Source organism: Triturus cristatus, chromosome 8 (assembly GCF_964204655.1).
Source record: "Triturus cristatus chromosome 8, aTriCri1.1, whole genome shotgun sequence".
In the NCBI taxonomy this organism is placed as follows: domain Eukaryota; kingdom Metazoa; phylum Chordata; class Amphibia; order Caudata; family Salamandridae; genus Triturus; species Triturus cristatus.
The window spans coordinates 150,881,749-151,170,106 of NC_140591.1; the positions used below are offsets into that span (position 1 = coordinate 150,881,749).

Sequence of the window (288,358 nt, forward strand, 5' to 3'; positions counted from 1 at the left end):
TCCCTTCCATTTTTTTGCTGTTGCCTCCTGTGTTTTTGCTGGTCTAGATGCTTTGGGCACTTTGCTACTGCTGTTCAGTGCCAAAGTGCAAGTGCTCCCTTCTATAAATTGTTGTTATGGATTAGTGATACAATTATTGGTTATTTGCTTTACTTGTCAGACCCTAGTACAGTGCACCCTGTGTGCCCAGGGCCTGTAAATCAAATGCTGCTGGTGGGCTTGCAGCACTGATTGTGCCACCCACAAAAGCAGCTTGTAAAATGTGGCTCAGGCCTGCCATTGCAGAGCCTGTGTGCAGTCTGGGACTGCAATGTTGACTTGGCAAGTGCACACACTTGCCAGTCCCTAAACCTTCCCTTTTCTACATGTTAGTCACTGCTAATGTAGGCCCCAAGGTACCCCTGTGGGCAGGGTGCATTGCATGTGAAAGGTAGGACATGCCCTCATGTGTGTGGCATGTCCTGATAGTGAAATACTGCCAATTTAGTTTTTCACTATTGCAAGGCAATCTGTACCCATAGGCCAGAATCGGAAGTTTGTTTATAACATCTTATAAACATAACTGACCCTAGGAACAAGATAGGAAAATAAAGTTTAGTATGCCTGAACTCAGAATGTTAAAGTGCATCTTTTAGTGAGGGTGATTTTTACATTCTGGGTTTGAAAATACCAGTTTTAGAAAGTAGGTATTTTCTTGCCTAAACATCCAGTGTGCCTCTGCTAGGTTTGTTGATTGCATGTCTGGCTTTTGGATGACAGGGGCTGGAGCAGGGCCGTGGCTCCAGAAGTCTGATGAGTCAGGGCTGGGCTGAAAAGGCTTGGTTTGCCTTTGGAGTGGTGGGAGGAGTAGCATCTTCACCTGAATAGGGATGTGCCTGCCTTCCACAATGATGGTTCCACCCACTGTGGTTTGTCTGAAGTCAGGGCTCACAATAACAAAGGAGGTTGTTGTGCACTTGCAAAGTGCCCCACAGAACTGGTTTTGGATGGGTACAGATACTTTCTGCCTTCAGAGAACAAAGGATGTTGGTGTAAAAAAAGACTTGTGTGTTTTGCTGTTCACCCTATGTGGGAAGGGTATGCCCAGACGTGGGTCCCGTGCTCACTACGCCACTGGAGTCAAGCTATCCTGGCTGATGACGGCTGATAGCCAGAAACCGGTCCTAGGATGCTTGATTTTGGTCCAGGGAAGACATGGCTTGGCAGTTCGGGCTCGACTGTTCCCATGAGGCACAGGGTCAAGACTGATTTGCATATGGCCATGTCTGAACTGGGGTGGTGTGGTGAGCAAAATAACGATGGATTAAACCCAGATCTGTGACTGGGGGTGAGTGTTTGCCATTGTGCAACATTCCGTCCATCATCTTGTGTGTTTTGCTGTTCACCCTATGTGGGAAGGGTATGCCCAGACGTGGGTCCCGTGCTCACTACGCCACTGGAGTCAAGCTATCTTGGCTGATGACGGCTGATAGCCAGAAACCGGTCCTAGGATGCTTGATTTTGGTCCAGGGAAGACATGGCTTGGCAGTTCGGGCTGGACTGTTCCCATGAGGCACAGGGTCAAGACTGATTTGCATATGGCCATGTCTGAACTGGGGTGGTGTGGTGAGCAAAATAACGATGGATTAAACCCAGATCTGTGACTGGGGGTGAGTGTTTTGCCATTGTGCAACATTCCGTCCATCATCTTGTGTGTTTTGCTGTTCACCCTATGTGGGAAGGGTATGCCCAGACGTGGGTCCCGTGCTCACTACGCCACTGGAGTCAAGCTATCCTGGCTGATGACGGCTGATAGCCAGAAACCGGTCCTAGGATGCTTGATTTTGGTCCAGGGAAGACATGGCTTGGCAGTTCGGGCTGGACTGTTCCCATGAGGCACAGGGTCAAGACTGATTTGCATATGGCCATGTCTGAACTGGGGTGGTGTGGTGAGCAAAATAACGATGGATTAAACCCAGATCTGTGACTGGGGGTGAGTGTTTTGCCATTGTGCAACATTCCGTCCATCATCTTGTGTGTTTTGCTGTTCACCCTATGTGGGAAGGGTATGCCCAGACGTGGGTCCCGTGCTCACTACGCCACTGGAGTCAAGCTATCCTGGCTGATGACGGCTGATAGCCAGAAACCGGTCCTAGGGTGCTTGATTTTGGTCCAGGGAAGACATGGCTTGGCAGTTCGGGCTGGACTGTTCCCATGAGGCACAGGGTCAAGACTGATTTGCATATGGCCATGTCTGAACTGGGGTGGTGTGGTGAGCAAAATAACGATGGATTAAACCCAGATCTGTGACTGGGGGTGAGTGTTTTGCCATTGTGCAACATTCCGTCCATCATCTTGTGTGTTTTGCTGTTCACCCTATGTGGGAAGGGTATGCCCAGACGTGGGTCCCGTGCTCACTACGCCACTGGAGTCAAGCTATCCTGGCTGATGACGGCTGATAGCCAGAAACCGGTCCTAGGATGCTTGATTTTGGTCCAGGGAAGACATGGCTTGGCAGTTCGGGCTCGACTGTTCCCATGAGGCACAGGGTCAAGACTGATTTGCATATGGCCATGTCTGAACTGGGGTGGTGTGGTGAGCAAAATAACGATGGATTAAACCCAGATCTGTGACTGGGGGTGAGTGTTTTGCCATTGTGCAACATTCCGTCCATCATCTTGTGTGTTTTGCTGTTCACCCTATGTGGGAAGGGTATGCCCAGACGTGGGTCCCGTGCTCACTACGCCACTGGAGTCAAGCTATCCTGGCTGATGACGGCTGATAGCCAGAAACCGGTCCTAGGATGCTTGATTTTGGTCCAGGGAAGACATGGCTTGGCAGTTCGGGCTGGACTGTTCCCATGAGGCACAGGGTCAAGACTGATTTGCATATGGCCATGTCTGAACTGGGGTGGTGTGGTGAGCAAAATAACGATGGATTAAACCCAGATCTGTGACTGGGGGTGAGTGTTTTGCCATTGTGCAACATTCCGTCCATCATCTTGTGTGTTTTGCTGTTCACCCTATGTGGGAAGGGTATGCCCAGACGTGGGTCCCGTGCTCACTACGCCACTGGAGTCAAGCTATCCTGGCTGATGACGGCTGATAGCCAGAGACCGGTCCTAGGATGCTTGATTTTGGTCCAGGGAAGACATGGCTTGGCAGTTCGGGCTGGACTGTTCCCATGAGGCACAGGGTCAAGACTGATTTGCATATGGCCATGTCTGAACTGGGGTGGTGTGGTGAGCAAAATAACGATGGATTAAACCCAGATCTGTGACTGGGGGTGAGTGTTTTGCCATTGTGCAACATTCCGTCCATCATCTTGTGTGTTTTGCTGTTCACCCTATGTGGGAAGGGTATGCCCAGACGTGGGTCCCGTGCTCACTACGCCACTGGAGTCAAGCTATCCTGGCTGATGACGGCTGATAGCCAGAAACCGGTCCTAGGATGCTTGATTTTGGTCCAGGGAAGACATGGCTTGGCAGTTCGAGCTGGACTGTTCCCATGAGGCACAGGGTCAAGACTGATTTGCATATGGCCATGTCTGAACTGGGGTGGTGTGGTGAGCAAAATAACGATGGATTAAACCCAGATCTGTGACTGGGGGTGAGTGTTTTGCCATTGTGCAACATTCCGTCCATCATCTTGTGTGTTTTGCTGTTCACCCTATGTGGGAAGGGTATGCCCAGACGTGGGTCCCGTGCTCACTACGCCACTGGAGTCAAGCTATCCTGGCTGATGACGGCTGATAGCCAGAAACCGGTCCTAGGATGCTTGATTTTGGTCCAGGGAAGACATGGCTTGGCAGTTCGGGCTGGACTGTTCCCATGAGGCACAGGGTCAAGACTGATTTGCATATGGCCATGTCTGAACTGGGGTGGTGTGGTGAGCAAAATAACGATGGATTAAACCCAGATCTGTGACTGGGGGTGAGTGTTTTGCCATTGTGCAACATTCCGTCCATCATCTTGTGTGTTTTGCTGTTCACCCTATGTGGGAAGGGTATGCCCAGACGTGGGTCCCGTGCTCACTACGCCACTGGAGTCAAGCTATCCTGGCTGATGACGGCTGATAGCCAGAAACCGGTCCTAGGGTGCTTGATTTTGGTCCAGGGAAGACATGGCTTGGCAGTTCGGGCTGGACTGTTCCCATGAGGCACAGGGTCAAGACTGATTTGCATATGGCCATGTCTGAACTGGGGTGGTGTGGTGAGCAAAATAACGATGGATTAAACCCAGATCTGTGACTGGGGGTGAGTGTTTTGCCATTGTGCAACATTCCGTCCATCATCTTGTGTGTTTTGCTGTTCACCCTATGTGGGAAGGGTATGCCCAGACGTGGGTCCCGTGCTCACTACGCCACTGGAGTCAAGCTATCCTGGCTGATGACGGCTGATAGCCAGAAACCGGTCCTAGGATGCTTGATTTTGGTCCAGGGAAGACATGGCTTGGCAGTTCGGGCTGGACTGTTCCCATGAGGCACAGGGTCAAGACTGATTTGCATATGGCCATGTCTGAACTGGGGTGGTGTGGTGAGCAAAATAACGATGGATTAAACCCAGATCTGTGACTGGGGGTGAGTGTTTTGCCATTGTGCAACATTCCGTCCATCATCTTGTGTGTTTTGCTGTTCACCCTATGTGGGAAGGGTATGCCCAGACGTGGGTCCCGTGCTCACTACGCCACTGGAGTCAAGCTATCCTGGCTGATGACGGCTGATAGCCAGAAACCGGTCCTAGGATGCTTGATTTTGGTCCAGGGAAGACATGGCTTGGCAGTTCGGGCTGGACTGTTCCCATGAGGCACAGGGTCAAGACTGATTTGCATATGGCCATGTCTGAACTGGGGTGGTGTGGTGAGCAAAATAACGATGGATTAAACCCAGATCTGTGACTGGGGGTGAGTGTTTTGCCATTGTGCAACATTCCGTCCATCATCTTGTGTGTTTTGCTGTTCACCCTATGTGGGAAGGGTATGCCCAGACGTGGGTCCCGTGCTCACTACGCCACTGGAGTCAAGCTATCCTGGCTGATGACGGCTGATAGCCAGAAACCGGTCCTAGGGTGCTTGATTTTGGTCCAGGGAAGACATGGCTTGGCAGTTCGGGCTGGACTGTTCCCATGAGGCACAGGGTCAAGACTGATTTGCATATGGCCATGTCTGAACTGGGGTGGTGTGGTGAGCAAAATAACGATGGATTAAACCCAGATCTGTGACTGGGGGTGAGTGTTTTGCCATTGTGCAACATTCCGTCCATCATCTTGTGTGTTTTGCTGTTCACCCTATGTGGGAAGGGTATGCCCAGACGTGGGTCCCGTGCTCACTACGCCACTGGAGTCAAGCTATCCTGGCTGATGACGGCTGATAGCCAGAAACCGGTCCTAGGATGCTTGATTTTGGTCCAGGGAAGACATGGCTTGGCAGTTCGGGCTGGACTGTTCCCATGAGGCACAGGGTCAAGACTGATTTGCATATGGCCATGTCTGAACTGGGGTGGTGTGGTGAGCAAAATAACGATGGATTAAACCCAGATCTGTGACTGGGGGTGAGTGTTTTGCCATTGTGCAACATTCCGTCCATCATCTTGTGTGTTTTGCTGTTCACCCTATGTGGGAAGGGTATGCCCAGACGTGGGTCCCGTGCTCACTACGCCACTGGAGTCAAGCTATCCTGGCTGATGACGGCTGATAGCCAGAAACCGGTCCTAGGATGCTTGATTTTGGTCCAGGGAAGACATGGCTTGGCAGTTCGGGCTGGACTGTTCCCATGAGGCACAGGGTCAAGACTGATTTGCATATGGCCATGTCTGAACTGGGGTGGTGTGGTGAGCAAAATAACGATGGATTAAACCCAGATCTGTGACTGGGGGTGAGTGTTTTGCCATTGTGCAACATTCCGTCCATCATCTTGTGTGTTTTGCTGTTCACCCTATGTGGGAAGGGTATGCCCAGACGTGGGTCCCGTGCTCACTACGCCACTGGAGTCAAGCTATCCTGGCTGATGACGGCTGATAGCCAGAAACCGGTCCTAGGATGCTTGATTTTGGTCCAGGGAAGACATGGCTTGGCAGTTCGGGCTGGACTGTTCCCATGAGGCACTGGGTCAAGACTGATTTGCATATGGCCATGTCTGAACTGGGGTGGTGTGGTGAGCAAAATAACGATGGATTAAACCAAGATCTGTGACTGGGGGTGAGTGTTTTGCCATTGTGCAACATTCCGTCCATCATCTTGTGTGTTTTGCTATAAAAAGAGGGGCCCAGACTTTTAGATCACTTTACCAAGGAGAAGAGCCAGAGAAGCTGAGGAGGAATACTGCCTCTGTGCTGTTTGCTGTCTGGGGTTGGCCTGCAGTGGCTGCTTTCTGCCAAGGAAAGGAGAAAGGGACTTTGCTTTTTGCTTTGTCATCTTGAGGAAGATCTCCAAGGGCTTGAAACTGAGCTTACCTCCTGTTCTGAAGTCTCAGGGACACAAAGACTTCACCACCAGCTCCCCTGAATTTCCTTGCTGGGAATTCCAACCTGCAAAGAGGTGCCTGCTGCTGTTTAGGACCTCTGGAGACTGTTTGTCGCTGGGAGCTGGGAAATCAACGCAACACCGAAGAAGCGTGTCGCATCCGCACTGGTTTCCTGACGCATCGCCGAAGAAACCGTCACAGAGCCTGCCACAGCTCGAGAAATCGCCACCGCTGTACCGATCCCGATCCCGATGCAAGCCTGCTGTGCGGCTGCATGAAGACACGCATCGTAGCGGATTGATGCATTGCATTGAGGCGCCAAAGACTGTCGCATCGCTTGGCGTCCGCAGTAAGAAACAGACGCATCTACTCCCCACACAGTAAGGAACTGACGCATCACCTCCCCTGCGCCGCAGTAAGGAACAGACCCATGCCCTCCCCTGAGTGTAAGGAACAGACGCATCGACCTTCCCTGCGGCCATTTTGTTTGCTTTGCATGTCGCATCTAAGGTACTTTTGAGAAAAGTGTTGCATTCACAACTTGCATTCAACTGAACTATTTCTACAATTTGAAAGCTTTACTTTTAATACTGTATTGTGGATTTTTGTTGTTTGGTCTTGTTTTGGTTTAGATAAAGATTACTTATTTTTCTAAACTGGTGTGGTGTCCATTTGTTGTGTTTTCACTGTGTTACAGTATGTGTTCACAAATGCTTTACACACTGCCTCTGAGATGAGCCTGTCTGCTCGTGCCAAGCTACCAAGGGGATGAGCAGGGGTTATTTTAGGAGTGTATCCCTCTTACTCTGACTAGAAGCAAGAGTCCCTATTTGGACAAAGATACCTACCTGTGCCAACTGGAGACCCCCATTTCTAACAAATGCTCTTTACAAAATACAGTATTGGCACTAATTCTCCTACATGTATGTTGCCTTGGACCCCTAAACTCTAACAGCCTGTGCATATGGTCTGCAGTTAGATTCAACATGCACTCCCAGCTTTGCATGTGCACTTTATCGCTGACATACAACACCCTAATGTCTATATAGCTCTGCCAGTCTACCTCAGCCAGCACATACCCTAGGTATACATAGCTGTGCCAGTGTACATCAACATTGACCTGCACATTCCCTGTGTACATCAAGCTCTGCCATTGCAACTTAACTTTGATATACATGTACAAAATGCGCTCACCCAGCTCTGCCAACAGGCCCCAACCCTAATCTCAAAATACCATCTGCACGCAGAGCTCCATTGCTGCACTTCAACCCTTACCTGCACAGACAGCTCTACAAGCACACCTCAAACACAGCCTATTTGTTCCCTATGTGCACTCAGCTCTGTCAGTTACCTCATTCCTAAACCGTACATCTTGCACTACCAGTGCACCTCACTCTTAACCTGAAAGTACATTGTTCACACACAACATCAGCAGTGCACCTCAGTCATCAGGTGCATTTAAGATGTGCACACATGTTTACCATTGATTTTCAGTCTTGAAAACACAGCTGTGGCCATGTATGAGTATGAGCCCTAGAATCTAAGAATGAGCAGAAAAGACAGGAAACTGAGGGTCAGCATGAGCCTCAAGGAAGTGGATTTCAGCAGCAACCTTGGGGAGTTAAAATGAGCACGGCCCTTGCTGGGGACCTTGTGAGTGAGTCGGAGCTCATGAGACCTGAGATTGAAATGGAGTTTTGGAGGTCTAGAGGGGAGTGGGGGCCTCAAAGCATTGTAGCGACCAGAGCACCAGTGCAACTGAGGGTAAATAGAACAACATGGCCCTTAAGTGTCCAGGTCAGAGTGAGCAAGATCTACAGGGCCTACGGATGAAGAGGAGCTTAGAGTGAGAAGTTTTCCAAGGACACTCACGAAAGCAGCAAACTCTGAGGACCTCTCTGTGGGTAGGATCCTCACAGATCTGAGTGTAAGAGCCGGAATGGACGCACCAGTAGAAATGAGCTCAAGGGTTCTATGGGTAACTGCATTCTTTGGGAACTAACTGATGATAAGCTAGAGGCTTGCGGCGTTAGTGAGCGACAGCATTTATATGTCGCCCGGTACCCAAATGGGTCTGTTGGTGCTGATTTAATATGAACAGGAGCCGCTAGTCCCTGAGTTGCTGAGAAGTCTCAAGACATAAGAGTGAATATGACCCTTTATAGACCTGCTAGCCACTCAGAAGTAAAGATCCTTAAGGATGAACAGCCTCGGCATTCAGGGGTCCAGGACTGACCACAGGCTCCGGGACCTAAGTCTTGACACAAGTTACTGGCCCTATAAGCTTTACAAAAGCTTTCTTACCGCAAACATTTGCCAACATTAGTTTAAAGATCCAATGTCAATGAAAAATCAGTCCTGTTCTAGTCAGTCCCATCCTAAGAGAGAGCCTGAGACAAACCTGAACCCTGACAGAGCCATACTCCATTTCACAGGGTAGCCTCTGCTTCCAAATACTGAGGTGGCTCTTCCCATCAGGAGTGGTGCAGTTAGAAGGCTGAAGAAAGGATATGCACAGAAACCGGAAATGGGAATAAGGCCAGAGCATTGAAAAGTTCTTGCTTGGCCTGGTGTGGTATCTTGACACATCTAACTCACAAGTCAGCCCTGAGAGCAAGGTGAACGCTGCTCCCAATGGTAGATGAATGATTTACTGATGCAGTGAAAGAATGCTCCTTAGATGTGGATTACCGACCGAGCAATGCATGCCTTTACCATGCATGCCGTTACCACACAAGGTAAAAATATTGTAAGTAAAACATATTATATATATATATATATATATGACTCACTGAGGTCACACTTTAGTCTCCTGCTCCTTAGTTGGGGCGTTCGGGGTTCAGGATGTGAGCCCGATATTTTCCATCCAACAATCGGATCTGCTAAAGGGCCAAGCATACCACAAACTCCAGTTGCTTTTCAAACGCTTTATTCGACAACAGTAAAAACACAAAACATTTCGAAGACAGCCATCTCCTGGCTCATGGGTTGGGGGGGACACAAAGACACATACGGGCATGTTTACAGCAGACTGTTCATGCGAGGCATTACGCCACAATTGGTAACGCCGCGCTCCTACAGTCTGAAAACACAGGGATGTGCCGTATTTACAATAATCCAGCGCACCCCTGCATTTCCCCTAACACTGGGGTTAAATGTGGCTGCCTAGCACCGACGCAGGCACCCTTGCACCATAGTGTAAGGGTACCTGCATTGCAGGGAATGATTGTCCATGTCCTGTAGTGTGGGTTCCATGGTCCCAAACATGGGCACCCACTGCCAATGTTGGGGACCACAGGGGAACCTGGAGGCCCCCGCGATCCCTGCCGGTCCCGCGCCTCCTGCGGGAGCAGGCATTGCTTTGACAGAGAGAGAGTTGCTAACATGCAGCTCCCTTCCTGTCAAAGAATTTGTGCTCTGCTTTGAGCAAGCAAGAGCAAAATGCTCTCGCTTGCTCAAAGCAGAGCACCGTTTGCCATGGCTTGGCTGGAGCAATAAAGCTCCCGCCAAGCCATAGCAAACAGCTATGTCCCAGGGCTAGGCACCTCGGCTCATAGCAGGAGCCTCCCTGGGGGCGTCAGTCCCCAGGGCCATCTTTGGCTCCCTGAGGGGGTTTTGCAGCCCCCTTCCAATCTTTACTTTACCCCAAGATAGGTGGTGGTCCCCGGGGGTCGGGGATCAACAACGACCTCCTGCATTATATTTTTGTAGTCCTGGGGAGGGGACAGTCGTCTGGGGTGCAGAGGAGGCCATACTGGCTTCCCCAGAACGTATTTAACAAATAGCCCGGGGAGATGGCAGGCCCCAGGGCTGTGTGAGGCCACGCATACATATGTCCTGGGGACTAGGCCCACCAGGGGGCTTTTTTAACACAAGCGCTTGTGTTTTTTTAATTATTCTTACCGCGATGTCTTGAATTTGCCGCAAACTCGATCTAAGAATTGTTTTTTAATGGTTTTTTTGCGTGTAGCAAATAGTACAATCAGCGTAACAACTTCTACCTTTCTGCCAAATTTGGTGTAATTCCATCCAGCTGTAGGTTCAACTACACGTCCTATGGAAATAAAAATATGAAAACACACTTCTTTTGAGCCCCCTTTTTCTCTGCCCCCACTTTACGCATCACCCCAAAACTTCCCATGCACAACAAAACTTACTATGACACTTTTTGGGGAAAATTTGATGAAGATTAGTCAACCAATGCCAAAGATATAAGCAAGACAAAAAATGCTTCTCCAAAGGAAACTAGGTCCTAACTATAACTACCTACTGGCAACTACCAGTAGATTTTATATATATGTAGTAGGTTATATATATATATAGTTTGTAAATGCAACCCCTCTTTTTTTATTTTATAATTAGATTTGTTCCTTTGTTGGAGCAGACCTCTCAACCTTTTTTTATCATTATTTTTTCCTTTTTTTAACCTTACCACCCAATACCCCTACTGACCTCTAAACCCTACAAATGTCCTTACCAACCTATAACCCTACCCACCCCATAACTGTAAAAATACCCTTACTAACCTATATACTTACCCAACCTTAAACCCTAGAATCACTCTTACCAACTTATTCCCCTACCCACTCCTAAACCCTAAAATGCCCTTACCACCCTATGCTCCTGTCCACCCCTAAACTCCCAAAATCCCTTACCACCCTATACCTCTATCCACCCCCAAATGCTTAAAATATCATTACCACCCTATAACCCCACCCACACCTAAACCCTAACAATACCCTTACCTCTGTGTAACCCTACCCACCCCTAAACCCTACAAATATTCTTATCACCCTATACCCAAACCCTAAAATGCCCTAACCACAATATACGTCTACCCACCCTTAAACCCTAAAATACCTTACCACCCAATACCCTTACCCACCCCTAAACCTGAATTTATACACACAGACTTACCTTGCATTGTAAAGGCATGCGTGGTAAAGGTATGTTTGTGGTAAAGGCCTGAGCGGTAAAGGCATTACTTTGTAAAAGGCAATGTGTGGTAAACAATACGCGGTAAAGGCATTGCGTGGTAAAGTATGCTTGATAAAGGCATTGTGTGGTAATGCTTGCATTGTAAAGGCTGTTTCCCTTTAGACTTAGCGCTAGCCCAGATCCCGTAGCATTTCAATATGTTATGCAGACAGTGGTGGTGGTAATGGTTTAGTTATCTAATTCTCTAATGGTGATGGGGGCCACTTTTATTTTGGTGCCAGGGCATTATTTCTGTACCAGTCCTACCCTGGTGCTGATCGTATAGTAGTGTTTATGGCGCTGGCGTTTGTGGTAGCAGCAACGACAATGAACAAGTAGCCGGCAAATGGCTCGTGAGACAAAATTCTATTTACATTGTGTAATCATGCACTTTGTAAAAGGTGCAAAGGTACTCCTCAAACACGAATACGTAAAATGTGAGCTGATGAAAATAGTATTTAATGAAAAGAGTCGATGTTCTACTTTTTCATCATTGTTTAAGTGTGCAGGGTGCACTCTACACAGCTCAAATCGAGACCGTGTCATTGCTGGCACAGTGACAGGTGCACGTGGGCAGATATATGTGCTGCTCTGACGTCATGCAGCTATCTCAAAAGCAGTAAAGATTCGGCGGGAAAGCCTAGCGCTCCTGCTTCTAATATAGCCGACATTCACTTACAGTCCTTGCCATAAATATTGAGGGATGAAGTGAGAAAAAGACGTTCAGAAGCCAAACCACAGAGAGCACAGGTGCACCCGGACGATGGACGACCACAGAGCCCGACAGTTACAATCCCAGTGCCCGGCTGGCGAGACACATTTTCGGTCGGAGTCACGTCTGCCAGACAAGCACCGATCCCGCCCGGTATGTCAACAATCCCGCCACGGCCGGGGCCCCGGGGGTCCTTAGATCTTTAACCCCGGACTTCGGAAGCATTCACGCAGCCTTGACCTTTGACCTCCCGAGAGATTTCTGTATTTCCGTAAATAACGCACAGCTGACGAGGGCGGACACGTTGAGACTACATCAAACGAGAACGCGTCGCTGTTGTCTGAAGTGTCATAACCCTCTGAAGTACATCCCGACAAAGGCCCTGGACCCTGTCGGTGTGGGCGCTGTACAGTGGTGCCTGGCGGCTCTAACTAAGCCCAGGGCTCACTGGAATTATGCTTTAGGGCAAGGACAAAAATATGGGGCAGGAAGGAATGAGTAAATGATGCAGCAAGGAAAAGCAAATTATGCGGCGCCTTTTGTGAAAGTATTACTGCATTATTTTGACATTTTAAGGTTTCTCCGGCACAGAGCCTGTACTTTGCTTGAGAAATCTATAGTTTTTTTTATATAAATGTAAAAGGGGGTTACATCCCCGTTTCTTCTCTTTCCTCGCTTCTCGTTGGTTCCTGTACGTGCTACTTACTTTTCCTCCATTTCTATTGACTGTGGCATATTTTCTTCCATTTACCAATGCTTGTTCCTGATCTGCTACTGTGAACATCCCCCTTGCTGGAATTATTTTTTCATAAATAAAGTTTTGTATCTTTCTCCTTTTTCGTCCTGCAACAGTTTTATACAGATGCAATTTATCACTGGGAGAGATTATGTAAATTGCCAGAATCCCAGAATGTTGTGCTGGCGAGAGTCAGCAGCTCTGGCCACTGTGCCACATTCTCTCCACTCCCAATGAGCTCTTTCCTTCGGCTCGACGGTGACTGATGAAAACAGCTCAGTTCATCACATAGGCGAACCCGATGCATTACCAGTGCTTGTTCTTCGCGCGCGCACATCAGCCTGGACGCCCTCATGGGCCCGAGCCGAGTGGATTCTTTCTGGGCGATCTCCCCACCTCCCGGCTGTCTGTGCTTGCTTTCCCACCTCTGCCCTCCCTTGCTAAGGTTATGTGTTGCAACCAGCGCCGTAGGAGTCACTTTAATGACATGGTAAGCATAAAGTGCATTTTCAGCGAGTCTCGATTAAAAAATATTTCCGACACACCAGCCATTCAGCTGTTCCTACGTTTACTGAACACATTTTAAAGATGACACCGCGAAGCAGCAGAAATTGCAAGGTATCTCTTGTGAAAAGTGAAAGTGCTCAGACTGGAGGGCGCTCGCGGTCCGAGGTACCACAGGCGTCTTCCTCCCGCTCAGGCGGCCACTTGCTGTTGCTCTTGGGGGCATTTGTGCTGAATACACCCATTTCCAGCTTCATTTGTAGAAGTGCACTGTTACATGTCCACCTACCTAATTATACAGTATTTTACATCTGTTTCTGCACAGCCATAGAAATCCGGGCAAGATTGTAGGGTGGGGTTGGTCATTCGGTGGTTGTGTGACAATCTAGGGTAATATCAAGGCAGACTAGCCTACTAAAAAGGGCCTGTGAGAGGACACACGATCGGGCTGCCACAGTGGCCACACGTAAAATAATGCACCCCACTCTGAGCTCTCTGCGCCTTCCGTATCACACAAAGGCCTTCAGTTGGGGGCATTAATCCCCTGTGCCGCGAGGTGCCAATTGGTAGCGCTTGCCAACTCGACTGTCTTTTACTTTGGATGAGCTAGCTCGGCGGTACTCGGGCACAAAGACTTCATGGAAACCTCACACGAAAGAAATACGTGTACATTAGTATTTTTTTTATGATTGGGCCACTCTCATAGACTGCAGCGAATTAGCACGAGTAACTTTGCTTTACTTCAGAACCATCCACAGGTTTCACGGCTGGGAGCAGATGCATGCCACCTGGATCACAACTATCAAGGGCGGTGGAGCAGGTCAGCGGTCCTGCCATCCAATACCCGAATGTACACACACTACATCCTCTGGCCAGGCGTGGCCAGCGGCTTTAAATAGAAGGGAGTGAACCGCTCGGGGTTCACTCTGAGACCCAGATAGTGTGTATGTAGTGGCTTCCTTAGGGATCCGGGAGCGGGGCCTACACACTTGGGGTATCGGCTTACTACCACCACCCCAACAGCTCAAGGTGCGTACCACTCTCAAAATTGCGGGGGCTCTTTCAGAATCCCGTTGTCAAAGGCTTCAAAACGAGTGCCTGTCCCCCTCTGTATTGTAACTGGTGCTCATGTAGCGCTCCAATACCTTCGGGTCGAGTTCCCGCTATAGAACTGCAAAAAATAAGCGCTGATTCACACCCCATTAACCGTGGCCAGTCCTTTCCGAGGAACTTACCCTCAATGTAGATAAGGCAGCAGGTCTCACAGATTTCCAATGAGGAGGATAATGCCAGCAGTCTGCGATCTTCAATGGCGGTTTTCTGTGGTTTCAAAACTTCTCATAGGCATATGAACAGAGGGGCATATCAACAAGGGCTTTATCTCTGCTTTTTTGGCTTTAAAAGCCAAAAAAGCAGAGATAAAACTAGCGCCCTGTCAGCAACAGGGTGGTAACACGCAAAGTCGCATGTTAGCACCCTTTTACTCTACACTTCCCCTTGCATCTCTAATGAGATGCAAAGGGGGGCGTTCCAGAGTAAAATAATAGGAGAAATGTCGCTAAGCGACATTTCTCCTATTATCAAGGATATCGAAGCAGCGCTAACCGCGGTTAACGCTGCTTTTTTTCGTCTGGTATTTTTCTGACTTAGCCATGATATCCTATGTAAGGTGGATATCATGGCTAAGTATGTCTATCCCTATCAGCAAGCTATTGCCAAACCTTGTGGGATTATCGCTGTATTTCCAGCGATATTCTCACAATTGGCAGCTTGCGCTCTGAATTTTATCGCTTTGGAGATAAGCGTTGCTGATAGCACGCTATCTCCGCGATAAAATTCAGAGTTGGCCGGCGATAATTATCCTCGCGCTATGAGTGCTGAGCGATAATTATCGCCGGCCCTTGCTGATATGCCCCAGAATCACTTCAAATTAGACAGAATCGCGGGAAAGCAGAACACAGAATGTGTGACACAGTTGTCAAAATTACCTTGGAGATTCTGGGACATGACGTGGATAAATGAAATCTGGGTCTTGTGGGGCGCTATCGCCTCAGGAACACATCTCTTCCCAAACAAAAATACCTCGCCAGTGTAATGTTTTAGAGAGTGTATGGTAATTACATTGTTCCTCAAGGAGATGACTTTGTCTTAACAGGTTGAAACTTCAGTTTGGCCAAAGGCTGTAGCTTCTTGTCTAAATCAAGAGTTTTGACTAAGTTTTTGAGTGCTGCCAGAAAATGATAGTCTGGAAATGATTGAATTCTACTTAAAACTGTTTTTGTTTTGCCCTACACTCTACTGTTGTGTAACATGGTTTAAAGAAAAACAAAGCGCTATGAGGCAGTCAACTCTGGCTGCGCCACAGCACTTTATTTTTATTTACTTTAAGCCATGTTGCACAACAGCCAGCGCTGCTATGCAACATGTGCAAAAAATAATTTGAAAAAGTCAATGGGTAGGCGAAATCTATTGGCTTTGTCAGTGCTTGTTACACTTGTTAACACTGTCTGGCCATTGGTTGCACCTCATCAGTACCAGTTTAGTATCCAAATACAGCAAAAAGTAACAGAAAGGTGACTGGTCAACCTTTACAAAGGGCCTTCCACTGCACAGAAACACGTGTTGCTGTCTTTTTAGTAACTATTTAACCGTTTGAGCTAGAAACAATTTTTTGGTTGAAATCTGCACATTATGCAGCAGATGATGGATTATGTGGCAAATGTGGCATATCCATAATTATGTGAAGAGCGCTGCGGCCCCAGAATCGCATAATTCCAGTGGTTCTGACTAAACCTACCAGGGCCTACAGATGGTCATGCACAGATTACAGTTACTATCTGGAATGAGCTACGAGCTGTCCCATGTCCCTTTGTTATTCACTTGGCCGCAGGGTGCGTGTGACACAGGACCCCTCAATCCTAGGTGGTGCAATACATGTAGCTTTCAGCATCGTTTAAAGTTAAACAGAAAACAATAATTGTGCAGTTTCTTATGTGCGATCTGTGCATAGAGAAGGGTAGTAGGGATGCTATAGGTCCAAATCTACCCACAGTGCTCCTTGGGAGTGAGTGCCTTGTAGTCCTGGTTTTCACTAGTGCAATATAAAACCCCTGGGGTGACACCCCTCCATTTGTGGGTCTGGTTGGTGCTGATCAGCACAGTAGGGCCACGCTGCCTAACCTGTGTCATGCATACACCCCACCTCCCCATTAGGTGGCGCTCGTCCACGTGTATGTCTGGCAGTTGCTGATCTGCACAAAAGGGGGCGCACTTCCTATTCTGTGCCATAGGTATACTATAGTGTAACCCCTTTAAGTCCCCCATGTGTGGGTCTCGTTGGTGCTGGTCTGCACAGCATCTGGCACACTTGCTAGTCCGTGTGTTAGGACTAGAAGCCCCCCTCAAGTGGCAGGGGACGTTCCGCCAGGTTTGGGTCTGGCTGGCACTAACCAGCAGGACAGCAGGAATACCCCCAGTGTATGCCTTGGGTATATAGAGAGCGGTATCATGTTCCACATGAAATATAGGCCTCCATTCTGGTTGTGGGTTCAGCGAAGTTTTCTTTGTGCAAGGAAATATTCACGTATGCAATTAATTCATAATTAGGCACCAAGTGACAAGAAGGTGGTCTCTTCAGAGGCAATATCAGAGGAGGTAGGGCCTACCAATCAGGAGGCTCTGATGAGCCTCATCCCTTTTTATGAGTAAGATTAGGGGGGCAGGAGGATGGTCATTTCCAACCACTAGAAACAAATGACCTTACTTGAGTGTTACAGACAAACCAGGGGGTTCATTTATAATTTGAACAGAGCTGAGGCTAATGGCAGTCCCCAAGGCAACTTGTGTTCTCCCAGTCGGAACACGCGCTCGTGGATTCAGAGGTTACAAAACTCTTGGGAAAGGGTGTAACTCCTCATTTCACTGGGAGGCCAATGGTTTCATTTACCAATGCCTTTTTAGTAGAGGAAAGGAACCTTCACCCATACTCTCGTTCGATTTCGCTGTAAATCTAAACTTCATTGATTTGTTTTTCCAAAAAAGTAAAATGCATGTAAAAGAAAGTTACAGAATATTCCCATTCAACACTTCACAGAGCAGCTTAGAGGCGCAACACAAAACTCCAATATCACCAATCCCACAGACTCCCTCAGTCCTCTATAAAGAATTAACTGGGAACATGATTCACTTGGTGCTTCTCACCCTACAATTTATCAAAGATGGACCTTGTGCTTCCTGACACTTGAAAGAACTAGAAAACTGGAACAAATATGGAGGAAACTGGGACCTCGGTTGCCCCCTTAGGTCTTAAGAAACGAAGGACAATCCTCAAAGCCCTCAAACCCCTTCACCAAAGCACCAACTACTTCAGGAACAAAACCACTGAAGCAAGCAATTCTGAAATGTAAAACTGCACAAACCCCATGGGCTCCCAGATTTCGCAAGCACAGCTACAGTGGCCAAAACATGGCCACATTCTTCTATTTAAAACACCACAGATTCATGAAGAAGTGGAACTTTCCTAAAACTCCGCCCTGCTCTTTTTGCTGGAATGATCAGTCCCCACATGGTCATTCTCCCAACAGCTAGAAGCACAGCATCTTCTTCATCGCCACCAGTCCATGATCTCACACAGATGGTCCCCTGGCAGCAGCTCTGCTCCAAGCCTACACTGATCAAATCCCCCTCTCTCTGAGAACAAACTCCTCCCTAGAAGAGGGCACATACCACCTGCTCTCTAGGCTCCCGGAAATAAACCCTTGAGCTACCTGTAGTCTTGCCTGATGCGCTGGCTGGTTCTCTGTGAATCTTTCTGTCCTGGTTGTTGTAAACATTCTGGCCTTGATTGTAGAGTAGGTCCTCGGATCTTCACTCACAAACAGCTTGGTTGTGGTGTTGCACTACAGCCACTTGGTTGTTAAGCCTTTGAAATGTTTTGAGTGTGATGTACCTGCTTCAATATAACGTGGTTATTCCACAGCTTTTACCATTGCCCCACTGTAAGGTCACAGTCTGATGCCGAGCTATATGTATAGACATGTTGATTGTTGGGTGTGTTTGAGGGGAGTGGTTAACTTTTCTTTCTACAACTTTTCGGACAATGAAGATTAAACGACTGCATTGCTATAGGAATGAACATCACAAGTCAGAAGATAATAACTGCTGCTGACTACACCCTTCAGACACCCCTCTCTTAAAACTATATCCTCATCACAGGACACCTGCCTGCTTATGGCCTGCTGAGGAGTCTCATGTCTGCATGTAACCAAGACAGGCTCCATGATAAGCATGAATCCCATTTTAGTACAGACAAAGAAAACAAAACCATGAAAAAAAGATAATTGATCAGTGAATATACAACCTGGCGAACGCTAGTTGAGAAAAAACCTTCGGTGAGTTCACTTGACTTATTTGAAATACCAGAGTTTTATTATAGTTTATGGAAGCGCTAAAGATATCGTTTGACTTATGTGAAAACCTGAGCTCTACAACAGTTTAAGAAACGCTAAAAACATTGTTTAAAGGGAAGCAAGAAACAAGCATTGGATTTGTGAATGCTTATAAAGACTGCCAAAAACAATGCTAGGATAAAAATCTTTTCAAGTTGTTGTGCATGCTGGGAATCTGAGATCTTGGAAGGCAGGAAGTGACCGGAGCAGGCAGGCTGCAGTCAGAGCCACAAAGGAGGGATACAGGCCGGTGACCCCTCTAACCGCGGCCGGGCCCCCTACAGCCCCCTCCCTCGGACCCGGACAGCGCTGCAGCCCAACCCAGCGGCAAGGACTCCACTTTAACGGAACAAACAGCGTACCAGCCTCCCAGCGTACCAGCCTCCCAGCCTCCCAGCCTCCCAGCCTCCCAGCCCACCTCTCGCCGCACCCGCTCCGCGGGTGCCGCTTCGTCGGTGGGTGTCGGTAGAGGCACCATCCAGAGGACCAGAGGCGAGGAATCCAGCACAAAGACAGCAAGGCGGTAAGGGGCGCGAGGGACCAGCGGGGCTGCGAGCGTGCGGGGACTTCATTTCCCAGAAGTCCCTGCAAGACCACGGAAGAGCTTCCGGTCCGCTCTCCCTGCTGGGCCCGCCTCCCGCCCTTTACGCCTCCCACATAACAACACCCCTCTCCCGCAGCGCGGGTCGCAGCTTGGGCGAAGACAGGGCAAAGACAGGGCAAAGACAGGGCCGTTAGAGGACGGCCACGGCCCTGTCACCCTGAGCCCTACGACGATCCCCCTAGCCCCTCTTGAAGCCAAACGCACATTTTTGGGACTTAAGATGCGTCCCAAAACAAGAAGCGCTACTAAGAAAGCGGCTCTGGTCACACAAGTAACCGGCCCAATAGATCTCTTTATATCCAGGGTCAATGATACCATTGACAAAAGCATCATCTTACTGGAGAAAAGAGTCTCCTTGGACCTCATGCAGGCAAAACGATCATCGCTCGGTTCACTTGCAACTGCAAATTCCCCCGTTCACCCGGTAGCCAACAATTGCTCATTGCCACTACCAACAAATACCGCTCCAACGCTGACTGTTCCAAATTCTGTCGATTTGTCCGTAACCCAATCGGACTCTGATTTATCATACGTCGATCTCGATGCAACCCCAGACCTAGAAGCCTGCCAATCATCGGTCGAGAAATTAGACCAGAGTGACGCTAATAATCCTATACCACCTGACCCAGAAACGATCCGAGATACAACAAAAATAAGGGAAATCGTCTCCACCAATCTCATGGCAATGCCAACCAGCAAGGAAAAACCAAAGACAAAAGGAAAGAACCATAATTTGACTACACCAACCCCTAATACCTCGGCAGGTATACCCTGCTGGGTGGAAAATATGGTTATGGACTTAAAATCCGACCTTGAGGCAAAAATTACAGCGCAGATTAAACCACTCATTTCAAAATTGGACAGACTCACGTCATTAATCAACACCAAATGTAGTTGTAAATCAAGCAGGAATGGTTTCGCCCCAACGCAGGGCATACAGGAAATACCCCAAAAAAAACCATCCAACACTAAACAAGTAACCAGCACAATAAACAAGACTAACTTATCACTAACCAAAAAAGCGGCAGTACCTCATCCACTAGACAAAAAAGCGACCAATCTGGATGTCCCCAAAAACACCCTGGGCGCGGTAGATCTTTCGACCACTACCCAAACAGGCCCAGAAGCTCAAGCAAAATCAAAAACAAATAACAGGCAAACGAAAGGAAATCTCACCATCACAGCAGAGACCCCCTCCCAAGAAAATCCACCAGATCTGAAGACCAAGCAACCTCGGCCCAAAATAATCAACTTACCCCCGGAAGCTTCTCCCTTCGTGGTGGTGTTAACAGCAGTTCCCCCACTGAAGGAGGGCGTAAAAGAAACCTTCGCAGAGCTGAGGAATAAATGTGCCCAATGGCTCCACATCCACAGACCACTACCCGCCCACATCAGGGGCGACATCTTCTCTGCACGTAGAGGAGATTGGGTTGGTAGAAGCACGAAGACAATCACGGGGGATGTCATCAGTATCAAATTCAGGGAGATAGGGGCAGCAAACTACATTTGTAACTCGTCCAATAGAGGACCTGCCACACAAATAAACCCCTTTCCTCTCTCTTACTTCCTACCTCCATCCACAAGGCAAAATTTCTCCTCGTTCGCACACCCAATAAACCCCAACCTTATAAACCCCTCTGACCACAATATCTACCACCCCCAACACCACTCAGAGAGGTTTAGACCCCTGCATAACTTACAGTATCCAGCCTTTCAGTGGCATCCACCTGCTGCATTTCCCCAAACCACTCCTTTTGTTACCCCACCCCCGGTAAACCCACCTCCATGGTCACATCATAATACCCAACAATGGTGGCAACCTCAGCAATCTACGCACTATAACAACCACTTATGGCAACAGCCGCGGCAAGGATGGCTTCCCCCATTCAAATCACTAGGTCCAAATCGCCAAGATAGAGACATGAATGAATGGAGTGGACAGGACCATCGGTTAAAGAACAACGACCCTACCCGCTGGGACAGTTGGAACGGCCTCCACTTAACAAACAGATATAGTCCCCTGGACGGCGTCGATTGACCACCACAATTACAGGCATATTCCCAAAACCATACAGACCGCACGGAAACCATTGATCTCCCATCAGTCTCTCCAGACCGAGAGATTCCACCTGCCCCCGTGAAACTAAAAAGAACACAAAGCTCAGATGACAGCTCAGCAAACCTGAGCCTGATTTCATGGAACATTGCTGGTTTAAGGACAAAAATAGAGGATGGGACAATCCTGCATCATACGCTCAATCACCAAGCATTATGTATACAGGAGACATGGTCACTACAAGAATATCACCTGCAGGGGTTCAAGACGTACTCATCCCTCGCGCAGTCGGGACACCTAGGTAGACCAAAGGGAGGTCTGTGTATTTACCTAGCTAACACTATTCAAAATGTTAGAATAAAGGTTATTGAATTGACACCAAACCTGCAGATCCTAGGTCTTTATTTTCAGAAAAGAGAGACGATGATCATTATTAACTTTTATAATAATCTGGGGGAACTGGACTTAGAGAGAGTTTTGGCCAATCTCCACGGAACATTAACCACCCTTATAATGCAGCAAGGAGTAGGAGGCCCGGCATCAATAGTATGGGCAGGCGATTTTAATCTTCACGCCTGTACCCAACCAAGAAGTAAATGCCCAGGCATGGTAACAGAAGATGGCCTCTTACTCACACATTTTTCGCACACCAAAATGGGAAGGCAAATGAATGATCTCCTATCCGATCTGGATCTCCAGATAGTAAACACCTCGGAACATGGGGAAAACTCACTTGCACCTACCTACATAGGACGAGGTCATCAAACCACGGTAGACTTTATAATCATATCAGCCTCTCTGCAAACAAGAGTAAAGAACTTCGAAGTGCTACCGAATTCGCAGAGTGACCACGCAATACTAACTCTGAAAGTCTTATTAATTCATCAGAAATGCTCCCCAGCAATAATAGCAAATGCCCTGACCCAGGAAAACATCAACGTGGACAAACTAAATGGGTATACTATAAAGTGGGTGAGGATCAACCCTGAAGAACTCACTAAAGAATTAATAAGGTCAGTTCACCCACAAATTGAAACCTGTTTGGACCCAGATACTAACGACATGGAGCTTTTAACTAACTTCGCCAAAATCATGGATAAAATAAAATTGTTACTTACAAGAAAACAAAAAACTGACTCATCGCGGACCACAGGATGGTTCAATCAAGAGTGCACCAAGGCACATACAAGACTAAAATTAGCCTTAAATAAAAATGATAGGGACTTCAGTGCAATAGCCATTCTCAGGAGCGAATACCTAAAAATAAGGAAAAAGAGGAAAGAGGAACTGAAGCAAGCGCTGTGGCACGAACTCCATACTAGTGCTCAAGAAAAAAATTCAACAGCCTTCTGGAGAATCATCAGAACCCCTTTCCTGGCGGCCGAATCGGGCCCAAAAATCGAAGTCGCCATAGATGCTGCAACCTGGGTATCACACTTCACTAGCATCTTCCAAAAACCAACTTACGATCTAGAGCTAGAAGTAGGAGAAAAAATACTCCCACCTTACCCAATAGATATTAAATTCGAAATTTCTGAAATTCTTGCGGCATTGAACTCCACCAAAAAAGGCAAGGCTCCAGGGCCGGACGGCGTCCCAGCAGACTTTTTTAAATACCAGATAGACCTCTGGGCACCAATTTTAACAAGGGTTTGTAGCGCCACGGCAAAAGTAGGAATTTTAGAGTCCTGGACCAAATCTATAATGGTCCCGATTTTTAAAAAAGGTAATCGTATGGACCCCGCCTGCTATCGCCCAATCTCCCTGTTGGACTCACTGGGGAAAATAGCAGGAAGAGTGATACTAGAAAGATTACAGGACTGGGCGGAAGAAAAAGGTATCCTATCCGATCTCCAATTCGGATTCAGAAAAGGATTAGGCACGGTCGAGCAAGCCTTAAATCTATCAATAATTGTCGGAAAATATGTGCACGCAAAGAAGGCAAAACTTTATATGACTTACGTAGATCTGTCCGCGGCCTTTGACTGCGTCTCCCACACAAAATTGTGGTCCCTTCTAGCTCAGATCGGGGTAGACCAACCACTTTTGAACTTTTTAAGGGAACTCTACTCCAATCCATCCGCAAGAGTTCGCTTCGGGACAAAGGGAGAACTGACGGAGACTTTCACAGTAGAGCGGGGGGTCAGACAGGGATGCGTCCTGGCACCCTTTCTTTTCTCCCTCTACACCAACAACTTGGAGGTTGAGTTACTAAAGGGTGCCTGTGACCTCCCAAGGGCCAATCATCGCCCGATCCCCGCCCTGCTGTATGCGGATGACGCCGTCCTCCTTGCACAAACTCCCCGTGAACTCCAAAGGTCCCTAAACAGATATTCCCGGTATATGAAAACTCTTGACCTCCACATAAATGTGAAAAAAACTTTCGTAATGAAGGCTGGGGTCGGGAAAAAACAGCAAACATCCATCTACCTCGACAGCCAAAAAATTGCCTCAACAAACGATTATTGTTATCTGGGGGTCACGATAGACAATAAACTTTCCTGGAAACCAGCAATAGAAGCTAGAAAGCATTGTTTTAAAAGAGCTCTAGCAGCTCTGATGTCGTTTTCTCAAAAATTAGGAAAACGTCCACCCAGAGAACTGCTAACCATATATAGAGCCAAGTGCCAATCTACAGCCCTATATGGAGCAGGACTATGGGGATACACGGACGTTACTTCTCTGCAAACTGCAGAAAATAAGTTCTTCAGATTTATCCTGTCTGCCCCCAAAACATCTTCCGTTTACGCCTGCCACTTAGAATTAGGGGCATCATATATTGAAGATCTTGCCAAAATCCAACCTCTTCTACTCTGGCGACGAATTTGGGTGGCAGACACAAACGACGTCACAAAAACAATACTGGCGGATGCAATGTCTCTGCACTATGCTTTTAAAATCAAATGGCTGGCCTATATCCGGACCTTTCTTGGCGATCTCGGACTGGAAAAATATTATTGTAATCCCGAAAAACTCGGGGAAATCACAAACGACAATTTAAAGAAGCGAGCGTTGGACCATCTGACAAATATGAGACTTCAGGCAGAAGCTGGAAAACAGTCGGTGCAGCATGCTACGCTGGTCCAAGCTACTCTTTCAATGCAGCCGTATTTAAAACTTGACATTGGCACCTTTGAACGTTTTCTCCTGATAAGATTTAGATTGAACATATTTCATAAACTGGTGGCCTTTCCAACGCCAAATGTGTGGGATTTAAATCCATCCCCATGCCCATGTGATGGGACATCAAGTCAATCTTCTATTCACACAGTCCTATTTTGTAAATTTTATCAGGAACACCGTAAACTCTGGCTACTGACCCTTTTAAAATCCTGGGGTCTCAGACAATGCAGAGCAGCCATGTTAAGTTTGCAGCTTTTGGACACCGAAGCCACATGTTATCATGTCCTTAATTTTCTGAAATGTATTTATAGACATCGGAAAAACCTTTAAACAGTACCGTAATTTATTTTCTGCTTTTTTAACTTTTAAAACTAGATCTCCTTGAAAGACTTTTTAAATTGTAATTGTAATGCTTTTATGGATCGTAAACAATCCGAATAAAGTTTATATTCATTCATTCATACAGACAAAGAGACATCAGATGGAATTACCTCACAAGAGCTCTAAGAGCCAGAGTCATATTCCAGTCTGCTGTGACTGACCACCATAGAACAACTGGGCAGGGAAACAAGGTAAGTGTCCTCTAGAAAGATCTGTCAAACCAGGCTGGCCAACAGAGGGCTCAAACTTAGCCCAACACTGCAGCCAGATACTCTGAACTTCACTTATCTACGTACCGTGCTGATTGTAGACCTGCAGATCCTGGCACTATGCGTGCTGACTGGGATGCGTGCAGGATCAATTAAAGAGACGCCACACCAGTACTGAGGTTCGGGTGCTTTTTGCCCCAGAGCGGGCATGCCCCTTCCTTTTATTTGTGTGCGCCCACCCGCCAGCGGGAGTGTTTGGGTGCGACATATCCGCGTACGGCCGGGACAAATGTTAGACTGATCACTTATTACATCCCATCCCAACTCAGTCTCTTTTTCTTCCGCCGGAAGCCTGTTGCTTCCTTACTTGGCAGGCACAGTCTTTCAGGCGGGAACTTGGTCTGGGGTTCTCTCTCAGTCTGTACCTGGGGTGCCCACCCAGGCGGCAACGTGGGACTCTGGTTGTTCAGATGTTGTCGTCATCGTCCCACAGGTCCCAGGGGTCGGTGATTCAGGACCCTGGTGCACCTCGCTGTGTGCCACTGGGGTTGTCGGCAGCACGGCACTCACAAGGGGTTCTTCTTGCTCTGTTCCGTCGTTTCCCCTGGCATCTTGAGTACTGACAGCTTCTATGGTGGAGGAAGGTTCAGGCACTCTTTTAAACCAGGAGATGTTCCAGGTCACTTTCTCTCTTCCCTCCGCCATAGTTACCATGGTCCCTTTTACTTTGACCACCTTCCAGTGGCCCAGTTCGTACCTGGTCCGGAATTTTCCTCCTGGCCTCCTGTCTTTCATGATCATGGTGTCTCCTCTTCGTACTTCCCTGGGGGCTGCCCTCCGGGTTCGGCTGGCTGCAAGGTCTTACTGTTCTCTCCAATTGAGGACATCTTCCTCATGGTAGAGATGTGAGGTCCACCCGGGGCAGACAGGGAGCGTATCTCTGCGAACCCTGTTGAACATCAGCGCCCACGGTGTACATTGGGTGGTGCTGTGAGGGGTGCTCCTGTACCCCCAAAGGAACAGTTGTAAGTGTCACTCAGGGTCTGCATTCTCCACCACGGCGTTCCGCAAAACCTTGTTGAGGGTCCTCATGAACCTCGCCACCTCCCCATTGGCTTGGGGCCATTGTGGAGTGATGCAGCGATGCCGTACGCCATGTTGCTGCATGAAGCCGCAAAACTCATTCCCTTGGAAAGGAGGCCCGTTGTAGCTCTTGATCTCCTCTGGGCATCCAAACATTGCAATGGTCTTCTCAAGCACTGGGGCAACCCAGGAGAACTCGGTGTAGCTGACCAGCTCTACCAGGGGATACTTGGAGTAGCTGTCGAGCATCACTACCGGCATCGGACCATCAGGGAAACTCCCAAAATCAATGCTCACCTTCTCCCATGGGGCTTTGCCCTGCTCTTCCGTCTGGACAGGCGCTAGTCTCTCCGAGGTACTTGTCAGCTGGCAGGCCGGGCATCTTTTCACGGTTTCTTCCACCTGAGCCTCCAGCCCCGGAAACCACACCTTTTTTCACATCCGGGCCTTCATCTTCTCGACTCCTTGGTGTCCTCCATGGACCAGCTGGGCTGCTTGATGTTGTAGGGCCGCCGGTATCACAATTCGGGACCCTCTTAGCAGAATCCCTCCTTGGGTTACGCTCAGTTCGTTTCTGATCCTCCACATCTTCAGGAGGCACTCTCTCCCAGTCATTGGCCGATTGCAGCAATTGGTGCCAGTGTGCTCCTTGGATGGCCGTGCGCACCTTGGATAATATGGGATCCGTTTCTGCAGCAGTGGCAATGACTTCTAATGTCAGGGCTTTTGGGCGCGTGATCGTTGAGATCATGTTCAGGTGGGTCTCCAGTGCCTCGACGGCCAATTCATCTTCTTGTTCGTCTTGGGGTACTGGGTGTCTCGAGAAGAGAAGAAGTCACAGGATTTTTGATGCCTGGGCGGTAGGCCACTTCCCTTTTGTACTGCTGGAATCCAATGGCCCATTGCTCGATCCTCGGGGGTGGGTGTGGTGCTGACCCTCTGAATAGCAGCACTAAGGGTTGGTGGTTAGTAATGACCCTGAACGGCTGGCCACAGATGTACAAATAGAAGTGACGACACACCGACCGGATGGCCAGGGCTCCCTTTCAATTTGTGCGTAGCGCCTCTCAGTAGGTGGGAGCGCCTTGCTGGCGTATGCCAGGGCCGCCCATCTTCTAGGTTCCTGCTCCTGGATTAGTACTGCCCAAGGCCTATGGGGCTGATGTCGACTAATATTTCCGTCTGCTTGTCAGGATCGAAGTACACCAGGGTGGTGTGATCGAGGAGGGCAGTCTTGATCCTTTGGAATGCTGTTTCTTCCAGGGTTCCCCATTTCCACATTGCGTCGGCCCTGGTGAGGTTTCGGATTGGCTCCGCGATGGTGGCCAGGTCGGGGATGAACCGGCCACAGTATGTGGAAATCCCCAGGAAGCTTCGTACTTCGGACACTGTCACTGGGGCTGGAGCATCTTTTATCTCTTGGGACTTCCGTGGATCCACTTGGATGCCTTCCTGATTGAACAGGTAGCCTAAGAATTCTATTTGTTTCTCGAAAAATAGGCACTTCTCCCTATGTAGGGTGACTCCATGGTCTTGAAGCCACTTCAGTGTGGCCCTCAGATGGCTGTAGTGCTCGTCAGGGGTTTCAGAGTGGATGAGGATGTCATCACTCACGTTCAGCACCACTGGCACACCAGTCAGGATCTCCCTCACTGCATCCTGGAACACCACTGCTGCGGATGATGTCCCAAAGTTGAGGCGTTTATATCTCCTGAGTCCAAGGTGGGTAATGAACGTGGTTATGTAGCGGCTCTCTTTGGCTAAGACTAGCTGATGATAACCTGCGTTCAGGACTAGTTTTGAAAATCAGCGAGACCCGATGACATCGGCCACTATGTCGTCTATAGTTGGGGTGATGTGACATTCGCGCTTGATGGCCTTGTTGGGGAGGCGCATGTCTATGCACAGCCTGATCTTCCCTGGCTGTCTGGGCTTTTCAGCTATCACCATGGGGGGACACCCACGGTGTGGGTCCGGAGACCTTTTCAATGAGTCCTTGCTCTTCTAGTATTTGAAGTTCTTGTTCTACTAGCGGTCTGAGGTGGAAGGGGATCCTCCTGTGTCGTAGTACCCTTGGTTTGATCAACGGGTCAATGTGTAGCTTGACTGGTTCTTTCTTAAACCGACCTATGCCTTGGAACAAGCTTACAAATTGGCCTAGTAGCTCTTTGGTTTGGCTGCACACTCCTTGCAAACATTACCAGTCCTAGATCTTCGGCTGTAAGGCTGATCAGTAGAGTGTCGGCCTACTGGTTAATGACATGTATGTCGGTTGCGATCTTGTTGTCCTCCGATCATATTGGTACTGTCATTTTGCCCCGGAGTGACAGGGGTGAATTGCTCCCATACGCAAATATTCTTGTTATGGACGGTTTGAGTTCTGGTTTGGGCCTTATGCGGGTTTTATTGTTGGATCCCCATGACATTCACGGATGCGCCGGTGTCGATTACTGCGCTCACCTCTGACCCGGCGATCTTCACTGTGCACGTGGGCTGTGGCCTTCTTCGTTTCTTTAGTGCCTGCGTGAATGACACGAGGTATGTTTCTCCTTCGTCGTCCTCGGTGGATGACACCTCAACTTGGTAGGTGGCTCGCTTAATCTTTTTTCTCCCTTGGGATGACGCCAGGGACGCACTCGACAATTGTCTTACGAGTTTGCGCATGGGCCTGGCTCCTCTGTTTTCTTTACACGGGCCTTTCCGCCGGCACAAAGATGCAAAATGGTTCTGAATTCCGCAGTTGGTGCACGTATTCCTTTGGGTGGGGCACGCATGTGGTGGATGTTCCTCATGCCCACGGTACCCGCACTGGCCTCTCGGAGTCAGAGACGGGCGGTCCCGTGGCCTGCTCCTCATGTCTCGTGTTGTGACGGCGTCAGCTCTCTCTGTTTTGATGGTCGCGCTCTTTTCAGTTGTGCACGTCAACACCAGGTCCATTTCCTCTGCCCGTGCTGCGGATAGGTCGTGTGACCTGGCCATGACTAGTATATCATTCAGGGGTATGTTCGGCTGCCTTAGTATGAGCCCTCGTACTACCTTGCTGCGCACTCCCTGGATGAGCAGGGCTCGAATCTCTTCCGCTGCCCTTTCTTCGACTAGGTGCGTGCTCACTATCTCCCTCAGTCTTGTGTGGAAGGCGTCGATGGACTCCCCTTGACATTGTCTGGCCTGGCGCGACTTGGATCTCTCATAGTCCAGATTCAGTTGGGGGTCGAAATGCTCATTGAGCGCTGCCACCACTAGTTGGGCCTACGGTGCCTGGGAGGTGCTTGAAGAACAGGTAGACCTCCTCGCTTGCATAGTGAAGCAGAATTGATAGCTTAACAGCCCCATCCGTCTCCCTGGTAGCTATATAGTAATTTTCCAGGCGACCCTGCCACGTTTTCCACCGTGGGGATGCTGTCGTGGGGTCAGCTGCCTCACTGAACGGGGGCAGGACGCCTGCAGGCGCGTGCTGAGTGACGATGTGGAATGGTGCTGGTTGGCCATCAGAATTGTCTCCCATTTCTTTTTCTTATGGGTGATGCAGGGGCTATGTCCCTAGGGGCTTGCCGCCATTGTGGCGTTATGTGGGTGGGCCCCCGGTGGTCCTTGGTGGGAGTGTTCTGCTCTTCCCTCCCCCAGCGCGTGTGTGGTGCTGTGTGCACAGGGCCTGCATACTCTGGAGCTCACCGCGTGGCTTCTTTGTAGGCCGCACGGGCGGTGCTTCCTGGGGCCGCGTGAGCAGGCAGTCGTGTGGACGCTGTCGTGTGCGAGCCTTACTGCAGGGCAGAGGGCGCGCCTTACTGGCTGTTAGAAGTGGTGCTATGGACGTTCTGGCTGCCGCCGTGATGGTACACTTGCCTTTTGTCTGGTGCTGGTCTGTGGCAGGCAGTGACCACGTGTACTTGTGGCGCTATGCGGGCCGCTGCGTCGTGCTGCCGGCCAATCCTCGATGGGGCGTGAATCCGGCCCCCATCATCGCCAGTGTAGACCTGCGGGTCCTGGCACTATGCGCGCTGACTGGGAAGTGTGCAAGATCAATTAAAGTTACGCCACACCAGTATTCGGGTGCTCACTGCTCCCCAGTGGGCACGCCCCTTCCTTTTATTCGTGCGCGCCCCGCCCGCTGGTGGGAGCGCGTGGGTGCGACATATCCGGCTACGGCCGGGACAAATGCTAGACTGCTCACTTATTACACTGATCACACAGGAGGACTCTTCTTCCGCCCCCCTCTTCTCTCCTCCAGTCTCATAACATTGCAGAGTTGTCAACATTAACGCAAACTACACACACTAAACGGTGTATAATGCCACCAGTGTGGGCAGGCGCTTTTGCATCCCCTACATGGGTAGTAAGTGCTACATTACGCTATAGTACAGTACAACACATAATAATCACAATGCCTTTGCTGATTATTTTTACAGCTTTAAAAGTTTAGGTTCCAACCACTAGGTGGCAGCACATCACCAGGAGTTGCCAATGAGACTACGACTAATGGAAGCTTCACAGACAGCAAAATTGGTTTATTCGTACCGAATTTTGTTCTACTTGACAAAGTGCAAGCCAGATTTACAAGCCCCTTGCGCCACTTTTGCATGGGAAAAGTGACGCAAAAGTGGCGCAAGGGGCTCATAAATCTGCCCCACTGTCCTTTAAACAGTTTAAAACTCATATGCTTCAAAGAGGCTAATTAGAAACTACAAATTCTGCAATGCAGCCACTAAGCTCAGCTGAGGCTCAATTTTATGTGCGCAGAAGAAAAAGAACAGCTGCAACTAGGCCTTGTGTGATCAACAGAAAGAGAACTTCAAGCAGCACTGCTGGGAGATGGGCATTGGCTCCGCCCACATGCTGACCCTACTCCCTGCTGGATGTGATTGGGCAGATGTGTGCTGCTGCTGCTGCTGAAAAGGCCTCTTGCTCTGCACAGATTCTGCTAGTCCGAGTTGGCGGCTGCTGGGCCGATAACTTCACGGGGGAAGGTCAGTCAGATGCTGTAGGCTTGATGTGTTATTCGATAAAGTTATGGCGAAGGCAATAGGCCCGAATTATTTGTTGTGAAAATCATATTTCAAAGCCAGTGGCCTTTAGGGGTGATTTGGCGTTAGGTTCTGTTAAGGCCTCTAGAGACATATTTTCTAATTCCGACCCCAGGTTAAATCCAATTGGAAAGGGAATTGCATGTTGGAAAACTGTGACAATACAGTAATAAGGTATGTAACATCGTGGGCAGACTCACTGCCCCATGCTATATGCTGTGGTGTGGGTGGAGTAAAATGAGATTAACAGCTGAACAGAATAGATGAAGAGTCCTGATCCAAAGCCACGTTATCTTTGTACTTATGCATGCATTTTTTATTTTTATATATATATATATTCACTGAAAAAACCATAGGTTTCACACATGTTATAGTTAGCTGGACATTTTACTCATAAAAAACCAATGAAATTCCCCCGTTATAGTTAGTGCAGGCAACTATAACTCACGCGACTGCAATCCTCTGCTGATGCTAATCCTGTATTTAGACACTTATTTGCCCATGTCTTCTTCCATTAAATTTTAGCTATACATATATTACAAATATTTTTTTTTCATAAAGACACATATGTCATCAGCAGAGGATTGCGGTCGCGTGAGTTATAGTTGCCTGCACTAACTATAACGAGGGAATTTCATTGGTTTTTTATGAGTAAAATGTCCAGCTAACTATAACATGTGTGAAACCTATGGTTTTTTCAGTGAATTTGCAAGGTTTTTTAAATGCTAATTCCTAACTATAACGTGTGTGAAACCTATGGTTTTTTCAGTGAATTTGTACGGTTTTTTAAATGCTAAGTTACTTTACGCCGTTCGTGGCGTGCGCGCCCACTTAACGCAATTCGTTCCGTGCGCGCACGGTGAGCACGCGGTGTGCTTCGCGCACCGCGCGCCCACTTTACGCAGTTAGTGCCGTGCACGCACGGTGGGCACGCGGTGCGCTACGCGCACCGCTTGCCCACGTTACGCTGGATGGGCCATGTACGCACGATGCGCTTCGCGCACCGTCCGCACACGGAGGACATATTATGCGCTTCGTTGTGAAAGGTAATCTATTAATTGTTCCTTTTATTTATATGCCATGCACAAATGGTGCCCTGCGGGCACCATTTGCACACAGGGTTGGGAAAATGTGGATATTATTTTTTTTATTATTAATTTTTACCGTACGCATACGGTAAGCGTAATCGGCGTTTTTTCGGAAAAAAATAAAATTGAATTTTTTGCCTTGGGGGTTCTTTTGGGACACCTTAATCAAGGCTAGGTGGTTAGGAGCTGTCTAACATGCCCCTTTACATGTTTTCAACCTTTGTTTTTCCTCCCCCCCTCAGAGTGCGAGAGAGAAAATGGCGGCCGCCGCTTCCTGGTTTTGACCGATTCGAATGTTTACTAAGATCTAACAGCCAATCAGAATCGCGCTCGCGCACGGCACCGTACGCGTACGGTAAGCTTACCGTAAGCGCACGGTAAGCGCACCGTAAGCTGCCACAGATATATATATTGATTTAAATGCTATTTTCTCAGGAACTACTGAACAGATTTACACCAGACCTACAAAAGGCACTTCCTTGACCTGTAGACTACCTCTCTGCCAAATTTCAAGTAACTCTGTTCAGCCGTTCGGGCTGTAGCTGTGTCTAAAGGTCCTATGGAAAAATGCATGGGAAAAACGCGTTTTGGGACCCCCCTTTTTTCTCAGCCCCCGCTTCAGGGTAGGAGCGGAGCGTAGCGCCCCATTAGTTTTGAAAATTTCGCAAGGATTCATCGACCGGCGCCAAAGTTATTCCAAATAGAATGTTGCGGTTTTCCTATGGAAACAGGGTCCTAACTATAACTACCTACTGGCGACCGCCAGTAGGTAATATATATATATATTTTTTTTTTTTTTTTTTTTATTGCATGAAACTGGCCAGATAACTAAAGTTGCCTGTAGGCCAGACCCACAAAACTAGATCACAAATGAGATATTTTCCTGAAATTGTGGCCCTGCTCAAGAGCACGCTTCACTGGTTCTTGTAAACAGATCAAGAGCCGCTAATGCAGATGTGCGCTGGCCTCCGCCGCGTGCAGCGCGGGGACCACTACCACAGGAGAGCATCATGTGAGTGAGAGATGGGACATTCATGGCATCCTTGTGCATTCCTGAGCAGCACGTGTGACGCCCAGGCCTTGAGACCCTCAAAGCAATGGGAATGGACACCGCCAGGCCACTGTCAAAAGAAAGGAAAGGAGAAAACTAACCAATGTGGGGAAATGTAGAGTTACAAGCAAGGGGAAGCACAACCAGGAAAATTAATGTATATAACGAGAAGTAACATCTGTCATATAGAAGGGAAGGCATGAACAAAGCAAGGTAGAACCTTTGTAACTAGACTGCAGCACAAGAAAAGACGACTTGGGGCCTAAAGTGTGGCGAGAAGCACTTGACTTGCTGTTTGATCACCACTGATGCTTTATTTGTGTTTGTCATTTTCAGGTGGTGAGGAATGAATATATTTTCTTTTAACTTGACTGCTCAGCGAATGCATAGAAAAAGAATGCATGCTACAATTTACATTAGCTTGATAATGCTTGTCACTATTGATAACTTTTAGATACTTATTATCTTGTTGTCACGCGTAGGGGCTGGGAGTGTGTTTTTGAATTTTCACTGGTCCAGGTATTAAATGTAGATGTAAAGAAGGATGGAGGACTCGTATATTGAAGCACTCCCAAATTTAGATGGAATAGAGAAGATTGTAATGTAATTATAATTCACTTCTTTATCTGACTGTCCATTCCCAATCTTTTGCAGTAGTGCCACCATGTGGTGAGAAATGAAAATCGTGCAGCTTTAAAAGTATTATGAGGCAGAACACAAAGGACAGACATAATCTTAGCATCGCTTGATGTGTGTCTCTCCATGCATCTATTTGCACATCTCTTCAGACACAGGCCAGGTTCTGGAGAAAGAAAATTGAATTGGTCTGAGAAAGGAAAATCCTTAATATCTCCAGAGAACGATTCATGTTGATGCACTCTTTGAGCCTTCCTAAAACATTGTTAGAAACTCTAGGCGGAAACCGCATGGTTTTCTTTATTTATTTTCATGTTAAACCAAAAACCCTTGATTTATTGATTATTAAATTTGGTGGCAAAGGCAGAAGTCCTATCAAGTTTTAATTTGGAAAGAGCGAACAAAGCCATGAGGCTCGACTTTTTTGATTTTGAAAAGTTTCATGTTTTCCATTATACCCACATAGACATGGTGATGGTTTTTAGCATTAAAGCCCGGTGGTGGGCAAATTGCACCATGGCAACTTACAGATAATAATAGGAGACATTTACAGGCTTAGTTTTCCCATGAGAAATTTCTTCAGAATGCATGATTTTCATCCTGCTTAATATTATAGACCACCAACGGAGGGTTGAAACCTGTAATTCCACCTGAAATCCTGTAGAAAAAAAATCAATCTAAATATAGTGCTTAGATGAGCGTGCATTATAGTGCTTTTCCGTTTGAAAGAAAAAGCATTGGTTGGGCACGGATGCATTGTGTGTTGCTTAGTTCTGTGTTTCAAGTCTACCTCCATGAGTCAGCGGTGGACTGCTCTCTCGCTACCCTGAGAGTCAAGCTTGACATTGTAAACTCTTAGAGAATACATTAGGAAGAGGTTTGCAATGTGAACTCTCAGAAATGCAGAATTAAAAAGCCACAGACCCTACAGGCAGTTCTGAAGGGGCACAGATGAAATAGTCCACTATTTGTTGGTGAGTCATGAAATGTTCACCATTCCAGCAATAAAATTCCCTCTGACACCAGAGAAATGGTGTCACAACAGCAGAAATAAGGGCCCCTGCCCCCTTCTCTCTCCACAACCTCTACAGCACGCGGTTCAAGCTGAGATGTACAGAACAGAAGAAGACAGGGCTCCAAGAAACACAAGACTGGGTCCAATGCAGACGATCTACGTTTTCCCAAAATATGAACTATTACTTAATCTGGGGGCATATTATCAAGGACGGCATTAAAAATTATCGCCGGTTTAGCGCCAGAAAACTGCAGCTAAAGTGGCGATAATGAGCTTGATAATATGCCGCAGAGAATTCCCATAGAAGCCCATGTTGACACCAGAACCTGGGCTTCTATTGGAATTCTCTGCTGCATATTATCAAGCCCATTATCGCCGCTTTAGCAGCGGTTTTATGCCGCTAAACCGGTGATAATTTTTAACGCCGTGCTTGATAATATGCCCCTTAGTTCTCACTCTGGTTCTGTTGTAGTGAGATTACCAGAGAGGACGATCCCGCCTGTGGATCAGCTCTTCCTTGTTTCAGTTCAATTCAAGTAAACTTGGGCTAAAAATGTTACTGCCTTGTTGTGGGCAATACATAGGTACTCTGTGCTCTGACCAGCTACTGTGTCCAATGGTGGCGAGTTGGGCATGGGATTTTGTTTTTGATCAAGCACATCATGGGTCACGTGGGTCACAAGTAAGAGATCAGCATTTTTCCCGCCACGACTAAAAGTAGCAGGAATCAGATTACCAGTTGTTCTCTTGGAATGTCAACAGTCTGAATGACAAGCTTAAGTGGAGCCCTGTGCTGTGACGTGTTAATAAACGCTCTCCATAGGTGATCCTCCTGCAAGAAACCCACTTACTTGGCACCATATGTGACTATATTTGTAGACATGGCTACAGGCGGGTTTGCCACTCTGGGTTCGCTCAAGGCTCCAGAGCAGCCGCCATTTTGCTACACAAGGCTTTCCCACTAGTAGCATCAGACTTCTACGACATCACTGTAGGATGATTTGCTCAGATATCCAGCATTTAGGGAAGGAAAATCTGGGCAATCATTAGCATACAGGTGCCCTCAACATTCATTGAGACCACTCTTGTGGAATTGACTCATGTACTCCTGGCGACCCCCAATGAAAAGGTAATCCTGGGTGGGGACTTTTAACCCAGGCACTATGACACTCTGTTCACTCCCCAAACTGATAAAATAGAGGCCACACAACCTGAAACAGACTGAATGGATTAAAGGTATAGGCTGCAGTTAAATCAGGATCCTCAGAACCGCTCGCAAGCGGTGTCATAAATCACTCACGTCACAATTTGTTGATCAATAAGTTACATTAAATTCTGGTCATCATCAAGACATGAATCAGATTACATCATGCTCCGGGTCATAAATCAATGACCTCACAAATCACTGGAGACAGCCCTCACTTGCTTCAATGGCGCTCAACGTTAGTTCCCCTTAGTGGTTAAGGCAGTGTAAGTGTCTGGAGTCTCAGCAGTGGGGTAATGTCCTAGCCTGTGGTAGGCTTAACTTGTTGCCTGGCTTGTTTGGTTCTCGCAGGCCATCTGGTGGGCCTCCGCTGCGAGTGCCTGTTCCGTGTATCCCCGGCTACTGACTGCTTGCTTTGGGATGCCTCACAGCAGGGCCAGCCTCCTCCTGCAACCCTATCTTCGATCCGGGGCCCTGGATGTTCCCAGCATGAGGCCTGTGGCGCTCACAGCCTCAGATGGCTCTACTTCCGTATCCTTAATATCTCTTCTCGTGCTGCCCACCAGGCGCATGGCAGCCGCAATATTGGGCCAAACGGCTTTCCATTCTGTGTAATTCACACTGCTTTAGTTGGTAATGTACTGCATGTATTGTTCTTTTTCTGAAAATGCTAAATAAAAGTGCTTTTAAAAAACATATGTCATAAACTTGAGGCAATTGCTGGTAGCCGGCTGGTTGACCAGACCCAAGCTGCACTTCGGAACTAGGCCCGCAGGCTTTCACACGTTGAAACAATAAATGTTGAAACAATACACAAAACTTTTTGAAAACACAACAAATATTTTCTAGTTCCTCAGTTTTATTTCTTTACTAGTTGATTGGATGTATAAATCTTCAATTCATGACGTTGTTATGCTCCATCAACAATCTGATTGGAAATTTGAAAATCATATTCATATAAAGCGATAACCATCTTGTTCCATTAGAGCCTATGCATTTCGGGTAAAGACCCTTCATAGGGGTAACTGTAATAAAATATATGAGAATACTGTATTCTGAGTCTGTTCACTCGCCCAGGTTTGGTACCCTGAGGCTGAACAGGAGACAGGGTGAGTTCTCCCTCACCCTGCCCCTCCATCTGAGGTCCTGTACTCTCTGCTTGGGAGTGATATCCCCAGAAAACTAAAACTGTCCGCCCTTCTCAATTCCCCTGACACTGGGGGCAACTAATTTCCCAGAATGCAGCGGGGCATCTGGGGACTAAGTAGGACACTCTTTTTCGGTCACCTCCTGTTGGAAACCGGGCAACCGGGTTAGCAGTCACCAGGTTCCCAGCACAGTGGTAGCTTGGCTCGAGCGGTTGGGGGTCAGGCACCGTGTTAAGCGTACGTCACACCCTCACAATAACCATGCGTTCATCCGTTCCAAAAACGACACTACACCGTAAAAATTATGCAAGTCAAGTTGAAAATATATATGTCTTTATCTTATTTTCTCTTAGTTGCAGGTTTCATTACATAAATACAAGACAATAAGATTTTCCTTAAAAGAGCAGGTCAAATAAATAATACTACTTCAAAATTTCAATAAATAGGTTCAGGTCATAAATAAGCAAGGGATAAATAGAGATGCAATAAATACAGATGGCAAATAAATACAGTCAGACAATAAATATAGTGCAGGAATAAATTAGTGGATGACAATAAATAAAGCACCTCCAATAAATAAGGTAAAACAATCAATGACAGTTACAGTTCAAATCATTTACATGAGGTCACTTGGTCTTACTTTGCCCATACACAACTTAAGGACACTTGGCTGGCATGGGGGAGTCCCACCTAGGTTGGTCGAGGCTGGGGCCTACCCTGAGGCAGAACAAGAGTAATCTAAAGATCTGGCCCTCCAAACTACACAGCTCTTTATGTAGATCACTGTACCAGTCTCAGTTCACCCCTGGCACTCTCAGGCTGGTTCTAACACCCCTTTAGCCCCTAGAATGGTCTTTTAGGGCTCCACGGGACCTCAGACGCCCCCTCTACGACTTACTGCCCTTTTCACGATGATCGGCTCCGCTCGGCACCGTGTCAACGCCGTGAGGCGGCTCCGGATCGATGTCGTTGGGCGGCCTCGACTCGATGTCGCTGGGCGGTCTCGACTCGATGTCGCTGGGCGGTCTCGACTCGATGTCGCTGGGCGGTCTCGACTCGATTTCGCTGGGCGGCCTCGGCTCGATGTCGCTGGACGGCCTCGTCTCGATGTCGCCTTCCGGCGTCGCAAGGACTCGGACTCCCCACTTCCTGGTGTCTCCGGAGTACGATCTCCACTCCCGACCTCCGGCGCGCTTCACCTCAGTCTCCGGCGACTCCGGTGGGCGGACTTCACTCCCCCGTCGACGCCTCACCTCGACCTCAGGTGACTCCCGACTCGACCTCCGGCGCCTCTCCACGACCTCCGTCGGCGCCCTCACTCGACCTCTGGCGGCTCCGGGTACGACGTCTGCTTTCTGTCAGCGCCGCTTCTTTACCTCAGGCCTCAGGTCTCCAGGATTCTCGACGTCAGGACTCCAGGAGGACACTGCTGAACAGGTCAGGAACTTGCTGTTCTTCTTCTTTAAGGCCTGTTTCAAATGTTCAGTTCCTTAAGATGGTTCTTCTGGTCTTGGTCCCACACAGGACTCTAGGCTGGGCTTGGTCATTAGAGACTAGCATCAAGGGTGGGTTTCTGGACCCCACTCCAAGCACTGGTTTCCACCTCTGCTGCCTTACTCCGACCTCCTTCTATCTCTGTCCTCTCTCTTCTCCAGTCAGTTGCCAACTGCCACTCTGAGATGGCCTCCCAACATTCTAAACTGCCTCCCACTGTCACAGAGTTCTAGAATGTTACAGAAGGTTCTAGAAACCTCCAGTGGGTTCTGGTGATGTCACAGGTGACAATGGGTGGCCACCATTTTGTGTCTCAGGCCCTCAGACAGAAGTTCCAGGGGTAGGGAAAATGGCTCCCTGACCCTGCATCAACACTAAAAAGTCTGGTGGTTCCCAAAAAGGAAAAATTATAACAGGGTTTGAGGCAAAAGTGGGACAAAATAAATAATGATGAGGAGGGACCACCCAAAGGGCTGACAGGTCTAACACCTCCCCATCCCACTTCAGGGATACCAGGGCCACAGGGCAGAAGAAGTCCAGCCCCTGGCCCGGCATCACCCTACACACCTGACCGGTGTACTGCTCTGGGGAAACTAGTCTTTCCACAATGATGGTCTGGCTAGTCCTGGTGTCCCTCAGAGCAGCGACTGGGACCATATCCCCTTTTACTGGTGAGAATGATGACTCCCACCTTCAGGGATCACTATCTCGCGCGCTGAGCCCACCTCCCTGCTGAGGGACATCATGGCATGGTCTACGAGTCTGCACCTGGGGACTACTTACCTCTAAGACCACATTGGCCAACTCTGTCTGTCTTAAGAAACCATCCACTGGTGGTACCTCTACAGAGTCCCCTGTCTGTGTCCTAGACGAGAACAATCAAAGCAGCGGGTTGGAAATGGGACGCCCTAGACCACCGCCCACAAGAACCTCTTCCCAGTTTTTCAGAAGGGGCATGGCAACCCTTTCTTCCCCCCTTACTCTGGGACTTGTCTCTGTCTCCCTTGACCTCCGCCTCAGCCTGCTGGGAAGTGTGAACCACCCTTCTTGGAGTCATTCACACACATCTTCTTTTGGACCCTGATGCTGATCCAGAGGTCCACTGCCTTAGCAAGCTCCCTGGGGCCAGAGAGCTTACTGTCGGTCAAGTGTAGATCTAGGAAACAAAGACTGAACATGTGTTCCTTTGCAATCTAGCTATACACCCCCTGAAAATCCTTGACTTCACTGCCCTTCACCCAACCATCCAGTGCCTTGCAAAAACAAAAATCAACACAGTCCACCCAGGTCAGGTGAGATAGTTTCTGACTGATCCTGAACTTCTGCCTATATTTCTCTGGGGTCCAACCAAATTTGCTGATCAGGGCTTCTTTTATGAGGGGATACCACATCCTGTCACCCGTATATATCTAGGGCCAGTAGGGTGTACCTCCACTCACTAGCACTGTGCCTCCACAGACAAGCCCCCCAGCTGCCCTTGGGGATCTTGTACATCTGCAGGGTAATCTTATAAGCCTTAAACTATCTATCTATGTCATCTCCCATCACGAAGTCAGGCATCAAACCCTTGGGCATCTGGACTCTCTTGTCAGAAAACACTGAAGAAACGCTGCCACCATCACTGCTGGATTCAGCTTGCCTGGCCCTAATGGCCAGCTCCTTAAGGCTCAGTTCATTAGCCAACATAGTTTCCTTTCCTCTACGCCCTATTTCTTCTTCTCCTCCTCCTCCTCCATGGTCATCTTTTTTCCTCCAAGGCTCTCTTTTTCTCCATTTTTTATTTGGCGTGGACCCATTTTAACTCTCTCCTCTCTCTTCCAGCTGCTCTGGGGACAGGCCTCTGGATACCACACTGCTCCCTGCCTGTGGGGAGGGGGGTGGGGGGGGGGGGATTACTAATCCTGACATGGTGTTTCCCTCCTAATCCACAGGCAGTCCAGGACTCTCCTGTGAGCCTTGGTCCAACTCCTCATATCCAGCTCATCATCCTTTTCTGGGGTTACATTCAAAGCAGCGCAAGCTTCTACCCAGGCCCTCAGTGCCTTTTGCAGCTCCACTTTCCTGGTGGTGCTCTTTGCAGGAAGCCTAATTTCCTTACAGAAATCCTTGAATTGGACCACAGTATAAACCTCCAGATCGGTCAGCTCAAATTCAATTTTTGTGGGTGCAGATGTAGATCCTCCAGTCAGAGCCATGATTATAGGTAAAAATAAAAAAACGATAATCAGAGAGAACTGAAGAGTTCAAATTGGTCTTTGGCATGGATTGGTGGTGTAAACCAAATAACTGTACGGTACTGCACAAACACAAGTCCTATCCTCACCACTGATCACGAATGTTAGAAATTGGAGGGAGGTAGAAGCAGTGATTCATTCAGCTTCCGAAGACGATAATGGCACATGTGATTCATTCCCCTCCTTCTGATTAGCAAAGGTACGTACACTGTTCAAGCAGAAAGCACATTCCTAGTCAGATACACACCATAAGGGTGCCTTACTCACCCCTCTGGTAGCTTGGTACAGAGAAGGCAGGCTTAATTTTAGAGGCAATGTGTAAAGTATTAGTTCAACAGTTCAAATGATAAAACAATGAAAACACCACGCAAAAAGATACCACACCTGGTTTGAAAAATAGAGTTTAATTTAATGAACAAAACAAGACCAAAATGACAAAAATGCAATAGGTATAACAGGAGGTATGCATTTTTAAAGAATAAACTGAAATTCAGTGCTTAAAAGCATAGACCAGTTCAAATCCAAAAGTTTAGGCTGCCCATGATGGAGCGTGGGTCGGATACAGGGACTAGCCTTGGCATGCTACAAAATACTTTAGTTGCATCGTCGATGGAGCTGACATGTGGGAAGCAAAGGCAATGTGTGGTGGCCGAACCACAGGATGTAGGCAATGCATCAGCGCCAAGCCTCACAAAGTGTAAGATGCGTCAGAAATAGAGACAATGCACAGCACAGTCGGCTATGCGATGTCCACAGTCCTCATAGCAGTGGCGATCCATAGTCGTCGGTGGAGATGCGCCAGTTCTGAGCGGTACAACAGCGTACATATATGTGTGCATTTTTACTGGATCAGCACTTTATACCCACTTCCAAGGGTCCAGGCCTGGATTGGCATCACTTGGCAGGGCAAGACTCTTAGAAGGCAGAGTACAGGTGCTATAGCAGGTAAGTTCAGAACAGGAGGCAGGCCAGCCAACCCTGGGAGTCACTTTGGTTCTGTGTTGGAGAAATACAAGCCCAGTCCTTCACACTCCCAGGCAAGGAGGGCAGCAGGTCAGCACAACAGAGCAGGAGTCCAGCAGATCGGCAGCCCTTTTATCAGCATAGCAATCCTTCTTCCTGGCAGAGTATCCACAGATCTAGAAGTGTACTGAGTTGGCAATGTCAGGGGTTCACTACTTATAGGCAGTTGTGCCTTTGAAGTGGGGAAGACTTCCAAGAGATGCCTTTGAAGTACACAGAGTCCCTGCCCTTCCTGCCCTGTCTACAGACTCGCAACGGGGAGGGAGGGGTACCATTTCTGTGGGAAAAGGACACAGCCTCTTCAGGTGCCCGAGTCAGCGCCTCCCTCCCATCCTGCCCTGGACGGCCCATCAGGATGTGGATGGTCCATCAGTCATAACTAAGCTCTCATTGTGTGCGGCTATCTAGAGGGCATGCACAAAGCCCAGCTGTTACCCACCACAGACGTGCATTCAGAGACAGGCAAAATGCATCATTTGGCCAACTAAGAAAATGCCAACTTTCTATAATTCCAATCTAATAAGTTATTTTAAACTGGGATTTCAGAGAGACCAAATTACAGGGTCCCATCTCTGCCCAATTGAAAATTACAGCTCCAAAACGTCATAAGGTAATTCCAATGTAGTCCTGTGGAAGAAATAGGCCTGCAGTAAAGAAAAATTAATTAAAGCGTTTTTCACTACTAGGGCATGTAAAACTTTAAAAGTGCATGTCCTACTTTTTCAAAACTGCACCCACAGGCTCTACAATGGCAGGCCTGGGACAGGTTTGAAGGGCTCCTTAAGTGGGTTGCACAATCATTGCTACAGGCCCACTAGTAGTATTTACTTTATAGGTCCGGGGCCGAGGTAGTGCACTTTATTAGGGACTTATAAGTAAATTAAATATGCCAGTTGTTAGAGATGGGAGTCTCAAGTTAGCAAAGGTAGGTAAGTTTGTCCAAATAGGGACCCTTGCTTCTAGTCAGGGTAAGGGGAATACTCTCCTAAAATAACCCCTGCTCACTCCCTTGGTAGCCTGGTACGAGCAGACAGGCTTATCTCAGAGAAAGTGTGTAAAGCATTTGTGAACACATACAGTAATACAGTGAAAACACTATAAATGGACACCACACCAGTTTAGAAAAATAAGTAATCTGTATCTAAGCAAAAACAAGACCAGACGACAAAAATCCACAATACAGTTATCAAGATATCCTTAAATGTTCTTCACTCAAATACAGTTTGTAGCAACAAAACTCCACCTGGAGTTATAACGACGTCGTGACAGATGAAAATCCGAAAGTATGGCGCCGACCGCAAGGCGCGTGGCATCGGGCCCACAAAGAACAGTACCTTGGAAATGATGAAAGCAAAGCCGGTGCACGGCGTCGGGAAGGTGATGCTTCGTTGGCGCCAGGCACCGTCGGTTCCTTACGACTCCAGGGGAGGTGAAGCCTTCATTCCTTACTGCTGTGCAGGAGAGGTGAGACGTCAGTTCCTTACTGTGTCAGGGAGGTGACGTCACGATGGCGGTGAGGCGGCGGATCCTTACGACGGTGCGATGTCGATGGATTCGGGAGTCACCCATGTCGAGGATCGGCTCCACGTTGATGAAGCACTGGCGTCGGTGAGGTAGGTGCTACGGTGCGAGTCAGGACATTGCGTCGTGGACGTCACAAGCAGTGTCCTAGTCTCCGGTGTAGGCAGCGGCCTCGATGTCGGCTTCGGATGCGCTGCAGCATGGCATCAGCAGGGGTCGGGCCTACGGTGCAAGTCAGGTGATGCATTGTGCTCTTCACGAGCAGTGCCCACGGCTTCGGTGCAGGTTACGGCATCGCTTGCCGGCGTCAGTGTTGCAATTTCCTTCTGTGGCAACTGAAACAGCAGTTCCAGATGCATAGAGACAGAAGGGGTGCAATCTTTGTGTCCCTGAGACTTCAGAACAGGAGGCAAGTTCAGTTTCAAGCCCTTGGAGATCTTTTCCTCAAGCAGGTGACAAAGCAAACAACAACGTCCTCTTCGCCTTTCCTTGGCAGCAAGCAGCCACTGCAGGCCAACCCCAGACAGCAACCAGCACAGGGGCAGTATTCCTCCTCAGCTTCTCCGGCTCTTCTCCTTGGCAAAGGTTCCTCTTGATTTCCCAGAAGTGATCTAAAAGTCTGGGGTCGGCCCCGCTTTTTATACACCAAAATCCTTTGTTCGCTGAAGGCAGAGTGTCTGTACCCAGCCACAACCAGTTTGGTCCTCACTGGTGCAGCTTCCTGGCAGGTGGTGGGGACAGCATTGTTGAAGGCAGACCAGGCCATTCAGGTGAAAGGAAATCTACTCCCCTACTCTAAATGCAGCCCAGGTCTATTCAGCCCAGCCCCGACTCATTAGGCTTCTGGAGCTGCTGCCCCTCTCTATCCCCCCTTATCCAAATGCCAGACATGCAATACACAAACCTAGCAGACACACTGGATGGTTAGGCAAGAAAATACCTACTTTCTAAAAGTGGTATTTTCAAACACAGAATGTAAAAATCACCCTCACTATATGCATCTTAACATTCTGAGTTCAAGCATATCAAACTTTATTTTTCTATCTTTTTCCCAGGGGCAGATATGTTTAGAAGATGTTATAAACAAACTCCCCATTCTAGCCTATAAGAACAGGGAGACTTGCAATAGTGAAAAACGAAATTGACAGTATTTCACTATCAGGGGATGCCACACACAACAGGGCATGTCCTACCTTTCATATACAGTGCACCCTGCCCACAGGGGTACCTTGGGCCTACCTTAGGGGTGACTATTATGTAAAAAAAGGGAAGGTTTAGGGACTGGTAAGTGTGTGCACTTGCCAAGTCGACATGGCAGTCCCAGACTTCACACAGGCTCTGCAATGGCAGGCCAGAGTTACATTTTACAGGGTGCTTCTGTGGGTGGCACAATCAGTGCTGCAGCTCATAAGCAGCATTTGATTTACAGGCCCTGGGCATACATAGTGCACTATACTAGGGTCTGACAAGTAAATCAAATATGTCAATCATGGAATAACTACTTCATAACAACACTTTACAAAGGGAGCACTTGCACTTTGGCACTGAACAGTAGTGGCAAATTGCCCAAAGCATCTAGACTAGCAAAACAGAGTCCAACACACAGCAAAAACACAGGAGGCAAAGGCAAAAATGCAGGGGAGACCCACACCAATGGTGCCAGGTCTAACACCAGTTGTAAATAAGCCAATGTTACCATGTTTTAGGGAAAGTGCACATGAACTTTAGCATTGGTTAGCAGTGGTAAAGTGCACACAGAGGAGAAATGCAGAATATTTGGAGGTGGCCTTTCAGAAAGGGCCATTTCCAACAGTGAGGAATCTGTACTTGGAAGTCTCCATCAGAATAAACATGTTTCTTAGGGAGCATATGTGGTCAAAAGAGGTTATTGTGAGCTCCCACTCCAGTTGGTTTGTAAGGAAAGAGGTTGTTGGCCTCCTACTCTCTACCATTTGGTGACTACTAATATCACACACAAAAAACATATACATTTACTAATCACATACATAAGCACTATCTAGTTTTCATGGAATTAGTGTTCTATAATAATGAGCATTAACAATATATATTGTTAAGACAAAACAATGCAGTAGTGCCATTCAAGAGCTCTAGTTGGTTGACATGGATATTTCTGGTTGATTGGAAAACCTGCAGAGACTCACTTGACAAGCATTTGAAGACTGCCTTTAATAAGGCAGCTATCCAGGAAGGAAACCTCCTGTATCTCCTACAGGAGAAGACATATATAACCTTAGTGAAGACAATCCTATTGATAACACTGATATCCAATGGTAAGGCTCACAAGCCAGTGACATGCTTACTTTATTGGAATCATAGGGATAAACAAATGTGATCTAGTCCTATATGTGCTTGGCCCGGGAGACATCAACTAATACAACCCTAAGGAAATATTCTACAGTAAAAACTGGATAGTCATAAAGGCCTAAACATACTGATACCCACATATGGGGGCAAGAAGATACCTGGAGTCAAAAACAAGGACATTTCGGCTCTCTGCGACTACCACTGCTCCTTTTCCTTTTCATATTTTTTTCCGGAAATTCGATAATCACCTCTGGACTTTTGAGGGATACAATGTTTGCAACAAAGGAAAGTTTAAGGCATACAATTCCAGAATGATGCTGTGTGCAAATTAGTCCTGAGTACTCGTTAAATGTAAAATGATTAAATCACCCTTGAAAGGTAAGGCAGTTTGACTATTTGTAATGATTTCAAAATTTAGTAGTTTAACATATGAATCAAAACCTATGCTTCTAATTTGAAGCCCAATGTTTTTCTTTTGATAACTGTATTGCCTCTAAAGTGTTTAATTAAAGTGTGATTTATATGTTAACTCCACACCAGGTATTATCTAGCATTAAAAATATAAAAGAAGTGTACAAGTAAGGGCTCATACTTAAAAAAACTAATTCTGAAGCAAAATGAGTGTTATGTTGTCCTTATGTTGCAAGTAGAAAGGTTCTTAGTGTTGCAAGAATGTAGCAGAAGGGGGAGGGTAATGCACATGGCAAGTCCGAAAAGGTTGTGTGCTATAGTAAAAACTGCTAGGATTGAAAATGCGAATCTTTGATACTATTAATGACCAGGAAGGAACTTGTGACATTGCATGATTTTTGGCATTGTATATTTCCAAAACTGGGTCTTTCTGATAATGAAAAATGTATCTTGGGTTTTCATCATGTGTGCCAGATTACTATGCTATTTAACTGTTTAGATACACACAGCGGAATAACCAATGTATATGGATTTCTGGGTAATTCAATGAATGCAGACCTTGGTGTTGAATTACAGTGAGAACACAACAGAAATATCAACACAAGAAAATAAGGACTATTTAATGGAATGATTTTATCCCATGGACAAATGGTTTCAAGATAGGTGACTTAAATTGAATGAATGGATTGGTGCTAACAGGAAAGACCATATTTAGAAACCAAGTGGGGGCAGCTTTCCGAGATCCTTAAATAAAACTTTGATGGCCTTAATACACAAACTATGAGCCAATCTACTGTTGTGTAGTTCCTATAAACCCATATAGAATCTGCGCGTTTAGACAACATACACAGTAGGATTGGTATCCAGACTTATACTAGACACCCCTAACGGGTATGTTAGCCTGTATACCAGCGAGCCCATAGTGCCACTAGACACCCCTCTAACCAAGAAGAAAATAGTTCTTGGCATCTATCGAACATGACAACCTTGATCCCTCAGAATCGTGGAAACAGTGCTACTTGTTGCTTAGTCACTCGTGCTCACTTTGTCTCAGAGAGATGCACAGAATAAACGGTGGGGAAGTTTTTCAATAAGCCTTTATTGAACCAGCGTCATTCTAGTGTAAAATAGGTGTGCTGAAACAACCATTATACATAACAGATATAAATGATTATAAGCACTAACAGAGTAAAAGGATAGTAGATTTCTACCATTGTGCTAAAACAGGGGTACTCATAGTGCGGCCCGGCAAGCATTTCTTGGCGGCCCGCGGACCTTGCAGACATCGTACCGGTGTTTTTTTTTTTTTAACAGTGTCAGCAAACACAGACTCAGCTCTGTGGGGGCCTGGGGATTCAAGCGATAGTCCGAGTGGAGCTGCTGGGGTGCTAAGAGGTGAAATACAACAAAGCCTCGTTATCATGCAAATGGTCTCTTAAAGACCTGTGAAGTACTCGGGTGGGCTGTGTGTGTGCCCTGGAAGGGAAGCTGCCTCAGCTGCCACACAAGCGGAGGGGGACAGGGGGTACGGGGGGGGGCAGAGGTGACAAAGAATGACAAGAGAACAGCAGGGTGTGAGAGTCGGGTAGGGGGACAGAGGGCAGTAGGGAGAGACAGAAACAGACAGAGATAGAGACTAACAGAGACAGAAACAGACAGAGATAGAGACTAACAGAGACAGGGACAGACAGAGAAAGATAGGCAGAGACAGGGACAGACAGATAGAGGCAGAGACAGACAGAGAGGGAGAGGGAGAGAGGGAGGGAGACAGACAGAGAGGGAGAGAGACAGGGAGAGGGAGAGAGACAGGGAGAGGGAGAGAGACAGGGAGAGGGAGAGAGACAGGGAGAGGGAGAGAGACAGGGAGAGGGAGAGAGACAGGGAGAGGGAGAGAGACAGGGAGAGGGAGAGAGACAGGGAGAGGGAGAGAGACAGGGAGAGGGAGAGAGACAGGGAGAGGGAGAGAGACAGGGAGAGGGAGAGAGACAGGGAGAGGGAGAGAGACAGGGAGAGGGAGAGAGACGGGGAGAGGGAGAGAGACGGGGAGAGGGAGAGAGACGGGGAGAGGGAGAGAGACGGGGAGAGGGAGGGAGACGGGGAGAGGGAGGGAGACGGGGAGAGGGAGGGAGACGGGGAGAGGGAGGGAGACGGGGAGAGGGAGGGAGACGGGGAGAGGGAGGGAGACGGGGAGAGGGAGGGAGACGGGGAGAGGGAGGGAGACGGGGAGAGGGAGGGAGACGGGGAGAGGGAGGGAGACGGGGAGAGGGAGGGAGACGGGGAGAGGGAGGGAGACGGGGAGAGGGAGGGAGACGGGGGGAGACTGAGAGACAGAGAGAGGGAGGGAGACAGAGAGACAGAGAGAGGGAGGGAGACAGAGAGACAGAGAGGGAGGGAGACAGAGAGACAGAGAGGGAGGGAGACAGAGAGACAGAGAGGGAGGGAGACAGAGAGACAGAGAGGGAGGGAGACTGAGAGACAGAGAGGGAGGGAGACTGAGAGACGGGGAGAGGGAGGGAGACTGAGAGACGGGGAGAGGGAGGGAGACTGAGAGACGGGGAGACTGAGAGGGAGGGAGACTGAGAGGGAGGGAGACTGAGAGGGAGGGAGACTGAGAGGGAGGGAGACTGAGAGGGAGGGAGACTGAGAGGGAGGGAGACTGAGAGGGAGGGAGACTGAGAGGGAGGGAGACTGAGAGGGAGGGAGACTGAGAGGGAGGGAGACTGAGAGGGAGGGAGACTGAGAGGGAGGGAGACGGGAAGAGGGAGGGAGACAGACGGGGAGAGGGAGGGAGACTGAGGGAGGGAGACTGAGAGGGAGGGAGACTGAGAGGGAGGGAGACTGAGAGGGAGGGAGACGGGGAGAGGGAGGGAGACGGGGAGAGGGAGGGAGACGGGGAGGGGTAGAAGGGGAGGGAGGGAGACTGAGGGAGGGAGACTGAGGGAGGGAGACAGAGAGGGAGGGAGACAGAGAGACGGGGAGAGGGAGGGAGACTGAGAGACGGGGAGAGGGAGGGAGACTGAGAGACGGGGAGAGGGAGGGAGACTGAGAGACGGGGAGAGGAGGGAGACTGAGAGACGGGGAGAGGGAGGGAGACAGAGAGGGAGACAGAGAGGGAGGGAGACAGAGAGACAGAGAGGGAGGGAGACAGAGAGACAGAGAGGGAGGGAGACAGAGAGACAGAGAGGGAGGGAGACAGAGAGACAGAGAGGGAGGGAGACAGAGAGACAGAGAGGGAGGGAGACAGAGAGACAGAGAGGGAGGGAGACTGAGAGGGAGGGAGACAGAGAGACAGAGAGGGAGGGAGACTGAGAGACGGGGAGACTGAGAGGGAGGGAGACTGAGAGGGAGGGAGACTGAGAGGGAGACTGAGAGGGAGGGAGACTGAGAGGGAGACTGAGAGGGAGGGAGACTGAGAGGGAGGGAGACTGAGAGGGAGGGAGACTGAGAGGGAGGGAGACTGAGAGGGAGGGAGACTGAGAGGGAGGGAGACTGAGAGGGAGGGAGACTGAGAGGGAGGGAGACTGAGAGGGAGGGAGACTGAGAGGGAGGGAGACTGAGAGGGAGGGAGACTGAGAGGGAGGGAGACTGAGAGGGAGGGAGACTGAGAGGGAGGGAGACGGGAAGAGGGAGGGAGACGGGAAGAGGGAGGGAGACAGACGGGGAGAGGGAGGGAGACTGAGGGAGGGAGACTGAGGGAGGGAGACTGAGAGGGAGGGAGACTGAGAGGGAGGGAGACTGAGAGGGAGGGAGACTGAGAGGGAGGGAGACTGAGAGGGAGGGAGACGGGGAGAGGGAGGGAGACGGGGAGAGGGAGGGAGACGGGGAGGGGTAGAAGGGGAGGGAGGGAGACTGAGGGAGGGAGACTGAGGGAGGGAGACAGAGAGGGAGGGAGACAGAGAGGGAGGGAGACAGAGAGACGGGGAGAGGGAGGGAGACTGAGAGACGGGGAGAGGGAGGGAGACTGAGAGACGGGGAGAGGGAGGGAGACTGAGAGACGGGGAGAGGAGGGAGACTGAGAGACGGGGAGAGGGAGGGAGACTGAGAGACGGGGAGAGGGAGGGAGACTGAGAGACGGGGAGAGGGAGGGAGACTGAGAGACGGGGAGAGGGAGGGAGACTGAGAGGGAGGGAGACTGAGGAAGGGAGACTGAGAGGGAGGGAGACGGGGAGAGGGAGGGAGACTGAGAGACGGGGAGAGGGAGGGAGACTGAGAGGGAGGGAGATTGAGAGGAGGGAGACAGAGGGAGGGAAACAGAGAGGGAGGGAGACTGAGAGGGAGGGAGACTGAGAGGGAGGGAGACTGAGAGGGAGGGAGACTGAGAGGGAGGGAGACTGAGAGGGAGGGAGACTGAGAGGGAGGGAGACTGAGAGGGAGGGAGACTGAGAGGGAGGGAGACAGAGGGAGGGAGACTGAGAGGGAGGGAGACAGAGGGAGGGAGACAGAGGGAGGGAGACAGAGGGAGGGAGACAGAGGGAGGGAGACAGAGGGAGGGAGACAGAGGGAGGGAGACAGAGGGAGGGAGACAGAGGGAGGGAGACAGAGGGAGGGAGACAGAGGGAGGGAGACAGAGGGAGGGAGACAGAGGGAGGGAGACAGAGGGAGGGAGACAGAGGGAGGGAGACAGAGGGAGGGAGACAGAGGGAGGGAGACAGAGGGAGGGAGACAGAGGGAGGGAGACAGAGGGAGGGAGACAGAGGGAGGGAGACAGAGGGAGGGAGACAGAGGGAGGGAGACAGAGGGAGGGAGACAGAGGGAGGGAGACAGAGGGAGGGAGACAGAGGGAGGGAGACAGAGGGAGGGAGACAGAGGGAGGGAGACAGAGGGAAAAACAGAGGGAGGGAGACAGAGGGAGGGAGACAGAGGGAGGGAGACGGGGAGAGGGAGGGAGACAGAGGGAGGGAGACTGAGAGACGGGGAGAGGGAGGGAGACGGGGAGAGGGAGGGAGACGGGGAGGGGAAGAAGGGGAGGGAGGGAGACGGAGAGGGAGGGAGACGGAGAGGGAGGGAGACGGAGAGGGAGGGAGACGGAGAGGGAGGGAGAGAGAGGGGGAGAGAGGGAGAGAGAGAGAGAGAGGGAGGGAGACAGGGAGGGAGACAGGGAGGGAGGGAGGGAGACAGAGGGGGGAGACAGAGAGGGGAGACATAGGGAGACGGAGAGGGAGGGAGAGAGACAGAGAGGGAGGGAGAGAGACAGAGAGGGAGGGAGAGAGACAGAGAGGGAGGGAGAGAGACAGAGAGGGAGGGAGAGAGACAGAGAGGGAGGGAGAGAGACAGAGAGGGAGGGAGAGAGACAGAGGAAGGGAGAGAGACAGAGGAAGGGAGGGAGACAGAGGAAGGGAGAGAGACAGAGGAAGGGAGGGAGACGGAGGAGGGAGGGAGAGGGAGACAGAGGGAGGGAGAGGGAGACGGAGGGAGGGAGAGGGAGACGGAGGGAGGGAGAGGGAGACGGAGGGAGACGGAGGGAGGGAGAGGGAGACGGAGGGAGGGAGAGGGAGACGGAGGGAGGGAGAGGGAGAGGGAGGGAGGGAGAGGGAGGGAGGGAGAGGGAGACGGAGGGAGGGAGGGAGAGGGAGAGGGAGGGAGGGAGAGGGAGAGGGAGGGAGGGAGAGGGAGAGGGAGGGAGGGAGAGGGAGACGGAGGGAGGGAGAGGGAGACGGAGGGAGGGAGAGGGAGACGGAGGGAGGGAGAGGGAGACGGAGGGAGGGAGAGGGAGACGGAGGGAGGGAGAGGGAGACGGAGGGAGGGAGAGGGAGACGGAGGGAGGGAGAGGGAGACGGAGGGAGGGAGAGGGAGACGGAGGGAGGGAGAGGGAGGGAGACGGAGGGAGGGAGAGGGAGACGGAGGGAGGGAGAGGGAGACGGAGGGAGACGGAGACGGAGGGAGATGGAGGGAGGGAGACGGAGGAGGGAGGGAGACGGAGGAGGGAGGGAGATGGAGGAGGGAGGGAGACGGAGGAGGGAGGGAGACGGAGGAGGGAGGGAGACGGAGGAGGGAGGGAGACGGAGGAGGGAGGGAGACGGAGGAGGGAGGGAGACAGAGGAGGGAGGGAGACAGAGGAGGGAGGGAGACAGAGGAGGGAGGGAGACAGAGGAGGGAGGGAGACAGAGGAGGGAGGGAGGGAGATAGAGAGAGAGAGAAAGGGAGAGAGAGAGAGAGAGAGAGAGAGAGAGATATGTGTATGCCGGGTCCGGTGGCTCAGTGGACGAATGCTGCAGGGACCCGTGTTCCACCTCATGGTCACAGTTTTTTTTTGCTCTAGCCCCGCCCCCTCCCCAATGACCCCGCCCCCAAGGTGCGGCCCTCGGCCACAAACCACACTGTACATTTGGCCCTCAAGAGAAAGTTTGTGAGTACCCCTGTGCTAAAACTAGGAATACAGGCAAGTATATAAAATACATGACAATAATTAATGCGTACTCCTACGATGCGACCCTAACTAGATGCACCTAGCATGTAAGTGGGTGTAAAGGCCAAAAATCTCTCTAGGATAAGGTCAACCCCATTACCTGAAGTGAGAGACTGTGGGAACCCATCTTGGGCTCAAGATGGACACCTGCAAGGGATGTCAGACCACTGCGAGCTGGAGTGTCTGCGTGCAGGAGCCTCAGTGTCTCGCGTCAGTGTCGGCATGGAAGTCCTTTTCTCCTCTGTCCATCTCAGCAAGAGATGATGTGTATATATACCTAAAGTGGTACCCCCTGGGGATATACCTTCCTGTGTCATGTCGGGCTAAAATGACAAAAGGAACGACCCTTGTACATAGTTATTATGCAGGAGATGGTAGGCCTGCTGACCTGCTGCGATTCCAAGAATCCTCATGCATAATGAATGAGGCTTAAGCTTTTTGGAGAGAACCCCATGTCATCTCTGGACACTACCGTAACTAGGTAAAAGGTCAGAACTAAGAACCGTTATGTAGTGTAATGGTACGGAGAATAGAGGTGAAAGGTTAGGTGACTAACTGAGCCCATATTGGGGTACCTCTATGAAACATAACACTACAAAGAATTGGGTAGTCACAAAGAAGTTTGAGATGAGGTAGCATGGAGTGTATTTATACCATCAGATGGTTAGCCAACAAAAAAGACTGCTGGGAGCGCTAGGTGGTGCCAAACCAAGATGGCTGCGCTGTAGTGAGGCTCTCGCCAGACCGGGCACTTCTTACATCCTTAATGGCATCCTGACCACACTATACTGCCCTTCATCATCACCACTGGGCTCACGAACGTCTGCGGAGCGCAGCGGTACCAGAAGCGTTGCAGTTACCTGGCTGGCGGCTGAGATATCGGCGGTGGTTCCCCTGAGCGGAGTGTCAGGCCGCGCTGTGACCTGCATGTGGGCGGCATCGGCCCGATAGGAAAATCCGGGGCTTTCGCAGCCTTCGCGACGTGACGGAGCCATCGACCCTCAGGGAGCGCTGGAGCGCCGGGGGGAGATCGGCGGACACTGCAACGACGACAGTGCCTGACGTGCCCTGGAAGTAGGCGACTCCCTGGGGCTTGAGGGTGAGTGAGCGCGGCCGGCCGAGGCCCAACGATTAAGGCCGCTTGGCCTAGACACTTGCTGAGAGCCGCTGTGGAGGACCGGACGCTGTCAGACTCTGCCCGCTTTCGTGTCGGCCTTTGAAGGTGCTGCCTGGCCGCGTGTGGGTCCCCTCCCGCCGGACTGACCCGGCCGCCCGGGGCGGTGTGCACGGACCTCCCGCGGCCTGCTCGGGGGCGGGGGGGGGGGGGGGGGGGTGCTCCCCACGTGTCTCCGGAGCTGTGCGGCCTGCCCGACCGGGATCCGGTAATTGCCTGCTGTCCTGCCTGCTTTGGAGCACTGGGGCGGCCTGGAGACCTTGGCTGTAAGTTGCTCGGGGGGGGTGATTTGCGCCTCCTCGGAGTGGACTCCCTGGCTTGCTGTGGTGGCGGCGGGTGGTTGAGCCCCGGCTGGGCCTACTAGACGCGGCCTCCCTTCTCCTGCCGCCTCCCTTCTCCTGCCGCCTGGAAGGACCGGCTTCTCTGCCTGCCGAAGAGTTGCGGGGTGGGGCCCTTCTGCAACTCCCAGCCGAAAATAACATCGCAGCTCCCGGCGCGACCCGCCCGGGGCACACGGACACACCGGCACCGGACGGGGGACAGAGTGCAACCCATCTCGCGACACCAGGACAGCGCTGCCTGCCGGACGGGAGGCGGGTAGCTAAACTGCCGGAGCCGGCGTGGGGGTGCGGGCCCCGCTTGTTATGCTCCTCAGTCTACGGCTCGAGGTCACTGCAGATCTAGCGCCTGATCGGACTCCCTTGCGTTGCGGTGGCTGGGCTCGGCGGGGCCTGATTGCTACGACCTGCTTCCACTCGACAACAGAGTAGGCGCCACGCAAAACACCACCCCTTACACTGCTTTCTGGGTCCTGCACCTCCGGACTTGTCAGAGCTCGCCTCAGATCGAGTGCCCCTACTGCCGTCCGGGCTGTCATATCGACCTGGGCTCCGGGGACGCCTGGCCGCGCCATGGGTCGCAGCGACACTAGGCAGTCCAAGCTGCCGTTCAAGACAAAGAAGAACCCCGCGACGGCACCGGAGCCGGAGAGTGGCCCTGTTGGACCCGGCCTCGTGGCGTGGTCCCGAACCCTCCTACCCGACCCGACGGGGGCAGCCCCCACCCTTCGGGGTCCCCCTGGGTTGTACCCCGCTACCCACACCAGCCTTCGCGGCGCGGCCTGCCCCGGCCTCCGTCCCAGCGAAGCCCCGACATCGGGGCGCCAAGACCCGACCAAGGGGGGTCGAGTGGCCACTCCACAGATCCCGGAGGAGGAGAGTTTCGATGGGGCCTCCAGCCGTCCCCCGACGCCTGGCTCCGATCGCCCTCCGGCCTCCCTAGGCGCTGGCTCCACCCCCCGCTGGGTGTCTGAACTCTCTCATCCTGGCCCCTCCGACTCCCCCGGGCGCGAGGGTCCGGACATCAAAGGGCTCCAGCCCTATATCTAGGGCAGCCCAAAACCAGGACGGCAGTTGTATCCTGGAGTCAAGAGCCCTGCTGATCGGATCGCGGCTGACCCTATGGAGAGAGACTCATTGCCTGGAACTTGGAACTCGAGCCCTGCTGACTGCGTCGCGGCTCCCTCCTTGCTGAGAAGACCCTCACGGAACATCGGAGCCCTGCTGACCTCGTCGCGGCTCGACCTCGCAGAAGTAACCACCGGAGCCCTGCTGACTGCGTCGCGGCTCGACCTCGCAGAAGTAACCATCGGAGCCCTGCTGACCTCGTCGCGGCTCGACCTCATCGAGGCAATCCTCCGAGCCCTGCGGACGACGTCCCAGCTCCCGGAAACCCCCCAGCTCAAGGATTGAGAGCTGGGCGCAGGGTGTTCCCGTACCAGGCTGGTACTGAGACTGTCCCGCTACCCCATCCCTACAAGACTTGGAGACTCTTTTGGATCCCTCGATCCACCTGTAAATATTGCCACAGAAATCTGCCTTGATTACCGATAAAGACTTGAGAATTGATACCCTGGTTGTGTCCCTTTGTGGTGGTGGGGTTGCTCGGCTGGTACGATCATAGGAGAAGGACCTCGCCCAGGAGGCTTCTCAGCGGCGCTCGGCTACTTTCCTACGGAACGGTGGCTCTCGGGGTGGTCAGTCCGACACCATCTGACTCCCCGGAGGGCGCCCTTCTAACATTGGTGGCCAGCGGTACGATCCGAGCCCGACGCAGATCGTACAGCGAGTAACTCACCCACTACCTACCTAGACACAGAGTAACCATGAGCAACCAAGAGACCACCCCAACCGTGGAGTTCCAACAAGAACGGTTGGAGGAATATACCCATAAGGAACTAAAACAGTTTTGTAAAGACTAAGGCATCGCGACCACCAGATTAAACACAAAAGAGGACCTGCAAAAAGCCCTAAAGGCCTGGGTAGAGTCCGAAGCGGCCTCCCCCAAACCGAAGAAAACCCGGTGCCAAACGGGCACCGGCAACCAACCGCAGCACCGGCCGAGGAGAGAACAACCAGCATAGAGACCGGCCTCTCCCCGGAAGAAATACGAGAACGGGAGAGGGTCAGGACCCACGAGTTGGAGCTCGCCCGACTCCGCCTGGACGGCGAACTCCTACTAGCCGAAAAGAAATTGGCCCTAGAGCAACTGCGGCTGCAAGAAGAAATAGAGGAGAAAAAGCAGCACCGAGAACTGGAAGAGAGGAGGCTAACCCTCGAGCATGAGCGGGGCCTTAAAGAACTTGAAATTAAGTCCAGAAATGGAGAGACAGGCACCCCCGGAAACCGGGCCACCCCTCCACCGGCCGAGGCGAAAGTACATATCCCCAAGGATGTCGTCAAAGAGTACTACAAGAACGACGACATCCAACAATGGTTCAAGGCCTACAAGGTAGCCATGACCGCCCATCGGGTAGCCCGAAAAGATTGGGGTGCCGGCCTATGGGGACGGTTCCTCAGCGAAGGCAGAGACACCCTGCTACAGCTCCCAGACGAGGTGATGACCTCTTATGACCATATGAAGGAGGCCCTGCTCACCCGCTATGGTCTCACCTCAGAGATGTACCGCCAGCGCTTCCGGGACTGCAAGAAGCTCCCCGGTACCACCTGGGTGGAATACGTAGACTTTTTCAGCAGAGCCCTGGAAGGTTGGATCAAGGGCAGCAAGGTCACCTCCTACAAACAGCTGTTCGACCTCATTGTATGGGAGCACCTCTCCAACAACTGCTTCATCGAGCTGAGACAGCACCTCCTCGACAGCAAGCTGACCGAGCCGCGGAAGCTCGCCGCCGAGGCCGATCGATGGGTGAACACCCGGGTCCCTCGGAACTCAATGGGGGAGTACCAACGGAACACCACGGGGCCCCCCGCCAGCGTGGCGGAGGAGGGGGATCGAACAGGAACAGAGACTTTCCAGTGGGGCCACCCCGGAGTCCTCCCCGGGGACCGCCCTCGAACCGCACGTCCCCGTCCCTCGCCAGAAGAGGGGGCCCCCCAAGCCCGACCAGGACCCCGACCGACGGTAACGTGCTACAACTGCCAACAGCCAGGGCACTACGCCAGTGACCCTACCTGCCCCGTGAACCGACGAGCGGGGACCACCGGGCCACCCCCCCGCCAGTTGGCAGCCGCTGCCCTGGGGGAAGGGGGAGAAGAGGAAGAGAACTACGACGCCGGGCCAACCGAGTGGAAACCCGCCGCCATGACCTTGGTATGCCTGGGCAGCCGGGAAATGGTACCCCGGGCTCCCATCCCGAGCAACACCCAAAAGTACCAACAGTGGGTCACCATTAATGGACGCCGGGCCAAAGCCCTCCGAGACACCGGAGCCAGCGTGACAGCCGTCCGCTGCCACTTGGTGACCCCCGAACAGATCATGCCTAATGTATTGTGCCCCGTCCGGTCGGCAGACAGCACCGAGAGCCTGTGCCAGATGGCCCGGATCCCCTTCGAGGGAGGGGGGGGGGGGGGGGGGGAGTGTCGGGCATGCTGAAGGTAACCGTCCGCGAAGACGCCCCCGTGGACTGCCTCCTCGGGAACGACCTGGAAAGTTCCCCCGGGCCCACGTCGAGCGCCGAGAGCATCTGGGGATGCTGGGACTGCCCGAATGGGTCTGCGCAACCACCCGGTCCACAACCGCCCGGGCCATCCGACCGAGCGTAGATGCTCCCCCCGAAGAGCCGGAGTGGCCCGAGCCACCACCTCCCTCCGTCGAAGAAGAAGCTGACGCCGAGGCCGGGCTGCCGGAACTCGCCCCGGACGAGGTCGCCGCACTCGGCGACCTCCCCGAACTCGCCCAATGGCGCCAAGAAGGTGGCCCCACAAGAGAGCAGTTCGGCCAAGAACAGAAGACCTGCCCCTCCCATCTAGGGACCCGACAGCAAGCAGCCGCCCAGGCCGCCGAAGACCAGACGGGGACCCACTGGGTCTATTGGGACAGTGACCTCCTCTACAGCGAGCAGAAGACCGCAGAATTGGGGGCCAGCCGCGTGCTGGTGGTCCCCCTCAGATTCCGGGACTTCCTCCTCAATCTGGCGCATGATGTGCCCCTCGCCGGGCACCTGGGGCAGGACAAAACATACAGCCGCCTGGTGACTCACTTCTACTGGCCCCGAATGCGGAAGGAAGTGGACAATCATTGCCGAACCTGCCCGACCTGTCAAGCCAGCGGAAAGAGCGGGGGAAGGGTCAAAGCCCCTCTCCAGCCCTTTCCAATAGTGAACACCCCGTTCGAGCGAGTGGGGATCGACATTGTGGGGCCCCTGGACCCCCGAACCTCCCAAGGACATCGCTTCATCCTCGTCCTGGTCGATCATGCCACCCAATACCCCGAGGCCATCCCTCTCCGAACAGTGACGGCCCCCGTGGTGGGCCGGGCCTTGATGGGAATCTTCTCCAGAGTAGGTTTCCCCGGGGAGGTTGTGAGTGACCGAGGCACCAACTTTATCTCGAAGTATATGCGGTCCCTGTGGCAACAATGCGGGGTCACCTACAAGTTCACCACCCCGTACCACCCCCAGGGGAACGGACTAGTCGAACGATTTAACCGGACATTGAAAGGAATGATCAAAGGCCTGGAGGAGCCCCTGAGACGCAAATGGGACGTCCTGCTGCCCTGCCTCCTGTTTGCCTATTGGGAGGTCCCGCAAAAGTCTCTGGGGTTCAGCCCCTTCGAACTCTTGTACGGACACCCTGTCCGAGGCCCTCTCAGCCTGGTCAAGGAAGGCTGGGAGACCACCATCCCAGATGCTCCCCCCGACGTCTACCGGTACCTCCTGACCCTGCGAAACCAAACCCGGAAATTCAGGGAACTGGCCGAAGCCAACCTCAAGGCCAGCCAGGAGGAAATGAAACGCTGGTATGACCAGAACGCCTCCTCCATCGAGTTCGAGCCAGGCCAGCAGGTCTGGGTCATGTCGCCCGTCGACCCCTGTGCCCTCCAAGACAAGTGGACCGGGCCCTTCAAGGTGGTCGAGAAGAAGAGCCCCGTCACCTACCTGGTCGACATGGAGTCCCCCAGGAACCCCCTCCGGGTCCTCCACGCCAACACGCTCAAACCCCACTTTGCCCGAACAGAACTTAGCCTGTTGATGGCTACAGACGATGGGGCCGAAGACGACTCCGAGCCCCTACCCGACCTCCTGAAAACCTCCGAAAAGGACGGCTCCGTGGAGGGAGTCATCCTCTTCGCCACCCTGACTCCAGATCAGCGCCAAGATTGTCAAGGACTGCTGCATCACTTCGCTGCTCTCTTCTCCCTCACTCCCGGAGTCACCCGATGGTGCGTCCACGACGTCGACACCGGGGACAGCCCCCCCCCCCGTGCGACACCGAGCCTACCGGGTCTCCGAACGAGTGCGGGCCTGCATCCACGCCGAGGTCGCCAAGATGTTGGCCCTGGGGGTCATCGAACCCTCAGACAGTCCATGGGCCAGCCCTGTGGTCCTGGTGCCGAAAGCTGCCGCCCCCGGCACCACCCCGGAGCTCCGGTTTTGCGTGGACTATCGGGGATTGAATGCCATCACCAAAACCGATGCCCATCCTATTCCTCGGGCAGATGAACTGATCGACCGCCTAGGAGCAGCCCGCTACCTTAGCACCTTTGACCTCACCGCCGGATACTGGCAGATCGGGCTCACCCCCGGCACCCAAGAGCGTTCCGCTTTCTCCACCCTCGATGGCCATTACCACTTCTGCGTGATGCCCTTCGGCATGAAAAATGCCCCGGCGACGTTCCAGAGACTGGTAAATAAGGTACTGGCCGGCCTAGAAGAGTTCAGCGCCGCCTACCTGGACGATATTGCGGTGTTCAGCAGCCACTGGGCCGAGCACCTGAGGCACCTCGGGGAGGTCCTGACCGCCCTCCAAAGGGCCGGACTTACCGTAAAAGCCAGCAAGTGTCAGATAGGCCAAGGATCAGTAACCTATCTGGGACATCAAGTGGGGAGCGGCCATGTGGCTCCCCTCCAGCCAAAGATCGACGCCATCGTGGCCTGGGAGCCCCCAACCACCCAAACCGCTGTGAGGGCCTTCCTGGGACTCACGGGCTATTACAGGCGGTTCATTCAGAACTATGGAAGCATTGTGGGCCCCCTCACGGAGCTCACATCCAAGAAGCAGCCAAAGAAGGTGCACTGGACGCCCCGCTGTCAGGCGGCCTTCGAGACCCTCAAGACAGCAAGGTGTACCGCTCCCGTGCTACAAGCCCCCGACTACAGCAAAGAGTTTGTGGTGCAGACGGATGCCTCGGAGTACGGAGTCGGGGCTGTCTTGTCCCAAGTGAACTCTGAGGGGGTCGACCAACCGGTGGCCTTCATCAGCCGGCGCCTGCTGCCCCGGGAGCAGAGATGGAGCACCATCGAACGAGAGGCCTTCGCCGTGGTGTGGGCCCTCAAGAAGCTCCGGCCCTACCTCTTTGGCACCCACTTTCGGGTCCAAACCGACCACCGACCCTTGCGGTGGTTAATGCAGATGAGAGGCGAGAACCCGAAGTTGTTGCGATGGTCCATCTCTCTGCAGGGGATGGACTTCACTGTAGACCATCGGCCCGGCAACGACCACGTCAACGCCGACGGCCTGTCCCGCTTCTTCCGCCTCGGCGAGGAGAACCCCCAAGACGATGGGTGACTCGCTCTGCCTTCAGCTGGAGGAGGGGACGCCTGTTGGACCCGGCCTCGTGGCGTGGTCCCAAACCCTCCTACCTGACCCGACGGGGGCAGCCCCCACCCTTCGGGGTCCCCCTGGGTTGTACCCCGCTACCCGCACCAGCCTTCGCGACGCGGCCTGCCCCGGCCTCTGTCCCAGCGAAGCCCCGACATCGGGGCGCCAAGACCCGATCAAGGGGGGGGTCGAGTGGCCACTCCACAGATCCCGGAGGAGGAGAGTTTCGATGGGGCCTCCAGCCGTCCCCCGACGCCTGGCTCCGATCGCCCTCCGGCCTCCCTAGGCGCTGGCTCCACCCCCCGCTGGGTGTCTGAACTCTCATCCCGGCCCCTCCGACTCCCCCGGGCGCGAGGGTCCGGACATCAAAGGGCTCCAGCCCTATATATGGGGCAGCCCAAAACCAGGACGGCAGTTGTATCCTGGAGTCAAGAGCCCTGCTGATCGGATCGCGGCTGACCCTACGGAGAGAGACTCATTGCCTGGAACTTGGAACTCGAGCCCTGCTGACTGCGTCGCGGCTCCCTCCTTGCTGAGAAGAAGACCCTCACGGAACATCGGAGCCCTGCTGACCTCGTCGCGGCTCGACCTCGCAGAAGTAACCACCGGAGCCCTGCTGACTGCGTCGCGACCTCGCAGAAGTAACCATCGGAGCCCTGCTGACCTCGTCGTGGCTCGACCTCATCGAGGCAATCCTCCGAGCCCTGCGGACGACGTCCCAGCTCCCGGAAACCCCCCAGCTCAAGGATTGAGAGCTGGGCGCAGGGTGTTCCCGTACCAGGCTGGTACTGAGACTGTCCCGCTACCCCATCCCTGCAAGACTTGGAGACTCTTTTGGATCCCTCGATCCACCTGTAAATATTGCCACAGAAATCTGCCTTGATTACCGATAAAGACTTGTGAGAATTAATACCCTGGTTGTGTCCCTTTGTGGTGGTGGGGTTGCTCGGCTGGTACGATCATAGGAGAAGGACCTCGCCCAGGAGGCTTCTCAGCGGCGCTCGGCTTCTTTCCTACGGAACGGTGGCTCTCGGGGTGGTCAGTCCGACACCATCTGACTCCCCGGAGGGCGCCCTTCTAACAGGCCCTCCCACCGCTGGAGCCCCGGACGAGGAATGGAAGTCCCTATTATTGAGCATGAAGCACAGCCTGTCGTCCATAGACTCAAAGATAGACACCATTAATACCCGATTGGACAGTGTTGTTGCTAAGGTGGAGCATCATGATACTCGTATTAAGGAGACGGAGGACAGGATCTCTACCCTAGAGGACGGAGCCTCTTCTACCGACAGACAGGTAACCCAAATGGACAGGCTCCTAAAAATAATCGCGGAAAAGAATGAGGATTTAGAAGCAAGGTCCCGCCGCAATAACATCCGCGTCCTGGGCCTTGCGGAGTCCACCAACACTGGAAAAATGGAGGTTTTCGTCGAGAACCTTGTTATTGAGCTATTCGGGAAAGAATCCTTCTCCTCACACCTCATCGTGGAAAGAGCCCATAGATCCTTAGCTGCCCGCCCTCCACCTGGTGCTCAGCCGCGACCCGTCATTGCGCGCTTCCTTAACTACAGGGACCGGGACGCGGTGTTAAGACGCGCAAGGGAGGTTGGCACAGTAGTATACGGTAACGCCACACTATCCTTCTTCCCCGACTTCACTGCATCGGTGCAGGAGGCCAGACGGAAATTTGCCGGGGTGAAAAAGAAACTACAGTCCCTGGAGATGCCCTACGCCATGCTCTACCCTGCGAAGTTAAAAATCTCTCATCAAGGCAAGCAACATTTTTTCCAAACTCCGCAGCAGGTGGACGACTTCCTCAAGCAACACAAGAAAGACTTAGCCGGAGGTGAGGCGGGCAGGCGGCGCTCTGGGGCATCTTCGCCGATGGCACAGCAGGATTGAACGTGCCGGGGGGCACTCCGGACTCGGGAGGCCACCGCTGCTGAACTTGTTTGGCCAGACTAGTGTATATCCTGGTGAGGCATTTTTTATGTTTGGTTCAGATGTCACTTGAACTGGTATATATTACAATTTGTGCTCGGTCACCCACCTCCGTCCCACACTGTGACACCAGGTGTATATCTGGTTCTTTGTGGGTGCAAGTAGGGAGGTGGTTGGCAGGTTGGGCGCCCCTAGACATCGTTCCCCGATGGGCGAACCCCAGTACACCCCCTCCCTCAGTAGGGGGGGGCGTTTGTTACCCTCTTTATGTTGTTAGGGTTGGTATTGTTTGGGGCGGGAGGGGTAGGGAGGGAGCTATGTATCCGGCTAGTAGGGGTTGCTGGTGTGGGAGGGTGCAAACTCCGACTTGTTTCAGGGGTCTCTGACTCACCAGTAACATGCACATGGAGTTGGGCGGGGGCGGCGGTTTTTAGGGGGGTTTGTTCTCTTAGTGATACTGAGTGCTATACGACTTTACATGCCATGACTACATGCCACGTATATCTTTGTCTGGGTAAATGGGAGACGTAGCTGACTCGCAACCGACTTTGCAATTTCAGCTGGTATCCTGGAACGTGCGCGGGTTAAATAACCCGAGAAAGAAGAGACAGGTCCTGGGGTATCTGGACAGGCAGGGAGTGTCTATTGCCATGCTTCAGGAGACTCATTTGATGCCGGGTGGGACCCCCTTATTCGCATCCCGCTGGGCTACTTGTAGGGTGTTTTCATCCTACTCGAATTATCTAGGGGTGTGACCATTTTGGTAAGACAGGGGATGGGGTTTATACCTGCGGGGACCGAAGTGGACTCTGGCGGCAGCTACTGTTTGGTCTGGGGGAAACTGCACTCACACACATTACTTTTTGCATGCTACTATGGCCCCAACACTGACGATCCGTCCACATTTCTCACACTGTGGGGTAAGATTCAAACCCTGGGTATATCATGTCATATTAGGGGGCGATTTCAATACCGCGCTCCTACCCGCGACAGACAGATCACACCCGCAGCCGTCGCACTACACGCAAACCCAACGCACACTGTTAGGCATAGTTTCCGAACACCATTTAGTCGACGCATGGAGGCACTCACACCCCTCGCTCAGGCAGGGCACTCATTACTCTGCAGTACACTCCACATGGGCACGCATTGACTACATATTTCTGTCGGCGGGTCTTTCCCCATGGGTGGTTCGGACGCTCCATCTTGCTCGCACATTCTCAGACCACTCACCAGTCCTACTTTCACTGCGCATATCCGTCGATGCGTCCCCTTACTTGAGTTGGCGCCTCAATCCTGCGCACCTCACGGATTCGGCCTTCAGGGCGGAATTGGAGCAAGACATACAAGATTTCTTTGAGCGTAATGTAGACTCCGTGTCTAGCCTTACCACGGTCTGGGAAGCCTTCAAAGTCACTGTGAGAGGCTGGTGTATAGCTAAAGGGGGAGGGGTCCTTAGATCTTTGCGCGGTGATCTGCGCAAGCTGGAGACTGAGATACGGCACTTGGAATGCGAGTTGACACAGCGCACACGGGGGCGTGTAGTTGCGGCACAGCTTAGAGAGAAAATGAATGAATATACTGAAGCTGCTGATAAAGAAAGCAAGATCCTAGGGAAACCTTTTGTTGCACGGGTATATGGCGAGGGGGATAGACCCGGCAAAGCGTTAGCCTCCACAGTCCGGCCCCCTAGGTACCAAAATTATGTAGCCTCCCTGCTAGACGACCAAGGCGTCCCGCAGCGCAACCTCCCGGACCAGCTTCGTGTCCTCACTGACCACTACACCAGGCTTTACACCTCCCACAGGACTACACCGATCAATCTACATGAGCATCTCGACGACACTGCCATAGCCTGGTTAGGTCCGTCCCAGCAGAAATTCCTCCACCATGAAATTGAACTTGACGAAATAAAAGAAGCTATAATGTCCATGACCTCGGGTAAGGCACCGGGATCGGACGGGTTACCGATTGACTTTTACAAAGCTTTCCTTCATGTCCTGGCCCCAGTGCTGAAGCATGTGTATTACACCGCACTAGAGGAGGGAACCTTGCCGGCTACGATGCGCGAAGCCCTTATAACATCTTTGCTGAAACCAGGGAAGCCGCCAGAGCAGTGCGACTCGTACAGGCCTCTTTCTTTGCTGAATACGGATATTAAAATATTGGCAAAGGTACTGGCTACGCGCCTTAATCTCCTGATGGAACGTCTAGTCCTCCCGGATCAGGCTGGGTTTGTCCCTAATCGTGCGACTGCACATAATCTGCGCACATTGCAGGCCGAGCTGCAGGATATCGACCCTCAGTGTGAGGCCGCCGCGGTTTTCCTAGACGCCACTAAGGCGTTCGATTCCCTGCAGTGGGATTACCTTTTGGCATTGCTTGAACGGATGGGCATTCCGTTCAGCTTCCTGAACTGGATCCGGCTGTTGTACAGCCGGCTTCAAGCTGCGGTCTTGCTCAATGGTGCTCGCTCTGCCCCCTTTGTCGTCCGCAGAGGTACCAGGCAGGGGTGCCCTCTCTCCCCTGTATTGTTCACGATTGCTATTGAACCCTTGGCGGCCAAACTCCGGCAGCATCACAACCACCGCTCTCTTATCTATCCAGAGCGCCAGCTACTTATTGCACTGTACGCGTATGACATGACCCTTTACGTGCATAAACCACAAGAAAATCTGAACCCTTTGTTGCGCGAAATAACTACATTTGGGGCCATAGCAGGAATTCAGATAAACTGGGCGAAGTCGGCCTTGTTCCCCTTGACTGACAAGACCTTGCAGTTCCCTCTAGACTACCCCTTGGTGTGGGAGTCGGAGGAGATAAAGTACCTGGGCATCAGAGTGGCCAGAAACCGGGAGGCCCTTATCAGGGCTAATTACGGGACGGTACTCGACAAAATTACTGATAACGTCACTAAATGGATCCATCTCCCGCTGTCTATGGCAGGGCGTATTTCCCTGATTAAGATGGTGGTTCTTCCCAAATTGTTATACCTTTTTACCAACATACCATATAGCCCGGGTTCCTGCTTCTTCCGGGCCCTCAACTCCCAATTGTCACGTCTTGTCTGGGGCGGTAAGCAGGCCAGAATCGGGATGCGGACCCTTGTGTTGCCTTACCACCAGGGGGGGGTTTGATGTGCCTAATTTTCAGCGCTATTACGATTGCGCCCACGGCCACTTCGCGGCCTATTGGTTCCACCCCCCTCCCTTTATGGCGCACCTGGCAGTAGAAGATGGGTTTATGAGGCCTGAGCAACCCTCAGGCTATCTATATTCGGAGGTCCGAATTGGAGATCGGGACCCCACCACGGTTGACTGCACTGTAAGGGCCTGGAAACGCATTGCGGAACATATGGAGGTTAAATTCCTATATTCTCCTCGTATGGTCCTAGCGCACGACCCCAGATTGAGTGTTACCCGCGAGGAAATTGGTCGCAAAATGCTCACAAGGCTCGCGATTCACACGTGGGGTGACCTATACCACCAGGGGAGTTTTCGCACGGCGGCACACTTCTTTGGTGAGAGTTCCCTGTCGGTAATGGATACGTTTCTTTATGTTCGGCTGCGGCAAAATATCAAGGCGGTCACACCTAATTTCCCGGATGAGCCGGACGTTTTGGCGCCTCTGCATGCTCTGCTACAGACAGACACTCCGAAACATGTGGTCTCCATGTTATATACCCATGCACAAGCAGCTCCGTCGCCCCCCTCCCTCAGAGCACGTGCGGACTGGGACAGTGACCTGGGGGCTCCAATGTCGGATGAACAGTGGGAGGAGAGTTGTTCTCATACTAATGCAGTGACGGGTAATGCTCGACTTAGACTGGTTCATTAAAAAATTTTGCACCGCCTCTACTATACCCCTGCCAAACTGTACCAGTTCGGACTGAGAGATGACGACCGCTGTATGAGGTGCAGGAGAGCAGGCGCTAACTTCATGCATCTGGCATGGACATGCCCAGCCGTGGCCACTTATTGGGTGGAGGTCTTCGAGGCCCTTTCCGAAATGATCGGGGTGGTCACCGCACCCTGCCCTGAGATTGCCCTGCTGGGTCGTTCAAACCCGGCGATAAAGGCACATCGGAAATTTTTTGCGCTGGGACTCCTGTTGGCAAAACGCCACGTGGCGTGCAGATGGGGACGGGGGCGAGCACCCAAATTCAAGATTTGGCTGACTACGATGTCCACCTGGCAGGAACGACTTCACAATTATGCTGACCTCTTGCCCCCCAAGTCCCCATTGGACCTCTGGGGACCCCTCATTACATACCTCATGCGGGCTCAGAACAGGGGCGAATCCGAGGAGGGCGGGAGCAGGGACATAGAGAGGGCTAGCCCATCCACCACGCTTTGTCCTGAACCTACTCCGTTGACTACGGCGACGGATTGATTTCCCCGCCCCCTTTCTTCCTTCCCTCCCCACGTATAACATACAGGGCACTCCCTGTACGCCCAGACGGGGTACACGCTTTCTGGTATAATTGCACTCTGCTACACAGGCAGGGGGGGTGGTGGGGGGGTGGCGGGTCAGACGTTTCCCTGGATTTTGGATAAATAAACCCTACCCTACCATAGCACATGCTGCGTGGCATTGACGGATGTAGCACCAGTTCACGTTCTCTAATTGTATCAAGGCTATCTCTTCCCAGGTCATTGGCTGGGTCAGTAAAGTGCAGAGCAACATCACACCGGGCTTAGGCTGCACTCAGCAATGGGATGCATTACACTGTGGCCCTGCACTGAACGGTTTCTTACGCCACATACTGAGTATGGTGGACACGCACTGGGAGAGTACAGTTCTTATTGGAGTTAATGGTTGGTTATAAAAAGATGAAAAGAAACCTCACGTATTCACTGTTCGATTATACCTTGCTGATTTAACTGCTAATGTATGCATCCTTCAACAGCTTTAATTACATTACTCCGCGGCCGGCCCATGTGGGTTGTAGGCGACCTGCTGTGTTAATAAGTTGATCATGTCTAGCAAGTACTGTACGTCTGTAACTGCATGTTGTTGCTGCCGGCCTGTTAACCGAGGTTGTAGGCGAGAAGCTGTGTACTATTCGTTGCTGACCAATAAAGGTTTTTGGAAAAAAAAAAAGACTGCTGATGAAGTAGCTTGTGCAAAAGAAACAATTGATGGACGGGTTGCTGGACAATGCAAACATTCACCCCAGTCACACGGATCTGGGTTAAATCCATCATTCTTTTGCTCACCACACCACCCCAGTTTGACCCAAGCCATATGCAAATCAGGCTTGACACTGTTCCTAGTGGGAACAGTCCAGCCCGAACTGCCAAGTCAGGTCCACCCTGGACAGGAAACAAGCATCCTGGGAATGGTTTCAGGGCATCACCCTTTATCAGCCAGGCTTGCTTGAATCCAGTGGTGTAGTGAGCACAGGACCCATGTCTAGGCATATCCTTCCCACTTAGGGGGACTTATGCAAAAGAAACAATTGATGGACAGAATGCTGGACAATGCGAACATTCACCTCCAGTCCCAAGGATCTGGATTAAATCCATCATTCTTTTGTTCACCACACCCCCCAGTTTGGTCCCAGCCATATGCAAATCAGTCTTCACCCCGTTCCTTGTGGGAACAGTCTAGCCCAAACTGACAAGCCAGGTCCTCCCTAGACCGCAAACAAGCATCCTGGGACCGGTTTCAGGGCGTCACCCTTCATCAGCCAGGCTAGCTTGAACCCAGCGGCGTAGTGAGCACAGGACCCACATCTTGGCATACCCTTTCCACTTAGGGTGACATATGCAAAAGAAACAATTGATGGACGGAAAGCTGGACAATGCAAATATTCACCTCCCCAGTCACAAGGATCTGGGTTAAATCGATCATTCTTTTGCTCACCACACCACCCCAGTTTGGACCCAGCCATATGCAAATCAGTCATTAGTGTAGCGCATTGATACACTGAATGTGTAAGAGGGTTAAGCTTAGTTATCGAGTGGTGAGAGTCCTCACTAGGACAACAGAACTCACTGGAATAAAGTAGTAAAAGGAAAGAGGAGGGAATGAAGAACCTCTACATGCCTGTGGACTAAGATGTTGGCAATTACTGAAAACATTCATATCCTAAATAAACAACAAAAACTCATAAAAATCACCTTGATGTTTTGCTAAAGGGGCAAATGTGAACAAGAAATTTGATGAGCTTAACAATTTCCTGGAATAAGCGAACAGGCAACTCCTGTTGCAGAGTTGCATAACTTCCATGAGCTTATCACCATTTCACCTACCTCGATTCTAGAAAGTATAAGATGGTAGGAATGAATCTGCTCTTTGGAGAATTCATCTGTGCTTATTCTGGTATAATCAACTCCATGTTTGGTAAAGATTCCCAGCAAGAAGTTGTAGGCATGAACAACATCGGACTCACCCAAGGTCACAAACCCCCAACACACAACCGAGGACACATGCTCAACCCTACTTTCACAGTCAGCAGCAGAGTCAAGTACAGCCATGTCACCAAGCTCGGCTGGACAGACCACTCCATCATCCATTTCACCATCAGAGTATCCTCCAGCACCGCCACCAAGCTGCCCAGCACCTCACACCGCAGCTGGAACAAAGCATCTGAGAGACAATGAACCAACGCCCTCAATACCTCCCACCCCGACACCACAACCACCCTCAAACAGGCAGTCAAGAACTTCTCCGCCTGGATCACTGATTGCGCTGACAGTCGCCCCACCATACTGAAGAGATCAACCAAACAAGCCAGCTTTTACAGCTCAGAACTGAGAAACACGAAAAGCAACTGAAAAGCAACTGCAAGCGACTAGAAAGGAAATGGCACACCAGAAAGGAGCCCACAGACCGTACCACCTCCAAGACGTCCCTCAACCACTACCACCAACTCCTAAAGGAGAAGAAAAAGGAACGCCCTAGCCAACCGCATCAAAGTCAGCTCTGACCACTGCAAAGAACTCTTCAGCATCGTCAGGGAGTTCGCCAACCCCTCAGCCAGAGAAAACATCACTACTGTGGCTGACTTCTTTCACTAAAAGATCTCCACCATCTACAAACACTTTGCACCCTAACACGCAACAGCAGACATCCTCAGCCTCCCACAGACATAAACACCAACCACCGGATCACCGCTTGGTACAAACTCATCACTCTGATCACCACAGGCATCATGCACTCTGTCCTTTCAGGAGAACCCACAGACCGCTGGCCCCACCACGTTTGCAACCAGCTCACCACTATCTTCAACCCATCCATCCCCTCCACCACTTTCTCAGAAGAATGGAAACATGCAGAAGTAAAAACCCCTCATCAAGAAACCGTCCATCAACCCCAACGAGCTCAAAAACTACAGGCACATCTCTCTGCTCCCCTTTCTCGCCAAAGTCCTTGAAAAGGCCATCAATCACCAACTCATAGAATGCCCGGAGAACAACGATCTTCTGGACTCATCCCAAAACAGATTCCGCACTAACCACAGCACCGAAATTGCCCTGATCGCTGCCACCAACTACATCGGAACCCTCCTAGACCAGAGAGAAACCTTGACCTCTCTGCAGCATTCAACACCGGTGTCTCACCAAACCCTTATCAAGAGGCTCCATCAGATCAGAATCCAAGCCGACAAACTCAATTGGATTGCATCTTTCCTCACCAGCAAAACCCAGAGAATCCACCTACCGCCTACCACCTTTCACCTTAGAACCCAAGAACATCATCTGTGGCATCCCTCAAGGTTCATCCCCGAGCCCTATATCGTTCAATACCTACATGACACTACCTACCCCCCCCCCCCCCCCCCCCCGCCATCATCATCATCGGAACCGATGGCCAGAACGCCCAACTCTTCCTCTGTCTATCTGGAGACCCATACACCATGATGGCCAACCTCCGCCTGTGCTTGACCAGTGTTGCCGACTGAATGCAAGACAACTTCCTCAAACTCAACACTGGCAAAACAGAACCACGGCTCTTCGGTAACACTTCCCTGTGGAACGACTCAGTGGCCTTCTGCAGTAAGACTCTCACAGACCACACCCAAAACCTTGGCATGATCCTGGACAGCAAGCTCACCATGAAAAGCTAGATCAACTCAGTCTCCACCACCTGCTTCCTCACTCTTCGCAAGCTCCAAAGGTTCTTCAAATGGCACCAGACATGTAGTCACTCAAGCCCTCGTCACTAGCCAATTGGAACACAGCAACACACACTACGTAGGAATTGCCACACTCCTCCTGAAGAGACTGCAGACCATACAGAACTCATCCTCGACCTCCCCAAGTGGACCCACAGCACCCCACACCTGAAGAAACTCCACTAAGTCCCTATTCACAAGAGATGTGAATTTAAGATGCTGTCCCATGCCTACAAAGCACGGCATAATCCAGGACCAGAGGACATCAACAACCACCTGAGCTTCCACCAACTCTCCAGACACCTCCACTCAGACTTCCTCTCCCTTGGTTACACCTCCCACATCCATCGAAGCAACAGTGGAGGACGCTCCTCCTCCTACCTCATCGTGAAGTCCTGGAACGGCCTCCCCCTCCCATTCCGAACCTCCCCCTCTCTTCAGGAATTCAGAAAGGGACTTTAGACTGGCTGTTCAACGGATTCCACCCTCAGCAGCAAGGCCCTCTGCGCCTGTATACCCTCACGGGTGACTAGCAGACGGTTATAAATCCTGTTGATTGATTGAAAAAATCATGACTCACTTTGCTTACAAACAGGCAGCACTGTGTCAGTTTATTTACCGCAAGATCTTTGAAATGGGATGTCACCTGTCCATACCATTTATTGTCTATGATCATGTTTATAGACCCAAAGCTTACGGTAGCATCAGAACTCTAAAAAGTATTTTTAAACACATCAAGACATCTTCATTGACTGCTTTAAAATCTTTGATACAAGATGCTAATTGTTCCTCCTAACTTTGAAACCGATTCAAGGAGTCAAACTACTTATGTGAGGGAAAACATTTATATCCAATAAAACTGCTTTGTGTGAACTCCATTACCTGGAGATCAATAGGAAGAATTATGACGTTTATTTCAGTGGATGGAATTCTCAGCTGTCAACAGGTGCAGTTCTAATAAACAAACAACAAATGTCTTCTAAGTATCTGTGCAATTAATGCTACTGTGGTATCTTCTGCTCATCAATCTTTAGCCAACATTACTACATCTCTTTTGCCTAGGTGTCCAAGGTCATCATTATCACAATGTTTCCCAGGAAGGCATTCAATTCAGACAGAGGTCATGGAAGGGTTGAAGAGAAACAATGCTTCTAAACATTAGGAGATTTTCGTCATGATCTAAAACATTTACTCCACCACAAAGCTAATAATGCAGTGTGGATGGATAATTTAATTATGAAGAACTTCAGATTTTTTTTTCAGTACAGAAACACTCTGGAAAATAAAGAGTTAGCTGTGACGTCCTATCAGCAGTTGCTCGAGTTACAGTTAATACTTTGGATAACTACATGCATGTGCACTTTTGTGAACACGGTTGATGCTCCTAGTTCCTTGCCGGTAATCTTTACTCTGAATCCAAGTCTTCCTTTCCACAGTAATCACTGAATGCGCAATAGCTACTCCCCAGAAACTTTCAAGCATCTCAAAACAGTCTTGTTGTCCTTATCCCTCGCCTAAGATGACTGACTTCCTCTACCCATAGTATGGTCTACAAAAGAAAGTTCCACCGTTTCCTCTGCCTGTTCTTTGCCATGCCTCCCAAAAAGTTAATGAAGCCAAAAAACAGAGAGCGACGGGAAGGATGGGAAACCTGACAGTGGCGAGAAAAACTTGGAGTAATGAAGATTACCAGTAAGTAAATGGGGCATTACTTATTTGCCAGTCTTCCTTGCCACAGTAATCACGGAATGAGATGACACCCAAGCAAACAACGGCTTTATGTACAGCTTCAAACTACAGGCATACAAAACTTAGTAATGCCATCGCAATCCATACATTTTAATGAGCAATGCATGTATTATCACACCATGACATATGTTTATACGTCACAAATTGCAGGTCTTTGCTTGCATGCAAAACAGCCGAAGCCAATTAATTTGAGGCATTACCATCCAACACTAGTCTATAATGATCATAAATGTGTAGGGAGATGACCATGTGGCAGCATTACAGGTGTCTTCCATAGACGCCCCCTTGAATGAGACCCAAGAAGTTGACATATACTTCGTAGATCTCGCCTGGATTTGGCTATCCAAGTCTGACCCTTGCATACGCTAGCTAAATAGCTTGCATAAGCCACCTACTCAGACAGGAATTAGACAGTTTCAGACCATTGCCAACCGGCCGTAACATCACAAAGATATCCAATTTTCTGAATGACTCTGTTCTGTGCAAATAGCATAAAACAGTTCTCCTCACATCTGACAGTCATATCCATCGATTTAGGATTTGGGAAAAACAATGGCAAGACCACCTCCTGTGATCTATTGAACAATGAGGGGATTTTAGGTTAAAAAAACCTTGGGCTGAATGTCAATATAATCTTATCAGGAAAGATTTCCAGAAATGGTTCACATTTAAAAAAAGACCCCAATTAACTAATTACTTTGGCTGACACAATAGCCACAAAAAATACATCATAATCACAAGACACTGCAACTCTACTGTATCCAGTGACTCAAAAGGTAGTAGTTGGAGGGCTCTAAAAACTACAGGAAGATACCAAGCAGGAGAGGAACATAACACCCTGAGCCTGTTTAGAAAGAAAGGTTTCAACAGTCTTGAGATCAAAGGATCCAGATGGTCAAGAGATAGTCTATGGAAGAACCTATGCACCATCCACTGTGCCCTGTTGACGGGGCTAACCCCAATGAGAACCCATCTGACAAGAAATTCAGCACTCCAATACGTTCAACTAAAACTGGGTCTATTTTCTTTCCAGTGCACCATTTAAAAAACAAATTCCAATGTCTGGAATACGATCTCAATGTTGAAGGTCCTCTGGAATTCAGAAGTGAATCCATGACGTCTGCTGAATAACCCTTTGCCAAAAAGTTTAACCTTTCAACAGCCATGCCTGAAGGTGTAGGTTTTGTAACATCCCCACTGCAAGAGGAGTCCCTAGCTAAAGATATGTATGGCTTGTGATCTCCCAAAGGGGCTGGAATGCCACCTCAAACAAAGGGAACCAGGGATGCCTCACCCAGCCTAGCATTATCCTGAGAACAACTGCTTTGTATTCCCTGTTTTTTTCAGAGAACTTGGGATACCATAGGAATGGGTGGAAAAGCATACACCAGCTCCTTCAGCCACTGGAGTGACTTTGCAACCAACTTCCATGCTTCCACACAGGGAATAATTGTACAAAAGCATGGAAGCAGAGCATTTTCTCTGCTGTCAAACAGGTCCGCTGTCGGATACCCAAACCTCTTCTGCAATATTTGGAGCACCTCCTTCTTCAAGGATAACACACTGATTGGGGGGGGGGGGGGGAAATCCAACTCGGATTGTCTTCTGCCCCCCAGAAGATAAACAGCTCTCGTATAATCCAGACTGGAATCTGCCCAGGCAACAATCTACCATGTCAAAAACCACAAAGACTGAACACTGCAAACCCTTTGATGATTTTGGTATCCAAATATGGAAAGATCTGAATCCCCTTCTTATGCATGAACCTCAGCGAATGTGCTAACACCTTCTGAAACATCCTTTGCGAAGACAGCTTAAATGGTAATACCTGCAAAATGAAAGTGCTGGTTGTCCACACAGAACCTGAACAATCTCTGAGATGACGGATGCATTGACACATGAAGATAAGCATCCAACAAGTCCAGGGATGCCAGCACGTCGCCCTAGTTCAAACAAAGCAGAATCTTTTGTAGTGACACTATCTTGAACCTGAAATGAAGGATGAATGAATTTACCCTCTTGAGGTCCAACACCAGTATGTACTCCCTGAAGCCCTCTGTACAAGGAACAGCATTGAATACATTCCCCCACCCATAGCCACATCCCACTCCTCGACAGGTCTGATTAGACTTGTCCTTAAAAGATGGTCCAAAAGCTCTTTTAAAGCCATAAAATGTCTACTGTCTTGCCTTTTTTGGTGCCAGAAGCTTCCGGTCCTCCACTGATCTTTTAATGATCTCCTATAAAGGAGCTCCAAACAGTTCACGACCTGGAAAGGGGATTTTCATAAGGAGATATTTCTGTGCCTTGTAGGACCTTCATTTCACATCCAAAACTGTCTTCTGGCCTGTATAGTGAAACCAGTTATGGCAGCTACAGCGTTTAATCGGTCGTATGAATTATCAGATAGCATTCTCGTCTGTTGTTCCATAACTGCGAGAGTTTATGTAATGTCTGCCGCCTGCTCCATCAACTCTGCCAAACGTTGAAGTCCTTTAATACTGACTGTATGTGCTCTTAAAGATCGAAAGGATGCCTTGAGAGAAGAATCATGGTGGGCCATCCAAGAAGCATCCCTACTTCGAGAGAATACATATTTCTGGAGAGCAGTAAATGCACCGTTTATAGCCCTGAGAGATCTACCAACAATTGAGATTATCATCATGCGGATCAATGGGTGGACCATTTTTCAAACATGTATAATGACAACGCTAAAGTGGCATCACCGGCTACATTCAGGCAAACCACTGAGTTAGATCTAATCTCCTTTTATCCAATGGATGTCGACATTACAGTGGATGAAGTGATCCATGCTATAAAGGCAAGTGCGGGAAGTAAAGCCCCAGGCCCAGATGGCGTGCCTGTGGACCTTTATAAATCTAACCCTTTACTCTGGGGCCCATTATTAACATTGGTCTTGAAAGCCTGTTGCAACCATGGTTTCATACTGCCCTGGTCGGAATCTATACTGGTCCCTATTTTTAAAACGGGTGATCGTAACGATCCCACGTTACCGGCCAATATCACTATTAGATTATTTTGTGAAAGTGGCAGGTCGAATCCTATTGAATAGACTGCAGATGTGGGCGGAGGAGGAGGGGTTAATCACGGAATTGCAATACGGTTTTAGGCAGGGCCTGGGTACCATCGAACAAGGGCTAAACTTGAATATTATTTGGGGCAAATACACACGAGCCAAAAGTGGGAACCTTTCTGGCATTGGTAGATCTTAGTTCTGCGTTTGATTGTGTTAGACACCATCAACTTTGGAGCGCGCTAGAGGACGTGGGCTTGGACACGCAACTCATACATTTTCTGAGGCAGCTTTACCAAGATGCACACGCCAGGGTTCGCTACAGTGGTCTAGGAGAGTGCACGGCCAAGTTACCAATCAGAAAGGGGATGACAAGGGTGCGTGTTAGCCCACTTCCTTTTCACTTTATATATCAACGGCCTTGGCCCGGTTTTAACAAGCGAATGCCAGGACTTTTCATATATTGACAACTGACAAATTCCAGTATTGTTGTATGCGGACAACGCTGTTCTTATGTCACGCACACAACTGGGGCTGCAAAGAGCTGTCTCCAGCTTCTCAAACTTTATGTCCAATTTAGGTCTCCTAGTAAACATCAATAAAACATACATCATGAAATGTGGAAGTATTAATGTGAAATTGAGACATTTATTAACAACAGTAACATTGAGTTCACCAACAGATTTTCAGAATTGGGGATTCTCTTCGAACAAAAGGGGTCCTGGTCACATAACATCTTAGCAAGAAAATTGCTATTTTCAAAAGCTACGGCAGCTTCAGTCAACTTCGCCAGAAAACTGGGTCAAAGACCGATTGTTGAGCTATTGAAGATTTATAAAGCGAAGTGTATTTCGACTGCCATGTATGGAGCTGGTATCTGGGGACACGCTGACACACAACCACTACAATTAATTGAAAACGCTTTCTTGAGGTATCCGTTAGCAATCCCGAATAGCACTGCTACCTATATTTGTCATGCAGAACTCGAAGTGTCGTACATTTCAGATCTAATTAAGTTTCAACCGATCTTGCTATGGCATAAGATATGGTCAACAACTTTTACCAGCTTTAATCAGGACGTGGTAAGTGACTGTATTAGGCTTCAGAGGGCGCTCCACATTCCCTGAATACAAAATGTAAAGAATTTCATTACAGATCTCGGGCACCCCAAATATTCTAATGATCCAGGCAGCATTCCCATAATCTCAAGAAAAACACCAAAGACTGACTGCTTAGAGCTCTTGGAAACAATCAGATGGTCTTCCGAGATAGTAAAACCTAAAGTTAGGGAAAATCAAATGTTACTCAATTTGGTGTGCAACCATACCTTGTAACCGTAAAAGGGGGCACAACAGAATGATGCTGACTCATCTACGTCTAGAAAACTTACATAGGTTAACAACTTTTCTAGACGGGAATGATTGGTCGAGAAACCTATGTCCGTGCCCATGTTACGATACATCTACACAATCCACTTGTTATTGTTTTGTAAATATTATACTACGCTGAGAAAAAGATGGATAGTACCTATTTTAAAAGGTGCTAGGATTGAGAAAATGGCGCCCAGCCTTTTTTATATTACAACTTTTAGAACATGATGTGTTTACTAGCTCCTTAACTAAATTCATGAAAAGCGTGATCAGATGTAGGAAAACCATGTGAACAAGGTAGACGGCTTCTTAAACACTTACATGCCAAGCTAATATGATTATTTTTAGATTATGTGAGACAATGCATTTGTAAGATTTTATGATTGTATTTTATTATGTGCTCTTATGATTTAATCTCTTAAATCGAATAAAGCTTATTTTGACTTGACTGTATAGTATAAGATGAATATGCAGCTGCCCTGATGGAGAAATTTTCTGCTGCAATGCGCTCAACTGCCATATCCACGTTCCTATCAATGGGGTCAGATGTTGAAATCTCCTCCTCAATAATGGTGCAGTGTGATAACAACCCTGCCATTAAAGAGTCCACCTTAACAGACATTGGAAAATCAGTGGAAAAGTTCTGAATGCAATACCTCCTCGCAAGATAACTGGGAAACGAGGATTTGTCAACATCTTTCCACTCATTCTCCATCTGTTTTTTTACAAAGGCATGAAGAGGGAGTGCCTCTGGCAACGTTTTTGATAATAGCAGAAGAAATCATTGATATGCTCCATAGTGGTAGTATTTGGAAATCCCATATTGGTCTTAATGTGCTGGAGCACCTCCTTCAGATCCTGCACAAATCTGCCTTCAGGATCCTCCTCTTCCTCCCTTCCAGATGATTACTTTATAGAAGGCTCTAATTGAGGATTCTTGTGAGAGGAAGGTGACTTCCTTTCTTTAAATGCAGCATTCACTGCAGCCTGGGTCATCTTCTGCAAGACTTCCATCAAAGGTGTGGTAGCAGCATCAGGCTCAGTATCATGGGTTTCCTTAATTGGTCCCTCCATGATGCTCCCAAACCAAAAACACCACAAGAGCAGTGACTTCCTGCTTTTTATAGTTACCAAGCAACTATCCCAGCGAAAAAGCGCTCCGTCCGATCGCGCCTATAAGAATGAGACGGAAAGCTCAAGTCAGCAGCTCCCACTGCATAATGAAAGACCAGACAAGCTTGTGTGCACCTTTCCTGAGTAAGACAGCCCCACGAAGGAGCAGCTTGAGCACTACTTTTAAAATGCATCAGATAGCAGGGTCTCTATGCCGCTTGCTTCTTTGCCCTCAATCAGCGTGAACAAGTGCAAGATGTACATGAGCTTGCTAAAGCAAAGCCTTACCCCATTAATTTACTAAATACACTTATCTCAAAATTTACTTGAAGGTGGTCTAATGAAGAACAAAAAAAAACACAGGGGAGGGGGGGGAGCTTTCTTTTGTAGGCGGTTCTAAGGGTAAAGGAAGCCTGCCAACTTAAGGGTGGGATGGGAAGAACTAGACTATATTGTTAATATTGAAAGTTTTTGAGGAGGAACATTTGCTTTCAGTGATCACTGTGGCAAGGAAGACTGGCCAGGAGGTAATGTCCTAAGAACCAAGATGTTAGTATGGAGGTCTACATCCAATGGAAGACAGATGTAGCGGGTGACATTTATCAAGCCCTGCCTAGGTGTTACAACTGTTGTTGAAGGAATGTGTGAGAATTGGTTACAGCATGTGAAATTATTTGTACCATGTCCTATTTTAGAGCCGAAGAAATGATGCAGAGATAAGTGGGGCTAGTGGAAGGGCATACTATGTATGTATGCAAAGTTATGCACAAGATTAAAGGATGATTGAGTCTGTCATTTGTTTGAGGGAAAGGTTGGATATCGAACCCTTACTCTTTTTTCAGGAAATTTTGAATGTGAGAGGAGCTAAAGGCGGACCCAAACCTGATAAGGGATACAAACATTAGCCACACCTAGTTGCTTTTTGTCAAGGGACTAAATGCACCCATCTTGTGTGGGGAAATATAAGTATCCACATTCTGCTGGGAGAAAATCTGGATTTTATTAAAGACATGGAGGCTAAGATTATGCACTACCTCTTTTACTGCTCCACTCACAACAGCAACAATAGAAATAATTTAGATCTTTAAAACATTCTAATAGTCCATAAAGTCTAAGAACATACTGCTCTGTTCCTTCTTTATATGCTGTGAACAAATAAATATTTGCCTGCAATATTCCAACGCCTCTCCCTGAAATCTTCTTTTACTCTGAAATACTCAAAAAACAAAAGGTAATACATTAGGGCGGTTTTTAACTGTAGTGGGATGATCTTGGAGTCAATGGCTTAAATAAAATTTAATCCAGATTTTCTTACCACCAGGCTGTGGAAAATCTACATTTTGTGTCAAGTCAAGCAATGGTGTGGCGGATTGGTTCTCAAGAAATTTCAAAGATTAAAGCATTTGCAGATTGGACAGAAAAGTATTTGAGGATTCAGGAGCAATGGGGTCCCTGCGTGTCTAACTATTAGCAGACCGATTGAATGCATAGTTGGGAAAAAAATTCAGTTGGAGGCCAGAACCAGAGGCTTGGGGAGTGGATGCGTTCTTGCAAGATTGCAGAGGAATAGCTCCTTGTGCATTCCCTCTATTAGCGATGTTGCAGAGAAAATATACAGATCCATGAAAATAGTGGTTATTAAAACTCCAGTCTGAAAGTCACAGGCATGGTTCCCTATCATGACAGAGATGAAAACGAATTATCTTGGTTAATATTCAGAGGTTCAGAGAAATTATTCTGGGACCTCGAAGAGATTATCACAGTAAAGTAGAAAAAGGACTTCAGGTCTTGATGGCAGACAATAGGAGGTGCCGGAACTTCTGGCAGAGGCTTTCAGACTTATATCAGAATCCTGGGCTTCAGGAACAAGAAAGGTACATAGATTGGTATAGCAAAACCGTGCTGTTTGGTGTGTACGACAGGATTTTAATCCTGTATTAACAGATGGAGTTAATGTGGTTAAGTACTTGACAGAATTGTTTGAAATAGGACTATCACACAAAACACTGAATGACTATAGCAGCAAGACACTGTTTAGTAAATGGAGTGCTTGTCGCATACATTCTGGTGATTAGGAAGATCATGCATAGTATGAGGGTATTGAAACATCTGGTGGCAAAGTATACTTCGTTATGGGATGTAGGACAAGTCTTAACTATAGTGGAAAGCTGGATGTTAGAAGCAGGGCTTATAAACCGGGAGGAGTTTTTTATATTGAAAGGAGAACAAAACTTTGTCAAGGACAATATTTTATCCATACTATAGAATGAATGGATGACTGTGCATGGTCAACTGTTTGAAGGAGTATGAGAGGAGAACTGAGAGTTGAGGAGGAATGATGTGGCTCAACTGTTTTTTATTTTACAGATTACCACATAGACCGGTTTCCCCCAGCAACTTTGGCAAGATGGGTGAAAGAGAGGATGAGAGAGGCAGGTGTGGATGTGAGTAGATTTGGAGCACACAGAGGTGCATCAGTATTGAAGGCAATTGTTTTGGGTGAAGGACTGCAAGACATTTTGAGAGCTGTAGATTGGTCAAATTAGGATACGTTTAGAAGTTGTTACTTTAAGCCTGTGGTGAACACAATTGATAATGAGCTAGCAGGACTTTAAACTTGCACAATATTCGCCTCCTTGGCTTGACATAAAATGTAGATTTTCCACAGCCTGGTGGGAAGAAAATCTGTATTTTATGAACGACACGGATACTAAGATTATCCCACCACGGTTATAACCCACTATAATGTATTACATTTTGTTTTTTTATTATTTCAGTGTAAAGGAAGACTTCAGGGAGAGGCGTGGGAATACTGCAGAATACAATTTATTTGTGTTGGAGTTTTGCCATTGTTTTTTTCTTATTTTGTTTACAGAATATAAAGGAACAGAACTGCATCCCATTGCTTAGACCAGGAATATGCTCACAAGAGAAATCCCTTTGCTCAAATAGTATTCCCAAAAGTCCTTTGCCAAGTCTGCCAAGTCCTTCGATCAAGGTCCACCCATCTTGTCGACATACCTTACTGCAGACACATTGTCAATGCGAAACATTATACAGCGCTTCATCGTTCCCTGAGAAAAAGCAACGAATAGCAAATGAGCGTGCCAACAGTTGATATGCAAATTTTTCACTTGTTCTGTCCAACGTCCACCTGTGGATAAGTTTCTACAGCTCACTCCCCATTCTTCCAAACTTGCATCGGATTCCATCACAAGCTCAGGATCCTCCCTGAATATAGCTCTGCCATTCCAAGTTCCTGCATTCCTGAGCTACCAGCTTATCTCCTCTTCCAAATTCTGATCCAAAGCTACCTTCTGATAATACTCCCAACTCGTTCTCAAACACCTCATTTTACACCTCTGAAGAGCCCAGTAGTACAGGGGTCCGGTACATACTGCCTGAAATGATGAAGGTAATAGACCTAGAATCCTTACCAAAATCCTCAAAGATACTTCTTCCATCCTTAATACTCTTCTCAGCTCATTTCTGAACCTCTTCAGCTTCTCCCCTGGTAACTTCAACTTTGTAAGAAATATATCCACAACAAAGCCTAGAAATTGAGCCTCCTGACTGTATTAAACAAGATTTCTGCCTATTTACAACATATCCCAGCAACTACAACAGTACCATAACCATCACTGTTTGCCCTAAAACAACCTCCTGGTCCATCATTAAATTGCCATCCAAACATATTATCAATTTTCTCTCCTCTCACTCATAGTCAAGATGCTACCAGACAAAGCAGTTACGTAAAACACCAAGGTGCAGAGAAGAGACCGAATGGGAGTGTCCCGCATTTCCACAATTTTCCCATTTATTTGAACCGAAGGTATGTCTGAACTGGACTCGTTGAATATGCATCCTTCAGATTTAACTTTGTTAACCAATCTCCTTTACTTAACACATCTCTCAAAAGGTGGATTCTTTCCATCTTGAAATGATGATACACAACCCAGTCATTTAAATCTTTTAAACTTACCAATGGGCGCATCCTTTTGCCTTTTTTGCTCTACCAAAAATATGTAGCTGATTATACCCAGAACACCATCTTTCACCTCTGCTATTGCTCTCTTTGCAGCCAAATCCTCCACTTCTTGTGTTACCAACCTCCTCTCTTCTTTCAAAAATTATATCTCCTGAGGGGTCCGCCTCTGTATTGGTGTATCTACAAAGTTCAATCGGTATCCCCTGACAGTCTCTAGAACCCATGGGTCTTGAGTAATTTTCCTCCAGTTATCAGAAAATATGGCTAGTCTGCTCCTAACTTTACCAGGATATCTGACTGGCCTTGTAAAGTTCTTACCTAATAAAAATGTTCTTTGCCGCCCATCTCCTCTGGTTGATCTTCCTCTAATTTGCAGTCTTTAAGGGTAAAATCCTGGATAGGTTCCATTTCCCTTCTGAGCATTGTGTGTGCCATGCCCCAAAAAGGGTGTTGCTCCACACGGTCCACGGCCGGGGAACCGTCCCCTTGTTCTCCCAGCCCTAGAAAAAGCTCCATCTCCAAACACCTTCTTTATAGCTTTTTGCGATTTTTGTACGGAGTTAAAAACTCCAAAATATTTTGCCATATCTCTAATAGAATCTTCCTAAAAAGACAACCCTGAAAGGACAGACCCCATTCCTTATTTGCCAACTCTGTTAGTTTAGGGTCCATATTCAAAAGAATGATCTGCCTCTTTTCGTTTGATAATGCTGTATTCACATTACCCAGTAAACAAATGGCTCTCTGCACCCATTGGTAAAACGCTCCTGGGTTTACAGGACTCTCATTTAGATGAGCCTCCTCAGCAATTTCACAATTTTTTGTTAAGGGTCCGATAACATCTAAAAGACGGCCCTGACGGGATCTTAATCCACTACCTAGACCCTTTCAAGGAACCTTTCCATTTTACTTCTGAATGCTTAGCATACAAGTCTGGTGTCATGGCAACCTTATACTGTAAAGATGGTCGCAGACATTCTGATCTCAAACGAGATCTGACCTCTTTCGGCATTTCCCTTCTCTACCAGAAGATGATATAATTTACCACATGTTGGAATGGTGCCCACTCAGGGGACAGAGGATGTTTTATCAACAGAGGATCAAACATTTCATCACCTAATGGATCAAATATTGCTATCTTTGATCCTGAGGCCTTACTTGCCTCGTCTGTTGTTCCCTTTCTCTTGACCTCTGTTACGCCATGGTCAGAGTCAAAATCCGTTGAGTATGACGAGTCAGTCTCCGCCTCTGAAAGCTCATCAGAATCAATTGTCTGTGAAACATCTTTCGGGCCTTTGTCGTGCCCATCTTCAGTGCCTTCTGCACTGATCATTTCATTCACATCATCTTTCAAATTACTTTCATCTCCTACCTTGACCTTCTTTGATTTCCCAATGTATGCTTTCCCTGATGTTCTTTTCCTCTGAACCTTTCCTACCCAACCTGAACATTCTGCTATTTCACTATTTTGGCTTTCTTTTGAACTTGCTGCCTTAAAAATACTCTATTTTACCCTCGTCCACAATGAATCAAACTTTTTATCAATGGTGTCAGATATCTCTCCGCATTAAGCTTTGTTCACCATTCCCTCACATCGGTCTTCCTTTCTGCCCTCTAACTGCTCCTCTGACATCCTTTTCAAGTTGTAAAAAATATAATTTATTATAAATCCTATAATAAGTATCAACTCTCCTTTTAAACCATATTCCTGTTCTTGTTCTAAATAGGACTACTTGCAATATTCACCTCAAGCCGATATTTTATTAACTTCTCCTCAAGCTATCCCTTTCTTCTAAAATGGTTGCAAAATTGTTCTGTTTGACTGTATCCTAACTTTTTAAAATGCCAGACATGCTGGTCACGCTCAGGCATGCAGGTATTTTCCTTTAATGCTAATTGATTTCACAAAGTGGCTCCCAATCCCAAAATAAAGACGGGAAGCCTTCACTCACACATACACACAAGGGCAGACTAGAGGGAGTGTAATACCTAACTACTCGCAGCTGCAAACGATTCAAGTGCGATCACATCACTCTGCAAACCGCCTTAGCATGAAGACACGCTTGCCCATTTGAATGGACGACAATTGAAGGAAAGTGCAAGACCTACAGCCACCCTCTACCTAACCCTGCGCTTCCAATTCACACCATCAGGTTAATTTTAAACAACAATTCCTTTCTAACAAAAATCCTTGTTAATAATGATACATAATTTTCAGACTGTTAACATTCCTAACATTTCAATGCAATCTAATTAAATCTAATGCCCCTCAACGCAACATTTGAAAAAACGTAACCAGTCATATAACAAAATCATTAGCTACAATCCAATATCAAAACACACCCATTTAAAAAATTTCTTATAAGTATTCTAAATAAGGAGTACTTAACTTGTGAGCAGCAGCAACAAAAGGAGTGTGCTATTAGACTTTATTGACTGTAAGAATGCTTAAAGAACTAAATTCTTTCTTTCTATTGTTGCCGTTGTGAGTGGAGCAAAAACAGAGGCACTGCTTAATGTTAGTCACTGTAGCTGAACAGAAAATCTATAAGAAGGACTGAGACAAGTGTAGCCACATAGAGGTAGAAAAACAATATAAAAAAGGGGAGAGGCATGAGAAATGCTTTTACTATTGTGAGCAAAATTTCTGATACAACAATTCCTTTTCACCAGTGCTTAACTGAGATAGCTTACTTTGTTACTTTTAAGGTGAAGGTCGTGTTATTCTGCTCCTCTGGGTAAGCTATTCCTGCTGGCCCTTAGAAGTGGGTCAGTCTGGAGGAGAATCCAAGTGAGCATCTACACGGGGAGGGGTGAAATAAAGGTAAGATCTGCAGAAAAGAAACGTCAGATATACATGTATATGGAAAAAGTGCAGAGGTTTATTGCTGCGATTCGTTTTAAAGGTAACGATGTTCACTGACGTTTAGCAAAAAAAAAAAAAATAGACAAAGGTGAAATTGTGTTACTTTAGCTTAGTGTTGTAAGTGGCAAGGTCATTCACTTTGTAAGTGCAAGATGAGAATAGAAATGTAATGGTACCGACTACCACTACTTCTCTTCCTCATTGTTTTCATTACAGGTAGAATTTCTTCAGGTGAACAACCTAATCAAAACACAGGTTTGTTACCGAACCCAGTAGCAATTAAGTGGAACAGGTCTTGCTCTTTTTTTTAAATTCACCTTACATGAAACAATGGCAGGCCTGTGTATTTTACACATTAAAGCACTTGCCACAAAAATGACATTGAACGACACTAGCCATCTCTATCCTAACTCTACTGCTTGCTTTCTGCTTTCATCTGAGCTTCCTTGACTTGTTAGAACCTTTATTTAAAGTATGTTGCTGGCTCTGGTTACTTGCCTGATCTGTTTGGCACAAAATAATCCTTGCCCTCTGCAAGTGACATCACCCAGTAAACATTATCCAGACCGGTATATGAAGAACCAAGGTGGACACTGATAGGAAGAGTGTAAACACAAGGGTCTGCTGGTCAGCCAAATTCAGCACAGACCCGAGAGGTGTACTGGTCATAAGAAAGCACCCTCCAACCCACTCGCCATTTGGACAAATTAAAGACTGCATGCTCAACTTTGGTTTTTCTTAAGGACAGTTCGATTTTCAAATCATGCTAAAATTCTCAGCATAATCTGAAAATTAAGCTATCTCTGATTAAGGAAAATAAAAGCTCATATTGAGGATAACTTGGCTGAAATCAAGAGTACCTTGAACCATTCCGACTTACCAGTCCAACATACTTTCTGTTCCGATATTTAGGCACACCCTGGAGGAATACAAGCTCATTCTTCTATGACGAATGGGGTCATAGAGATATGGACCCCTTTGAGGAGCCTATAAAATGCAAAATGCTGCAGGCACGTATGGTTGAGTCTCAGGAAGGAGTATTCCCCATTTGTGCCTTCTGAACCAGATGTAGTTAGAAAGGTCATCAGGTACTACAGGACATCAAAGTCTTGCAACAGGTCATTTTCCTTCAAGAGGTACTCCCCACAAATGGCTCCAGAAATGGAGAGATGGCAAATTTCAATTATACACATGCAACAGCTTACCTTCCACCACTAAGTAGTTCACAGCCCCCGTTGGGGGCAGCCTCTACATGGACAGTGACCAGACATGGTCCCCTCAGCTCTAAAGCATTGAACTCCAGAAAAAAACAAGAACTCCACTATGCGGTACACTAGGCAGAAAATGTACCCGAGCACAAAATGCAGCTGGTGAAAACTAAGTGCTGCATCTAATGTACTGCCAGGCGTCCATTTTTAACAGCAGTGCAGCAGTTAGAGGTGAGGTCAAATCTCAACTAAAACAAAATCACACACACCTTACAGGAAGAGTAAACACTGAAAAGAATGGAAGGTGCCAGAGAAGCAAATTCTTGTGTCCAGCCTGATGGACGGTTAAAAGATGGGTGTAGCGGTTGTTCTTGCACAAGTGAGGGTGGAACTCTTGCAAATGCTAGAACGTAGATCAGGACTGGCCATTCTGACACTCTGGAATTTCCCCAGTAGGTTAGACAGCTGTTTGCATAGCAGAATGGATTGCCATGTCCTAACTATACAGTTAGACCTCATTATAGTTGCAGCGGTGTGTGGCTGGTTTGAACATTGCTGCCAGACCTGAGGGATGCTCTCAAATAGAGGGCTCCAAGATCATTTTAAAGTGACAGTGCTTTTTTTTTTCCTTTTTTTAACTTTTTCTTGTCCTGTGAGACTGTATAGACAATTCACAATTAGTTGGGAACCAAATAACAGGGCGCAAAAAGTACAGCTAGAAACAAAACTCCTTAAAGTAATCAGTTATCAAATATGTTTTCCATTAAAAAAATGTTGCTGTAATGCAAAATGTCCGCTTATATTTTCGTCTCTTCTCCTTTGGTCACGTCTGGCTCGGAACAAATCTCTTGGTATTCTCTGGAGGTTAGGACGTACCCTGAGATGGCCCGCAGAAAGTCTTCCAGTGGGCAAAGAGCAGATCTGCATCCTCTCACCATTTGCTCCTAAACAGAAAATCAAGATAAAAACATGAAAAACAGAACATTCACCAGTGAAAGTAGAAACAGGTAGTGAGTGAAAAGTTCCCATCTTTTGGGACAAGCTTTTGCCATTTGGTACAGATATTCATGTCAAATAAGATTTGCCTTCAACTTAAATAAAATAGCCTAGAAATCCTAAAACATCCACAATCACTAGAACAAGGAGACAAATGTATGTTCCAATTGCAGTAATCATACATTCTGCCCTGATATTTATACGAGCATTAGGATAGGTCTAGCCCATAATTCACAGCTATACGTGGGCAGCATTAGATGACATATGCAGACATCTGTCTCTGAGGCCGTATAACCTCAGCATCTTGCACACAATCTCCCAACCAAAGAACCCCTGAGGACTAGAAAGAAGAGATTTAGGGGTGAGGAGGAGTGTGAGAAAGTGCCATCTTTCTTGCATGGTATGCCCCCACTTTTTGCTGAGTGTACTTTGACTGACTGTGCCCTGGGCCCCTACCAATCAGGTGCCCAGGGCCTATGTTCCTTCCCTAAAAACTGTGCTGAAACCCAAAACTCAAATTGGAAAACCCTAGCCACATGTCAGCCCCTGGTACATGGTACACCAGGTACCCAGGGCCTTGTGACCAGGGAAGGCCCCTAAGGGCTGCAGCACTTATTGTGCCACCATTAGAGGCCCTGTACCCTGACATAAACACACTGCCCTTGCAGGCTGAGTGTCAGGGTATAGGACAACACAGAGTCGACATGGCACACATCCCGGTGTGCCATGCCCACAACATACACTGCCCTGGCATACATCAGCCACCCCTCTAGCTGGGTGCCCTCTGCCAGTGGTGTGGGTACTGGAGCATGAGCCCTGTGCCCCTACAGTACCCAGATCCATTCCTGGGCACTGTAAGTCCAGTGCTGCCATTTAAGAGTATATGGTGCTGGGAGATCATCAAACACGAACTCCACAGCACCAGCTTGGTATCAAACTTCTCAGCACATTAAACCCGCACTGATGCCAGGATTTAATGCACAATGCACGACAGAGGGCATCTTAGAGATGCCCCCTGAACCTAACCTACAATCCACGTCTGGTCCGAGGGGCTGCCTAGGCTGCCACACAGCAGACATGTTGCTGGACCCCTGGGTAGAGAGCAATCCGCTCTCCTGGGCCTGCAACGATGGATATCCTGGGCGAGATGCTAGGTCTCCTCCCCCAGGATGGGCTGGGGAAGCTTCAAAGGCATGCCACCTTTGTGAGCTTCTCCAGGCCACTTGCTGTACTCAGCAACTAGCCCCTACCGGTTCTAAAACCCCATTCTGGCGGGAAGACTGGCTGGAAACCCCAAGGAAGGACAGGGGGTGTGCCAGCCTCTGCCAACCCCACCCCTCAGGTGGGGGGAGGTGAGGTGAAGCACATCTCCGGGCTCTCGCCATCTTGAAGATGGGGAGCCCTACCCAATCGGGACTAGGCCACTGCCCCCCTCCCATAGGAGAGTGGCAGGATAGGGGGGGTGTACCCACCCCACAGCAGAGACCCAGTGGTTCCTGCCCTAAATTTAGTGTTTAGGGGCACACTGAACCTACCTTCCTTAGATTCCAGATACCGAAACAGCAAAGAAGATCAAGAAAGAAAGAAGACCTGCCATGCACCTGCTAACAAGAGGAAGACACCAACTGCTTTGCCCCCAGCCATACCGTCCTCTCGACCCTCGAACCTGCTCCTGTCAAATCCCGGCATCTCCAGTGGCTAGCAACCTCACAAACCCCGGAGGACCTGGCTACCTTGTGAACCTGAGCATCTGTGACTCCCACGAGCAGTGGCACTGCTCAAAGCAAGTAATTGACCCCTGGCATCAGCCAGGAACCGCGAACCCTGCACACTCTGCACCTGGCATGTGCTGGAGTGGACAAAGAGCCCGAGGACATCCCCCCGGTGACTGTGACCCCGAATCTGGCACCCAAGGACCCACCTCGATGCTCCCGACGACAGCTACAGCCTCAGAACCAGGGCAACCCCTCCTCCCCCAACCACGATCAACAGAGGGTAAGATTTCCTGACACCAAAAGGCACCCCTACACCCGGCGCCCTGTGGCCCCCTGTGCCCAACTCCTGGGTACCTACCTATCCTCCAACTACCCAACTTACCTCTCGAAGTGGTGGTCGAACGTGGAGAATAAACATCCCGAGCTTGCAGCCTTTGTTCGTTCTTGAGCTTTTCCATTGCAATCCATTGAGCGCCCGACGGCTCAAAAGCACCCGGCACCCAGCCGCCCGAGTGGCCCTGGCAGTGCAACTTCTACTCCTACCTACTTCCCCATTTGCCCTGAGCAAGTGACCAGGAGCCCAGCTCCCACAACCACCTGGCCTGCTAGTCAGCAGCCACCAACCAAGGGCCCCCTGCCTTCCATAGGATAACATTGGACCTAACTCACTCTGCACCCGGCTGCCCCTGTGCCGCTGAGGGTGAAACAACTGTACTTACCTGACCCTGGGAGACCCCCGAGTCTATGCCCAGCACCTTAACTCTGCCAGTCGAGTACTTACCCAAAATCCGATAACTCACTTTCCTTCCGTAGGGTAACATTGGCTGGTTTAACTTGAAAATTCTTTTAAGTGTGGAGTTTCTAAACTTTAAAATATTCACCTAAAATCAACAGAGTAACGAAATCGAAAATACTCACCTGGTATTAGGAGAGATACCAGTGCTGGATCTTGCTGCCCAGCACTGACACTGAAAAGTAATTGCAAGCCTTACTTACCGCTAACTCAATTTTCTTCCATAGGAAACCATTGACTGTTTTGCTGTGAGATTTCTTCTAAGTGTCGATTTTGCAAACTTACAAATATTCGTTAAAAATCGCCTGCATAACCTAAACGCATTCCATCAACTGCTTACAGGTGGTATACTAGTGCTGGATCCAGGATCCAACACAGAACCCGAAAAAGTAACCATAACCCCACTTACCTGCTAAGTGAATTTTCTCCCATAGGAGAACATTGGTAGTGTCAACTTTTAAAATAGCAAAATATTGCTTAAAAATCACAACAGTAACTAAAACGTATTTACTCACTTGTTTCCAAGAACTGTCCCGGGCTGGACCTAGGATCCAGTCCTGGAGTTAGAAAAGTAATCCTGAAAGTAATCAATTGCATATAACTTAAAATTTCCATTGAGCTCAATGTATTATTGTGTTTGAAATTGTGTTGCCTATTGCAACAAACTAACTATTGCATTCAAAGGTCAATTGCCTATTGCAAAGTATTTAACTAAAGCATCTCATTCTGAGAAAGTATATTTTGATACCTATTGTTGGTTTTAAAATAAAACAACCATATATTTTTATATACAAACCATTGGCCTAGAGTTCAGTTCGTGAGTGTATGAGACCATTTGCTGACTGAGTGTGTACAACAAATGCTTTACACTGTCCTCTGATACTGCCTTACTGCTCGACCAAGCTACCACTTTAGAGAGTAAGGTTATATCTAACTTTAGCCTCTGCCAAACCTCTGGGGGCTGTGGACTCTGTACACACTGTACCCATTTGGGAACAGTATATACAGATCCACTTACCTACAAGGAGGCTAAAGCCTACAATCTCAATCTGCATTGTTACTTATATGCATCTTGATGACAAAGAACTGGAGGAAACAGTTATTGACATATTGTGACATACTTACTCACATAGATCTTCTTGTTAATAAACAGTGCTCCCAATTTGAAGAGGAGTAAATGTGAAATCACAATTATTCAGCACCAACTCTGAGATGAAACCTGTTAGACCAGACAGCCTTTGGGTGGTCTTGCCTCCAACTTTTTGACTTCCTCCTCCATTTTTCTGACCTCATTTTTGCTGATATTAGGACTTTGCGCACTTTACCCCTCCTAACCAGTGCTAAATAACAAGTTACTTCCCTTTGGTAACGCCTTATTTGGTTGACTATATCTAGCTGCAGATTCCTTATTTTTGAAAATCCCGGGCGTCAGACTGGATCCGGAAGATTCTTCGAGCAGCACCCTTGCATGCTGGTAGGTGTTGGTGTCCGTCGTCCATGCCTGAATGAGGTTGCAGGCGTGCTGCCATCAGTTACTGTTTCACAACTTTGGATCAACCCTGACCCTAGAAATCTGTCTGCAGAGTAGGGAGGATGGGTGAGTCGATAAGGAATCTGCAGCTAGATATAGTCTCTACCAGATAAGTGTTACCTAAGGTAAGTAGCTTGTTGATCTGATAGAGATTTCTAGCCACTGATTCCTTGCCTTTGCATAGATATCTAAGCAGTAAAATCTGCAGAGAAGTCCTGTAGGACCAAACGGGCGAAGTGCCCATCCTTGCAGACCTGACTGTCCAGGCAATAATGATTAGTAAACGTGTGCAGAGATGCCAATGTTGCTGCCCGACAGATATCCAGGACCAAAACTCTGCATGCTAAGCAATGGTCGCAGCTTTTAGCTCTGGTGGAATGAGCTCGTAAGCCTTCAGGTGGTTGCTTCTTTGCCAATGCATAGCAGAACCTGATGCAGAGTATGACCCATCAAGAGATGGTGCGCTTCTGTGCGGCCCGACCTTTCTTTGCACCAACATATCCCACGAAGAGTTGGTTGTCCATCCAGAACTCGTGTGCAGTCATGATAGAACGACAATGCTTTTTAGGTCTCGCCTAGCCTTGCAGCGCATGCGCTACTCGCTCTGCAAGGCATATTGTATTAGGGTACTTTTAAGAAATGGAGTGGAAGCCCCGCCCATCTTTTTCATTGGCTGGCGTCATAGTCCATGCTAAATGCTGGCTTCCGATTGAAAATGAGGCTCTTAAGTCCCTCCTTGTTACCGCCCTGTCTCCTTTTGGGACCTCCCATCAGGACTAGATCGTTTACTTGCGGCGTTATACTGTCTCCTTTAATTAGTGGGTAAGCACTTTTTTTTTGTCATTCGCACAAACGATGTGGACACTGGGTGTGTCACGTGCTGTGTTAACAAACAGGCCTGATACCTTTACATGAAATCTAGTACCTTGTGTGGGAAATATTAGCGGCAAGAAACCACTTTCCTTTCTCTACAGCGTCGAGTGATACGATGACAAGCAACAGAAAATACTATTATCGGTGCGCATAAAACGAAGGCCTTAGCATGAGAGACGTTTTTACAGCCGATCGCTATTTTACACGGTCTGTGCCTCTGTAGCTAGGTTTACGCACCCTGGGCTGAAAGCCCCCTACCACCTAGTACCAGAATATGTACAAAGTGCTATAAAATGCCACGCGCCTGCCAGCACCCAACACCCCCCCCCCCACTACCGCCCCCTCATGTGGTGTTTGGACACACACATTGATTGCCTTTTGGCAGCGAAGAGAACGGGGGAGAAGGAAGACAGGAGGTTTTGCCCAGGATAATTCCCTTTAGGTGGGAACGCCGAGATTGGAACTAGAGTGTTCTGGGTCCACAGCTCAAGTCAGCATTCCGTTCAGCGCCTCAAGCAGAGTAGAAGCACTTCAATGATCGGACGCAACTCATATTTCGTGCATAAACTGCAAACAGTTATACTTTTATAACAATCGGAGATCTTTGCTTTTCTGACAGCAGCTGTACAGAGCTACTGTATCGCATGGAATTTCTGGATAATCTACGCTTGGTCTCTCGTTCATGTAAATTACAGTTGTTACTTTTTCCCATTTCCCTGGTACTGATCAAGTCCGCAGTTTTCTACAGCAGATGCATTTCCCAACTGAGCCATCTTCTTGACTGTGACGTCACTATGTGTTGCTGACTTTAGTGACCAGGAGAAGCTCTGGGTCTCTCTTTCCCAATCCTTAAGGAATACCCTTGGTTATTGGTTCTCAGCTTATGGGTTAAATACTACATTTATCATTTCAAGCCTGCTACCCTCAGATTACCCCTGGAGGTCTTGTTAAGTAGGCGCTCTATCCGCTGAGCTGTAAATTATAGACTTTCACCGCTGGAAAGATCCACCTCTGGAGACCCTGCCTGTCTGTTCTCTGTCCGTCTGTCGAAGCTGTTGTCAGCTTGGGCACTGGTGCAAGCGAAGAGCCTCATGCAGCGAAACACACCAAACTGAGTCATTCCAGGCACATCCACGCCAAGCTGCTGGATGTCGCTTTTTAGATAGCGCCTAGTTGAGTTTCAGGAAGATTATCGAAAAAACACGCTTGGGCAGGAAATGCAAATTGACACGCCAGCTGCAAGCCTGATAAATGCAGAGACCCGAAATTCTGGAAAGCGGCAGATACCGCCGTCAAAACCTGACAGAAAACCCCAAACGGGGCTTGCCACTCTTAAAAACCGAGCAGTAACTACAAGTGTACGTCCAGTGGACAGAAACTCAGTGGAAAGCGTAACACCACAGGCTTGAATCATCACATCCATAGATTTCTCACCTGGTTACACGTGGAAAGCAGACCCATAACCGACAACAAATATAGATCTCTTATCGGACTGCTCCTGCAGCCCCCTGCCTACCCCTGACCCTGGCGGGTCTCTGGCTTTACCCCAGGGCCCCATAGTGCACACCTGCTATTTAGAGTGGAATTTCTACTTGTTGGACTCCATCTGTGAGCTACAAGAAACGACAGTGCCTCTTGGACGGTAAGTAGTCTGATGTCCAATGCCCGGATTCTCTTTTTAACTCCCCGCACGTGTCATGCCTAGCACCTTGCAGCTGGTACACCCCCTCTCGAGCTCTCGGGGACCCACTTCACCACATTCACTTTTGTCTAATCCAGAGGCGTCACTAGAGCCAAATTTGGGGGGTGGGGAAGGGGGTAATTCATCCAGCGATAGTCAGAATGGAGATGCAGGGGCTCTAAGAAGGGGTGAAACCACAACACAGCCTTCGAGAACAAGCAAATGGTCTTTTAAAGACCTGTGAAGTACCCGGGCGTGCGGCTGCAATAAGACGGTCAACAGCCCGGGGAGACACACACGGGGGGTGTGGCTGAAGCCCTTTGAGCCCAATGTGCGTTGCGCGCCTGGTCTGAGCTCAACAGTGTCCCCATTTCTCTTCCTGGTTCCTGTTGTTCTCGGGCACTGTGCAGATTTTCCACGCGGAGTGCGGCGATTCTGCCACAACTGCAGACATTCGCACAAGTAACTTTACTACACTTAACTCCCTAACGGCGGCGCAAATTCCGCCGCGGTGCGGGAGTTTTTATTGAGTGAGCAGGGTCGCGTCGGCCAACGGACATGCACAGCACTACCGAGGTATTGCTCGCGATGGCCGTTGGCCAACGCGCGCACGCAACGGGTTAGTCCCTTTGTGAATCCGGCCACCAGTCTCCCTCTTTCTCTCCTTCCCATATACTTTCCCCTAAAATCACTACCCATCCATTCCTATCTACCTACACTGGCTTTTTAGGTCTCGCCTAGCGTTGCAGCGCATGCGCTGCTCGCTCTGAGAGGCATATTGTATTAGGGTATTTTTTAGAAGTGGAGTGGAAGCCCCGCCCATCTTTTTCATTGGCTGGCGTCATCGTCAATGCTAAATGCTGGCTGCCGATTGAAAATTAGGCTTCTTAGTCCCTCCTTGTTCCCGCCCTGTCTCGTTTTGGGACCGCCCATCTGTACTGGATCGCTTACTTGCAGCGTTATACGGTCTCCTTTAATTAGTGGGTAAGCACTTTTTTTTTGTCATTTGCGCAACCGCTGTGGACACAAGGTGTGCGTGAGGCAAGCGTGTACGCACTAATGAAATGAACACAAACGGTGGCTACCACACTACTTAGACACTACTTAGATTATCACCGCGTCACTGTCAAGAAGATACAATTAAAGAGAGCGCATGGCGCATGCTGCCACCGTCCAGCTGCACGCCACGCAGCTGCTGCCTGCTGTGTACCCGTATCTCAATACCAGGGAAGTCCGTTTAGATAGGAAGTGAGGAGGGCGGGGGGAGAAGACAGCCACCTGACAACAACTGTGCTCTATTGTCTCCCAGAGACATTTCAGATAAGCTTGCCACATCAGCAGACCGATCCATATGTTGTTCGCAAAGTAACTTGCTTTTAGGTAAGCGTACAATTGTGTTGATCTCACTAGCTTCTTCACTGTATTTTTAGGTCTCGCCTGACCCAGCGCATGCGCTGGTCTGGCAAGACATTTTGTGAGGGCTCCAAAAAGTGCTACCAGGCCAGCCTAGAGCTACAGTGCATGTGCGCGGGCACGCGCGTCGCGCTTTACCGCGATTACTTTCACTTTCGCGGCCGCTTTGATGTTTGATCGTGATCGCGATCACTTTCGCAGCCGCTTTGATGTTCTCCGTGAGGCTTCAATAGATTGCAGCAGTTAAAACAAGCATTGCCATAGCCAATAGGTCTCGCTTTTGGGACCTTATAAGTGTTTAGTTATGCAACTGTTGCATGGCTAACACTTATAAGGTCCCAAAGGCGAGACAGATTAGCTATGGCAATGCTTGTTTCATTGATGTCTCTTATGTAGCAGGAGGCATGGCCTGCTATTGACTGTGGGGGCCACAAGACATTGGCTCTACCCCCTGTCTCCCACACTTAATTTCAAAACCTGTTCCATCCATGTTTCCACAGTGTTAGACACAGGGTAGCGTGGTGCAGAGCGGGTGGGCCAAACTCCGGAGCAAATGTGTAAAGCATCCACGCAGCACACACAGGCGCACTACAAAAAGAGACCACACCAGTTTAGGTAAAAAACAGTATATGTATTATAAAATAAAAGGGGATCACAGGTGCAGATGAACTGTGCCAGCCGGCACCGGGCAATAATTCATAGGGGGACGATACACAGGGCAGCGCCAATCAGTCCGCTGCCAGAACCATCGCTCGTACAGTTAGGATAATTGTAACTGTAGAGAATAAAGGTAGAGTCCGTCAACTTTAGATGGGTAACGGCCAGTAGCTACTGGCTGAATCATTCACTTAGCGACCTCGCAATAGGCATAAGGCCTAAACATGACGCATCGTAGCATGAAAACATTAATAGCAGGAAAAACACGAAGGCCTCATCTCCAGCTTCTCCTTAGGGTAACAAGAGAACATTATGCATAACCGTATTAGCATAAAAGCATTAGGTCAGGCATGAACATTAGCATGAGGCATAAACTCCCCAGCATGAATCAAAGAATAAGCACACCTCAGGCATATATTATGCACCATATGAACACCAACATAGGTACATGGGGCCTCTCTTTAGGCAATAATCCGGGGCATAGCACCACAACATGTCCTTAGGCATGAGACATTATCATAAGGCATAAACACATAGTCAGGCCTGAAACTAGAACACCGTAGCATAATATGAGGCAGGCGCAACCTTATTCAGGTGGGGTGCTAACCATGAATGTAAATCACTATGGGCCTACACATGTGAGCCTAGGTGCCTAATCTGGGCAGAATCATCTCAGCATAGGGCATAACCCCAAAACATCATGGCATTCCACATAAACATGCCCAAGGTCGTTGCAGCTGCCCACTGTCCTGCGGGGCAGCTGTGTAAAGGAAATCAGGCTGGTATGAGGAACATGGGAGCCCCTCCTCTGGGACTCTCAACTCAAAGTTAGGCCCCAAATGTTGCATGGGGGAGCCCCTCTTCTGGGGCTCTCGAGTTATCAATGACGTGGCCCACAAAAATAATGGCCCAGCTGGAGCAGCCCGCCAAGGAATAGCGACATCGGGGGCGGGCACCAGCTGTGCCCCCGACACCCCCCCCCCCCAACCACAGGATATGATAGCTTCATCTGAGAAGTAGGACTTGCAGGCATTTCAACAGCCTGGCAAAATAGTAACAGAATAACATCAGCAAATAATTTCATTTAACATGCCAATTACATAAACTTGACAGGCCCTTAAACAGACACAGAAACTGAAAACTATCTTAATCAGCTGTGTAAACGGACAATATACAGTGGAATTTACAGACTTCAGTTTGTGCCAGAAAATGCCATGAACAGTTAAATGGAGTATCATTGAATAGAAAAGAGAAACGTCTTAGTTCTTTACCTCTCCATTGTAACACAGCCGTGTAAACCACTCCTGCGAACGCTTGTGCTGGTACAACTCCAGGGTCAAGTCGGAGGCATATGGAGGCCATTTTTTGTCAAAAATTCCGAAGACCATAAGAATGGGGATGATGGTAACATCATGGACAGCATAGAGGAACAGTTTTCTACAGGGATAGAAAAGACAAATGGCTGTCATGATTGCGAGTACTCTTCACCTGCATCTTCGTTAATACATTTGTAAGGAGACTGATCAGATTATGTTTTCATGCACAAAGCACTATTTTACTTGCATCCACTGTAGACGGGACAACAAAATAGCCAAACACCAGAACGCATTTCGATCCAAAATAAAATGAAACAAAGTGTGAAAGAAGATACGAGTCAACCAGATTCAGTTACTTGGTCAAGTTCCTTACCTACTCTAAACAGATCCTGCAGTTTGATCTCCAACCTTACCCCTTGTTAATCAGTGCCTATCCCTCTTTCATTCTGCGCTTGTCTGTTTTGAGTTTCCCATCAACGTCTATAGCAACATTAAGAGTCATGCATTTACGGATCGTTCCTTTGAATAGGAGATTAATTTCATATGTGTGGAAGGTCCACTCATAACTGAATGACTTCAGGAAGCTGCAAACTTTCTGATGAACACAAATTAATTTTGGTACATTTACACCAATGTCCTTAGCTCTTCATGTGGACTGCTGTAAGAATACACTGAATACAAACTGTTACTAAGGCCAAACAGACTTACTGAAGCTGGAACAGCACACTGGAAGAGACCAGGAGCTGTGGAAAAACCTGCCAAACAATCTAGAAAAGGAGGAAAGCCATATGGCTGATTAATAGCTGCTGCTGGCTGTTCGCTGTACTCTTTGAGGAGAATTTCAATGAGCAACCTTGCTGCCTTCAAAAGCAGAACCCCAACATTCATTAACTTCGGTGTGGGGTAGATCATACACTCACTGAAAACGATATTCTCCTGTGATAATGTGCAACAAACTAAATATACGATACACTTAAATTATGACTAAGAAACTAACACCCTCCTTTGAATATGAGTCAGCACCTATCCAGGGCTGAAGCTGTACCCTCACAGAGAACATTATTCCAAGTGTCATTCAGTTCCACGTTTTACACTGTAAGACGAGTTATCCCTATCCCAGCCCCTTCTAGCAAGAAACTAGAAGGGGCTTAGTATCTGCTTAAGCTTGCACAATATGTATTTTTCTGCCAACATCTCAAGAGATACAATATTCTTGAATTTAATGTTCAATAATTTAATAACCCTCAGTTTTATTCTAGTGCTGCAATTCTACTTTTAAATAGCTTCTGACAAAACACTGAGTCACCTTACAGCATGGCAAGCACCTCTTATGCTTTCTTATTAAAACATACATTGTTCCTCACATAAAATATTAAACAATTGTCCCCAGATTCCATTCATCAAATTGAAAAATATTTGCATTAATTATCACTCGTTACCTGCAAAATCCTGATCAATGTCATAGATCCATTCAGCATCTCATAACGTTTTCCTTTCTGACCCTCCAACTCCAATATAGCACCAAACTTACTCCCCCTGGAAACTTTGAAAATACCTTTAAAGCTACTCAACTTGTTGCAAACCTATCTTTCTACTTCCATCATAAACCAGAATATCATCATGAAGTCATTTGTGGAAGATCTGACCCTGTCTCTATCGAAAAAACACTACTACAGCCAAGGAACATTGTTTGAGAATTCTTTAATCAAGAATGAAGGTATCTATGAAAACAAACTAAATGATTTGCAAAAAAAGCGCTTACAGTCTGGAAGATACAACTACAAAAGAAAATATCTACAAAATAGATAACACGTGGTTTGGAATGCCTATAAACTTTTCCAAACTCTTCAAGCCAACACAAAACTCTAAATTATCCAAAATTAGCTTTTAAAGAAAACATTCACTCAATATGTGAATGTCAGAAGAAATAAAATCGCAGAAATAGAGCTAAGCAAATTATATGCCTCTAAAATGTAATCTCCCTGAACTTAGGAAGTTCTGGTCTCTGTGTACTGCCATAACAAATCAAAATCATCATTGCCATCTAAGACCTCACCAACTACTTTACTGATCCCATCCAAGTTACTTTGTAAGCACCTTACTAATCTTCAATATCCACATTCAACTTATTCACATCAACTGATGTCCTCCCACGACCTTCCCTGGAAATTCTGGTAAGAGACATCTCTCCTCCAGCCTCTTCAAAAGAAATGATCATGTTGATTCTGGACTGGGTGGCGCCGGTGCGACTGAACTCTGCAAGCCACCCGGACTGCAACAACAACTCTCTGCTGCCAATAGAGGGTCGGGAGCCGCTGTGCCATCAAGGTGCGTGGTGTGGCCTGCGTGCTGTTGCCGAGCCACGGCCTCAATTACGGCTCGCGCTCCGTCAGGAACAGAGGGTGGCACTCCCCATGACTTCGGCGCGTCCGCGACCGGACAGTGAGGAACGGCAGTGAGGCGCATGTGGAGGGCTTGTTGCACCTTACTGCTGCGGACACCACGGGGCATTTCTGGACATCACAAGCTCCCCTGATTTGGCAGAGGGTAAGCCTGCATATCTTTCCCGTGGCCCAGGACATATCGCATCCCCCACATAGAGGCTTTAAACACACCAAGTGGGCCAGACTGAGGAGCATCTCCCCACCTGCTGGACTTGGCACACACCACTGCCTCATTTGCCGCAGCACCCCTTCCACTATTACTGATCAGCGTGGAAAAACTTGGAGGCGCTTAGTGAAGTGATCCCCGACTTGTGGTGGAGACAGCCAGGTGGTCTCTGCTAGCAACGGCTGGTAGACCAGGAGGCGCATCTGTTGGATCGCTGTATTTGGAACGGTCTGATCCTTGACGGGGCAATTGCAGGACGACAAGATCAGGCTGTTCCAGGTCCATTACGACACTGTTCCTTGCAGCCCCTTGCCATGGGCAAGGGAGATCCAAAACAGCGGCAACTCACTTTTGAAAAGGCAGGCAGAGGATCTGATTTAACGACTAGCACAATGGTGGAGGGAGGAGATCAGGCTACAGCCCCACCGCAGCCACACGTGCAGGGCAATGAGGCACTCATGGCAGAACTTAAGGCAGGCTTTCGAGCTCTGGACACTCGCTTTGACACACTTGACAAACGGCTCGACAAAATTGGAGGCCAGACTAGATCAGCACGACAAGAGATTTCATACAGCTTAGGGTAGAATTTTGGACTTGGAGGATGGCTCTGCCCAGGCTACTAAACGACTGGAGAGGATGGAAGGCTTATTGAAGAATAGTGTCATAAAGAAGGAGGACCTTGAAGCCAGGGGGAGACGCAACAATGTTCGTATTATGAGAGTGCCCGAGTCCACGAATACGGGACGATTGGATTAATCAATCAATCAGGTGTTTAAGAGAGACTACTCACCCGTAAGGAGTACTTCCGTTTTGTTGGTGTTTAGTTGTATGCAGCTGTTTTTCATCCATCCGGCAACGGCTTCCATGCCTTCTCAAAAATTGTGTCCGGCGGTGTTGGGTTCGTTGGAAAGAGAGGAGTTTGGTGTCGTCTGCGTATGACACAATGTTGAGTCCGTAGGTTCTGATGATGGGGGCGAGCGGAGCCATGTAGACGTTGAAGAGTGTAGGGCTGATGGAGGACCCCCTGTGGGAAGTTGTAGGTTCCAAGAGTAAGGGGGGGGGAGGGGGAGTCTGACCCTCGGCGTTCTGCCGGAGAGGAAGGAGCGGATCCAGTCGAGGTCCTTGTCTTGGATCCCTGCATCATGGAGTCTGCGTATTAGGGTGCAGTGAGAGACTGTGTCGAACGCCGCTGAGAAGTCGAGGTGGTTGAGGGCTGCTGTTTCTCCTTTGTCCAGTAAGGTACTGATGTAGTCTGTTGCGGCGAGGAGGGCGGATTCCGTACGGTGTTTTTTTCTGAAGCCGGATTGGGATGGGTCACGGATGTTGTGCTCTTCGATGAATGTGGCGAGTTGGCTGTTGATGGCTTTCTCGATGACTTTCCCTGGGAACAGGAGCAGGGAGATGGGTCTGTAGTTTGTGAGGTCGGTGGGGTACGCCGAGGGTTTCTTCAGGAGGGGGTTCATCTCAGCGAGTTTCCAGTCGTCAGGGAACGAAGCAGTTGCCAGGGAGGGGTTGATGGTGTGGCAGAGCATGGATGCGATGGTGTCGGCGGCTCTGTTGAAAATGTGGTGGGGCAGGGGATGGGGTTGGTGGGGTCCCCGGAGTGGATTGCCTTCATCGTCTTCAGTGTGTCTTCGGTGGTGAGGGCTGTCCAGTTATCGATCGCTGGCTTCAGGGTGTTGTGGGTGGTTGGTGAAGGATCAGTGTGTTGGTTGTCTTCGTCAAAGTTGTCGTAGATGCTCTTGATTTTGTGGTGGAAAAAAGGTGCTGCGTTTGTTGCAGAGGTCTTGTGAGGGAGGGATGTTGGTGGACTCGCTGGTGGGTTGGGCGAACTCCTTGATGATGTTGAAGAGTTCTTTGCTGTTGTGTGCATGAGTGGAGATTCTGTCTTCAATCGCTTTTTTCCTCGTTTTTCTGATGAGTTGGTGGTGGCCGTTGGTGGCGGGTCTGAAGTTGTTGTGGGCTTCTGAGGATTTGGTGTTCCTCCAGGCCTTTGAGGCGGCGCCAAGTGCGTCTGGACTCACAAAGTTCGGTGGTGAACCATATAGCTTTCTAGGCGTGGGTGTTGTTGTTTTTCTTGAGAAGGGCTTGGTGTTGGAGCTGTCGGAGATGTATCTGTGCAGGGTTCGGGCTGCGGTGATGGGGTCATCGTTTTCCGCGATGGTTGGGGCGGAGTTGCTGAGTGATGAAGTTAGCTGGTCGTCGGTGATTGTGGTCCAGTTTCTTTATGGGAGCAGGTGCTGGTGTCTGTGGATGGTGGGTGTTCTGAAGGTGAAGTGGACGCATAGATGGTCAGTCCATGGGAGTTCGGTGGTGTGGCTGAAGGTGATGGAGTTTCCTGTTGGGAAGAGGGGGTCTAGGGTGTGTCCTGCTGAGTGCGTGGGTTCGGTCACGATCTGGCGGAGTACAATGTTGTGGAGGTTGTCCAGGAGGGATGTGGTGCTGGGGTCCAGTTGGTTGTCGAGGAGGAAGTTGAGGTCTCCCAGTAGGGTGTAGTTGATGGACGCGACGGCATGCGGGGAGATGATGTCCATGATGGAGTTGGCAAAAAGTCTGCGGGGTCCAGGGGGTCGGTAGATGAGGGTTCCTCGGAGGGTGGAGGTAGGGCTGGCCAGTATCTTTTTTTTAAAACAAACTTGGAGTACTAGAAAAAGGTGGCAATGAATCATATCAAATACAATATGGTATTTTAGTTTTTTGTTTTTCAATCGTGCGCAGGTATCAACTTTGCACAGACTCATGTACAGGTTGCATATGTCAAAAGACCATAATATAGACAGTACGAGTATGATGCAAGTGGTGAAGGCAAATAAGATGCAATAGTCATGTTTGAAATGATTGCATTGTATAGTTTTAAAAACAATTCCAATAACAAACCCCTCCCCCTCACCCCCTCCCTCCGCCCTCCCTCCTGGTCAGCCGTGTCTTGTGTGATTCTCAGCCCAGTGCATTCGGTGAGATATCCGTGTCAACCAGCTGCTGCTGGTGTGCGGTTGGAGTTTACATTGGCCTATACAGGACCTGCAGCTTGTGTACTTCATGTATAGCTGGGTAAGCTATGGGGTCGGGTGATGTGTGTAGGTAGGAGATCTATCTGTTTAAAACTTTCCAGCATTATGTCCCATTCCAGAGAGATGGGGTGTTTCCGAAACCCTTGCGCTTCCTCCCGCCCAAGTGCCGTGCTTTCGGCACTGCACCACCGAATCACGTCGTCCTGCCATGTGAGTAATGGAGGACACCTAGGAGACTTCCATCTCATGGTGATCACCCTTATGGCCAGTATTAGTGCGAGGTCCAGGAAACCTAATTGGACCTTTAAGGCCCTAGAGCGCTTTCGGAGCCCCAGCAGGCATTCTAGAGTGTTGTCATGGATTGTGAGGTGCGTGACCTCCCCGAGTGCGTTCAGGATCTTTTCACAATAAACACAGAGGTGAGGACAAGCCCATAGCATGTGGAGAAAGCCCACGTCTTCTATCTTACATCGTGGACAGTTGTGTTGAGCTTCAGGGAACATGTGATGTATTCTCTTTGGGGTGAAGTAGGATCTGTGTAGCACCATAGTTTGGATAAATTTACTGGCCGGTATCTTGAAGTGAAGGTGTTCCATCAGGTCTGTGGGCAAGTCGGGGAATGTGCTCAGGCGGATTTGTGGACGATGGAGATTCCTCCTCCAGGGCGGGTGGGGCGGTCCTTCCTGGAGATCTTGTATCCTTGGGGAATGGCGATGGCCGGTCCCAAGGTGGTGTTGGTCCAGGTTTCGGTAAAGAATGCTACGTCTGGGGTGGTGCTGTCGAGGAGGTTCCACATTTCGGTGGCGTGTTTGTGGAGGGATCGGACGATGAGGAGGATGCATTGCAGGGTCTTCGGTTCGGTTGTGTTCTTGCGGGCGGGTGTGCCGGCAGCAGTGACAACTGAAGGGTCCGTGGGTGTCGGCTGGTGATGCTAGCTTGCAGTTGTTGTTGCGTCCTGGGTTGAGAGCGTGGAGTGCCGCTGGGTCGTAGCGTTGGCGTTGCAGAGATCCAGGGTTCCTGGCGCTGGTCGCAGTCGAGTCGCGGACGAGCGCAGACCAACTTGCCTTTGGCGCGCCGGCGTCGCAGACGCTGCGTGGTGTGCAGCGGCCAGCATTAAGTAGGGGTCGGGGAGGGCTGGACAGCTGGGAGGCGGGGAGGGGAGCTGGATTGGGCCGGTCGCACGGGTCGTGGTGGGGGGTTGGGGGACGAGGGGCTGCGGGGGCAGCAGCGGCGAGGGAAAACGGGCTGAAAAAGGCAAAAAGAGAGAAAAGTGCAAATAAGGCAAAAGTGCAAGAAAGAGTGGAGGAAACACACAGAAGGAGAGTGAAAAGGGGAGCTTAAGATGAGGTTAAAAAACGACAGAAAATGGAGGAGAAACCCAGAAGGAGAGTCAAGGGGGGAGATAGAAGTGAGGGAAAAAAAAAGTGAAAATGGAGAGAAAAAGCGGAGCGAGAGAATGGACAGAGGTCCACTGGACCACCAGGGATGAGGTGTAGGTGAAACCTGCGGGTGGAGGATGGCCTCGAACACCAACACTCGAGAGTGCAGGGGCTCGGGGGAAGGCCTCACTTAATGATGGAGCTGCGAGGGAGGAAGAGCAATTTCACTGACAAGGAGTCCGTGATCTTGGATGGGTTTGTTGAAAGCCTTCTAGTTGACTCATTTGGTCGGGAGTCCTTTACTGCTACCTTTGTTGTCGAACGGGCGCACAGATCCCTTGGTCCACGGCCTAACCCGGGATATCCACCTCGCCCTATCATGGAACGGCGTCTGAACTTTAAAGATAGGGACACTGCATTGCGGATGGCACGGGAACGTGGGTCATTGCACTGGCAGGGCTCTTCCATCTCCTTGTACCCAGACTTCACCACGTTGGTTCAGGAGGCCCGCCAAAAATTTGCACCGATCAAAGCCACACTACGCAAGGCCGGACTAAAATACTGAATGCTGTACCCTGCGCGACAAAGTAGATGTGGATGGCAGGTCAAGGAATTTTTAAACTCCAGCAGAGGCCCTAGAATTCATCAGAATCAGAGCAAACGCTGGGCCGCCAAGGATATCGCCCACGCCAGAACGTTCGCCCTCGATGCCGAATTCTGGCTCCAGTATGGAACGGTTTTCAGCGAGCTGAAAAACTTTAACATTGCAGAAAATTGATAAGTATTGAGTGTATTTGTTTTCATTCTTCCCCTGTTTCTTCCTCTTCAAGATAGTTCAGCTTTTGGACTCTGGGCTCTTGCTATACTGAACTCTTTTTTTTTTTTTTTTTAATTGCATGTTTAAAGGTTCCGGGGATAAGGTGAGGCATTGCCTCCCCCTGTGCATTCGCACATTCTTGCTATGTTTATACTTGGTAATAGTGATATTTGCTTTGAACCACTATGGGTCTTTGGGATTTCTCCTAGATCGAGAATGAGAGGATGGGTGGGTGGATGGGAGGGCAGGGGTTTCTTTAGTTATATGGTATCATTTGTTCCGGACACAACTTGTTTTGCCATGACGTTCTACGTGCTAATATTGACACATTCATGTTCTTTGTAGCTCTGACCACTTATGATGATAGCGGGTAGGCTCTCCACTGTCTCTTACATGGAATGTGCAGAGTTTGAACAATACCAGGAAGGGGAAACATGTGTTAAACTATTTACAGTGCCATAAGGAGGACATTGTTTTATTACAGGAGACACATTTATCCCCTACTGCCCCTACAACGTTTGCCTTTAGCTGGGGGTGCATCGCATACTTCGCGAACTACAGTACTTATTCCAGGGGAACTGCTATACTTATACACAAACGGCTGCCCTTTCAACTATATAACGCACATACTGATAGAGCAGGTGTTTCACTTTGGTAACCGGGAAGCTTATGGGTTATAACATCGCTTTAATGTGTATTTATGCACAGAATGTGGATGACCCTGATTTTTTTCCACTCTTTGCATGCCCTGTTGCTTCCCTTAGGAGCTGACTACATTTGCTTAGGGGGCGATTTTAACCTTCTGCAGCCTGAAACTGATAGCACAGCAGATTCCCCCGCCACGAAACCACGAGCTAGTAGGGTGCTAGGTGACACTTGTGACTATCGGTCTAGTGGACATATGGCGCTTGCATTTCCCCACGAGGCTGCATACACTCACTATTCGGCACCCAACGATACTTGGGACACGTCTGGACTACTGGCTGGTCTCGCATACAATGACCCCCTGGTTGCAGTCTATGACCCATTTGCCTAGAACGTACTCTGACCGGTCATCATGCATATCGGACTTCCCAGACCAGAGGGTGGTGAAAGACAGTGGTGGTTCCCGGGACAGGCTTAAAACTATACGGCATTCTCAGCAGAGATTCGGGAGTCAATAGTGACATACTTTGACCTAAATGTGGGCTCCGTCAGTACATGGGCGACTGTGTGGGAGGCATTCAAGGCGTGTATAAGGGGGGAATGCATTGCTAAGCATGCCGGGATACTCAAATCACTGAGGAGTACAATTGTTCACATAGAGGACCGTCTAAAGGACTTGGACAATGAACAACTCAAGGACCCAGACCCGGCTAAGCAGGGCAGTTGCTTGCTGTTGCTGACGGAATTCAGGGAAGCCGCTGACAGCGAAACACATTTTCTGGGGAAATATACCACCACCAGGAGATATGGCGGAGGGGACAGAACGGGATGCACACTGGCGCAACTGTTGAGGCCATGCGTGGGGAAGGCCTACATTGCATCTATCTGCTCAGACGACAGGCAGATTCACACGGACACAGCTGAGATCAGGGATGAGATTCGTAGATATTACACAAATGTATATACCACACGCGCAATGCAAGACATTGAAGACTGCAGGACTTACTTAAATGAGTTCGCTATGGTATGGTTAGAAGTTTTTTGGCAGAGCCATTTTCTAAGGAAGAAATTGTCAGCGCTATAGATGCCTTAAATGGTACTACAGCACCAGGGCTCGATGGCTTTACAGGCATATTTTACAAACATTATAAAGATATTCTTGCCCAGTACCCTCTGAGGTCTATAATAAAGCCCTGGCAAAGCTCCATGAGGCAATAATGGTCTTGCTGCCCAAACCTGGCAAGGACCCATCTAACTGGGGAGATCACTTTTGAATTTGGACTATAAAATCCTTGCTAAAATGATTGCGTGGAGGCTGGTGTTGCTCTTGGATCGCATCATATCCCCAGTGCAATCTGACTTCGTTCCCCATAGGTCCATGACACTAAACTTGCGTACATTGTTTGCAGTGCTCCACAGAATTGCACCAGAGGTTCCAGCTGCGGCGGTCCTGCTTGATTCAGAAAAGGCGTTCGACTCCTTGGAATGGCCTTTCATATGGGCCATGAGGAGGAAATTAGACATCCCCAAAGGTTTTATAGACCTTATGGCATTGCTTTACACCTTTCCCATGGCAAGACTCCGCTTGAATGGCACTCTGTCCACCCCGTTCACTCTCACACATGGTGCCAGGCAAGGTTGCCCTTTATCTCGTTTACTTTTTATCCTGGCTCTTGACCCTTTGGTCCACCACTTTTATGAGAAACATCTCCATAGAGGTATCCAGTTCAATACAGGCCCTCTCCTCATCTCGCTCAATGCGGACGACATTGTTTTGTATGTCCGCCGACTGCAGGACAATCTGGATCCACTTATTAGAGAGATTCTTCGCTTTAGTGGATATTCGGGACTAGGTATAAACTAAATTAAGTCCGAGCTGCTCCTTTTAACGACGGGCACCATTGAATGGGAATGCAAATTCCAGCTGAAATGACGTCATGACTCGGTCAGGTATTTGTGTATTCAGATTCATAGAGAGGCGGACCAGATGGTGAGGCTATACAGAATCTTGAGGAGCAGGTAGAACGATGGATAAGGCTCCCGCTTTCTATGTATGGCAGAATTGCACTTATGAAGACGATATTTCTTCTGAAGTTTCTATACATGTTTGATAATATCCCCATTCCGCTCTTCGACAGTTTTTTTAAGACCCTTGGTTCACATCTTATCAGGCTTGTGTAGGGTGGCAAAACACCTAGGATTCGATGGGAAACCATGACTTTGCCATATAAAAGGGGGAGGGTGGGGCCGAGCCCGGACTTCAGAATGTATTACCTAGTGGCACAGAGCAGCTTTGCCCATTCATGGTACCATCTAGATGATCGTATTACCTACAGTAAGCCTGAATCAGACCTGGTGCTCCCGACTCCGCTCCATGCCATTTTACCCCAGGGTTTTCCTCGCGACCCTAGAGACATTCAGACACTGTTCACCTCGAACGGGGCGTGGCGCAAGCTATCGCGAGTGACTGGGTGCGGATCCCTGTATTCTTCTGAAATTCCCATAGCATACAACCCATGGCTCCCTATCACAGAAGAGAAATTTGTTTTGCGAGTGCTTAAATCTCATTCCATGATAAAGTTTGGTGACCTGTTCCCAGACGGGCATGTATTCGATAGTGCTTGGGAGGGTCGGGGAGCCGGACTGACCTTTATGGATCAGTTTATTTTCAGCAGGGTGCGCAGGGCTCTGCGTGCTAAAATATCAGAATATCCACTTCAACCTCAGTCCTTCGAGCCTCTATCCCTTTTAATATCTAACTCTGACGGGAATCAATTGATTTCTAGGTTATACAAGGCCAACATGACTCTGGTCCTGAGCCACAATACTAAAATTCGAACGGCCTGGGAGCGTGATCTGGGACATCCTATCCTGACGACCAGTGGGATTTCTGTTGTTCGCCGATTAGGGAAATCTTCCTTAACAGCAGGCATAAGTGAATACATTGTAAATACCTATGGAGAGCGTATATGACGCTGGGCAAACTTCACGCTATTGACCCGTCCCGGCCTCACAATTGCCGAAAGAGTGGTAGCCCTTATGCTGATTTTCCCCATTTGACATGGACTTGCCCCAAGATTGTGGAGTTCTGGGTAGCCATTTTTGAAATAATATCCCAGACGACTCTGTTGGAAATAGACCCCTCCCTGGAGGTTGCACTCCTGGGATATGTCTATAATATGCCCAAGAAACTACACAAATTTATCGCTCCGGCGCTGCTTTTGGCCAAGCGCGAGATAGCTCTTAGATGGGGTAGCAAACTGCTTCCTACAACAGGTGCATGGCTTGCTAGTCACACATTTTGCAACACCATCTGCAAACTGTATGCCACGTTGCTCCCACCCAAGTCCCGACCAAAAGATATCTGGGTACAGCTTAAAACATTTACAGAACATGGAGCCTGCTGCCCCTAGTCATACTCCCGACGGCAGAGTTCGAACTGGCGTGGGTTGAAGAGTGAGCTGTTTGACCGTATTGTTTATATGTTTTCAGGTACGTTCAGGGGATGGATACATCCGCAATCTGGGATGTTGTGTAACAAGATTAATATGTACTGGTCAGACACTATCATTTTGTGACGCTTTGTCATGTGTTTTTTTGTGTATAACATGACACTATGGTACAAAACTTTAAAACTGTTAACATGATTGTGAAGGAACAACTATGGAAATGGCATTGCTTTGTATGTATCGGTCAATGATAAATGACTTTTTTTTTTTTTAAAACACGCATGCAGCCAAAACTTCCCAAACACAGAATTTTCCATTGGGTCTCTCCCCCAAAATTATGAACTCTACTGGCCTTACACTCATTATGAAAGGGCTTGAATTAAATGATTAGGCAATAATTGCCGATACATATTCGTAAACCACAATTTTGGAATGGTGGACTGTGGCTGACAAACAGTGAATTACCTACTTCTCATCCCCCACTTATCTCCCTCTCTCCCCCTAACCCCCTTAACCCTTACTCCTCGGACCCCTCCTTGAATAACGGTAGCTCCAAACTCCTGTCACCTACTTATCATTCCCCTCCCATGATCCGCCCTCCCCCTGTCCCCCAAACCTCCCGCCCCAACACCTCACTTACTCCACCGTCTTTTCCCTGCAATAACCTATCACAACTCCTCACCCCCCTACTCCTACCAATCCTGTACACCCTCTGCTCCTCCCCTTCCTCTCTACCCTCCCCCCTCAGGCTCTACCTACCCAACCCCTCACCTCAACCCCCCAATAAACACCCATCTCCCTCACACCCCCTCACCCAACCCTCAATAATCACACATCCCCATCACACCAATATATTCGTTTCGCACACGCTTCATGCCCTTTTATCCTCTCTGACCACATCACCTGAAGATTTCTGCCCTCTGTATAACCTAACCTAACTCACACTTAACAGCTCCGCCACCCATCACTCCATACCTACTATCCTATCTCCCCCCTCACACAGCAGGCCTCCATCCGCAACTAATCACGACCACTCCCTATCCCCAGACCATTCTCCTCCCACCTCCTAGGCCCCTTCATTCCTTCCCTGTACCCGGAATACCCAGAGCCTACACAACATTGTACCCGTCCTACCTACTTTAACTTTCGAACCCCTCACTCCTCCCAGCCCAGTCACCCCTCACCCCACACCATCTACCACATCTCCCCCCTCACACATTAGTCCACCCTCTACAAATAACACAGACCACACACTCCCGATACCTCCCCTCTCCTCAATTGCTCAGATCCTACACAACATTGAATGTGACCTATCTAATTTAACTACTGAATTTGCCCGACTCAGAAAAGATTTCTTCTTCCACAGCACCAGAACCCTCCCTCACCATAAAACCACCATCCTCCCTCCCTCAAACATCCCCAATAACAAACACAACTTCGGAGATCGCTCCTTCTCAGATGCCGTAAGCATAGACCTCTCCGCACCTCGAACCATCTCTCCCCGTCCGACCTCGCCGACCTAAGCAACTCCTACCTTCCTAATCTGCCAACCACCAACCCTCCACTTCCCTATGCCCCCATCCCTGTTATCATAGGGAGAAATAGAACCCCCTCCTCCCCCGCTTCCCCCAGACCACCACCCCAACTTACGCTGATCCACTCTTGCCCACCTTCCATACCCAACCCCACACCACTGAAGTGCATGCTAGTTAACTGTCGCTCCGCGGTCCTACACGCCACAGAAATATCGGAAACCATCCTGAGTGAATCCATTGATATTGCATTCCTCACTGAAACCTGGCTAAATGACCACTCAACGAGCATACTGGATCTATTCTACCCCCCCCCACCCCCCCCCCCCGGGATACTCTATTCTTAGAAAAGACAGACCTAACAGAGTTGGGGGAAGGCTAGCCATTATCTTCAAAAATGAACTTCAGATTTCCCTTGTCACTAACCCAGGCTACTCCTCATGCGAATGCCTGAAAGCAGAACTGTTAACTCAAAACTCCCTCCCAATTCGTCTACACAACATCTATCGCACCCCGGGACCACCACATCCCTTCACTGAGGACTTATCTGATCTACTGGCGCAATCAGCATTATCCAACTCAAAATATCTCTTTCTTGGAGATCTTAACCTCCATTGGAATGATACCAATGACCCCACCATCTCCCTCCTCACTACACTTCTTGAAATCAACAAACTCAAACAAATATGCCAATCTCCAACTCATACTAAAGGATCCATACTTGACGTCATTCTGTCCAACGAAGATCTGACCTCCGTTACCAATATTATCCCCACTGACTGGTCCGACCATCACCTTATACTGTTCACCATTGCTACCTCAGCTAACCTCCCCGCCCCTAAAACTACCAGACCTAAGAAATTGACCAGAAACCTAAAAGGCATCCCCCCCAGGTGTTCTACAATCGAAACTCCAAGCTCAACTTCTTCTCATTCCCCCCTCACAAAATGCGAATGAGCTCACTGAACTATTTAACAATACGGTTACTGATATTCTTGACCAACTGGCCCCGCCTAAACTCAAAAACCAAAGAAACACCCCCTCAAACTCTTGGTTTAATACAGAGATAAATAATGAAAGACGGGCACTCAGACTGTCGGAAAGAACCTGGAGACACCATCCCTCACCCTCCCATCTTGCAAGTCTCAGACGTGCTAGATCCACTTACAAAAAACATATCCTCAAGGAAAAGGCATCCTTCTTCCGCACTCAACTTGATCGTGCCAAAAACAGACCCAGGGAACGCTTCAAAATCATCCGAAACCAAACTTCCCCCGCACCTCCAAATAGGACAGCCTCATCAGAGAGATGTGAAGAAATTGCCCACTTCTTCTCTGAAAAAATTGCCAAAATTGATCAATCCTTCCTTCCCACACAACTATCCTCCAACTCCCAATCCAATCTTGTCCTCACCTCTAATGCCTACTCCACATCCCCACTTCCAGACGACACTTTCTCTCCTCTGCCCTCTATCCTACCGCTCCCCAGCGAGCCTCCTCACCCACCCATTTCCATACCCCCCACCACTCCACAGGCCTCTCACCTTCCACATCTCCAGTAACCAACTCCCCTAAATCTCAACTTAAGAACAATGCTTCCTTGCTCAACTTTCTCCCCGTCACTGAGCTTGAAGTCCTCAATATAATTGGCAATCTAAAACCGTCCTCCTACACAAAAGACCCAATACCCTCCGACCTTGTCCCTGACCCTAAGCACATCATCACCCCATTCTGGACCAAAATCATCAACACCTCTCTCTCCACAGGCTGTGTCCCCACCTCCATTCAGCTTGGTCAAATCTCGCCCATTATCAAAAACCCCAATGACCTAAATAATCTCCGCCCCATCACTAACCTCCCCCTTCTCTCAAAGGTACTTGAAAAATGTGTCCTACTATAACTAGACAAACACATAGAATATTTCAACCTTCTCGACCCCTTTCAATCTGGCTTCAGAAAAGGCTGCAGCACCAAAACGGCATCCAGAAATCACTTGACAATGGCGAGACCTGCCTTCTTATACTTCTTGATCTCTCCGCAGCATTCGATACAGTCAACCATTCAGCCCTACTTAATGTGCTTAGGACCCGTTTCGGCCTTAATGGCACCGCCTACAAATGGTTCATCTCTTATCTACAACACCGTACTCAGCAAATCAAAATTCAAAACTGTCTCTCTACCCCCACTCCTGTTTCCCTTGGAGTCTCCCAAGGATCTATTCTCTCTCCCTCCCTCTTTAACCTCTTTATGGAACCCCTCACCCTCATTCTTAACCAAGCAGGCATAAATTACCACCTCTACGCCGATGACACCCAAATCTATTACAAGATTAAAACTCATGCTGACATCTTACACCTGAACAACACCCTTACCAAGATCCAAACCTGGTTGCATTCCAATCATCTCAAACTCATCCCTAACCAAACCGAATTCATTCTCTTCTCCCCCAAAAATAACCCTCTACCCGTTCAATCTTGGATCTCTGACCTCAATGCACTCAATTGCTCACTCACCCTGTCCAACTCCGTCAAATCTCTTGGCATCACTATCGACAACACCCTAACCCTTAATGTTCACATCAAAAACTCTGCCAAAGGAGCCCTCTTCACTCTCCATCACCTCAAGAAAATCAAACCATTCATACCCACTGATGATTTCAAACTCGTAGTTCAGTCTCTTGTTCTGTCACGTATTGATTATGGTAATGCCATCCTTAATGGAATCCCCAAGGTACACCTAGCTCCAATCAAAGCAGTGCTCAACCTTGCTGCTGGCTCATCACGGACTGCAAACGCTTCGATCATATATCCCCGGCTCTCAAATCTTTTAAATGGCTCCCTAGCGAAGGCAGATCTGCCTACAAAACCGCCTGCATTACTCAGAAAGTCCTCCACCAAAACATTCCGCAGTACCTCTCAAAGAAACTCCACATTGCGGACTCCACTCGACCTCTGAGAAGCACCAACACCCTACTCCTAATCCCACCTCTGCATAAAAAGAAAGCCACACAATCTCGCTCCTTCTCTGACAATGTCCCTATTATCTGGAATGCCCTCCCAAAAGACCTGCGCTGTAATCCCTCCTATTCTAGTTTCAAAAAAGACCTCAAAACCCACCTCCTCAATTATTATTGGGGTTCCTATCCTGTGTCCTACTCCTGTTCTCTTATCAATCATACTATATTTGTTCAGTAATATATACCCTGTTCTCCTGTTCACCATTTACCCAATTACTTAAATGTATAGCTCCTGCCCCTGTTTATCTTGATTTGTATAATGCTCATGTTGGTTTGTACTTTGTATATTTCAAATTTTTGTTGCGCTACCTTTCATATGCTTTTATACCCTATGTGCCTTATACTATCCTTATCTTCTAAAGCGCTCTGATACCTCTGGGTCTAGCCAGCGCTATAAAAACTTTCAAAATAAAGAAATAAGATAAAACAAATAAAAGGGAACTGTGGGTTTGCAAAAGGCAGTGTTTAAATCTGGGTGGCTGTGTGACTCAATATTTGGTTAAGTGGAAAGGGCTGAGCGAAAACTAAGCATTTTGAAACGAAGACCAGACTTAAAACTGTGTCTCATTACACAAATTCATGCAGATAAATAACAGTGGGCACTGAGGTAGGTACAATGACTTCAGGACTCAGTATCCAAGTTCAAGCAACTCACTCGGCCTTACATGGATCACTTGGCCCCTGAACTTGCATTCTACCGAGATGACGGTTTGATCACAATGGTCATGTTTACCAGTCTAAAAAGAGAGCAGATTTTAGTCCCAATTTTACCTGGACAGGTTGGGCGGATTAGAAGATTCCACAATGTCCAATATATTCTGTTGCACAGTATGCAAAAACGGGCCCACGCTCATCTGGAGAAGTTCCCTAGAAGACATCAAACACAGAAACTTCAAGCCACATTTTCATCATGGTGGTTCATGTACACTTAGAATTCACCAATGGCTTTCTTTGTTCACAACTTGAAGTGAAACACGTGTCTTGCACTTTTCCCTCTCTTCAGGGTCACCGCCAAACGTTTTGCCTTCACCCCTACGATTTTTTTTTTTTTTTAACTCGTTTATGTTGGCTTTCAGGACTTTGGCCACTTTACCAGTGCTAAGAAGTACTAGAGCTACCTCCTATAAACAGCTTGCACCGAATTAGAACATTTAATTTTATTATAAGTCCCTTGCGAAGTGGTACCACCTGTACCCAGGGCCTGTAAACGAGATGCTACTTGTGCACCTGCAGCACGTATCGTGCCACTCACTTAAGTAGCCCACATAACTTTCATGCGATGTCAACGCTGTAGATCCTGAACATAAAAGGTTTAGAACTAACAAGTGTATGTTATTTACTCTGCACAATAGCCTATGTTAAGCAAATAGTCACCTATTTTCCATGATGTAGGACACAATGTCAATGACTCTTTTCTCGGTTCGACGCAACAAGTTCTTCAGCATTGGTGTACCTGACAGACCGTGAACCTTGAAGTAACAGGTAAAGAGAAAAATGTATCCGCATTAGACTTACTATTGCTGCATGGTCGCCAGTGCACAGATGCAAATATTCCAAGGAGCACTCTGTGCCATGCTTTACACCTGAAAACATCAAATATCTAACTAAAGCATCAGCCACAGGTCAGCAAAAAGGCAGTCACTGACAATCACAACATAGGCTGAATAAAACAAATCAAAAAGGTATGATGCAAAAATCTTCATTTTTTAAAGCCATATGCCAATTTGCAAAGATGTTTTAAAGCTTGGACATAAGCCTTACCCACAAGCAAAGAAAGTAATGGCTATGGAACCAGGAAACGGTGACCTAACGCTGTTAAATGGTATATAAATATAGGAGTTGTCACCCTGCAAACTCCAGAGACAGAGGGCAGGTTAAGAGAGGACATTTTGTTACTTTTCTCAAACCATTCTGAGAATACCAGTATGTTTAATTACTACCAACACTAATAAATACTATTAGTGCCATTACAACAGAATTTCTCCCAGAAATACATTCTCAATAATGGTTCCTGTGTTTTTTCTGTTTACAAAGATAAGATGGTCCATTCACCAACTTGAGAAGTGATGAATTATGTTGGGCTGGGAATTAAAAGTGTGAATTTTCAAAGTAGGAAAAGTAAAAAGGAGCATACACGATAGCTGCACAGACCCCTGTAACCATTGTATTGATATTTCACAGACGAGAGAAAAATCGGAGGAATATAAATGGCATGGTCTCGATTCAAAATCTGACCCACTAAACTTATAATAACTACACAATAAAAAAAACTCTCTCCGGATGTATGATTTGGGGGAATGCTCGGTCATGGCAGAAAGGAGAAGCTGGAGCTTCAGGATTTTCTTCAAATAAGGACTGACCGCCTCTAGAAAAACTGACAGCACCTCGGATATTGGTGCAGAAGGCCGGATATGATGTTCTCCTGAATTAGGAACAGGGAGCGCTGTTAATAAATCAGACAAACTGTGGGGCATTTTTTCCACCATCACCTTTGAAGTCCTCCTCTGTTATCATTTGTCAGAGAAAAAGAATAATAACTAGATATTTATTTAGAAACTTTCAAATGTAGTTACTTTGAGAGCTATGCTTGGAAGACAGCCCTCCATTTGGTTGGGATGCACATTATCAAGGGAAACCAACAGAGTGAGATCCCAGAAATGACTCCTGCTTTTATAGCAAGCCAGAGGAATAGCAACCTTCAGAAATCATTCTAGGCTTTATGGCTCCAGAAGTGCAACACTGGCCTTAAGTACTTAAGAAACAGCTCTCACAGATAGCTTCAGCGGTCATGCCGAGTAAAATAAGAAAGGGCATGCTACTGCTGTACTACAGCCAGTACTGCAGCCAGTACTGCAAGGAAACACAACCAGGTAAAGGACTACAGTCAATCACTAACTGCACAACTAGCCTACACTAGACCGTGTTCATGACCGTCTCAATGAATCTAGACCACTCAGATTCAGGGAATGGATGTGTCCAAAAGCAGTGCAGACTCCCTGTGAACAACCGGTCCATGAGGTTACTGACCAGCTCCATGTTCTTACCAATTGAAGCTGGTGTTGGTGTCTGACTACATCAGGTCTCCTGAGGCCAATAGGACGCACACCGGTTTTGAACAGCTCTCAACTGAAGCAGCCACTTTCGAAATTTGCTAAGCTGCGTAAGATTATTATATTTTTCTCTTGCAGGCTAATTGCTTTTGAAAATGTCATTTTGTCACTACAGCCTAGAGGAAGGAGGCAAGTTTTACACTAACTGTAGTCACATGTCCTACAATGATACCCCACATAGCTAAGTTTTGTGGGCTGCTGAGCAACAGAAAATAGACAAAAAGGGGTTAAAGCCCATCAAGTAGAAGAAGGATGAAAAATCTTATTTTTAAACTTTGTGACACAATATTACAAATACTTCATCCAGGGAGCCAACCCTGTTACATAACCTCTGTTGCTATCTCAATGAAAGGAGGTGAAACATATTAGGAAGCTGTTAAATTCTGGCTTGGGGCATCTGTGTAGTCTTACAAGGGAAACGTGCTCCCTGTACTAAGAGAGAAAATAAACAGAGCAGAACTCTCTACTCAGAGTCTGTAAAAAAAAGTACTGATATACGTACTGAGAGTAATTCGTTTCCAATGAACACTGTAAGCGCCATTACTAACTGCGAAGTATGTTACAACAAACATACCAATATTTTAGTCATGCTCTATAAATTTTACATACCTGTAATCTATTTCGCCTCCAACTTTTAAAATTAGTCGTTTCACCCCTTTTGTACCTTATGTCGGCTATCGCGCCCTACCTACACTGAATGATTCTACTCAAGCTTGAACCATTCTGAGTAAGACCAAAGAATGGATGAAAACGAAACCAAGAAAACAACAGTCCAAATGCAGGGCCCTAGGACCTTCGAAGCACCTTCTAGAGACAGAGTACTCAAACACTTGAGGCTGACCCAGAACTGGCCAAGACCAGTGAGTGCCCTGCTGTAAACGGAAGTTAAAGGAGGTAGCAAGGATACACGTTGAGATGTGAGCCACCGACTCATCTGACCCTGCAGAGCGGAAGCCTGGCAAAGTGAGTTGGACTAAGCCCATCTTTGTATGTCCAAGGTAGAACATAGAGGACTGCCCAACCTGACACAAAGAGCAATGCTATACCCAGAAATCTGGAATAATCCAAGTACTGCATAGTCGGAGCCTGTCCCTTCATAAGATGAACCTCTGCACATGGAGAGCCTTCGAGCTCTGGTTTGTTTACAATCCGGTATAACTGGAAATGTGTAAAATCACAGCCCTGCTAGAATCCAAACCCTGTCCTAATATGAACCCGGGCTTAATCTGAGACGTTAATATCATATCCCTGTTATAATGAGACTGCTGCAATAATCTCTCACCTCATTATATAGCTCCAAATGGCACACGTGGACAAGTAGATCCCCGAAGCAGCTACTCCCTTGGGCAAGTAGATGTTTAATAAGGTTCCAAACTACTCTAATGTACAGTTCTATTTTAGGTGCTAGGGATTGCTGTGCTGCAAGAGTGAACCTGGTGAGACTAGTACAGTTATCTAGTCTATCATAAAGGAGGTGTTTGTGACACAAGAACATATGCAACAGGTGCTACGAATCAGGAATATAGGGAGGAAGGGAGGTGTAAAGTGTAACGTTTTATGTTTCAATAGTTGTATTGGTTCCCTCGATGTTTTCTATGAAGCAGTGTGCTGGATAAACTGTTAAATTAATAAAGCTTGGAAAAATGTGTCATGGCTAGAGATGCATCTAGTGGCAGCTGCATGCCAGTAAGGGTCATGAAATGGCATGTAAATGGTCTATATTGGTAAGGCTAAATGGGGAGCAATACTCCGGGAAAGCACTCTGATCTTGACCGTTGATGCTCCAGGAAACGCACCTCCGAGGTGATATTAGTAATTTCTTGGGGCGTTTCGGATTTGGAAAGGCAAGACATATATGGTTTGCGAGGGTTTTTTGAGGGGAGCAGATATTTTTATGAGAAGTCACTTCCCATATCGAGAGACTAAAGTGTGGCAATATAAAATGGGAAGATATCAGACAATGACAGAAATACTAGAGAGAATCTCCTGACATTAGCGGTGTATACACCTGACCCTACCCAAGACCTTCCTGCATAAACTAAGCTTGATCTTGATTCAGTCAGTCAAAACATGTTTCTTTAGACCTTAGTCTTTAATACTGTACACAACTTTTGCATAAAATGAGTTGTACATAAAAAATATAAAACGGATCCAGCTAAAATCTTGTCCAAAACCACAAAGGTGGTGGGCGTGGCCAACATGGCAGAGTGCGCGGACGCGTCCTGCTTGAGCTCCGCTCCCGCCGGGCCCACAGCACATCCTAAAGCACCTACGGCACCCGGATCCCCCACCAGAGGCTACGAGATCCCACTGCGCTCCAGCTCGGGAGCCAACGACGATGTTCCAGCTCAAGGGAGGACGGTCAAGCGGCTTCTGCTTTCATGCGGCCTCCGCGTCACTAGACGGTGAGGAGTGAGGGCCGTCACGGGGGCCGATTGAGCGCCCATGGAGGCTGCAGGACCACGCAGACTCCATCCGCGGGCCAGGAAAGACACACCACAGCAGGAACACTTCGCCTTGCACGGTCCCCGGCCCGTGGGCACGCATGACTGACCCAGGGCCTGCGGGGCGGCCTATGCCAGGACACGGAGCTGCAGCGAGAGGCCCGCTTGGCTCCCCGGGGGGAGGAGGGGGCTTGATCCCAAGAGGCGCAGCACCCGGAGGACACTCAGTGGAGAGGTGAGCGCCGACCGGCCCGTTTAATAACCACATTGGCTGCCCGCAAGGCTTATATATAACGGACATGGCCTCTCTGGTGCTGTGGGCATAACGGGTGGAAGAGCGACAGGGCAACGGAGGCATGCGCTGACTGGCTGGTGCGCCCTCGGAGGGTACTCCGGCTGAATGCACGAGTGACCCGCAGCCGTGTGTCTGCAGCCCCCCGCTGTGCACTTAATACTGCGATTTAGGGAGGTGCGGACTCCTGATGCATGGGGACTCTCGTAGAAGGATCGGGGCTGAGTTGTAGTGCGGCCTGAAGAACAGCAGAGGCGCCTAGGCCTCTTCCTCTTGGCTGGGTCCCTTTTGCGCAGTACGCCAACACGACAAGTAAGCAACACCGAGTAGTACTGGGACCCACTGGTATTTGGTGACGCTCCTATAGGACTGAGGCCTGGGGGCACCCGGGGGCTGCAGCGCAGCGGACCCACTGTAAGTACGTACCATCGTCTCGCGGAGCCCGACCTCAGCCACATCTGGGCACGGGCTACCCCGTGCCCAGCATAAGGCCCACCGGCTGCCACATACATATGACTGGGGGGAGGTACCTGGGCTCGTTCCCGTTGCAGCAGCACATCGGAACTTCCTGTGGAGAATCTGGCGACAAGCAATAACGCTTCAGGGAGCAAGTGCACAGTCTCGCCCATCTGGTGGCCGCCTGGTGACAGCATATTCCTTCACTTAGGCGAGTCCTCTACATGCGGGCAGACCAGCTTCAGGACTTCAAAATGACGCCGTCTAAGGGGAGAAAGACTGGTGTGTCTGGAACCTCCTCAAGAAATCGGCTGGGGACGCCATGGCATGACACCAGTGGGAGATGGCTCAGAAGGTGCGGTCACAAGGGAGTTTCTGGAAGCCCTGTTTGCCTCCCAGAGAGAGGATATCTTGGCCATTAAGACAGACCTGCAGGCAGACCTCCGGGAGGTACGAAGAGATGTAGACGCCGTGGGAGAGCGGGTGGCCGCCCTGGAGGATTCGCTAACTGCCAGGGATGAAGAGATCGCTGCACTCCAACAAGAAATCCTGCGGTTGCGGGCTCAGCAACTAGACCTTCGGTCTCACTCCGAAGACCTGGAGAACAGATCTAGGTGGAACAATGTCTGTTTTCGTGCTGTTCCAACCGAAGCAGAAGGGGAAGACCTTGCGGGATACGTTCAAGACCTGTTCCGGGCAGGTCTGAATGCAAAGGCGGAATCCTGTCAAAATCGACCAATGTCATAGAGTTGGCCCTTCACGTCAACCAAATCGCCCTCCTTCAGACATTCTGCTCTGCGTGCACGACTTTACGGTGAAAGAGGAGATCCTCAAAACGGCCCGTTCCTGTCAACCTCTACGCTTCCGGAAACACACCATATTCCGAGACTTGGCAGCAAGTACCCTCCAAAAGAGAAGAAACTTTCGCCCCGTAACTAGCCACCTTCGTTCGAAAAGTATATCATATTCCTGGGGCCACCAGTCTCGCCACATTTTCTGTCTTGACGGGAAGCTACACTAAGAACACTCCTTGACCGAGGCTTGTAAGGTGTTGAACTTGAAACGACCTGTCTGCCCAGCTGGACGACTCCGGGCCGGAAACAACAGGGACCCCCGAGGTGTGGTCCCCCAGAGCAGCCAGGGCCTAGACAGCCTTCCCCCTCACCCGGCCACGATTATCAAAGAGCGCTCTGCAGTTCTCCGTACCCTCGCTGGCACAGAGTGAGACTCCCTGGACTCTAATGACTGAGGGTAACGTACTTGTGGGTCTGTTCTATCTTCTCTTGGCCCGGCGGGGGGATTTTTATCTTCACTAAATGGGGGAGCCCCTCACTCTTTTGGCAGTCTGCACTTTTTCCTGGCCTGCTATCGAGATGGACTTTGTGTGCTTGCCTTTGATGTTGATTTGTTGTTTTTGGGTTTGTTTATATTGTTATGGGGTATCCTCTCTCCGGTGAGCTTTTTACTTATAGCCCTCCTGTTAGGGTTCGTCCAGTCACATCTGCACGTGTGGTCCCTACTGGGGTCTGTCCCTCTTTACTGGCCTCATTGCTTTAGACATATAGCCCTGCGGTTCTTTCCCACCTAATGGAAGTTAAGGTAGTCAGCTATAATGTCAGAGGCCTTAACAATCCTACCAAGCTGATTGCTCAAGCATTCAGGTGGGGATGTATCCCTAGTCCAAGAAACCCACCTCCTTCACAACGACACGCACCGTATGCAACACAGAGGGTTCCCTTTGCAGTTTCGGTCTTCAGGGAAGAGTAAGAAGGGCGGGGTGGCTGTTAGAAGGGTGACCTCCGGGGAGTCAGATGGTGTCGGACTGACCACCCCGAGAGGCCCCGTTCCGTAAGGAAGCAGCCGAGCGCCGCTGAAAAGCCTCCTGGGCGAGGTCCTTCTCCTAGGATCGTACAGCCAAGTAATCCCCTCCCACCACAAAGGGACACAACCAGGGTATCAATGCTCACAAGTCGTTTATCAGAATTGAGGGTAGGTCTCCGTGGCAATATTTACAGGCAGATCAAGGGATCCAAAAGAGTCTCAGGGTTTGGTTAGGAATGGGGGTAGCGGGACAGTCTCAGTATCAGCCTGGGACGTCGTCCGCAGGGTTCGAGGGGTCGCTTCGGTGAGGTTGAGCCGCGACGAGGTCAGCAGGGCTCCGGTGGTTGCTTCAGCGAGGTCGAGCCGCGACGAGGTCAGCAGGGCTCCGATGTTCCGTGAGGGTCTTCTTCTCAGCAAGGAGGAGCCGCGACGCAGTCAGCAGGGCTCGAGTTCTCAGTTACAGGCAATGAGTCTCTCTACGTAGGGTCAGCCGCGATCCGATCAGCAGGGCTCTGGACTCCAGGATACAACTACTGTCCTGGTTGTGGGTTGCACCAGAAATATGGCTGGAGCCCTTTGATGTCCGGACCCTCGCACCGGGGGGGCCGGAGGGGCCAGGATGAGAGAGTCCAGACACCCAGCGGGGGGTAGAGCCATCGCCCAGGGAGGCCGGGGGGGCGATCGGACCCAGGCGTCGGGGGCCGGCGGGAGGCCCCATCGAAACTCCCCTCCTCCGGGATCTGTGGAGTGGCCACTCGACCCCCTTGGGTCGGGTCTTGGCGCCTTGATGTTGGGGCTTCGCAGGGACCGAGGCCCGGGCGGGCCGCGTCGCGAAGGCTGGTGCGGGTAGCGGGGTACAAGCTCGGGGGGGGGCCCCGAAGGGTTGGGGCTGCCCCCGTTTGGTCTGGCAGGAGGGTTCGGGACCACGCCACGAGGCCGGGTCCAACAGTGGCCATTCTGCTTTCCAAACACTTTAGAGATTCCACTGTGGGCTCTGTGGTAGAGCTCAAGGGGCGCCTCCTAGCGCTGAGGCTACACATTCGCTCCACCAATCTCACAATAGCCTCAATCTATTCCCGAAACGAATATCAAGAGAAGTTCTTGACAGATGCCCAGGCCGAAGTTCTCCACACACCCGACTCCTTGGTGGTGGTGATTTAAATTTAGTTATGGACGTAGGGGCGGACCATTTTAGCCCGAGGTCTGGCGGGGCTGGAGCTATATCAGGGAGCGGTAGGGAGTGGTTGGAGGACTGTGGGATCAAGGATGCATGGCTTAGCCTCCTCCACCCCAATGATAGAGATTACACCTATTTGGCGGCCCGCGAGTCCTACGCCCGATTGGACCACTTTCTCGTCACCCAGGCCGCATGGACATCCACCCAAGCTTCTACCATCGAGGCCCGGTCTCTCTCGGACCACGCACACAACACCAACGCTACGTCTGCCGCCCTCGCATTCGTCCTCACCACACTGATACCTGAAGGACTCCCTACTGCGGTCCCCGCAAGTGGTGGAAGACCTTCGGCACACATTGACTGATTACCTAGCACTTAACGATGACAGTTCAACGTCCTTAGCCTCCGTTTGGGAGGCCCTTAAACTGGTCGAGAGATGCCCTGATCGCCAAAGCGGCTTATGATAACAAAACCAGACAGGCTAAACAAGAGTAACTAGAAAATAAAGTTAAGGAACTCAAGGCCATTCACAAGTGTAGAGACACCCCCCCCCCCCAAGGGTCTGGCGTCAGTTGGAGAAGGAGCAGCTCCAGCTGAAGCGTTTGTATCTCGACAGGGCTGAATATGTGGTGCTCCGGTTGAAGCACAAATATTATGTGGGTTCTAACAAGGGCGGTCGCATGCTAGCCCACTGCCTCCGCAGTTAACGCCAGGCCCAGGCAATTAAAGCAGTGCTAGGGGAGCGGGTGTTGAGATAACGGACGACCCAGGCATTGCAGCGGCTTTTCGGACCTTTTATGCAAATCTGTACTCCGCCGATTCCTCTAGCCTTGCGGACCACCGTAAGTATGTCAATGGAGCTGAGGTCACCCCTCTTCCACCCAGCAAAACAGACGGTCTGGAGGCTCCCATACGGATCGAAGAGGTGATATCTGCTATTGCCCGACTGAAGCTCTTGTAGGTGCCTGGCCCGGACGGTTAAAGTGTTCTTTTTTATAAGACCTTCTGTGCGGAGCTGGCCCCGCTGCTCACGCGATTGTTTAACTCTTTTGCAGACACGGGTACCCTCACGGCCTCAATGCTGCAGGCGACAATTTCGATCATTCCCAAACCATGGAAGGATCCGGTGTTCTGCAGCTCATACCGGCCGATTTCCTTGCTAAACATCGACCCAAAACTGGTCTCTAGCATTCTGGCCCACAGGCTGAACCCTCTGATGCCCGGCTTGATTGACCCGGACCAGTCGGGCTTTATCCCGAGCAGATACTGTCGTGACAATACTAAAAGGACTGGTCACTTAATCGACAAGGTTCAACGCTCTAAGGAGGAGGCTCTGCTGCTGGTAGTGGATGCCGAAAAAGCATTCGACCGCGTGCACTGGCTGTATTTGTTTCCCATTCTGGAGTGAAGTTCCGCAAATGGGTGGAGAGCATTTACAGCACTCCAACTGCTGCAGTCAGGGTAAATGGGATACTTTTGAGCGACTTCGCTGTGAGGAGAGGCACCAGACAGGACTGCCATCTCCCCCCCTGTTCTTCGCTCTGTATATGGAGCCCTTTGCCCAGAAGCTCTGGGACAATCCACACGTGCAGGGCATCCCCTTTAGTGCCGACTGCCATTTAATTAGCCTCTATGCAGACAACGTAATTTTTTTGTGGTGGCTTGCCACTTGACTTCTTTGCCGGCTATAGTAGAAGACCTGAAGGTCTTTGGTTGGGTTTCTGGATTTAAAATGAATTTACAGAAAATCACAAGTACTGAACCTTACCGCAACACACACGACAATAGATACCTTGCGTGTCCAATATTACTTTGACTGGGTGACGGATGGTATAACATATCTGGGACTGGTCCTTCCTAAGAGCCTGCATAAGACAGCGGAAACTATACTGCTCTACTCTCTCGCATCCGAAAAGATCTTGCTCAATGGTGGCGTCTGCCCCGGTCGTGGCTTGGGAGACTGGCCGCGGTCAAAATTAATGTCTTACCACGGGCCTTATACCTTTTCCAAATCTTCCCTTTATTGCCTCCACCGAATACGCTCTCGCACATACAAACAGATATAGAGCGTTTCATTTGGGGCTCAGTCTCACTCAGGTTGCAGAAGTCTCTGTTACAACACCCTAAGAAGGAGGGCAGCCTTGCCTTGCCGAATATCACTCGCTATTTTTAAGCATCCCTGCTGCGCTACCTAGTGGAATGGAACGGTCCCTTGATGGAGAAACACTGGGTATTTATGGACTAGACGGTGGCTAGCCACCATATCTTAGTTTAGTTTAGTTTAAAGGAGTTTGTAGAGCGCTTGGTAACACCTCCCGGTGTGTCCCCGCGCTATGGAGAGAGAATGCAGCAGTAGAGGAAAAAAGAAGAAGGAACCAGTTCACACAGCAAAGAGGCAAGTTTTCAGTCTCTTCCTGAATACGATTTCATTACTCTCCAGCCTGATATCTAGAGGCAGGAGGTTCCATTGCTTAGCAGCTAAGGTGCGGAATGATCTGCCACCCATTTTAGCTTTTTTGGGGCAGGTAGTTTTGAGTAGACCCATTCCTTTGGATCTAAGAGATCTGTTAGGTTCGTACACAGACACCAAATCAGACATATATGCCGGAGCTCTGTGATGAATTATTTTATGGCACCAGAGCATAGCTTTAAAAACAATCCTCTTACTGATCGGTAGCCAGTGGAGGGCTGCTAGAGTGGGACGTGAAGGAGCTCGACGGGGAAGCCTAAGCACCAGACGAGCTGCCGAGTTTTGTAGAACCTGTAGCTTTTTTATGTTTTTCACTGATGTCCCCATGAGTAGTACATTGCCGTAATCAATACGGGACGTTATTAATGCCTGCGTCATGGTACGCCTGGAGTTAATGGGTAACAGGTCGAGGGTGCGGTTGAGGGTTTTCATCACCCCAAAACACTTGCCAACAGTCTTCTTTACGTGGCTGTCAAAGGACAGTTTATTGTCCACCCATACACCTAAGTTCTTCGCCTCTCGTGTAGGCGAGGGCAGAGGACCCAGACAGCTGGGCCACCACTCTGTCGTCCATTTAACCTCATTGCCTCCCATAATGAGGACCTCTGTTTTTGTCCCATTAAGTTTCAGACAGTGTTCATTCATCCACATAGCCAGTTTGGACATACAGGCGTTGAAATTATCAGCTTCCTTAGAAGGAGCATATCTGGAGGGCAGCTTGGCTTTTTAAGTCGTCGCGTTCCTGGGGACTATATTCCTCGTCGGTCACTCAACCGACTATGTTAGTATGGGATACAGTGTCCAAGCGTGCAAACCTTACAACTTTTCCCTCACCCATGTCCTCCATTTTTTAAAATCCAGATTTCCCTCCCGGGATGGATAGTGCAAGCGCATGGGGCATTTGTTCGACCTCCAGGGCCACATCCCCTTTGAGCAGCTCCATGCGGACTATGGCCTTGCAGGCTCGGACCTCTTCCTACATGTGCAAATGCTGCACTGGGTGAATGGTCCCCTAATCCGTCCAGTGGTCAGCAGGCCAATGCTCCCGTTTGAAAAGTGGCTTTTCCTGAAAAAAAGATGACCGCAAACTTATCCCGGAAATGTTTACGTTCCTCATCCAGGGTACCAGGGGGGCTCGAACTGCTAGACAGACGGTGGGAGGCAGAAATAGGTAGCGTCCTTTCAGACAAGGAATGGATGGATATTTTTTACAGGACCCACCACACCGCACACTCCATGGGCCACACAGAAACTGCATTTAAAATTGTATCTTACTGGTATTACACCACAGCTCGTTTAACTAAGTGGAACTCGCAGTGCGATGGACTCTGTTGGCAAGGCTGTTGAACTGCCAGAAGCTCACAAGATACAGGGATAAGATCTTCGATGAAATCGATAAGGCTTTTGACACTACCATTCCCAGATTCCTTGCCTACACTATCTTAGGATTGCCCAATGCCCTGACTTTCCCGTTGTGCTCTACCAAAGGCAGAGATTGCCCTGGAGCTGAATGCCGCTCATCGGGTACTCTTATCTGGTTGGAGGACAGACAGGATCCCAGATCACACGCAATGGCTGTATCCGCTGTGGTCCCTTTTGGGTATGGAGAGATTGTCCATGGCCACCCTAGGGGGCAAATCCGAATACGCCAAGATATGTGCCCCCTTTATCTCAATCCTATCCACGGAGTTTCGGGAACTGACATGCCCCGCCTACTTACGGATTTTGAAACTGATCCCCGAGAGTCAAGAGGGTGGTTAGCACATATGGCCCCAGATGGGTTCGCCTGGCCCCACGGAGTTGGTAACTATTACATCGGACCACATCCATTCATATAACTGCATCCGTTGGCTCACCTGGAGAGTCTTGGGTCTTTCAATTTTGATCCTTTTATTGTTTTTTGTTTGCGGCTCTTACTTTTCTTAAAAGGCAGACTTTATTGCCCCAGGTCGGCCATAGCGAGTCTTTGGTCCACTGGCACTTCCATGCTCACCGTGCTGTAGACTTTTTCCTATGTTCAAAATTCCTAAGAACCAGGACCGATTAATGTTTCTTCTTGTCAAACGCGTCCGGCCAAGGATGGGTTGTAGGCGGCATGCTGTGTAATCTATCTAAAAAGGCAGCCTGTGATCTATAGGCTCTGATTTGCCTTTATGACTATTATGCAGCCGGCCCGCTGGGTTGTAGGCAACGATGCACTGTATTTTGATGCTGTGTGTTCTGCTAATAAAAACCGATTTAATTCTAAAACCACAAAGGTTGGTTTGAAATTCCATCCGATATGTACACCAATAAAATGCTCAAACATTTGCTAACAATTAATTCACACAAACAAAAATGCGTCCCAAAGCACAGGATATGCCCAAAAATTGACCACTCACTAGTAAACTGGCCGCTTGCAACCTATCTCTAATACCATATTTTTGTAAAATTGGTTTCAGAAATATTTTGCGTTGTTTTAAAAACCACAGGCAATCTAGTAAGAGGAGCATTAAGTCCCCTTTCATATTAAGGCCACATTTACACATTTTCTTCTCGTCCTACATGGCCCAGCGTTAGAGGAATTAAAACCCGATTAACGCCAAATCTAAACTTGAAAATACTTGATCTTGGATGTGCATTTGGTGAGCTTTCCAAATAGGGAAATTAATCTTCCTCCGGCCATGAGGTCATCGGGGGAGGGGGGGAAGGGGGAGGGAATACAGATTTCCTGTTCTGTAAATATCTCAGATCACCGCCCCTGGCTTTGTCAGCCTTCTAATCTCGGCTTTACTGACTTGTGATAAGTCTATCATATTATTATTTAATGTCAGTTTCCTGCAAATATCATCTATGCTAGCCCTGGCCGATCTTGCCTAATATAATACACTTTCGAAAATTTCATTTTTACAAAGTATCGACATTTTTTGGTACTCATCCTGATCTATTCTGCACCAGAATTTTAGCATTTTTGGCAAAGCTAAATAGCTACATGCAGTTAACCCCCAATGGCATGAACCATGGTGGATGGTGGTAGGGATGTTGTACGGCTTATACTTTCTCTGTAAAAACTGTGCGTTTGTTGGACAACAGAAACATCAAAACTGTGCATACAGAAACATCAAAACTGTGCAAGACTGATTCTACGCACACCATCAGGATATGTTGGCCTTAGTCCTGCTAGCTGATAGTGCACCAGCTGTACCCCTAACCAGGAAAGGTAACAGGTTGGGAATATGCAACCTCAGAACAGGACAACCCTGACTCCACAAGGAATCATGGTAATAGATCTAGAACCTTTTTGTTTGGTTAGTCATGGATAACCAAATAGATACACAAGAAATACATAACATGAAGTTTCAGTATTTATTGAAGCATTGCAAAGCTTGAGTAAAGTACATGTGCTGCAATAATCAATAGAAGGAAACCGAATAGTGTGATCAGCAATACAAGAATGGTGAAGATGAATAATTCAATTATTGTGCTGTTTACAGAGAATATATGCAAACATATAAATACGGTTATATTTAGCTCCTACCTAGCACTACCTATCCTAGTGTGCTTAAGATGGGTGAATCAGCCAAATTCCTGTAGGGTGATCTAACTCCCCCGTTACCTGTGGGTGTCATCAGGAATCCCATCTTGGTGGAGAGCAGGGCATCATCCTTCACAAGAGGTAAACAGGAATCAGCTGGGCTGGAATTCCGGGATGTGGTGACGTTTCAGTGCAAGCAAAATGTTCCTCTAACTAAACAAGGGACTGATGTTGTTTATATAATGAACATCACCCATGATGCCATGCCAAAGTCCCAGTCAGGCAGCTATTGTCGATTCTATTGTGATAGCTCAAGCGCTGAAAACAAAAACAACATTTTGCACAGTGAACTTAGCCCTTGTACAAAATGTTCAAGGTATTTAATAATATGCCTACGAAGTGGAAACGTAAGTAAAGCGCTTCTGGGAATATTATCCTGCACTGGCACGCAAGCAAATGTATGTCAAATGCCAAGGTGTTAAAAAAACAGAAGGCAAATTAAAAACGTGAGCAAGTAAAATGGTAGTCTTTCTTCTCAGGCCTATAATGTGACCACATGACAAGGAGAGTAATCTTTATAAATATCTATACTGTTCGATATCTCAATTTGATTTCCCACTTATACAAAGTACCTCCACGCCATACTGGAACTGTGGCCGATTCATCCCCTGGTATGCCATCAATACTGGTCTTAGAGAGGGACCTCTATTCATTTTTATCAAATTTCTGGGTCCCCCTACTGAAGGAAGTGCTTTTGCCTGAAAGAAATCAATATGTTCTTTCCAAGACAGGTTCCTCACAAACCATTTCTTCAAGTACTTATAACTATTAACAGTCTCAATTTTGACATTGTTTAGAAATCAGTTATGCTTTAATTTCTTGTTCCCGAATGGAGGAACGTTTGTTTTCTCCGGGTGGACTATAGGTTTTTTCTTACCACAATAATCAGCAAAAACATCCAGCTTTCTCTGTGGGCCAATTTCTGTTAAGACTATGATCACTAGATTGTTTGCATAGAGAAGACAGCTTATATGTGAACGATTCATTTTGGGACTAAGACTGTTAGGTAGATCTATTATTTTTGGTAAATCCGCTTAAAATTAAGAGAACAATATGGGTGCCGGAATGCAGCCTTGCCCAAGGCCATTTCTAATTTCTATTCTCCGTAAGAGAGACCCATCAACTTCCACATCGGCCCAATTGTCTCCTGCAGTGTCAAAAGTAAACCATGTGGGATATCATGCATTCTTTGTGCTTCAAATAACAGGGCCGGGCAACAGTATCAAATTCCAAGCGAAAATCCACAAAACAGCAATATAACCCTCCACATTGCCCTAGTGCTTTATTAGCAATGGCCCATAAACTGAAGCAGTGATCTACTGCTGAATGCCCCCCCCCAGCCCCCTTAAAAGCCACCTTGTTCTATGGGGATTTTTGAATTTACTTCCGTTCATTCTTTCAATAAACCCAGGAGGATTTCAAAGAAAACTTTCCCACCCTCGTCCAACAAATGTTTTTGCCTATAGCTTCCTGCGGAAGATTTTTCACCTTTCTTAAACATGGATTTGATCAACACCCCCTACTAACTGTCTAGGAAAATGCTCATGGAGAGAATATTTTGGAAAAATAGATTAAACATACACGACCACCAGTCAATATTTGTGTTTATTATAACCCTTGGTAGATTATCTAGACATGCCGCTCTTGTAAGCTTTAAACGATGAGATAGTCTTTTTGTTAGTTTCTAATGAGAATGATGCTTTCATTTCTTTGTTTGTATTGAAAATAGCTGGTGACAAGGAGATTAACGCATCGTTATTAGACATTTTCTCCAAATATGCGACACTTGCTTCCTCTCCCATCTGGCATTTCAGCTTTCCTGTGATTTTATCTAGGCCATGTTGTACTAGTTCCCAGATTTTTTTAATATTGGTCAACTCTATTGTTTCTAGCATGATTTTCTAGCTTTTTTCCTGGAGGGCCGGCTTTTTAGTAGCTATCAAACTTAAGCTTTTTCCTTAAGTCAATAAGTCTGATTTTAACCTCTTTAGTCTGCCAGTACCTTATATGCTCTTCAAATTTCCTTATCTGTGATTTTACATTTCTGCATCAAACCAAAGCTAAATACTTTGAGCTTTGAGCTCCACCTTCAGACACGCTACCACTTGGTTTATTACATCCTCATACTATGAAATAAAGTCCGTGGATATTTCCTCTACTTTACACTCCTTATACTTAAATTGGTTAAATGCTTTTCAATACAAGTACTTCTCCTATACTCTTGTACTGAAACGTCTCGGAAAGTTGATTTTTATGGGAAGCACTTGATTTCTTTTACGGATAGTACCTAGGTTTATCGTTGTTCTCATGGGATAACAAGACAATCTGTAGTACCTCGAATCGCTCCAGATGCCTGTAAGCCCAGGCAAGGAAATGTTTTCCTTGGTGGTGGGTCTGTAGGTGTTCGACCGTTGAGACTGACAAAGCCATTTGAAGCAAGGAAATTTAACAGACGTATCTCTTTCCTGTACCACATTTACAAGAAAGCTGGAAAATGTATACTAAATATAGATAGTAAGTCTTCAAACAGTTGATCTGTTATCCCACGGATTCATTTGTGATTAAAATCACCTAAGACAAGCAAATGCGGGTGGTACAATGAACATATTTTAACCAAATCCTGCTTAAACATAATCAAATTCGCCTTATAACCAGATGGATTATGTACTTGCATATAAATATTAAGAACAATAATGGTATCAAATCCAGACCGAACATTGGACAAAATTACCCCGCAAGCTAAGTTCCAAATAACTCTGGTATTGATTTTCCACATTTTAGAGGCAATCTGTGTTGATATTAGGGTTAACATGCCCCAGAGGAGCATCCTGATGGGTTAAATGAGGCTCAGTGTAACATTTGCAGGAACTCATCTATTTGCGTATGCTCTGTGCACAGCCATGTTTCCTGGAAACACAGAATTTTATACCGATCTAATAGTTATTTGAATAGCTGCTATTTTATTACATTTTTAAGACATATGTGTTCCAGGAAGACATTGTGAAGTTGTGTGTTGAACACCATCTCTAATTGATTTCACTTAATTCCGCCCATTCTTCATTATCTTCATCTTCCCATCTCAAGGGACATACTTATTCTGGTGTGGCTGGTGCTGGCCCTCGTTATTGTGTCCTCCCTGTAGCAAGGTGATTTTCAAGGACCCTTCTTTCATTGAATATACGCAGGGTCATGGGCAATGCATCAAGTGTGTCATGTCTAACTTGAATTATTTGAAGACCCCCCCCCCTCCACCTCCGCCCCCCCATGGCATTATAGAAAGCTCACAATAGGGACGTTCTTAAGTTTGAGCTCTACATCCGTAGAGATGGTTATGCCCCGTTTTCAATTCTTTCGTGGCATTTTGAAGAACATCGCTAATGCTGAATATAATAAATCCCTACCTGCTTTAGATCATATGATTATATTGTGTGCAAGCTAGGCCATTTTGAAAATATCTTGAGTAACCAGGACCTCTTTAAAGGGTTTAGTTCTCTGCACCTTTTACCACTCAAATTGTCTAGGTCAGGTTCCATAAACACCCATAGGCTATTTGATTATTTATTTTTGGCTTCTACTTGCTTTATTTGCATACCACCTACTTCACTGCCCCTTGAGGTGTTAGGAGTGGCCTGGGCCTTTGGTTCCAGACATTTCTAGCTATCTTATTAATTTTTCCTCCCTCCCGAGGTTCCTTCCACTGTGCCCCATCCGATTGCCATTCTGTTTTCTGATTATCCTTTGCTTTCTTAGCGTGTTAGTCCCTGCTATTACCACATCCCTCCCCTCATCATAAGATGCCTTCTTGGGCTTAGTAGTTACACTTTTAGTTGAGGTATTTTCTACATCTATGCTCATGACTGTGACTGAGCCTGGGTCTGAGCCTGTGGCTAAATTATGGTCAGGTGTTCTTTTTGTACTTTTAGCTATTTCGGGGTTACGCTCATTACCAATCTCCATCATATTCTGATCTTTGCCCTTTTTATTCTTTTCCTGTAACTTTCCTAACTTGATTAGTACCTCCTAAATTACCTTTCCTTCTTCTTTGATTCAGCATAGATCACACTAAAGCATATGGAAAGCAGGTGGGGTAACAACCCCACCGCTTAGCATTGGGCATCTTTAAATGTATACAGTGGGTGTTAAGGATGGTTGGTCGATAGTGGGTTCTAATTCCACCTCCCTATCCTCCTCCCCAGTCAGACCAAGTCCTCCACAGGCCATACCAACTACGGTATGCAGCTATGTATCTGTTGAAATTCTGTCGCTATTGCCTGTAAATAGGTTTTATGGGACTTTAGTATCTGTATTCAATACCACGGCTACAAAAACATCTTGAAGTGCTTTCTGCATCAAACGCATTATATCCAGCATGGAGGAGGAGGAGCTGGGTGTTATATTCAAGTCAATATCCAAGTTAGGGGGTAAAGCTTGTTTGGGGGGGGTTTCTTGGGTCTTGCAGGGGGTTCCAATGATTTCATCTTCTAGGTCTACTGTGCTAGATGCAGCCTCTGTTAAGACTCCAGTAACCTGTACCCCTGAAACCTCCTGCATCATATGCAAGACATTCAGACTATTAGCATTATTGGCTCGACCAGACTGTATACCTTAGGTGCCTTCTATTAACCCTTTAGCTGGGCAAGGCAACAATGACAGTCTGGGCTCCAAATGCTGTGCACCAGCCCCCATTACGTTAAAGATCTCTGGCATATCCAGGGAAGAAAAGGATACAGCATTTGTTTTTTGGTAAGAGAGGGGCACCTCCGTATTTTGCTTCCTTGCTGTCCTACTCTTGAAGTGCCTCTTCACAAAGTCTCTCAGAGTTTACCTTTGGGGATGCCTTAGTTGTTCCCAGAACCGTATTTTCCAATTTCGTATTTATCATTTTGTTTGAATCTCTGGACTCTCCAATAGTTGCTTTTTCTAAACCACCCCCGGACTTTTGGGCTGAGCTTTGTCAGCTACATTCTGAAAACCCTCCGGGACAGGACTGCCGTGGTTTTACCAGTTTCAATCTGCGGCATTTCCCACCACTACTACTGCATGTGTTATGTCCACCTCCAGATCCCTAAACTCTTGACTCTTTTATCCTAGGGTATCATTTTATTATGGCCATATAACATTATGGCTGTTATTATAGCCGCTGCGGCCACCACCACAGGACCAACGTAGTAGGATTCTCTCCTTAAGAGTCAATAATAAGCGTGATATAGGCCTGGACTAAGTTGATCACAGTACTCAGGGAATCTCAGGAAATTATCCGGGACTGTTCAAATGCCGTCCTACTAGGAGAAGGGCTGTATCTACATCAGATGGTCCGTCCAGCCTACTATAAACCGCTTTACACCAGCTGGCTTATCTATTCCAGGGGACCCAGCCGATTAAGCCCTGCCAATTATTCACCTTTTTCAATACAGAGGTGGAACCCAGGCGTGCTTGCTGCCGTACTGCCACGTGTCAGAACCCCACCCGAGCTCCCCAGTGTGGGTTGGCACGGTTACGACACCCCCAAAATTACATTCCCTCAGACAATAACAGTTCACTCAATGTACTTGATGGCTGATGAATGATGGCAGGCCTGGACAATACGTGCTTGCCTGCATGTCCTGGAGGCAGAGGTTGTTGCATGTCTGTATGAAATGCATGTAGTTACGTAGCTTCAATCAATCACACTGCCCATGATGTCTCCAGAGGGGTGTTGTCAGGCCATTAATACCCCTCTCAGGCTATCAAAAGTAAATCCGGAAGGGCAGTAATTCCCCCCTTGGATGAGCCTCTGGATGTGCTGCGCTCTCCCCTGAGCAGCGACCGGCGTACTGCAGAGACGCTGTCCTGTGGCAGGCACGAGCACGGCCTAGTACGAGCGCGGATACAGTCTCTCCGTCCATGGTCACGAATGGGTTGTGGGCACAATGGTTCCTCGTCAATCTTAATTCAGGTTACTCTTGGGACCACCGTTATTGGGGACTGGGGGAATTTTAATGTTTAATGGGGCAATGGACGACATCTTAACTGCCATTCTAGGGTGCTGACCCACCAAACATCCCAAACACTAACATCCATTACAGGGGCCTATGGTATGCTTCATGTGTGGCGAGTGCAACATTAAAAAAACTACACATTCTTCTCGGGAGTACATTCATCAGCGTCCTGCTTATATTTGTGTGCTTTCTATCGATCTTGAAGGACATGTTCTGACATATATCCATAAGAATGGTCTTTCCTATAATGCCCCGTTAAAGTTCAAAACCAGGTATGTAGTGGGCTGCAATAAAAGACTGACCACAACAATAATGGTGGCTTTCTAAAATAGAGTTTAGTGATACACTTTAAGAACAAACAGAGTAATATTTTAGGTTGAATACCGGGTAAGTTGACTCCTGTATGTTGGTGGAGGCCTCCAGACTATATTGTGAAACTCCCAAGAGGGGGGAGAACGATCTGCCGCCAGAGGACGCTCTTCAGATGCGGGGGACTGTGGCGAGGTCGGCAGAGCGAAGCTGGCGGGTGGGGGTGTAGAAGCTGAGCCATCTGTTGAGGTACACTGGTCCGGTGTTGTGGAGTGCATTGTGTGCGTGGGTGAGGAGCTTGAAGGTTATCCTCTTGTTGACGGGGAGCCAGTACCCTGATCAACCAAAGTAGGGCAAACACCTTGCCCCAATGGCTTCTCATTAGACTTTACTAAGCAATACTCACACCCGTTAGGAACGCATTTGCATGCCATGTACGTAGCGTCTGGCCAAAAAGGAGCATTACGAAGGAGTATAAATGAGGCAGTCATTAGTTTGATACTAAAAATCGGAGCTGGGCGATGTCGTTCATATAAACTAATATCCCGACTTAATGTGGATGTTAAAATAGTGTCCAAAGTACTGGCAAACGGTGGTGGGGTAACAAAGGGCCATATGTACAAACACATTTTCCCATAGACACAGAATGGGTAAAACCCTTTGATACATCTGGCCCAAAGTCTTTTATTTATCAGGGTCAAAGTTTCTGTATGCCAGAACAGGCGACCAGACAGAATATCAGATAGTCATTGCTTTGCTTCTAGTAGAGAGAAATCGATGACCAAATAGCGACCCTGTGATTGGACTTCGAAAATGCCTTTGACATACTGTCATGAGATTATTTATTTCAAGCCCCGACCTAGATGAATATCTGACCGATGTTTGTAGTGTTTATAAATTTACTATGTAGAGAACTCAAGGAAAGAGTAGGAGTCAATGGAGAGCTCTCACAACCATTCACTATAAGCCGTAATACTGGACAAGAATGCCTACTGTCATGCCTGGTATTTGCCTTAGAGGTGGTGCCGTTGTCTGAATGACTTTATGAAGCAGACAGTGTAGGGTGGGGTGTTCTGGTGGGCCATTGATGTACTATGCGCCTTTGTAAACAGATGGATGCGGATTTAATTGGGCCACCCCAACAACTCTGTCCACGTTTCGACGGAATGCTTAAGGAATGTGGTTGATATGAATGACAGATTAAATCCTCCATGCTCTTGCTGCAGATTAAGAGAGTCTGACGACTGACTATCAAGATCTACCCAGGCAGCAGTAAAAGACCTGTTTTAAAGGCCCATCTGAAGCTAAAGCCTGGGCACCGTGCACCTATGCTGGACTCATTAAACCATGATTTAGCGCATTGACGCCCGCATCCGATGTCTATCTTAGGGAAGATGGCTTATTCAAGATGGTGAATCTGCCCAGGATTCTCTATCATTCAGAATTATCCAGATGGCCTACCCGCACGTTTTTGTCTGAAACAACATCCCTGCGCTGCTCCTTTATATGAAATAATGGGGAGGGTTAGGCTAGTGAATAAAGTGTTTATAAATTGCACAGCTACTCCATGAAGCGTCCAGGCGCTAAATCTGCAGTGGAACTGCTACATAACCTGCTTACCGGGAAGCAAAGAGAAAGGTTTAAGAACTTTCATTAAAGGTGAATTCATGGGCAATGGCCCTTAAGGAGTGCAACAGCAGATTGCACTCTTTTATTGATGGTCAAATGCTATAAAATTACTTATAATGGAACCTTGGTGGACGGTGGATGTTTAATTATACCACAGACCCTCCAACTTGGTAGTTGCAATTGAATATCTATGGCTCAGACTTAGACCCGGCTTACAGAAGTAAGCAGTGGGCAATGATTAAAGCATCCCCTCTCAGAATTCCACCTGGCTTTACCTATCCACTAGGGTAGTTCTTCAAATATCGATGGAATCCCAAAGGGAAATAGGATAGCAAGGTAAAATGACTGGAAATATACCACTATTGATGGAAACATGGCTAACTCAAGTAACCTCAAGGCCTAGAGGGCTTCCAGGGGTAAGACTTCTTAGAAATTTACATATAAGGGTGTGTGACCACTGCGTCCCACAACATATGCAGAACCGCAGGAAGAATTTGGCCTGGTTGCTATACAATTCTATTATTTAAGTTTAAACCTTTTTTATTGTATTTCGCAAAATCAAGAGCATTGTAGTTACCGGCCTAACCACAGGCCTTTTCATATATGCAAGAAGATAACAACATCTAAACAATGCCCCCCCCTCCCTTCCTCCCTCCCTCCCCTCCCAGCCCCTCTCCCCTCGATAGAAAAGAGACCGAAAGTGGGAAAAAGGAGAGAAAGAAAAGAAGGCAAAGTTCCACCCTCACCCTGGCCCCCCCGCTACTTCCCATTATTCTGCATATCCCACCCAGCTACCCCAGGCGTCGCGCAGAAACGCAAACCGTTCTGCCCTCCAATCGCCCTCCTCAGTCTGAGGGTTTCCCTGTCTCCGGGAGTCGCAAGACTCTGAGGTATTTGGGGCATGAGAGCTCCCTGAAATCCCCCCCAAGCAAGGAAAGGAAGGGTTGCCAGGTCTCCTGAAAAGAGTCTTCATCTCCATTCAACCGGACTGTGATGCGTTCCATGCCTAGTAGAGCCATTCATGGAAAGTTGGGCGAGTGGCAGTGCCCCAGTGGGAGAGAATCACCTGAATCACTGCGTTCAACGCTATGCCCATTTGCCTCCCTTTGATGGATTTAAGCGGATAGGTAAGTCTATTAGACACTCCTAAAATAACGTATGCTGGTAAGCGAAGCATCGTCGTCTCAAAGTGCGTGTCTACTTCAGTCAGTACCTGGTCCCAGTAATCTGAGAGATTGGGGAAGCCCCAAAGGATATGGAAGAGGGTACCCTCCTGATCACATCCACGCCAGCAAGTGGGGGAGCGGTCCAGGTCCAGTCGGTGGAGTCGCTTGGGGGTGTAGTACCAGTACATCATTACCTTGGTGGCTGTCTCAATGCTGCTAGTGTTGCGAGCCGCGTGTCGGGCACGATAATGCACATCCGCCCATTCTTTTGCTGTGAGGTCCCTGCCTATATCGCGCTCCCATCTCTTCTGTCCCGGGGAGTGGGTCGGAGGTTCCGGGGGTCGGAGCTGATGATAGAGCTCCGTGATTAGGTGCTTCGATGACTCCTTGGAGAGGAGCCATTTCTCGTAACTTGTCAGCAGCCGGGAAGCTCCCGCCCGGATCGATGGCTGCAGGACCCAGTGTCTGATTTGCAGATAATGGAACCTCTCGGACTCAGGGACTTGGGACTCCACCCGGAAGTTCGCGAAGGACCGAAGGCCTTCCAGATCAAAGAAATGTCCTATAGATCGTCGCCCTTGCTCATCCCAAGGTCCAAACCCCACCTCGTCCAGGCCTACAATTCTATTATTACCTACAACTCAGACACGCACAGACACCCGACCTCACTTCAAAGAGGAAGATAGTTGAGTTTAATATTGTTGAGGCAACACAAATGATGGGGGAAACTACCCAATAAAAAGATGTCAAGGATGTCCAAGACCTTAAAAAGGAATACACCTGGCACTACGTTCTGCTTGGGAGACAGATTTAGGTGCACTGGACGATGAAGACTGGTAAATTGCACTAATGGCCCATCAATCACATCTTTTCTTCAAACTTGTTCAATTCGATTACTTGCACTGGGAGACCTTTAGGAGATCTAGTCTGTGGTGGACGTGGCAGGACTCCTCATCAAAGCCTTACATTTTGGGAGTCTGATGGGAATTTTCGCCACATGGTATGGGGATGCCGGAAAGGCCAGCAATCCTGGGAAGTTAAAACAATCTGACCCTGTAAACAGTGTTAATACATAAACTAGAAAGCGCAGTGGCAAACCATTTGGTCATAAGTTCTAGTCTTAGTTACAAGGGATATCACACAACAGTGGTGATCAGTGGAGACACTCATGAAATGGAGGGCAGAACTAGACTACTGTAGGATGCTGGAGATATCAAGATATGAAGCTATACGACGCCCAGGTGTGTAGAGTGATTAGGCGTCTCGGTTTTCCCCAGAAAGTCTCAGTTGTCAGACGACTGTGCCAGTGTCCCGATACTTTTCGTAATATTAAATACATGTCCTAGTTTTTGGGACAAAGGTAAGGTCACTCTGGGAAGCATAAATAAAATGTATGCTCTCCTTTCACAGGCTCCTCTGAAGACCGAAAACATTTCAGTTATTTATTTGTTTCTGTCAGGCAGCACAGGAGGTCAGCCGCATGTACCCAGGAGAGGGAGACAGGCTGGGGACGAGGGCTCAGGGTGGGAGTCCTGATACATATAAATGCACATATTTACAAATTTACAAAGCTCTACAAAAAAGGGTCAGGCCAGGCATAGAAGTAAAGCTAAAGGCGTTAGTTCTTTTTTATGTCTAGCCTTTCCTAGTTTTTGCTTCTCAAAATCTGGTTACCCTACAGGTGGAGCATGGGTGGGATCCCTTGAGGTTGCACAGACGGAGTTACGTTCATAAGTACTAGCGAGAGGCTTGGGTTTCAGTGCAGGGGCTGGTAAATATTGTACTGGATGTATTATAACAGGATGCTTATGAATGATTTGTATCAATGTGACCAGATTCACACCTACTACTGTTGGTTGATATTTTATATTGTCATTTCAAGAAAGACAATAACATGTTTTATATAAACAAACATGCACTATTCTAGAGTTACATTTCTGACAGCCAAGCACACTTCTATCAAAGCACAGGCAGACTCACCTACATGGAGATGAAGTGGCTGCAAGCCTGAAAAGATAACGCAAGTAATATATGTACTCTTCCGGCAAGGAAGATACACGCATACCCATTTGCTTGTTAATTAATTCAGTCTTCTCCATACTTGTGGGTACAAGACGAGGCTAAGGGTCTTGCGAGATGCACTGAAATAAAAGCAGAAACGTACTCAAAAGATGAGCTTTATTTAACATCTGCTTCCAAGCTATGGGAAAAATATTCTGAAAGGGCCTTTAAAACCCATTTCTTTGGGATAATTTGCAGATTGTGCTCATTGAAAAGACTGACTGTTCACCTTATACTAGCGCTAGAGACAGTGAATGAGCACCCTCTCCTAAAGACAGACAGACAGACCTTGGAATGCTTCCTATCTCAGGGAATCTATAGTGCAGGAGTCTGCAGCCCTGGGCTGTCTCTGGGGATACGGCTGATTAGGAATATGAAAGTCACACACGCTTCCTGATGGTATTTCCATTAATAACCAAAGCAATGATATTTCTGCGCAGTTAAAAAGTCGCCGTTGAGGTCAAAGCATACTTAAGCACCTATATACGACTGTTACTCAAAATGCCTTAAATCTGCACTGGCTGTACTTTCACACCATATTACTGCACTATCTCCAAGTTCCACTCAAAACAACCAACAAAAGACACAAGTATCAATCCAGCAAGTTCATAATGAAATTCAGTGCGCAGTCTTTTTAGAAACTGCAAGTCACACAGGGAAATGCAGTTCACGTGGGCATCTCAAATGTTCACAATTTGGAAAATATGAACTACACAGGAACTAAATGAATCCAAGTAAGGTCCACTTAGGCTTATCCAATTTTGCCACACATTCCCCAATCCACTTTTATTGAATCCAAGTAATGAATCTAAGGGCCTCTTACGTTGGCAGTCAAATGAGCATCCGACCTCCGTCGTCTCGGGCTGGTGTCTGACCGACTAGATCTCGGCGGTCCCACCTGCCCGATTATAATGCATCCGCCCTGCAGGCGGTTGGAAAACTGCTCTTTTCCATTGCGGTTTGATCTGCAGCTCTAGAAAAAAAGCTGCAGCACAAGTCGCAGTGGAAAAGGGCAGTTTACAAACATCCATGCACCGTGTGCCAGGCACATACGGTGAATGGATAATTGGGGTGCACCATATGTGCCCCCCTGAGCCCATAGCGAAGGCCCACTGGAGACAGTGGCCCTGCTAGGGACCCCCACTTACCCATTCTGTCTGCCGTCGGCAGAGGGAAAAGGGACATCGTAATCCCTATGGCAGCCTTAGATGTCAGATTGACCGGCACCGACGGCCTGTCGGTGGAAAAACCGCCCAACATCATAATCGGTCCCATAACGTCAGGTTTCAGTTCCAAAGTAGTCCGTCCCTCTCATTCCGCATTCACCCACCGTCTGCTCCCCTTCTGAATCCTAATGCATTAACAGTGTGGCTTCAATAGTCAGGTTTGAGAGCACATTCATCCTGGAACTCTACCTGCTACCCAACATTCACATCTGACAGATAAACGTGTATCCACCGTCGGCCGAGGCAAATAATAAACACTTGCAGTGGTCTATTCCAAATCGGATTCAACGTTGCACTGGTTTGAAAAGCCTATAAACCAATACTTGCTCCTCATAACGAATGTATGACTTTACAACGCATTCCGTTGTAACGCATGCCTTTACCACGCATGCGTTACAACGCGAATGCCATCACCACGCATATCCTTAACCACGAAAATGCCTTTAACACGCATACTTTTACAACGATTTTCGTTGTTAAATTGTGCATGAAAATGGCATTTTCGTGTTAAAAGATATCGCACTAAAAATCTACCCTTTAAATTTACCCCTGCGCGACACCACCCCCTTATTCCCCCGTACCTCTCCTCTCCTCGATCTTCCTTGGTGACGTTCTACAACATCGTTAAGAGGAAGCGGAAGTGTCCTTCCGTTTCCTCTAACGACGTGGATTGCCTCCACATATCTCTTTAAATGACAGAATCAGGTGCGGTTATTTTATATTTTATTTTGCCCCCCCAAGCCCTCTTTTTTAATCCCACGCTTTTGGGTGGGTGGGGGGGGGGTGAGACCACCCCCCCAACCCTCCCTTTTTTTTCCTTTTAACTTTAGCACACATGCCTTTACTACGAATTTCGTAGTAAAGGTATGCGTGGTAAAGGCTTTTCGTTGTAACCACGCATGCGTTGTAATGCATGCGTGGGTATGGTTATGCGTGGAAATGGCTGTGTTGTAGTGGCCGTTTACCCCTTATAACCTGCAAGAAACAAGCAATAGCAGAATTCCTGGGTGCATAACTGCTTCACTGGCAATTTCCTAAAGACCTCCTGAGCAAAGCCCATAGGGAGGATTGAATCAGGAAGGCCACCAGAGATTGCAGGAAATCACAAGAATAAACTGATCGGTAATTAACCACCCAAAAAAATAAGCTGACAAACACCGTATCTCCATCCCCCAGGCTACAGCACAGTAACAACTCCACATATGGACAGCAGGCACAGAAAGGGGATGTTAAGCACAGGCCCCATCTTATGGTGTTTTACTTATACAACAAGGTATACTGAAGTTGAGGAGACAACTTTGCAATCTCAAAGAGGAATACTCAATACACACTCTAGGGCACAAAAAGATTAAATCAGGAAATCATACAATTAGCATGGACTATTGCAAAACTGGAGGCCACAATGGCACACCTTAGTGTGCTGATTAATTGATCATGGGCCTTTAAACCTGGCTCAAGATGAATTACCCTTAAAATTTCAATTACTTCAAAAAAGCAGATAATGCCTGCTAACATCCACTCTGCCATTTCGATGGGTACAGTTCCACAGGTACACAGCCCTGCAAGCTTTATCCTTCCTTTTCACAAATATACTACTCCGCAGGTTTCATGCTCGGTCTTCATGAACTCATTTTTGTGTGCAGAAAGTAATACAACCTACCTTTCTTCCTGTTCCGACTCTTCCTAAACAACACTGCCCGCCTGCTCGTCGCACACCATACTTACACTGTGTGGCGCTCACGCTTCCCTACCGCAGGTCCTCATCAAGATCCAGGATGCCCATGAATAGCAAGCTACGGACACATACATCGTCAATCTTAACAAAAACGACTAACAATATTTTTGCGGTTTAAAAAGCACAAAGTGCCACAGTCGTTCTTGCCACTGAAGGGAACTACTTTGTGTGTGGCTGTGCACCATGTGAACTGTCACTCACAGTAACGTTAGCTAATGGCTGAAGTGGGCTGACCTATTGCTCCATGATTCCAGGCGGGAAAAAATTTAGTGACAATAATGGCTGGATGAAACCTCTATAAATAATATTAGTGAATTGGAAACGCAATCTGTAAAAAAAACAAAAAAAAAACTTTTACATCAGGAACAATTTCGCAGAAGGCTGCCATGGCCTAAATAAAGAGGAGTATGTTGCAAATTCATAGATGGCTTCGGAAAACACCATGCAAGCAGACTAGCAGTGTGTGGCAAGCTAGCCCGGAGAGTGAAGGACTCGCCATTTACATTTTTAACATCTGGGGTGAGCTGCAGATCTCGAGTTCGTAATCTGGCAATGCCAACTCGCTCTTTAAAACCCCGGAGATCGATAGACTGACTGCTGGTTTACAGAGCACTGTTATTTACAGCTTGTGAAAATAGCGAAACAGCGACATGGAGCGCTATGTAAAAAACAAGAATTGGCAAAGCCAAAAGGTCTCCCTATGCGAGATCTATTGTCTTTGTTAATGTTTTTTAGCCATGTTGTCCAGCAACACAGCTGCGGAACAGCATGGCTGAAAGTAAAAAAGAAAAAGCACTATGACATGGTCAACATTGGCCGGTCAATGCTGGTACCATCTCAATGTACAGCAAGCAGATCAGTGAAGCATGCCTCGCAGTTCTTATACAGCATGCATACATTATCAAGATAAGATCAGTAGGTAATGCACATTTTGTAGGGACCTGTGTGTAACCGGCGGTTCCAGATTTTAATATATCTGTGTGCCGAATGCCTGTGATTGAAGTGTCTCCCTAGTTCCAGGATCTGCAACGTTCCTGCCCAGGGTTGCACTGAAAGTCCACACGTTAAGGTACAACCATGTACACACTTTACTATGGCGCACAAATTACAGGACCATCACTTGCAACACCCCTCCCCCCCCCTCCCCAACACCCTCCAGAAGCAGCAAAGTCCCAGATGGTATCATCATAGCTCCTCAGGTAAAGCACTCCAAGTGACTTCAGGCACTCTGCAAGCAAGGAGCACAGACACTGTCACACTGCAAATATTCCACAAACAGGCGCCAGGCTCTATCCCAGACAGACAAACTCAAAGCAAAGTAAGTAACACATTTGCTTTGCTTCACAAAAAAACCAACAAACAATAGTAAAAGCAACTGAGAAAACATTGTGACAGCATTTAAGCGCATTTGGCAGCAAGCTCCAGATGTGTAAAAGATCAGCTGATCAGGAAGCCATTTAATCAGCATGATAAATAAAGAGAATGAAGCGACAGTACACTTTGCTGAAATGATTGCTCAAGCTGCAGATACCTCAACCCGTCAAAGTGGCCAGAGATTGGGAGAAAAAAAAAGTACCTTGAGTGCAAGACATGGAAGGACACCAATAAATCCATTAATCAGTAGTTGGCCCATACTCCACTGAAACGACGAACACACGAAAGGGAAGTCAAGTCAGAATGCACTGACCAGTGAGAAGCAAGGAAATGATCAAGACAACCAATTGTAAGTAATGGGAAGGCTCTAAGCTTATTCAGGGTCGAGCATGCGAGAGCATGCGTTAGCGTACGAGTCTCACTTTTGAGACACTCTTGTATACAGAAAAAGGTTTGGAGCCCGCCCGTTGCTTACTATTTTTTGGCTTGAATGCCACTCTTCTTTACAGCCTCGTAATTCGTCAAGGAAGTCCTAATATCATTTCCATTCGTCAATCTGGAGCAGGGACCAACCACTGATTGATGCAACATAATCAGTGCCCGTCCTTTGCTCCCGAAGTGATTGAAGTACTACTTTGTTCTTTTTACCTTTTAGTGCCCTGCAATGCAAATAGAGGCCATGTGACTTGCAAAAACGTGCACAGAAGAGGACAAATAAAACTGGAAAGATTAATTTTCTATAGTTAACTTTCTTTTATTTTGCCACTTCTTTTCTCTCTTTGCACCTCCCAAAAACTTTTCATCAAAACCTGCTTCCAATTAACACCAGATAGGGCCCTTCACTGCAAGGTGAGAGAGAGGGTGTGGCAAATGGCCAAGCTGTCAACTTTGGAACTGGGGAACCAGGCTCCAGTCTTGGTATGTCTTGTCTATGCGAGATCTAATGGCTTTGTCAATGTTTCTTTTAAAGCTATGTTGTACAGCATGGCTAAAAGTAGAAAGAAAGTGCTATGATGCAGACAACGCTGGCTGCTTTATAGTGTTTTTTTTGTACTTTCAACCATGCTGCACATCTCTACTATTAGGCTTTTCGTTTTTTTCTTTGCCATGTTGTGCAGCTGCATGGCTGAAAGTAAAAAATAAATTAAAAACTTTTTAAAAAGCATAATAGAGTGTATTTGAGGCCACAGGATGTTGAGACCACCTGTACACAAAGGACCTCTAGATGAGCAGCCCAACCCACTTATCAAATTACTGCCATTGTCAATCACACAGAGGACATGATACAGTCGAAGATTAAATGCTTCAAAATATGAACCAAGGGTTGTGTTCTCATCTGCTAATAACAGGACACCCAATCTCAACCACCCACAGCTCTATGGGTTCGGAATATGAACAGGAGTAGTCTACTGAGTCGTGCAGTTTACCAGGAGGATTTGGTGAAGTGGGTGGAAGGAATGAGGTAAAAAATATATAATATTAGCATAACAGTGAAACAAAGATTACCCTTTAGGGAATCTTTCTTAATTACAATCAATTGAGGCCGATCAGAGGGGTGTGTCAGGTACTTCCGGTCTGCATTTTTCCCAAGGCCAGTAACAAAGCAAAATTACCACCTGGTAAGTTGTAGCGTATAGCCCACACAAGACACTATTAAGCGATTACAAATGTAGGAAGGCTCACTTTGTACTGTTCATTAGCCACCACCATTGCTTCATGAAAAGGGCTTATGTTTAAAAAACAATCAAAATGCAACAGGACTTCACCACAAATAGGCCAGGAAGTCATAATCCCATAAAGAGCATGGCATTTAAAAGAGGCAGTTTCGATCACATGAATATCTAAATTTGCTCCCTCCTTGGCTCAGATAGCCACACTCCCTGAACTTAGAAATGGTGACACTGACAGAACTCCGCCTATCCGCTCATCTTAAATAGCTATATGTTCAGCAAGCCACAGTCGCCACACCAGAAATGTGGCAGAGATGCAAGAAAGCCACAGCTACAAACACAATCACCAACCTCATTGTTTCGACACAGAAGTAATGCATTACTACCATTGAAGGTACGATTCTCCAAAGAAAAAGAAAAAAAAGAGAGAAAGATGTTTTTCAACATGTATAGCTCCTTAGAACTGATAAAAGTTGTTACAACAAATGTAGTGATTCTAAAGTCAGCAAACAGTTGCAAAACAATGCACAATGATGGGAAACGAATTGAAGACTGATGAACATTGTGAAAGAAACTTCTAAAAACCAATAGGCAAGGAGGGTGAGATCTGTGCCGTGTCTGTAAATATTGCAAGAACTCAGAGACTGCTAATGGTATAGAGCACTGTTCCTCACTAGAACATGGTCAACACTTAAGAAAACATAGCAACTGTAAAGTAAGCACAGAGCAAACCAAAGTCCTCAGGAGCCTACTGTGCGGTTTACAAGGAAACTGCTAAACGTACTCCAATTTATCTGCCTTAAACAGTGTTTTTAAAAGAATTTCTTCTCATGTTTGGTAGTACTGGGACATATGGAACCTGCCAAAGTACTCACATCAAAAGACATGGACTACAGCTAATAGTTTAACAAAAAAGGCAGATTTCCTTATAAGTAGCTCCAAACTTCCCTAGTCAAAAAGAGCTCTGCATACACCTGGTTATAGATAAATGAGGGTTCCTGACATACAAGTCAAATCTGAAAAAATCTGTTGTGCAATACTTTTACCCAAAGGCAGCTGACGTTTTTACACTGTCAGATGCATCAAATTAGACTGAACGGCATGAGAAGAGCCTGAAAGTTTTTCCTAAAACTGGTTGCTGCAATTATTAGAACAGCTAAATCCCTGCTTTACCAAAAAATGTGTACGCGCTCATTTACAGACAAAGGAAATACCTTGGAATCTAACCACATAGGCATGCAGCTTATCTTGTATGCGAATGGTCACATGGAGGGCGGCACAAAGGCAAATTATGCAATTATGGTCTCTTCCACAATTGCTGTAATATCCAGAAAATAAGATAAAAAAAAATGTTCAATAATTTTAGGAAAGTGAATTGTTTTAGGTTTTTCAAGTCACTACAATGCTCTATGGATCTATGCACATTAAAAGTATGCTTTAAAAATAACCATTGTGCATTCAGAGTCCAACGGTGTTTTATGCAAATTGGAAAGGTGGAATTTCTCTGTCTGAAAATTTTAGTACTGCTACTCACAGTGTTAGGTTACTCACCTCTTGAGAATGAAGGTTGTCAAAAAGAAGAAAAAAGCCAGAGTTTTCATCAATGTCAATGCCCAATTCTCGTTGAATGTTCTTTAGCTCCTCCGACATCCCAGGTCGTGTGGAAGCAACTAACATCCTATTACTGAAAAGAAATGGGAAACTCAGCTGAATATAAGGAGAACTTAGAGATGGCACAGAAGTAATGCGTTTTGGGTACATAACAATCGACATGTGAAAAACACCCAAAAAAAAGAAATGTGAAAAAGTGTATTTTACAGAGGTAAGAGGATTTGAAAATGAACCTGGTATAAGTGACAACCGATCATTTAGTAACTCACTGGAATGAGTTGGATGTTTAGTATTCAGCTAGGATAAAATATTTAAAGTGAAAGAGGAAAATAGTTTAATATGTACTCCTTAGGAAAAAAGGTAACATTGCTGCAAACTGATCATGTACATGATGGTTTAGATGTGCAGATTACATACCACCCCATAATGAATAAAAATCAATTAACACCATCTCCTTGTGTAAGTTAAAATAACAGTTGCATGGTGAAGAAACGGGCTGGAAGAATAACATCATAGTTAACACCTTACATGGATGACAAACTCGCTCCTAGCTAGCAGGGAAGGGAGTTTAAGATTCAATGCTAAGCGCAGCGGGCAATGACTACATGTCAAAAGCTCTTAAGAATTGAATAAAGTGAACAAACTCCACTTTTGAAGAGGGATGTTTGGACACGAGCAATCTTTTTGAAGAGGAGCAGTGCTCTGAAATTCTTGGAGCATAGATCTATGAACCCTTATCGAACAAGAGTCTGAAGTTTACTTTTTCATCAAGCCTTCTGCTTAACACACTCTTTTGATCCACCAGTTCCCATTATCGCTAATTTTCCTGCAGTCTGCCCCTTCCCCCGAGACACTGTGCCCTGAAGAAGACCTAAAGAACAGTTGGAATTGCAGAACATGAATATGAAAACTCAATAAAATAGTTCTATCCCATGCAGAATGTAAACACTGAAGAGAGATTATGGACTTCTGGGCGTGAAATAATTCTGATCAACAATAGGGAAAATACAGAAAAGTCAACGAACTGTACAGCTTTATGTTTCAATTAAACAAGATGAAGAGCATCCTGAAAGCAACCAATGAACTTTGGTATCACCAGGCTGTAATTTACAGGGAAGATTATCCGCTTACAAATCCGAATAGAATAGTTCCTCTCAGCAGAGAGATACAATCCAAAATAAGGGTAAAGGCCGAATAAAGGTGCAGGGAGGTGATGTAGCTGGAAGAGGACGGGGACCCCAGAATATCATAAATAAAACTAGTCCTGGCTGAGAGCAAAGGATATTAAGCAAGAAACTGGTTTAAATTACTTTTCATAAACAAGAGAGAGCAGATGCAGTGCTTCGCTCTAGAAGTAAGAATGGTTGCTTTGTGAAAAGTACAAATTTCACATTTTCCGAAGGAGGTCTTATTGCAGTTACCGGTCGCCTGGAGGCAACACCTTGTAGACAGGAGACTGCTTATGTGCCGGGCCCAATTTCAGAGAGAAGGAGTCCTTAAGGTATACGTTGTATTACATTACAAAATGACATATTGCAATCTAAAAGAATTCTGCAGAACTATGTACTCTACAGTCTTAGCCACAACACCCCTAAGCAGAGAACAGATGTCAAGTTGCAGCGTCGTCCAGTCCTGTTCTATCATAAACACCACAAAGAACCAAACAGCAAACTCTGTCAGATACTTAAAGGGTGACTTACTTAGTCAGTCGCTTCAGGCCCCGGCAGCCATCGTAGTTGGGAAATAGGATCTCATTCGTTGTCTCAGTAGTGAAAATAGTGACAGGTCCTACAGAAACAGCAAACGTATACGCATAATTGAGAACACGTGTCTCAAGGAGGTGTAAGGCTTTCATCCAAACAGGCTAGTTATATGAAAAAACCAAGATTCATGCCCAATACTCCATCATCATGGCACTCTACACACAAGAAGAAAACATTAGCAGAAAGGCTAAAGGAAAAAAAGCGAAGAAAAAGAAAAAAAAGGAGGTATACAGATGTGATGCATTTGTCCTTGAATGTGTAGAATGCGTAGAATGCTTATACTTAAGACATATGAATACTGAATCAGTGGCCTGAGCAAGAGGACACACAATAGCTAAAAGCTTGCATGTCACTGAACCCATGTAGACAGATGTTGTGGAGGTCTGGGTCCTGTGTAGTCCGGGAGGGAGAAATTCAAAGCAAGCTTAGCATGAGAGGAAACAGAAATGAGCATCCGGGGAGAAGGGTTGAGCCACAATTGTAACTGTAGCATTGAAAGTCTCTGGTACAGTAGCCATTTGACGAAATGCTCCTCATTTTAGCATTCCAACAGACCCAGTATGTTTTCTTGCGCATCAACTGAGTAGTAAGCTCAATTGGTTGATAGGGTGCCTCTAAAGGTGGTACAGCTACTGCCCCCTGGACTTGGCCATGACACTACTAACAGTTGGTGGCAGCTACTGTGGCACAAGCTTTTTTTCCTGTACCCAAGTGGGGAAACTGTCCTGGTACATCTGGGCCATATATGTAAGAGGGAAGAGGTGTGGCGCAGCGGGCAGGGTGGCTGATGCCGGAACACCGGGACTCACGGTTCGATCCCCTGCACTGGCGGCAGGTCAGCCCAGCACCATGGGACTCTGGCCTTAATCTTCCCAACGTCCCCCAGCGCCTTCGGGTAATTGTTCTCGCTTTATAAATATTGGATACGTCATTGCTGGACTCTCTGACACCCTTAATTGTATGTGGTGTTCATGAGAGGCGCCTATATCACCCCTAAAATTGTAGGCAAGCCATAGGATTTAGTGTTTGTCGGTGTGACTGTCTTCCCTTCTCTGTGCTATTCTCCGGATTTGCTTACCCAGTAGAATATTTTGTAGAACCAAGTTGAAGTATCTGGCTTTGATATCACATCATCCTAATGAAAAAGCAGCTTCAGCAGGTCAACCTATGGCCTGACAGGAGCAATACCTTAACAATGACTGTTGTCAAAGGAAAGCTCAAGTAATGCAGACCTTAGACAGAGAGATGGACACTGACCATACTATTCAATGTCCTATTCTGCTTAAGAGAAAATCTCATAAACAGGAGGAGGCTGGAATGAGAGTCTGGAAGCCAAATCACACTACAAAGTGACAGTTACCCTTCAGCCGTGTCCCCTGAAAGTTTGGGCCAAATTTTAATCAGAGTGGACAGTTGGTTGTAGTCCAACTTGCACTGTCCTGGATATAAAGCTGACCAATTTGCTGGATTCAGTATTCACCTCTTACTTTAGGGTGCTCTGCACACACGAGTAAAAGATGGATGGGGCCATAAACTTTAGCCATCTTTAGCCATCATCCTTTTCATGGATAGAACCTATACCCACACGACAGAGGAAAATACGTTGTGCTGCTACACAGGCAGGAGAGAAGGAAGTAGACCTCTCATCAACCAAAGCCCTTGCCCTAATCATTCAGCACCCAAGTCCAGAGTTCCAGCGTGCTGATTTGAGAAGGACTGAGCATGCACAGATCAGAGGGCCCCAATGATGGCTTAACAAGACAGAGGTTCCCAGTTAAGAGAGAAGCGTCTGTCCCTTTGCTGCTCCCGTGGAATCCATCTTCAAAATGAGACTCTGTATGCCTGCACTGATGAATTGCCAATTACAACAAATTGGTCAGCAACCCCGAAGTTGACATGAGGGCGCAAAATTGTGCGCATTGGCAGGGACTGAATTAGGTGAAATACTGTGCAAATGAAAACACTAAAGGTAGACCTTGGTCTTGGCTATAGTGTAAGCTTGAGAACTTTACGCAGCGCCTCAAAGGCACTGAGGTCTAGATTAACTCAATACACATACACAGGTATTAAATATGCAGTAAAACTACTTAAGGCTATTAAGCATACTTCCTTCAAGTAAATAAAGACTTCTAGATATTGTTTTAAAGGAATAACACTTCTTGAACATTATATGTAATGTGAGCAGACCATATGTATGACCGGACCTTATTTTTGTACTGCACACTGCCCTCAAACAATAAGCTTTGTTTATCAAATCTTTTCACCCCTGAAGTGTAAAACCTAAAGACAAGGTACATGCCTTGACAATTCAGGGAGCTTTGAGTGGTAAAAGGTTCCTGTGTTTCCATGGACAGTGACAATAATGGTCACAAGCTATGCTTACTTGCCACAAAGTCACACAGGCCCCATATAATTGGTGTTTTGGTATGTCAAGTTTTACATTTCAAGTTTATATTTACTTTTAAACCAGCCTTACAGAGTAGGGAAACAGCACAAATGGTGAATAAGAGTCAGACTAGCATCGGCCTTTGAGATAGAGTGTGTATAAGAAAGCCCTAAAATTGAAGTCCTGCCAAAACAATCAACTTTTATCAGAAAAGCACTTTGCAACAAGAGATCAACGAGCCACTTCAGTCAATTCATTTTTAAAGAGACAACAGAGGCAAAAGACACAGCAACATTTTGTTCCACTTGGTAACTAGAACACATTGAAAAGAGTGAAGGATGACTTTGAAAATAAAGGCATGGTGCAAGAAACAAAATGGCACCTGAGCTTCAATTTTGCACAGCCAGGAATGGAAAAGAAGAACACTAGAGGGTTGGAAGAAATGTGAACAGATGGAATCAGAAAACTTAAATAAGAAAAACATAAACATGAATACAGTCACTGGCCAAAAGCAATTTAGTAAAAACAATGAACTGATACCCAGAATAGCAATGGAGATCACAATTGGACTGGAAGGATTAAATATTACAATAGAAAAGGTAAACCCTGCCAATGGATGGAAAAAAAATGAATTGAAGAGAAACTGCCAGTCCCGCATTACTCTTTTCTACAAGCGCAAGTGATCATGCACTAAGCAAAAGAGGGAAGTCTCGGATTTCTAAATCATCGCGTCTAGCAAAGTGTCACATTTTTGTAAGAAGGGCAACATTTCCCTTTTTTTTCCTTTTTACATTTTATGCCACATCCCCCTTGAAGGGTAAATGCTATTGTTGGCCTTTGGCTGTACTGGAGTCAACCAACAGTCCAATTACAACTCGGAAGACTTATCCTTGTATTCATAGGAGGAACAACACTAAAAGGAGCTAGCTTAAAGTTTTGTACACGTGGGATTAATTAAAATCGCACTGCAAAACTCTTGCAAACAGAGCAGTGATCTTTGAGGACACCGAAACAGCAGCCAAGGATAGTCTTGTGCATCGACATTTCACCGTTTCGGTACACATTCTTTTGAGGCTACATGCTATCAGGCAGTGGTGCACAAGCTCTCATTTTAAAATCAGTGATCACCACATCCCAAACAGGTGTTACTAGTAACAAGGGTAAACGTTATCACGAACTGGTGAATTTTGAAGCATAGACATAAAACTCTTCATTCGTGGTGGTCTTAAACGTTGCTTTTGGATACATGCACAATGTACCCTTTCTTTACATAAATACCATTCCTTGTAACAAAAAGCCTACAACAAGGGACAGTACACAACACAAAAAAATACATGCTGTGTTACTGTGTCATTTACATTGACACACGGGCACTCAGTGTCACATCAGCAGTCAACAAGGTAGTCACACATGAAGAGCCCAACTAAAATGACCATATAATCGGGACCACTTGAAAGAAGCTGCATACTAAGAATGGAGCTGCATAATTCGTTGTCTGCTGCCTAACCTACAGATTGACAAAAAAATATAAGTCTCTAGCTACATGGATCAAAAGTTCCACCAAACACGGTCTGACAAATCCAATTTCAACTAAAGGCTCTCAGCAAAGAGCTACCCATGCCTACACTTAACTTGTCGATTGCACCATTAAGCCCTGAAAAAGGCCTTCTGGAGTGTGGATTGCTATTGCCCAATGCTCAAGAAATATTGCTTGTGGTCAAGGACAACATGCCTGCATATTGATATTTGCACACTGGAGAAGCAGGCGGAACACCCAACAGCACAAACCCTCTGGATGCCAGTTTACAGTGCCACAGAATGGGAGGGGAAGTGGACTGCCTGCTGCAAAGGAAAGATGAGCAACTGTGTACGATGTTCAAAATGGTATGCATGACTCATTAATGCAAAGCCTTCATTGTTGTGGTAAGCACTCAAAGGAAGCACAGTAAGCTTTGCTTGCATTAATGGCACTGGTCCCACTATAGAATTGTGTACACATCTTTCTAAAATCTAACAATGTGTGGTTATTTAAAATGCACCGCGAATGTATATGTAAATGCATGCAGAAGAAGGGAAGCAAGTTTGGCGGATTTACTTTGAAAGCAAACAATGTACTTTACAACTTGAAAAACAGTTAAAGGTTGTAGACAGTTTTGCTAAATTACTGGGCAATTTCTTAGCTTTAACATAAAATGTAGTAAAAAAAATTACTTTTTTTTTTATTTATTTTTTTTTAAAAGGCCGCAGACTACAGTTTTTCTAAACTAAAACTTTAATTTTTAAAGCATCCTTACATAAATGTGTCCGAGGCCCATATTTTTGAAAATGTGATAATGGAAAATGAATGTTAAACAAATAAGGACCTCTTCTTAATTAATGTTTTTAAAGCCCACCGGAGATCTGTCACCTTACATTGGTGCAGATTTACGTCTTACGGAAATTCACATGAATTTACATTAAGTCCGAAAATCTGCAACAGCTGCAGGTTTCTAGGTATATTCGTAGCAAAACTTTATTAATACATTTTTACAAGACTAAATACACATGCACATGTCCTCCGCAAAAATCTCAGAGCAAATGCAAAATGCGATCATAGACCATCCGTAAAAAAAGGCCCAGAAATACAATACAACGCATATCCAAAACACACACGCATTAACGGCTCAAAACCTTCCTGTTCGCGAACAAACCACTAAGAAGCCTGCGGTCACAGTCTGTGTTGCCCAACAGCGCTGGGATAACTTCGGGCCGCCATGCACTTTATAAATTCCCCTAACAGAACACCATAAGTAGCAGTAACCCATTCGCACATAGGTCATTATGGATGTGGTCCTCTGTCAAATGCACTCTCAATATTAGGATGCGGGAATTGCATTTTGCCTAAAGATCTCGTCTGGGAACCCAGATGGCTCAGTGCTCTCCCCTTCTTTCCCAACTGCGGGAATGAGTCCTCTATTCAAAGTAGTTGGATGCCATATTTGGATTTTCTGATGCACATGGATAATTCAAATCCACCTTGCAGCAGCAGCAAAATAGTGGCACAAGCAGCAGGATACTGGCTGCCTGTCACCAAAGCATTAGACCAAAGAAAAATAGTTTTTAAAGGTAAGCAAAAGAAGGAGAAATTATCACATGTACACATTTCTAACCTAGGAGAAACTGAGATGATGCAAGCTAAAAAACATTCTTGCCAAAAAACACTCAAGCTGTGATATTAAACAGAGCAATTATTTGCTACTAATATGTAATATCATTGAGGAGCAAGACATTCAGCTCCTGCATATTAATACCAACCGTCTTGCTGCTGCTGGAACAGTCCTGCCAAAAGACATCGCGTGGACTCCATATTCCGCACAACATTTGTAGAGCGAACACTAAATTAAAAAGAAAGGAAAGGCTGGATATGAACTAGACTGGACGACATGTTAGAGACAACCTAAAAGGCACAGAGGAAAGGGAACGGCCAATACCCCACTATTAACTCACATACCTATTGTTAGTAACTTCCTGTCATGTGTATGCAATTTAGCGTGTTTACCCGTCATCTTGTATTTTCATTCTCAACCATGCCTGCCCTTCTGGTGGCCGGAAGGGAGTGTAATCTACAGGTGAAATTGAAACTTTTAAAAAGACTATTAACTTACTACAGAAACAAAGCTGGTTTCTGCCATTCAAGATCCCAGTTAGTGGAGCTGGAGTACCACAGCTATTTATAAAGTGAGCTGCAGAGCGCGAGTTATAGCTGTGGATCTGTCCTAGTCTACTGAGCAGCAGCAACATTGAAAATGGAGGCAGCATACAGCCTCTCAAGAAGACTTTCCAATGCAAGTAAATCCAGGCTGCTTCCCGGAACCAACAATAACGGGATCCAGCTTTAGAAGATAATCCATGAGCTGAAAGGGGAGAAACTGAACTATGAGCATGTGGTTCACACACAAGAGGCAGTATTCTCTTAGCTTGGGAGATGGGGGTCCACAAACAGCAGGCCAGTGAGTCAAGAGCCCTACGGTAGTGCGGGAGGAGAGAAACTGGCTCAACATTAATATTGCAGATCTATTAATTATTCTGTCAATCTCAGGAGATTAATCACAGAGCAGTTAATTTCACAATCTTCACTTTTTTTTTTACATGTGCAAAAACATGGCATTAAAAATGTTGTTTCACTGAGACACTAATGTAATTTTGTTTTATGTCTCACCTAGACAGCGCATTCGCTGCCCCTGCAAGACATTGTGTTCACAAACAGTGGGCTTCCAGCCCACCCATAGCTTACCATTGACTAGCTTCAGCATCGCTCTCATTTGCTTCGCTCCCATTTGTCATGGTATGTGTGGGTCATGTCCTCTTCTTGTGCTTGGCCCTCCCCTGGAGCATAGACCAAGTACTTGTGCCCTTCAACTACTGCTGTTTATGAAGCTACTTGCGTTTTGGGTTCAAGCACTCCATAGGAGTGCATGTGTTTTCAGTCAGTCTCCCATAACCCCTCCAACCTGCACCCCTTACACATTGCTTCTTTTCCCTCCCACCTTCTGTTAAACAGTGTAAGCAAATCATCTCCTCTATGACAACAAATAGGTATGTCGTTGGGGCACAGAACATGCATATCCTTGTGCAGTAAAGTGTGACTGTGATTCTACATGTCTTCCAAATAAAGAAAATCACAACATTATTTCTTGTCTCCAAAATATCATTTACAGAGTAAAGTATTGTTTCTGTAAAGTTATAGGCAAATCAAAAAATGCCTTTCAACTGAAAATAGCTTAACAATTTTCCTAAACAATTTGACAAATTTACAATCACTCATCTGCAACATCTGGTAAAATGGCTTTGCAAAATTACAATCCTTTACCTGCAGATTGAAATAAATGAAGAAATGCTAGAGGACCATTCACCAAGGAAATGGTGACATAACATAGGTCATAAAACTATGGATTTCGGGTGCATTTGGACAAATTAACGATGATCACCAATGAAGGCAAATCAAGTAGCATGTACAGAAGAGGGAAGGTGCATACACGGCAGTCTGTTAGCATCAGCTGTAAGATCACCTACTTTCCTGGTGGGAGGAAACTGATGAGAGACTAGACCATTTGAGATTGTAGTACTATTGTCATTCTCTAAGTGGGTAAAATGGAAGGGCAAAGTCATGCGTTAATCTGCTCCATGACATGGACCATTGTAAAACTGGCTACTTCTACTGGGCAGGACAACACAACGTTTGTCATCTACTTGTGTTTCTGCTTCAATGCTAATAAAACCTTTTCCATTCCTGTGCTCTATTTCAAATTTGTTTTCCTTCTCTACCTTATCCACTTTTTGACATTTTGCATGAAAGTTTACAATTATTTCCTTTTTCCCCTGACCCCCTCATAATACTTTACTCTACCTAGCTAGGTTATCACAATGTGCTGTTGGTAAATAACATTTTAAATGGTGTATGGTCTATTTTCTGAAGCACAAAGGTCAATTTTGTCTCAGTGCCTATACGTGTCATTAGACGTACTTTATTAATTCATAATTAATGTAACTCTATTCTCCTGGTCACATAATCCAAAAGCTCTTGGCTACACCCATCGTGGAAGCATCAAGAAACAGTATGAAAAGCCCTCCTTTCCTTCTGGTAGTTCATGCAGGTCTGGAGAGAGAAAAGAAAACCCCACAAGGCATCGTTCCTTCAATAACATTAAAAACTAAATTCTCAGAACAACTACTATGCAACTTACAACACCTCTGAAGGTTTGAAAACTGGAGAAAGAAAGTTCTGTTCCTCAACATAAGTCCGTCTCAGCCGTTCACCAAGCCTAAACATCTGCATCATTCCAACAGTCGTGAGCTGACCAGGAAATGTACCACCCTACAGAAGAAACAAAAATCAAAAAACAACATGTACACAAAGGGTGCAATTGTATGGATGAAGGTGCTGATACAAAGGCTTGTGTTGTGCTCACCTTGAGCGTGGTTGACCTGTATCGCTCCTCAAGGTTGGAGGTAGGCTGTGGCCCACCAGTTAAATTGGTGACTATGTATTTGAACTGAGTGTGTTCAGGAGCATCTAATATGGAAGGAGTCCACTCCACCTGCCAACACAACAAAAGAATATACTCAGCAATGGAACCAGCCTGACAAAGAAACATGAGCACAGAACAGCTTCCTCATCTCTTCAATGTAACAGAGCACCAACGACAGGCCTGGTTTAAAGCATGGGACGTAGAAGCCCCAGGCATTCACTACAGTTTCTACTATATCATTTATGACTTTGCATCAGAGAAGCATTCTACTAGAGCTACTGTTCCTTCAACCAGGAAGTTAACATTCTGGGGCAGAGTGAAGCCACGTTCACGAGACTTCTCAGAAGAATCACTTCTGAGAAATGCTGCATATTTGCATTTAAAGTAAAAGAGCTCAGTAGATCCAGGGCCTTTTCAGTATGGATAACAACCCTGCATGAAAAACCCAGAATCAAGGTACTGCATGTGCTTTCATAGAGTGATGATTTTGGCTCATGAGTGAAACCTCAAACGATTAGAAGCCCCGGAGAACCTGTTGCTGTGGCATGTGGAGGTCTTCCTGTTTTGGAACCTTTAGTCTGTCATTTCGGGCCTCCAGTCTTTTTTGCAATATTGGTAAAGCGGAAAAAAGTGACAACAGATGAAATTGTGAGTAGCCTATCACTTTGGGAGGGTCACAATATCCGAAGAAGCAAGCTGACATAAGGGGCAGAAGAGGATCAAGTGATGCGGCTATGGTCTACATGAAAAGGAGTTCATTTTATGCCCGCTGTGGAATTATAACGAACCAGTGATTGGAAGCCTGCGATGCTACACGATCAGTTTGGCTGGAGCTTGCTGAGGGCAGCAGTGTAGCTCAGGCAAATAGGATTCTCCTTATCCCGGCTCCTTTTTAATCTGTATCCTAAACCTCTACCTACACACTTCTGGGGGATTACCATATATACGCATGCAGACGTTACTCAAATAGTGGTCAGCCTTAGACTAACCTAGGACTTTAGAGACCGTGAAGTGCTGGATGGGAAATATTTCTCTAAGACTGTAGCTATCAAAAACTGAACATTTGGTAACGGCAAATAAAAATCAATGCCTGGGGTGCAAAGGACCCCCCACCCTTCCCCCAACAAGGGAAATTACCCCGCACCAGGGGTCTAGTTTAACACTAACATAGTTTTTATCACACTTAAGTCATTTGTACTTGAATTTTTTTTTTTCCATTTCTTACTTTTCCTTAGAGGATCAGTGTTGCCAACACGGACATCCTCTCTTTAATCGGCTTCTGTAATTCAATCTAAATGACCATAACAAAAAGACACTCAGAAGTTGCAGCCGATTCAAGTTTCATAGGGTCTCAACTTTTCAGAACCAACTACACTGGTTATCAGTACACAAACAAATTATGTTTAAAGCCACCTTTATAGTTTATATGACACCCTCCGCTCTGCATTCAAGCTACCCACTACTCACCCTACACGCAGGCACATTGCTCACCCCGAGTCACAAAGGCATACCCATCACCCTGCACTCAAACAGACACTACTCTCAACCTACACTACTCCAGGCACATCGATCCATCTGCACTTACAGAAGCGCACAAGCCACCTTGGACTCCCACATGGACACCGCTCACCAGCACCCAGGCAGTGTCACTGGGGTGAGCGGGGCACCGAACAGGTCCTGCAAATCCATACTGGTGGGAGGAGTGATGTAAACTACAGTGCCAGCTTACTCATGTGTCCCTTTTAAGACTTCGAGGGATAAAGAAGGAATTGAATTCAAGAGACAGAATTAACTCCTTTAGCATCAAATGCAAATATAGGGTGTTTCTGATATCACATGCAGCTAGGAAGGACAGGGTCAGTGACGAAAACAAGCACTTTGAAGCAAACCAACCAATCTATGGGAGGGATAATATTACAACAACAAAAAAGAGAGAGAGAGGGCCTGCCCAGGGAGGGAAACTGCCAGGTGAGACAGAAATGATGGTGGAACTGGGGTTGGGAGATGTTTAACTGTGAGAGGCTGCTGTACAAAGAAAAAGAGACAGCTAAGAAAGGGGTGGTTACAAGGGAGAGAGCAGTGACAGAGCTAGAACAGGAGCTGGGGCATATATAACCATGAGGCACCGCTGTGCAAAGAAGATACTACTCGGACATTAGGCCACCAGGAGTGACACCAGCTGATAGAAAGGTAACACAATTCAGACACTGTTAAGAGTCTGAAGGAAAATGGAGTCTTCCAAGTACAGCAATGTACCCATTCCCACCTGCCCACAACTGACTGCAGTGCAAGGCACAGTGCCGAGTACACGAGTAGTTCAGTGCAATTGAGCAGGTGCCAATTTATTTATGATTTTATTTGTGTGGGTGTTTTGTAAAAAAGCCAATTGTGATCTTATGGATTGCCTGAGAGCGTCACCTATGAGTTGTCAGACCGAGTTTCCATATTCTGCTGGAATCTTAGCTGCCCCAGCACATAACACATACATTAGACGTGTGCACCACCTGTGTCAAGCCACAGTGCACCGAACAATGAGGGCGGTGTGGAGGTCACACATGGAATTCTGTCACAATGCGAGCCATTTGATCATGGGCCTGGATACCCTATTGGGTGATTAGCCGTGCTTTACAAATCCTGACTGGTTGATTGAGAAAAAGCAACAGAAAGCATACAATTATGATTAATGTGCCATTACAATGCAAGCCTTGTTTGGGAGACCAATAAAATGAAGTCAGAAAGCAGGCCCGGCACTTCACATCGGACACTCTCCATGGGGTGTGAATCCCATTCCCCTTCTGTCAATAAACTGAACTGAGCTGCCCACTCGAGTAAACAACACTGATATGCCTCTTTTTTTTTTTTTTTTTTTTTTTTTACTCTGTGTGAGTGTAAGGAAGCAGGTGCTCTGAATTACCAATGCCATTTCGCAGAGAAGCACTGCACTCGTGGCTGGCATCCACTTTAATATAAAGAAATTATTGTGTTTCATTTGGGACGCGTTTGCATAGGACCCTGTGGTGCTCTGATTTTGGAAAGTTGAAACCAACCCCATCTTCCTACTTTCTGTCTTCTAATCTAGCACTGTCACTCTAATCTGGTGTAGCACCTCATATCTGGGCCAAGAACACTTTACAACCCAGGCATCCTAAAGTACGACTCAAACATTCCCTCTTACTATCTGCAGTAGGCATGGTATTCTCTATAAACCCGGGGAGACCAATGAGCAGAAGCAATGGACGGAATTATGTGGCAGGGTCGACAAAATGATGCGGCTGGAAAAGGCTAATTATTTGGTGTAAGGCAGCATATTTTGTGATGCTATTAGTTCATTATGTTGTCATAAGGTTACACTCCAAACACAACAATAAGCAACTTACGGGGTATCAGTGAAATTTGTGTTAAGCTTTCACAGCAGCATGTGATGCCACGTTTTTAGTAACTTTTGATCTGTTTCAGCTAGAAAGAATTTTTTTGTTAAACTGGACAAATCATGCAGCAGATGATGGATTATGTGACAAATTCGGCAGAGCCCCAATTATGTGGAAAACGCCATGGCTGCAGATTCGCCTCATATGGCCTTAAGTATACCCTTAACCATTTGCCTAAACATCATTACCTATACTGGTGTGTTATCCAATGTGATTAACCATCCACCTGTTTTCTTGTTGAACAAGAAACTGTTCCAACTGACCAACTGGTCATGACCTACATCCAATAGCGGGGGATGTCTAAAATGGCCTCCACCAGTTTCAATTTGTAGTAAACCAACAAAATTGACACCAGCGAGGGGCACTAAGGGACAATGCAAATCCCCAATTTGTGACTGTCATCTGACCCCAAATGGAGGTCATACCACCCTACATGCCAAACAGATGTAACTCCTGTCAAGTAACTCATTGGGTCATGCGTTCATCACAAGCATTAACAGTGCTCCAGAACAAAGACTCCCTGAAATCATTTTTATCGATGTAATATTTAACAAAATTGTAATTGATGTACTATGGACACACGTTATCATCCACCAGAAAATAAAGTGTGACCTACCAATGCTATTTAAACACCACACAATATGTACTTGTAAAGCCTGAACCTGTCCCACAGGAACCTTGAACAAATTTTTTTTTTAACATGGTATGTGTTCATGGATCTCGGATGGTACAGGGCTAAGTGCACGAACTGGAATTCAAACCTGTATAATACATGCGTTAAAACCCATATGATTTTGATATGGAGTAAATATCCTAGTTTGGCAGCCGAATGTCAATTTTTGATGCACCATAGAACCATTGGACTGTTTCTTGATTTATCTGTGCACACAAGCTGCCACTTTGAAACGTGCCTAATGCAATATCAGAATTAAGGCTGTTCTTAGCAAATATTTGGGACTCAAAAGGCCATAGTCCATAGATGTACAGAACCATATTAAAGAGCATTTAGTTTGTGGTGGCTCCAAGAATGAAGGTGATTATGCCCAGTGACATTAAAAGCAGACACGAGAAAGCAAGGCATCGCATTCGCTGCACAGTCACACTGCCCTTCAATTAGTAAAGTTAACCAGGGGTGAAAACATGGTTGCAGGCCGAAACATCCTCAACATACCCAATGCCACATTCACCATGGCTGCGAACCAGGAAATGGCTGCGGGTTCCATTACTGCTCCAGCCTCCTCTCTTTCCTCCAAGTGCGCAGCACCTACTGGCAGCTTCCCTGCTCTGGTCATAGCCATCCAACCCTCCCCCACGCCCTCCTGTCTGCAGAAGCTCGGCCTCAACCCAAAGAGGACTGTGCAGTCACTGGCCTCTCATTTATCCCTACCATCTTCTACCATCGTGTTTTGCCTGACAGCATTTTAGCTGGCGTACGCTGTGTATTTTTAAATTGCGCTTTACTGTATCGCGCTGCTGCTGCTCTTGCGATATTTGTTATTTCATCTAGCATCTGTGGGGACAGCAAGCGGGGGTTTTAGATTAGGCTCACCTGCACCTTAAATTGTGCCTTCACCTGCATTTGGCGGGACTCAGTCAGTGGGGTCGGGGTGCTTCGTGCTTCGTCCGCCATCTTGGGTAGGGCTGAGGCTTGGATATTCGCAGCGCCATTTTGGGTGGGGCTAGAGGCTCTAGCAGCCGGAAGCCCGCGCATTGGAGAGCTTATTTAAATCGCTCTCTTTCAACTCTCCTTAGACTTCTACCATCGTGTTTTGCCTGACAGCATTTTAGCTGGCGTACACTGTGTATTTTTAAATTGCGCTTTACTATATCGCGCTGCTGCTGCTCTTGCGATATTTGTTATTTCATCTAGCATCTGTGGGGACAGCAAGCGGGGGTTTTAGATTAGGCTCACCTGCACCTTAAATTGTGCCTTCACCCGCATTTGGCGGGACTCAGTCAGTGGGGTCGGGGTGCTTCGTCCGCCATCTTGGGTAGGGCTGAGGCTTGGATATTCGCAGCGCCATTTTGGGTGGGGCTAGAGGCTCTAGCAGCCGGAAGCCCGCGCATTGGAGAGCTTATTTAAATCGCTCTCTTTCAACTCTCCTTAGACTTCTACCATCGTGTTTTGCCTGACAGCATTTTAGCTGGCGTACGCTGTGTATTTTTAAATTGCGCTTTACTATATCGCGCTGCTGCTGCTCTTGCGATATTTGTTATTTCATCTAGCATCTGTGGGGACAGCAAGCGGGGGTTTTAGATTAGGCTCACCTGCACCTTAAATTGTGCCTTCACCCGCATTTGGCGGGACTCAGTCAGTGGGGTCGGGGTGCTTCGTGCTTCGTCCGCCATCTTGGGTAGGGCTGAGGCTTGGATATTCGCAGCGCCATTTTGGGTGGGGCTAGAGGCTCTAGCAGCCGGAAGCCCGCGCGGCGTAATACTATTAATAGGTATGGGAAAGCGGGCGCGCAGCGGATGCGCGCAGCGGTCGCGCCGTAGTTGCGCCGTAGTTGCGCCAGAGGTAAGCCCGTTTTACGCCCGTTCGCGTCCCGGGCGCATCAGGGGCGCCTCTGGCCACTCAGCTGGTCGACAACCATGAGGATGTCAACAATTTATCGTACCGCATGGGGGACGTGGCTCAACATCGACCATGTCCTTCTGCGGCCAAAAATCTTTCCTGCGGTCTACTGAACGTTCGCTCTCTTGTGAAGCACCATGCCGAGATAGCCCTGCTATTGGAGTCCTTACAATTGGACATACTATTCGTAACGGAAACATGGGCCACGGTGGACAGTGGATTGGAACTCGGTTGGGCTTGCCCACCGGGCTATCTGATCAGACATGTACCTCGTACCTCTGGTAGGGGAGGTGGAGTAGGCTACATCTTTAAAGACTCGATTTCCCTGGTGGAGCTAGCAGTTAGGGAAGTAACGGGGTTTGAGCTTATGGGCTTTTCCATTATGTCCCAGGGTGGCTCGTTGATCACAGGGTTGCTATGTTATAGGCCTCCCTCCTCGACCACAACCTCTCTTCAGCCATTGGTTGATTTAATCTACGATCTTTCAAACTCCCATGCTAAAGTTTTAATACTGGGAGACTTTAACCTCTGGCCGTCCGGCCCTCAAGACCTGGCCTATAGAGAGCTCTGCCAATCGTGCGGTAATATTCAACTTACACAGCTGATTTTATCACCCACGCACGTTAAGGGACACGTGTTAGATTTGATCTTTGCTGAGCCGGAGGTGGTGAAAGATCTTGGAGCAGGATTGGACAGATCATTTTCTGATCACTATGTCCATTGGTCTACCCGGGCCGTTAAAATCAACTACCACAAGTGGCTTTAAATTTAAGCGCCAATGGGCCCGACTGCTTAGAGAGCCAACTCGCCCCATTCTACTGCCTAGGGGTTTTCAGGTGGAGGACAGTGTAGATAAGAGCTACGCTGCACTCTGTCAGCAAATCTCGACATCCCTAGACGAATTGGTTCCTCTGCGGAGTGTGAGGGAGAGACCTAGAGCGACTAATGCCTGGTTTAACGACGATCTGAGACAGCATAAGATCCGCTGCAAACAGGCTGAGCGTACTTGGAGGAAAGGATACAAGGAGTTGGACAGGGTAGCGTACAGAGTGGCCTTACAGGTATATAAGAATCAGCTGAGAAGTGCTAAGGCAAAGTTCTTAGAAGATACCTTGGATAGGGCCACAAATAAATCGCAAACCCTGTTCAAGCTGGTCAACAATTTATCTAATCCGTCCTGTACAGCTCCCGCTATTCCGGCCTCTCAGGACCTGTGCGATTCTTTGGCCGCTGCATTTGAGGAGAAAATAAGAACAATCTTGAATGGACTCTCAGTGCCCGGACAACTGGGGTCACCGTTACCTCCTTCACTGGAACCTCTTCGCTATTCGATATCGCTCCGGGATAACAACAAGGTGGATACTTTTTGTTTACCTTGCTTTCCCATTCCTACATCGGAGGAGTTTGATTCATTGGCCAATGGAGTGTCTTCGGGCTCACCACTGGATCCAATGCCTCATAAGATCTGGAAGGCATTTCAGGATGAGCTGTTCCCTCCACTTCACTCCATCTGCTGTCAGTCGCTGATGACGGCGACAGTTCCAGTTAGCTGGAAAGTGGCAATAGTAACTCCACTATTAAAAAAGGCTTCCTTAGATCCATCTTGTCCAGCTAATTATAGGCCCATCTCGCTTCTACCTTTTGTAATAAAGGTCCTTGAGAGATGGGTCACAAAAGCCTTGTCCAACTATCTGGAATTAAACTCCTGCCTGGATATAGCTCAGTATGGCTTTAGGCCGGCACATGGCACTGAGACCGCATTGGTCACCGTGTTAGATGATCTGCGAACGCGTGTCGACAAGGGCAGGTCAGTCTTCCTGGTACTGCTGGACATGTCGGCCGCGTTTGACACGGTCGACCATGCGGTTCTCTTGGAGCGTCTCCATAGTGCGGGTGTAACCAGTCTAGCTTTAGATTGGTTAACGTCCTATCTCAGCGACAGACAGCAAGCAGTGGCTTTACCACCTTTTCAATCAGCCACTCGACAGGTGAATCAGGGAGTTCCTCAAGGGTCGGCGATTAGCCCGATCCTGTTTAATTTATATCTTCGACCCCTTATAGCACTGATTAAGTCATTCGGCATATCAGTCATCAATTATGCCGATGACACTCAACTGATTTTTTCATTTGAGGGTAGTGAGTCGGTTTCGAAAGACACCTTTCATCGCTGCATGTCGGCCACAGCTGAATGGCTGCGAACCAACTCACTCCAGTTTAATGGGGCCAAAACAGAGGTTCTCCATTGCTCTCCTGATCGCCTCCCCCGGACGCTGCCTGATGATTTTTGGCCACCTTCTATTCCTGGCTCTGTGGCAGGAGCTAAATCGGCCCGTAATTTAGGAGTGGTATTCGAACCGGACCTACAGTTGGATGGTTCAGTTAATAAGACCGCAGCGACTTGTATGGGCCTGCTCCGTGCTCTACGCAAAATTTTGCCTATTCTCCCCCAAGGTTTTAGAGCAGAGGTGGTGCGGAGTATTATACTCAGTAGATTAGACTACTGCAACGCATTGCTCCTAGGAGCTCCTAAAAAATTGATCCTTAGGTTGCAGAGGATCCAGAACATGGCGGCAAAACTGGCTTTATCGCGCCCACGCTCTGCTTCCTCCTCTGCAGCTCTAGCTGATCTACATTGGCTGCCGATACAACAGAGGATCGCGTTTAAGGCGGCATGTCTTGTATTTAAGGCGCTGCATGGACTTGGACCAATCCCACTCCAGGGCCCGTTTTCCTGGTACCAAGCTGCCCGGCCTTTGAGATCCTCATCGGCGTTTCTGGTGCGGATCCCAAGGATCAGCTTTTAGCCACACAGCCGCCTCATTATGGAATTCCCTTCCGCTAGTGCTGAGGGGTAAGCAAGATCTGACTTCCTTCAAAAGGGACCTTAAGACCTATCTGTTCCCTAGGGCAATGTAAACATTCTCCCGATGGTTTAAATGGGGTCTCAGCGCCAGGATACCCTTGGGGTGACAGATGCGCTTAATAAGAACCAAATACATACATCCCAGCACTTATGGTTCTTTAGACACTGGCCTGACAGTTCACCCGGCCTCATCCTATTAAGCCCTTTAGAGTCACAGGATTGACATACCCAGTCTAAAGCCCGTGGACTTCGCCAGAATCCCATGTGGCATAGAATTAGAAAATACCAAAGTTAGAATCCGAAGGTTCCACTTTGGTATTTGCCCTTTCTTTATAGGTACACAGTACCTGTCTACCAAAAGGGCAAGTATAGCCATGTTGGAGTGCCCCACCAAATAGTGACAAGACTAGGAGGGTAGGCATCTTGAACCTTTTGCAGGGATCAGTCTCCTGATGAATGCCATCTACCCATATGGGTAGTGACTTACAGCAAAATCATGTTGATACAGCATATAGGGTAATGGGATCGTAACCTTCCCATATACCCCTAATTTGAATCTTTTGCAATCCTGCCAAGTGGGATCCATAATAAAGTTGGAGGATACCCACTTAGTCTTAAAGTTTTCGCTGCATAGGGATCCCTATTCTAGGACATCTTTCTTTTCTATATTCTTTTTTCTCAGCGCTCCTCTCTGGATGTTGGTCTGCACCAGGGAGTCATAGCAGCCCTATGATGAAGCATGCCACTCATTGAATGGGTGAGGGCAGCATTTACACCCAGTCGGGATTCCCAAAGTGGCTATGGTTTTTCACCTCTTGCATTTCTCTTAAGCTTAGGGGATTTCAGTACTTCCCACTCCTTTTAAAGACAAGTCCTTCTTGTGTAGTGAATACATAACTAGTACATACCCAGCATTCCGCCAGCTCTTTTTTCTGTCTGCCGATAGAATGGGACGGGGTTGCTGGTTCAACTTGCCTGCTGCAGTTTTCTGCTGCGGTCTTCTCTAGATCCCGTCAGGCTGCTGGGCTGAACTCTACGTGCTGCCTGTGCCTCCCAGCCTGCTGGGCTTGCCGGGAACCGTGTTTGTTGCCAGTAATCCTTACCTGCTGCAGTATTCTGCTGCGGTCTTCCTGGATCCCGTTGGGCTGCATGGCTGTCCTCAACGTGCTGCGCGGTACCTCCCGGCATGCTGGGCTTGCCGGGAGCAGTGATTGTTGCCAGCCGGCCTTTGCAGCTGGTGAGCCGGAACTCTCGGTTTGTTGCGGGTTGGAGGGAGCGTCTTCCTGGTTGCCGGGCTGGGAGACACACTGCTGCAGCCAATTGGTGACTCAGGCTGGTCTTGGTGGTATCCCTTGAGTGCCTGGTGAGCCGGTATGGCCGTTTCCTGTTGCCCGGCACTTGACTGGTGGTGCATGCCTGGGCTGGCTGGTGAGGGCAGGCGGTGTGTTATCATGTCTGCCTTCCTCGGGGGTATAGCGTTTTTTTCTCCTGTTTGGACTATGGCCTTTGGTGTTAAGTGGGGTCTGCCTACCCTGGGGGGGGGAAAGAGTATCGCTGGATGGTTTTTCTTCCCCATTTTCCTTCCTCCTTTGTGGGTCTGTCACACTTCTTGAGGGCTGTGTCAGGCCCTTGAGGTTCCCAGCCTCCCTGCTTCTTGGGGGTCTACAGTCATACCACCGTGAAAGTACCCGTTCTCGTCTGATCTCAGAAGCCAGGCATTCCGTTCTTGCCTGGTGGGCTTGGTATTGTGCCCTCCCTCTGGCCTGGCTGTGCCTTTGCTGCCTCACACTGGTTTCGAGCAGCGGTCCTTGGGTGGCTGGTGGCTAGGGAGCTGCGATGGGGGTGCCCCTGGTGTGCCTGGTTGCCAGTGTTGGTGTTTGCCTGTTGCCCTGCGCAGGGGTTGTGGGTTGCGCTTGGCTGGCTGGTCGGGGGTGAGTTCCGTGTTGCTGTTTCTTCTCCCCTCTTTCGTTCCTTTCCGGGTGCCTTGGCCGGTTGTGGAGTCCTCTGCCTCCCTACTGCAGGGTCATTTGCCGCTGGTGGGGGCTGCATGTTGTCCTTCGCATCTGCCTCTGTGACTCCTTTCTTTCTCCCCTGTTGATTGTGGCTGGTGGGGGCATTGGTGTGGTGCCAGTGTGTCTGGTGAGTGCCTACCCTGGGGATGTGTGCCACGTTACAGCTTTTCTGGGTTTCGCTCCTGCTTGGCGACACTGTTGTTCACCCTTCTCCATGCTGTGCCTTTTCCCTGGCCTGGCTTTGCCGTGGCCCTGGGTCGTAGCATCGCGGAGGCTGTGCTCAAGGTGCCCCTGGTGCGCCTGGTTGCCGGTGGCCCAGTTTCTGGGGTTCCTGTGGTGTTGGCTTGGTCCCGTCACTGTGCCATTGGTCATTTGGTGTTCCTGTGCACCTTCCTGCAGTTTTTTTCCCCCAGTCGGTGAGTTATGGTTCAGGTTTTGTGCCTACGTTGTCTTCGGTCCCTTGTCCATCTGAGTTTTTTGATGGCCCTGCTGTGCTAGGACTACTTGGGTCCGGTTTCTGTCCGGTCCCTGCTCCCTCAGTGGGTTGTGCGCCTGTGGGCTCTCCAGGCTTGTTCCTCCTTGGGTTGTGGTGTCGCCAGGAGTCTTCCGGTCTGTTGGTGGGGCCTTGGCTTTTTCCTCAGTCTGTCTTGGCCTGACTGTGCCTTTGTTTGTCCCCTCGTTGGCCTGTGCAGGACGGGTTGGCAGTGCCTTCTCTGCCCTAGTCTCCTGGTTAGGGCCTTCCTGGTTGTGCAGGGGCCTTGCCTTTAGGTGGTGTCCGGCTCTGGCCTTAGGGGCCTTGGTGGTCGCCTTTGGGTGTCTGCCTGTGATCCTTGTCTGGTTTTTGCTTTCTCTGGTCGCTTTGCGCCTTGCTTGGGTGTGGGTCTTTAGGCCACTTGGTGGGCGGTGGTTCTGTGCCTGGTGTGGCTGGGAGCCGGGCCAGCCTGCTGGTCCTTTTCCTCTAGCTTCTCCTCTACGCCTCCCTTCCCCTGGTGCAGGCTGGGCTGTGGCACCAGCATGCCGGTGTGGGCTGCTTAGCTTACTGCCCATCTTCCTCCTTTCTCTCTGCCCTCAGTGATTGGGAGATTCAGGGTTGTGACTGTTGGCCCTGTGCCACTCCTTGCAGGCTGGTGGGAGCCCCATTTGGAGGCCTTATGTGGGGCTGGTGTGTCTAATGATCAGTCTGCTGGCTTCTTGGGGGTCTGTGGGGGCGTCTGCGGGGATGGGTTGTGGGCCGCCCTATTTGTCTCTCCTGTTCTTGTGGCCCTTCTGTGGCTGGTCTTGGGACTTGCTTGGGATGGTGCCTTAGTGTCGTCCTTTGTACTTCGGGCCGGCTGGCCAGCTGGTGGTTCGGTTGGGGGGTTTCCTCCCTTCCTGGTTTCATGGTATCTGGTTCCTCTTTGATGGCCAGTGGCTTGGTCTTCTCCGAGCCGGTCAATCACCTGTGGTCGGCCCCCCGTCGGATTTTGGCAGTGGGTGTCCCCCTTGGTGTGGGTTGTATGGGGCCATCAAACCAGGCCAACAGGGTTTTGCCTCTTCCCGCTCTTGGTACTGTGCCCTGGTCTAGTTCAGGGTCAGTTGGGGTCTCCCCCTTTCTTTCCTTGGTTGAGGTCCTGTTAGCCCCGTTTTGGTGGGGGTGGAGGGGTTGTGCTTTCCAGGGTTCCACCCTCTGGTTCTACCCTGTAGTTGGCTGTCATGGTGGGGTCTGTGTATCTCTGCCTGGTTCTTTAGGTTGGTCTTCAGGCAGCTGAGCTTCTGGTGCTCGTCCTTCCTGCTTCCTTCTGGCTCCATCGTTTCCTTTATTGGGCGGAGTGATGGGTTTGTGTCCCAGGGTCCCCTGCATTTGGGGCGGTTGCCTCAGTCCTGGCCCGTTTGTCTGTTCCTGTGCCCCGGCTCCTTCAAGTTTGGGTGATGTGGGCTGTGGTCTGGTGGTTGGGGCTGGAAGTTCCTGCCCTGGGGCCTGGTCCTCCTCTGGGGATTTTCAGTGGCGGTGTCCTCTGGGCTCTCTGGTGGCAGGGTCTGTCGGGTTGGGGGGGGGTAGCTTGCTCTTGGTCGATTCTCCCTCCGTTCCTAGTTTGCTCTGTGTGGGCCTGCCCGTGGTTGGTCCTCCGGGCTGGTGCCTTGACTCTGTCGGCTGGCCCTGACCTCTTGTCTGGGCTGGTCTGCTGTGGCTGTGTGTGTGTGTTGGGGCTGGTCCTGTGGTTAGCCTTGTCGCCCTCCTGCTTTGGGCTGAGCGTGTTGGGTCTCTCCTTGCTGCCCCTCGGCTCTTGGGTAAGGTCGTTGTGAGGGGTTTTCGGTAGTGTTGGGCGCTCTTCCCTTGTCTGCAGGAGGTCGCTCTTTTCGGCCTTGGCTAGTTGTCTTTACCTTGTCTCCTTCCCACTTTTGGTTGGTAAGGCATGGTTGCCCTGCGTCTCCTTTTTAGGTCTCGCCTGACCCAGCGCATGCGCTGGTCTGGCGAGACTTATTGAGAGGGCTCCAAAAAGTGCTACCAGGCCAGCCTAGAGCTACAGTGCATGTGCGCAGGCGCCGCTTTTACCGCGATTACTTTCATTTTCGCGGCCGCACGACGCTTTGATGTTTGATCGCTATCACTTTCGTGGCCGCACGGCCGCTTGGCATAGCCAATAGGTCTCGCTTTTGAGACCTTATAAGTATTTAGTTATGCAACTGTTGCATGGTTAAACACTTATAAGGTCCAAAAGGCGAGACCTATTGGCTATGCCAATGCTTGTTTTCTATGATTGTTTGTCTCCTTTGGGCTGCTGGTGCCATCTGCTTCTGCGGTGCTGGTTCTTACGGTCCTTGGTAATGACACCCTGTTGGTGTGGCCCTGGCTCCCTGGTGTGTCTGGTCGCCTTGGGTCTTCTTCCGCTTGTGGCCTCTTCCCTGCCCTTTTGTTGAGGGCGGTCTCTGTTGCTTCCATGACAGTGCTCCTCCTCCGTTATTGGATCGGGGGGTGTTCTCAGTGTGGGTTGGCTGCCATCTGGGTGGCAGCGCAGTGGGTTGGAAGCTTTTTTGTTTGCCCTGGTCATCTCCTGCATGTTTGGTGGAGGTGCGACCCTGTGGTTTGGTTGGGGTCATTGCGGCTGTGTGCTACAGTCTGTGTTTTTCCTGTGGTTCTCCCGTTGCTTCGCTTGGGATGCTGCTTTGGTGTTGTGGGATTCTTGGGGCTCAGAAGGCTGGGTTTCTGGCTTTGGGAAGGAATGGGATGGGGACTGGAGGGTCCTGGCCTATAACTTATTGGTAATCTTCAATACTTCTGGTCCAACTGTCACGGTCGCATTCCTTATGCCCCTCCCTCCTTCCCGGACGGCCGGCTTGCCTTCCTGCTGGTGGGTTGGTTGTTCAGGCGGAATGCTGGGTAGGTACTGGTTATGTTCTCCCAGTGGGAGAGGGTGGGTTAGTGGGTCGCAGCATTCTCCTGATCTTTTTTCTGTCAGGGAGGTGGTCATCTCCACGAGTAAAGAATGAGATGGAGACAAATGCACCAGAAGTAATGAAGATTACCGTTAAGTTAGAGGGCATTCTTCTGCTGCCTGCCTCTGCAACCCCTAGGCTTCAACCCATCTACAGAGCAGGAATATGCTCACCACCCTCTCCAGCACTAATGAGCAAAACCTCACAAACCGGTGTAAAACACCACGGGTACTGATGAATTTTAAAAGGGGCAGCTTCATCTCTTCCCATCGCCTGTCCCTGCTCCATCTAGACTGTACATTTTATTTTGAATGGTTAAGGTGGTCTAAGAGGGCGGAATCGGCAGGCCCCTACTTTTTAAATTATCCATGCCCCTACTTTTTGATTTTAAAAATGCATCCCAGGACAGCAGAAATAGCCACGGCCTATATACAAGGCTTGGGTGTTCGGAAATTGGGCAGGGTGGGCAGAGAAGGAAAAGGACTCTGTCCCTTCCTTCTTTCCCAGAGTAGACAAGGGCAAAGTCCACTTCTCCTTCTCTGCCGCTGCCAAGTGTCCCCTTACCCCCACCAATCTCTCTCTTCGTCTTGTTCCATCTCTTTCGGTCTGTCTCGCTCCTCCTCACTTGCTAAAAGAAAATGTGACTTCAAGAACCGGCTCTAACCCTATCTTTACTCTCCTTTCCTTCATTTGTTACCCTGTGGAATTGATCCACAAAAGAAAGAAACACTTATGCTGGAAATGTCATCTTTTTCTGACTTTTTTTTTTTATTATTCCAAAATGCAGCCTCAGGATAGAGAGAAAAAAAGGTTTAAAACACGAAGAATAAATAAATAACTAAATAAAGCAAGACAGAGTGGTCGCAAAGTGCCCAGATTGGTATGATTCACACCCAAACACATTAGGGCCACTTTATAGAGTTTGCCAGTGATGGCCTACTTTCCTTTTCTCGCCTTTCTTTGAATAGCATTGTTTTCCCCAGGTGGGGAAGTGCACCATTCCTGGAGGTATTGCAATACCTGGAGTGGAAAACGTTTAATGTAATCCTTATCAGCTGTTTTCCTTATTTAAGTTTATAAAATATGTACCTCGGTGTTCAGGAACGTTCTCTTTTTGAGCCATAATTCTAACGTTTAGTAAGGATATAAGCAATGGACATTGAAACGGGTCCCGTCCGGGCCCTGTAGTCACAACCGTAACTTTTCAGGCAAAAAGACTCATCGATTCCTGAATAATTAATATAAAAGCGTTAAGGTAACTATGATGTTCCTGCTTACATTTGACATGCTTTACTTAATCTTGCATTCCCCAAGCAATGTTTGCTTTTATCAAGCTGTTGCTACTTTTTTTTCAGGCAGCATATTACTCTTGTCTAGTGCATAATTTGAATGAGTTACATCCAGGTGTTTATAGCAGGGCACAATTGGGATGTATTGCTTCTTTATGATAGGCGATGAGGGCTTGACCAAGCGCACTGGTAAATTATTCAGATATTTTCTAGATCACTATCCTTATCAAATGGCGCTCAAACTCTCCTGAGTCCCACTGCCTCTAGGACACAGTCCTTAAAATTCATCACAACTCTTGGAAAGGAGCTCTGTAGCACTTAGTATAATGTGCAAAACGTTTTTGCTTTTGTTAAGAACCCAGTCCATAGGCAGGCTTGTGTGAAAAAAAGTTATTTTTATTTCTTCTTGAACCAATATTTTTCAATCAAACTTAATCTCAGTATTTCAATGAATCAATCATCAGCCTACGCGTTTCGTCCACACTTGGACGTCATCAGGGCTGGAAAAAAAAAATTTCACACAAAGCTGCCTATGGACTGGGACTCCTTTCCAAGAGTTGTCACAATTGGGATGTAGCTGAAGGCAGTTCAAGTTTCTCTCAGTGGGGCAGTATGGTGTTCAGTGGGGGAGAGGATGTGAGACTAAAGCCAGAGCTGCCAAATTTGGAACTGGGGAACTAGGTTCAGCCTTCATTACCAGTCCACCAGACCACTCTCCTGAGGGAGCACATTCCCATGCTAGACCTTAGAAATCCACACCAGACCTTATACGCCCTGGTGTCTTAGCATCAGCAGGTGGACCCTAGTGGTGGCAAGTGTGGGTTAACCTTGAAGGCCTGTCCACCACAATCCATACTGAAGTTCACCTCAAGTCTTGCAGGCAGGCCTGCGAAGCATAACATCATAGAGTAACAGTGACTCTGTTACAGACGTCACAGGACCCTTGAGGGCAGGCCGCCTAACTCATAGGTACCTCCAATTGCCTTGTTCAGCAGTAGTAATGCAACTCACCAAGGATCAGCAAAGCAGGATTTGCACTCACACCAAACTAAGTTTGTAAACTTACGGTCTCTCTGCTTCATGAACAAGCACTTTTAACCTATGAAGCCTGCTTTGGGGGCACTGGAATTGTGCAGCAATAGAGGACTAAATTATGCAGCAAACAATGGCTGCAGCGTAATGTGGTACATTTTCTGATACTTTATTATTTTGACATTTTGACACATACTTAGAGTCTCTGCAAAAATTTTACTTCATTAGTACCAGAGTGACATACAAATGCAGCCGTGACAAAGGTGACCAGCCAACCTTTGCAAAGGGCCGTCCGCTTCACATTTTTAAGTAACTTTTGATCCGTTTGAGCTACAAACAATTTTCTTGTTAAAATCATCAGATTATGCATTATGGGCAAATATAGTAGAGCCATAATTATATGGAAAACATTTGCAAACTAGGATATTTTGCCATTCATTTTTAAACTGCTCTTGTGGAAAAAGGGAGGTAAAGTGCTGATGAAATAAACTGCTTTGCTCGGAGACAAATGGCTTGTGATTCCACTTTTAAGCGTATTTGGGACATTCTGTGATTGGAAACGTATCCCCACTTTGTGAATGTATTTTAATGTCAATAACTCATATAACACCTTAAATAAACATGTATATCCACTGGTTGAATCAAATAACGTAATAAGCTGTAACTGGTCATTGAAACGCCAAACAAATACTAAAAATCGTGATGTTTTGCTCTTTCTGGCCACACTTCTGACTCTGCCCACTGACCCAATCCTTGGGTTATTCCGCCTCTTGACTCTCCGCCCACAGTTCCCCTACTTTTTTTTCCCCCACTTCGACCACTAAATGGTTATTATATTCTTTCCTCTTTGCCTTTGTTGCTGTCCACTTTAAGAACGGGCTCTGATGTTAACAATAAGTCATGCTAAAGTCAACAGAAACTGCTTGCCTTATGAGAAATGGACGGGGTGTGCTACCCGGGGCGATGTGTTTCTGAGCACTGAGTGAGGAAACAGCCCGTTGTATTACTTCTGTGAACAAAAAAATGCTGTGATATGCTTTAAATGTATCTTCACAGTACAGCGCTCCAGGGGCATAACTATGGTCCCATCTCCTGCAAAAGCAGAAGGTGCAAAGTGGACAGATCTAACGCTGCTAGCAATGCATACTGTCAATCACTTTCAAGGCACTGCTGGCATGGGCTTGTGCGAAGGTAGTGAGGGGCACACGAAAGGCAGCCACTTAAACATCACCAGCCAGTGACAAGTTCTCAAATGACCAATGAGTGCTCAGTCTAGTATCAAGGAAGGAGCCGGGTGCTCCACGTGCTGTGGTAGGCTTAGGTGACCCTATTCATGGTCTCTGCTTCTACTCATAGTAAACTCCGTAAGAGTAAGGGTACTCTGGTGTTGGTGGTTCACCAATCTGCTCCGACTGATAGTGATAAGTCTGCGCCCCAGTGGGGGCTGTAATATGGAAACCCAGCATTTTCATGTTAAAAAATACGCATCTTGTATAAAGACGCCACATCAGTACGTTTGAACGGGGCAGCCATACTGGGTGACAAAAAATCCCTTGTTGGTCAACAGGATTGCAACAAGCCCTTTCACTGTGCAAGCATGCAACTTCTGCCCAACCAGATCCTGCAAGGATGTCCTTCAATTCGTGGCTGGAGTCACAGCCAATCTACCAGTAGAGCTACTTGAAGCTCTTTCCTTTCTGGTGATCACATAAGATCAAGTGACAGCTGAGCTGTCAAGTCACACCTAAAAAAGTGTAAACATGTTATGGATTTTAGCAATACATGCTTCAAATAATCAAGGGAGAAGCTCTAGTCCATTGAAATGGCAATTGTCTTGCATTCGTGTTTAATTGCTTGCAGGTGATTTTGCATTCAACATGTTAGACTTTATAGGTTTTCATGCGTTTTGTTTTTTTCTTCTAAAAATGGATGGACAAGAGAAAAGGTGCAAATTACAGAAAATGGGCAGATTCTAGAGGTGGACATGCTGGTAGAGGAAGACCTACCGTAATGCACAATGTTCCAGGTTGTGAGGCATGGAGAGGCCCTTCCATAAGAACTGCGCACAAATCCACAAGAGAATGTCAGCCCCGACTGCTGCAGCACACCACAACTTCAGAAGCTGTTCCTCATAAAAGAGAAATTCTACACATACCAAAAAGTACATGTCAACCCAACATCAGGCAAAGCAGTGATATCAAACTTAGAGAAGTTCTGTCTGCAACCAGAATGCAGCAGGAAATAAACACTGCCAACGCAAATCCAGGGTAGGATTTCTAGGGATACCAGAAGACCCTTTGCACCATCCATCCGGCCATCACTCCCAAGTGGCAGAGTGGCCCAAAGCTTAATGGAAGAAAGGGCCATTAACTTAGTGCTTGCCATTTTCTAAGTATTGACATGCATCTGCCTATTCTCTACACCCCAACAAACCCACCTCCAGACGCCATGCTCATAAGTCACCACCACCTTGTTCCGATTCTTTGATGCACTCTTTGCAGTGCCATGCTGATTGTGAGAAAAGGAGAAAACCAACAATGGCAAAATGAGCAGATGGAGGAGTGTCCATAAAGCTGACAGCATTGTGGGGGACTTGGTGCATTTGAAAGAGACATCCAGAATGCCTTTCGACACCTGACTAACAAGTCACCAACAAGAAAAGGAGGAAGGTGATAGTGAGGCAACACCAAGAACATATGAAATAACTCAGAGAATTTTAAGGGAAACCACCATTAACCATGTCACACCTGGCCCATCACAAAGCTTCAATGAAGAACACCTGCCTAGCTAATGAAATGACACATGATACTCATTCAAGTGGAAAACCTCTTGAAAGTCGCTGGCAAGCACATGACTTCGATCACGGAAATCATCACATTGTGGAAAATGATACTTTGGCTGTTAGTTCCCTGAATACTCAAAAAGGGCTTGCTGAATGGTCGGCAAGTTAGAGACCACCATCCCTGAACCTCCATCTGTAACACACATGAACCTCATCTGTGATAAATTAATAAAGAAAAAGCGTTCCATGGAAAATGCAGATAAACTCAGCAGGACAAACGATAAAACAAACAACTGTACTGGTAGAATACTACGTTCTTTACATAATAATGATTTTTCCTGTGAGCAACTAATGGCTATTCGCTGTCAGGCTTTGTCCCGAGTGCAGGTAACTGGAATTATAAGTGGATGCATGGGAGTTTTAAAAAACTCTTGCAGCTCAGTCCCTTGGTCTCTTCAAACAACCTGTTACTGATGGCGAATACAACATTATTTTCAATGTTATTTTAGTTTATTTCCTACAAAACAACAGAAAGTTTGTATGAATTGGAGAAACCCCAAATTAATTCAGTCTTTGGTTAGTTTAACATCTACTGAATGCTTCACTATTTCATGTCCATCATGTGCCACCTCAGATACATGGAGACCAACATATGAGATGAGCATATATAAGCTAGTAAAATAGACACACCGGCGTGTACCACATGCACTTTAACTAAAATGCAAGCAGTTGTCATTTTGTTGTCTCTGTATACCAGAACACCAAAGGTTAAAGTTCTGCTCCTCTATCACTGCAAACTCTCACTTTTCTCAGGTCCCTGCATGTTCCCACTAACCAGACTTCTGAAAGTCTAGAACAACCTCCAGCGGCACAAACATTCAATAGGCAACTAAGTGCTCTCTGTAACACGTATGTATACCCTGCAATCCTAAAAGTACCCAGGTTCCAAAAGCATATATCTACATATGAAAGAAAGTACTGCTTAACCGCTTGCCTATGTGCAAGCGGCAGTATGTACAGCATGTCAAACACACACCAACCGTACCGTGGAATAGGTTCTTAATCAATCTAGAGCAGTATAGTAACAGACAGCCCCTAAGAAGTGCAGCTGGGCCAACCCACAGAGACTGGCAGATGTATGTAGTAATTTACTATAGTACAATAAAACCAACACAGTCTTTGGTGCAGAAATAGCTGCTCAAAAACCTCCCGGCGCTGGAGGGGAGGTTGCTTCCGATAAAACGAGGTACAAACGATAACGAGGCATTTTCCCTATATTTTCCTCTGCACTATTTCACACTTTGCCTCTGGATCACTTGCCAACCCAGACATGCCCGTAGCTATGTCTACACAAGACACGTGAAGAACAGGTTCCTTTTGCACACTGGAAAGAGAGAGGTCTGTTTGGACTCGAGAAAATCCGAACCGTGAATATTAACTGCAATGTAGCAGCTACATTACAATCAGCACAACTAAATATACATTTTGCTGTTAAATCAGGGTTTTGACATGACTGAATATTTCCGCATATGTTGTAAAGTTTGTAGCTGCTAAAGTGGAGCAAAAAAGCAACGAGATATAACAAACAAACACGGTAATAAAAAACTGCCTGAATAACAGGTTGAAAGGAATACAAGCCGTTAGTGTTCTACCCTCCAGAGTAAAAGGTCTTAAGGGCCCTATAATTAGTGGCTTGGGTTGTGTGTATGTTGTAGACCGTTGCCAGTGAATATAGCCTTTTAACATATAGTGCAGGCAAATATATACAATAGCACAACTTTTACAAATTGTTCAAAGTACACGTATATTGTTATATTTGCAGAATCTAATTTATGGTTCAGGAGTCTTGCATTGTCCACAACTTCCAGTTTTAATATAGAATACTTGTGTGCTTTAATTTTGCAAATTGTATTTACTATTGTACAATCAGAGCAACACTCCTTAAGTATAGCTGGTAAAACTTGTATTTTGTCACACATTTGTTCATTTCGCACTTCAAGAGCTGTAGCGGGGGCATGGTAAAGATTATTTGTGATGCAATACAACTAACCCATCTCTAATGGCAAAAATAAACAGGAGTTCAGGATTTGCCTTTATAGTAAAGTTTAGTATATCTTCCTTTATCCTAATGTCTTAATATCCAGCAAGGTAGGACCTTTCCAGCTTTTGTTCAATGAGAGGTAACCAGCTATAGTCTGTGACACTGGCTTCTTTAAACATGGCAAAGGAACATCCCAATAAACCAGCAAAACATTCTTGACCCATCAGATGCTTTACAAGAGCAACGATTTCCAACTCAGCAGTCACGAATGTACATTAGGAACATAATTTAATTGCCTTAAAGGAAATTAAACCAAGCACACTTGATAAATATTTCGTAGAGGAGCCAAGGAAATGTAACTTCTGCTAGTGAGTAGGACAGACCCTCTAGCCCTCCGTCAATGTGCACAAGATTTCTGATAGCAAGCCATGAGGCAAGGATAGGAATCCTGATGAATTGTCCTGCTGAAGCTTTTCTGTTAATACTGCAAGGTCTAACTTTGCTGTCTTTAATTTTCTATTTCAGAAAATATGTCCCACGCCAACAACAACAAAATGATGTGAAAACATGACTGCATCACTCTAGCTTTGCCTGAAGCTGGTTATGTGCTAACGGTTTCCGTCAAATAGAAATTGCTTGCAGCAAACACCAGGTCCAGGAAACACAGATGTCAAAGTACAATTTTACCATGTGAAGACCTAAGCTTTAAGACGCTTGTAGATGGCATCCAACGAGGAAGAAAACTATACATTTCCCAGAAAGGCTACTTTTTTAGAAATGTGGAGCACTCTAGCTTAGTCTACAGCTTCCTCATATGTGCCTATTTTAATACTAGACTAGGAAAAATAGGAAGCTATAGTACCAATTGTTGCCAATTTGTTTGAAGATTATCAGTTAGGTAGCTTTTAGTGTAAATGTGTGCTTCTTAAGCATAGGGTAGAAGGAAGGAGAAACATTCTGGAATTGATGCAGGTAAATCGATGAAAGCGACCCCCGACTTGTACAGTCCAGGATGTGCAGACATTGATTACCTAGCAGTGTGCGAAGAAAAAAGACAAATCTAGGGAAGAAGCAAAGTTACTTTATCATAGGTGATGCACCTCACCTGCTCTTTGTGTGGAATAGGTTTTAAGGGTGTCCTTGCTCCATGACGATACATGACCTGTACTAGTTTAAGTTCATAGTCACGGCAACGATTAGTGCCATCTCTCCAGTGGTCATCACGATCTCTTCTGCGCGTGTCCCCATCCCCAACATGATCGGCGTACACCATCCTCTTCCTGTGCATGTAGTAAAACATGGAACCCAGTAGTCCTACTCGAGTCCAAATGCCCATGCTGTGCCAGACTTTGTAACACCACAAACTGCCTCCTAGATATTACACAAGTTTGAGTAATGTATGGACCGGATCACACTAAAAAAAAAGCGAAGAAAATATCACTGTAGAGGAAATACAAAAAGCATCCATATATGCATCACAAGAAAGAGTGCGAGTAGGTTTACATGAGTAGAAAAAAGTTTGTTAGAAAAACAAAAACTGCAAACAACTTAAGGAATGGGAGGTAGCAGAGATAAGAGCAAAAGTGATATCACTATCAGTAAAACTTATATAGAGATGCAGACTGCTTTGTGTAAGCAATACAGTAAAACATAAAACCGGGAAGGAGGACCCTACTTTGCTAAAGGTGTCATGGGCGTATTAGAGCCACCAGTACACAAGGTAAGGGCTTTCTTTCCCCAGGGAAGGGACTGGATGCAATGCACATAAAACAGTAAAATTAGGAAGGACTCTAAACTCCGCTTTTTCACCAGGGAGGAGGGAGACAGAATCAGAATTATACCAATGAGTAGAAAGGGGGCAAGAAAGAAAGTGGTTTGACTTGGGATTCCGACTCAACCCCCTCACCTAGGACACCGTAGTAGACAATGTCAGCATGAGGCTGGTTACAAGTATGTCACCGGGGAGAGTAGTTTCACTCGTTTAGAAAGCCCCCACTAACAGAGAAAGAGATCAGGAGATCTCGTGCCCCAGTCAGAGACGAGTCGCTCTTTCACGGCGGAAAGTAAGCTCGATATTTATACCGACCTTTCCTCGGAGAGGGAGGCAGGGAGCGGGACTGACCTTTCACCGGGCGAGTGCTCGCGGCACAGAGCTCACGGCGGGTTGGGCTTTTACCCTAGGTGAGGGACATACAGACTAAGAAGCAGACAGAAAGAGAAGGTGGAATGAGTACTTACAAGGCGCGGCAGATCGCACGCATCCCTGGAGGAGTTCACAGAGCCCGCCGCGCACCGGGGGCAACAGTGACCCAGCTTGGCAACGGGCCAATGACTTTGAGCGAGAGCGACTTGTTTGTATTAGAGGAATACCCCTTAGCAGCGAGGCGACAACACGTGAACACGGTACGTAGTACGTAAGCGCCCACTGTCTGTGAACTGCTGCCTGGCGCTGGGCGGGGACGTGTGTGAGGCAATTTTATGTTTAAGGTTGCAGCCATGTGATGTCGAACAAAACGCTTTTCTTGCATGAATCTGTATAGAATTTAGCTTGCTATTCGGCCAGCATCTTATTCTAATGCTGAAGAAGTTAGCCTTTTCTTCGGTCAGCTTCTTATTCGCAGATTGAAGTTAGCTCTTTCATACATGCCACCATTTTAGAAGCAGAAAGAGGGAGTTTTAAAAAAAGAATTAGGAGGATGTATTTCCCCACTCACTTCTAATAAAGAAGAGTCAGAATCAGGCGGGAGACAGCCAAATTAAAGCCATTTTTGGCTACAAAAAGCTGGGGTCTCCCGCCTGAATCCGGCCTGTTATGTATGGCATGTATGTTCTTCATAGTTGGCAATTGTTCTGTTTTCTTGTGTGCCATGTTTTTAGCGTGCTTATGTGCAACATTCCATGCCTTATGTATTGCACTTAGAGTTACACTTTATAATAAGATCTACAAACCACTTGTGGTAATATAATAAGTATCAGAAAGGACCGCTTCGGCGGAATGTGACAGCTGTTTAATATATAATAGTATTAGCATGATAATAACATCTGAAGCTGATTGCATTTATTCTAACATTTATTAATGTAGGCCTCGATTTCAAAGTGGGTAACTCTACTTGCAGCCGTCTCTCAATACAGTTATTTTTGCACTTCTGTTTCACCCAGCATACACAGGGACGTCATTTAAGGGGTCTCAGTTGCAACACTTGGCTTGACCTTTACGACCCCTGGCCCTGCTTTTGCGACCCCTGGCCTCAGGGAAAACATTATTTGCTTACAAACTCCAAAGTGTCAAGCTATTCTGGAGCAACATGTAAAAACCATCGTAGAACATGTACACAATACAAACATCACACATAAAAACAAACATTTTCAATGCAATAGGTCTCACATTTTTTAGAGTTAGAGTTGTTAACATCATAAATGGTGATGTTTTATACGCATGTGATTTGTTTTTTAGTGTATGTATGTGTTGGGTAGTGGAATTAAGTGTGTTGTTTTGTATTTGTTAGTTGTGTGTGTGGTGTGTATTGTATTTGTGTAGTATAATTATGTCGGAGGTTGTTTACTGGAAAAGGATTATGGGATTAATAGATAGTGCAGATAAAGAAAGTATAAGTGGCTAACGTAAAGTGAGAGAGGACAGAAGGAATGTGTAGGTAGACTTAGCAAGAAAGGGAATTGAATGTGATTAATCAAGAAGAATGTACCTTTGTTAGGTCGAGCATCAGCGCACATTCGCTGTCTGCAAGACCTGCTTTAATCACTCGTACTGAGTGTAACCTCGCCTGCTGCTTGCCATTGCTTTATTCCTGTGTCGCTTTTATTTCCTGGTTCCTTGTTGGCCGGCGCTCCCAATACATCACTTCCATTTTTAGGACAGAAGCACCGGCCAACTGCAGTTTCCTTACACTGTAGGTCTTCATGTATTTTTGAGGGGACTGCTTATTTAAACCATGGCGCCTGCTTTACTCACAGCCACGCACATACGTTTTATATACACTGCCGCCAAAAACTTATTTATTACCATTGCGCACACTTCACTCACACAGGTTTTAAGTGCATGTGCGCCAACTACTCATTTATTCCCATGGTGCCCGCTTGAGTCAGAGTCACGCACATTCATTTGCCGAATACTCATTTATTCCCATGAGGCCCGCTTCAGTCGGAGTCACGCACATTCATTTTATATACACGGGGTCTGCACTTTCTTTCAGCACGGCTCCCGCTTTCAGGTTAAAACAACACCAGTATGCCGATCTTACAGGACCCTAGTTTTGTGTGTTTTGTAATGAAACTGTTACTTTGATTACGGCATCCCAACATTCCAGAAGTGCCTTTAGGCATAGTGCCAATATCGGCAACAGTTATCACAAAGCACATAAGTACATAAGTGCAAAAATAAAACACACGACACTGTAATGTAAGTGGAGAAATATTGCTGCAGGTTTATTAGCATAACCAATATGCAAACAAGGTGGGTTATCTTACGGGCGATCCCAGGGCAGGCCAGCCCTATGCCGCCTGCCCGTCTGATAAGCCTAGAGTCACCATGGTTAACGCCAACTGGTGTATACCAAATATTGGGAGGGTCCACCCCTCCCATCCGTGGACCACCAGTCCACATGCTTCACACGCCCCCCCGTGATGGGTGGGCGGAGCATGTATGGCAGCCCCCGGTTGCTCAGACCCACAACCGCCTTTCGGTTAACGGGGCGCCATCGTTCTTCCAGGGGACCCGCTAAACATCCCTGGGTATCCTGGCTTAGCACCCCACGGTGCTGCTGCATGCTGTACCCCTTGGTATGTGCAGACCCTGGATCGCCCTGTAACTCCTCCTGCAACACAAAGTAAAATTGTTAGAAAAAACCTGCCCCCCCCCCCTTTTGTCCCTCCGGACGCCGGGTAAGCGGAGGGGCGGGCAAGGCGAACGAGCGGACAAGAGGACGAGGAGGGGGCGGAGACAGTATAAGTACCCCTGTCTCCTGCCCGCCCTCACCGGAAACAGCTATCTGTTGGGGTCTCCCCCGGACTAGCCCAGGGACTCGACCTCCCACCCCTGTGCCTTCCTGTGGCACTAAGGCGGCCGCCCTCCAAGGGGCGGGCCGCTGCGCAACCCCCCCCCCCGGGCAGCCTTACAGTCGCAGGGGAGAAGCTTTAGCCCAACAGCAGGAAGTGCTTAGAATGCATTTGGCAGCTGCTGCTTGACGCTGGATCTTTTGCGGTCCACCTAAAAAAAAAGCAGCAGAGGCACTGCCAATCCACTTCCTAGCACTGCACATCATTCCGCTGCTGCCGATTCACTTCCTGGCACTGCACATGGTCCGTACCGTACCAGTACTCTACCTCTCAACATGTCAGCCTGCAGCAGCGGCGCTGGCCTTCAGCCACAGTTCAGCATACCAAGACTCAGACATAAAAAAATGTCATTTCAAGATAATTCTTTTTAACAATTAAAAAAAAATACACCCAACAACGTGCTCTTCATTTGTTTTGCAATGGCTCTCAGCCTTTCACTCTCGATTATCACACCTCATCCCAGATCCCCACTCTACCTTCTATGCTCTCTACAGACGATTTATTTGAGGGAATTGCTTGAAAAGGTCTTTCTTTGGGATCTGGGGGATCTGACACTATGTCCTGGATTCGGACAGCAGAACAAAGGTCAGGTTTTCAGTGGTGGGTCTGCGCGGTCCTTGCACTTATTATTATTTTAAAAATGAAGCACTGCCAGCACTATTCTCTTGCATACTGTATTCCCGGTATACCCTGCCAGCAAGAGAGCTGCAGTGGTGCCGATAATGAACGGGAAGGGGTAGCGCCAGGGCCCAATACAAACTACACACAAGCGTTCGCTCTATCCTACGTGGTCTCATGTTTTACTTTTCATCCTAACCTGTTTCCTCTAGTCTCGTTCTTGCCAGATTTCACTGCCACTCTTCCTTTGTCTTCTTCTCACTGGCCCCTTGCAGAACATATACCTTTGTCCATTCTTTCATCATCACAAATCCACTCTGGCATCTCCCCATCACTTTCACCCATCGCCCAGTTTTAAATGCGTCACCCCCTTATTCAGTCTGGAATCTCACATTATCTATTCACTCACCACCTCATCATTCTCTCTACAGCTGCAACTGCTAGCTTTCCTGTCTTACCTCTGTCGTCCCCCCTTACCCCTGTACCATTTCCCCAAAGCCACAGTGCTATTACTCTGCTATTGGTCCCTCCAAGCTCCCTTAAGCTACCCTCCCATTCCTCCTTCCATTCTGTCATCTTTTGTTATCACACCCGCCACATCCCACTTATTCACTCTGGCAACTCCTACTATTGACTCACCGTTCTCTCCTTATATAAAGAAAGATTAGTTGACCCATTGTAATTGCAACATATGACTATGGGGGTCAAGCACAAATCCCTGTTGTGGAAGCATTCGTCCACTGAGACACCAGATGAGGCAACCAATCGCTATGTCTTCCATTACCCCCACACCCCTCTGCCATTCCCAAAAACTCCTCATCCCTACTATCACATTCAGCCCCTGATGTTCTTCCCTATCCCTTTCTAGGCCTGGTACAAGGAAGCCCCGAACACAGTTTTCCAATCAAAACCCTTCAACCTAGCAGACAGTCAAAAAATAAACATAAGCTGCCAATAAACCTTTAACGGAATGCAAATAAAGGCCTGCGGTTTACCAGCAGCAAAGCTTGGATGTGGCATAACTTCTTTCAGCCCAAAAAATAGCAACCGTGTAATTTGTAAAACTACTTATGATGGGGAGTGGGCGAAGGCAGAGGGGAGGACTCTTATTGTGCACAGATCACAAAAATAAAGGTATGGTTTTCAGGAAAATAATACTTATTTAAATCACGTCCTTGACATGATCGTCCACTAAATGAAAGAATGCCACTGTGTCTGTTAGTTGAAAAACGCAAATTGGTTTGTTAAAACATAGAGGAAAATTAAAGCTTTATTTTAGTTATTTATAGTTTATACTGGTCTAAAAACATAAAACTCGGTTATATTTTAAAAGTCAACTAAAAAATATATTTTTTAAATGTCAATTTATTTCTACATGTGTTATTTCACAAATTAATTACATAAGGCGAATACTCATTGTATTGAACTTGGATGTGGTGTCTAGAGCATCTAAGTACATATCATATGCGTAATTCTTGACGTCTAGTGCATCTATATCCAGGGCTTACTTCATTAGACACGATGGATACTGACAAAACATGTGCCATTCCTCATAACCTATTTCCCATTTTCTGGTTCTCCAGCGCCGTGAGGTTATACGAAGCACAATATCGCTATGCAAATATCAACAGTGCACTACATACAAAAAACGCATTTAGATAACATTGCCATTTTAAACAGCTCAACCTCTGACAATTGGGAGACCTACTGCATTTGCAAAGCAATAGGTCTCGCGTTTCCGAGAGTTAACAACTATAAGTACAAAGAGAGTGTTAAGGCACCACTTGCAGGTTCTCAAAACACATAAATAAAAGGCATTGTCATTTACAATGCCAATAGCTCAAACTCTCGCAAATGCGAAACCTGTTGCATTGCAAATGCTTGTTTTTTGTAATGCGCTGACTGGATGGAGACGTGGTGATTTGAAAAGTAGTGTAAAGTAGGCTAGCTAGGTGTGAAAAGTACCTTGTATTGGAATTGCTTGTGAAACTAGTTGGGTGTGTTTGATGTAGATTGCTAAAAGATGGTAACGTATGGCAATCCGGCCTATGCAGTAAAGCGCTGGCTGATGGGTGACAATGCTCTCCACAGGATTCTGTATTCCGCGGCATTGCTTCGCGAGTTACCACCCACCACGGCTACAATTTTCAAACTTTGGAGGAGGGCGCTTCATCAGATGGGTTGGTGGGGGAGACTTACTAAGGAGTCTCCACTGTGGAATAATGGACAGATACCAAACCTAATGCACCTGCCTGGTTTTCGGGGCTGGGAGGCAATTGGTATAGATACAGTGGGGGCAGTTGTACGTGGATGTACCCTTAAATCTTTTCTAGACATACAAACTGAGTATGATATGCCACGCACACAATTTTATTGCTACCTCCTTTTCCGTCACGCCTTCACTCCTTCTATATCTCATGCAACGGAGATTCCTGAATTTAATCCTATAGAGGCGAAGGTGTTCATGGTGAACCTGGGGGATCACAAAATTACTAAAATATATTGTACACTTATTAATAAGACTCCCACTACACTCCACAAGACTAGAGAGGCATGGCAGCATGATCTTGGTCCCCTGGAGGAGGATCACTGGGTGGAGGTGTTGGTATCTCCAAGCAGCGCAGCAATTGCAGCTCGCCTGCGTCTTATTCAATTTAAATGTTTACACAGAGCTTATTATACTTGGCACAGGCTATGGTGTGCTGGATTTATTGTGTCCCCACATTGTCTGCGTTGTAACTCTATAGAGGGTACATTTCTACATACTGTATGAACCTGCCCAGTGCTGACCAAATTCTGAAAGGGCGTATTTGCGTGCCTGTCTGAGTTCCTGGGGAGGATTATTACCTCCTCACGAGGTTGGCTATCCTACACATTACGGAGATTATCGGCAGCAATAGATACAAACGCCATCTCCTATTTCTGGGCCTAACACTAGCTAAGAGAGACATCGCCCAGGCTTGGAAAGCTGAAGCATCGCCGGCGCTTAAGGTGTGGAAGAAGGGTCTTGATTTTTGCATGGGTTTGGAGCTCCCGGTCTTTGAAGCTAGAGGGTGCCCCCAGAACCACTACAAAATCTGGAAAAGGTGGGAGGACTATAGGGGTATATATCTGGAGCCTCTCACGCACTTGCCGAGGCACACAAAATGATTTCTAAGCCAGTGAAGCTGGCTTCCACCGTTTGTTTTGCGTACATCAATTGGAGTCCAGAAATTGCTTCAGGATTTTCTTTCCATACTCCTTTATTTTTTTCCTTTTTATAAACAAAGTGTATGTACAAAACAGCCAACATGTGTTTCGTCCAAACGGACTTTCTCAAGGCTGCAAACAACACACAGACATACAATCAGAATCCATTAAAAACAACATAATTTTTGGGGGGACAATTTCAATAAGCTCAATTTAACTAATTTTCATTGTAATCATCAACTAAAACTGGCATCAAACCAATTTAAATATCATGGTTTTCAATAAAAGTCCTCTTATTTGGCATTTTATAAAATTAAATGCATTGCCACCAACACACCATCTTATAACAACCAATTTCCGTGTTATTCGGACTAGCGAAACTGTAACCACCACCAAGGACCAATTGTCTAATGTGATATATAAACAGAAACCCCCACCAGAAACTACATGCAGAAAGGAAAGTTACCTGTAACTACTCTATTTCACCTAATAGATATCGATGAGTCCAATTGTTTAATCCATGGTCGGTCGAATATATAAAAAAAACAACCGAGTAGTATGTATCCCTCGATTCATCACTAATTTTGAACTCCACGGATCATACACCTTCCATTTCTGTAATCACTTTCTCCAGATCATGATAAACCTATACAAAATTAATATATATGTTACTAACCATTATCCCAGTGATACTGCTGTTGTATGAATTCAACCGTATTTATAAAAGAAAGAGGCATATATTATCTCCAAAAACTATTTGCACTTATAGTATAGTGAGAAATGGGCAATGGAAAAAAACAAACGTCAAATTTCACAATCTGGGTGCTTCACTGTTATTTAACTTGCACCATATAGCTAATTGCATCCTCAAATGTAATTATCCCAGTTTATATCAGTCCCCAATGCGAGGGAGATAATTGTTAAAACAAATCGCGATCAGCATTACGGTCCAGTTTGTATCAGTACTCGGTACAAGAGAAATGTTTATTTTAAAACAAGTCAAACTTGGCATTTACGAAAAGCGGAGAGAGAAAATAAAAAAAACACATGCAAACTAGTCCGCCCGCCATGTTCTGATGCCCCACCGAAAAACAGACCACAACTGGCAACGTACGAGTAATATATTTACTCAATCTTGTCACGTACCTTTCCTTGGATTATCGTCATGAGTTTAGACAAAGCGTTAAAGTATGACTCTCTTCACTTGGCTCTTGTTATAACAAGTGAGCTTGCGTGATAAACCTTTTCTTTTGCTATTCAAATATGGCGCTTAAAGAAAAACTCCAACAAAGCAGCAGTCCGGCAGATTGGCAGTCCTTCATCAGCACAGAAGTTCTTCCTGGCAGGGTCTTCACAGGTCCAGAAGTGTACTGAAGTGATGGTGTCAGTACTTATACCCAGCTGGGCTCTTGAAGTGGGGAAGACTTTAAAGAAAGGTATTTGAGGTGCACAGAGGTCCTTCCTTCCTGCCTTGGCTCCAAACCCACTACAGGGGTTATGCAGCCCTTTGTGTGGGGACAGGACACAGCCTATTCAGATGTAAGTGAGAGGCTGTGTCCAGCTCCTTCTTCGCATCCTGCCAAGGATGGCCCATCAGGATGAAGAGGGCCCATCAGTCACCCCTAAGCTCCCGTTGTGTGTTACTGTCTAGAGGGAATGAACAAAGCTCAGCTTTCTCCCAATTCAGATGTGTATTCAGAGACAGGCAGTAGGCACAGATTGTTTAAAGTAAGAAAATGCCAAATTCCTAAAAGTAGCAAACAAAAAGGGGGTTTGGCCAGAGACAGGAGCCTGGCAGGGCCAAGATAAGTGATACACAAAAATATACCAGGCTCCTGCTAATTTTAACTGTTATATGATTCAAGCAGAGATCACTGGACTCAATCCAACTTGACCTGGTTATTTATTTAACCTATTGCTTTTTTTTCAATTTTGAATGACCTTTTCCTTTTTTCAACGAAGTCTGCATTGAGATAAACACTTATCCATTCAAGAAACAAATGGGCAATATAAGTACAAACAACATATGTACACACATAACATTACAGCATGTAAAGCAAAACAAACCCGTGATACACCAATCACTTTCGAGAAACAAACAGTTCGAAAACAAACAATTCCTTCAAATTACTATTCCATTTTGTTCATAGAAGGAGAATGCCAAAGCATTGGAAACATTGATGAAAACAGTCGGGATTGAAATGGCTTTATAAATCCCTCAAACTGTAAATAGCCACCCTATGGCCCCTCAATATCACTTCAACATGCCGTTACTTCAAAAATGCTGACGCGTTTCGAGACCCTTGTCAACTCCAGGGGCTCTCATCAGGGCTTCTTATTGTAATGTGGTGGTGTAATCTGATAGGTATTAGTTTTGGCCATCAGTAGAATCCCTTGCCAGCCATAGTGGGGTATTTATGGAAGGACCCTTTTATTGTAGGATCTCTGTTGCGATATTCATGAGGCTTGGGCTTGGCTCCTTTCTTGTTTCCCAAATGTTCTTCGGGGTATATATTTTACTCGGGATATGAATCCCGTTCTTAACACTGCTGAACCAAAGTTTAACAAACTTCCCGGTTTCTTTTATTTCAAAGTTAGATTGGAAGGGCTTCTGGCATTAATCCAGTCTGCAAAGGATTTTGTTCTGTCTTTGTATTAAGACATTAAAGAGTGTATTTCCTTGACGGGATTACTCGACTACGAGTTTCCGCAATATAAGAGGTGGGAACAAAATTTCAGCAGCGTCTCTCCTAGCATGTGGCATCATGCTAGGAGAGACGCTGTTGGAATTTTTTAAAAGTGCCATTTTTAGACTTGCAATTTAAAATCCAACTTCACCATCAGTCATGATTTTAAATTGTGAGTCCAGAGACACCAAACTTGAAAAATCTATCTCTTCACGATTCTGAATTATACTTAAAAGATGTAATAAGGTAATCCCAATGTTATCCTATGGGAGAGATAGACCTTGCAGTCTTGAAAAATGAATTTTGGAGTTTTCACTACCAAGGGAATGTAAAACTTAAATGTGCATATCCTATTTTTTAAATACATTGCACCCTAGCTTCTGGATTTCCCAGGGCCTACCTTAGGGGTGGTATATGTTTAAAAAATGGAAGGTTTAGGCCTGGCAAAAGGTTTATCTTGCCAGGCTGAAATGACAGTCTAAACTGCACATACTGGCTCTATAATGGCAGGCATGCGCCATGGTTAGAGTGCTACTTACGTGGGTGGGAAAACGCGTGCTACAGGCCCAATAGTTACAACAAACAACAATGTCTCAACAGGTCACATTCGAAAGGCAGTTTTTTAAGAAATAGTAAATTAAATAAGGCAGCAAAGAAAGGGAGACAACCTTAGTGTTTCGAGCTTGCTTTCCCTTTTTTGCGGAGTTGCTCGTCCTCCTGAGTGACCGCACTGTCTCCCCCGCATTTGATTTCCCGGGAGAGATCAGAGACCTTCAACCTTACCTACTTTCAGACACATCTGCTACTTTCCCTATGCAGCTTTACCTTTGGGGTTGGTTGATTTTATATCAGATTTTCTTGATTGGATTTTTTGTTTACACATGATCATGTAAGATCCGAAGACTAGAGCAGGAGGGCTCGTAGTCTGGAAGATGCGGCCGTAAGTGCCCCGCGGGGATGAAAAAGGGGTGAAGGGGTGAAAGAAGGAACGGATGGGAGGCATCGTGATAAAGTACATAAATTGTCTAACAGGTACATTTGTAGTTCTACACAGAGTGTTAGGTCAGCCATATAGTAGCTTGTGCTGATTATGTTACACATGGAGATGTTAAACAGTTAATGAACAGACAAAATGAGAGTGAATTTAGGAACAACAATTAAAAAGTGTGAGGAATAAAGCAAATCATATAAGTTAAGCACAGCAATAGCTAAGGATGGTATAAGAAGAAGTACAATCCAATACTTTTGTAAAAACATTATACACAACTGGGTCATAGCTAAGAGAAGGTCCTAGGAAATATCAAGGAGTAGAATGTAAATGTATGGTTATTGTACACAACTAGGTCATAGTTGTGAAAGTGGCATAGGTCATATCAAGGAGTAGAGTACATTCTACAAAAGGTCAGTCTATTCTGGATGGTGCTACTCCATTCATCCAGAGAGTTAAGGCCCGGGTGCACCGAGTTGCAGCGAGCAATCCATCTACACTCACACTTGTTTACCACTTGTTGTAGATCGTCTCCACGCAGAGGCAGGGTAGGTTGATCAATAAACCGCGAGTCGGGACAACGAATGCAATGGCTCTTCCTGCGAGCCACAGCCAGAGTCCGCTTACTTCCTCGGCTTCTCTCACTCCGTTCCGCACTTCCTCACGGAGACAAACACCATGCAGCCATACCACGCAACGGTCCTCAAATACTAGAATTACGCACGCAGACTGACGTGAAAGTGTGTTCAAATACCAAGAGGCCCCTCCCTCTGAAGGCTTCCTGGGAATTGTAGTTCAGGCAGCTAATCCTTACGTACCGACATGTACGGTAGGCACAAACGGGTGTCAGACCCTGACAAAGACAGTCCAATTCTTTTGAATGATCTTACTGATCTTGTTGCTTGATGGACAGAATGTAGAGACAAAGAAGATGCATGTGTTAACCCGTTTTATGCTTGGTGCAAGTACCGGGCTTGTTTGCAGGCGCGGGAAATGCCGTAGGTAGCCCCTGTTAGTGAGTTTTTTTGACAGAACGGCTGCTTCGCGAAAGTTGTCTTTCTTCCACTTGCAATTCCTTTGCATGCAGAGGAACTTACCATAAGGAAGGCCATCACGAAGGCCACGTGGATGGTAGCTTGAGTATGGCAGAAGTGTGTTACGCTCAGTTGGTTTTCGGAAGAGAGTCGTGCCAATCGTGCTGTCCTCAGTATGAAGGGTCAGATCTAGGAATGGTAAATTATTTTTACGGGATTCAGAAGTGAGGAAAGGTTTAAAAGCATCTACTCAGACTCTTAGCAGGTGATGTCGAACACTCATAGTGTTAGCCTAGAAGGAATCTAATGTTCCATTGGCTAGAGGAGACAAAGGAACATCACGAAGAGGCATAGATGCCTCGGTAGCAGAGGCCCAACAACGTGGGCCTGTTCATCGACATGCAGAAAACATTACAGGTCCTTCCAAAATGTAGAGTTTCAGAATTCTTTTGTAGCAAAAGTGCTTTCGGTTATGAAATAATAGCCATTTCTCAAAACTTAATAAAAAGTGCTTGTGTTCAGCAATATTGAATGTTTGTTGTCCTGGTGTATCATTGCTTGATCTGTCTCACAAGTAATTAATAAAGGGAAAAGTGGCATAAATAAGGATTTGTGTGTTTCTGGGGAGGGTGTCTAGGAGGCTCTACACCTCTCAAAAGGAATTAATCTGGGCAAAAAGAGTAATGCAATTACCGGTAAGTAAATATGTCAATATTTTGCCAACTCTGAACCTCTTTCACACACTTTCTCAGAGAATCTCTATTGCAATTGACACATAGGTGATCATCGCTCTGTGTCGATGCAGAGCAGCCAATGATTGGATGAGCATGTAATCTGAACACCTTTAGGACCCACATGGCACTGTGAGAAACTTGCACATCCTTCAGCCTCAACTCCATAGTTCTTACTCGAGCCCAGTCATGAACACCCACCCACAACCTGAACTCACCTAGACACTTGGAGGCCGCTCAGCTCAAAGTATGCACTGTAGGAAAGCCATGTCCCAATAAAACAAAACTACTGAAACACATTTGAAAAAAGCACCTTCTCTTAGGAAATGCAAGATTAAGTAAAACGTAAGATGTAAACAGAGACCTCACTTTGAGAAATCAGTCATTTTGTTTTTGACTGTTAAGGACATTAATATATGGGCAAGTAGGTAGCATTTTCCAGTTCAGTTTTTAACAATTGCCATTTGCTCTTTGCCATTAATATAGCAGACTATGGTGGCATTGTGTCTTCGAATATTTGTTTAAAAAAAGTCTGAGACCAGTTCATGGATCAAGTGCTGTAAAGTTAGGTCAAGTGGTAATTCAAGTCATTAGACCCCTGGTCCAGCAACTTTTTAAAGGTTTATTGAGGCTTGCAAGAACAAGGGGACAGCTCACCCCTGTGAGCACCGGGGTTCCAACTTCCTAGATTTCTGCTAATTTTCATTATACTAATTGTGAATATTAGTGTTGTTCATTTTTAGTCTATTACAAAATTGAGCACCTGGAGCTGTCATAGGACCTTCGCTGGCAGCCAAGGTAAGTAAAATAAAGTGCTTTTAAGTGCATGTTGTGTGAGTGACTGCAGGGGAGAGTGTGCTTGTAGTGCAGAGAGATGGACATATGTGAACAAGGGGAGGTGTGAGCATATCTGTCTGTGGGTGAAAGTGAGTGAGAGGGACAGGTAGAGAATGAGTGCCAATGAGTGAGATGAGTGAGTCAGAGTGAGTGAGTGACAGTAAGAGTGAATGCAAGGGGTGAAAAAGTAAGTGTGAAAGTCAGAGGGACTATGAGTGAATGCAAGTAGATGAGTCAGAGTGAGAGTGAGTAAGAATGAGTGAAAGTATGACTGAGTGCGAATGGGTGATGAGCAAGTGAAACTGAACAAAGATGCTAGAGTGAGTGAGTGATAATGAATGACAGCAGGTGAGTGGGGGTGAAGAATGTGAGGATGAGAGAGTACGTGGTGTTCTGCAAGTCCGCGGTTGGTCGTGCCATAGAATTCTTGGCCTTTTAATGCATCCGTGTCAAAATGCATGTGCTTGCATACCGGATGCAGCTCTTAGTAGGCATTTGTGACCAAATACTGGTACCAGGTTACTAGATGTAATACTTGGCATATGGGAAAAAACCTGGCAACATACTGCTGTGTGGATACTGGAGGGTATTCTCAGCAAAGTACACCCGTAGAAAAATGCTGTGGCTGGCATACTGGAGAACATACTTGGCACAAGGGACATCCTTAGCAAAATCATGTCTGGCATTGGCACCCTGGAGGTAATTCCTGGCATAAAGGAGGACAACTGTGACAAAGGGGTGGGGGAGGCAACCATGACACTATGCTGGCCTTGATATAGCAGAGGTAACTTTAGGAATTAGGGTCACACATGGCCTATGAATGACACTAATGTCAAAATTTTGGCACTGGCATATTGTATGACATTTTTGACTGGGGGGACCTCATGCATATGGGGGACACCCATGACAAATGAGTTAATGTTTAACCATGCCATGAGTGATGTAATATGTGACTTCATCAGCAGTGCATTGCGGGCGTGCAAGTTATAGTTAGCTCAACTAACTATAACAGGCGAATTTCTCTGGTTTTATATGAGTCAAATGTCCAACTAACTATAACGTTCCTGAAACCTAGGGTTTTTTTCAGTGAATTTCTAAGGTTTTTTAAATGCTAATTCCTAACTATAATGTCTGTAAAACCTATGGTTTTTTCAGTGAATTTCGGAGGTTTTTTAAATGCTAATTTCTAAGTATAACGTCTCTGAAACCTATGGTTTTTTCAATGAATTTCAAAGGTTCTTTAAATATCGAACTACTATTGTGTATTTGTCATTAATACTATTTTTTCTAACTTTTCAACTACATAAAATAAACTACAAAAAGTACTATGTATCGTAATACATTTCACAAATTACAATTAGTTTTTAAGTAATACAAAACAATTTAACATTCAGATAACAATTTTTCTCCCTTTTTTTGCTGTAATCAGCTACTACTTAACTTCACTATTCACAGTGATGCCAGTGTAGTTTCATCATAAACAGCAGGGGAAAAAAACAATGAACTAAATTGTTAAAAAAAAACAAAATCCTAATTCTCTCAAATATAATACAAAATCAACACAAATAACACATCCAATAGTACTTCAAATGTTCAAAGCTTACCTTTACTTTGTAGATTGTCTGCAAATGTACCCAATACGCCAGATAATGTATCAAAAATTTCGCTTTGAAAGCATCGAGTATGAATTCCTTCAAGATCTTATTTAATTTCTCTGCACATTTTCCCAATGCACCAGATAATATATCCAAAATCTCGCTTTGAAAGCATCCAGTATGAATTCCTTAAAGATCTGGCGTCGTTTCTCTGCACATTTTCCCAATACGCCAGATAATGTATCAAAAATGTCGCTTTGAAAGCATCCAGTATGAATTCCTTAAAGGTCTATACACCTTCCCACTAAAGCCGAATAGTGTATCTAAAATCTTTGTTGGGTAATTCATAAGACAATCTCGGTTTCATTTCCAAGTGTGTATCATTACAGTGACTCTAACCATTATTACACTTTAAATAAACTGTATAATGTCCACTTGTAGTAGTACTTCCAGCATGGAAAACAATAGCAACTGTACAGATTTGCAGTCAGGTATTGTTAAATATAAAAATCGTTCTCTGTCAACTATAGTCCTTGAAGATAATAAACACGCTTCACATTTATGTTCCCATTTGTAACTGAGTTCAAATAAACTCTCAATCTGAATTCCTTCATCTTCTAGTACTCCAAGCATAACCATCAGAAATTCTTGTGCATCTTGATGTATATTAGCACTGAACGTTAAAGATCCAGTACATGTATCCAACAGTTGGCGCATACCAGAAACAGAATGAATCTTACTTCTATCCGTTCTCAATTCTTGAAATAAAGTGTAGAGTGCAGAACATAAAGTTTTTTCCTGACTTTCCATAATTTCACCACAAACATCTTCAACATAAAATATAACATTTAGAATGACTTTACCATAGCAGTTGACACCAGAAGCATTTTCTTATTGGTATCCAACAACATCATCACTTGTTTGTATTTTCTGCTTCTTTACATCTTTTCTTTTCTGTTGATTTTCTTTCTGCTTTTCAACCATAGTGAACTCTTCAACATATTTGCGTTTTGAACACACAACACGTTTCTCATAAATAGGATATTCACCTAAATGGGGAGCATAAAGCCTTCTCAAACGATTATATTCTCTTACACAATTAACATCAGCACTAACCTTGTTCTCATCAAAATCAATTAAATACAAACCATACAACGTTCTAACTCGAGATAATGCAACATATACCATTCCCTCTTTAAACACAGTTTTTCCAACATTTACCAAAACATTATTCACACTTAAACCTTGTGGTTTGTGAATAGTTATTGCATATGCTAAACAGAAGGGAAACTGTTTTCTACGAACATACAAGTCTTTTACACGCAAGAATCGTGCAGCAGAACGTGCAATCTGTCTTACCTCTGCAATCTGATCAAATTTAACTTTCAAAAATTCAATTTCATTTCTATTTTGATATTTCACAAAAATCAACAACTTTCCCCATTGCTCCAGTCACTAAACCTTCTTCTACATTCAGATTACGCTTCAAAATTACCCGACAGTTTAAACATACATCTACATTTTTTACTAAGCCAGCAGTTTTTGATACATACTTTTCCAAAGAATCCAATTTAGTCTGTAGTTTTTCTGAATGAACAATTGTTATTCCTTGATGCTCTATTTTATCAATAGCTTCAATGTGAACTATTTCTTGATTTTGCAATTTCATAAGCTCTCTATTAAATGTATAACACTCTTCCACTGTAGGCGTTAAGCAAACTATAGGCTTTTTTTCTTTCATTTTCTTGTACATTACTTCTGCTGGTGTGTTTTCATTTGTAAACAAGTTCTTTAGTAGACAACTTTGAAAAGCTTGTTTACCATGTTTGCTTAGAACACAATCAATCAATCAATCAATTATTCGCATTTATAAAGCGCGCTACTCACCCATAAAGGGTCTCAAGGCGCTGGGGAGGGGGGGGGGGGTCAGTCCTCGAAGAGCCAGGTCTTGAGCTGCCTTCTGAAGGAGAGGTGTTCAGGTATGGCGCGAAGGTGGCTGGGCAGAGAGTTCAAGGTCTTCGCTGCCAGGAAAGAGAAGGATCTTCCTCCGGCGGTGGCTTTGCGGATGCGGGGTACGGCTGCCAGGGCCTGTCCGGCGGATGGTAGAGTGCGCGGAGGAGTGTAGAAGGAGACACGGTTGTTGATGAGTTTGGGTCCGATTTTGTGAAGGGCTTTGTGTGTGTGGGTGAGGAGTCGGAAGGTGATCCTCTTGTTGACGGGGAGCCAATGGATTTTTTTCAGGTGTCCTGAGATGTGGTGGTGGCGAGGGATGTCCAGGATGAGTCTTGCGGCAGCGTTCTGGATCCGTTGGAGTTTCCTCAGCAGCTTGGTGGTGATGCCCGCGTTTAAGGTGTTCCCGTAGTCCAAGCGACTGGTGACGAGGGCGTGGGTGACGGTCTTTCTGGTGTCGGTGGGGATCCAGCGGAAGATCTTGCGGAGCATGCGGAGGGTGTTGAAGCATGCTGAGGTCACCGAGTTCACCTGTCTGGTCATGGTGAGGGATGAGTCCAGGATGAAGCCGAGATTGCGTGCGTGGTCGGTGGGTTGGGGAGTGCTGCCTAGGGCGGGGGGCCACCAGGAGTCGTCCCATGCGGTGGGGGTGGGGCCGAGGATGAGGACCTCCATCTTGTCGGCGTTCAGTTTCAGGCGGCTGTCTGTCATCCAGTTCGCCACTTCCTTCATTCCTTCATGAAGTCTGGTCCTAGCTGAGGTGGGGTTGTTTGTGAGTGATAAGATGAGCTGGGTGTCGTCGGCGTATGATATAGGGTCCAGTCCGTGTTTGCGTGCGATGTTCGCCAGGGGGGTCATGTAGATGTTGAAGAGAGTGGGGCTGAGGGAGGATCCTTGAGGTACGCCGCAGATGATCTCCGTGGCTGTGGATCTGAAGGGGGGCAGGCGGACTCTCTGAGTCCTTCCGGAGAGGAAGGAGATGATCCATTCGAGGGCCTTGCCTCTGATGCCGGCGTTGCTGAGGCGTCGTATCAGGGTGCGGTGGCAGACCGTGTCGAAGGCTGCAGAGAGGTCCAGGAGTATGAGGGCCACGGTCTCACCCTTGTCGGTCAGGGCTCTGATGTCGTCCGTGGCTGCGATGAGGGCGGTTTCGGTGCTGTGGTTGGTCCTGAAACCGAACTGTGTGGGGTCGAGGGAGTCGTTGGTTTCCAGGGCGTTGGAGAGTTGAGTTTTGACAATTTTCTCAATCACTTTGGCGGGGAACGGCAGGAGATAGATGGGCCGGAGAAGTTTTTGAGTTCGGTGGGGTCTGCTGTGGGTTTCTTTAAGAGGGCGTTGAGCTCTGCGTGTTTCCAGCTCTCCGGGAAGGTGGCGGTGGTGAGGGAGGCGTTGATGACATCTCGGAGGTGCGGTGCGATGATGTCGTCGGCTTTGTTGTAGATGTGGTGTGGGCAGGGGTCCGATGGGGATCCGGAGTGGATTGAGTTCATGACTCGGGTGGTCTCCTCGGTGGTGGTTGGGCTCCAGGTGAGGATGGTGTTGATGTCGGTAGCGGGTTCCGGGGGGGGGTGGGTTCGTGTCGGTGGTCGGGAAACTGTTGTATATGTCGGTGATCTTGTGGTGGAAGAAGGTCGCGAGGGAGTCGCAGAGGTCCTGTGATGGGGGGATGGAGTTGATTTCTGCGTCTGGGTTGGAGAGCTCTTTGACGATGCCAAATAGTTCCTTGCTGTTGTGGGCGTTGTTGTCAAGTCTGTTCCGGTAGGCTGTTTTTCGTGCGGCGCGGAGGTGTTGGTGGTGTTGGCGGGTGGCGTCCTTGAGAGCTGACATGTTCTCTTCGGTCTGGTTGAGGCGCCACGTCTTCTCACGGGCGCGGCATTCTTTCTTGGAGTCCTTGAGGTCGGGGGTCAACCAGGAGTTTTTCTTGTGGTTGTTGGTGCTGGCTTGAGTTTTCAGGGGGGCCAGGAGGTCGGCGCAGTCAGAGATCCAGTTGGTGAGGTTGTTGGCGGCTTCGTTTGGGTCGGTGGTGCTGGTGGGTCGGTTCTGGGAGAGGGTTGATGCGAGCTGATCCGTGGTGATACGAGTCCAGTGTCTTCTTGGTGGTTGCTGGGTGTGGTGGTGCACAGTGGTCTTCTTGAAGATGAAGTGGACGCAGCTGTGGTCCGACCAGGTGAGTTCGGTGGTGTGGCTGAAGGTGATGTGTTTGCTGGAGGAGAAGATGGGGTCGAGCGTGTGTCCGGTGTAGTGGGTGGGTGTGTTGACTAGCTGATTCAGTCCCAGGTTGGTGAGGTTGTCCAGTAAGGCGGTGGTGTTGTTGTCGGTGAGGTTCTCCAGGTGAAAGTTGAGGTCTCCTAGGAGGATGTAGTCGGTGGACGAGAGTGCGTGAGGGTTGACGAAGTCTGCGATGTCTTCGCTGAACTTGGTGCGGGGTCCTGGTGGTCTGTACATGAGGGTGCATCTGAGGGTGGTCTTGGGGTCGCTGTGGATCGTGAAGTGGAGATGTTCGGCGTCGGGGAGTGAGTTGTCGGTGTTGGTTGAGATGCGGATGGAGTTTTTGTGTGCGATGGCGATGCCTCCTCCCATGCAGTTGGTGCGGTCTTTCCGGATGATTTTGTAGCCGTCGGGGATGGCTATGGCGATGTGGGGTGCCGAGGAGGGATTCATCCAGGTCTCGGTGAGGAAGGCGATGTCCGGGTTCGTGGAGTTGATGAGGTTCCACAGTTCGATGGCGTGCCTGTGGATGGATCGGGTGTTGACCAGGATGCAGTGGAGATTGCTTCCGGGGGAGTTGTTCTTGACGGGAGCAGTGTTGGTCCGTGGGCAGGTGAAGTGACAGTTGTTGCAGGTGAAGGGTCCGTGGGTCCGTTTAGGGTGGGCGCGGTAGCAGCCCGGAGTGCGGCTGGGGTTGAGGTTGACGAGGGTGGCGGAGTCGTAGGTCAGGCAGGGGGCGCGGGGGCCAGGGGTTCTGGCGCTGAGCGCGGGCCAGGCGCGGACGGGCGCAGACGGGCTTGCCTTAGGCGCGCCAGCGGCGCGCCCGCTGCGCGCGTCCACTACGCAGCCTCGCAGCGGCCGCCATATAAGGGGTAGCCGGGGAGGCGGGGTCAGCTGGGAGGCGGGAGGAGGGCGGGTAGGGGAAAAAAGCGGCAAAAAAGCGGCGGCGGGAAAAAGGCTCCGAAGGTGAGGAGGCCTATAAAAATGAAAAGGCGCAGAAAAAACAGGAAAAACGAGGGGGAGACGGCGGGAGGGCAAGGGGGACGGCACTCAGGAGATGCAGGCACTCGGGGATACAGAAGGAAACCAGGGGAGCGCGATCACACAACACAGGCACTCGGGGATACAGAAGGAAACTAGGGGAGCGCGATCACACAGCACAGGCACTCGGGGATACAGAAGGAAAAAAAGGGGAGCGCGAACGCAGACAAGCGGCAACACAGGCACTCGGGGCACAGGCAGCGATGCAGGCAAAAGGAGAAGGCAGAACAGGGGATCTGGTGGCGCTGTGAGGACAGGGGAGCGACCTACCCTGGGGTCAAGGGTCGCTACCACCGCCTCGCAGGGGCCGCCATCTAAGGGGTAGCCGGGGAGGCGGGGTCAGCTGGGAGGCGGGAGGAGGGCGGGTAGGGGAAAAAAGCGGCAAAAAAGCGGCGGCGGGAAAAAGGCTCCGAAGGCGAGGAGGCCTAGAAAAATGAAAAGGCGCAGAAAAACAGGAAAAACGAGGGGGAGACGGCGGGAGGGCAAGGGGGACGGCACTCAGGAGATGCAGGCACTCGGGGATACAGAAGGAAACCAGGGGAGCGCGATCACACAACACAGGCACTCGGGGATACAGAAGGAAACCAGGGGAGCGCGATCACACAGCACAGGCACTCGGGGATACAGAAGGAAAAAAAGGGGAGCGCGAACGCAGACAAGCGGCAACACAGGCACTCGGGGCACAGGCAGCGATGCAGGCAAAAGGAGAAGGCAGAACAGGGGATCTGGTGGCGCTGTGAGGACAGGGGAACGACCTACCCAATACTTACATCTTTTAGAATATTTGCATAATCTTCATCTCTTGCATGTTGCATATTCTGAGTGAGTTCTTTATATTCAAAATGTAACGACAGATTCACATTTCCAATACTCCCAAAGATTTCTTAGTGTCTTCGTGTAGAAGAGTTTTAAACACTGGTTCTCCTTTTACAGGGGTTAGTTGTAGCAGATCTCCAAATATAATTAAATGTATTCCCCCAAAGAGAACGTCGTAATCTGTTTTTAATACCTTTTGCATTCTTAAGTGTACAAAAGCAAGCATTAAGTTTGAGACCATGCTCACCTCATCAATAATTAAAAGTTTAATTTTCTTCAGCACTCTTGACACTTCATAAGAAGCTTCTCCAGACAACTTCTGATATTCTAATGTATTATCATGCTCCACTGGTAACATCAATAATCTATGCAAAGTAACTCCTTTAACATTGTGTGCAGCTAATCCAGTTGGAGCTGTTACCACACAACATAAATGTGAATCAGTAGTTTTTTTAAGAGAACTGGTCAAAACTTTAATTAAAAAACTTTTACCTGTCCCAGCTTCACCACTGATGTACATCAGAAGAGGTTTAAAAGATGAACACAGACATTTTTTTTTCATGCAACAAACCATGTTCTATCCGTTCTCTCACTTGCACATATATTTCTTTCTGTTCAACATTTACTTGTTCTTCTAAATTTTCCAATGTTATATTCTCCTCGTTTGCTTGTTGCATTGCAATTTCGAAAACATGCATAGCAATCGCTGCTTCATTTTCCAGCATTGGTTTTCCAAGAGGATCTTGACTACATGGACCACTACTTTGTCTATCTTGAGAACTTTCATGAGCTATTTCAGCTATAATAGTCTTTTCCTGTTCAACTTCATCATTCAACATTTTTAAATGTGCAGGGAAAATTGGACATCGAATGCTATCTTTACAAGCAGGTCTGAACATTCATACGTTCCAATTTCTCGGTGGGAAAGCATTTTCAAACTAAAGCTGTACAATTGTTTGCTAAGACTATTCTCTTGTGCAATTTCTTCCCACATTTATTTCATCTCTGTTTTTTCAGATTTTGTTATGTACGATGTAACATAACATGCAACAGCAATTGAGTTATCCGCAACATACTGGATGTCCATGTTCGCATTCCACATTTTTAAAATGACTGGATTGTAGTCATTGATATAATTTGACACTTCTGTTCTTTTTAAGTTGTAGGTATTCTTTGGAGATTTCCGAGTTATTGTGTTCCTCACAGAAGAAAACAAAGAATTTACTCTTCCTTTATAAATGACTGGACGGGGAAAACCAAACCGACATTTGGTGTAAACTTTTCCTTTCTTTAGACTTGTATTTTCTTCTGCAATACTTTCCACAACCGTGACCTTGGAATCTCACATGTCACATACTGTTCGATGAAAGACAATACTGTTTCATCAGAATCATTTCCAAATTTAGGTGCATCCTTGATCCATACTAGCATATGTATATGAGGTGCACCTCTTGCTTGATACTCCTTTCTCCAAAAGAAATCGGTAACTTCTCCAAGAGGTGGATTCTTTTTATTACAGATAAAAGACATCATAGCTTGAAACTTATGATTAAAATATCTGCACACATTTACAGGATCCAATGAACACAATTCACCAGGAGTCTTTATTTCAACATTTTTTATATTAGAATTCGCTTCTCTTAAAAACTCAAGCAAATCTTCCCATGCATACTCTGCACAGCTAAGTGTGACAAACCATGTTGGGGTACCTAAGTTCCGTAACATACACTTGAGTTCTCCATGATGACAATACCAATACTCATTTGTTCCACTTTGACATGCCATCAAATTGATTAGCAGTCCTTTTAAATTTTCATCTGTTTCTTGAACTTTCTCCACAAATTCTTTCGCAGAAAGAAGTGATTCATGAACTCCAGTTTTAAGTATATGATTCACTGCATACGAGAGAGAAGACAGATCACTTTCAAACAAAAGGTGAAATATGTATGGAATGTACTGTCGAAATCTAGGATCTTCAGAATATAATCTTGTTGACCGATATTCTGAAGCTGGAATCCGTACAGGTTGGTCATCATATCGTCCACCTTCTCCAGTAGGAAACAACTGTGGAAAACAACAAGCTTCCAAGCGTTTCTCCCATACACTCATTGGTGTTCCCTGTGCTTTTTTCTTTTGAAATAACATTATGCTACTTCCCATCACTACTTTTGAATGCAAAGGACATATTGTATAATGTTCATAAATCTCTTCAGTCCTTGACTTGTCCACTTTCACTATTTGACCACTTGAAGTTTCAAAATCATCTTCTAAACGTATTACCTTTATTAACATCCACAAATTCTTGCCATATTTGTGGGTTCACCATTTACTAAAATAACCATTGCCTCATCTTCCTCTTTCTCTCCAGCAATAGTTTCAATGTTTTTCTTAAAATCCAAAGGTAAGTACACCACTCTTCCTTTCAGCCCTATTTGCAAGTCTGTTGGTGGCAGTTTACCTGTTTTAGGCTCCATCCGAATGGAGCTGGGGGTACGCACCGTACATACACGGGTGGGGGTACGACTCGTACGTACACGGGTGGGGGTACGACTCGTACGTACACGGGTGTACATACACGGGGGGTACGACTCGTACGTACACGCGTGTACATACACGGGGGGGTACGAGTCGTACGTACACGGGTGTACATACACGGGGGGGGTTCGGCGCATACTCACGGGGACTGGGGGGGGGGTTCGGCGCGTACCGGGCCCCCTAATCTGGTCGTTTCGCGGCGTACTTCGCTTTTCCGGCACTTTTTGGGTGCCGTAAAAATATTGCCGTCCGGACTGCTGTCGGTTCGAATCGTACTTCCTGGTTCGTGAAACGCTGCCTGAAAGCGTCCCGACGTCACGTCGGCGCTTTCCCCGGATCACATTTGTATGTATATTTTCGTCGGTCGGTGTTTTGTACGACTCGTACGGAAATGGTGTTTCCGTGCGAATCATACTTCCATGTTTGTAATGTTTTTTTCACGGGTCGGATGGAGAAAACGCTCCGACCGACGGTTCGTACCCGCTTTTTCCAGGATCGGAATCGGCACCTTTATCTTCTGTTTCATACTTTTCTGAGTATATTCTTGTAGCAAATTTCGCATTATATCAATGGATTCCTGTCCAATACTACAAATGCTACTACAACTTCACTTATACACAGGAGCTCTTATTCAGCTATTAACTCTTCTGCACTTTTACCAACCATTTCCTCCTTTGGAAGAGGAACACCATCCTGAACTTCGTAGCAACGACCTCCAGTATCAACTGCAAATGAAACTATTTTCCTGGAAGTAACTTTCCTCATTAAAAAAAAAAGGCTCAGTAGTTACCAAGTGAGGACATTTCGGATTGAAACGAGGAGGGAATGTAAAGAATTGTGTGGAATTATTAATGTGATCCATAATGTACTGTTTGTAGTAAGGATGTGTATACAATCTGAGAGAACTGAACCAACCAAATGCAATAAGTGTTTCATTTTTTTTTTTTTTTTTTTTTTAAGTTCCACATGTACATTATACATATCCGAAGAAGACATACAATAAAATTAGCTTTTTCAGCAACAGAGGTCCGAGGGAAAACAAAGAAAAAAAATAAATAAATAAATAAAAAACAAAAACAAAAAAAAAACATTACTCAGAGAGATAATCTGATAACGGTTGCCAAATAGCCATGCCCAGTTTCTTTTTACGCGGCTTTTTCAACAAATACATGCTAATTTCTAAATTATAGATATTAAATAATTTAGCTCGCCATAAATCAAAGCTCGGTGCCTCTGGTTGAAGCCAGAGTCGCGTTATAGCCGCAATAATGAACAAAAAGTAACGAGATTTACAAAAAGGCTGACTAATAGATGAAGCGCCATCAATTCCTAATAAAATCATACTGGAAGAAACTATGATTAATTTCCCTAGAATATGAGACAAAAATCTTTCAATTTGATTACAAAAAGAGCGTAAGGAAGGGCAGGAAAAGAAGATATGGACTATATCAGCATTACAAGCTTGACACCGAAAGCATTCCCCAGACTTTGAAACTTGCGAAGAGTCACCCCATTTCATAATAACCGCAGGTGTGTAATATAAGTTAAATAAAGTTTTAAAGTGCTGAGTTTTTAATGAAGCAGAATAAAAAATCTTATGAGCCAGATCGATTGAATCTTCGATGTGAATAGAGGGCGAAGAAAGCCAAGTCCTCCACTTCTCATTAGTTTTATCGAGGTCATCTGACCTAGAATCCAGTAATATCTGATAGATAGAACCTATTCGTAGTTGCACTCTCACAGCATCAATAATACGGATAGGAACAAGATGAGAAGTATATTTCTGAAGAAAATCCCGAATCTGTAGAAATTTAAAAAATTGAGTGTTGGCTAGATCATATTTGTTTTTAAGTTCATCAAAAGAACAATAGTCGCCATCTAAGGAAACAAAAGCCCCTAATCGAGTGATCCCTTTAGAATGCCATTGGCGCGCTATAGAGTCAAAAACAATTGGAGGTAACAGATGAGGTGCAACAAGAGGAGTATAAACTGTGTACTTAGAAATATGGAACATCTTTATAAGACTTTTCCAAACAGAAAAAGCAGAAGCAATAATTTTAAAGCGAGTGCGTTTATAATAGCTACCATCGACCTCAGTTAGCAAGCAATTCTTAGCACAACAACCTAGAGCCATCTGATATATAGTAGGGGCTTCTGAGGGATTACCAGCTTCTTCACCTATTATAAGAATACGCATCTTCAAAAGTAAGCATGAGATTTGGTATAGCCCGAAGTCTGGGATAGCCCAACCACCACGAGCAAGCGGTAACGTCATCAGGCGGGAGGCTCTATGGATCTTGCCAGGAGCCCACAAATATTTTTCACAAAGTGACTGAAGCTGCAGAATCTGTGGCTTTTGGACTAACAAAGGAACAGCGCGAAAAAAATAAAGTACTCTTGGTAAGATAACCATTTTTAGCAAATTAGATCGGCCTACAAGAGTAAGGTGGAGACTCTGCCAAGAATCCAGAGTGGACTTAGTTTTATCCAAAATATCATTTCAATTAGATGAGATCATATCGTTTAAATTGGATCTAATCTTGATACCAAGGTACACACCTTCCTCCACTACCCTGGGATCGCTTGCTGTAGCCGGATTTGTACAAAGACATTGAGTTTTGGTAGCATTTAATTTATAGCCTGAATATCTACCAAAGGAATTAGCAAGCTGTTCAATGACCGGCAGGGCAGTGCGAGGTTAGAGGTGACCACAGTAATATCATCCGCATAAGCGAAAACAATATAGGGCTGATTCTGAACAATAAAAGGGGGAATCTGCATGTTTAATTCCAACATCTTCACAAAAGGATTGATATAAAAAGCAAAAAGAAGGGGAGAACAAGGACAGCCCTGACGGGTCCCCCTACAGATCTGGACCACCTCCGATTTAATTCCCATTGCGCAAATCTTCGCAGTAGGAGCCTGATAAAAAACCCGAAGTGCACGGATAAAACCATTCCCAAACCCCATGCGCGCCATTATCTCCCAAAGGAAGTTCCATGAAACCCGGTCAAAAGCCTTCTCGGCGTCGAGCAGGACGAGGCCCAGAGATCTGGACTCCACCTGCGCAACGTCGAGAAGAGCAACAACCCGGCTAACATGGTCAACCGTACCGCGACCAGGAATAAACCCATGTTGCTGTGATGAAACTAGACCTGCAACAAATGGGGCCATACGATTAGCAAGGAGTTTGGCATACAGCTTGCCATCACAATTAACCAAGGAGATGGGGCGGTAGGATCCGGGCTGATCAGGGGCCTTCCCCTTTTTAGGGAATATGACAATATGCGCATCATCCCAGGATTGAGGTGGGGATCCCTGCCTAGCCTCCTCAAAGGTCTTCAACATATCCTCTCGGAGTTCGTGAAAGAATACCTTATAAACCTCCATAGGGAGAGTGTCTGGGCCAGCAGCCTTACCTGAAGGCATTTTAAATACTGCCAGACCGATTTCCTCAGAGGTAAAAGGCATGTCCATTCCCTCTGCTGCAGACTGGTCTAATTGTTCCCAAGTTAATGCAGGAAGCCCAAGATCCATAGGGAGATCCCCAACATTCGGTTGACTATATAATTCAGAGTAAAACAGGTGAAACACCTTCATAATAGACTGAGGACCATAAACCAATGAACCCTGAGCGTTATGCATAGCTTTAATCTTTGAGACCTGACTTTTGGCGCGTATTCTTTGAGCCAAGAATCTGCCTGAGGATTCACCAAACTCATAAAGCTGTCTCCGATAGAGATAATGTTTGAGAGCTATCTCCTGGGCCCATATGAGAATAATATTGGTTTTGCACTGGGCAAGCTTAATTAGAGTTTCTTTGGTATCTACTGCTGCGCGAAGCTGGGCAGCAAGGTCCAGTTCAGCATTCCGAAGAAGAGGAAGAAGCTCTGACATTTTGTGTTTGAGTGATTTTTGAGCAAATAATCCATAGCTGAGGACTTCACCACGGAAACAGGCCTTAAAAGTATCCCACACACAGGCTGGAGAAGCAGAGCCACGATTGGACAAAAAGAAATTGTGAATCCACTTTTTCATATGATCTACGAAAAGAGGATCATATAACAATTTTCTATCGAACGAAAAAGTCTTAATACCTCTAGAGATAGCAATATTATAAACGGAAATAACTAAAGGAGAATGGTCGGACATTAATCTAGGATAAATCTGAGTTTGAGTGTTATGAGCCCAGATCCTGGACACAAAAAAGTAATCTAAACAAAATAATTTGCTATGAGGTGAAGAAAAAAAAGTATACCCAGGATCCTGTGGGTATATTATATTCCAGACATCTGCCAGCCCGTGGTCATTTATTAAGTTATATAGGGCTCGGAAAACTTTAGGTTTACGACCCGTATAATCAAACAAAGGGGAACAAGCCCAGTCACCAGGTAGGTGAATGTTCAAGTCACCACACAAAATTAACGGGGTAGGCCACAGAGCAAGTTCCCCATTTAGATAATAAAAAATATCAGGTTCATCTGCATTGGAACCATAAACCGTACAGAGAGTAAATTTAGTCTCCCCCACTAAACATTCGAGGATAGCCCACCGACCATGGTTATCCACCAAAGATCGCCCTGGAAGGACTAAAGAGGGTCTAGCTAAAATAGCCACCCCTCGCGTCGTATCAGCTTGTTTAGAGAAAGCAAGAATAGTATATCCCAAGTCCGCTAATCTCTGGCTATGGGACAAGGAAATATGAGTCTCCTGCAAGCAGATGATATCTGGATTAATAATTTTAAGTTCCGCCTGAATCTTCTTGCGCTTGTCATAATTATTAAGGCCACAAACATTGTATGTGACTATTCTTATCCCCTTATTAGCCATAGGCTAGAATATAATGAGTTATCTCTGAGTACAGACCTTTCCATAAGAAGAAGCTGAAACAAGTCAATAAAGAAAGCTGAAAATCTAAAAAAAGTACAGTGGAACAATTTTTATTAAAGACCCCCCCCCACCTACCCCCACCCCACACAACCTTCCCTCGAACACCCACCCCCCCGCACCCTCCCTTACCGGAGGCAATGAGACCTAAGCCTCTGTGATGGGAAGCTGGAAACGCTCCCTGTGGTGCCCCCCCTAACCCGCCCACATCTTAGCAAAAAAGAAAAAAAGGAAAAAGAAAGAAGCTTACTGAAAGGACCTATTTATATACCCAGCTGATGCAGCTCCTAACTCAGGGGCCAGACTTAAGAGAGTGTAAATACTCTTTAGCCTGAATTTCAGAAAGAAAAAACTTACTCTGGCCCTGATACACAATTTTGAGCTTTGCAGGGTTAAGAAGGAATGCTTGACACCCCTTAGCTTGGAAGAGAGGGATCAGTTGACGGAGCTGCCACCTCCGAACAACTGTCTCATGACAAAAATCAGGCCTAACAAAGAAATTAAATCCCTTGGCAGATCTCTTCTGGTTAAGTCTAGCGAGGTCGTAAACAGCTTCCCGTGCCAAAAAATTATTTATAGAGATTAAAATAGCACGGGAGTGAGGAGTCTCTAGTCCAGGACGGACAGCTTGTGGTTTACTGTGGAAAGGAAAGCGATGGGCTCTCTGAATCTGGACCGCCCAATCCCAGTGAGTGAGTTCAGGAAAAGCTTCACCAAACAGTTGAATAACAAATTGTCTCGTATCGGCCCCTTCCGCACCTTCCGGAATGCCCAAGACCCGTAGGTTATTCCGTCTTAGGCGGTTTTCCAACTCACTTAACTTCCAAGAGACATCCTCTTTTTGACTCTTTAAATCATTGACCACTCCTTTCTAAGTAGCCACTTCGTCCTCAAGAACCGAAATATGAGATTCTGTCTCCCCTACTCTAGCGCTGATCTCAGAGCATGACTTATTTATGCGCCTGATTGAGTTTTGAAGCTTGCGGCAGGCCCCCTGCATTCTAGCATTCTCAAGTCTGGACTCAGCCCTGTGGGAAAGCATTGTATCATAGATTATTTCAAGAGTAATCGGCTTATCAAGATCAGCAACGCTAGCCATGGCTGAGGGCTCTTCACAACCGACATGGCCAACTGTAGGTGGATGCGTAGTTGAAAACGAGTAGTCCCAGGCCAGATTCTCCAGCGGAGGGTCAGAGATGGTATCAGTTAACGTGGAAGTTTCGGACAGGACCTGTGTGCAGGAAGGCTTAGCTTTCCGAACTGTGCCTTCAAGTGGAGGCATGTCCCTATAGCCATCCGTCAAACAGTCATCGATCTCTCCCTGGCTGATAGATCCAGCATCAAACTCTGCCCAGTCTCCGCCAGTAACATCATCGTCCTCTGAAGTAGATGACCCATCGGAGAGAGAAAAGAATTTATCCAACACATCGTTGTCGTGGGTAAGCTCAGCCCCTCCTATAGACTTAATCTTGACCACTGAGTCCCTCCCACTGGCAAGCAGAGGCTCGATCTCATGAGTATCACATATGACAGTCTTACCGGTAGGAGGAGAATTAACAGGAATAGTAGGGACTATAAGTCCCATAATGCACCCTGCCGGTTGGCTATCGATCTTATGTTCAGAAGCTATGGTGTCCCGGGGATTTTGGACTCCCCCAAACTCTTGGCCCAAGGAGTCACTCGGCTGAGAGCTGAGGGGGGGCTCATTACTAACGCCTTTTAATATACTTTGTTTCTGGGCGCGTTTAGTGAACAAGGGGGCAGTAGCCTTGACAGGAGCAGGTACAGTAGCAGAGGCAGGAGGCGTCTTACCGGAAAAAGTCTTTACTGAGTCCTGCTGCTCATTTACGGTAGGAGGATTCTGGATCTTCAACAAACCACCGGAGTTTCCTGGAGTTACCGTGCCGGTAACAGGCTGTATGCCGCGGGGCTTGCTGCATCTAGCAGAGGACTTGTTGATTGATTTAGGTGGCATCTCTTCACGAGCCCTCTTGGAGCCGCCAAACGCCGCAATAGCAGGAGCGGTAGAAGAATTATGCTCAAAAAAGCGAAAAACGCTGAAATCTCCGAAAAATCGGCTGCCTCTGTGCAGAGCCCGCCAGGAAGCAGCTGCCAGCCAGATCATTATCGGGAAGCCGCAGAGATCACCATTTTTAAGCGTGGGTACACAGGCACACAAGCCTCTCGCACCGGGGTTTTCAAAATTGCGATCCTTTCGGTGGCGGCATCAGCGGGGGAGCACCAGCGGGAGGGAGAGTTTAGGCCAGCTTACTCGGCCGGTGAACGGCCGCCATCTTGCCCCTGTTGCCGTCTGCTTTGGTTTCATTTGGATGACTTTGCTATGCCCTAACCTTAATAAAATAAAAAAAATTTAAAAAAAAAAGGCTCAGTACTAGAAGTATGTCTCCAATGTCCACTAAAGATTTTCCAAAAGTTGGTTCTGTTCACAAGTCTTTTTTTTTCTACTTGTGTCTTTCAACACTTTGACTATTTTATCCAATACTTTCATTCTGTTTAAAATTAAAATGAACAACTTCTGTTTCAAATTGAAAGCAGTATCCACTATACTTTCAATACGCTGCTTCTCTTTGAATTGGAACATTCTTCTTTTATATTTGCATCATGGTTTCAATAAATTCTGAATCACTCTAGATCGAAAAATTCTCTGACGACTTTTTTCGAAATTGTTTTTGTCTCCGAGTACCAGATACTGTTTCTTTAGCATCTTTCCTTTTCCTCATATTTGAAATTGAACTCTGCTTCACCTTACTTGAAACATTCTTCTTTTTGCTTTGTGTGATGTTTTTTTCATTAAATGTTCGTAATATTGTTTTCAAAAATTGTCTTTTGCTTTTACTCGAACAAACAGTTTCTCTACTACTTACATTTTTTTCTACTTAAAGATCTTTCCTTTTCGTCAAATATATATTTTTCTTCTCTTTTCTTTTTTTTCACTTCTTCTAGGCATTTCCAAATTTCAATCCAAACGAAATAATTTTCTGAAAAACAAAAAATAGATTCAATTATTTTTCACATTTCTTCACTATGTTAAAATAATAACATACAATTGCAAAACTTCCACTAACAACTTTCAGACCCAGTGCTGCAACGTGATGGAGCACAACAGATGACCACTAGGATGACAAGTAGTGCCATAGAACATACAGCAAGTATTTATTTAATTATTTACATACTCCTTTTCAATTTATATATAACTGCACTACCTCATACTTTTCACCTCTCCGCCAAACCCCACCACCCCACACCCCTTTTCTCTGCAGCCCACCGCACACAACTTTATAAATAGTATTTTAAAAGTTTTTAATCTGTGTACTTAGAATGATATTGTCAACCAAACAGCACACATAAAAGTTTCCATTATTACCTAACAATTTTATCAACAACTTCGCTGACATAACACTGCACCCAGGGCTTTAACTGGAGGGGGTGTCTGTGGGGATGTGACCACCAGCACTTTATTTTTGGGAGCCTCGAAATGTGTCTTTATAGGGCTCTATTTTCCAACCTCACAAACGTAATCCGTTTTTTTTCTTGATTGCCCTGCAGTGACACTGTGAGAGCATGCACATTGCTCACTACTTAGAACTGCAGACATCATGCCAAGTGACTCGCATTGTAGGAGAAGGGTAATCCTTTAAATAGAGCCCTTTTCTCTCAGTATTTCCCTTCTCTTTTTTGCAATGCACCAGCAACATCCTCGTGGGGTAATTAGCAGACAGACTACCAGGCGCGCAACGCCCTTTGCCCCGGACTCTCTGACACAGCTTCCTGGGCACACACACAGAGCCGCACCCGAGTACTTCACTGGTCTTCAAAACATCATTTTTTTGTGAAGGAGACTCTGTTCTTTTTCACCCCTTTTTACAACCCCTACATGCCCACTCTGCCTATTGCTGAAAGAATTAGGCTCCCCAGAAATCTCTCTCTGGTTGCGCCTCTGCAAACGACCACAACAAGGCATCTCCAGCACCAACCTGCTCTCACCTTACACACGGTCTTGTTTTAGTGCTACGAAAACACACACTTTTCCTGCCTCACTAAGTTCTCACACCCCCTCTTTAATATGAACATAAAATCTTTCCAATTACTTTTATATTCCTATACTGTACTTCACATGGAAATATAGAACTCAAGGTTCTCACCACCCCAAATTAGCTCTCTGGTATACTTTGTCAAATATAAGAAGTACAGGTATTCAGTATCTGTCAGTCACGGCCACTTTAAAACAGTGTACCTATAAACAACTCGACAAAACGTTATGTTTCTAAATTAACATATTATTCTTAAAAGCTCCTTTACATTTCTTTCCCTAGATGTACCTTTGTTTAAAACACCACCAGAGAAGGGTGTTGAAGTATGCTTCACAAAGAGTAACTCAAAGCTTTGTTATTCTTTATTTATTAAAAAATCTGCCTGTCAATGCTTTTAGCAAACCTTTTCAACGCCTTAAGAGGGTATCTGGATGAGTATAATACGTCGTATTTAAGATCGGGGCGGACGATGCACGGAAATAAGAACGTATAGTTGAATAAAGGGCAAGTGGATGCATGGCCAGATGCATCAATGGATAGATACATAGATCAATGTATCAATGTATGGCTGGATGGAAGGATGAATGAATGCAAAGACCAGTACTTACGATAGACGGGTGGGCTGATAAATGCTTAGGATTGATTCTGGGACAGATATATCTATGCATATATAGGCGTATCGCTGCATGAATGGCACAGTGCTTACTATAGGCGAGTGCGCTCATAGATACTTAAGATAAGCGGACGAACAGATTTATGTATATATATAAGTAGGAATATATCCATCAATTAAAAGATGGTTGAATGGCGCAGTGCTTAGGATGCATGGATACTGCGCTTTAATTGGCCCGGGTCTGGGGACCGGCACTTATTTTCAGGCAACCTCCAAACGACTCTCTACCAGGCTCTATTTTCGGCCCTCTCAAAGATAGTCAATTTTTTTTTTATTACACTGCAGTGACAGCATGCACATCGATGTACGCATGCTTATTTTGCTCACTACTGAGAACTGGAGACATCACGCTAGGTGACCCATGTTGTAGAAGAAAGGAAAATCCTTTAAACAATGTTTTTTTTCCAAACCTACGATAATTGGAGAGGATTTTCTAAAGCACACAATGATACTTATTTTGATTTAGACCACGCCCCAACTTGCATAGCCCACACCCTTTTAAGAGCTTGCCCCCCCCCCCCTTTAAGAGCACCCCCATTTTTCTTTCTCCCACTTAGAACCCTAAATACACCATAGTAACAAACAAACAGTGTAACCTTCCATTAAAATCTACAATGGCACCAAGTTTCATAATTTTCCATCAACGCTATCAGCCTTCTACCACAGTACAAGAGTGTCTATCAGCACGAAGATTTCTTATCCACAGAAATGTTGTGTAATTTCTGTACCTGTCTGCTGGAACACTCATCACCAAAAAGTATTAAAACATGGGAATTTGCCTGAAAAACATATACCATAAAGCGATTCATAAATGGGCACACTGCCACTGCACCACACTCTTCACCATCCTTCCTTAACTTTACAAAATTAAAGAAAGAGCCACACCAAACCTAGTAAACACACTATACCAATACAAGAACTTAATTTCAACAACCGTCTACCGGAACGCTCATGAGCAAAGCGTATTAAAACATACAAATTTGCTGGTAAAACATATACCATGCCATAGGGCACTTTATAGGTGCTCCCAGTGGTACTAGATAACCTTCAGTAGCTCAACATCTGCACATTACTAAACTCGGTTTTAATCGGAAACATACCCACCTCCCCCACACCCACCCCCACCCTTCCTTAACCGTACGAAATCAAACAGAAATCCCCACCATTCCTAGTAGCGCCACTATACCCATACACAGGCTTAATTTTAACAGGTGTGTGCTGGAACACTTATCAATAAAAAGTATTCAAACATGCAAATTCACGGGAAAAACAAACAATACCATAGCACGGTTAATAAATAGGCCCACTCAAACTACATTACCTTTACTAACTACACATGCCCACGTTACAAATTTCCGTCTTATAATCAGCAACATACGCACATCCCTCACCCTCACCCATACCCATGCTTAACCTACGAAATCAAACAACGAGCCCCTGCACTCCCGTTACCGCCACTATAGCCATAGATAGACTTAATGTCAACAGGTGTCTGCCGAAACGCTCATCAGCAAAACCTATTAAAACCTGCAATTTTGCAACTCAAACATACACCATACCATAAGACGGTTTATAAATAGTCACAGTACCACTACACCACCTCAACACCCGCCCTTGCTTAACTTTACGCAATAAAAGAAAGCCCCAGCAAACGTAGAAGTTCCACTATAGCCAAACAGAGGCTTAATTTCAACAGATGTCTCCCGAAACGCTCATCAGCAAAACGTATTAAAACATGCAAATTTGCAACTAAAACATATCCCATGCCATAGGGCGCTTTATAAGTGCTCCCAGTGTTACTAGATCACCTTTATTAGCTCGACATCTGCACGTTACTATATTCTGTGTTTCAATCAGCAACATAACCACCTCCTCCACACTCACCTCCACCCTTGCTTAACTGTACAAAATCAAACAGAAACCCCCCCCATTCCCAGTAGCGCCACTATACCCATATACAACGTTAATTTTAGTAGGTGTCTGCCGAAACACTTATCAGCAAAAAGTATTCAAACATGCAAATTGGCAGGTAAAACATAAACCATCCCATAGCACGGTTTATAAATGGGCCCAGTCGAACTACACCACCTTTACTAGCTAGACATCGATATGTTACGAAAGTCGTTTAAACACTCTGTAGAGTGTATAGCAGGGCATGGGGAGAGTAAACAAAGTTCTAATTCCCAAAGTTTTGATATACAGTCCCTTTACTGTATCTATATTAAAGATATTAAATGGAATGAATAAATTGACGAGTGTCTCAAAAGGGATAGTGAAGCTCACCATCAGTAAAACACGAACCACTTCAACACCTACATATATCCGCCACAGCGACACAGCCTGACAAATAGTATCACTTATAATCACATGTAGTTCTCTAATGTCAACAAAGTCATACAGAAAATATATTGCACATTGACATTTCTTTTATCTCTCACACGTTTATAAAACATCTCTTCTAAAGAAGCACTCCCCAACTACTTCTATTCCATAAGAACAGACAATAATTAATACGTTTACTGCCATATATTTTAGTATTTCTACCTTTTTATTATTCACTAGTCAGAAACTACAAAAACTATTCACTATACCCAAATGCAAACCAGAAACCATATTCATGTTTATCTCAACTTAGGATCACATGGTTCAAACTATGCGTACATATCAAATGAACGTATCACTTTTCCTATCTCCATCTCCTCTCCATGTAATCTCCAAACACTGTACACGGCCCCACTGTACAACGACCTACCCTGACTTACATTCAAACCTACCTCTCAGTGTCAAAAATAAGACCACAACCTGCCCACATAACATTTCTGCATTTTGTTTTATCGCTTTTAACTTAATAACACATACGTCTCCTACCATGACCCCCACCCCACTATTTCCACAAAAAGTATCAGTTGCAAACGTGCAACATTTTCTTTATCTCCCCAAATACATTACAAACTCAAATTAACTTTGTACCTCATTTTCAAAACAATACAGTCCTATAAAAATGACAAACTACACTTCTTCTCTGTGAAAAATTCCTAAACATATATAAAATACTTATATAACAACAGCTCAAATTTTATGCATATTTCATAACCAATATCAAACACCACACTTTACTAACAGTATATTACTTTGAAATAAAAAATACTTTCAAAATTAAAAACATCACCTCAAATACTTAATGAACACTATAAAACACATAACACATCTTGTTCATTTCTAACTCACCTTTGTAGTTGTTATCCAGATTTCAAATGACACACACATACAATTCTCTCTTTCTCACATAGTACATGTAAAGCTCCGACTTCATCAAGAATGAAACCAGGAATGGCATAATTTCTCTGTCGCTCCACACATAAATACATGTAAAGAACAAATCAGAATACTTAATTCCTTCAACGACATTCCAAAACTTACCTCCATTGGTTAATTTTGAATTTTCCTTTCGAAAAGCTACTCATTATTCCGCGCCACATACAGGTCACAAGTTCAACCTATTTTATCACCACACTTTCTGGAACCTTCTACGACACCTGCAGGTTAAAAGTTCTTTTTTTTAACCTATCGATACACTTTTGCAACATTTTATCAAACATTCAACGGCACGTGCACGTTAAAAGTTCACAATAGGGGTCAGTAGTTCATCAGCTTTATTCCCAACTCCAGCAGCACCTCACCTTATGCCTCCAGTGCCATCAGACCAGTAGGAGTCAGTGCTTTCCACTTTCCAAATACCAAATTAATTTCATACACACAAATTTACCTTCACACTCCCCATATAACACCCCCTAAGCACCATACACAAATTACAATGTTAGAAACAAAAGTTCCTCCAAGTAGCTATAACTACATGCTGACACTACTTGCACAGATGTGGCACAGCAGCCAGAGCACATGACTTCACAGCATATGACACACAGTTTGGGCTCACGCTTTCATCCCAGAGTCCGGCAGCAGCTCAGCTTAGCAGCATGATTCTACACACTACCTCACATATTTTCCATACCCCAGAGCTTTCAGACCAGTACGGGTCAGTAGTTCATCCTAGTAGTTATAAACACATGCTGACACTACTTCCACAGCTGTACTGCAGCGGCCACAGCACATGACTTCACAGCATAAGACACACAGCGTGGGCTCACGCTTTAATCCTTGAGTCACGCACAAGCTCACCTTAGAAACATCACACACTAGCCAATACCTCACTTAATTTTCGTAGCCTAGAATTTTCACACCGGTAGGTATGAATAGTTCACTTCGCACCCCCTCTATAACACACCCTAAACACCCCACAAAGGTTACAGTGCTCCTACCCTCTTCTTTCACACATTTTGTGCCCTTTTTCCCCCTTACTCGCTTCAACGGAATCACAAAATGGCAGCCAACACTTCCTAGTTGCAAACGCTGGCAGGGCTCGCAAACCAATCAGCAGCAAGCCTGTGCTCGTAACACCTCAGCCAATCAGATGGCAGAATTCCCAAATATCGATATATGTAAATCTCGATATTTCTCAAAAACCACTGAACGGATTTACACCAAATAAACAAAAGCGTGCTTTCTAGACCAAGACCCTTCTCCCTGCCACAAATTTGGGGTAATTCCGTTCACCCATTCGACCTGTAGCCTTGTCTAAAGTTTCCTATGAAAATTAACATTGAAAAAACATGTTTTTTTCTCGGCCCCCCCTTGACGAATCACCCTCAAACTTTCAACATAGGAGCTGATCTCAACAAAGAATTTGTTTTGAAAATTTCACGAAGATTCCGCGCCAAAGTTATTGCGAATAGAATGTTGCCATTTTCCTAACTAGGTCCTAATTAGAACTACCTACTGGTGACTGCCAGTAGGATATATATATATATATATTATCTACTGGCGGTCGCCAGTAGATAGTTATAGTTAGGACCGTGTTTCCATAGGAAATCTCAAAATTCTATTTTGAATAACTTTGGCGCCGGTTGACGAATCCTCGCGAAATTTTCAAAACTAATGGGGCGCTCCGTTCAGCTCTTCCCCTGAAAGTCTCGGGGTGATTTGTCAAGCGGGGGCCGAGAAAAAAGGGGGGTCTCAAAACGCATTTTCCCCATGCATTTTTCCATAGGACCTTTAGACGCAGCTACAGCCCGAACGGCTGAACAGAATTACTTGAAATTTGGCAGAGAGGTAGCCATAAGGTCAAGGAAGTGCCTTTTGCAGGTCTGGTGTAAATCTGTTTAGTATTTCCTGAGAAAATAGCATTTAAAAGCATATCAATATCTATACGCGCGCAGGGTGCGCGCACAGTTCGCGCACCGTGCGAGCACCGTGCGAGCACCCTAACGTGCGCGAGCGTAATTCTGATTGGTGGTTACATGTTAGTCAACGTTCGAATCGGTCGAAATCAGGAAGTGTCGGCCGCCATTTTGTTTGTTTTCAGTGCGAGAGTGAAAAAGGAAGGTGGCGAACGTGAAAAGGGGGCAGGGTAGAGAGTTCCTGACCCCCTAGCCTTTGTCAGGGGGTCCCTCAAGGACCCCGAAGGCAGAAATGTATTTATTTATTTATTTATTTAAATCGCGGGGGTGTGTGCACCGTGCGTGCAAGGTGAAAACAAAAAAATAAAAAAAATTTAAAAATGTAATACGTAGTTTATTGTAAAATAAATATATAAAAAAAATAATAATACATAAATAAATTAGCATTTTAAAAAACGTACAAATTCACTGAAAAAACCATAGGTTTCACACACGTTATAGTTAGGAATTAGCATTTAAAAAACCTTGCAAATTCACTTAAAAAAACCATAGGTTTCACACATGTTATAGTTAGGTGGATATTTCACTCGTAAAAAACCAATGAAATTTCCCCGTTATAGTTAGATCAGATAACTATAACTCGCGCGACCGCCACTCTATCACAAGGATGATGTCATCAGTGATGTCATGAGTGATGCCACTGACCATGTCATGAGTGATGTAATATGTGACGTCATGAGCAGTGGATTGCGGGCGCGCGAGTCATAGTTATCTGAACTAACTATAACGGGGGAATTTCATTTTTTTTTACGAGTGAAATATCCACCTAACTATAACATGTGTGAAACCTATGGTTTTTTAAGTGAATATATATATATATATATATATACACATATATATGTATATATATATACATATTCACTTAAAAAACCATAGGTTTCACACATGTTATAGTTAGCTGGGCATTTCACTCGTGAAAAACCAATGAAATTCCCCCGTTATAGTTAGGTCAGATAACTATAACTCGCGCGACCGCCACTCTATCACAAGGATGATGTCATAGGTGATGTCATGAGTAATGCCACTGACCATGTCATGAGTGATGTAATATGTGACGTCATGAGCACTGGATTGCGGGCGCGCGAGTTATAGTTATCTGACATAACTATAACGGGGGAATTTCATTGGTTTTTCACGAGTGAAATGCCCAGCTAACTATAACATGTGTGAAACCTATGGTTTTTTAAGTGAATTTGCAAGGTTTTTTAAATGGTAATTCCTAACTATAACGTGTGTGAAACCTATGGTTTTTTCAGTGAATTTGTACGGTTTTTTAAATGCTAATTTATGTATTTATTTATTTAATTTTTTTAAAGTTTTTTCACCGTGCGCGAACCGTGCGCGCACGGTGCGCTTCGCGCACCGCGCACCCACGTTACGTAGTTCGCGGAATTTTTCCGTTTATACCGTGCGCGTACGCTACGCGCATTCGCCCATTTTTCGTAAAAAAATTAAAATACATTTTTGCCCTTGGGGGACCCCCTGACCAAGGCTAGGGGGTCAGGAACTGTCCAGCCTGCCCCCTTTTCACGTTATCCACCTTTGTTTTTCACTTCCTCAGACTGCGGGAGACAAAATGGCGGCCGACACTTCCTGGTTTTGACCGATTCGAATGTTTACTAAGATCTAACAACCAATCAGAATCGCGCTCGCGCACGGCAGCGTGCGCGTACGGTAAGCTTACGGTACGCGCTCGGAGCGCGCCCATAGATATATATATTGATTTAAATGCTATTTTCTCAGGAAATACTGAACAGATTTACACCAGACCTGCACAAGGCACATCCCTGACCTGAGGACTACCTCTCTGCCAAATTTCAAGTAATACTGTTCAGCCGTTCGGGCTGCAGCTTGGACTAAAGGTCCTATGGAAAAATGCATGGGGAAAACACGTTTTGGGACCCCCTCCTTTTTCTCTGCCCCCGCTTGATGAATCCCCCCCGAGACTTTCAGGGAAGGAGCGGAGCGGAGCGGAGCGCCCCACCTATTTTGAAAATTTCGCGAGGATTCGTCAATCGGCGCCAAAGTTATTCAAAATAGAATGTTGCAGATTTCCTATGGAAACACGGTCCTAACTATAACTATCTACTGGCGACCGCCAGTAGATTATATATATATATATATATATATATATATATATATATATATATGCTCCAAAGTACCAGTACTCGAAAGTAAAGGATGACGACGCCGTGTCTTGCAAAAATTCAAAATTTAATTCTCAGCTGTGAATTAAATTTTGAATTTTTGCAAGACACGGCGTCGTCATCCTTTACTTTCGAGTACTGGTACTTTGGAGCATTTAATACGGATCGAGCCCGGACGATCCGGACGGACGACGCGCCCTTTGTTCAGGTGGTGCGGTGATTGTAACCGAGCAAGAAAAGTTGGCTATATATATATATATATATATATATATATATATATAGATAGATAGATAGATAGATAGATAGATATATAATATATTATAGATATACTTCGCTCCCCTATGCCCCTTGTACCACAGACACCCTCCTGCCCGACATTATCTTTGCCTAGCATCAATTCAAAGCACTGTACTGGGCTTTGGTGTGAGCTTGTTTCGTGAATAAGAGAATTCAGCCTGCTGGCGCAGCACATCGGGGTTTTGCTCACAGACTTCCCTCATCTTAAGTGTGTGCATTAGACCTCTCCAGAATTCGGTTATAGGGTCCACTTTGCGGTCTTCGTCAAGTGCCAGAATAATTGACAGTTTGCAGTACGTAAGAAATGTGGTAGTGAAGGACCTTGTGGGTTTTCTGGCAGCAGCAGGAAAGTGAAATAAAAGATATGTGCCTACGTGAAATACCACCGGCATCATCACTGCTTGAAAAAGTCAGTTAAGTGTACATGGATATATAAATATACACATGTCCTACAGTGACATATTTTTCAGATCATGGCCACGAAAGGTAGCAAATTATGGCAGGTCAGGATCTTGTCCAATTGACATGATGGGGACATAGTTGGGAAATTGTTGGATATATGCAGCTCTGTACAGCATACGAAACATGAGACAGAGACCAGAGATCCGTAGGAATAGATTTCCACAAATAGCCACCACAAAGACTTCCTCCACACACGCCCCAGTGCTAGAAAATGCGAAGAATGAATAATACATGCTAATATAAAGTGTATTTCAATGTAGAAGGATAATATGCATTGAGTAGCGATGCTCAGTATTTCAATATTTAGTCGTGCTACGCAAAGCTCCACGAAACGGTAAAAAATCTCTGCATTCAAAAGTTCAGTGAACATGCGGAATTGCTTGTTCCGCCCGTTCGCAATCCTTTTTTCTTGTTCGCGAACGCTATTTGCGTGCACGGGGAGAAATATCTTGCGAACACGCATTTTGAACGCGCGAACAAACCAAAAATTCTGCGAAGTCACGGATCACAGAATTTTGGGCAATTCCGTGTTCTCCACGGAACGCGAAATTACCCAAATTCCACAAATTCCGCGAGCGGAACGGAATTTACCACCCAGGCCTAGTTAGTATACATGTCAAATTATGAGCATAAGCTGTACCTAGTGTAACGGTAGGTATGAAATACTTCCCTATCCTCTCTTCCTGCTTATAATAAACATACAGATTCAGGTGCTTATAAGCTGGAACTTCTGAAAGCACCACATCATAGTTCGAAAAAAAATACTTAATACTTATAGTGACCTTTACCTTAAAATATACTAAGCAATGACTACATGTAATATCATACGTCAATGGGAGGTGGTGATAACGAATACCCTCCTCCACTGCATACACACATAACAATCTCTCACATCCATCGTATTCACATACTCAAATAATAATTTTACATAGGCATTCAACATATAATCACCCTTAGACAAATCTGCATGCAACATGTGACTAGTTTGATCTAGCATAGCTTTGTCAGCTCCTATGATACCCTCTTTTGTGCTAGAAGTAACAGGTGTGGATGTCCCTTGCACTCCTACCCCATCAACTTCCGCATCATGTGAAATTTTTACAGACACAGTAATAACTACTGCTATCACTATTATCACTCCTATTATGAGTGTACCTATCACACACTTCACAGTTCGTTGCACAATTATTACACAGTTCAAAAAGACTTCCTTCGCCCTCTTTCTTTTTCTACTGAAAGCCCCTAATTTTATTCTTCTTCCACTCGGGCCTAGATTATTTTCCTTAAGGCAAACGTTTTATTTACTACTCACAGTTCCCTCAACAGTTTCTTAAAAGTTTGGAGCCAATTTCATCAATGACACGCTGTAGAATCTCAAGATGAACTGCTGCAATCTCTTCAGCTGGTGGCTGATATCCAAAAGTTGGAAAAGACAAATCTCGCAGAATCAAAGCCCCCACCCTACGCAATATTGGAGGTCTTGGTACAGTCACTGTCAACACTCCATTGGCTTCTATCCCAGGGACTAACAGTTCAGTTTCAATGGTTAGTTCTGGAACTCTGCTGGCTAATCGCGAAGGCCTCAGTCTCCCTGTCCCCACTGTTCCCGGCATCTGTAATCAGATAAGTCCACTCTGGGGCAGCGTACCTCTGACAGGGCATCCTTGCTCTTTCTGATCTCCTCAGGCCCTCTTGTGCTTCCTCTGTGTTACTTAGCTCTGATTAAGACATTTTAGACATAGTGGCAAGATTTCTTTCAGATGCCAGTCTCACGTTTGCCTCTTCTGTCTCACAGGCCACGATTCCCTTACAAATTCTGCTCTACTTTTCTGCACCCGATCGCCTTGCACATCAGTTCCTCCAGCTGAGTTTGACTCTGTACCACTTACAATGTTACCATCTTCCTCAGACTCAATACCTGGGCTTTGTGTAGCGTGACCCCCTCAGCTTGCTCTGGTGGACAACCAGCCTCGTCACTAACCCTCACAGCTTGAGTTGTCCTCTACTGTGGACTCACGGCCACATCTGGATTTCCTTCAGGGAGAGGAGCTGTTTCTTCTGAGGGTCCTGAAACTTTGCGGGTACGTGAAGTGTAAATCCAGTTCGGCAAGCCTCCACACATCACAGCTGTATTCATCATCAACATCACTTGGTATGGGCCCCTCCAGTGAGCATCAAGACAGAGTTCTTCTTCCTCACATGCTTGTGAACTAGTATCCAATCACCTGGACACAGAGCATGGCAGAGGCCCTTGAAGTTGGGGCAGTCGCAGCTTCAACCTGGTGAGACACAGAACGGACCACATCAGCCGGTCCTTTGCAATAATCAAGGATCTAATCATTGGTGATGTTTATCAACACTGTAGACAGCACTGCTGGCAGGCACATCACCCTTCCCATTAGGGTCTCCTGTGGCGAGAGTCCTGTCCTCCTATCGGGGATGTTACGTACACTCATCAACACCAGAGGTATCACACCAGGCCATTTCAGGGTTGTGGGTGAACAAACCTTTGCCATTCGAATCTTGAGAGTTCCATTAATCTGCTCCACAAGACCAGATGCCTCTGGTCTGTAGCTACAATGCACGTTTGTCTGAATACTCTCACCATAGCATCTCTTCCAATGTGAACTGCTCCATAAATCTGCCTCACCATAGGGCTCAATAAATCATCTGGCAACACTGCTCGACCATCAGTTGAAACCAAAATGCCATCATCTCCTTTCTCACAACCTACTTTAATCCATCCAGCTTCTTCCTTGTCTGACACTTCTCTTTGCAAATGCTGTACCTCATCCTACATGTCCGCTATGGCAAACATCATGCTGAGCTCTGTTCTTTCTGTGCTCTTTCCAGTATATTCCCCATTGAAAATGCACCCTTGTTCAGCACAGAAATGCATGCAACTTCTTCAACGTATCATCGCCCAACGTCACAAAGTTCTCCCCCTTCCCAAGGGCAATGCATTTTACCACAGCTATTTCATTTGGTCATTGTAAGGCTTCCAACAATTGTCTCACATATTCCCCATTTCTGATGGGAGATCCCGTGTGAAGTTAGGAACCCCCTCTGTGACCACAGCTGTCCGAAGTCATGAACCACACCAAACTCATACTGGCTATCGGTGTAGATGGTGACCTGGATCTGATCAGAGACCAGGCATGCATGTGGCAAAGCAATGATCTCAGCTACCTGTGCTGAGTGTACTCCCTGTAAACAAGCAGCTTTCACATCTCCAGAAATAGTACAGGTAGCAAACGCTGCTCTCAAATAACCTGCATTGTCCCTTAAGCATGAACTATCTACAAACATGATTTAATCTGATTTAGGCAGAGGTTTATCGACAATGTCCGCTCTCGGTTTGGAGCAAAGTTCAGTCACATCGAGACAGTCATGGTCTTCACAATCTTCAGCTTCAATATTTGGGATAAGCTTCAAAGTAGCAAGGATTCAATACAGAACATCTTTTCAGAATCACATTCTCTGAGGCAAGCATAACTTGCTCCTAACATGTGAGTATGTTGTTCATCAAATGCTGTGTTTTGGTTCTCATCATCAGGACCTCAACTGAGTGTGGAACATATGCAGTAAGAGGATGACCTATCACAATACTCTCACACCTTTCAGTGCTGACACCTGTTGCAGCAACGGATTTGAGACATCGAGCAAAGCTGAAGCTACCGGATCTAAGGTAGCTGAAAAGTAGACAACTGATCTACGGACACCTCCATGAGTCTGTGTAAGTACTGTCAGTGCGTAAACCTCATGCTTGCAATAAAATAACGAGAATGATTTGTAGTAATCAGGCATTCCTAGAGCCGGAGCGCGACACAGGCTTTCTCTCAACTCCAGAAAGCAAACCAAACAGTAGTTATCCCATGGTACCGATTACTCACATCTTTGTGTGTCAACCTCCGCAGAGGTTTTGCCTTCAAGGAGAAGTTAGGAATCCACTGACGATAGTACCCAACTATTCCCAAAAACATCCTGACTTCTTTTTGCGTGGTAGGCGCTTTCATTTTCATGATCGCCTCAATACGGTCTGGTGATACCTTCCTCTTGCCTTTCTTAATGCAATGACCCAAATACTGGACTTCAGGCAAACAGTACCGGAGTTTTCTTGGGGACACTGTGGTGATGTGATTGCTGGCATAGCTCCATGAGTATTCCATGATGTTATCTAGAGTGTTGGTATGCATACTGCTCTGAGTGTTCCCTCAGTAGCAGTTGCTGCTTGTGCCTTGGCTGTACAGCTGGGACGGCTCTCTGTACCCTTGCAATAAATACTTGAGGTCACATGTCAAGAATATGTTGTAGTGGTCAAAGACTGCAATCAGAAGCTTGACACACCACATATTCCTGATCCGGAAGTTGATGTTGTCATTGAAACCAATCACATTCAACTTCTTGTTTATACTGGAGCACATATTACCATCGCATCTCAAGACAAATAGCTCAAGTTTTGGGCTGAGAAGAGCTTGTTACCACCTGATGTACTCACTGTGGCCTTCGAAGGCAGTAGAATTGAATTGTTGGGTTATTTCTGGGCTAGCATGAGTGTTTTAGGGGAGACTATCAAAGGAAAAGTGTATGTTGCAAAAAGGGGGATCAATGTTCTCGGTCTTCTTCAATAGGCCGAGTTTGGGCTTACTATTAAACCTGGTCTAGTTAACCCCGTTTTCATTGACAAACAGCCCGGTCAAAGTCACATCACCTCCACTAAAGACATCAACTCTCTGTCTAGTACTCAAATGGCTGGTGGTTGGGAACACAAGTTCAGCAAAATATTTGAAGACCGTTTGGGCAAAATCACTAATTTTCAACATTTCATTAGAGTTAAAGAAAATGTCACTCCTGTAAAACACAGGTTACATAATGTTTCCCTAAGCATCAGAGGTGATCTCTCTAAACATTTTCAAACATTGTGTGACCAAGGTATAATTGAAAAAATTGAGTCCACCCTCTGGCTTTCACCCATTGTTTTGGCCAAGAAAAGGTCTGGGGACTTGATGATGTGTGTCGACTTGAGAAGCCTCAACGAAGCCATCTGGGTCGATGGTTTTCCCCTTCCACGCATTGAAGATCTTATTGCAAAAGTAGGGTCTTCTTCATGGTATACCAAACTTGATCGCAAGGCTGCTTATCATCAAGTCGAACTACATCCTCAGTCCAGATATCTTACGGCAAAGATTGGGGATGGATTTTCTTGTACCTTTCCATGTTCTTCCCACCAACTCAAAATACTTTCTAGTTCTCATCGACCATCATTCTAGGTGGGTTGAGGTTGAGCCCATTGGTACACCTAATTCTAAGAGTGTCATTAACTGTTTGAATACCATTTTTCTCAGGGAGGGTTAGCCTGAGGAAATTCTTACTGACAACGGTGTGCAATTTGTTTCCAAGGAGATGAACTCTTTTTTACGCGCCTGTGGTATCAAACACACTAAAACTCCGCTTTACCACCCACAAAGTAATGGCAAAGCAGAGAGATTCAATAGAGTTGTGGTGGAGTGCGTGCAAGCAGCTTTTACATCCAGATCTCGTGTTTTTCAATCTGTGAAAGATTTAGTTTGGTCATACCGCACTTCACCTCATGTCGCTACTAATTTCAGTCCCTTTGAAGTTATTAGGGGGAGAATAGCTTCTTCACAAGTTTACCCTTTCTGGATGGTGAAATCATTCCATCAAAGTTGTGACTTGAAGTGTATGTGGGAGTCTGCCTACAAAAAATCTACTGAGGTATGTTCTAATGCTCATGGGATTCCCACCAAGAAAGAAACCCACAGACTGTGCTGGAGATTGGGTTAGAGTTAAGAATCCTGTCTCAGTAAGAAAAGGTTTCTCTAAGTTTTTAGATTCACAGCAAATTGTAGAAACTCATAAAAATGCTGTCAAGTTGTCCAATGGAAACAGGTGGAGCACTTCTTGTGTTGCCAGAGACCCATGTACTATCTCTGAAACTGTTGAGGTTAACAACAAGGTTTTAGGGAGGATGGCGTTAGGAAGAGCATCAGAGTCCATACCAGACCAAGATGTTTACAAGACTATGTTTAGTCCATGCCAAATTACAAAGTTTATGAAACTATGTACAGTTCATGCCAAATTACAAAGTTTGTGAAACTATGTACTATTCCCTCTTTTGGTTTTCCTGCACCCTTTTCCTTTATGTACCCTCTCCCTTCCTTTTCTTTTGTTTTTGTGTTGTCCTGTTAAAAGGGGGAGGTGTGGTGATGTGATGCTGGCATAGCTCCATGAGTATTCCATGATGTCATCTAGAGTGTTGGTAAGCATACTGCTCTGATTGTTCCCTCAGAAGCAGTTGCTGCTTGTGCCTTGGCTGTGCCAGCTGGGACGGCTCTCTGTATCCCTGCAATAAATACTTCTTTCAGGAAATCTCTACAGCGTTCATCATACTTCTTATTAGACACTTTGTGTCCATTCTCTGCCAGGTGATTCTATGCAGAGATTCAGATTTGCCAGCTTGGATGCAATATCATCATTAGGTATCTCAACTGTCAATGAATTGATTATTCTCTTAATAGCAACTCCTACAACTTGGATCGATTGTCTCGAAAGAGGTAGGTTTGGGACTACTGCGGACCTCACAGTAGAACGGGTAGCACCCATATCAACCAAGAATGTGATGGGACGGGTCTAGATTGAATTAATCTAGAGCTTCGATAAAGGACATCTGCTGGTACACTCGATTCCCCTGAGGAATCCTCGGAGGTTGGGGAACTTGCACTGGGGAACTCAGACCCCCTCACAGTATTTACGACCTCAGGTACCTGCACTTCTTCCTCATCTTGAATGTGATTCACTGGATTTAATCAACACTCGCGCTTTTAATTCCCGATTTTGTAACAAAAATGACATGCAGTGGTTCTCTTTATGGTACCAATGTCTATCCCGTCTTGGGATCTAAGGCTTTCCCTCTTCCCTCACCCGACGCGTTCTGGGCTCCTCCAAGATTGTTTCACTGTTTCGGACCCAATGTTCCTCCATTCGACTCCACTTGGTCTACGCTATCCGCATTCCTCACCTGGACTAACATCAGCTTATCCTTTAGTTCCCTATGCTTCGAATCTACCTCGTCACTACAATATCTGGTGTACTGTAGAATCTCGTCCACAGATTTGTTTTGCCATTGGATCAGATGCTGCTGAATCATAAAGCTAATTTCCAGCCTCAATCCTAGGACAAATTTGGAAACAAACTGTCCCATGTCCTTTGAATCTAAAGTGTCTAACCCACCATATTGCTTGAAGGCTTAGGCTCTTGGGTAGTTCGATCTATTTTAACCCAGTCAATATCTTAAGGGCAAATCTTAAACTGTAACCACGTGATGACCTGCTCAAACTTTTTCATAGCCAAAGGCGAAGAACCATGCGTTATGGGCTATCGATCGGGTTCAGTAGATGGCTATTCAACTGCAATTTTACAAGCCGACCCCAAATCACTTGGCACCACAATGTCAAATAAGGTATTCAAATCAATCCACAGTAGTTTTGAAATTTTGACAAAGCGATCAACTTGCTTGTACCACTCAACAGGCTTCTCCCTCAGCTGAGGAAAATCATTAGTAAACGCTGCCAAGCTATGTGCCCTTCCCTTCCCCGACATCACCGCGCACTCCCGGATGTGGAGCGCGCACAACGATTCCAGGACGTACCGGCAGAGATGCGCCGGCCGCGCCGCCGCTTTAAGAAGCGAGCGGCGCGAAAACCAGGCACTTTTTTCTGCAGTGCCAGCAAGGAGACGTGGAGAGTGCAGGTAAGAGGGCTTGTGGGGGCTCGAGGGCTTGTGGGCTTCTGGCGGCTTGGGGGGGCTTGTGGCGGCTTGGGGGGGCTTGTGGCGGCTTGGGGGGGCTAGTCGCGGCTTGGGGGGGGCGTGTGGCTGCAGAGCGCGGGGCTGATTGTGGCCTTTTGTTTATGTATTGATGGTGATCACAGCCCGTGAAGGGGCTCTGATTACCATCAATACTTAAACAAAAGGCCACAATCGTCCCCGCGCTTTACTAACAAAACAGTAGAGTCGGTTTAAAATCACAGCGTGAACCAAAGTACACGCTGTGTTTTTAAACTGGCTCTACTCTTTTGTTAGTAAAGCGTGGTGCGGGGACGATTGTGGCCTCTTGTTTAAGTATTGATGGTAATCGGAGCCCCTTCACGGGCGCTTTACTAACAAAAGAGTAGAGCCAGTGGGAGCAACATAGAACTGGAGCGGATATTAATTATCCCTTTAGAACTCAAAACATCCGAGTACAGCCTCCTCCGTCCATTCTCGGCTATTAGTTGTTTCAATTTGGCAATTGATGATTCTATAGCCCCTTGTTTTGCTAACAAACCCTTCATGATGTTAGAGATTGACTTTATGACATTATCGTGCAAGGCTTTAAACGGGCTTCTAAAACAGATTTCAACTGAGTATCAGAAAAATTAGATCCTTCATGATTCGTGATGAGAGGAGCAGCCGTCAGGTCACTAATTAGGTCGCAGTCCTTACGTGAGACCCCTGGAGCCAAATTAAAAGTACTTCTAGTCTTTGGGCCTACTTTTTCTTTTTATATCCAAGCGGAGACTGACCAGATGTATGGGGTTTGGAACTACCTCCAGCCCGTAGTGGGTCTTGCTGGTTTTGTACCACCATCTATCGATATTCTTCGCTCCTCACTCCACGGTGGTGGATTCCAAAATTAGGCTCCAGATGTCCATTCTTCCCCATACACCCAAAACTAAGGTTCACCCCTAGCACATTTTATTTCCTCCATTAGCACCCCGACTGCTGAGGTGAGATATGACATGATAGAGGCGCATTTACATAGTGCCTCACAACTATCCAGGTCAGTGTCAGTATTAGGGGAGAGTTTTTGCTTACCCACAGTTGGTTACGGAAGAGTAAATGAAGGAGGGGTGGCCCAGCCTCCTCCACTCTCTGACAGGCTCGGGACGGGCCTGCCCTTTACCCAGGCTTTGCCTGGGCAATGCCTGCACCATGGGATTCCTCTAAGCGCTTTTAACGTGCAGCATTGGAAAGCAGCTGTGGCAAGCTCCTTCTTGCTTTCGGGGACAGCTGGCTGGGTAATGTAGTCCTGCCCGGGACCCCAGCAAAGCAGTTCACAGAGTCCCACACCACAAGAGTACTCTAAGTGCTTTTAAAGCACTGCAGCAAGAGATGGCTGATGGCAAGTCCCTCCTTTCCTTCAGGGCACAGCACGCTGGGTGATGTAGTCCTTCGTAGGCCCCCAGAAAAGCAGCTCACAGCATCATATGCATTATTCCAGCCCCTGACTAACCGCATTTTGGAAAGTATTGAATTTCGGAGTGTTACAATTTACTATTTCAACTCCAAGTTTAACCACATTGGGGTTTGGGGTGCCAGATTTAGCATTTCCACTCCAAATGTACCCACATTAGGAAAAGTGTTGATCTTTGGGTGGTCAAAATTGAGGAAAGTGATGGACTTTGAGGGGGGGCAGATTGACTATTCCCATTCCACCCTGAACTGAATTGTGGAAAGTGTTGAACTTTGGAGGATTCAACATTACTATTCCCATTCCTAACTTTACCACATAGGGGAAAGTGTTGTACTTTGATAAGGGTAGAGCTAGTTTAAAAACACAGCGTGTACTTTCAGAAAGTACACGCTGTATTTTGAAACTGGCTCTACTCTTTTTGTTAGTAAAGCGCGGTGCGGGGACTATTTCAGGCAGCAACTTTGGGGCCAGAGGCCAGAGTTCGAGCCTCGAGGTCGCGCCCACATCCTGTGATTGTGGGCAAATCACTTAATCTCCCTGTGCCTGAATATGTAATGTAAAGACGGTGTTTATTTAAAGTGCTCCAATACCTCCAAGATGTCGCACACAGGTACTCCTACCATGTACCAGTGTTTGCGTGTTGCTTTTTTACAGCTAGTTAGATGTTGCCTCCCGGGGCAGGTTTCTTGGTAGACTCTGCTGTCTACCAATAAAACTGTTTGTTTGTTTTCCTGGCAGCTCTTGCATGGTGTTAACTTGTATGTCCGGTGACTTCGTCTGTACACTGACCCATTTTCAGGGAGAATGTGCCAGCCTGCTGCCAGCGCCATGTCTGTTCCAAAAAATGTACGTCTCATTGACGTGTCATGTTTTATACATGGGAGTCAACGAAGGGACAGCAGTGATGCAGCAGGAAAAAAAAAGCAGTGGGACAGTAGAAAGTGGGGGCGGAGGGGTAGACGAGCAAATGGGGAGGTATAGGGCAGGTTTCAATTATCTCATGTAGCACAGTGTTAATATACCTGCTGCAAATAACGCATACCATGTCTTGTATATGCATAAGTCAGTTGGTTACTGCTTTTGTCACATAGATTCTCTTGTTACTCTGCAGCTCATAAGAGATAATCATAATCTAGCACAGTGACCTAAAAACTGTCATCAAAGATCTGCTTACACATTGCATGGTACAAATTAGTAATTTATGGTGTTCCCTGTCTTTCATTATCCTGATGCTTCTAAAGGGGGGGGGGGTTTGGGTGGAAATACATATTTATTGTGAAAGTCAATGCTAACCACTGTGTTATGTTCCGAATCCTGAATTTGTGCTTTTCCAGACAAGCACTCTTTAAAAATGCCTACCAGTATGAATGACATTTGTCCAGTGGCAGCTTTGAGTCATCTCAGGAAGCCCAGATTGTTAATATGCCTGCTGCAAAAAATGTGTACCACGCATTTTGAAAAAAACAGTATATTGTTTTGTGCATAGCTCAGTCAGTTCATACTTTTGCTACAGAGACTCTTTTGTTATTATGCAGTTCACAAGTTCCAATCGCATTTAGCACAGTGAGCTATGAACTGACATCAAAGAACAGCAAGCAAACGCGTGGTGCAAGTTAGTAAGTTATGCTTTTTCACAGTCTTTCATTAACCCGATGCTGCTAAAAAGGTTTGTTTGGTTAGAAATAAATCCTTATTAGTAAATTCAATGCGAACCCCTGTGTTATGTTCTGAATCCTGAGTTTGTGCTCTCCAGACCAAGCACTCTTACAAAATGCCTGCCAGTATGGATGACTTGTGAATTCTACACCTTGTAGTTCCCTTTGCCTTATGTAACATTTTCTAGTCACTGATGTACAGACGTATGTATATGTGTGATGGAAAGTCCAGCCTTGGCAGGAGCAGGAGCCCCAGGCTGTGAACTTAAACCAAACAATGGAAAGTTAGTCGCGAGATGCAGCACCAACCTTCCCATTAGGATTTTTCTATTTTTGCAAATATTTTAATATAAAAGTACTAAAATCTTTAGTAATTTAAGTCTAGTCTATGTTTGATGCACACACGTGTGGTTTTTTTTCTTCTACGAATTAGTTTTAATCTTTGACATTTAAATCTTACAAATTGCCTGGGGGGCCCCAGCTGCCAGTAGTGACTCAATGGGGGTCCTCAGGAGTGAAAAGTTTGGGAACCACTGGTATGGTAGATGCTATAAAACAAATTAAATACATGTGACAGAGGAATGAGAGGCACCGTTGAAGGGTGATATTAAGGGAATCTTTGAGGAATACCAACAAAGATTGTTGTAGGCTGGTGCATTGTAAGATTGTCATTTACTATTCCTTAAAAGCTAATGAAAGTCAATATATAATGATACATGTGTTGTAGAATGCACCATTGATTCCTAATTTTCTTGGGGGGGGGGAGAGGCCACTCACTGCAATTAGTGTGCACTGTATGGGGACTGGTCTGAAACCACTCTGGCCCTGGCAGGAGCCTTGTACTGTGAAAGAAAACTAACTATTTAAAAGTTAATCACCGAGATGCAGCACCAACCTTCCCATTACATGTTCCCGTTTTTGGCAAACTCTTCAAATATAAAATACTAAAATCATTAGTAATTAGAGTTTGTTTTTGTGTGCCCATGTGTTTATTTTTTTCGAATTACTCTTGTACTGCTTACATCATACTAATAATGAAACACATTGGCACACGCCTGTTTCTCCTGGACTGGAATCCCAGGTAATTATTTGGTCATTTTTTATATTGGGGTCTTTAGACCGGTCCCATTCATAGTTTGTGATTCTTCAAGCGTTTGCTGACTTTCTTGTCTTCAGTTGCAGGTTTCCAGTCTGTAAGGTATTTGGATATGAGTGGTCAGGTGCGAGTACCCACAAAGACAAGGTAATTCTGTGTACGTTCCTCGTTGGGGTGGGGGTTGCTGGGTAAATAGAATCACAATCTGCACCCCTTTTCTTTTGCAGGTTTGGGAGACCGTACTACGAATACAATTGCACAAGCAGACGGGAGTACAGGCAGAACAAACAGGTAATTGTTTGCTAGAGTTAAAGTAGTGCATCTTCTGTTGCCGGTTTCGCTGCCAGAACCCCACATATTTAAACTGGCGTACGTGAGTTCAAGCAGAAGAGGTAGTTGTTTGGTAGAGTTAAACTGTGGTGCATCTTGATCATTGTAGTATAATATACTTACCCATGCTTTCTTCTGTTGCAGGCTTCGCAGCCAGAACCCCATACATTCACACAGGCATACGTGAGTTCAAGCAGAAGAGGTAATTGTTTGGTAGAGTTAAACTGTGAGCATCTTGATCATTGAGGTATAAAGGATTGCATTCATGAGCTAAGCGTCAACATAAGCCATGTTCCCTTATCTTGCAGGCTTTGTGGCACAGCAGGTTCAAACCGGCGGGCACGGAAATGTTCAAGCGCAAAGCTGTCACTTTGGGAGAGTGCAGTGCTTCACCACAAAGGAAGAAATGTTGCCTTGTATTCAAGGAAGAGTGGATGAAGGAAATTGTGGAGGCTGAGACGCAGAAATCACGAAGCAAGGTTCGCGTGCAACTCGGGTATTTTTCCAATACAGTCCAGACGTGGGCTTGATTTGCAAAGCATGTGCCGAAGCCAAGATTGTTGGGGACTTTTCCACAGGGAAGAAATGGAGTGATGGCTGGAAACTGGATTACATGAAACGCCATCTACTTAGCAACGTACACAAGTCTGCCATGGTGATCTTGAGAAACAGAAGTGCTGCTGCCAGGTTTGGTTATGGAGTGCGGGCAATGCTGACAGAAACTGCCACTGACAAAGCAAATAGAATGGAAGTAGTTGAACGCCAAAGATCTGTGCCTGAAGAGATAAAGATTCTCATCAACAACGTGTTGCTGGCAGTCAAGATGAATACTTCAATGTTATCTGTACAAGACATCCATGACCACCTAGCTTTGTATGTCAAGATACCAGACAGCTGGAGGAGCAAGAACTATGCCTTTGAGTTCCTTGAGGCCATCAATAGCGTGATACACTGAGAAGCTATGGCAGAACTTCGTAACGCTTTGTATCACACATTGATAATTGATGAGAGCACTGATATTTCTGTTTCAAAAAAGCTCATCCTGTACTTCAAGTTTCGACCAGTAATATTAACAGAGCACAAAACACAGTTTGGGGGCATTGTGAAGCTGACTAGTTGTAATGCTGAGACTATCACTACTGCTGTGAAAGATTTCTACACTGCCAATGAACTGGACCTTATGAAAATGGTCATGTTCACATCTTATGGTGCGTCCGTGATGCTGGGTAAGAATAATGGTGTTGCTACTCGCCTTAAACAATCCATACCTCATCTAGTTGAGCAGCATTGTGTCGCCCATCGAGAAGATTTGGGAGTTGATGATGCCTGGAAAACGGTTCCAATGGTTAAAGAGATGGAGACATTATTGAGGACTGTCTACACTGTGTTCTCCAGATCTCCTGCAAGGAAGTCCAAGCTGGATGAAATTGCATCGGTCACTGAATGTGAAGTGGTCTCTTTTCGACCACTGAATGAAGTCCGGTGGCTTTCAAGGCATTTTGCTGTTGGTGCACTAATTCGTAATTACGAGGCTGTTCTTAAGTACTTTGAGCATGAGAAAGTTGAGGAGAATGATCCAGTTGCTAAATATTGTTATAAAAAGCTATCAAACTCCAACTACCATATTTCACTTGCAGTACTTAATGACATTCTGGGTGAATTTGCATCTTTGTGCAAACTATTCCAGAAAAGTTCTCTGACTACTGTTGAAGCTGTACAGTATGCAAGAGCAAAGATTGGCCAAGTTAAGCAACAGTATTTGGGGGACACTGTCTTTTGGAGCAGCAATGTAAGAGATCTGATGGTGTTGTACAAGGAAAGGCAAGAGTTTGACAGTGGGCCTATTTTGTCTTTTGTTTCCCTTCTTTGTGAGCACATGCAAAAAAGGTTCCCTGAAGATGAGCTGAAAGAATGGGCAAGTTTTGAAATCCAGGCAATGGCCGCACAATCACATTTTGACTTTGGGACTGAAAATATACAAAGACTTGTAGAAAAGTATAAAAATGTCTTGGTCCTGGTGATTGCGAAACACCAGAAGATGTTGTTCGACAATACAGAGACTATAAATATGTGGTGGCAGAACATGTAAAGAGTGGGTTATTTACCACCTTTCAAGACATGGTGAATTTCACTGTACGCAATGCTGCTCAATATAGTGTGGTGTCTCAGCTTGTCTGCGCAACGTTTCAAGCATCTAGTGCAGATTGTGAACGAGGATTCAGCCTCATGAATACTATCAAGAGTAAATTGAGGAATAGACTAGAGCAGAAGCATTTGGATATGCTGATGAGGACAAAGGCCTACCTCCTGGACGGGAAAGTTGACCTAGATCAAGTTTATCACCACTGGAAAAATGCCAGTGAGAAGCAACCCGGTCAGCCCTCTAGTGATGCCACTTGACATGTCTCCCTTATTGTTTATGTGATATTGTATAGGCTCCCAACATTTCCCCACCCAATTAACAGTGCTCAAGTTAAGAATATTTATTGAAATCTTATGATGGTACCACCGTTTAAGTCTTGTGCTTTTCTAAACTTGAAGTGTACTTGCCTGTGTAACCAGTTCATGTCATGGCGTGTTTATCCAATTTGGAAACTGCCCTTAAGACACTTATTGTGGCACTGTATGTGTGAAAATGCACCATCTTTTCACTTATTAAAGTAAACGTTCTGAGTGACATTTGGCGCCGCGCACAGTGTGGTTCCTGGCGCACATAGCCATGGTTGCAGCGCAAAGAGACCCTCCACTGCGGCACACAGAGGAAAGAAATTAGAGGGAACATTGCTGCCAAGTCACCCCTGCTCCAAGGCACATGCACGTACCCTTCGCTTTGTACCTCTCGCAATGGATAAGCTTCTACTCCTGCTGTCCCCCCTCCCATAGGTGGCGTATATCCTATCCCTTTCTTGACACTCTTTTTCTTGGACCACATCTCCTTCCACTTGTCAAGCATGCTCCATGCGCTTATCCCTACAATCAATTCTCGAATATGGGTCTTCAATCCTATGACTCTTTTCTCCTCTAATTCTTGATCTTTGTAATTTAACCCATGACTTCCCTGTAACATTTTGGTTTTTGACAAATCCACATCATACTTTTGGGCCACTTCTTTCAGCTTCTCATGTGCTCTCCTTGCCTCACGGGTAACATCCTTTGCCACAAACAACAGCTCATCTTGTTCATAAAGCTCGATCCTTTCCAGGGGCAGATTTCCAGTTATTATCTCATCCACTTCTACCTTCAATCTTACTAAGTCTACCACCTTAGCCATTACTGCAGCCTTGATTGTTCCCTGACTTGACACACTGCTCAGCTCTTCCCTTTCTCTGCTATGATTCCTGGGGGATTTCTTCCAGCTGTGTGCTGTGGACCATGCTAACTCCCAGAAACACCCTGATCAACTCCTCCTCCTGTTATCCTCCCTGTGGGTCCTCTAACTGGAGCTTCCAACATCCTTAAATTTGAACGTAAGTCTGCCAATGACACTGATCTTACTGCACTAGACTCAATACGCACTCTGGAAGAGTCGGCAGTAGCTGGTAATGGAGTACTAGCTTCGACGGGTAAAACAAATTGACCATTCCCGCTCACCGTACCATTTCCTCTAGCACTAATCCCTTCTCTTACTCCTGACTGTGACTGGCCACTGTTTACACTGACAGTATGGTGTAACATTTCATAAAATAAAAAAATGAGTCCTTGGGTTGCTGCATCCAGATGTAAGTTTATTTTTATTAATCAGGAATCAATGTACAGGATACAGGCCCCAGTTAAGATCCAGATAAAGCTCAGTTAAGGCCCAGTTTAAATCCCAGTTAAGCCCCACCGGGAGCAGCTGCCCTGCTGCTCAGCCTCAGATCTAACTGGCAGTAGAATCAAACATACACAAAAGGAACTCTTGGGTGACATCACAGATAGAGGCTGAGGAGCTTAGAACAAACACAGAAGAAGGACAGAGAAGAAGGAAAAGCAGGATGTAACACATCTCCCTCCTTGACAGAAGTAAGAGACAGATGTGAAATAGAACATACAGCAGAGATGAAAGTAACACAACTTCACCTTTAAAAGAAATTAGAGACATAGAACAAACAGCACATAAAAGAAAACCCTCTTCCCCAAGTAAGTAAAAGAGGATAGAGATCAAATGGAAACATTTACAAAATATTCATAAATATAACGACATTTTCAAATACAATGCCATTTAGATGAAATAATCACCATGGCGCAATGGATTAGCATTTCCAAATATAACACCATTTAGATTAAATGATCACCATTCCTTTCCCTTGGGAAAATCCAATAAAACATTTCTGACTCAAGTTCCAAAACTTCTTAAAATATTGGAGAACACTGCTCCCAAAACCTCCTCACCAATTGAAAATGAACACCTCTAAACATTAGAGCACATACGTGGTTCATATATAAACAAAGAAGCACTCAGACTCCTCACATGAAAGCGAGCACGAATATAACTGAGCACACTATGGCTCTTTACCTTTAAACTTGAAAACATGAAGCCCTAAGACTTCTCACATGAAAGCGAGCAAGTATTTAACTGAGCACACTATGGCTCTTTGCCTTTAAACTTGAAAGCTTGGAGCGCCTCAAAAAATTGAGCACCGAATGTGGCTCCGACAATACATATCCAAACACTGGAGCAAACAATCTCCAGCTTTACCTTTAAACTCGAAAAAAATGGAGCAGCTCAAAAATGAGCACCAATGTGGCTCCGCGACAATACATATCTAAAAGTCCAAAACCTGGAGCAACCAATCTCCATAACCATGAACACCTCAAAAACACTTTGAGCACTAATGTGGTTCCGCATAAATGCACGTTAAATAAATCCACAAGAACAACCAATCTTCAGAAATAAACTGGCGTCCCTATGGCTCAAAATAAACACTGAGCCCTAAATGGCCCATTACCAATGGAGCACCTCACTAGATAATGAGCATGAAACTGGCTCCAGAAAAATACGCAATAGAATAAATTACTTAAAAACCCATCACACGCAAATCCACTAAGTATTACATAACCTCCCACCAAGAATTGAAAAAGAGGTACACCAGTGAATAAATTCAATAGGACAGAAGAATAAAACAGACCTCTCAAAATGAGTAGCAAAGTATGCCAAAATAATAGATATACAGGTAAAGCTTCTTATAAGAAAATACAGGAAATAGCATTTCGAATAAATCACGTTTCAAATCAAGCAAGAATTATTTACACCGGTACTCGACCTAGTACCCGAGTGTGATCTTAGAAAAGAAAACATGTAAAGAATTAAACGTTTCAGAATAAGCCCAGAAGATGGCGCACTGAGCACAGTTAAAAGTACAAGGTTCACCATAACAAGAAAACAACATTCTTGTAATAAAACGACAAAGCAGAAACATTTTAGGAGCGTGGCCAAGTCTCAAATGCATCGCACTGGTGAAATCATTGCAACAATCACAGGTACAGAAATGTAATAAAACGTATACACCATTCGGTCCTTCTGAATGACAGAGATGAAACGACTTGCAAATGCTGAGAAGAAATTGCCACGGACGATGAACATTCGCAGAGTGACACTGCTGCATTCTGACAAACCAGAAAAGAACGTAAAAGATACCAGAAGCATCATTGAGTAACGTGTCCACAAGGAAGGGATACGACATCCTTCAGGAAACTGTTCTGACGAGAAGACGAACTGTGACAGAAGCTGGCAGAGAAAACTTTAAAACGTGAATGCTTCATAACGACGACGTTCCCCATAACTTTATTGGTTGGCAAAGCATGGACACAGCCCGGTAACAAAGAATATGCACACCGGAGATTCTGCAATTCCAAGATGGAGGTACGCATTTATGACAGCGTGCCGGATGGCTTGCAGTAAAAACGTGCTCCAAAATGTCCTGAGCAGCCGGGAAAAGCAGACGTCACAGAGGCTCCATTACAGGCTCGTAGGATGCAGGTAAGACAGCGCGAGCTGTAATGTTTTTTAAATTTTGCAGAACGGTTGAACCGGCACAAGTTGAGCGATGGTACTGACCCCTACAAAAACGAATATAGCCAAATGTTGCAAAATCCACCCAAGTTGAGCTGACGAAGTTTAGCTCAGATGAGAAATTCTCTGGCTCCCTTCAATGGCATGCAGTGAAATAGCAGATCAACCAACAGTTCACAATACATAAAACAGATTTCTTTTCTTGCCCTCTGCGAACAGTACCATTTAATGAGCATAAGCGATCTCGTTCTCAGATATGTAAAAGTTTGTAGAATTTGAAGAGTTGGTCGATTAAAGTACTTTAAGTAGAGCGCACAGAGTTCAGGTAATCACACACCCTTTTAAACACGTGGCAGATCCAAGGTTAATCAAATCAAATCTCCTCCCTTTTTTCCGATGTGTGAGTCTCAAAATCAAGGTGCAAATTCCATGTAAAAGTAGATTTCAAAAAGCAGGTGACATCTAATGTTTAGGCATACTTTAACATGTCTCAATTTCAACTTACTTCAGTCTGTCAGTTGTTGTAGACACCGGTGGGGCAATCAAGGGGTTGGACATGCAGTTCATTTAATTTCTTGTAGTTTCTCTTGTAAAATTCCTTTGATCACGCGTGGTTTCTTCCTTCAAATCGTCGCCAGTGTAACATTCCATAAAATAAAAGATGAGTCCTTGGGTTGCTGCATCCAGATGTAAGTTTATTTTCATTAATCAGGAATCAATGTACAGGATACAGGCCCCAGTTAAGATCCAGATAAAGCTCAGTTAAGGCCCAGTTTAAATCCCAGTTAAGCCCCACCGGGAGCAGCTGCCCTGCTGCTCAGCCTCAGATCTAACTGGCAGTACAATCAAACATACACAAAAGGAACTCTTGGGTGACATCACAGATAGAGGCTGAGGGGCTTAGAACAAACACAGAAGAAGGACAGAGAAGAAGGAAAAGCAGGATGTAACATATGGGTCTAATGGTGACCGGCACCATAAGGGCTTCCGGTAACTGCGTAGTAACATTAGCTCCATTCATCTCTGTGCCTCTTGATGCCGGTCTTCCTTCTCCTTCCATTCCTGTGGAAATCTTCCCCACTACTCTCGCACTAGCGCTCGTCTGAGGTCCTCCCATTTTCTTCATGAGTGCTCGCCTTCCCTCATCTGAATCTGGATTGTATGGAGGTGGACACTCTGCTATCAACCGATCTAACAAGCTGTCATCAGTGTTACTGTCATCCTCTTCCTTCCTCTTCCGAGCGTCTCCATTTTTCACTAATAGTGGAAATAGCCTCTCTCTCGATGGTGTCTACCCTCCACTTCTTCTACAGTACATCCCATCGCGCATCCTGATACGCCTTCATTGCTCTTTTCATCCTTCCCTGACTTCGCTCCCTACTCTTTGCCTGTACTGCTCTCCTCCATGCATCTAGTGCCTCAAACTGTGTTAGTCTAGGTGGAGGTTTCAATGAAGCCATCACTCCCCTCAACTGGTACAGCACCTATAATCTAAATGAATCATAACGTGGAAAAGCCAAATCTCCCTCCTTTTCTGTAATCTTATTCCAATTTTGGAGCCAAACTATGGTATGAAGTCCTACATTTGTGTCCATGTATTGTGCTGGTGTATCCTCGGGTGGTGCTTCATCACTCACTTGAGTCACTACTCCTCTATCTCCCCTACAAAGATCTCGCAACACTCTAAAGCATTGCATAATTGAATGAAATTATTTTAGCCACAAGATGTTTTCATTTCAACTTCCTGATGACAATCCGCCAATCTTTACACCAACCGCCCTATTGCACTGCGGGACACTCCAACGTCACTTGTCCTCCTCACACAGCAGTTCACCCCCCTTTACAATCTCACTTTACGCATTCACGCACTTCACTCATAGAATCTAGTAACTGTCTGTCCGTGAAACGACCGGACAGTTACATTTCTGACTGTCTGTCCACGAAACTACCGGGTAGTGTCGGTAAATTATCTGCCTCTCCTTAAGCAACTGTCTGTCCACAAAATGACCGGACAGTTACACATCCAACTGTCTATCCATGAAACAACTGGACAGTAATATAAATAAGATCGATTGGATCCAATCACTCAACACCATTCACACACTGTGACCCACGACCTGCGTTGGCCACTCGAATCGCTGTGGTCTGCCCTTGTGCTCTAGGTTTCCCACATGATTCTATCAAGCTCACTCACACACGTTCCCCATCTCCTATGGGTCGTCGATAGCGCTTCATTACTCACTGGTCAGACAATTACATCACTCTGTGTCTGCTACATCTCAAATCTATCCCAGAATCTTAGGCTACTTGTCGAGTCTGACATAATTATATCACATGTACCGTGCGCGTTCGGCCCGAAACCACATTCACTCGAATCACATCCCAACTCCGCAAGACATCACACAATGAAATCATCACCCAAATCTAACACACACATCTGTATTCATACTCACTCCACTGTGAACCACTGTTCCCACCGCACTATCACTATCCGTCGGTCTCTGCCAAAGTCCGTCGTACTCCGCTCTCCATCCCTTGAGCTCTCATCCTTTGGCCTTTTTGGGGCTCTCTGGGTAAACTGACCCTGATTTTCCTAGATTTTCCCCTCACTCCAAGAGGTAATCATCTGACATTGCTACCAACTGATGGGGCCTGGTTCCCTTTTGTCAATGTTCTCTGGAACCGTAGGTCAATGGACCGTTGGTACCTGCTATAGAAGTGTAGAGGGGAGAAATAACTCATTAGATCAGACTCACAAGTTTAAAGAATCATGACTCTGAAGAATCACAGACTCTAGGTTCTACATTAGTGGGTTTATTACAAAGCCAAAAATAACTGGACATACAGACACCTCAAGACGAGGTTTTAGAAATACATCGGAACCAATACAAAGCTGAATCTGCGTGCAAAATGTAGTCTTTGAAACACGAAAAGAATGACAAATTCCAAAACCAGAAAGCAGGCGTTAAATGCCCCTGTATCAAGATCAGACTTCATTTGAAGTTCATGGGTAGAAAGAATTAGTCTGTCCCTACACTACAACTAACGTGACATCCCTGCTTAGCATTCCCCAGGCAAGTTCAGGTAAAGGTGTCAGAGTGTGAAGACTTCCTAAGAAGTGCACTCTCGTTGCATGGGTCAAGTAGCATAAAGCTACAGAGCTCGTTCTAAGATGCTCCTTCTCTCCATCGATCTCCTCTCCACTCGTAACTCAACCCCCAGGGCAATGTCCATAATTCAAACACCGAAATCATAAAACATGCCTATTTCACATCAGCCGATCGCCTCATCCCGCTGGACGTCTCCTTGTAGGTGATTTTCCATTTAGCTTCCATACTCCCAGCCTCTAGCTTGATGACCTTGATTCCCAGGCCTTCTCCAGTGAGAAAGAACACCGTCTCACATTATCAGCATTCCTTGTGCAAATGCATCCTCTCCTCCCTGAGCCTAACTCATAAAACAAAAGCGTTATTCTAACTAACAAGATGAATTTCTCCCCCTGCAACAGAAACGTGAGAAAGAACAAATTCAACATGCACATGAAACTCAACTACCGAGTCAAATATGAGAGCTTCCAGGGAAAATGCATTTCGGGCCTACAAAAATCGGCCAACAAAAAGAAATAGCACTTAGGCCTTATGAAACCACATATAAATGAACATTATACTAAGCATTTCTAATTCAACACATTACGGGAATACATCAAATACATGAACAATTGTAAGCAACCTACACAAATTCTGTACCTTAAAGTTTCAGTTAAACACGAACATATGCTGAGATTAATATGGTGCACATTTAAATCAATGCATTAAATCTCAATAAATGAACTTCATTAGTCAGTTATAACCCAATACTAGGAATTACATTATTCAGAACACAACTGCCACATTAGTTTCTTCACATTGCACAAAATATTTCTATCATTTCACCTTTACGTTATTACATTTCACATTCTAATGACCAAATATTGACACGACAAAAATATAAATGCAGGTGCAAACTACTCATGATTATGATGCACTCCTACAAATGAAAGAACACAATCGCGCTCTACAATCGTGCTCTATCATGTGGAATGGCCTTGGAGAAGAGCGCTGTGTTTAACATGTTCGCTGTCAAGGTAGAGGGGCTCAGAGGGTACGTGTCTATGGGATTTGGGTTTTAAATATTGTCATTGCCAGAGAATCAGAAGTTAAATAAGATAGGTTTAGGGCACCGGAAAAAACTAAAGTTACTTAGGATCAGATCTGCCATGGGTCTGCACACATCACATGATGCCCAGTTAAGTAACATATAATCCTACACCTTAGCAGAACAAAGGGCATTCCGAGTCCCATGAGGTGCACACAATTTAAGGCAAACACCATACACTCTGGCGTGGTTCCTTTTCAGCTTTCACTATAATGTATTTACATTTCGGCTAAAGATCACCCCAGGCAGTGTGCACACTCACAGTTATATATTTGTATGTGGTGAACTCCCTGTGTTTTGTTTGTAGTGCAGAGCTGTTTTGCCTAAACTCACTGAGTTCTAAGAAAAAAACTGTAAATAAGTGCCTATTTTCACAGTTTCTAGCTTTACATTTTGCATAGCAATGTTGTTGATGGACTTAACATTTATCTGATGTCTTTTACAGTGTATATTTTAACAGAAACCTAAGGGAGGAAACATAATATTGTGTGTTCTACATACACCTTTCACTTAAGATTTTGAGTATTTTTCATTCAGTCTCGCATTGCCTGGATTTCAGAAGTGTTTGGCAAACCTACGGAAAAGCAATAACTATGCTGTTTGTTTGGAATGCTCTAGTGCCAGCCTTTTTTCACATTTTACCTAAAATAGGTTGGAAATTAAAATCAAAGTGTTTTCACGTGGCTCTTTGGTGACCGCTCAGCCCTCCACAGGGCTTGGTCGCCCCACTCACTGCTGCCGCTCCTGCCTGCCTCTGCCGCCTCCTGCCTGCAGATTCCTTCGCTCGCTGCCCGCTGCTCCTGGGAATTTCCCGCTGCTCCTGGGAATTTCCCGCTGCCCGCTGCTTCTTGGAATTTCCCGTCGCTGCCTCCCTGCGGCCCCGCCCCCCTGTGATTCCATTCGCCGCCCCGCTCCCGCCACCCAGCTGCTCCTCCCTCCCGGCTCCTTACTTAAGGGGACCGTAGGGGACCACAGAGTGTGACCGCTCAGCCCTCCACAGGGCTTGGTCGCCCCACTCACTGCTGCCGCTCCTGCCTGCCTTTGCCGCCTCCTGCCTGCAGATTCCTTCGCTCGCAGCCCGCTGCTCCTGGGAATTTCCCGCTGCTCCTGGGAATTTCCCGCTGCCCGCTGCTTCTTGGAATTTCCCGCCGCTGCCTCCATGCGGCCCCGCCCCCCTGTGATTCCATTCGCCGCCCCGCTCCCGCCACCCAGCTGCTCCTCCCTCCCGGCTCCTTACTTATGACGCCCCCAGAGCGACCGCGCAGCGGACGCGCGCAGCGGGAGTGCCGATTGAGCGCCGAAGGTGCGCCAAAGGTAAGCCCGTCCGAAACCCCCGTCTGGCGCGTCTCCGGTTCCTCCTCCTCCTCCCTCCCTCCCGTCTGTCAGCGGCGCGGGCGTCTGCAGCTGCGGGCGCCGGGTGAGTGGGGAGCAGCGCCGGCCCAGAGGAGGAGAGCCAGCGAAGGATGAACAACAAGTTCGAGGCTTTAAAGGATGATGACAGTGGGGACCATGAGCAGAATGAGGAAAACGACACACAGAAAAACGGTGAGAAGGAAAAAACGAGAAGGAGAAGAACCAGGGTGGCACAAAGAGAAAGACTGCTGTTCCCGGTCCATCTGAACATCCTCTACAATACAATTACACTTTCTGGTACTCCAGGCGAACGCCGGGCAGGCCCACAAGTTCACAGAGCTACGAACAGAACATCAAACAAGTCGGCTCCTTTGCTTCTGTGGAGCAATTTTGGAGGTTCTACAGTCACATGGTTCGCCCAGGGGACCTGACGGGACACAGCGACTTTCATCTCTTCAAAGAAGAAATTAAACCCATGTGGGAGGATGATGCAAATAAGAATGGTGGAAAGTGGATTATTCGTCTGCGAAAGGGTCTGGCCTCCCGGTGTTGGGAGAACCTGATTCTTGCTCTCCTCGGTGAGCAATTCATGGTTGGAGAGGAGATTTGCGGTGCTGTTGTATCTGTTCGTTTTCAGGACACTAATGGTTGAAAAGAACAAAATAGTATCTCAATCACGTCGGGAGCAGCAGACGGGCACTGATTAAGTTTAATCAATCGGTGCTTGGTCCCTGATCCTCTGAGAGGAACAGAAATGATGTTAGGCCTGCTTTGACGAATTATGAGGCAGTAAAGAAGAGTGCCCCTCAAGCCAACAAAAGGTGCTGTCGCAAGAAAGTCAACTATTTTGGCAGCGGATTCTTCATCACTATACGGACGGTCAGTGGAGCATGTGAAAGACTTGAAGAATGTAGAGGAGGGTGCCCTCAGCAGACGCAACTGAGACTTCCGTGAATGGGAACAGTACATGAGGTTACTGAAAATGGTTTTTAACAGGAGGACATTATCTCCATCTGGAACAAAACTGCCAGTGACCAAGCGACAACCGCCAGAATCCGCGACACACTGCGGCGAGTGCTGAACCTGCCTCCGAACACCATCATGGAGTACAAGACGCACACCGACAGCATCAAGGACAATTCAAGTTTTCGAAATACAAATTTGGCGTTGTGAAAACAAAACCGCATGGACTCCATGTCTTCTCTCTCCATGATCTTTCCAGCTGTGGTTTCCTGTCTCAGTCTCAATCTTCGCTTTGTTTCATTCCCCCTTTTTGCCCATCCTCTTGCACTAAACCATGACCCGGATATTCTTTACTGCTTCCGCTATTCTCCAGCACTGACTAAACCGGAAGACGCTACAGCTAAACATAGCCATTTTGGTTTTTATTTTTTTTAATGGGGGAGGTTAGTTCTATTTTATTTAAGTCAGCCTAGCGACCCCTCAAAAGAAGCTGCCTTTTTTTGTCTCCAGCACTTTGTTACTTCTGTCCGTTTGTTGCACAAAGAATATATTGTGAATGAATGTAAATTCAAGACCCTTTACTGTGGCACATCAATACGAAAGAGCATCTTTGTACATAATTGTGTTCTGTTGTCAGAGAGCCACAGCACTCGTGTTTCAGCTCTGCCATTAAATTATTGGGTAAGCCCGTCTGCGCCCGTCCGCGCCTGGACCGCGCCCAGCACCAGACCCCCCGGTCCTCGCCCTCGCCAGCACACCCTGCACATCTACGACGCCAAAACCCTCCATGCACTCAACGCCGGCCGAAACACCGCCTGCTACCGAGCCACCCTGAGACGCACCCACGGACCCTTCACCTGCCTGACCTGCCGCTTCACCGGCCTCCGACCCAACACCGCACCTGCTAAACCGAGCCCCAGCAACAAACACCTGATGTGCATCCTGCTCAACACCCGCTCCGTTCACAGGCATGCCGTCGAACTCTGGAACCTCCTCGACTCAACAGCACCAGACATCGCCTTCCTGACGGAAACCTGGATGAACGCCTCTTCAGCGCCCGACGTCGCCATCGCCGTCCCGGAAGGCTACAAAATCACCAGGAAGGACCGCGTCAACCAGACAGGAGGAGGTATCGCCATCATCCACAAGAACACCATCCGCATCACGACCAACTCCGATGACACCTTCACCTCCGCCGAACACCTCCACTTCCAGATACACACCGACCCCAAGACCACGCTCAGAGGCACCCTCGTCTACAGACCACCGGGACCACGCACACAGTTCAGCAAAGACATCACAGACTTCGTCAGCCCGCACACCATCAATTCCACCGACTACATCCTCCTGGGGGACCTCAACTTCCACCTGGAGGACAACAAGGACCGCAACACCACTGCTCTGCTGGACAACCTGGCCAACCTCGAACTCAAGCAACTGGTAACCACCCCCACCCACTACGCCGGCCACACGCTTGACCCAGTCTTCTCATCCAGCAAATACGTCACCTTCAGCCACTCCACCAATCTCCAGTGGACTGACCACAGCTGCGTCCACTTCAGCTTCAGTAAAACGACGACCCACCACCACCCTCAACAAGCCCCCCGCAGGAGCTGGAACAAGATCACCGGCGACCAGCTCATCACCTTCCTCAGCCAGAACCCCCCACCAGCTCAACGGACCCCAACGAAGCCGCCAACAACCTCACACAGTGGATCACCAACTGCGCAGACGCCCTCGCACCACTGAAGAAGAACCCCCCCAGCAGACGCGGCAGCAAGAAAGCCTCCTGGTTCACCGACGAGCTCATCACCTCCAAGAAGAACTGCCACTCCCTGGAGAACACCTGGCGCACCAACCAGACCACAGACAACATGACGGCCCTCAAACACGCCACCCGCAAACACCACCAACTGATCCGCGCCACAAAGAAGACAGCCTTCAAGGAACGACTGGACAACAACACCCACAACAGCAAGGAACTCTTCAGCATCGTCAAAGAGCTCTCCAACCCCGACGCCGGAAACAATGACATCACTCCCTCGCAAGACCTCTGCGACTCCCTCGCAGCCTTCTTCCACGACAAGATCGTCAACATTCACAACAGCTTCGGCCCACCAACCACGAACCCCACCACCGAACCGATGCCCCCCACCGCCACCCTCCGCACCTGGACCCCAGTCAGCACCGAAGACACAACACGCACAATGAACACCATCCACTCCGGATCCCCTACGGACCCCTGCCCACACCACATCTTCAACACGGCCGACCACACCATCGCACCCCACCTCCGCGACATCATCAACGCCTCCTTCAACACCGCCACCTTCCCGGAGTGCTGGAAACACGCCGGTGTCAGTGCCCTGCTGAAGAAACCAACTGCAGACCCCTCCGACCTCAAGAACTACCGCCCCATCTCGCTCCTCCCGTTTCCTGCCAAAGTCATCGAGAAGACCGTCAACAGACAGCTAGCCGCCTTCCTCGAGACCAACGGATCCCTCGACCACTCGCAATCCGGCTTCCGAGCCAACCACAGCACGGAGACTGCCCTCAACGCAGCCACAGACGACATCAGATCCCTAATGGACAACGGGGAAACTGCGGCCCTCATCCTCTTGGACCTCTCCGCAGCGTTCGACACTGTCTGCCACCGCACCCTGGTACAGCGCCTGAACAACACCGGCATCCAGGAGAAGGCCCTGGAGTGGATCACTTCATTCCTCGCCGGAAGAACCCAGAGAGTACGCCTCCCCCCGTTGCGGTCAGCGGCCACCGAAGTCATCTGCCGCGTTCCACAAGGGTCATCGCTCAGCCCCACCCTCTTCAACGTCTACATCAGCCCCCTCGCAACCATCGCACGTCAACACAACCTCAAGATCATCACCTACGCCGACGACACCCAGCTGATCCTCTCCCTCACCAGCGACCCGGACGCCGCCAGAGCCAGCCTACACGAAGGGATGAAAGACGTCGCCGAATGGATGAAGAACAGCCGCCTGAAACTGAACTCAGACAAGACGGAGGTCCTCATCCTGGGATCATCACCCTCCGCCTGGGATGACTCCTGGTGGCCCCCCGCCCTGGGAGCCACCCCCAAGCCAACGGACCACGCACGCAACCTAGGCTTCATCCTGGACTCCTCCCTCTCGATGACCAGACAAGTCAACGCCGTCTCGTCTTCATGCTTCAACACCCTGCGCATGCTTCGAAAGATCTTCCGGTGGATCCCCACCGAGACCAGGAAGACGGTCACCCAGGCCCTCGTCACCAGTCGGCTGGACTACGGGAACGCCCTCTGCGCCGGCACCGCCGCCAAACTCCAGAAGAAACTCCAACGGATCCAGAACGCCTCAGCACGACTCATCCTGGACATCCCCCGACACAGCCACATCTCCGGACACCTGAGAGACCTGCACTGGCTCCCCGTCAACAAAAGAATCACGTTCCGACTCCTCACCCACGCACACAAGGCCCTCCACGACCTGGGCCCCAAGTTCCTCAACAGCCGCCTGACCTTCCACAAGCCCACCCGCCAGCTCCACTCCGCCAGCCTCGCTCTCGCCACCGTCCCCCGCATCCGCAGAGCCACCGCCGGAGGAAGATCCTTCTCCTACCTGGCAGCCAAGACATGGAACTCCCTCCCCATCCACCTCCGGACAACGCAAGACCATCTCGCCTTCAGGAAGCAACTCAAGACCTGGCTGTTTGAGCAGTAGCGTCCCCCCCCCACCAGCACCTTGAGACCCTCCGGGTGAGCAGTGCGCTATACAAATGCCTATGATTGATTGATTTGAAATAAGCATTTAAGATATTGTTAAAGAAAGGCTTAATGAGACTTCAAGGGGACAGAACTCCTCACATAGCATCTTAGTTTTTGGTACCAGAAAGTAAATGTCCCTTCCTGGCTGCTCTCCAGACACAGCCCTTTGCAGTGGTGGCTCCCCCACTAAGGCGGAGGAGTGTCACCCCCCTGCTTTTAAGCAGTGTGACAAAGGAGCATTTTTATATTAATAACTTGTTGTTATTATCATTTTATTGTTTCCAGCTGATTTGCGAGCAGGCGGGCGGGGTTGCTCTGTCTCAGAGCAGGAGAGGAGTGGTTTGCCACTCCAAGTGCGCATGTATGCTTGGCCGGCCGGGTCGGCCAAACAATCATGTGCACTTTGCATGCTCTTTGCATGCTCTTCATGCCTTACAGCCTGCATGGAGAACATGCCCAGCCCCCCAGTCTCGGTCTGAGCGCCGAACCACAGCGCTCAGACCAATCACAACGCTGCATTGCAGCAATGTGATTGGTCAGGGGAGCCTGGGTGCTTACCAATCACAACTCTGCATTGCAGCATTGTAATTGGTCAGGGGAGCCTAGGTGTGGTTCCTGGTTGCTGTTCGCCCCGACTCCAACGAAGGAGAGACAAAGCAGAGACGAGAGATGTAGCGATAAGGTAAGTGGTTTATTTTTTTTTACCTTTTCTTTTAGCATTACCCTTCCTTACCCCCACGCCCACCCCGCCACCCCTGATCTGTGCCGGCTGCCACTGCCTTTGTGTAGTGATGATCCTTGCAGCTGGGTTGTCTCCTGCAAAGAGGTGATGGCCTGCATCAGAGTTGGTTCTTCTCAGACTAGACTGTTTCTTTGTCATAGATGTGACTTGTAAAATCACAAGTTTGCTGAGAGAATGGGGAACTTTCACTTCCATTAAATTAGTTGAGAGTTTACACAAGTACCAGGCCACTAACTAAGGCATAGTTGATAAGAATGTACCCCATGCTTTGATGCACAGAAGTTGCCTTCTAATGACCATATGGTTGTGGAGATGGTTGCTGTGAAGTATTTGTGGGAAAGAGGAGGCCTCACACAAATGTGTAGATTTTGGTCCAAGGGTGGGCTGAAGAAACATCAAGGAATAGGGTTGGACGTCTTACATAGGTGCTGTACCATACAGAGATGCCAGCCAGCAATAGGACAGTATATTTCTCAACTCAGTATCTGGAAAGTGTTTGGCCTCCAATCTCCAACATCTGATCTACTCAAATGAAGGGATGAAGGTGCCTGGCCACAAGAGACGCAGAATTCAGTAACTCAGAACTGAGCCTTCTATTCTTCTGCTCACACAAGAGACATCAAAGGAACACTGCCCATTCAATCTAAATTTTCTGAGTATTCAAACAGGATGCCCTCCAGATGATCTCTTCACCCTCAAATCAAGTGAGAAATGCTAGACTCTCCATGACAGGTCCAGGACCCTCACCACTGGGGACAGTGTGCCCATCAAGAGGGGCAAAGCCTCCCATAGAAATTTACAGTGATCCATACAGTGATCCATCTTTTCTGAGTCTGTAGCAACTGACTCCTTGGAGAGTGCTGGCAACTACGTCAGGGGAGATACTCAGGTGCTTCTCACCAACAAAGGTTTCTCTTCTGCAAATGATTCACATGGTGATCATCCTTCTGAAAGGTTTCTCCTAGTAGGCTATCACACCATGGGGGTCAACCTGTACCATATCAAGTTCAAGAAAGTCATTTCACATCAATGTACTCTAGTCTCTCATCTACAGGTGCGCCCAAGACAGTCTTGTGATGCCTCAGAAGTATTTTTCAGGAACCATACCCCAATCAACCATAATGCTGCTATCTCTACTGTCAAGGACCCCAGTCAGCCTTTATTGATCCACAAATACTGTTTGCAGATAGAGTCTGATTTGCAACAGGACCTGGAAGACAACTACAGGTTTGCCTCCCACACAAGTAAGGGTCACTACGCATAATAGTAAAGTTGTATGCATGGTCTTATATTGAACCAGACATTGTGTTTAGGGCCTGGCACACCACAATAAAAGGAGCTATCAGGTGGCATGCTGTGGGCATCCTTGCCCAGGTTTCTGATCCTGATGAAAGGACCAATTTCTCTTGGGACTCGGTTACAGATGAGAGCCCTTTTAATTGTCATTGCAGTTATCACTGCAAATTCCTTTTAGGCACCTGGCTTTGCAACTGTAGACTCTTGTCCTGCCCTTCCATGGTCCTCTTCTGGCCTTGCCCCTTCTGACCTTCCTTGTTGGTTGCCTACTGGTCAGTGAGTACATTAACATGGGTCATGCTGAGGGTCCAACCACACTGACATGCAAACAATCTAATCACAAAGTCCCTATTATTCAGTTACACTGGCACTGTAAGCTGCATATTTTATGCAAAGACCTCTGGTTGTTGCTTCTATCAGTGTCGAGAAAGTGGAGAACATCCCGCCTCCTGTTTACCACTAAAGCACAATCACTAATGCTGAGCATACACAAGAAGACAAATAATGCTTAGACAAAGCAAAACTGGTTAAGGCTGTAAAATTGTATCAGCACTATTTCTGTGAAGTCCTCTTAGTATAATTTTGATTGGGGCTTGCATCTCTGAAATTACCAGCCATAATTGGTTATTATTAGAAATGTGCCCTTTTCTGCAGGGTCCCCTGATTTGTTTGCCTATTTGCTGAATCCTATTTTTGCTGGCTGTAGAAGACTGTGAAAGTCACTTGTAAAGTGCTTGTGCTCCTCCTTTCAACATGGTGAAAGTGGCATACTCCTGGTATGTGAGGTACCGTATTGCAGCTGTTAACTACAAATTCGACCTGTCAAAATAACCCCTTTCGACATGCCTTAAACCCTCTTTTTAAATATGTATACATCACCCCTACTTAAGCCTTACTACCCATTAAGGCAGGGTGCATGGTATTTAAAAGTAGGACATGTAAGAATGTAATATTAAACATGTCCTCCCAGTAAAAAAGCCCAAAATATTATTTTCCCTCTATCAGGGTTAGCTGTTCCATGAGAATGTTTTGGGATACATTAATAAGTTAAATTTTATCTTCACCTAGGAACAGCTTGAAAAATATTTTAAGGACTCGTTTTAATAGTTAAACAAAATCCACTTTATAAGCAAAGTCAAATGTAGGCCAGTTATCCTTTAGAAGCATTATCTATTCTCTGCCTAAAACGTCTAAGGCCTTTCAGTGCCTGCCAACTGTCATCTGATAACCAATGACTACTCCCCTGCGGTGAGGTGTGAACTGTTCCCAGGAATAAAAAAAAAGCTGACCTGATTGGGCAGAAATGACCCATCTGAACCTGAAAGAATATCCAGGTGAAGCTGGGAGGATCCTCTTTGGCATTAAAGAATCATATCTTGCTTGATTGTCTTTTGGAGGTTTTCATGACATTTGGGGCACACTTCAAAGAGGACTCCCCGTCACAGGCACATTTTAGCTGACACCATGGCAGGGCCCTTCTGTTGTCCTTGTAGCCAGTTAGGCCCCAATCATAGTGGGACTCTCTTTGACATTACAGTGATACAGCCTGTTTGACAGGTCTGCTAGGTTTACACATAACATTTGGGGTACACTTCAAAGGAGGGAAACAGAATGCCACAACACTTTGTGTATTTCCAATGTTTGGTTGTTGAAAGCTCAGCTTTTATTTTACTTGACCTCTGCATCTGACTTTGTTGAGGGGACAGGAATTGCCTAAAAATTGATTTTAGTATCAGATGTACAAAGACACCAGAATTACCATATTACACCCCCACACATACCCCCAGCACTCCGAACCCACGTTTGATGTAACTGAAGCCTTCAGCGTTCTTGAAAATGCCCAAGGTTGGTAGGGTTATCCCTGGGAACCTTTAGCTAACTGGTTTGGAGTCCCAATCGGCCATTCTCACCCATTTTCTCGTGCCAGGCATAAATGTGGCACCTCTAGACACCCATTTCAGAACACTCCTGGAGGAAGATCAGAAGAGGACTGAACCTGCTGTCTGCAACCTGAGAAGAGGACTGGACCTGTTCTCACTCTTGTACCCAGCACAAAGAAGTGGACGCCAAGGATCATAAGGCTGATTTCCCATTTAAGTTGCAGGGATGCATCAAGTTACAAAAGGCCTTTCCTGCCTGCAGCTGCCCAGCTGATCAGTGGCAACTGGACCTGGAATGGACTCTGCCTGCCACCCTGTGGTCTCTTGGTGCCCCCTTTGAGGTCCTGGGGGGCTCTAGAAGTGTGCCTCCTTTGAGGTCCTGGGGGGCTCTAGAAGTGTACTCCTGTTGTGGATTGGGACTTAGAGGACTGAAGTCAGAAGGTAAAATATTTGACCAGGACAAACGTGGTTAGTGTATCCAACCCATGCTCCATCATGGTCAGTGGCAAACTGTGTTTCTTGGTGCTATTTCTACATAAAACTGTACCAATTCATCTCTCTGGTTCCCCTTATTAGATCTTTGTCATTTTGTCATTTTGGTGTCATTTTCTTTATTCCATTTTACTCTACATTTGTAATTTTGGGGGGATTTTTATTTTTTAAATGGTTTCCATTTCAACTGTGTTGGACTTGGTCTTCTCTGCAGGGTCCCCCACCCAACAATTTTACCTACTCCCCTCCAATTTTTTTTGTAATGCTAAAATTGTTGTTGTTGGCCTTAACACTGCTAACTAGTGCTGAAGTGCTTGTGCTCACTCCCTAAATCATGGTTACATTGGCTTACAACTGATTGTCAAATTTAATTTATTTACAAATCCCTAGTAAAGAGGTATATCATATACCCAGAGCTGGCAAATTAAATGCTACTTGTGGGCCTGCAACACTTATTGTATCAGCCACTTGCATAGCCTCTTAAACATGTCTCAGACTTGCCAATTGCAGCCTGTAATTCTTTTTTGCTCTCCACGCCAATCCAGTTTTGACCCAGCCAAATGGAAATCAGTCTTGACCCTGCTCCCCATGGGAATAGTCCAATCCAAACTGCAGCCAGGTCCTCTCTGGACCGGAAACAAGAATCCAAGGACCTGTTTCAGGGTATCACATATCATGAGCCAAGATAGCTTTTATTCAGTGGCGTGGCGAGCATGGAACCCAGGTCTGGGCATACCCGTCCTACTGGAGTTAGAATTGCAAAAAGAACAATTGATTGACGGAATGCTGAACAATATCAATCACTCAACCTAGTCAGAAATCTGGCCCTAAGTCCATCTTTGTTTCGCTTACCAAGCTATTTCAGTTTAGATCCAGCCATATGCACATCAATCTTGACCCTGCTCCCCATGGGAACAGTCCAGCCCGAACTACAGGGCCAGGTCCTTGCTGGACCAGAAGCAAGCACCCTGAGACCGGTTTCAGGATATCACCCCTCTTCAGCCAGGATAGCTTGAATCCAGTGGCATCGCACCGGACCCACGTCTGGGCATACCCGTCCCACTTGGGGTGACAAATACAAAGAGAACAACTGATGGAGGGAATGCTGATTACTGTCACCCCCAGTCAGAGATCGGGGCCTAAATCCATTGTTTTATTGCTCACCACACCATTCCAGTGTGGACCCTGTTACGATTCCGTTCCCCAGTTCAACTCTCCTCAGGATTCTGGCGATGCAATAGGGGTTCCACCTCTCGACACCCCCAACTCCTGCACTGATGGCACGGAAGGTTAGGGTGATCAAGTGAGGGAAGGGAAGGAAGGGAACAGCAGGGAGTAGAACCTGTAAAGGAAAGACAATCTACAAACATGAAACAATAATAACGAAAAGTCATGGAAGACTACTCTCTTACATTCTCACTAATGGCTACGCTCTTTAAATCTCACTGCCAAGAAAGATCCCTTCTTGGAATATAAACTCATACAACCATAAGCAATACCACGAACACCAATCTGTATTCTTCTTCACATATATGTACTGTTCCGTAGCACAGCCCCCTTCATCACACACATTCATTCATGGTATGACTGTAATTGAGGTGAAATAAATAGTGCCCCTTCCCCTGCGTGAATCGGTAAATTCCGGAACATGCTGCCCAATGAACTTAGGATAAACAAACTGCTGTGTTCATTGGCCTCACACAGCGTTATATGAATAGGTTCAGAAACAACACCCCCCTATAATTCGTGAGTCCAAAACAAAAGGTCTTTGGAGCTATGGTTACGGCACCGCGGGAGAAAGGTGCCTTGAATGCTAGGATACGGCCTCCGCCTACACACTTCCTTGAACAAAGTCACAGATCATGCGTGTAGGTAGGCAAAGTTTCACTTCTATACCATAGAACCAACGAGGGAAACGGGAGCCTCGGGAAATGAACGCAACGGTTAATGTCTCAGACCAGGGGTGTAGGGAGGGAAGTCTTACTCCTACACCATAGCCTCAATGGGGGGAAACGGGAGTCTTGCAAAATGAACGGAAGGGGTGACGGGACACTCCCCCGCCGGGTGCGAAGGCACACACTTATCTGATTTGCTCCGCCGGGAGCTCCAGGACTCTGGTGGCTTTCTTCTCCTCAGAAACGAGACTTCGGAAGTGCTCAGGGAATACGCCTGAAACGGGAACCAGCTTGGTCACTCGCCGCCACGAAGAACCGGTGACGATCTCTCTTCCCACTCGGGATCCGGAACGGCTCGCTATCCTGAATTACGCACGACGTCCTGTGCGGGCGTCGATCCTTTTGAACCCGCGACTCCTCCCCCATCCGGTCCTTGCGCATTATGGGGGTTGTAGTCCACGCAGGCGCGCACAACCCGATCCCTTACAGACCCAGCCATATGCAAATTAGTCTTGACCCTTCTCCCCATGGGAACACTCCACCCCAAACTGCCAGGCCAGGGTATGCCAAGACGTGGATTGAATGCTCACCTTGTCAATGCAACCAAGCTCTACCCAGCAGGTGAGCCAACTACTAGGGCAAAACTGGTCCTGGGTTGCTTGTGTTCCGGTTCAGGCAGGACCTGGCTTGGCAGTTCGGCCTGGACTGTTCCCATGAGGAGCAGGGTTAAGACTCATTTTCATATGGCTGGGTCCAAACTGAGATGTCATGGTGAGTAAAAGAATGATGGGTTGGAATGCTACCTGAGTGATTGCGAGTGCTTAGACTTATTGCAAGCAGCCTCCTATCACTTTTTGTGTGTTTCATGTATTTTTAAACTGCCAGTTCAACATGGCAAAAGGAACCACTTGACAGCGAATTTTAAAAAGTTGGAGTTCAATGTTTTAATATTTCATGTCCTGGTGGTGAAAAACAATTCAATGTTCATGACTGTGAGGCCTACCCCTCCCACTGGGCTACCTTATTACATTTAATAATTGCTATCCTTTGTTTGGTAGTAGGTAGAAATGTCATGCTTGGTATCTAGGGAATTGTAATTTAAAATCCTCTTTAAAGGTAAAGTCGGATTATAAGTCACAATTCTGGAAATGCCACTTTTACAAAGTTGTCATTTGTCCTAACCACTTGGTGCCAGAAGCCTATTTGCTGGGTCACCTGATTAAGAGTAGTTGGCAGTTGGCTTTTGTGTATTCCTCCCAGACCGCCACACAATAGAGAGACTGGGTGTTGGCACAATGGGACATCCAAGGCAGTATGGGAGCAGGGCAGAGTTGTGCACAGCTCTACTTGCACTTCAAAGACACTACCTCAGTTCACATGCAAAGAACTTCACACTAGCCTATTGTGCCTGTAAACACTTCTGTGGGGGGGATACTCCAGAAGTTTCTTCTACTTCAGAGCTTACACCAGGTATAAAAATATGGCTCTCCATCCCACTCTTTACATCTCTTCTGGACCTGCAAAAAGACTCTCAGAGGACTGCCCTGCTCATTAAGGCCGGCTGCACCAAAAGGACTGCCCTGCTGCCCAACGCCTGCCCTAACCCCTTGAGACCGCCTTTCCTGCTTGAACCCAAGAGTTCCAGAGTGACTCCAAGGGTTAGTTGGCTGGCTTCCTGATCAGAGCTTCAGGGATAGAAAAGGCTCCAGCCATCTTGAACCTCCACCTGGACCCAGCCTGAGTGAGTCCAGACCCTCTAGTTGGTGCCCCTCCAGTCATGGGCCATTGGAAGTTGTGCTAAAGGTGCCTAGACAACCCAAATCCAAAATATGGGAATATTTTCTGTCAAAGAGTGTTCTGAAAACCAAGAGGAGACTGGGACCTGCCTACTCACCAATCTGCTCAAAGTGCATCGCCGGTCGGTCTGGCTTTGTGGCAGCTCCACAGCAGCAGATCCTGTTCAGCGGCTCCTCACAGAAGGGGTATCTGGCCTTGTGGAGCTTTCTTCGGCTACAGCCTGTAGCTTTGTACCACTGATGATTTTTGACTTCTGTAAAAGAGACTAAGTCCAAACGTAACATTCTTCCCTGCGACTTAGTCCAGTGGACTACGCAAAGAAGATGCCTCTTCCACCTCGGAAGTCCGAAGGCAAGTGAAGACCGGGCCCAATGCACATCATGGACCTGAGCCAAGCTCTATTGTGGTTGGCCATAGCTTTTGACTTTGCCCCTGTCTCGTGCAAATAAATGTTGGTGGTTGGAGCTTTGATCATTTAGGAACTATTTTACAATCTAAACATTAAAAATGTGTAACTCTGATCTCACTGGCAGAAGTCCAAGCCGCCATAGCTAAGCTGAATTCTAATAAGACCCAGTTTCTAAACGCTATATAGGACTGGTGGGACCCGACCTCTTGAATGTGTTCCTAGAAGCCTACACACAGGGCACGTTCCCCCCTGACCTTAGACGGGCTGTTATAGTCATCCATAAGGAGGACAGACCTAGGGAGTTCTGTATTTCGTATTGCCCGATCTCTTTGACATTGAGGTTAAAATCCTGGCCACTATATGAGCCACTAGACTCTTGCAGGTCATCACACTCTTGATACATAGAGACCAATCGAGCTTTATGCCTGGTAGGTCGACGCTATACAATCTTCGACGAACACACAATTGGCTGAATTAAAGAAAGATTGGACAGTTCCCCACGTCATTCTTGCGCTTGACGCTAAAAGTGCATTTGATGCAGTGCATTGGCCCTTTCTGGAATCCACTCTGGTCAAATTTAGGTTCGGTCCCCACTATAGAAAATGGGTCAAGTTACTGTATCGGGCTCCCATGGGGGCAGTCAGGATAAATTAGGTGGTGTCTTCAGAGTAACCTATTGGCAGAGGCACAAGGCAGGGATGCTCTCTGTCCCTTCTCCTTTTTGCCCTTCCCATGGAGTCCCTGGCATGTGTGGTTTGTGATCACCCAGGCATTTATTGGTTCAAGATAGCTGAAGTATATGCTGGATAAGAGAAGATTTGTCTTGATGTGGATGATATCCTTCTTTTTATCACCTACCCCTCATTGTTCCTTCTTTCAACGTTTCAATTACTCGAAGAGTATGGGAGTTACTCCGGTTATAGCATTAATTGGGACAAATCAGTTCTTTATCTTCCACAAAGCAAGATGGAACTACTGTCATTCCCTCGACGCCTGATGCATACTGCCCTCAGGTTTAAATACCTGGGCATCTACATGACACTGGGAAGGGACCTCTGCTTTGACCGTAACCTTGGGAGGGTGATATGAGCCTGTTGGGAAGAAATGGAACGATGGAGAGGGCTGCCCCTCACACTGATGGAGAGAGCAGCCATGTTTACGATGATCTCCCTTCTCCAACTGCTTTATGTCCCGCACAATACCTACTATTGAATCTCCCCTGAAACCTTCCTGGCAATTGAGAATGACATGCGGACTTTGCTGTGGGATGGCAAACACCCCAAAAAAGCTCTAAAGACATTATATTGCAACCAATACAATGGCAGACTAGCTCTGCTAGACATAAGGGCCTATTATCGGGCCGCCCAACTCATTAACATAAATGATTGGTTATTTTCCCCCTTGGATCATTCAACCTTCAGGCTGGAGAGGGGCCCAATGAGGAGATAGGTCCGGTCTACACTACCTTTACAGGGGTGAGGGAACTAGGCAACCCCTCCCAGCTACACAGGTGATGTTAACAGCCTGGACCCAAGCAGTTAAAACGATTGGGTGGTAGGGTAAACCCACCTGAGAAAATGGTTATCTGAAATATGGAAACTATAAGGATTTGAGGCCTGGAACCAGATAGGGTTCTGAAAGGTGGGAGACGAGAGAGGGGGCGATTTGCCTCACATACAAAACTCTTAATAACAACATGCCAGACACCCTGGGCAAGCTGCGTAGTAAATGGGAGCATGAGCTGGGAGTAATAGAGTAAATAACCTGGGAAGCAATGCTGATGCACCCAAGAGTAGTAGCAATCAAGGCCTGACTATGCTTAATCCAATTTAAAATATTACACAGAGCATATTACGATAGATGTTGTTTACATGCCATGGGCGGGGAACAGACCTCACACTGCTTAAGATGTCAGGTAGAGGAGGGCTCCTTCCTTCAATTGATCTGAACTTGTCCTCAAATCCAACAGTACTGGGCTAACATCACAGGGGAACTTAGTAGAATCCTCTTGGGCCAGTTTCCTATGGTTGTATGATAGAGACACGCATGGCTAAATCATGTGTGCCTCTACAACCCTGCACTGACCATGAATGCTTCTGAACAACACATTCCTTTACCATGCATGCCTTTACGATGCAATTTCATGGTAAAGGCATGACTGGTAAAGTGAAATGTGTGGTAAAGTTTACAGACTAGTCCTACCCCCTGAGACCTAAAAACTAACCCGACCTCTCCTGGGCCCTAAAACCTACCCCTACCCCGAGCTTTAAACCCTTCCTCGACCCCTCTGAGCCCTGAAAACTACCCCAACCTCCTGAGCCCTTAAAACTACCCCGATCCCCTGAGACCTAAAAACTAACCTGACCCCCCTGAGCCCTAAAATGTACCCCAACCCCCCAAGCCCAAAAAAGTACCCGAGTCCTAAAAAGTACCCCGACTGCCCATAGCCCTAAAATTTTCCCCGAGCCATGAAAACAACCTCGACCCTCCCATCCCTAAAAACTATCCCAACCCTTGAAGACTACCCCAAACCCCAGCCCTTGCCCTACTTTCCTCACTGTGTCCTCTCCCAATACTTCCTGTTCCTCGGCCCGCCCATTCCAGCATCTAGACCACATATATGCCTTACCCACCATATGCATGGTTAAGGCAAGCGCGGTTGCGTTTGCGGAGAAATGGCACATATTGTAAAAGACCATTTCCTGCTCCCAATAGACCCCAAATTCCTTCTTCTGGGTATCCCTATTAACATTGATCTACCAAGAGCCCAGCTTCTCCTCTGTGGCTTCGGCCTTATAGTAGCTATAAGAAACATATTGATATGGGGGAGGGTCACAGAAATGCCCCACTATACTGGAATGGAAACGGGGCATGGGCATGTATATGGTGGCTGAAATAGCGACTTACGCTAGTATGGACTGCACTGGAACATTTTGTAAGGTGTCAGGCACCTGGATACAATATTATTCTCCAGACCTCTTGGACCACAGTGGGGAGTATGTACGTGGTATGAATAGAGACTGAGAGGGGTTCTGCTCTATGCTTAATTGCTGCCTATATTAGGAGGTATTGTTCTGTCATAGTCTGGGTGTAGGCTGATTGGTGTCTGGGGAGTGGTGGGTGGTGGAGGGACAGGCATGCTGTTTAGAATCATTGACCATACAATGGGATTACTGCTGCTTAAACCCAGACTAGTTGTTCAATGTATTCCTCTGCTACTATTGCATTCTTTACAAATTAAAAAATATATTTTAAAAAAATTGTAACTCTGATTCTACTGATTGGATTTTTGTTGTTTGGGAGTCAAATAATGTACTAAAACGTACTCTTTTTCCTAAATTGGTGTGGGATTGTTTCTTGTGTGGTGTTTTCACTTTATTACTGTTTAAGTGCTGCATAAATACTTTACACATTGCCTCTAAATTAAGCCTGACTGCTTTTGTGCCAAGCTACCAGAGGGTTAAGCACAGGTTAATTTGGTGAGTTTTCTTGGTCCACCCCGACAAGGACTGTGGCTGTTACTTGAATAGGGTTTCACTCCCTCCAACCAAAAACCCACTTCCTCACAAACTTAATTACTGTTTTAGCACTTCCCAAATACTTTACACATTGCCTCTCAATTAAGACTGTCTGCTCTGTGCTATAGCTACCAGGGGATTAAGCTCAGTTTAATTTAGTAACTTTAAAGGTTCACTCAGACAAGGAGTAAGATTATTTCTTGATGTGGGTACTTTACCATTCAACGAATAACCCAATTTCCTACAAGTATAAAATAAGTTAATTATTGGCAGGGGCGCCCAAAGGACTTGGGCACTCACTGGATCCTGAGGCTTCATCTGTTTCCACTGGGAACTGGACTGTATGGTTACCGGGTCAACTGGGACTACAAACAATATCTCTGGAACTGCCAGGGTTAGCGAAGTGGTCTAAAAGGTTCTGGACACAGGACAACCTTCCCCAAGTGCAAGAACCAGATTCTGTACAAGGGACTGGATTATAGGAGGTATCTCACGGGAGCAATGCACATTTGCTCCCAATTGTTTTGCCTGTGAGGCACTATGTATTACAGAAGGGACCAATCAATCAATCAATCAATCATAGCACTTGTATAGCGCGCTACTCACCCGGAAGGGTCTCAAGGCGCTTGGGGGAAGGGGGCCGCTACTGCTCGAACAGCCAGGTCTTGAGTTGTCTCCTGAAGGCGAGGTGGTCCTGGGTCAGCCGAAGGTGGATGGGGAGGCAGCCCCTTCTGTAATATTGATAACAAGGGCACGCATTGTGTAGCTGCACAATGTCAGAGGTGTGTTCCCTCATTCGCATGTGAGGATGGTCTCATACAAATGAAGGACCATCTTTATTTCCTCCGGCACCTGTGCTATACTACCAACACAAGAGCAAGGGCAAGCCTCCTGGGATGCACACTAACTGTAGCAGCATTTTGTGAGGGGTAATACAGAGCCTGAATACACTGGCACGATCGCTGGTTCTTCAGGGACTACCTGGAAAGAGGGCAGAGTGGAACTCTTGAAAGTACAAGGGCAGTGCAAGTTTACCAGTTCACTTGCAGATAAGGCGTCCTTGAAGATCCACGGCTAGAACAGTGATTTATCTTTGCTTCTCAAGGGTAGCTGCGGTGAAGCAATCTCATGACTCCTCTGTGGTCTTGGTTCCTTGTGGCATCCTCCATCTAGAAGGTTCTGTAGATGCCTGGGCCATGGGTAGGCTTTCCTGGGACCAGGACTGATGCTCTTCTTGCAGGGGCTAGCCAAGTCCTCTCTCTGCAGGTTAGAGAAGCTCCTCTTCTCACCACCGTTTTAAGAGACTGGCGTTATCCTCAGCCTCTTTTTTTAGATTTATAATCCAGCAGAGGTTTCATTCCTGGCAACACCACTGTTCAAGAGCCAATGGTTGTATAACTTTCCCGACTTCAGGTTCCAGCCTGAGCCAACCAAAATGTACAGCAGTTTGAAACATCTGGTTTAAATGTACCTTTAGTTCTATTTTATAATTGCCCTCTCCCTTTCCCTTAACCCTGTTTCTCACTCTTACCCTAACTCCATCTTGAACCCTAAACCATTCTGTATCCCATAGTTACCCTAAACCTAACCCTCACCTAAATCTAAACCCACACTATAACCCTAATCATATCCATCACATTAATCCTAACCCTAACTGTAATTCTACTCTTGCCCCTAACACACACTCTATCAGCTTGCCTTGTTTTCATCTACCTTTTCAGTATTTGTTGTCTCACTAATCTGTTTTTCAAACCATTTGGTTAGAACTACATCTAATTTAGACTCAATGATTCAAGCTAGCGACTGAGGACCATTGAGTGGAGCACTGACTAAAAGAGCTTCACCTAAAAGAACATGAGGTCCTAGGGCCCAATAACTCCAGGTATATCCTATGTGGGTCTGCTTAGGGAAACAGGCAACAATAACACTTATATTCCCTAAGCTACAGTGCAGGAAATGAGAGGGACCCTTCCGGATCCCAGTACCAGCAGGTATTTCTGAGCCAGATCCAGGATCCGGCCTACCAAGTGAAATATGCTGAATTTGTCCTGGTGTAAGTGTCGCAGTGCTCGCACTTTGTATCCTTTCTGCTCGGAGCAGCAACCTGCAGGCAGAGGTGGCTTTCTTATTTTTACTTCCAGCTGGGACTGAAAGAAAAGCCTCATTTATAGGGCCATCAGCCCTTCTTTTGTTCAGTTATTGCCCTGGCTGGTAGCTATCTGTCGCCTATTACCTAGATGTCAATGCAATTGAGTTAAATGTAGGCCCACACCTTGTTAGAACTTCACAAGCACTTTAGAGAAACCATGATTTGAAGTCAGGTTTTTGACTTTGTTCAACCCCCCCATGTAAGAGCTGTGCATGCATGTTAGATGTATCTGTGTGCATCAATTACACAAATAGCGATTGAAATAGCCCTCACTAATTTATTTTTTATTTATTTCGGTTATAGCACTACTCATCCCAGAGTGTCAGAGCGCTTTATATTACACACAGAGACAACTGTGTAAATCAATGTACAGGAAATGTGACGCAAGACAATGATGGTTATGAGGTGTAGGAGCAACATATCATCCATACATGAAGAGATTATATGTTAAGAGTGTATGGTCGGGAGAAAGAGAAGTCAGGATTTTAAATGGAATACAATGATTGGGGTTTAATGTACAAACAAAACTTTATTACTACTCAAAGCACCCCTTCCTTGCAAATTTAGAATAACAACAGACTAAGAAAAAAACTAATAAGGATCTAGCCCATGACCTGCAGTTTGCATGCAGCTCCTTGATGCCTGTTTCAAGTTCACTGTGCTATAATAGAATGATTACAACTTCTGAACTGGGAGTAACAAAAGGACCTCTGTGTCAAAAGCAGTAACCCACTTACGTATCTACATGAAATACATACATATACATGATTTGCATGTTACATGATGTACTGTGCCTCAGGCACATTAACTGTCTATGCTGCTTTATGAGTCAAAACAGGACAAAACACAGAACTCTCCTTGAAATGCATTAGCCACCAGAGTTATTTAAACCTGTATTACAATCCCCTGACAATTGCTGAACAGATGAAGGTCTCTGCAGCTGGTGTCTTAAACCTGTAAGACAGCAATTCTTAAGCTGCGCTCTGTGGACCCCTGGAGGTTCACAACATCTACTCAGGGGGTCTGCAACTGTTTAGAATATACATTATTATTAGCAGATGAATAAAGTATATTTAAAGATAGAAGCACAATGCAAAGTTGACAAGTTTATATCGAAATGTTCTGTAAATGTGAAGTAATTTGGAGTTGTGGGCTGAAAAGTTAGTTTGTATCTTGAGAGCAGCGCAGGTACAGCAAACAGACTATAGTATGGACAATGGGTGACTCCAATTAAAGCACTGATAAAAAGAGACCAGGCATAAAGAGGTAAAAAGACAGTGATATGTTAAAGTCTAACATATCACTTTGTGTTTTAGAATTAAAAGCTTCAATCTTCCTTTTCAATTTTCTAGATTTGTTTGTGAATTAAATAAAATATTTCATCATTTGTACACATACTGTATTGCTGTGTAGTGACTTGAGGTATATTCCATTTAAGCCCCTATATCTTGAGCTGGGATGTAACACTCGGGAGGAGGCAGCAAAATTTAGACCATTGGCATATTGGAGAAGATTATGGTCAACCTCAGAGTTGTCACATTATGCTAATGCGTTAAAGGGCGTCATAGAAGCCGATACATCTTGTAAGATCACCTGGCTACAAAAGATTAAGAGTTCACTGACGAGCATGGGTATGATCCATTTGTGGGAGGACCCAGCTGGTAGTTCGTTTCCCTCAAAGAAGGACTTTAAGGAGGCGAAGGTGATCATGACGTTCAAACAACATGCACAAGGGACATCGTGGTGGGAGGGTCGGAACGGGGGAAGGAATGAGGGATTGATGAATCATAGGCCGGTCAATGCTGTTGCTGTTTCATCTGGGCATTTGATGTTCTGCCTTACTGTTACATTGTTTGCTAACTGTTTATGGAATATGCACTGGAAGTGAGCGGGAGGCATGCTAGCATTTCATCTTGGGGAGGCCTTCCAGTGGCAGGATACCGATGGGGACTCTGTGGCTGCGGTTACAGCTGGGGGCCCTCAATGCTGTCACGAGATTAGGCGATGCCCCCGCTCCTATTAGTTAATATGCACCTGGCTAGATATATATCAATAATTCTATTACATATGTATGACGCTCTGGTTCCAGAGTGTTCTGTGTATAAGAAATGCATATAAACAGATTTTATTTTAAAAAAAGAAGGACTTTAAGAAGGCATATTGGCTTATGGTCAAAGTAGATAGTATATGTTCCATCAAGAACTCTTCACTGTCTGGCATCTTTTTAGAGCATAAGCTAGATCCAGTTTATGAAAATTATTGGGACTTTATATCTAGCACTAGAGACAGGAGCTTATTCCATCAATTTCGGGTAGGTACCCTACCGGTCAAATTGTTTACCCAAAAGTGGTCCACCACCTTGGACAGCAAATGCTCCTTTTGTCCACAGCAGGATGAGACAGTTCCTCACCTTTTATTCGTGTGCCCTGCTTATAAGGCTCCAAGGGACAAATGGATAAACCCTATTTGCATTAATATGGGTACTAGGTCATATGCCATAGCCATTCCAAATTTGAAGACCAATACCCAGGAGCCGTTTGTGATAGCTATTGCCAAATTCTTGGGTTGAACGTGGAAAATACGCTCCAATTTCATGAAGCGACAGGTGGTTGTATCAGGAAGCAATTATTAGGCAGAAGTATGGCTATTGCTCTTGCACTTTATACTAGACACACCCAGTGCTTTTAATAAATGGAAGCATATATATATCTTCTAAGTGCATGTTTTTGAATCTTGATGCATTTATTAAAAGCAAAATGAATTTGTGCGGGTGTCGGACATATAAGTTAGAATGAAGGTCATAATTGATTTCTTATTGTTTTTAGACTTTTAATATAAATGGGGTTTGTAATCTTCTGGGTAAATATATTGTTTCATATTACCTTGCACCCAAAAGCAGTTGCTGTTACAGCATAATGTATTTAAATAGGTTTTTAATTTATTGTTTTAGAATGACAATGCTTGTATTGATATTGTTAATATTGTGTGTGTCTTTTGTGATCAATTTGATCAAAATAAAGACTGAAATGAAAAAATGAAATGACTTGAGGTATAACTCAAAGAAATTTCTATGGTTGGGGTCCCCGGCATCCAGTACTGACTGAGTAGAGGTCCCTAGATTCCAGTTATGATTCATTGGGGGGGGGTCACAAAGTCAAATGGAGGCACCGCTGCTGCAAGACGGTTCAAAAGGCAGATTCTATGTGACCAAATAAGCCAGCACAGATTTACTGTCACATTTGTCCTTGTTGGCAATTTCTTTGTAGTAGATTTTTTTTAATGTATAAGTTGACTGTCAGACTTGCATTTCATGACACTGCCCCTCGTGAATCCACCCCCTTTCCTCTGCCACACCTAGAATCCCAATTTATGGGTTCCCAGAGTAATTTGTTTCCAATTCCAGCACTGCTAACCTGGCAAACCCTGCAACATGCAGGAAAATATTAGGATTTGTAAAGGGCACTTATGCACTTGATGATAATAAAATCAAGCACTGGCAAAGCCAATAGGTCTCAGCAATGACAGAGCTATGACCTTTTGGTGTTGTTAATGCCAAAAGCCACTACTGTGGCCCGGTACATTGGTTTATCCCCGAACTGTTTATTTATGATTGCTAATTTAATTCTTGTGTCCTTTTTTTTTTACATGGTGACATCCTGTTCTCTTGGTGGGCACTTCCTTGTTTAGGGTGACATGGAAAGTTGTTTGCCAATGGATTTTGCTTTTTAATAAGCACACAGTAAGCACCAGTTTACTGCTGGTCCACCCTCTTTATGCATCAATCAAGGCGGACATCTTGAAACTAAGTATTACCCTTTTCATGTATATGGCTGTTCCAAGATCATGTGGCAAAACTACCCCAGTTCCAGAGTAAGTAATAATAGAAAGTGCATGGCGGTACAGTGGGGATTACCTCTTCCGCTGGTGAGGTTAAATTACTGCCGTCTCCATCTGGCCAAAACATACACGGCAGACCCCACCACCGCTGCAACACTCAACCGACAGCCGGAAGCCCCAATTGCAGAACAACAACAATGATAACATTTCCAACAAGACCAGGATAGTTTAAGACTCAGCCATTCAATAGAGAGGGGGAGAGAAAAACTGTGCAGGCGAAAATGAGCAATGTTTATAAAGTGATAGGAGGGAAAGGCTGCTGGCCCTTGGGGGCAATCCATTCTTCTTATCCCTCTATAGTCTTTTCTCACTCCATGATTATGCAGAAGACATCAACGCCTCACCACAATCCCCTGCTGGACTTGTGCATCGAGCTAGCTGATCTTGTAGTATTGTCTTTCTGAACTCACTTTGTTTGACTGTACTCTGCCTGATTTCACAGGCGATAGGGGGTGGGGGGGAATGCCGGGAACTGCAGCTCTTACCAGGGAAGAGCAGGGATGTAGTATCCAGGACTGTTTTAGTGTTATAATTTATAGGGTAAAGAGTTTGGATGGATCAACCCCCTCATGTGTCTTTTTTCCTTTCTCCACCGGACCCTTTTTGTGGTGTGAGTAAAAAAAACAACACAGGAGCGCTTTTGAAATGCATTCTTAGAGAAATAATTTTAAAAATAGTACAGAAACAATGCCATAAAACATCCACAGCATAGGTTTAGGAGTAGTTGGGGCATGCACTCGGGAATTTGAAAAACACTGGAAGCCCTTGACAAATGTGAAGAATGGAAAATGGAGCGACGATGGTGCCAGCAAATGGGAAGCTTATGGGCGGGCTGTAAGCCCACAAAGAAGATACAGCATATCTCAATTCAGAACAGTGCATGCGTGCCGTCTAGAGCAGAGACCTAAAAACACTGCTAAACAAACTCCACACTTAGTAAATAAATATCCAACTCTGTCCCAGCATATATAATGCTGGATTGACATGCAATACATGGATGAGCTTCACATTGAGAAGAGGAGTGCTAGTTTATAAGCTTATGTGTCTGACATCATTTGTAATATTCACTCATTAACCAATGTGAAAGGAGACCTCATTTCAGAGACTATCACAAGTTAGGCAAAGACAAGTGTAAAGGATTAGATTGGAGGTGTAAGAAATTGGGTTATTTGTTGAGAGGGTGAAAACCCTTCTCAAGCAACAACCAAAGTCCTTGTCATTGTGAGCCACAAACGTCACTAAATTAACCTGCACTTAACCCTCTGGTAGTTTGGCACAAAGCGATCAGCCTTAACTTAAAGACAATGTGTAAAGTATTTATGCAGCACACAAACAGTACTAAAGTGGAAACATAACACATGAAGAATCTTACATTTAGAGAAATAGAGTCAATTTTAATAAATAAAATGATAACAGAACAACAAAAAGTGAATCAGTAGATCCGGAGATATGCAATTTTAAAGGTTTAGGTAAGTATAGTGCATGAAAGTACAAAGCCTCACTCGTGTTCATCTGGTCATGTTAGACTGGGGTGAAGTCACAGGTTCAAGGTGAACTTGATGGAGCGCACGTGGGGAACAGGAACCAGGTTAGTCTGGCTGAAAAGGTTACCTTCTCAAAGCCCTGCACAGAGTCCGGTTTGCTGTGGAGGAGGCTGCGAGAAGCACGGAGAGCGTTGCGAATGGTCATCGCTGTAGCGCGAAGAGCAAGCTTAGCGTCGCAGATGGTCGTCGCTGTAGCATGAAGATCTGATTGGGTGTCTCGAACTGTCATTACTGGAGCTTCACGTTGGCCGTCACTGTAGCGCAAAGTACAGATCTCACATTGGGTAGTTGCTGTTAGTCTCTCTAGTGCAAAGTGGCATGTTTACCAGAGCGTTGTGTTGGCAGTTGTCACAAGCAGCAGCGCAATGAGCCCGTTCATGGTCGCAAAGAGACCAAAACTTCAGGATTCCTCCCTTCTTCACAGAGCACTCTGATGCCAGCCAGGGGTCCAGGACCTGGGGAGGCACCTCTTAGGGATCCAGAACTCACTCTAGCAGAGACCAGCTGGGTTCCGGCAGGCCCAGTTGGAGGTCCAGGCAGGTTCAGTTGCAGCAGGTCAGCTGGGTAGTTGCAGGGGGGCCTCTGGAACTTTTTATGTCCCGGTAGTTTTTAACAGCCAACTGATCCTTGAAGTCATGCAGGTTCTCCTGGAATGAAGGGAGCAGGTCCAGTCTTCCTTCACAGAAAGCAGGACAGGCCTCAAGCAGCAGGGCAGTCCTCTGGGGAACAAGGCGGAAGGCTTCTTTTGTGGTCCACATGTCCAGGAGCGTACTGAAGAGGCGGTTCAGGAGGTCCAATATTTTTACCTGGTGCAAGCCTTTAAATTGGTGGTGATATCCTAGCTACCCCACATCTCGTTCTGGAAAGTTCTTACCTATCTCTGCCAAGGCGCCAAGTAGATGGAGGTGACAAAAGACTGGTGCCAGGTCCCTTTGTTTGTGTGCTAGAGGCAGCTCTTTGAAATATAAGTGGGGCAGGGAACAGCTTAACCCTACCCATCCAGGTAGGATGGGCCATTCTGCCAACACCTAGTCTTTTTTTTCGTTTCACTGTCTGGAAGGAATACACAAAGCCCATCTGCCAAGTTATTCACAGTCACGTGATCCAGGACACAGGCAGCAGCTACTAAATTGTCAGGACAAGAAAATACCAACTTTCTAAAAGTGGTATTTTCAGAACTGTGACTAAAAATTCAACTTTACCATTTAAGAGTATTTTATATAACAAAATCATTTGAGTACAAACTTGATATTCATATTTGTTCCCAATCTAAAGTTAACACATTTAAATGTAATAAGGTAAACCCATGTTATGCAATGGGAGAGACAGACCATGCAATAATGAAAAATAAATGTAGGGTTTTTTCACTACCAAGACATATAAAACTTTTTTTTAAATCCTACTTTTTATCTACAATGCACCCTGCCCTGTGGGCTGCTTAGGCCCTACTTTAGGGGAGACTTAGGAAGGTTTAGGGCTGGAAAAGGTTAATTTTGCCTAGTTGAATTGGCAGTTTTAGAACTCCACTACAGGCTGCAGTGGCAGGCCTGAAACATGTTTACTACTTACGTGGGTGGTACAATCAGTGCTGCAGGAACATTAGTAGCATTGAATATACTTGTCCTGGGTACATGTAGTGCCATTAACTAGGGTTGTGCAAGTAATCTACATATGCCAATCAGGTGTAAGTCAACTGTACCATGTTTTGGGGAGAGAATACAAGCACTTTAGAAAGGGTTAAAAGTGGAAATGTGCAAAGCATCCTATAGTCAACAAAAACAAAGTTCAAGAAGGAGGTTTGAAGGCAAAAGTTTTGGAGTGATGCTGCAGAGAGGGCCAAGTTCAACAGAAGGTAATACTACACAGTGGTAAGAGTGTTACCATTCAGCATTACCTCTAGATGTATGCCCTCATGTAAAGGGCAGTGGTAACAGGTGAAATGAGCGGTACTCATGTAACTGCCCATTCCAACTAATTCCGTGGATTCTGAAAAATGCAGTAATAATGGTTTACAATCCGGAATTTGTAATGCAATATTATCACATTACCACCACATTACTGTGAATCTGCGATGTTCCAAAAATGTGGGATAATAGCTGAAATCACATTGTAGTGTACTTGAGGGTATCTGAGGTAGAAGATTGTAACCATATACAGAAACTTCGAACCCCAACCTACACCTACGGACTTCCTCGACAGATACGCCACCACCGCAACTGACATAGACCACAGACTAACCACCTGGAACCTCCTCTCCACCCAGGACACCACCTCCACCATGAATTCCATCCACTCGGGAACTCCCTCAGACCCATGCCCATACCACATCTTCAACCTCGGAAACCAACGGATTGGCCAGGAACTCACGACCCTGCTCAACACCTCTTTCAACACGCAACATTTCCCGACGTCTGGAAACACACCCAAAGTTAGACCACTACTAATAAAACCTCTGCCGACTCCAACAAACTCAAAACTACCAGCCAATCTCCCTGCTCCCAATCCTAGCAAAGGTACTGGAAAAGATCATCAACAAGCAACTCATGCCATACCTGGAGCAGAACCAGCTACTCAACGCCTCCCACTCCAGCATCTGCAGCAACCACAGCACCTAAACAGCCCTGATTGCACCCACCGATTACATCCAAACCCTCCTTGACCAAGGAGAAACAGCAGCTCTGATCTTTCTTGAGCTCTCAGCAGCCTTCAACACCGTATCCCACTACAGGCTGATTGAAAGACTCCACCACATCTGCTTTCAAGGGGACTTGCTCAGATAGATCACCTTCTTCCTCACCAGAAGAACCAAGAGGATCAACCTCCCACCTTTCATCTCGGAACCCAAGAAGATCACCTGTGGTGTCCCCCAGGGCTCACTCCAGCCCCACGCTCTCCAATGCATATATGACCCACCTGGCCAACATCGTCAGATTCCACAGTCTCAACATAATTTCCTACACAGATGAGACAAAACTCACTGTCTCACTTACCGGTGACCCCACCACCACCAGAACCAAGTTCAACAGATGCATGATAAGCATCACCAACTTGATGAAGAACAACTGCCTGCAACTAAACACAGACAAGATGGAAGTACTGATCTTCGGCAACAGCAGCAACACATAGAACGACTCCTGGTGGCCATCAGACCTAGGGCGCACACCCACTCCTTCTGACCATGCCAGAAACCTCGGAATCATCATTGACAACAAACTCCCCATGAAATCACCATCTCTTGCGCCTGCTTCCTCACTCTGTGCATGCTATGTAAGATCCTCAAATGGCTACCCCTCCACATGAGACACACCATGACACAGGCCCTCATCATCAGCCAACTGGACTATGGCAATGCCCGCTACAGAGGAATTGCCACACACCTCCTACAGAAACTTCAGACCATACAGAATGCCACAACCAGAAGCATCCTCAGAGTTCCCCGATTAACCCACATTACACCCTACCTCAGGCAACTCCAATGGCTCCCCGTACAAAAGAGATGCCAATTCAAGTTGCTGATCCATGAACATAAGGTTCTACACAACCAAGGACCTGCCAACATTAACCACCGCCTGAACGTACACCAACCATTCAAGAAGACTACGCTCTGCCTCCCTTTCACTTGCCCATACTCCCTGCATCTACTGAAGCAGAAGTGGAGGCTGCTCCTTCTCCCACATTGCAGCAAAGACATGGAACAGCCTCCTCCCGCACCTTTGGACCATCACCTTACTTCCAGAATTCAGAATGTCCCTGAAGACCTGGCTGCTTGACTGAGACTCCGGGACCTGCAAGCACCTGGATAACCTATTGCGTGATTAGCCACACTTTATAAATCCTGATTGATTGATTGATTAATTGAACATTTTCAAATATATATTTTGCAAGACTACCCGGTTGTAAAACAAAGATCCTCACAAAAAACCTGAAAAACCTGTGCACAGCCCTGGAAACACTGAATCCATACCTACACATATATACGTTATTTATTAGTAGCTTTATATAGCTCAGAGAAGATGCAATGAGTGGGAAAATGCTTTAGGTAGAAACAATTTCATAGAGGCAGTAAAGATATAGTACATATAAAAACATGAATACACAATATAACTATATATATGTTCGTATATATATATATATATATATATATATATATATATATATATATATATATATATATATATATATATATATATATATATATATATATATATATATAGTATAATATGTAATCATACTGTAGAGTTAGTTATATTAGAATTTGTAGTCATATAATACAGTTACAGTTATATAGAGTGAATAGCATACACACTGTAGGGGCGGCTCCTCCACTTGAGCGGAGGAGCGTCGCCCCACAAGCCCCAGAGCTGAAAAATAAAATGTTAATAAAGTTTACTTATTACCGTTTTATTTGTCAGCAACCCGTCCTGAACTAACGGTCAGGACAGGGTGGGGTCAGGGCTGCCGAGTGGCAGCAGCAGAGAGGCTATGCGCTTTGGCCGGCCTTCTTGGGCCGGCCACCCACACATGCGCATTTTAAAGTTCTTTAACCCACATATATCAAAACATTTTAGGCACGGGGATATTAAGTGATTTTCCCTAAACTTTGTCACTCAAAGTACCAATTTCGAAACTTTACAATATGAATTTCAGAGTTGGACTTCCATCCATCCTACCTGCCAATTGAATAGGTCCTGTGTTAACTTTATCTGTCCACTAGGTGGTAGTGTTTCATTAGCATTATTTCACATTGCTACCTTGAAATAAATATCGTAGTTGGATTTATGTTTTTTTTTTTTTTTATTTAAGCTGATACAACTAAGAGCACCATCTCATCCTTAAGGGCACAGGTTGCAAACAGTAAACGTATATCATTGCCTGAACCATGATTAATATGTTTTACATAAAAATATGTTTTTCGAGCTAAATAAAGTTTTCACTTTTACCTATAATTTACACTGATGGGACTCCACAGTTGCGGTAGAGATCTCCATACGGTATAGTATGGGGAAATGTGAAAAAGTTTACTAAAGTTGGGTAAAGTAAATAAAACTATTTTTATGGTAAATATTAATAATGTACATCAATTGTATATATGTATTTTACATATATACAAGAAAAATATGCAACAGCACTATTAACTTACTTTTGAATTAAATCTTTAACTTAAATGCATTAAATTAAAAGTATGTTTAAATAAAAAAAATAATTCTCTCCTTAAGTAAAAATAAAATATTACTACTTAACAATTTTTAAAATTGATGTATAATTGATGTATACGATTAATAAAAAGTAATTTAGTTATATTTTAACAACATTTTTAATTTAGATGCTTTTATTAATAAAAAGATGTTGAAACATTTTTAATTAAATAATAAATGTTTTATTTCTACATTTTTAGCATTAAATCATTTTTATTTATCTTTTTAACTACTTTAAATAATTTAAAATCATTTCCTATGGGATTTGTTTTTTAGTCCCCCCCCCCCAGCCATTATTAACTATGGAAGAGTGTTGCAGTATCAGTGTGTGGACTTACTATTATTTCTTTTGGCAGTAGTGACTCCGTTTCCGGGGTAGGAGACATGATAGTTTACACCTATGAGTAACTTTACAGTCAGATTTTGTGAATAGCCAAAAGTAGTAGAGTCACTTCCCAGTTTAAAAGTAAATTACAAGTGTAAACTACTCACAAGTGTAAGTTACCTTTGTGAATAGCCCCATAAATTTCTCTGGAACCAGAAGGGTCTGATGGATATAATAAAATATTAGTTTTGTAAATCAATCATTGGGGGAACAAATTACATATAAAAATATTGTCACCTATTTCTAGTATTTCCTACTTCACCTGTTTCTATTTTCTCTGACTTAATGTCATAATTGTTTTTATTTTTAACAATTCGTTTTTTCCCGAAAACTCAGTGATCCACACACTGAATTGCTGAATTCAGAATTTTGACTGCTTCTCAGAAATGTACAGTTTTTTGGGTTTACTCGTGTGATTAACACTAGGGTGAAGACAGTAGTGTCTGTTTCCATATTGAAACATCCAGAGATGCCTCTGGTGACTGTGGCTTCATGGTTCTGGCACAGCTGAGAAGGATAGGGTGAGAAAGGACCTCTTGGTCTGCTAGGGTCGCTCTCCCTTAGATTGTCTTTAAGGACACTGGCTTATGTTTCACAAATGGACTATTCAATCTAATGCATAATATAATGATTTAGACACTCCCCATCCCAGGAGACATTCTTTTTTCCAGACACAAATATCCATCATTTAAATTATAAAGCGCTGAAGAGGAGTGACATTAGCTTCAACACCTAGAACAAAGATCTTCTGCCACCTGCGAAGTCAAGTCAACTGGAGGAGAGACCTGGTCCCACAGAGAATCTGGTGAATGGACTTTGTGATTGTGAGCTTGCTGACAGAACATCTGGGACAAGTACAGGACACATGTGGCAAGGAATATCTGATCCCTGTAGACCGGGCTTCTGCAACCAGTAGCTCATGGACCATAGCTAGGTCTTCAGTTACCTGTAAGTAGCTCTCCTGTTTGCACCCTAACCTACAAAATATGAAGCTTCACTGAAATAATATGTATACACCAAACTTGGAAAGTGGGTATTCGAGGCGAAAATTTACACAACTCATAAGCTGATGTTTAGAGACAAATAGTTGAATTTCCGAAATATATTTAATGCTGATATTTGAGTGATAAATCATGTGGTGTTGGGAGAGTCTTATTACTAATGTAATAAAGTGGCAGGGCCATTGTGGCTATGGCTGTTGTGATTTACCCATGTAAAGACATTCCACATAGACAAAATTATTTTAACATTACAACACTTATGCACTAAGGGGACCACCGCTGACAATTTTGTATTGAGTGGCCGAATTTTAATCTTGGCTTATGTGGTCACTTCCAAAATTAATATTGCTAGTAGAGAGAGTGGTGGCTCTGATCGGGGCCTGAGGCGGCACGCAATATGGCTACACAGACACATTGTTGCAGGAACGACATTACTGCAGCGGCCCATGACAATCACAGTCCATACATATAAATAACATTTGTAGCATTGTAAACTATTGAAGGACAAGAATGAGCATATTTAATTTAATTTAATTGTGGGTTTATATAGCGCTAGAATCGACTCCCGGAGGAGTATCTCCGCGCTTCGACCGCTGGGGAACCCGTCCTGGCTCACCCTGAGAGATGGTCCCTAATGGGTATCTCTAAGGTGCGACCAAGCATCCCTGGCGGTCTGGGGGGGCCGTTGTGAAGATGAGGCAAGCTAATGCCCAGAGTTGCCGAGTGTGGTCCCTGACTGGAGTAGGCACCGAGGCGAGAATGATCGAGCCCGCTGACCCTGGTACACGACCCTGCCGCGTCGGGAATCGAACCCTGGTCCCGGGCCGTCCTCTGCTTACGGGTCTGCCACCTCTAACCATTGAGCCACACCTCTCACATTAAATGAATATTCTTTTGGAAAGTGACTCAATACATCCATAGTCACCCGAACACGTGGTCATAATGTGTCAGCGGTATTTACAAGACACAGAGCAAGTGGCGCAATTGATGGTTATGGAATGTCACATAATTAAGCATGTTAAGGCCTTCAATTGCCTCTCCCTCCTTTACAACCCTCACAAACGCACTTTTTCCGCTGAGCACTGCATTTTCTCTCCTCATTCTGAGCACTGTTCTCTCATGTGTATAAACAATTTGTGATGTCTTCAATAATCAACTGATGTTTTGAGAATAAACTGCATCTATTGCAGACACGTGAATGCGAAGCCGTGAATGCTTTCACCTTTTTTGCTTTGAAATTGTCGCTACTGTGACCAATTTTCTACTGTACTGCATTTGTATGTTAATCATGTACTAATAAGGCAAAATCTCTGCAGACACTGTTAGCATGTGTAAATATGTCAAAATAATAAAGTATCAGAAAATATACTGCATTACGCTGCAGCCTTTTTTTTGCTGCAGAAATTAGTCAAGACTGCGGCATAATTTTGTCCTCCTTTGCTGCATAAGTCTAGTGCCCCAAAGCAGGCAGCATGTGTCAAAAGTGGTTGTGCATGAAGCAGAGAGACTGTGAAGTTTGCAAACTTAGTTTTGTTATGCGTGCAAATCCTGCATTGCCAATCCCTGGTGAGTTGCAGCTACTACTGCCTATGGAGGTACCAATGGGTGAGGCGGACCGGCCTCAAGGGCACGGCCGGCTTTAGCACTGGTGGTGTCCTGTGCAAGTTTGTCTTCCGCCACGGATTCCCTCACTACCACCCTTTAACAGGGCCCCACAAGTCTCCATAATCACATCCTGGATGCATTTAATTTGATTTACAGCGCCACTCATACCAGTGTAAGGTGTCAGAGCACTTTACATCACACACATTACACAGTGACAAACAATCATACGTGTGTAAATCACTGTATAAGAAATTGTACATAAGACAAAGAACTACTAGGTGTATGAGTCCCATGGCAATCATACTAGTAGGAAGTATTCTTTAATAGTAATTGGTCTGGAGAAACACAAACTCAGAATTTAAAATGTAATACCATGGTTGGGAGTTCTCTTTAATAATCAGAATTGATTTCTATCCAGATGAACACTTTTTGCAACATTAGGATAATCAAAGACTGGGGGAAAAACATAACGCTCTAATTTATACCTTGCAGATTGCATGCAGTTCATAGATGACAGTTAATAGCTCACTGTTCTATGTTAGGATTTTAACTTATAAACTGCATGTGACAAAAGGATCTCTATGACAAAAACAGTAACCTACTGATCTATTTACATATGTGCACTTTGTGATCTGCATGGTACATGTTCTTTGCATCAGGCACATTAACCCTCTACACTACCTTTCCATGAGTCAAAACTTCTACTAAACAAAACTCCTATCTCTCTCTGGGAAGAGCATTAATCAACTGAGTTATCATGACATTTTTATTGTTGATGAAAATTGCTAGAGGCCAGTAAGGAGGCAGCAAGTGCTTTTAAAACCATAATATACATGCAAATACGACGTGCCCACCCAAAGTCAGCCCCCGGTGCAGTCACACTGGTCGCACCGCCCTAGAGCCGGCCCTTCTCAAGAGTCCTGTGACCACAGTGACAGAGTAACTGTTGCTCTAGGGTGTGCTGCCTCATAGGCCTGCCTGCAAGACAGGAGGTGAACTTCAGTATGGATTGTGGCGGACAGGCTTTCAAGGTTGAACTACACTTGCTACCGCTAGCATCCACTTGCTGGAACAATTGCATTTACAATGCAATGGTCTCGGCATTTGTAAAGTTAGAGCTATTGGCATTGCTCATTACAATATTTTTGTTTATGTTTTGGTTTTTAAAACATTTAAAGAAACGGCATTGTTATTTACAATGTCAATAGCTTAATCACTCTCAAATGCGAGACCTATTGCATTTGCACCCACACACAGAGCCACCTACACACACACTGATTAAGCTATTGACATTGTAAATAACAATGCCGTTTCTCTACATGTTTTAAAAACAAAAAACCCCAAAAATAATGTCATGAGCAATGCCAATAGCTCTAACTTTAACAATGCCGTGACCGTTGCATTGTAAATGCTTGTTGGGATCTGGAGTAGCGTGCTACTAGCCGAAAAGCACTTCGATGCCTTGTCAGGGGTAGTAAGCGCTATATAAACAATGACACTGGCACTTCTGTCAAGCACTAGACAGGAAGGGGGCAGAGGACAGCATACGAGCCGCTGGGGGCTCGGAACCTCACCAGTCTCCGCGCTCACGGGTTCAGTTTGGGCAACTGCATGAGCGGTGGTCGTCAAATACCTTGGCTGATAACGGAGATTTCATATCCACTATAGAAACGCAATGTGTCAAGGTTGGGTACACCAGGTCTCAAAAGATGCTGCTTTCTTGCTCGGTTGCTCACTCAGATTTCCACACCATGAGATGGACTAAAGTCCTCAAACATCCTGTGGAGAACGTAAACAGCTGTTTCCTCCCTGTGTCATTTGGAGGCGCAGATATTCTACACTCCGCGGTAAAGTCTCATAACACGTCCTTGGAGAGCGGCTGGAACCTGCGGGAGGCACCGCAGGGCCCGGGCAGAGCCGGTGGGCAGGGGGCGCAGAGATGACCGTGGTGTTGAGCTCCCATCCCACGCAAGGATGCTGCTGAAATAAGCTTGTTAGTTGTCCACAAAATATACTATTTTCGGAAGCTTGCTAATGCAACGGGCAGAAGGAGCAGGAGGCGAATCAAATACGTGAAGATTAAATTAACATTTTGAGTTACAGAGAAGTAAATCCCTTTGAGGTTTCCCCAACAAAGTGTCGCGTTATCAACATCGATGAGGCCACTCAGCGCGTGCTCACCCACGATGCAATGAGTACAGCCGGCCATGTACGGCAAATGCGTCTCGTGGGGTGATCGCGAGCTGTCTAAGCGCCCTTTCTATTTAGTGTCAGCGCTGATCTTGCAAAATGAGTATTATATTTGCAGATTCAACACAAAACAGTACTGTGTGATCTTGGGCAAATCGCTTTTCGCGTTGTCCCACTTGTCCGTCGAGCTTTATCCGCTATAAACTGAAGGCGTTCTAAAGGACCAGTCAGCTCTTAAGTGCTATATAAAAACATCTCCACTTGCGAATGAAACTGAATGTAGAACTGGGGGCAGGCTCGACACAAAGAGACTACAAATCCGCTGGCTCAGGTCACCCTCCATGCGCGACTCTGGTCTCTGCATCAGCCGTTGCTCTGCCTGCAATGGCCGCTAGAGGGCGGCAGCCGCGACAACCGCCGCTGGGGTCAGGCTTTAGGCTGCCGGGCAGACACCGCTAGCAGCCCCAAGATTCGGACACGTTACACGGCTACAAGGTTCACAGGATTATTGTGGATCAAAGTGAGAATAGTTGTTACCCGCTTTAGAGTATTTTAAGCACGTTCATTTATGTGAGGAAATGGGATCGAGTAAAAAGCACGGATATTCAACAAAGCGCACTAAAAAAGCGCTTGAATTTTAAAACCCCAGGAAGAACGAAGCACCTCATTTCCAGGGTGAAACTCTCCCATAAAGCGCTGCAAAGTGGGTCTGATCCTAGCGCATTACGTCTTTGACTTGGCATAGATAGAGCGCCCACTCACAGAACCGAGCCGCCTCCGGGCGCTGTGGGAGGAAGGAGATCTTCCGTGATAGCTCGATGTGGAAAGCTGCTTTCGAGTAACCCTTGACAAGGAGAGCGGGGTGCCCTTACCAAGAGGCCTTACCTGCCGGACTCCACACAGAACAAGCCGAGGGCACCGGAAGACACCACCGCCTTTCTCCGAGGCAGAAATGCCTCGGAGAAACGCAGCGTCGTTTTCGGATTCGGGGGCGTGTTTTGCTGTTGTCTCCTCCCTGAGACTTTTCGCAAAAAACACTCCCCCCGATCCGAAAAGGACGGGGCATGATTGGAGTGACGGACCTCTTCTCCAATGGCTGGCCAGCATTTACAAGGCCAGCCAATGGAGAACAGGAGAGAAGAGGGGCGGGTTCAAGCCCCTCTTCTCCCAAGTCATTAAATCTCGGAGCGAGACTGCGCAAGCGCAGCCTTCGCAGCCGAGACCTAAAAAGCAAACAATCATAGGTAATGCAAGATTAAGTTAAGCATGTGAAACATAAGCAGGAACAACATGGCTACCGTAATGCTTTTACATTTACTATTCAGAAATCAGTGAGTGCTTTTGTTTGAAAAGTTAAGGACATGACTACAGGGCCCGGAAGGGACCCATTTTAATGTCCATTGCTTATATCCTATGGTAAAAAGACCACATCCGTGCAAACAGATCCGCTTTACACATTTTGTTTTCCAATCCACCCATCAGTCAGGCATTGCAGTACCTCCAGGATTGGTGCATTCCCCACTGGGGGAAAAAATGCTGTTCACAGAAAGACAAGAAAACGAAAGCACTGCTTCACTGGCAAACTCTGTAAAGTAACGCTGATGTGTTTGGGTGTGAATAAAATCAATCTGGCCACTTTGGGACCACTCTTGCTTTATTTAGTTATTCATTTATTTTTCATATTTTTAACCTTTTATTCCTGAGGCTGCACTTCGGAACAGAAAAATGCCAGAAAAAGACGACATCTCCAGCAAAAGTGTTTTTCTTATTTGGATCCATTTTACAGGGGAACAAATAAACAAAAGGAGGAAAGAGAGGGTGAGAATCGTTTCTTGAAGTCACCATTTTCAGTAAGTGAGGCGAAGCGAGACAGAAAGAGGGAAGAAACGGAAGAAAGGGAGAGGGGGGCAGCTGCCAGCGGCAGAGTAGAAGTGGGCACTGTCCTTGTGTTCCTTGGGCAAGAAGGAAAAGACAGCGTCCACGAATGGCCAGGAACGCAGAGCCTTATCTATAGACTTTAGCTATTTCTGTTGTCCAGATACAAGTTTACAATAAAAAAAGTAGGGGAAAGTATCCTATTGAATTAAAGAAGTAGGGGCACGCCGTGCCCTGCCGTTCCAGCCCACTTTGACCACTGGGCTTCTCCCTATTTATTTTCTCACCCTTGACCTCCAACATGGGGTCAGGGTGTGCGTGCATCAGAAGTGACCATGTGATGTACTACATTCCTCCAAAACTTTCAACTTTAATGAAAAACATTTAACTCGCAGTATACGAACACAACCAGTTATGTCTGAGCCCTTCAAGTCGCATTTGGTTACTCACATAGTCCTCCAGCTTCTTTGGTCTTCTGACATTGGTTCTAAGTCTGTATGGGTATCCTCGGCACTAGTAGCCATGGTGTTGGGTTCCGCTGCTCCCGACAGTTAAGCCTCCTCTTGGCTGGGAGGGGTAGTTCCCCTTTGTGGATGGGGAGGCATTTCAGCATTGCGTTGGGGGTATTCTCTGCCTCCACTTCCGAATCCCCTGGGTAAGTGGGGGAGAACGCTTTCTCCGTGTTGTGCGTCTGCGCAGACCACTTGGTGAAACACCACATCTTCTTTGTGACACAATTAAAGTTGTTCTCTGCTGTTATCATGGTGCCCTTTCTTTTGACACATTTGTTGGGGGGATGTTTCGAACAGCAGTCTGAAATTCCCCCCTGGGCACCGATCACTCACTAAGACCCAGTCGCCCACTTGGATGCTGGAGTCCCAGGCTCCACCGGATAGGCTGGCCTGTGGTTGATCCTGGCTCTTCTTCGTTGGGGGGCTTCTAGATCCAGAGGTATGAGAGTCCACATGTCTGTGTGGGGAATCCTGTCCCACATGGCCCTTCTAAATAGGACATCAGCAGGTGCTCTTTGCGTGGTGCTGCGTAGAGTGTGCCTGTATGCACCAAGGCCTTGTGGAAGACTCCGTCTATGTCAGCTTGTTGTTCACACTCAATTCAGATTGCTTTGTTTAGAGTGTGCATCAGCCTCTCAACTTCTCTGTTGGCTTGAGGCCACCGGGGTGTGATTTGCTTGTGAGTTATTGCGAGGGATATCATGTAGTCTTTGAAATCTTGGCCCTGGAATGGCAGGCCGTTGTTGTTCTTGAGGGTGACGGGGACACTGAAGATAGTAAAGATCTTGTCTAGGCACCTCCATTTGTGATCAAACATGTTGCTCGGAAGCACCTCCATGATAGTAAAATTTGAGAAGGCCTCCAAGATGTACGCAAGGCATGTGGCATCCATCTGGTAATGAGCCAAAGTCTACGCTCATGTCATCCCAAGGCCAGAGCTAAGTTTATCAGAGGTGATGGGCGGGGGCCAGTCCGTGTGTTTGCATACCTGGCACCAGTGGCAGCGAGCGACCATATCGTCGTCTTCTGTATCTAGAGTGGGGAGCCACATCTTCCTCCTCAATTGTGCTTTGGTCTTGGTGGCCCCAAGGTGTCCATTGTGGGTAAGGGCCAGTATAGATGGTCGTAGTGAGCGGTGTATTAAGTATTCTGTGTCACCTTAGGAGTAACCCTTGTTCTGTGGCACTGAGTTCATGTTGAGCCTCAAAAACAACTTGGAACCTTTGATGTCAGCGATCAAATCATCAATCGTGGGGGCAACGTGGAATTCACATTTGATGGCCTTTTTGGTGAGGCGCATATCGATGCAGATGCATCCTGGCTGATTAGGTTTTTTGTCTGTTTTTAAATATCTATTTTGATATATAGTGGCACTTTGCACTTTATGTAGTACATTGTACTATTACCTACGTATTCGTTATCAGGATGCAATGTTGCATTGAGAAACTGGTAGACCAGGTTAGTCTAGTCCCAATCTTACACTCTGAAATGGAGTAGCACACTGCACTTTATGCATTCTAATGCATTAGCACTTTTGTATCTTAAATCTAGACGCAATGTTATAAGAAAACTGGAAGCTCATGTGTAGTCGTGTTTCCATCTTCCTGTCTTGCATATAATGGCACTTTGCACTTTATGCATTCCATGCATTAGCACTTTCCATTCTGTGATACAGACTAATTTGCAAATTTTCTATTGTACTGTATTTTTGCAATGTAGATATATATCAGCTATTGGACGCAGTGGAAAATATGGTTTTTAAAATGTGTCTTTTATCGTATGATTGTGTTATTATAAAGGAATGTTTTTATTGATTCACTTTGCTTAGCATGTTTTTATGGTGGAATTTCTTGCACCGAATAAAGCTGATTTTGACTTTGGGTTTGTTTGTCACAACTAGGGGGGACACCCATCGAGTGGGTCCTGAAACCTTCTCGACAACCCCTGCATCTTCAAGTTTCCGCAGTTCAGCCTCTACTGCTGGAGAGAGAAGAAACGGAATCCGGTTGTGCCGTAGTGTGACGGGGCAAATCATGGGGCCAATATGTAGGCGTAATGGAGGTCTTTTTGGGCGTACTAGGCCAGTAGGCCAGGGAACAGATGGAGAAGTTCACTGTTAGAAAGTGGGTTGTTGATTGACTAGAGTGTGAACCCTGGTCAAGCAACAGCCGTAATCCTTTGCAGGGTGAACAACAAAAAGTCAATAACTTAACTTGTGTTTAATCTTGGTTAGCTTAGCACAAAAAGCAGTCAGGCTTAACTTAGAGGCAATGTGTAAACTATTTATGCAGCACACAAACAATAATAAAGTGAAAACACAACACAAGAACAATTCCAAACTAATTTAGAAACATAGCGTGACAGTTTTTCAGAACAGACTTTATTGGGCATTTGCCAAGAAAAAGGGGTCCAAAGGACCAGACGTGGATACATTAAATCGCCAAGGAAATAGCACAACAATGTTCCCAGCGAGAAGACCACAGAATAATAGGAATAAGCAAAATAAACAGTAATGAAACATAAACATGCGCATAGTAACTGTCAAGAATTCCTGTCATACGAGGGGAGGAAAACGTTAACCAGCGAAAACGGACTACATCTCCCAGGATGCTTAGCGGTTGAGAGGTTATGTAAACAGGAGAGCTGTTACATAACTCAAGGGAAACACGCCCTTATGTAAACAGGAGAGCTGTTACATAACTCAAGGGATAAAGTTGTGTGTCGGTCGCACTCCTTTGTATAAACTTTCAATAACTGTGTAATTATTTTCTCATGTTCTCGGTGCTGTGGGATCTTCTCCCCAGATCAGAAGGGATGTGGCTTAAGACTGAATTTACTATTCCTTCCACAGTGGAAGGTATATCCCAGTATGCACTCTTTTTGCCTTCAAACTGTAATCAATTACATCACGAGCGTCTGTTGATCAATAAACTGTTTTATTTCACAGTCTCAGATTAATTTTGATGCTTCAAAAAATATTCATTAATTTCATGATTCAGGTAACATTTTCATATGGATAACCTCCAATGTTATAAACATGATTCCATATTTTCAATTTGAGTTACAGGGATAAATCCCAATGCATTTCGGGGTTTCCCTTCGTCAGGGGATACTCCCTGTAAATGAAGTAACCATGTGTTAATAGTATCCGCACTAGAACAAAAGCTGATAGCATAACAACAGAGCTTTTTCGCAAACAGTAACCAATTATCACGAATCTAAACCAATGTAGACACAAATGATGTCTGATACGGTGAAAGTGAATTCCTAAATCATACTCGGTGGCCAATGTGTCGTGAACTGAGAAATAAATTCTACAAAGTGCCAGTGAATAGTTAAACGCGAGTGCCTACATGTGTATCATGACCACGGATTCTTAAGGGAATGTGCCAGAAATTAATACGAACGTGTGCTAAAGATTCCAATTAACATAAATGGTAATGTTTGCGTGAATGATTCTAACGTCAAATGAGCTAATAATACATGCTGAGAATCTTGACAAACGGTTAATAGCATGTAACTGCATATGTATCGTGACCGCGGGTTCTTTAAAGAATGTGCCAGTAATAAATGCAAACGTGTGCTAACAATTCCGATTTAAATAACTAGTGATGTTTACGTAAATGAACTAATAATAGTTACAAAGAATCTTATGGTGTCGTATCTGGATTGTTTCGCTGCGACGCATACCTGTGCAAAACTCGTTCCTTGTTCGTAGCGATTCCGCGTTCCCTGAACCATTAGGATCAGCTGTGTTCCTTGTGTGCCCCGGAAGTAAATATGTGCGTGCGAGTGAAACTCGTAAAAGATATGGAAGAAAGACTAGAGCCTAAACTAAATGATGCAGAAGAATGTCTACAGCGTGAATTGTAATGAACTCAATAAAGATAATACGACAAAAAAAAATAAAATAAAAAATTGAAAAATAAAAAATAAAAATGAAAATTTCTACTGGATTAAAAGAAAGAACAATAAATTACGAAATGCCATCATTAGAGAATGCGTTCTTGATCTAAAAATTAATTACATTCTGTTAATCACAAATGCATGCCTGCACATCGATAAGTGGTTACAAATAACAATTGTATTCCACCCGGTCATTCAGACCCTTCGGGTGTAGTGAGTCCAATTTAAAAATCCAGTGTAGTTCTCTTTGCAGCAGAAATTTCTTGTTGTCTCTACCCATTTGTAATGGCACCTGTTCCAAAATTAAGAATCGGAGTTGGCTGATGTTGTGCGATTCTTTGTTGAAATGTGTGGCAATAACTGATTTCGGGTTGTTAATTCTTATGTTGCTCTTATGCTCTGTCAATCGAGTTTTAATTTTTCGCTCCGTTTTTCCCACATAGGGCAACCCACATGGGCACTTAAGTAAGTACACGACAAAGCTAGAGTCACATGTCGCTGTCACATGCAGCTTGATGGGAGTTCCTTGCGTTGGATGAGTCAGTGTAATTCCTTTAATTATGTTGTTGCAGCTGCCACAATTCAAACATGGGATGGTTCCCTTGTTGATGGAAAACATCGAGTACACCTTATGTACCATGGATGTACAATCATTGTACACTTCAATCCCCCATAATTTGGGACTCGAAGCACTGGAATTTTTTCTTGTAAGAAGCGATAAGGAGAGTGACCTCAATGTTTTCTTAATCGAGTTGATGCA

General features: G+C 46.4%; 1 protein-coding gene and 1 pseudogene across 3 annotated transcripts; one reads left to right on the top strand and one right to left on the bottom strand.

Moving 5' to 3' along the window:
* Nucleotides 1-85,256: 85,256 nt before the first annotated feature.
* On the bottom strand, nt 85,257-192,793 carry ACP6 (acid phosphatase 6, lysophosphatidic). 3 transcript variants are annotated; one of them, XM_085621187.1, is made up of 11 exons: nt 192,657-192,793; nt 180,703-181,011; nt 158,102-158,230; nt 157,877-158,007; nt 155,448-155,527; nt 149,705-149,792; nt 147,945-148,077; nt 115,276-115,370; nt 114,673-114,768; nt 97,399-97,564; nt 85,257-87,412 (listed from the first exon to the last, which is right to left on the bottom strand). In XM_085621187.1, exons 2-11 carry the CDS (start codon nt 180,931-180,933, stop codon nt 87,266-87,268), a joined length of 1,296 nt encoding a protein of 431 aa, XP_085477313.1. In that variant the 5' UTR covers nt 180,934-181,011; nt 192,657-192,793; the 3' UTR covers nt 85,257-87,265. The 3 variants fall into 3 exon arrangements, with proteins under 3 accessions (XP_085477313.1, XP_085477314.1, XP_085477312.1); XM_085621188.1 differs by having other exon boundaries at nt 192,667-192,781; XM_085621186.1 differs by lacking the exon at nt 192,657-192,793 and adding an exon at nt 181,836-181,986.
* A 53,645-nt stretch (nt 192,794-246,438) lies between these two features.
* On the top strand, nt 246,439-248,154 carry LOC146801719 (eukaryotic translation initiation factor 4E type 2-like; annotated as a pseudogene).
* Nucleotides 248,155-288,358: the final 40,204 nt, after the last annotated feature.

Bases quoted from the DNA above. Each gene is read 5' to 3' on its own strand.
- ACP6 (XM_085621187.1), bottom strand. From the start codon at position 180,933: ATGGGCATTTGGACTCGAGTAGGACTACTGGGTTCCATGTTTTACTAC. The intron at 155,528-157,876 runs GTAAGTTGCATA...TTTTTAATTTAG, and splicing joins TTCAAACCTTCAGAGGTGTT to TGTTCGCTCTACAAATGTTG. The intron at 97,565-114,672 runs GTAAAATTGGGA...CTATCCCTGTAG, and splicing joins AATCCGCCCAACCTGTCCAG to AAAACTGTTCCTCTATGCTG.